The sequence below is a fragment of the Aedes albopictus genome, chromosome 1, assembly GCF_035046485.1.
Source record: "Aedes albopictus strain Foshan chromosome 1, AalbF5, whole genome shotgun sequence".
In the NCBI taxonomy this organism is placed as follows: domain Eukaryota; kingdom Metazoa; phylum Arthropoda; class Insecta; order Diptera; family Culicidae; genus Aedes; species Aedes albopictus.
The window spans coordinates 241,522,653-241,763,532 of NC_085136.1; the positions used below are offsets into that span (position 1 = coordinate 241,522,653).

The 240,880-nt window shown below is 40.3% G+C and overlaps 3 protein-coding genes, 1 long non-coding RNA gene, 10 other non-coding genes and 1 pseudogene across 15 annotated transcripts; 6 read left to right on the forward strand and 9 right to left on the reverse strand.

Moving 5' to 3' along the window:
- Nucleotides 1-7,351: 7,351 nt before the first annotated feature.
- On the reverse strand, nt 7,352-18,255 carry LOC109425283 (uncharacterized). Its single transcript, XM_029860663.2, has 2 exons — nt 16,935-18,255; nt 7,352-8,437 (listed from the first exon to the last, which is right to left on the reverse strand). The coding sequence occupies exons 1-2, from the start codon at nt 18,166-18,168 to the stop codon at nt 8,019-8,021; spliced, it is 1,653 nt and encodes a 550-aa protein (XP_029716523.2). The 5' UTR covers nt 18,169-18,255; the 3' UTR covers nt 7,352-8,018.
- A 17,083-nt stretch (nt 18,256-35,338) lies between these two features.
- On the reverse strand, nt 35,339-224,824 carry LOC109425310 (plastin-1). Of its 2 annotated transcripts, none has more exons than XM_029860660.2 (6): nt 223,567-224,824; nt 62,951-63,850; nt 62,670-62,880; nt 56,134-56,412; nt 55,810-56,063; nt 35,339-37,953 (listed from the first exon to the last, which is right to left on the reverse strand). In XM_029860660.2, the coding sequence occupies exons 1-6, from the start codon at nt 223,645-223,647 to the stop codon at nt 37,552-37,554; spliced, it is 2,127 nt and encodes a 708-aa protein (XP_029716520.2). In that variant the 5' UTR covers nt 223,648-224,824; the 3' UTR covers nt 35,339-37,551. The 2 variants fall into 2 exon arrangements, with proteins under 2 accessions (XP_029716520.2, XP_062702495.1); XM_062846511.1 differs by lacking the exon at nt 223,567-224,824 and adding an exon at nt 103,547-104,277.
- Nucleotides 104,943-105,071, forward strand: Trnal-caa (transfer RNA leucine (anticodon CAA)). Its single transcript has 2 exons — nt 104,943-104,980; nt 105,027-105,071. It is a non-coding gene; the product is annotated as a tRNA-Leu (tRNA).
- Nucleotides 114,443-114,515, reverse strand: Trnak-uuu (transfer RNA lysine (anticodon UUU)). The gene has a single exon. It is a non-coding gene; the product is annotated as a tRNA-Lys (tRNA).
- Nucleotides 115,681-115,753, reverse strand: Trnak-uuu (transfer RNA lysine (anticodon UUU)). Its single transcript has one exon. It is a non-coding gene; the product is annotated as a tRNA-Lys (tRNA).
- Nucleotides 121,048-121,120, reverse strand: Trnak-uuu (transfer RNA lysine (anticodon UUU)). The gene has a single exon. It is a non-coding gene; the product is annotated as a tRNA-Lys (tRNA).
- On the forward strand, nt 121,744-121,865 carry Trnal-caa (transfer RNA leucine (anticodon CAA)). Its single transcript has 2 exons — nt 121,744-121,781; nt 121,821-121,865. It is a non-coding gene; the product is annotated as a tRNA-Leu (tRNA).
- Trnak-uuu (transfer RNA lysine (anticodon UUU)) lies at nt 122,008-122,080 on the reverse strand. Its single transcript has one exon. It is a non-coding gene; the product is annotated as a tRNA-Lys (tRNA).
- LOC109411509 (small ribosomal subunit protein uS9-like) lies at nt 129,802-138,075 on the forward strand (annotated as a pseudogene).
- Nucleotides 135,500-135,622, reverse strand: Trnal-caa (transfer RNA leucine (anticodon CAA)). Its single transcript has 2 exons — nt 135,585-135,622; nt 135,500-135,544 (listed from the first exon to the last, which is right to left on the reverse strand). It is a non-coding gene; the product is annotated as a tRNA-Leu (tRNA).
- On the forward strand, nt 164,277-164,397 carry Trnal-caa (transfer RNA leucine (anticodon CAA)). Its single transcript has 2 exons — nt 164,277-164,314; nt 164,353-164,397. It is a non-coding gene; the product is annotated as a tRNA-Leu (tRNA).
- On the forward strand, nt 165,180-165,301 carry Trnal-caa (transfer RNA leucine (anticodon CAA)). Its single transcript has 2 exons — nt 165,180-165,217; nt 165,257-165,301. It is a non-coding gene; the product is annotated as a tRNA-Leu (tRNA).
- Nucleotides 165,435-165,507, reverse strand: Trnak-uuu (transfer RNA lysine (anticodon UUU)). The gene has a single exon. It is a non-coding gene; the product is annotated as a tRNA-Lys (tRNA).
- Nucleotides 224,825-231,030: 6,206 nt separating the features above from the next.
- Nucleotides 231,031-232,187, reverse strand: LOC134287107 (uncharacterized). Its single transcript, XR_009997032.1, has 3 exons — nt 231,962-232,187; nt 231,410-231,859; nt 231,031-231,345 (listed from the first exon to the last, which is right to left on the reverse strand). It is a non-coding gene; the product is annotated as an uncharacterized LOC134287107 (long non-coding RNA).
- Nucleotides 232,188-233,686: 1,499 nt separating this feature from the next.
- On the forward strand, nt 233,687-236,183 carry LOC109425308 (THO complex subunit 1). The gene is made up of 4 exons (XM_019700545.3): nt 233,687-233,854; nt 233,921-234,604; nt 234,704-235,684; nt 235,757-236,183. The coding sequence occupies exons 1-4, from the start codon at nt 233,813-233,815 to the stop codon at nt 236,117-236,119; spliced, it is 2,070 nt and encodes a 689-aa protein (XP_019556090.3). The 5' UTR covers nt 233,687-233,812; the 3' UTR covers nt 236,120-236,183.
- The last annotated feature ends 4,697 nt before the right edge of the window (nt 236,184-240,880 follow it).

Sequence of the window (240,880 nt, forward strand, 5' to 3'; positions counted from 1 at the left end):
AAATCCAAGAGGAAATTCCGAAAAATTCCAACAAAAATACAAGAAAGAATCCTTGCAGGAATCCAAGAAAAGCAGAAAACCCAAAAGATTCCAGGAGGAATCCCCGACGGAATTTTGAAAGGAATCCACGAAGGTATTCCATAAGGAATCTCCGAAGGAATTTCAAGGGGAATCCCAAAATGAAATCCATGAGGAATCTCCGACAGAATTCCAAGAGGAATCCTCGAAAAAATCGCTGGAGGAATCTCCGAAGGGGTTCCAGGAGAAATCCATGAAGGAATTCCTGGAGCAATTTTCGAAGGAATTTAAAGAGAAATTCCCGAAATAGTTTCAGAAAAAAATCCAGAAAGAATCCGAGGAGGAATCCTCGAATAAATTTCACTAGGAATCCCCAAAGGATTTCCAGGAGAAATCCCCGAAGGAATTCCAAGAGGAATCTCCGAAGGAATTCCAGGAGAAATTCCCAAATGAATTCCAGCAAGAATCCCCGAAGAAATTTCAGAAGGAATCCCCGATTAAATTCCAAGAAAAATCCTCGCAGGAATTCCAAAAGGAATCTCCGACGGAATTTCAAGAGAAATCTCCGAAGGCATTCCAGGAAGAATCCCCGAAGGAATTGCAGGAGAAATCCCCGAAGGAATTCCAGAAAGAATTCCAGGAGGAATCCGCGAAGAAATTCCAGGAGGAATCCCCAAATGAATTCCAGGAGGAATCTCCGAAGAAATTCCAGAAGAAATCGCTCAATTGATTCCAAGAGGATTGCGGGAGGAATCACCGAAGAAATTCCAGGAAAAATGCCAAGAAGAATCCACAAAGGAACTCCAGGAGGAATCCCCAAAGCAATTCCAAGAGGAATCCAGAAGAAATCCCCGAATGAATTCCATCAAGAATTCCAGAAGGAATGCCCGAAGGAATTCCAGAGAGTTCCAGGAGGTATCCCCTAAGAAATTCCAGGAAGAATCTGAAGGAATCCCCTAAGAAATTCAAAGAGAATCTCCGAAGAAATTGCAGGAGGAATCCCCAAAGCAATTCCAAAAGGAGTCCCCGAAAGAATTCCAGGAGGAATCCCCGAAGGTATTTCAGGAGAAATCCCTCAATAAATTCTAAGAGGAATTTCGAAAGGAATTCCAGGAGGAATCCCCAAATGAATTCCAAGAGGAATCAAGAAGGAATCTCCGAATGAATTTCAGCAAGAATTCCAGGAGGAATGCCCGAAGGAATTCCAGAAAAATCCCCGAAGGAATTCCAGGAGGAATCCCAAAATGAAATCCATGAGGAATCCCCGACAGAATTCCAAGAGGAATCCTCGAAAAAATTGCAGGAGGAATCTCCGAAGGGGTTCCAGGAGAAATCCATGAAGGAATTCCAGGAGCAATTTTCGAAGGAATTTAAAGAGAAATTCCCGAAGTAGTTCCAGAAGAAAATCCAGAAAGAATCCGAGGAGGAATCCTCGAATAAATTCCACTAGGAATCCCCAAAGGATTTCCAGGAGAAATCCCCGAAAGAATTCCAAGAGGAAACCCCGAAGAATTCAAGGAGAAATTCTTAAAGGAATACCAGGAAGAATCCCTGAAGGAATTTCAGAAGGAATCTCCAAAAGAATTCCAGAAGGAATCCCCGATGAAATTCCAAGAAAAATCCTCGCAGGAATTCCAAGAAGAATCTCCGACGGAATTTCAAGAGGAATCTCCGAAGGCATTCCAGGAAGAATCCCCAAAGGAATTGCAGGAGAAATCCCCGAAGAAATTCCAGAAAGAATTCCAGGAGGAATCCCCGAAGAAATTCCAGGAGGAATCCTCAAATGAATTCCAGGAGGATTCTCCGAAGAAATTCCAGAAGAAATCGCTCAATTGATTCCAAGAGGGTTGCAGGAGGAATCACCGAAGAAATTCCAGGAGAAATGCCAAGAAGAATCCACAAAGGAACTCCAGGAGGAATACCCAAAGCAATTCCAAGAGGAATCCAGAAGAAATCCCCGAATGAATTCCATCAAGAATTCCAGAAGGAATTCCAGGAGGAATGCCCGAAGGAATTCCAGAGAGTTCCAGGAGGAATCCCCTAAGAAATTCAAAGAGAATCTCCGAAGAAATTGCAGGAGGAATCCCCAAAGCAATTCAAAAAGGAGTCCCCGAAAGAATTCCAGGAGGAATCCCCAAAGGTATTCCAGGAGAAATCCCTCAATAAATTCTAAGAGGAATTTCGAAAGGAATTCCAGGAGGAATCCCCAAATGAATTCCAAGAGGAATCCCCGACGGAATTCCAGGAGAAATCCCCGAAGGAATTCCAGGAGGAATCTCCGAAGCAATTCCAAGAGGAATCCAGGAGGAATCTCCGAATGAATTTCAGCAAGAATTCCAGAAGTAATTCCAGGAGGAGTTCCGGAAGGAATTCCAGGAGGAGTCCTCGAAGGTATTCCAAGAAATCCCTCATGGAATTTCGAAAGGAATTCCAGGAGAAATCCCCGAAGGAATTCCATGAGGAATACCCGATGAAATTCCAGGAGGAATCCCCGAAAGAATTCCAGGAGGAGTCCCCGAAGAAATTCCATGAGGAATCCCCGAAGGATTTCCAGAAGGGATCCCAGAATAAATTCGAGATAGAATCACCGAAGGAATTCCAGGAGGAATCCCCGAAGGAAAGCCAGGAGAAATCCACAAAGGAATTACACGAGGAATCGCCAAAGCAATTCCAAGAGGAATCCCCGAATGAATTCCAGCAAGAATTCCAGGAGGAATCACCGACTGAATTTCGAAAGGAATTCAAGGGAGAATTCCGGGAGAAATCCCTGAAGGAACTCCATGAGGAATACTCGAAGAAATACGCGAAGGAATCCCCGAAAGAATTCCAGGAGGAATCCCCGATGGAATTCCAGGAGAAATCCTCGACGGAATTTCAAAAGGTATTCCAGAAAGAATTCCAGGAGAAATCCCTGAAGGAATTTCAGCAGGAATCTCCGAAAAAATACCAGGAGAAATCCCCGAAGGAATACCCAAAGGAATTCCAGGAGGAATTCCAGAAGGAATCCCCGAAGAAATTCCGGAAAGAATTCCATAAGGAATTCCAGGAGAAATCCCCGAAGGAATGCCCATCAGAATTACGAAAGGAATTTCTGAACGAATCCTCGAAGGAATTCCACGGGAAATTTGTCTATGAAGGGGGTAGGATTTCCAGAACAAATCACCTAAGGTTCTTCAGGAGGAATTCCTGGAGAAATTCCAGAAAGAAATCCTAAAGGATTCTCGGAGAGAAACCCTGGAGGAATTCGTGTAAGAATTCCATCAGAGATTACTCCAGGAAGAATCCTTAAAGGACTTATCGAGGAACTTCTGGAGGAATCTTGGACTAATCCCTGAATAAACTTCTGTAGGAATCGCTAAAGAAACTTCAGGGCGGGGTCCCTGTATTCTCCTGGAGGTATACTTAGATCCTCCTGGAAGAATCTCTGAAGAAAATCCTGGAGAGATCCCTGAAAGAAGTCCTGGAACTGGAGGAATTCCTCAAGGAATTCAGCAGGAATATATGGAGAAACATCTACAAAATTCCCTTAAACTTCTGGAGGAACTTGAGAAGGAATCCCTGAAGGAAATCCTGTTTTTTTTGTTTGAAGAAACTTCTGAAATAATTCTGAAAGCAATCCCGAAAGAACTCCTGGATTGATTCCGGGAGGAACTTCTGTACGAATGCATGAAAAAACTCCAGGAGAAATCCCTACAAGAACTCCTGAAAGAAAATCTCCATGAGGCATCCCGAAGGGGCTGTTCATAAACCACGTAGACCAAATTTTGGCTATCTCAGAACCGCCCCCCCCCCTCCCCTTCTTTTGTCCATACAAAAATGTTGAAATTTGTATAGAGCGTAGACTTGCGTTAGACAAACCCCTCCCCCCCAAAAGTCCACGTGGTTTATGAGCGGCCCCGAAGGTATTCTAAGAGGAATCTCCGAAAGAAATTTAAGGAGGGATCCTTGAAGACATTCTAGGACATACCAGAAAGAACTCTAGAAGAAATATCTGAAGAAATTAATTACCAATTTGTTTTGGCAACAAAAATAAAACTGTTTGGAGCAAATCGAACGTCACATTTGAAGCAAATTCAGTCCATTTTAGAAACAAAAATGCATCTTCTGACAGGTTATGTTAGAAACAAATGTAAAATTATTTGTTTTTTTTTGTGGCTGGTCGGCCCTACGGAAATATTTGTTTTCCAATTAAATTTATAAAGTCATTTCCTTCTCTAGGAAAACCCACCAGCCGCGTGGCACTTTCAACATCATGTAGGTAACATACGCTCCCGAAATCAATGGGATTTCGTGGAAACTTTTGGTGAAATTTGACTTTTTTTTTGCAGGAGGAAATCTTGTTTGGCGCTGCAGCGAGAACTTGAGAGTTTTGTTTATGTTCTCGACGGCGGAACGGGGGGCTCTTCAATGGGTATTGCAGAAATCAATAGGTAATTGAGTTAGTTTTAAAAATTAATATTTTAGTTTTTGCAGAACGTGACGACCCATACAAACAATCGTGAGGTCCCATACACAAAGCGTTACATAGAGGAGAGGGGGGTTGAAGAAGGTCGAATTTTGCGTGGCATAATTTGTGTATCACCCCTTAGACTAAATCGATTTCGCTCAAATGCTGAACGAAGCTTCTGGAAATCCAAAACAACTGATGCAGGAGGTAAGGCTTGGCATTTTTTGAATCTTATGTTTTTCATATAAGTGTGGTTCACTCCAGACATGGGCAAAACACCAAACCGTGCCGCACCGGTGGCGTGTTTGCCCGTAAACACACCACCGTGTGTGTTCATATCACCACCTTCGTTCAGCTTCTACTGATGAACACGCAGTGCGACTGGCGAAACACTCGTGTCGGTGTTATAACTCGAGCCTCAGTTTCGGCTCCGTGTTTCAGTTTTGGTTAGGCACGGAGGCCGAGTGTTTCCGATTGTATGAAACACCAAAGCAGTGAGCTCGGCCACAGTGTCTGGTAGCTTGGCTGCATCAGAGCCACTGAGTCAGAAGGGACGAGAAAGACACAAAAGGAGCCGCCAAGTACTTCACTCTCGTCGTCGACCAGCAGCATTTGCAACTGGTGCTGGAGAATGAACGGCACCGAGCGCTTGAACTCGCACGAGTGTTTTGCATAATCGGAAACACTCGGGCTCCGTGTTACCCGAAGCGACAAACACCGTGCCCAGTGCCTGAGCACCGCCACCGACACCGGTGTTGAGCCAGACACGGTGCGTGTTCGTTCTGAAACACGTAGAGCTAGGTGGTGGCTTGGCACCCACGGTGGTGTGTTTGAGCATCGACTCCTCGTGCAGTGCGGTGTTTGGACATGTCTGGTTCACTCCAATACGTCCTTTTCAAATGTTAGTCTAGATAAATATTAGATTATGCAAAGTTGCTTCTTAAACAATTTTTTGAACTTCCATAAAGTTTCATTGGTTGATGAGAGGCTGCTGAACCTATATATGGCCATGTTGGCACGAAACACGATGAAAAGTATTCACTCAATGTAGATATGAAAAAAGTTTTTGTTAGAAAAACTTTTTTCCCTTAAATATGTCACAGCAACATTGTTTGGAGAAAATGTAGGTAATTGAAATACCTTTCTCCAGAAAAAAATCATCGATTTAAAAACATAGGGTTTTTTGTAATATCGATTTCAATTTTTAAAACCTTTTTTTTTTCAGTGTAGGAATTAATTTTGTATTTTTTAGATATTTTTCTAAAAAACTTCATAAAATTTCACGATAGTCCGCCATACAACACTTTTTTGTAGGTCTTGTCATTTTTGAGTTACATCGATTTGAAAAAAATCTATGAAAAAATAGGCCCTTTTCAAATGTTACTCTTGAAAAATTTCGAAAAACAAAAAATGGTTTTTGCCCACAAAGTTTCGTTCGATTCTGAGAGGGTGCTGCCAACCGTTGATCGAGTTGGCGCGAAATTCGCCTATTTTATTGTTATATGGGACAGATTTTTGACCCATATTCTGTTCTATAAGTGTGATACAGATTTTTCAAAAAATCATCTGGCATCCCTGTTCGGAAGCGATCTATGAAAAAAAAAATCGTTAAGAGATCTCTAAAGTAACTCCTGGAGAAATCTCTGAAGGAACTCCTAGACCATGGTTTCCCAAACTGTGGGTCGCAACCCCCCAGGGGGTCGCCAGCCTTCATCCAGGGGGTCGCGAGGGACAGAAATTCTTTTTACTGTAACAGATAAAAATGAGGGAATTTCTATGGGGGGGTCGCAAAAACTACGTCTGCTGGCAAAAAGGGGTCGTGCGACCTGAAAGTTTGGGAACCTATGATCCAGACGATTCTTAAGGGATTCCAATAAGAGGTCCTTCAGAGATGAGTCTAGGAATTAATTCAGGGATTCTTTCTACGGAACTTCCAAAGGATTTTCTTCAGGAATTAGTCTAGGACATAGGTTCCCAAACTTTCAGGTCGCGCGACCCTCTTTTGCCAGCAGACGTAATTTTTGCGACCCCCCATAGAAATTCCCTCATTTTTATCTGTTACAGTAAAAAGAATTTCTGTCCCTCGCGACCCCCTGGATGAAGGCTGGCGACCCCCCTAAGGGGTCGCGACCCGCAGTTTGGGAAACCATGATCTGGATGAATCACTGATAGATTTCGAGGAGGCATCCCTGAATTCTCCTGCAAGAATATTTGATGGAACTCCTGTCTGATTTCCTGGGAGATCTACTGAAAAAAAAACATGATGAAACTCCTAGAGACATCCCTAAATCATACTGGATGAATCTTTAAAGAAGCTTCTGAGGAAATCTCTAAAGGAACTTCTAGACAAATCCTAAGCGGCGTATGGCGCGCCGCTGATACCTTGTTCGGCGTGAGCCAAAAAGTGTCGGCGGCGATGCACAGGTCTACAACAGCCAGCGTCTGTTGCCCATATGAGGGACGGTTGATCAACGTCCGAGGGCCAGATAAGGGCCCTAAGGTCAACTGTGCGCCATCATGGTCCTGCGGAAAGTTAGGTTTTTGGCATGAAAAATACAAACCAGATTCAATTGGCAGCGACTCACACGACTTAGGATTGGAAACTCACTGATCCTACATACATCATTGGGAGCACCCGCATACTCGCCGATGTACTGAAATAACGCAGGGTCGGATCAACGGTGCAAACGTTGAGAGGAAATCATATCATCTATCAGAGCTGTGGCAACACTCGCGACCTGTAATCAGCTTTCATCGTGTTGGGCGATATGCTCCTCATCACGTCTGTTTGGAAAAAGGCAAGACATGTGACAGCGCCAATCCAGGTAAATACCTACCCCTCCAGATCAGATATGTAACAACTTTTTTTTTACATTGCCAGAATAGGGGTTGTGTGCTAGTAGTGGACCCTGCGCCTATAGTGGACCCCCTTCAGAAAAACTCAAATATAAATGCCCAAATCAACTGTTTCCAGGCAACTTCCACCGGAGGAACATCAATTACATTGCAACACAGCAGTTCCTAGCAAACAAATAACCCGGTGGCCGCAAAAATCGGTTATTTTAACTATTTAATGAATGTAAACACTCAAAAGGGTCCACTATACGCACATTCAGGGAGGGTCCACTATAGGCACCGTCGGCGGCATGACAGCTAACATGGAAATCAAATGGGGGGTCCACTATAGGCGCCAAGATATTTGTAAATAATCCTATAATGGACCCCGGTGGTGTCCATTATAGGCAACATCGATGCGTATTTTCAAATGCATATTTCACTGGAATAATTTATTAATGTTATATGTTTGACGCTCTTAACATAAAGAGGGGACGTGAAACTTGTTAAAAAAATTGACTTTGGAACAATCCATTGCCTTAACATAGCTAAAAAGCCGCAGAAGTAAATTTCGATGGCTTAGGGGGTCCACTACTAGTACCCAAACCCTAAGTCAGTAGAAAAATAGGAAAGACGATTTCGTTTATTTTACAATCAGTATAAACAATGTGCTAACAACTACGATAATAACCATACCCGACGACCCAACAACATCCGCTCACAGCCGGTGACTCACGTGATGTTCGTAGCGTACAACACGTTCGCCGTCCATCGGCTCCACCCCGTCACCGTCCACGTGAGCCTTGATCGAAACGGTTCGTTTCACCGTCTGCCGTTCAAGTCCCTTCGAGCTTCCGTCGACGTCTTCTTCGTCCTGCAGCCGCAACTTTGCCGATTTGTCCGACGTCGTTGTTTTCGGTCGTACCTTACGCAACTTGGGCGATATCGGCTTCTTCTCGGGTGTTTCCTTCTGGACCACCTTCTTGCGCCGGGGAGATTTCTTCAGTGGTGGTGCCGTGGTAGTTGGTGGATGAACTTGCGATGAAACTTGGCGGGATTCTGAAAGGTACATGCATTCCTCGTGTTTAACGCCGTCCTTGTCGGTGCACGTGTAGCAGGTTAGTTCGTTTTTGTTGCCTTTGAAAGTGTGGTAGAGGAGAGGAGGTGTTTTATTGTTTGGGAATGTAGGATTTAAATGTGTTGGCGGAGAGTAAAGAATACGTTTTTACATATGAAAATGGATCATTAATTCGCGACGTAATCTGTGGACTTTCGGTGTCGATATGACCCCTATACAGAGCAATTTTAGAGGAGGAGAACGCAGCGAGGGCGGAAACACTGCAGCAAAGAATTCGACAGAGCTTGGAACGTTGCGCCAGGTGTTGCAGAAATGCCGCGAATACAACGTGCCCACACATCACTTGTTCATCGATTCCAAATCGGCGTATGATACAATCGATCGAGAACAGCTATGGCAGATTACGCCCGAATACGGATTCCGGGATAAACTGACACGGTTGATCAAGGCGACGATGGCTCGAGTGATGTGCGTAGTTCGAGTATCAAGGACACTCTCGAGTCCCTTCGGATCTCGCAGAGGATTACGGCAAGGTGATGGTCTTTCGTGCTTGCTGTTCAACATTGCCTTAGGGGGTGTAATTAGGAGAGCGGGGATAAACACGAGTGGGACGAAGTCCGTTCAGCTGCTTGGTTTCGCCGATGATATTGATATTATTGCTCGTAAATTTGAGACGATGGCGGAAACGTACATCCGACTAAACAGTGAAGCCAAGCGAATCGGATTAGTCATTAATGTGTCGAAGACAAAGTACATGATGGCAAAGGGCTCCAGGGAGGAATCACCGCGAATTTCTATCGACGGTGATGGAATCGAGGCGGTTGAAGAATTCGTGGGCTCACTGGTGACCGACGACAGGACCGGACCGATGGCAGGAAATCGAGCATACTTTGGACTCCACAGAACTCTACGATCGAACAAAGTTCGCCGTCACATGAAGTTAACTATATATAAAACACTGCACAATGGTCGGAAAAAGATAAAGTTCGGCCAAAACTCTTTTTATGTGTTTAATCGAAGTTATAGGTTGCCTAGATACGTTATATAGTATTTTTAGTGTTTAAAAAGGGGTATTCAAAAATTACGTAATTTCAATAATTTCAAAAACGGTGAAAATCAGTAAACCCCATATTTTTTGCGTTTTTTGTTAGAAAATCAATTCGTATTTAAATAAATGATCATTTTTTGATCAAACCCAATCAAGTTTGTTCAAAACGTGTGAAAAATGTGGAATGATAAATTTTATATCAGTAAAAAATGGAAAAATAACGTAAAATATATGAAAAAACATGTCTTTTTTAAATAGCTCTAATTTGAAAAACTGCAAATTTCTGCAAAATATTTAAACGTTTTTAGGCAGCTCTAAGCATGATGTTTAAGATGTACTATTCGAAATTGCGGCGACACGTGACGACACGAACCGTTTTTTAACTTAAAAATTACTAAATTTTCTAAGGTACAATATACGAAAATTTGAAAAGTTTTGTGACATATTAATTTTGCACCATACGTACATTCAAACAGTCCAATAACAAGCTTTCATATGCTGGATAACTTAAAACATATATTCAATTCTCAAAATATTATTATTTTACTTTTTTCGAATAATTCATTTTTCAATTTTATGACTTAGGCCACTTTGGCAGTGAAAATGTCATTGAAATACAAAAGCTAGTGTACTTTTAATTAAGAATCATAAAAGTACAAAACATTAACTTTGTTATAAGGTGAAATAAAGTTTAAAAATACAAATTTCGTTTTTTGAGAGTTTTGGCCGCCCCTTTGTATGGAGCCCGACCAATGTGCACTGATTAGACCTCTATGGGCACGAAGCATGGACTCTACGTGCAGAGGACCAACGCGCCCTTGGAGTTTTCGAACGGAAGGTGTAGCGTACCATCTACGGCGGAGTGCAGATGGAAGACGGGTGTTGGAGAAGGCGAATGAACCACGAGCTGCATCAGCTGCTGAGAGAACCAACCAAGGGCGTAGCCAGGGGGCGGAGCAGGGGGAGTCCCCCCCCTGACCGAGCAACTATATTCTACCTTGAGGTTGAAGGATTCGTCATTGATATCACCGTCATCATTGAAATTTCTAAAGCAGTTTTCTCGTTCAAAACACAAATGTTCGTTATGAAAATGTATTCACTGGAATCCAGATGGAGAATGGAATACAGTGAATACATTTTCATTGTAAACATTGATGCCTTGAAAGAGAAAACTGCTTTCCAAATTTCAATGATGACGGTGATATCAATGACGAATCCTTTAACCTTAACCGAAAAACTTAGAAGATCAGAGCTGTTTTTGACTAGTAAAAATAAAATTCTCCTGCATCCTCGTATTTTTTTTATGTATGCAGGAATTCCTTCGGAAATTCCTTGGGCAGTTCTTTGGAAAATCTTGGACGAATATCTTCGGAGATTCCTGGAGGAATTCTTTCAGAAATCCATAGAGAAAATCGTGAGGAAATCCTTAGGTAAATTCCTTACGAAATCCCTGGACAAAATAATTCCAAACTTCCAGCTTTTGGAAATTCCTGGAGGAATTCCTTCGGAAATTGCTGGACGAATGTCATTGAAAATCCCTGGAGGAATTCCTTCGGAAAGTCCTGGAGGAATTCCTTCGGAAAGTGGAGGATTTTTTCGGAAATACTTTTTGGATTTTTTTTTGGGAATTCTTGCAGGAATTCCTTCGGAAATTCCTGGAGGAATTCTTTCAGAAATTTCGGGAGGAATTCCTTCGGAAATTTCTGGACGAATTTCATTGGAAATTCCAGGAGGAATTCCTTCGGAAATTCCTGCAATAATTTCTTCGGCAATTACTGGAGGAATTCCTTCGGAAATCGCTGGATCAATTCTTTTGGAAATTCCTGGAGGAATTCCTTCAGAAATTCTTTTTCGATTTTTTTTTTGAAATTCCTGGAGGAATACCGTCGGAAATTCCTAGCAGAATTCCTTAGGAAAATCCTGAAGGAATTCTTTCGGAAATTCCGGGAGGAATCCCTTCGGAAATTCCGGGGGAAATTCCTTCGGAAATTCCATTAGGGATTCCTTCACAAAAACTCTGGAGGAATTCTTTCAGAACTTTCGGGAGGAATTCCTTCGGAAATTGCTGGACAAATTCCTTTGGAGATTCCCGGAGAAATTCATTCGGAAATTCCAGGAGAAATTCCTTTAGGAATTCCTGGAGGAATTCTGTTCGCTCCCAACGCGAAGTAGCTTTTAGATTTTGACCATATCCCTTTTCCCATACAACTAACCTCGAGTCGCCGCGAGTAATTTACGGCTCCAAACCCACTAACAGTCACCATATCACCCTCACACACACCACGTCGTTTGTTTGCCCATTCCATCGACCGACCGACGACGTGATCAAGCATGTGCGAGGATCGACCGTCACGCCTGAACGACATGTCTTATGTGCCAGCAACTGACGACGCCCGAATCATCGTACATAGCCTATGTACGGAATATTCCACCACCACAGCGCAGCGCATGCAAGGAAATTTCCTTCCCCCATACAGTTTCTACCCATCCTTTGAAGAGTGCGCGCGCAAACAAGAAAAGAGTTTCGATTCAACCACAGACCTGTACACACCGAAGAGAAATATATCTAGTTTTAGTAGTTAAGTGTACAACCGCCTTTTCCTCCCCAGTGGAAGCCACAGCCTTTCGGAAGGCTAGAGTTCCCCTCCTTCCCATCGAGCTACCGGTCCTGTGCTGTTCCTCCGACGGAACAAATTCTTTCGGAAATTCCTAAAGGAATTCCATCGGAAATTGCTGAACAATTTCCATTGGAAATTCCTGGAGGAATTCCTTCCAAAATTCTTGGAGGAATCCCTTTGCAAAATCCTGGAAGAATTCCTTCGGAAATTTCTGGAGAAATTCCATCAGAAATTCCTGAAGGACTTCGTTCGGAAATTACTGGAGGAATTCCATCGAAAATTTCTTGGCGAGGTCCTTCAAATAATCTTGGATGAATACTTTCGGAAATTTCTGGAGGAATTCTTTCAGAAATTCCGGGAGGAATTCCTTCGGAAATTGCTGCACAAATTCCTTTGGAGATTCCTGAAGGAATTCATTCGGAAATTCTAGAAGAAATTTCTTTAGGAATTCTTTCGGAAATTCCGGGAGGAATTGCTTAGGAAATTCCTGAAGCGATTCCTTCAAAAAATCCTGGAGGAATTCCTTAAAAAATTCCAGAAGGAATTCCTTCCAAAATTCCTTCGGAAATTTCTGAAGGAATTCGTTCGGAAATTTCTGGAGGAATTCCTTCGGAAGTTCCTTGGGGAGTTCCCTCGAATAATCTTGGATGGATACCTCCGCAAATTTCTGGAGGAATTCTTTCAGAAATTTATAGAGAAATTCCTGAGAAAATCCTTGGATGAATTCCTTAGGACATTCCTGGAAAAAAAAATCATTCTAAACTTCTTAGAGGACTGCTTTTAATGATTTCTGGAGGAATTCCTTCGGAAATTACTGGACGAATTCCTTTGGAAATTCCAGGAGGAATTCCTTCGGAAATTGCTGGAATAATTTCTTCGGAAATTACTGGGAGAATTCCTTCGAAAATTCCTGGAGGTATTCTTTCGGAAATTCCTGGAGGAATTCCTTCAGAAATTTCTTTCTTTTTGGATTTTATTTTTGGAAATTCCAAGAGGAATTCCCTCGAAAATTCATGGAGGAATTCCTTTACAAATTCCAGGTGAAATCCCTTCAAAAATTCCTGGAGATATTCTTTCGGAAATTCCGGGAGGAATTCCTTCGGAAATTGCTGGACGAATTCGTTTGAAGATTCATGGAGGAATTCTTTTGGAAATTCGTGCAGGAATTCTTTCGGAAATTCTTAGGGGAATTTCTTCGGAAATTCCTGGAGAAATCCCTCCGGAATCTCTTGGATGCATTCCTTCTGAAATTCGTGGAGCAATTATTTCGGGAATTCTTGGAGGAATTCCTTCGGAAATTATTGGAGGAATTTCTTTAAAAATTCCCGGAGGAATTCCATTGGAAATTCCTTCGGAAATTCCTGGAGAAACTCTTTTGGAAATTGCTGAAGGATTTTTTTTTTTTGGAAATTCCAGGAAGAATTCCTTCAGAAATTCCGGGAAAAATTCTGTCGGGAATTCCTGGAGAAATTCCTTTGGAAATTTCCAAAGGAATTTCTCCATGAATTTCCGATGTAATTCCACCAGGAATTTTACGAAGGAATTCTTTCAGGATTTTACGAATGATGTATTTCCGAGAGAATTCCTCCAGGAATTTCCGTGGCAGTTCCTCCAGGAATTTCGGAGGGAAATCCTCCAGGAACTTCCAGAGAAGTTCCTCCAGGAAATTTCGGAAAAATTCCTCCACAAATTTCTGGAGGAATTACTCTAGGAATTTCCGGAGGAATTCCTCCAGGAATTTCCAAAGGAATTCTTCCAGGAATTTACAAGAGAATTCCTCTTGGAATTTTTAAAGGATTTCCTCCTGGAATTTCCGAAGAAATTCCTTCATGAATGTCCGAAGAAATCAATCCATGAACTTTCGAAGGAATTCCTCCATTCCGAACAAATTCCTCCAGGAATTTTGCCAAGGAATTTCTGAAGGATTTTCCGAAGGAATTCCTCCAGAAATTTTCCGACGGAATTCCTCTACGAATTTCCGAAGAAATTCCTGGAGGAATTTCCGGAGGAATTCCTCCAAGAATTTCCGAAGAAATTCTTCTAGGAATTTTCAAAGGAATTCCTCTTGGAATTTTTAAAGGATGTCCTCCTGGAATTTCTGAAGGAATTCCTCCATGAATGTCCGAAGGAATTCCTCCATGAATTTCCGAATGAATTCCTCCAGGAATTTTGCGAAGGAATTTCTAAATAATTTTCCGAAGGAGTTCCTCCATGAATTTCCGAAGGAATTGCTCCAGAAATTTTCCGAAAGAATTCATTCACGAATTTCTGAAGAAATTCCTCCATGAATTTTCAAAGAAACTCCGCCAGGAATTTCCTGAGAAATACCTCCATGAATTTCCGGATGTATTCAGAAATTTCCGGAGGAATTTCCGAAGGAGATCCTCCAGGAATTTTCAAAGAAATTCCTTCTGCAATTTCCGAAAGAATTCCTCCTGGAATTCCTTCACGAATTTCCGAAGGAGTTCCTCTATAAATTTCAGAAGGAATTCCTCCAGGACTTTTGCGAAGGAATTGCTCAAGGATTTTCTGAAGGAATTCCTCCATGAATTTCCGAAGGAATTCCTCCAGAAATTTCAGGAAGGAATTTCTCCAGGTATTTCCGAAGGAATTACTCCAGGAATTTCCGAAAAAAAATCCTCCAGGAATTCCCGAAGGAAATCTTCCACGAATTCTCGAAGGAATTCTTCCAAGAATTTCCGAGGAAATTCCTCCAGGATTTTCCCGAAGAATTCGTCCGTGAGTTTCCGGAGGAGTTTGTCCAGGAATTTCCGTAGGAATTCCTCCAGGAATTTTCAAAGGAATTTCTCCTGGAATTTTCAAAGGATTTTCTCCTGAATTTCCGAAGGAATTCCTCTACAAATTTCCAAAGAAATTTCTTATGGATTTGCCTTGAAATACCTTCAAAAATTTCCGAATGAATTCCTCCAAAAATTTTTGACGGTTGTCCTCAAAAAAATTCCTTAGGATTTTCTCACATAATCCCCAAACGTGTTTCTGAAGGAATGTTTGAAGAAGTTTCTCAAGTTTTCGTAGGAGTTCCGCAATACATTTTTGAAGGGATTTCTTGAGGAATTTCCGAAGAAACTTCTCAAGGATCTTTCGCTGGAATTCCTTGAGGAATTTCGTAAAGATTTATAAAAAAACGAAAAAAATCCTCAACGAACTTATCAAACAATTTCTCACGAAATTTCCGGAAGTATTCCATAAGACATTTCAGACATATGTCAAAAAAATTCCAAACGAACTCCTTTAACAATTTCCGAATTTTCCTTATCAAGGCATTTTTAAAGGAATTCTTCAAAGAATTTCCGAATGAGTTCCTCTAGGAAATAAAAAAAATCACAAAAAGCATTTCTTCAGGAATTTCCGAAATATTTTTTCAAGGAAGTTTTGAAAGATTTTAAAAGAAATTCCTTATGGAATTTCAAAAGGAATATCTCATGAGACTTTTAGTGGAATTTTTTCAATATTTTCAAAAGAATTGCTTCAGGAGATTGGGAAAGAATTCTCACAGAAATTTCCGGATGAATTCCTCCAAGAATTCCTCAAGGAATTTTCGGAAGAATTCTTCACGAAAACTCCGAAGGAGTTCCTCAAGGAATATTCTAAATCTATTTCAAAGAAATTCCTCAAGGAAGAATCTTTTAAAGGAAATCGTAGAAGAACTCTCGAAGGAATATCTTATGGAATTTCTCAAGGAGCTTTAAAAATGAAGGAATTGGTCAAGGACTTTCTGAAGAATTTGTCAAGGAATTTCCGGTGGAATTCCTCAAGGAATTTCGAAATAAATTCCTGAAATTATTTTTAAAATTTATTCCTTTAAAAATTTCCAAATGCATTCCTCTAGCAACTTACAAAGATATTCCTCCAGGAATTTCCAAAGGAATTCCTTTAGAAATTTTCAAAGATTTTTTTCCGGTAATTCCGAAGGAATTCATTAAATGATTTTTCGAAGAAATTTCTCCAAAAATTTCTTAGGATATTCCTCAAGGAAAGGAATCTTAGTTTGATTGGAATTTTTGAAAGAATTCCCGGAGAAATTGTTAAAGTATTTTCTGGAGCTTCTCAAACGGATTTATGGTGGAATTAAGAATGATATTTGTAAAGAATTACTGGGGAAATTCGTAATAAAACTTTTGGAGGAATTATTGAAGAAATTTCTGAAGGTATTCCTGAAGGTATTCCCAACGAAATTAATACTGCAAGTTTTCCGAAGGTAATTTCTGCTGGAATATCTACAATAAAATAACCTGAAAAAATATTAAAGAAATTTCTGGAGAAACTGCTGGATAAATTCAAATTTATGATGGCATTTGTTAAGAAATTCCTGAAGCAATATCTTAAGGAATTCCTCAGGATTATAATCATATATGATTATTCCATTGAACCATTCCTGTTAATCACCCATATTACATACTTCACTTATATATTTTTTTTAATTATGAAGTATTTGAACTCCTTGTTACTGCATAGTGGTTTTCAGTGTAAGGGTGCTCGCATCCCCCCCCCCCTGGCCGAAAAGCTGGCTACGCCCTTGGACCTGACAGTTCGGGGAAATTGGAGGAGCAGCCAAGAACAAAGTTGACGAACCGATTGGTTCAGCGAGAAATGCACAAAGATGTTGACGGAGAAACCGCAAATTAGGCTTCGATGCTGCAGTATGGATCCCGACAGAACATGGAATGGTACAAACAGCAGCAGACTTGCCTCTTTAAAGCTAAATAAGCAGTTAAAGCTTTCCTGGCAACATAAAAGTCTGATACATAATGCAACGATTGACGCTGTAGAAGGCATCGAAGTTCAACTTTTGCGAATTCTGGAAACTTGAGAAACTGCAACTCGTACAACACGTTCAGACGGCAGATAGCCCCATACCACATTTCTTACCTTTCTTGCAGTTGGACCAATCGCGTGACTTGAAATCAGCCAGAACCTTAGCCACTTGATCTTTGTCCTGGTAGCTCAGTACGTACACATCTTCGCTGTCGGCTGGCTCCTGTTGCTGTATCTTCTGGCTCCGCCCGGATGCTCCACCGGAGGTCGACGTTGGGAAGAAATGCGTATAGAAGTCGTAGTACGTGGGATGGACTATTCCTGGAGCAGGTGCGACAGGCTGTGGCTTCTGTTTGTTGGAACGCATGTCCACAGGTTGGTAGCGATACCCTCCCCCATTGTTCGCTCCTTGACCCGGCTTCACGTGCACTACCGACTTCTTCGTCGGTATGACTTTCCGATTTTGAGGCAGATTCGATATGTTCTCCACTCGAGTTCGTTGCTTAACTGGAGCAGCGGGCTTTGTCGTTGTCTCGATTTGATCCTCTTCGTCACCATCTTCAGATTCTTCATCAGCTTCTCGAGCATTGTCGTCATAGTCATCTCCATTGTCCGGTTCCTGGTCATGATCCTTGCTGTTGTAGTTCTTCTGCTTTACGTAGGCAAACTTTTTGTGATGTGGAACCGTGGCGTATGCGCAGGATTCAGAGGTAGTGTCCGTGCCAGGATCCCGACACACGTGACATAACATGCCATCCTGTTCGTAAGCCTTGCAGTTTTTCGGGTCCTTTGCTAACTGACGGCTTTGTGCTTCGGATTCTTGCTTGATCCTTTCGTAGTCATCTGATGGAGAATAATCAAAGCGATAAGAGTAGTTGGCTCCATCTCCTTTCACGTCGTCCTTCTCTCGCTGCTCGTCTCGATCCTTGAAGTGACGAGTAACGAAACGTTCGTAGCGATCGACGTAATCATCAGGTCCTCCGCTTGAGCCACTATCCTTCTCAACTTCGTCATCTTCGCCGGAGTTTTCTTCACTGGATGAAGCTGCCCTCCGCTTACTACGGGCCACTTCCACTTCACTGGGATCAACGTAGGACGGTAGTTTTGCAAAGTGAGGCGTGGCCGCAATCAAATCCAACGCACCGAGATTTAAATCCGTCGGAAAGTACGATTCATGGTCGTTGAATGCTTTTTCGTACGCTGAACTGCTGAAAAACTCCGTATCTTCGTCGCCAAAGTCGAACAACCGAAAGTCTGAGACGTCACTAGCCCGAGTCACTGACACTAACGCCCCCACTACCGCGATCGTCAGCACGTGGACGGCGGAGTTCTGATTCTTGCCTGCCATATCTTCGTGTTCTACGATATGTCCCTACTTGGTTTGTGTTTTCTTGTCGCCGTGAATCACTGATCACTGCTGTACTGCCATGATTGAATTTTTAAACCGAACTAGACCTCCATTGCCCGACAAGAGGTACTTTTATATGAAGGAAATTTGCAAATCAAAGTCCCTCTTCAGCAGCCGTGGCCGTACCAGCGACACCGTGGATGAATTCAAGTATTGAATCATAACAACAATACTCCGCAGATCGGAAGGGTAGGCAGCAACAGTAGGCCGATGGACCCTCTACTCCCAAGTGCCCAATATGCTGCGCATTAGACCGGTTCAAAATCAAAGTATTTGAACAATCCAGCAACAGACGATGATGAATGATCACTGTAGGTATTATGGATGATATCGAGATATAGAGGTAGCATTTTGAAATTGGTGCGATGGAATTAATCATCAATCATAATCGTACTACATATTAGAGTATTTATCGTCAATTCTTGAACATTGAAGTCTGTCGTTTTTGTTTTCGTTTGATTTTTTGTGCGATTATGCTAAACAGATGAAAAAAATCCACTGAACACCTTAAATCAGACATTCCGTTTAGGTTGTTAGGTTATCATTTTATTTATTTTCCTTAAACTGCAGTTTGACGTCTTCTGTTTTCAAAAGAAAATGAAACATTCAGACCGATAGTTTATAGAACCTATGACAAGACCCATGAAGTATATCAAGTGGTTTCAGAGGGGTTCAGGTGGCGTTTCAAGGCGGTTCATGGGTTTTCAGATAATTGTAGTAGGTTTAAACGGGGCACCAACTTGGGGCCCAGAGTGTTTTAGTGGGTTTCAAGGGCGTTCCAGATGGTTTCGCATATGTTTCAGAGGATTCAAGAGAGGTTTCTACACTCAAATTATTTGACTGATAGATTATATGTGCGCTAACCACATAGATTGCCGGCGAGAGAGAGAATCGCCTGTTTATGTGCAAGTAATAAAATCTATAAGTAAGATAAATGATATTTATTATCACTGAAATACATTTCAAGTGTAGCAGCATAAAACACAATCTTGCGCACATAAAATTTAAAAGATAGAATGACCACAAGAAAACACAATGGCGCGTGAATGTTTTGCTCGAAAACGTGTTGTTAATTAAATAATCGGAAAATTGGAAGTTTTCAGAGGTAATTATAACATATTGCGTTCATTAAATTGTTAAGTGATTAAAACAGTGGCTCGAACAGTGGGTAATTTATTTTTCAGATTTGGAATCCATCGCTTCAGAACCACAAGGAAAGAAGAACTGAGGATTCTCGAACATCCATCTGAAGTTGAAACTGGAACGGATTGAATGACCGGATTACAGTCTGTAAGTTCATTCCTGGTGATCACCAACGCAAGTTCCGTCATGCCAACACAACCATCCGGCCACACCGAGACGGCCCCATAGTGGATCACGAGGCGATTATCCCAACCGCTGAAGGAACTGGCGGAGCGCACGACGAGGCACTTTATGCTCTTCCCCAATAATAGCTTTAGCATTGTTTAACAAATAAAACCAGCGCGATCACTGATTATTCAACTTTGGCATTTATTTCTATTTTAAAATCAATCCCACGTGTAAATAGCTGTATTATTCTTTCCAATGTAAACTATGCGGTGAACGATTAAAAACCAAAAGTGACGCACTTAAATTCTATCATGATTGAATCGACAAAAATTTGATAGCGCTGCACACATTTTTCAAGTGCAAAAGCAATTGGTCACAATCTAAGTGCAGAACTTTTAAATTTAATGTGTTATTTATTCTGAGTGTAGGAGTGTCATTGCCGGGCATTTCAGGGGAGTTTAAGGAACGTTACAAGGAGTACCAAGAGTTTTAAGATATTTCAGGAGTACATATTTCGGATGGGTTACGAGGGAGTTGACAGTGTTGCAGGAAAAGGTTTGGTTTTTAGTGGACTTAGAAGGCTATTAAGCCAGAGAGCTTTCACGAGGTCCCGAAAGGGGTTTCAAATGAGATCACTAAGGTAATTTCCAAGGAGTTTCAGGGGGTTTTTAGATAATTTTGCAGGCGTTTCAGGGGCATCCAAGGGAATTTCAGATGTCTTCAGAGTAGGTTTAAGAGGCCATAGGCAATCACAGTAGGCGTGATAATGCTGATTGTGAAAAGAGTTTAGTTGTCAAACGAGTGTCATAGTTTAGTGATTGAAATCAGTAGCCACAGAAGCGGTTCAACAGGTTGTGGGCCCAGTAATATCAACAACTACGAAACTATAAGATTTCTGATGGAAGATGGCCAACTTAGAATCATCATCGATACTGTTACGGCAAAGCAAGCATGGATGCTGCTTAAAGAAGGACTCTGATGAGAAAGTTTCGTTATCTAAACTGGAACTGGTGGCAGGTGGTGATATGCGACAGAATCAGATGAGAGCATGAAGGCGGTATACAGAAATTCATCTTAACAAGCTTACCTAAGTGAAAGTATTGTGCCTTCGATTCAAGGATTGACGTTTTGCCTTTCTCGTACACTAAGTGTACTGGAAAGGCTATATGTTCACTCCAAAAACGACTTATTGATAGAAGGTCCGGAGCTCAACTTAGCTCGACGAATTGCTGTGATGTCTGTTTGTGTGTATGTGTGTATGTGTACAAATAAACTCACATCACTTTTTGGCAGTAAACCTCAACCGATTTTAATGACCGACGGTTCATTCGACGCGGAATCTGGTCCCATTGTTTCCTATTCAAAATGGTTCGGATCGGTCTAGCCGTTCCGGAGTTATGGCCATTTACGTGTTCCGGACCAGTTCTCTTGGAAGGGGCCATACATAAAAATGTAACAAACACATACATGCGACACATCAAACTGCGGCATTTTGGATAACCTGATGGACAGTTAGCAAGAAAACAGTCTCAGACACAGACCATATCTGAACCGGTAGTGTTCCGGGTGTCCCGCCAAAAGTGGCCAAATATAAAAGTGAACCAAACCCATGGCTTTTTTGATAACCTAATAAACTGCTTGCTAAAGTATAATAGGCTCAGTCTATTTAAGGTGAATATATAACGAAGCCACACTTCGAATTTTCAAAAGCACAAATCTGAAGAACCGAGAATTGGTTTGCACTGAAAAGTTGATCGATTGGTCACCATTGGCGGAGCCAGCATTTTCTTTTTTCTTGCTCACTCTCCTAAACATGCACAAGAGGGAGAGCGATGGAAGAGGAGGCAGCGTGCCCCCTCTTTCATCCCGCTCTTTCTCTCGCATGTTTAGGGGAGTGAGTAAGAAAAAAGAAAAAGCTGGCTCCGCGAATGTTGGTCACCGCTAGCGGATCACCAATCGATCAACTTTTCAGCACCTTAAGAGACTATCGGTAGTGTTCCGCAACCGGTTCCGGATCGGAATTGACACCAAACCCATGCATGCGATGTTTCAAATCACGGCTTTTTAGGTAACATGATGAACAGTTGCAAAAAATAGACGAAAGCCATATCAGTGTGTTACGGAACCGATTCCGGGTGTCCCGCTAGAAATGGCCAAATGTAAAAGAAAAGACCATATTTGGGAGAACCGGTAGTGTTAAATAGCCTCAGATCACATTAGTTTTCGGCTTTTCAGGTAACCCGATGAACAGTTGACAAAAACATAGTCTAAGATCATACTTGAGACAACCGGAATCGGTTCCAGGTGTCCCGCTGGAAGTGGTCAAACGTAAAATTTAACAAAACCCATGCAAGCTGCACATCAAATAGCGGAATTATAAAAGTGAACAAAATAAATGTCAAAGCGATAAATCAAATTGTGGCTTTTTTGATAGCATGTAAACGTTGGGTATGATTATAAGTGAATAAATGGTCAAAGTCTTCATATATGCAACAGAACAAAATCGTGACCAAAGCGATCTCTTCAAATCACGCTATTTCAGATTCCTGCGGTGTAAATGTATAGTAGGATGGATCAACGTTTTATGGAAAAAATATGATTTATTCACATTAATACCTTATACAGTTTTTCAATCTTCAATTTCCTTATACTTCTAAAGTTACTACTCACAATTTGGGTACGGCTGGTTGAGCCCTCACTTTTCTCATTGCGATTGAAATTTGAATGGAAAATTTACATTTTCTGCATTTTTCTCGTAGGAAGGTCAAATTTTACATGAATCGTGTTACCAATGATAACAAAATATAGCCAAAAGTGTGCTGAAATAAACATTGGCGAAGATCACAAAGTGATCGGTGATTGTGAATAAAGCTAACCTTTTTCATGCATTAGCTGACGCTCACCCCGCTGTCGTAGTGGATGGAATGGGGTCATAATAATGACCCCAATACATGACTAGGGTTAAGGTGGTCAAGCAATCAACTGAGAGGTCTGATATTTTTCTGCTCTGTTTTCCTGTTGAACATAACATCGAAATATGTATCATCAATAAGTTTCGAAAATCGATGATGGCTTTTTTTTAAATTGTAGCTTTTCTATATAAAGTGTTCTCAGGATTTATTTGGCTAAAGTCGAACATTTTGGCCAACGTTGACGGAAAGATCATGAGTACATATTTGACGACGAGAAAGGCACTATCACCACTAGGTGGATTAATCTGGGTTTTTTCGATGACCTTTGAAAAAAAAACAAAGAATTCGAACGATTACAACAAGGATGAAGTTGTAGATTAGAAATCCTTAGTCACCAATTTAAACCATAGGCTTAAGGCAGTTCCAATTCGGCTGTATGGGCCCTAGAGACGAACCAGCCAAGGGCTGAAAATCTCTATAATAAAGCTAAATCCATCAATCGGCTGTATGGGGTCCGAAAACTTCGAAACCCAACGTCCATGAACCAGTCTAAAAATCATGCTCTCCCAGATGAAATTGAATTTGAGTTTGGGCATTGACACGGCTATGTCTACACACAACCAGTCAGCGTGATCGGTGTGATCTGTTTGGTCAATGATGCGTAAAACAGTGCGAGAATTACTACTGACTGGGCACCAACCAGTTGATAGTCGCGCGACCACGTTGACTAGGCTAGGCTGTATGGTAATATGGAAATCAGTTTTGTTTTCCATATCCATTTCTTCTATTAGATTAGTTACGTTCGAATATAAGTGTCTCGCTTTTTCATTTATTGTTGCAGATCAATTGCATATTGCACTCCAGGGCAGTCAGCGAGATCGATTTGCGTATTATACCTTAGGTGTTACGGTGATGTGTTTTGGTTTTGTTTTCTCGCTTCATTTGAAGCGTTTTAGCGGCTACTGTTGCAGTCAATGACCTCGTGGATCGGGATTAGGTCATAATTGCGAATAGTAGGGTATGTTCTGTTGGAAATAATAGAAATCACTTTCGCTGGGATTATTCTATCAAAACATAACATGGCATATCATATATGTATCAAATGTAAAATAACAGCCTAATTTGATAAGAAGGAAAAATCTCAAACAAAGTAAGGTAGGGGGATTAGGGGCATAATGGGCAATGACTATGTTAGGCCTGTATGACAGACAAAAACTTAACATATTATCAGTTGGCTTACAACTTTAACTTGTTTCCTACGTATTTCAATCATTTACAGCAGGTAGAATGTCTTTGTTGTGAAGAAATAATGAATTGTAATCCGTGTGTTTTTTGGGACTGGCAGGAAAGGTACGGGGCGAAATGGACACCCATCGGGGCATAATGGACACCGCTGCATATTTTATGCTGTATTTTATTATAATATCGACCTGTTAAGTAATTTGCCTACGGAGATCTATACCACAGATATAATACTCCATGTTAGACGAGTTTACATAACATCAAAGTTAATTAAATAAATTTTAGGCTAAAATAATCGGACTGATTTTTTTTCCAAACTCTCTAAAACGCCGGCAACGGCGGCTGGGGGGCGTTTATAGGGACGAGCAAGGGTTGATTGCAGGGGTTTAAAAGAGGTTTTAGCGGGGTACCAGGAGATAGCAGGAGTGTTAAAGGAGGTTTTAGGGTTTAGGGATTTTAGGAGGTCTCAGAAGTGCTTCAGGTGGCCTAGGAGAGTTTTAACGGGTCTCAGGGCCGTTTCTGGGGCATTCCATGGGGAACCAGGGTGCACCAGAAGGTCTTAGGGGCATTTAAAGAGGGACTCAAGGGGTTTGAAGGGGTCTCATGGGGGTTTCGAAGAATCTAGGGGGTTTCTGGGGGTACCTTGAGGTAAAGGTCATTTTAGGAGTTTCTAGTGGCTTTCAAGGGGTCTCAGGGGCGTTTTAGGAGGTCTTAGCGGGTTTTCAGAAGATGCAAAGGGGTTTCAGGGGAGTACCTGGAGGTCGCGCTGAGATTTTTGATATTTGGAGCAGATCTAAGGGGCGTTTCCTAGGTCATTTCAGGAAATATCAGAGAATTTTCGGCGGGGTTCAGAGGATTTCGGAAGCATTTCATGAAGTTTCAGAGGTTTTGCTGTGGGTTTCAAAGGCATTACGCAGGCGCTATCGCGGGATTCGGAGTGTCTCAGGTGCGTTACATGAGACCGACGGGGTTTTCAGGGGATTTCGGATTATTTTTTGCGAGTTTTGGAGGCATTATGGAGGTGTTTTCGATACGGGTCTCAGGTGCGTTACATGGGCCTCATGGGCGTATTAGGTGCTTCTGATAGGTCTCTGATGCGTGGAGTCTGAGGGGATTTTATGAGATTTCTGATTTTTTTTATCTGTATTAACGAGATTTTTAGCCCTAGGCTAGTTCATCTCGGGACCCCCGCTTTACTTCCCTTCCGAATAAAGAACTCACATTTTGCGAGTTTGTCGGGAGTGGGATTCGATCCCAGGTCCTCGGCGTGATAGTCAAGTGTTCTAACCATCACACCAGGTCCGCTCCCGGATTTCTGATTATTTTTGAAGAGTTTTAGAGTCATTACGTAGGCGTTTTCGTTGCTTCCGGACGGTCTCAGGTCCTTGGGGGTTTCTGGCGGATTTGAGAGGCGTTTCATAAAATTTCAGAGGATTTTCAGAGACCTTTTAACGAAAACCCTTAAAACACCCCTTCAACTTACGTAATCTCATTGAAACGCCCTTAAAATTCTCTTAATTCCTTTTCAAATGCCCCTGAAACCCCAAAATGTTCCTGAAACTCCCCTGATATGACCCTATCTGAAATGTTTCGAAACGCCCATGAAACCTCCGTAATCCCATTGAAACACCCTTGAAATCATCATAATCGATTTGAATAAACTCTTAAACCCCTTTGAACGCCTCTGAAACTCTCTGAAATGTTCTTTATACTATTGAAATGCCCATAAACGCCCTTAAAATGCTTCTGAAATCGCCTAAAACAACCCAATGAAACACTCCCGAAAACCCTTTGAACTTCCTGGAAATCCCCTGGGCCCCATCTCAAATTTCCAGGAGCGAGATCTGTTCTGGTGAATTACATTCGCTCATTAAAGTCCTGATTTAAGTTATGCATAAATAACCTCTTTTTTATACCCGATTTAATTTATGCACCCCCAGCCAATACAGAGCACGCTTAAACTGCTTCACTCATCGCATGAGTAACTGTTACTCACTGTGGAGCATCGCTGCAAATCCGGGAGAATGTGTGAAAATTATGTGTACGTCATACTCACGCTGTGAGCTGATGGCCAGTTACACATTTTTGAGCTCCTGGGCTTGTGTTGACAATCGCTCCAAAAAGCGAGCGTTTGTCAATTTTTTCAACAAAAAAATAAAAAAAAGTTGTTTTCTTCGTGATGATTCCAAGGATGATCCCAAAAAGTAAGTAATTAATTAAAAATGAATTGAAATAAGTTGCTAAATTGAGTTTTTATTTGATTTAGGTGGAAAACTGTATCGCTGGAACTCGCATGCAATGGATAATCCGGTTGATATTGCGACAACTGAATTTATATCAAGTATTTAATATATATTTTATTTATAGTATTAAACCTAGTATTAAACTTTTAATTAAATGAAACTACTGTTTTTTATTCAAAAAACTTGAAAAATAATAAATTTCATCAAAATGAGTAACTATCACACATTTTCAGAGCAAGCGAAGCATTCGCATTTATGTGTAACAGTTACTCATTCTTCCGGAATGGTGACGAAACGCTTCAATGTGTGAAGCTTACTCATGCTGCTTTGGCTCTCAAGCACTTGCTCAAAAATGAGTAAGGCCCCCCTTGCTCACTTTAGGAGTGCCATGGGATGAATATAAATTTGAGTAGATCTTGCTCATTATTGAGTGGACCGACTTCTGCGTGAGATACATTTCTAAGGCTAGTTTCCACTTTGTACGTACTGAACAAAAAGATAGAATAAGTAATGGTCAAGTATGTAATGATTCTACTTCAAAATTACTTGAGCAGTTCTCAGGCGGCAAGCAAATGTAAATGTCACTTTTTGCGGAAAATATTCCACTATCCTGTCTATTATTCCGTAAGGAAAAGTAATGCTTCAGTTGTCAAAAATACTTGCGGAAAAAGGAAGAATTCTAATTGAGCGCTATACTTGGGGCCAGGAAACTATACATTTTAAATTTTAAATAACCCAGATTTATTTTTTATTAATCATTTACAGTTTTTTTTTGTGATTGAATAATAATGACTAATCATGATTTTTAATCAATCAGCCATTTTAATCATTAATCATAATCACTAATCACAGATAAAAGCAAATTTAATCATTAATCATAATCATTACACAGTGTAACAAAAATTAACTTTTGGTCTGTCTCAAGAGCAAACTTATATGTCTCTGACAGATTTTGGGCCGCTGAATCCGAATCCGGGCTCAGATTTGCTCCAGCACGTCACAATTTTGAGCTGTACCTCAATTTATAGGGCAAAATATGCGATTTTGGGCTTTTTTTACTGTAAGCTATTAAGCATGGATTTTTTTTTTCAACCAATCAAAGCATAAATTGGTCAATTAACATCTAAATTAACGACTCATGCAAAATATATCGTTTTACCAAATCAAATTTGATAGTTTATTCTACACAGAACCGACTAATTCTACCATTTTTCTTGCAGTACATCAGAAATGCATTACAAGCCTTAAAGCGGCCAGGCCTACTGTGCAGCGTTATTGGTTTTACAAGAAAGCTATAGAGTGGGGACATCTCGTACCAACCGCGCAGCCTTTTAAAAAGGAAAAAAAACTAGAAAATCGGTAGGGATGATGATGCTAAGAAGATTAATATCACCCCGTGGTCCTTAATTTCCTGGGATGGAACACAGATATTTACTCTGTATCCTGGCCCTTATGCCTAGGCTTAAGCGCCATTACTCGCTCTATGAAACGAGAAAAAGTGTAATGATCCCTTCCCAAAACGATAAGAAAATATGATAAATAGTATCGAAAATATCCATATAATTATAACGAGTTGCAAACAACTTCACATCAGAACAAATTCATCAAATTAGTAATTTGTAGAAAATATTGAAGAATACCTATTTTTTTTTTCAACACTGCTAGTCATCATGGTTTCCCATAGCGGAAATCATCATGACTATAGGTCGCAAGCCCTGGTAAAGTGTGGAACGTTTTGATGGCTGTGATCACTGACCATCATGTAATCAAAACCCCAAAGATACTCAAGTGACCATACTGTTGGGTTGTGGGGTGCACATATTGACAAGCATTGCTATGGATCGTTAAGGCTGAGTAGGAGCGGAGAATGTATCTACGATTGTTGAATTACGATTACACCTACTGGTATAGTCGTGGTTCAGCAGTGGTGGTACCGCTTTTCGCTTGTGTTCGGCCTTGGTGGTTTGTTTAGGCGGTGCGGGTAGGTCTGTGTGTACTTCGTACGTGCAGTGCATACGGCGTCAGCATTGCATTGTGGTTACTTGGGTAGTGTAGGATAATTGGATTTGGGACTGAGGGGGTCGTCATTGATTCTGCCGACACCATTCAGTGCTCATTGTTGACGTTTATGTTGATGACGATTTCTTTAGTTTTATAATCTCATTTTTACTACGCACAGACTTTGGGGAGAGGGACTGCTTTGTAATGCAAGAGAGGGATTTAAACTCTGCGTTACAGGTTGGGTGAGATCATGCAGTTAGAAGCAACCCAGGTGACGGTGCGGCTCGGGTCGTGATGGATGCATGAGTGCGGTGTGTGTGGGGTGCGCTGCCCTGTGGGTGCAGTTGAGTCCGGGTCGGAGTGGAAAGAGACCCTTCTCTACCCTAGGTCGGTTTCGGTTGTACGGGCGGGGCAGTGTTTGTCTTATTTGTGACGTGTCGTGCGTGATTTGCGGCCCGAGTTGCATGGTTACTTAACCCTTCAGCGCGCGCGCTGAATTCACTGGTGGTGGCCAGTCGATCGACTTGTCGGCGCTGCCTATCTTTTGATTCTTGGGGTTTGTGCTCTCGAGGTTCGGGACGTTGCTTCGTTGTATCTTCGCTTTAATACTAATATTCCTTGTTTGATTTACCCAAATTTTTTATTTTGATCTGAATATCATTTTTTGATATTCAGTCGAAAAACATGTTTTGGAAAACGATTTTTTAAAACGATTTAAACATGTTTTGGAAGACGATTTTTTAAATTCTCGATTTCGTGAATTTCAGTTTTTGATTTTTCCAATTTTTATTTTTGAACATCCCCACAGTTTTATATTTTTCCTGGAAGCCTATTTGGGGTACGGATTTTTTTAGATGAAAACATACTGAGATTTTATGATTATTGTTGAAATATTTTTATTTTAAATTTTTTTCATAGAAAATTTCATTTTCCGTGTAATTTTAATGAAAATAATTTTAAAGTGTATTCGATTCCCTTAAACTTCAAAACTAGGCTAGAATGATTTGAGAAAAATTTAAAATATTTAAATATTTAAACTTAAATTTAAAATAGCGATTCAATACAAAATAAACAATGACTTCTAGAAGGCGACTGAAACATCAATGTTTCAATAATTTAAAAAAATGTAAATACGCTTTAAAATACACCAAAACCATTTTGGGATAGACAAAACAGTCCTAAATATAAAATTTTAATTTTCCACGAAACAAAAATTACAAAAATGCTCAAATTATACCCCGTCTGAAGGCGGGGTTGGGTATTAGGACCGATTTCTTCACCTCGGCTTAACTGGTAAGCCAGGCTTACCCATATAGTTAAACCTGGTTTAACGCTTAAGCCAGGGTGAAGAAATCGTCCCTTAGAGGGTTAACTGACTGTTATGCACAGGCGCTTCACTCATTCTATTTCATAGATTGCCAGAATTAAAGGTAAGGTACACCGGGGCAAGTTGAAACAGGTGGGGCAAGATGAAACAGCGGGTTAACATGATGTTTTCTAATGATGATAAACAGTTTGATCGTCATAACACAATGTTTTTTATTCAAACAATATTTTAGCGAAGGAAAAATGTTCAAATTGTATTGAAATCTATTTCACAACTTCGTGTTTCATCTTGCCCCACCCGTTTCAACTTGCCCCGGTGTACCTTAATGGTTCAATAGGGTGTTAGCAAGCAGAGTAGATTAGAACGAGTTGGCGCCTACAATACACCAACACTAACGCACACACTCCAATACTTCGCTGGCTCCCGGCGACATAGTGGCCACACAATTGGATCTCCAACGCGGACCCCCATCGTAATCCGATAGTGACATAAACTCGGGAGCGAAAGTGGTGGTGGGTCAGCCACATTCTACACAGGGGCGGAAGTTAAGCCTGTAGGCAGGCATAGGACTGGAGCCCAGCTAAGTATCGCAGAAAGAGGCAAGTCCAGAGGCTCATGGCGGCGCAACCTCAACACGGAAAGAGAGAAAATCGACAGAATCCGACATGGCCACGGGTCAATGCGATGGCAAACAACCGGCCAGTATAGAGACTACCAATTCGGCGATTGCACCACCACGAGTGCACAAAAGGCAGAGAAAATAGAGGAGCCCATCCAAACAGCGCTTAACGCCATTTTTCTGAGTCACCAAGCTAAGTATAACATATAATGACATTTTAATGACATTTAAGGGAGCCTCTCATTCTCACGGTAGCTCCGGAGCTACATTGGCTTAGTAATGACAAGACAGTTTAATAGTATAACATGAAAACATAAATAAATGAAACGAATAATTAGTAATACTCATATTCAACAGTAAACAGTAAAGATAAAACTATTGATGAGCAATTAAACTAATTTAGCTGTAAATTAACCCGCTTAAAATAAATAATCTAATCTGACCTAGAGCGTAACGTTAGTGCACACTATCAGTAATCATACTAGCCGCGGGAACAAGAGGGTCAAACCAACTAGGGGGTTGTGGGACAAGATGGCCAACTTGTCGTTTAAGCATTAATTCGCAACACAAAAATATTTTCTGCATGGGTTGTGATTATAAACATTGCTTTATGTTTATAATGTGCGAAAAATCTGCTAAAAAAAGTGTGTTTGAGTGTTCAAAAACAGTGTTTTCTTATCAGGTCATCTGATTTTAACCTTTCGTAACTCGCGCGGTTGGCCACCACCGCCAGCACCACGCTAATGCTGAGTACAAAAAGCGAGATTTTTTCAACGTGTTGTACAAAATACAACAGCGCGATCGCTGGAGGGTTAAGGATTAGTAATGAAATAACATCGCTTAAAAAATATTTTTTTTTTTTAATTTTTAATGGTGTCTATATGTGACTGTTGTTGAGCCTCGACAATAAAATTTCAATATTTTAAATTAATTATGTCATATAAAAAATGATAAACATATCGTAATCATTCGGGCCAAGATGGCCACCTGTGGTAAGGCCTATGTCGCCATCCAAAAATCAATCTAAAGCAGCCTTAAAACTGTTATTGATGTTTAGAGATACCGCAAAACCACAGAAAATTGCGTTTCATATTAGTTGAAGCTGTTAAAATTAACTACGATGGAGATGATACCTCAGAAAAACTTTGAAGTTATTTGCTGTTGAACGGTGATTGGTTTCATTGAATATTTTGGCACAGGGATGGAAAATCGTAGCTAAAACCGCTATAACAGGGCTGGTAGCAGGAACTGAGGGTCAAAATAGTTATTTTAGTGACCATAATCTCTGAAATAGTGACCAAATAGTGACTTTCAGATAGCAAAAAAGTGGCTAAATAGTGACTTTTGGCACAAAAATATGCTTAGTGAGGAAACATTGTAGAACGAATTTGATTCAGAATCTTTCAATGTCTCCCATGGATCCTAAAGAAAGACATAAAAGTTGTTGCGAAGCGATTTTCTTTTGTGTGGAACGGTTTGTATAGGGAAAATTTGACTTTTTTAATATGGCATCATTTAATGGTTTAACATTTTTGAATATTTTTAAATCCGTATTTTATCAATTTTCCAAAAAAGTTGAAAAAAGTGACTTTTTAGGTGAAAATAGTGACTTTAGTGACCTGACCTTGAAAAAAGAGACTTTTTAGTGACCAATCCAAAAAAAGTGACTAAGTCACTAAAAAGTGACTTGCTACCAGCCCTGCTATAAGGATTCGTTACAAGACGTTAAATTACAGTATAATGCATGAAAAAAGTAGTAATGTATCTAAATCGTTTCGAGAGGAACAAGTTTGCTGAAAAAATAGACCAAATCATAGAACATTTCCAAATAAAGTTCTATCAATTTTATTTCAAACATTATCATAAAGAAAATGTTGGCAAATACCACACCATCTGTAGGCAAAGCGTTGCTGATGATTCGACCTTGGTTTTTTGAACGTTACTTAGGGATTGAAGCATACTAATTGTAAAAATTTAGCTCTGTGGCCGTCTTGCCCCGATGGGGTGGCCATCTTGCCCCATATGGCAAAAATTCTATGTCGAAAGTAGCATTTTTCAAATGAATTTATTTTGCATTCGTAGTGCAAAATAAAATGCATTTTTGTGTTAATAAGATAGAAAAGACATGAAACAAAGGGGATGAGTGTTACATAGCCATATGCTAATGAAAGTATATGCTCCCAAGGCGCCTAAGCTTAGGGTGGCCATCTTGCCCCACAACCCCCTAATATTAATCAGCCTTCTTTTACAGTCGCAAGAGATCATCCACAATCAAATTAACCCTATTTGTTCCTATTGTTGCGGTATCTCATTGAAATCATATGGGATCGCAACATTAGGAACACTACCGCAACAATAGGAACACAGCAGCACACATATTAGGGAAAATATTTTTTTTAATACGTTTTTGGGCAAATCTTGTGCAAACAAATTGTGCAATCTCATTATTTAGGCACAATACATCTATTAAAAATACCTTTTGGTAACATTTCAGTCGAAAAAGTGCTCAATTGCCATTACCGCAACATTAGGTACTACCACAGAGAACAGACATCCAGGCTAGAACAAATTTCATTCGGAAAGTTGTGTAAGGATTTGAATCTTCACTTGAGTAAGGTTGCAAACCAATACAAGATGACAACACGGACGTCACCAAACACCAAATTGCCACAGTCAGTGGTGAATTGAAACATTTCAAGTGGTGAATTAAATTAGTATGGGAAATTAACCGATTGCAGCGCCACGCTATTGCCACTTGTGTTGCCGATTTCAAATGGCCGTTAAATTTCTTACACAGTTTCGGAACTGGACTTGGATGTCTGTTCTCTGTGGTACTACCACAACGATGTGAACAATTACCCTACACACTCAGATTCAATCTCGTTGTTCGGTAATTATTTTGCTGGAAAAATTCGGTAATGCGATAAAACAACCGTAGTTCGGTAATTATGAATCATTTTACAGGAGTTCGGTGATATTATTACCGATTAGTTTGTAATTTGATACATTGACAGCATTATATGTCAAATAATTTACAGTACGTACAGTAAAATCGAACAATTACCGTTTACTGTAAGAAACACTACCGAAATGCTTGTAAATCTCATCTTACTTTACCGAAGCTCCGTAAAACTCCCAGCAGCATTTCGAAATGTCAAACTGGTGGAAGTTAAAATTTTCATTTCAGTTTCAGCATTAGTGTTATCTGAAAAAGTCTAAGTAAAAAGATCTCGTCAGTGCAATTTGCCATTATTCTAAGCGGAGCATTGGATTTGCTGACATCTGAGTGAGTGTTATCATTTATGCATCTCATGTGCCTTCTTTCAATTAAATTATCAACATTTCATTGCAGCTGCTCCATAGGTGTTTGTGTGGCAAAGCGGGGTAAAAATGTTCCTGTTTCAAATCAAATCCGGCACATAATAAGTAAAAGCAAACGAAATTTGTTCATAAATGTATCAGAAATTTGGTGAATAAAAACATTTAAATCCTCTAGCCTGCATCTTTTATTCTTGCAAGTACCGAAAAACTGTAAAATATTCAAAAGAAAACATTGAATTACCGAAATCCTACGGTAATTCTGAAATGAACATTACCGGAGAAATTCGGTAGTTTTTGACAGCATTAAAAAATTTCATTTACCGTATGTTCGGTACCCGTTTTGATTACCGAACGGATTACCGAACGTTCAGCTGTTGAGAATTCGAAAAAAAATTACCGAATACTGTAAAAAAATCTAAGTGTGTATATTACAATTTTTTGGGTGGCCATCGGCCAAATTGATTCAAAAAAGGTGCCAGCAGCCAGGGTTGGTCATCACTGAGGAGAACCGAAAGATAAGTGCATTTTTCTCACCTACCATACTTGATCAGGATTTCTCTTCTGATTTTCACTCTTCTCATGCCACGCACTTTTGTGCAATCTCGCCGGAGTGAAAGAGAATTGTTTTCTCGTACACCCGGCAGGCAAAGAGCGATTTCAAGACATCGAAATATGATCGAAAATACAGTAAGATTACGGTCGAAAATCGATTTTATCTATGTGTATGTGAATGTATTAACTGTTTAAACATTCCAGGTGATATGCGAAAGTTAACGAGAGATGGTCCAGGAGTGATACCCTAGAACTGATCTACGGGTTTACCCAGGTTTACCCGATTCATCAATCGGCTAACTAACACCGATGGGAACATTTGTCGTCCGCGGGTAGTAAAGGGAAATTTATGAGTGGTAGCTTTTGCAGTAATGGCCGTGCCGTACTCCGTGCTAGGAGCAGCAAATTATGGTCCCCTTTCTAACGAAGTGCATCATGCGGTACTGTGCTCTGCGGTCTCATGTATATCTGGTCAATAAATTGATGCAAACAACGAAAAAAAATACACACACAAAGCGAAGAAATTGCCGTCGAATGCATGCTAGCTACAAACGTCAATATTTTTTCGGTGCTCCGTTTGTAGTTGAGTTTCTGCTACCTTGATGCCATGACAACCTACAGTTTTTCCAGCGCGACACTCTGAAGATAAAGCGAGGTACTGTGTGTGAACGGTAACTACTTCAATGAAAAGAAAAATCATGGTGCACTACGCACATTCTCAATATTCCGCTTTGAGATCGTGTGATTTTTTCTCTTTACACAAAAGAGCGGCAAGGCACACTTCTCTGGACTGCACCAAAATCTGCACTTTTTAAGCCAAAGTGTGAGAAAAGACCAACTCTGCCAGCAGCACGACCTAAACACAGCACGCAAATTTTTTGGAGATTTTTAGATTCACCCATTTGAAACAAAAGTTTGCCATACTGGGCTTGGAAAGATTTTAACTTCAGGCAACGATTTCCCTCCACATTTTTGATCTGGCTGTACTCACTCAGGAATAAAGGAAGTTTTCTAACCTTTCCTGAATTTTGTACTTGAGACAGTTTCGTTTATTACTTTTGTAATATGCTGCCCAACTGTGCTTAAAAATCAACCACATTTTCGAATTTTCTTCCTTAAAAATTAAAAAAAAAATGCTGGGACTGGTATCGATTCATAAGAAAAGCTTTTAACAGTTCAAACATTTCGTTCTATAGCAGGCATCGAGGCTAGCCACTCACTGTAACCCAGAATCTTCCTGTACTTTTTAGCAAAAATCTTTTAGGATTTGAACACTGACGTTGAAAGTATGAAAATATCCGTTAATATGTTCGAAACTGCTTTGTACAAAACCGGTTTGACTATTTTAGCACTGAAGTGATATTTTGTATGCCCGTTGAGATTCTTTCGAACGCGGGACATTTTTACGATTTCAGACGAACGTGGGACATTTCACAGGACATAAATTGTCGCGGGACATTTGGTCAAAATGCGGGACTGTCTGGTCACTTTAAGTAAAAATCATCGGTGACCACCTGGAAAGCGTGAGATTGCTCTAAAGCAACGGAAGGAATAGTTCGGATCAAGTAACACCTATCCATCGTATTTTTCATGATATTTATTCACTTTTTAGCCGGTTGCGGTAGATTATTTACCTACTTCATAGAGTTATGTGTACGTTACGATACGTTACGGGTTTTAGCCAATAAACTAGCTGGTATATATAATAGTTATATCTGTACCTACTGCCACCGACGAATGTCGCTTCGATTCCGCCTCGTGGGTTCGGATCCCGAAAACGACACGTTCCGTCGGCCGCTTGACCACCGCCCGCCTTAAAAATGCAATAAAACTTCAATTCCAAAATGCTCGTTACCGTTACAATTGTTAATGGTTTTTATAATTGCTGCAGCAGTGTTGGTTCAATTCACGTAACGTTTGTTTTTTATTTGTATGGTTGTGTGTATATCTAACTGCTATTATTTTGTCTTGTTAAGGTGGTGTTTTAAAATGTTGTCTTTCTGTTCGCTTGTCCCTATGCTAATCTTACTTCGAAGGTATTCTCTACGTGCTAATAGGTTACACCTATATAGATAAATTTGATTTACAAAACAGAATAGAGCAGAAAGCGATAGAGAAAACAATCATCGCAACAAATGGGAACGGCAATACGATGTATGCTATTTAGTAAAAATTTAGAGGCATTGTGACAATTTCACAGGAAAAAATCATAGCAAATCCGGTAACTTGATCAAAGAGATAGTTTTGCTTTTGACAAACGTAGTAAAGTGTTGATATAAGACGCAGAAGGATATTAGAATTCCATACTACGACCACAATATGGCGACCGTGAAATACGAAATGGCGACCGTGAAATAACTTTGATCGTTCGACGACTTCAAGTTCATAATATTGGTCTTGAAATATTACTCATCTTTGCCAAATAGTTTATTGTGAATGTTTGGAACCAAAACCAGGATACAACCGGGAATCTAAATCAGAAGTAAATGCAGCCATTATTGCAAAATCTTGAGGCCTCTTATGTTATTTTCCTATGAAATTGTCAATGATGAATGTTCTATAATCGGAAAAAGCATAACTTAAATTTGTTTTGATAAAACAATCTTTTAGTGTTTAGTACGATGTTATTGCTGGGATGGAAGCATGCGAATTCCGAACTTCTTTTAGCTGAGATATATGTAATAAATTGGATTTCTCACAATGTTCAGTGTTGTTTCAGTATATTTTGATGATATTCATAACAAGTGACGAAAATACGAGTGGACGATGCAAGGGGAGGAATCACAACACTCTCACACACGAATCCAACGAACGAGGATTGATAACACAAACGAACAAGACCACACTACTGCCACACATGCATTAGCTTTTGATTTCCGATATACCCCACGCTTCGATTCCTGCTATAGAGAACAAATTTAGCTTAATTTTGGCACGCTGTTTGCCTAATAATTTATATACGTACGTACGCGAAAAACAAAAATCAATAGGTTACGAAGCGCAAACGACAAAACTTAAATAGTACTTCTATATAGAATAATTTTGTTTGTTTAGTACACTGCGAAAAATAAATCAACAAATATTTGCTCCACAGCAAAAAGCGACAGGAATTTATGTTAATGTTTAGTAGAATTTTGTTGAATATTGTTAAAAGTATAATACATGTGATTTGTAAGAGTAGCGTAAGATAATGCTTTATATATAAATACACAATAGTTAGCAAAATAAACTTCCGTAAAGGGGATTACAGATGGTGAAGAGGTCAAATATTTATATGACAATGTTTCCTTCTCAAGAAAACGTATTTATAACAAACAGAATTCATTGGCGATTTTTGATCAGTGCACCCGTTACACTTGTCAGAACCTTCAAGGGTAGAGACTGATATTGGCACCGTCAACCTTCGATACACATTCAGTTTATATGTGACAATAATGGCCACCATTTTGCAAAGTGCCATTTGGCAAAGTGAGAGCTTTCTATGCTATGGCAAACAGCATACTGCCAAATGGCACTTATGACAAATAATTTTACCCAATTTTACGGTGTACTCTCTGTATACATATGGGTTGACGTAGACAACGATGAGCCCCTTCAAAATGAACAAAAAATTTGCTGTAGAAAATAAATCCCATCTAAAAACTAAAACAACATAGCTTATGGTCCTAACTACAACCCTGCCCCCTTGTCGGTATGAATCCCCATCCGCCCCGTCATCCTCTACACATGTATTGTGACTAATATTGCGAAATTCGCAAAAACCTACTTAACTCCACTCGCCGCCGATCAATCCGCTCAATCGGCAAACTCGTCCACTTCAACCACCGTCGTCGTCGTTGTCGCCGGAACCGCTTCCGTTTCGTCCTCGATTGCACCGTTTCCGTTCGTGGTCACCACTACTCCATTACTGTCCCCGCCACCGTTGGTAACGACCGGCGCCGTCGCTACCGGTTCCACCACTTCCACCTTGATGACCGGTTCCGGTGCCGTAACAGCAGCCGCTACCACCACCGGAGTGACCGTGGTTCCATTCTTGGCACTGTCCATGTTCGGCACGTAGTCCATGGCCATCAGGCACGCGAACACGGTCATGATCATCTTCGGTTTCACCTCGGCAATGTCCTCCGGTAGGGCGTACACTCGGGCGCCAATCTTGCGGGCCATCGAGACGGCGTACTTGGCGTTCTCGAGGTTTTCCTGGAACGACAATAATGATAAAGAGGAAATGTTAATGATTGCGGATTTTAACGCAATAGATCGCATTGTTTCTATCTAGCGTCTGAATAATATATGCTCCTCTACCGGAAGCTGTACCTAAGGTGGCAGCCCTATCACGACAGGGGACCTTAGGTCGACAACCTTGTTCCCGAAATCTAATATAACTGTTCGAGAAACCCAGAGAGATAGAAAGAGATCTTGGAAGTGATTCAACAGAAACAGCTTTTAACATGAAACAACGGACATGAATTGGGACATGGCATGTTTTAACGCTAGCTTAGCCAGGCAAGTTGACACAATTTGCCAACGAGGCAAGGTGCATGAAGCTTGAATTCTTAGGACTAGGCCGTTGGCCCAGGTTTGGAGACCACAAGCTACCGACGGGACAGCTATTCAGGCTTATTCTTCTCGGCGTGTGAGGTGAGAAGCGTCAAATCAGGTGACAAAAGTCGACTCGATCCCATTTGATTTGCATTAGTAGTGAGACGAAACCGAGCATCTCACCTCACACGCCGCGCAGAATAAGCCTGGTTGTTATATTCCAGAAACATATATGTTTTCAATTTCATAATTTAAAAGTGACGCGTAGACTAATGCTGCTGAGCTGTAGCAGGGCAAAGAGTACTTCCACAGTCAACGGAATACCGTTGTGGATACATTTCCAAAGTGATATTAGGATAGGATATGCATAAGCAAGCATAGACAAAGGCGATAAACGCGAAGATAGGCTCCGACTGATCATCACTTTCTAATCGACGAGACCCAGCTACGTATTGTTAGGATCCAGCGGCGGGATGAAGGAAAGACTCGAAAGAGGCCACATTAAACTCACGCCGACTACACACTCAGTTTCTATTTCGCTGTTCGGTAATTTTTCACCGGAAAAATTTGGTAGAGCGAAAAAAATACCGTTGTTCGGTAAAAATCAACTATTTTACAAAAGTTCGGTGATTTGATTACCGAACAGTTTGTAATTTGATACCTACCTGTCAAATAAATTACCGTACGTACTGCAGAAACTAAAAAATGCAGTATACTGTACGAAAAATTACCGAACAGTTCGTACATCGCACCCTACATTACCGAACAATCAGTAAAGTGGTAAGAAACGTTTACGAAACGTCAAGTTGTGGCAAATGGAATTTGTAATTCCATATTTCAAAGCTCAAGTATTGTTTTATAAAGTTCCAGTTCCTTGAGGATGGTGTTACCATCGGGCAAAGCATCATATTTCTCGGATACTTTTTCAAAACGACGTATCAACATAGGATTTGCGTATATTATACGTCGTTTTGAAAAAGTATCCGAGATTTGCTGAATCGCTGGTAGTATGCATCCAAATACTGAATCTGGCCATCCTCTATTAAAATTATCAACACAATATTCCAGCGGCTAGCAGCTTCTCCAACTCCAAAACGATGAAAATTCACTTCGCATTCATACTATGTACCAGATCGAGCGGAAATTGGAGCAAAAAATGGTGAAGCTTGTTTATGCCGACATCTAGGCCGACATATACAACTTTTTCTTCAATTACCGTAAATAAAAACAAAGAAATCCTGCCCAGCATCTGTCATATTCATGGATACCGAAAAACTGTAAAAAAAATCCAATAGGAATTGAAAAACTACCGAACTCTACGGCAATTCAGGAATAAGCACTACCGGAGAAATTCGGTAATTTTTGACAGCTTTTCGAAAGCTCTATTTACCGGACGTTCGGTACCGGTTTGGATTACCGAACTGATTACCGAACGTTCAGCTGTTGAGAATTCGGAAAAAAATTACCGGATACTGTAAAACAATCTAAGTGTGTATGTCAGGTAAAAACCACTGCAAAATACAAGTTCCGTCAATGGTATTTGGCTCTTGAAAAGAAAATCAAACGCTGGTGCAGGCGAAGGATCAGAAAGCCGTTTTACAATCGCCTGAGATATGCACCTTCTCTACGATATCTCTTAGCGCCTAGAGTGAAGCAAGTATAAATCCAAGAATATCAGTGAAAAATTAAGCTGGAAAGTTTCTCAACAACTGACAAGCTGGAACGTTCGTTTGAGCATTTCGAACAACTACTCCAAGTTTAGACATCCGACCAACCATTAGCATTGAGGCATCATAATTCGCCAAGGGTGCGACGCATTACCCACGTTTACTTGGAGGCCTCATTCGTATTCCCTATTGAGTATATAATATGTCACTGCGACCAATTTTTAGATCCAAACAACGTTCCGGTTTTTATGACGCATTTTTATGCAAAATTGATAGCGTCATAAAATTCTATGTGCCATTATCTTTCTTCAGACTTTGTTACGCACCTGCATGTTAGGACGTTATGTCATGGAAAAATGCATCATCATGAACTGATACTGTATTGCCTCGGACGTTGTGATACTGCGGTGTCCAACTAGGCTCTCAGCGTTGATTGTATAGTGACCCACCTTAATTTTGATGAATCACCTTAATTTTGTGCACTATTTATGAATCACCATGTTGATCAAATGAGTGATCCATAAACTGTGGTCATTAGTATGGGACAAATATCAAATCCTCGCTCCAGTCGACTTTTTAGATACCATTTAGGTCCCATATGAACTGTGCAAAATTTCAGCGCAATCGGTGAAACTATAATTTAGCGCAAGCGGTTCAAAGTTTTCATAGGATTTACTATGGGAAAAGTTACACTTTCAGATAAAAAATCCCAGAGGTCGTCCCTTGTCTCCTTAATTCAAATCGATCAATGTTTCTTGTAGAAAAATCAATTATTAAACTTTCATTCGAAGACCGCAAAACAATTGGATGCTTGTGGAAAAAGTTATTGATTTATTACCGATTAATGATCTAATGAACGGCTTTTTGTTTTGTTTTATTAGCAGCACTGTAGCTGCTGCCTTGGTAGCTGCTGTTTCTGGGGGTGGTGATGCCTCCCGCCACCCCATGCAACAACGGCAGCAGCAGTGCTGCTGATAAAACAAAACAAAAAGCCGTTCGTTGGATCACTAATCGGTAATAAATCAATAACTTTTTCCACAAGCATCCAAATGTTTTGCGGTCTTCGTAGGAAAGTTTCATAATTGATTTTTCTACAAGAAACATTGATCGATTTGAATTAAGGAGACAAGGGACGACCTCTGGGATTTTTTATCTAAAAGTGTAACTTTTCCCATAGTAAATCCTATGAAAACTTTGAACCACTTGCGCTAAATTATAGTTTCACCGATTGCGCTGAAATTTTGTACAGTTCATATGGGACCTAAATGGGATCTAAAAAGTCGACTGGAGCGAGGATTTATTTTTTCCATATAAGCGTGTGCCATACTAGTGGTCATTTTTGCCGATTCACTGTATATCAGCAGAGATACTCAAAGCTGAACCCATGTTATCAGCAAAAATTCTGCATAACTGGGCACCGCGACCTTTGCTATACAGACTGGATGCAGCATACATGGCGTCTTAGAGAAGGTTCCCAAGTAGGAAGATCTAACTGTGAGCGACAACTGACAGTGGCATGGCATTATGTTACTCTACGTTGTTCTCAAAACTATGTGTAAAAGTATTCTTAATCAGATACAGGAGAGAAGACAGACGCGATTTTCCAGCGGCAGCCGCAATGCCAAGGTGATCCCTAACCAGAAATGGACGCAAACCGGTATACTGGCGGTGTCCACAAATCGCAGAACTCCACGTGTCCTGCCTAAGAGCTAGAAGGAGGATACGAATGGTCAAACCGGCTATAGCAAACCGGTGACGAACAACGAACTCATTGCAATAGTGAAGTCGTTTCAGTTGAACAAGGCCCCGGGTTCAAACGCTCCAACAGTAGCCATTGAGGCTAGACCTGACATGTTCAGAATGGCTATGCAGATGTGCCTAGACAGAGGTTAAGACAGAGGCGAATTTCCAGAGAGATGGAAAAGGCAAAGATTGGTTGTACTGCCCAAACCCGGGAAGCCACCTGGGACCCGTCGGAATACAAGCCTATCTGGACACTGCTGGAAAACTGTAGGAACAGATCATTCTGTCGAGACTGATGACCAGACAAGGACTGGAGAGCTATTTTCAGAATAGGGTGCTAATCTATGACACCAAGGAAGGCGAGGGGAGCTACAACATCACCGCGGGAATATCTTAGGGGTCCATCCTGGGCCCGTACTATGGAACGCGGCGTATTGGGGCTCAAACTTTCACCCGGCGGTAAATCTGGCGACTTTGCTGATGATATTACCCTCGTAGACGGCGAGTCGATAGACGAAGTGGAAATGACAGCAACGCACACGATGCCAATCCAGTGGAGAACTGGATTAATTCGAGACAGTTGGCACTCGCGCACCACAAAACTGAGGTGGTGGTGGTAAACAACCGCAAATCTGAACAACATGCAGTGGTATCAACAGGCGGGTACACGATCAACTCGAAGCGCTCACTGAAGCAATTGGGGGTCATGGATCGACGATAGGCTGAAATTCGGAAGCCACATAGAATATGCCTGCAAAAGCACAAGCATAGTGATAATGGTATCAGGTATCAGAAGGCCGGCTCCAGAGGCACGTTATCCTCCTTTCGGGACATTTGTGCCATCGCCATACATACTAACCTAATCCATCATTAACCTGAGGGAGAATGGGACAAGGCACAAGGGAAAGGAATGGGAAAGGTGATGAAATAGGAAGGGGTGCCCTAGAGGAGGGAATGAACGCATAAGTGCAACGAGAGCTCAAAGCCAATACCACAACGGGGTTAATCAGTGCCCTGAAAAGGACACTGTAAAACGCATAAGCGTAAAGAGAGCCTATAGCTCATTGGAGGTAGCTTGTGACGTCATGCGACTTTCAATATAACATTGAAAGGCACATCATCGAAAGCATCCTCAATATTCAAGAAATCATCCAAGCAAAAACTACGTTTGAGCGAGCGCTTTCTTGAAAACGTATACAACTTTGTGTAAAAGAGTCACTGTGGACATCCCAAATTTGGAGGCATGTGAGTTCACATGAACAGGCTGTTAGTCAGACGAACATCACATATGTGATGATCGACAATGCGTTTCAAGCATTTCAGAAAGAACGAGGTAATCAGATAAATCTGGAACTCATGCTGGTCGCGGTAGTAGCGGTCTCCATATGGTATGGCGCCGCTGCATGATCGAATGCGCTAGTAGTGAAATGAAACGTGAAGCGACTCGAGAGTACCCACAGGCTAATATGCCTTAGGGTTGTACCACGCGCATACCGCACGGTCTCAATGGACGCGGTATGCGTGCTAGCGGGCATGATGCCCATAACACTAGTGGAGGCAGAGGATGAAGTGTGTTGAAAGGTGATGGCCAAGAATGAGAGGTGTAATGGCTCCTACAGAGCAATCTCCAGAGATGTTGGAGGGGATCATCGAGGGGCTTTTTCCGCGCCACGATCCTAATCCTTGGCCTCCTTTCATATTACAGCCAGGGACTGGGGATGGCGATGAGGAAAGGGTCACCGATATGGATCTTGCGGAGATAGAAAAGTCCCTTAGCGCAGGTAAGACCCCAGGTTCGAACGGAGTTCCAAACCTGGCCTTAAAACTAGCTATTGCAGAGGTTCCCGGGATGTTTAGGTCTGCTATGCCGAAATGTCTGGGCGAGGGAGTTTTCCCAAAGGTTTGGAAGCGGCAGATCCTGGTTCTATTGCCAAAGGCGGGGAAACCATCCGGAAACCCGTCGGCGTATAATAGAATACACATGTGGACAGAATAGATATCATGTTACTAGCGGATCCGTACCGAATCCTCCCGACAACGGGAACTGGGTGGCGTCATAGTTGATTTTCACCCTTTAACGATGTAAATAAACAAGAAAAATTTTGTAAACAATAGATCACGTTTACAAAAGATAGTCGCACTCGTTTAAACTCCACATTTTGCTCAAATCATGGTAGAAATAAATCATTTTCCTTAAAATTTCGGCTTCCTTGCACCCTTTTTCGCCATAGTGCACCAGTTATGGCTAACCCCATAAGGAATGCATGCAAATAGTGCGAAAAGGAACCCAAGTTAACAAATGTAGCCATAACTGGTACAGGGTTCCTATCATTGGCACACGCTTTAATAAATACTAAAAGTAGTTTTGGCTCCGTTTCCATATGTTTGCTGTAAAGTATGTAAACTAAGCTGTCTTTTAACTTATTGATGACATTCGTTGGTCTTCTCGTTATTTTTGTATAAATAGCTTTCCTTAGGTAGTGCCATAATTGGTACACGCACCCTATATCGTTTTTCACTACTAATACACACTTTTTCCGTGTTATTTGCTTGATTTTAACTTCAACTTTAATAAAATAACGATTTGTTTCAGCGCTGTTCAGGTAAATAAAGTTGAAATTGTAATGTAAGTCAATTAACATTCTATGTATGATAATCATAATATTTATTGTTTCAGGTAAAATCAGGTAATTGGTCAATTATATAATTAAATATATTCAAATTATATGATACTTGGGATATTGGGAGGGGTAGCCTAAGGAAGCTAAATGAACTGGTTTCTGGACAAATGTTCGTGGAGTGACCAGACTTTGTCACGAGATAACAACCATCGTGTTGTCTTCCGAAGGTCTCCAGTAAATTTAGCTTACCCTGCTACAACAAACCATCAGGTAGATCATTCTCTTCCGGTATGACTCTGCAGCCATAGGTAATCCTTGCGCTGATGGTGGGTACACAATCATCATCATCATCATCATCATCATCATCAACTCTTAAACATTTCAACCAAACGAATTTCCATTTTTTGAGAGAAGAAAGCTAGTTTCGTGCGAATTGGTCGTGTGATACCAGCAGCGGATGAGATTTCAGTCCGTCTTGGTTCGTCGCTGCTTCGCGTCGTTGTTTGTCGTTCTGTGTGTTGCAGTCGTGTGAAAGCCAAAGATCGGAGTTGTGCGGTAGCTTTGCAGCTAACGATCCAAATTAGCACTTGCTTGCCCTTGTGCTTTGTTCGACGTTGGAGACACAGACAACCAGCGATGGAGACACAAATGGGTGAGCTCGTTTCATGGTATTTTTTATTGTGAACATTCGTTGCAAAATAACATTACTTAGATAGTCGTAGACGTTTTTTTGTATTCTCTAAAACACATTTTGTATAGTCCATCACTTCAAGTAACGGCGTTGTTTTTTTTTTTTTGGCAGACTAGCTTACGTTTTGAGAAGAAACATTGACCGATCATCTGACGTGGAACAAACAAACAAAAGCGCTAAAGTGTCCATGACATGATTCAAAATTTAAAAAAATCTATTACAAAAGTCTGTCATGATTCTACGATTCTTAGGACGTGGCCGGCGTTGTTATTGAACTAACTATATGTGTAGGCCTGTCCACTTTTTCAAAAATGTTCTCTGATTCTGAAGTCCACCCTTATATTTTGATTGGCATCCAAAAAGAAGTAACTGGTCAAAATTTCAGCCAAATCCATTGAAATTAAGAGGTGCATCCAATCAATTTTGTGTTTGTCGACTATTTTCGAACTTCAAAAAATCCTAACTACAGTAAAGAGTAACTACAGTAACTACAGTAAAAAGTTAAAGGAATCGGATTCAGGAACATAGATTAATTAAGGCATAGATTGTCATAAAATGAATTCCATCACTTCGTAACATTTTAAAAAGGGTTAACCTTACGTTACATGAATATGAATAAAGAAATAAATAAAACTTGTGGAAAATAATTCTTTCGTCAGAAATAGGAAGATCAGGGTGTCGACTCAATTTTGAAAATCAAATTCCCTGACTTTCCAGTCACTTTCACTGAAAATTCCAGGTTATGTAAATCAAAGCTTAAGGCTGTCTGCTCATGAGATTAAATAAAATTTTATGAATTTTTCTGGTTTTTCTGGGAGTGCAAAAATAGAAAGAAAAAAAACACTAAACTGAACCAGATTTTTTCCCAATAGATTTAAGGGAATTGGCAGTATTTCTTCAGAATTCTTCTATTTGATACGCTGTTTTGTAAATACCGTTTAACACGTCCACCAAAAACTCCCTTATTTAGATGAAAACCCTTTCCAACACACAATTCTTTTAAAAATGCCAAAATTACAACTAGGATATTCGAAAGACATACTCCCAGAACATCATTAGGATGACATCTTGATTTAGTTTTATTAGTTAGAACTACTCTATGAGCTACTGCAGATGGCTGCAATTTTGTTGCAAATTTTGCATGTGTGTATATTTAAAGAACTCTACAATAATCCTTCAGAAAGAGATTCATCGAAAAGTTCTGCAATACTATTTCTGATACTGATGTATCAGAAATGTACTGGAAATATCTAAACGCAGTTTATAAACTTTCCTAATTTGTCAAAAAGACCTTCATGAATGTTGTAACTTTTCATGGAAATTCTCTAAGAAGTCTGCTACAATGCTGACAAACTCATTTAGATTTTTTTTTCTCGAAAATTCACCACACTTATTTTGTAGAGAGGAATTCTATCGACTGAAGGAATCTGGCAGTAATATTTTATCGGCGTAGCAGTCTCTTTAGGAAATCAAAAGCTAATTTGTTTCAATGTCCGACGATTCGATGTATTTAACACCTTTTTCAAGGATTCTAAAAGTGATTACAAGGATTACATTAACACTTATGTGGCCGGCAGGGTACCCGGGTACCTTTTTCAATTTCAAATCTCGATATTTTTATGGTTATTGAGACTAGGATGTTGGAACTCTGTTAGATCTTAGAACTCGTGAATATACATCTATTAATGGGGTTGACCGAATTTTAAAGTGAGGAGGGGCAGGGGGAGGGGCTCCTGCATTTTTTTATTACGTGGAAGGCCGACAGGGTACCCGGGTACCCACGAAATTGAAATGATCATGTTTCCGTCAATTTTTCATCGATTTTGGAAATTTTTTAGCTCATTCAACTCAGAAACTCATCATCTATCGGAAAAATATTTGGTTGGACCGATCTAATCACCGTGGTTTTCAGAAAACCCATATTTTTGGGAGCATGTCCTTATACCATATTGAAACCCACATTGTTGAGGCTAGGATATCTTAAAGTGTTTATGGTCAACCATGGCCCCACGGAAAGCGTGTTCCGAAAACACAGTTTCAAAGTCAACACGTTTTATGATTCCAGGCCGGTCAGATACAATATGCCAAAGCAATTATACGATGCTTGGTACCGAAATTGCTACTAACCTACCGAAAATCCCGTATATTGTATTGTATAAAAACATGGATCCGGAAATCCGGATTTTTCGGTACCTATGGTGATTGGACCGGTCCAACCAAATACGATCTCGATAGATAATGAGTTTCTGAGTTGAATGAGGCAAAAACTTTTAAAATCGGTGGAAAAATCCCTGAGATATGATTATTTTCATTTCGTGGGTACCCGGGTACCCTGCCGGCCTTCTACGGGTGTTTTTTTGCTGGCCACAATACGGTTAATATCGCATAGTCAAGGAAACTTACACAAATCTTACAGAAACAGTAGCAATTTTGTCAGGAGGCTCTTGTTGAGCAGTGGTCATTGAATATTTAAACATTCGAACAAATACTTCCTATAAACATTATCAAAAACATAAATCATCTATACAAGGTCACAATCTTCTAAATTATAATACCCAAGTAACCACAAGCATTATATCATAACATTAATTCAATCGTATTATAGTTTAGCTAATGCGAGATAACTTTTATTCTACACCTGTCAAGTAATAAAGCGTTTACTCTACATTATGAAAGCATTGAAGCATTAAAGGATTTTGACAGTTCGGTATAGTTCTATAGCGACGTTGTTTAATGCTTCATTGCATTACCATGTTAAAAGCTTTATGGCAATCAATAATGCAAGGATTTATTACTTTATATATGCCTTTACAAATGCTATCATCGTTGTAAACAGAAAAAAAAACTCTCAGTTGAAAAAAATCTGTAAAACATTTTTAGAAACACAACTATTCAAAAGAAAAGAAAAACAAACCCAAATTTTCATGGATTGCTGCGTAGAACTTGGATTATTATGCTCAGAAGTTGCTGTTTGAAAATTTATATTGCTTATGTTTTTTTTTTTGGTTTCTGCTTGGGGATGGTAGACAAGCTGAGGGAACAAAAATTATGTGGGGTTGAGATATTGGTTTCCTTATTTAACATAGTGCCCCGATTTCATAAAAGAAATGATAGAAGTGAGCACGTATGAAAACAATAAGAACAGAATCAACACAGACTAATTTATATCTTTATATTATCTTCGTTTGTGGAATCAATCGGTTCTGTAATCGCTTGTTTTTGAATGGATTTGGGAGAGTAAGATAACTGATGGCATTCAGACCCTAGCACAACTTTTTAGAGCTGCTGAAAACACAACTCAATAAACCACGAGCTGAGTATACTTTCCTTTATGTTGCACATTTTTCCAGGTGCAAAATACATGGTAGTCGTAGCACACCGTTAGCGCATCCGAGTTTCATCGCAGTTCAGTTCCAGCAGTCTAGGTTCAATTCCCGAAGTAGAATAAAAAACATCAGTGTGAGAGTATCGGAACAGGTATGAGAAGATAAAAATAGACAGAAAAATAAAAAAAATCCTTTTTTTCTTTTGTTGACATGATGCCTTAAGTATGCATTCCATACTATTTCATTGCATTAGCTATATGGTACAAGCATTTTATATGCTTTAGCAATCGCCACAGTAAAGCTTGCTTTAAATCAACAATAGTAGCGCCACTTTCGACTTTAAACCTACTTTAATGGTACCTATATGACAAAACAACTTTATATCGCATGTCATATAATATACTATAAAGCGAAATTAATGCTCTATATCCAGCGTCATGGTTACTTGGGTAGTTACCGGCACAAAACACTTAATTTAAACACTTATTACAATATTATCGTTTCTTCGTCGCAAAAATTGTTTATCCAACTGTCGTTTCGGTCCTATTTTTACTAACTAATGTTGCATGCAAGTACGTTCTCAAGTTTGGGTATTGATTGTCGGGTCACGATCTTCTTCTGGTGGGTCATGTTGTATTTTGTATTCTGTCTGTGTTGTTGTGTTCTCTTCTTTGTTGTAGCACACCAGCATATTGTGAAGATAGATAGTCAACATCTGATCGTTTGTTTACCGTATGATCAGTGTTGACTATGTGACATACTTCTAAAATAGGAAGCGCAGAGGATCGTCGATGTTGATCAACAATTTTTGTCCGGTCGAATGCAAACTGATGCTCTTCCTCCAGGCAGTGTTGAAGTAGAGCAATTTTCTCTTTCAAACGAAGGAGCTCATATGTTGTGGTTGGGCTCTCGGGATCGCGCTCTAACATTTTGTTCATTTTGTTTACATCAGATTGATGGTTGGAAAGACGCTTTTTTAAAGTGGTTGTAGTGAGCCCAACGTAGCTTGCATCACAGCTGTTACATGGAATCCTGTAGATGATGTTAGTTTTCAGGGAAGGTGGGATGACGTCTTTGGTGTTGGTGAAGAATGATCCGACTGTTCGTTCATTCCGGGTTGCCAGAACGACATCCGGATAATCCTTTTTGAACATTTTCTTCAAACGATTTGTCAAATGTTCAACGTGTACCATTGGTTTATATGATACATCGGCTGTGGGTACTTCTGACACTTCACGATGTCGGTTCCTGCGGTTGATCAACCTTTGGCGAAGGGATCTTGGGTAGTGAATGATCCCTAATTGCTTGTCGATGATATTATCTACTGCTTGATCGGTCAGGTTAGTGCTCAACTTCCGTACTCGCTTTATGAAATTGTTGGCCATATTCATTTTCATGTGTAGAGGATGGTTTGATAGGAAGTCCAGGAACCGCCCGGATGCCATTGGTTTAGCATACCATTCGGTTGCCACAGTTTGGTTCTCATGACGCTCTAATACCATATCCAAAAACGGAAGGCGTCCATTCTGTTCAATCTCGCAAGTGAACTGAATGTGTGGATCGAACTGGTTGAAAATTTCAAGAAGCTCGCCTATTTTGTCCGCTGGTATTGCAAGAAAAAGGTCATGCATTATGTCCCATACTTTTAAAAGCTCCATCAAGCGCTTTCGAAAAGTCTTACGGATTTTCTTGCTAAACATTCTGATGTCTCTAAATATTGATGGAAAATCTGTTGAATCCTAATATAAGATTACAGGATGTCAAGCAGGTTATGTTTCGAAATTCTTCCACTAGGAATTGCAAAATGAATTCCCCTTGAAGGACTTTTAGAAGATTTATATTCCTGTCTTCGTTACATAGTTATCATTTTGAAATAACTTACGAAACATACGAGTAATCTGCGGAAACATGTCATTTGAATCCTGTAAGAAAAATTCATCAAAAATCCCGCCAAGAATCTTGCAGATAAAATATTCCTTATAGACTTCCTATAAAACCATCAAGAAACTGAATCATAGTTTTCCACAAGGCCATTGATATACCAATAGATCAAGGGTCGAGGAAATTGCATTTTTTTTTTTTGCAAGAGAAGACTATTCCAAGGATCTGGGTAAAATATTTTAGATTTTTTTCAGGGTTTAGATATCAGCATGAGTTAAAAATGCATTAAAAAGCTGTGAAGTAACTTCAGTATCCAGTTCTCTAGTGTATAAGGCTTTGATTGCCTCCAGTTGTGCTTAAAGAACACTAAGTTGAAGAGGCAGCCAAGTCCTTCTGAAAGCGTAGATCTAGAATGAATCAGATAAAGTACTGCACAAACATAATATTCCCGAGATTATTACTAAAGGATAATAAAAATCATCATTGGGCATCTGGGCATCTCAAAACTGAACTCGCCAATAAATTTATTAGAAACCCATCAAAATGCAAGTATGAGGCATTTCAGAACGATATCACCAAAGAATCGGTCGAAAATTCACCAAACATTACATTTAGTACAGTGTGATGTACTTTTAATTTCTAGCTTTTTTGCTAGTTTTAAACCGGACTTGTAATGTTTACATGAAATAAGTCTTCATGATAAAATTCAGAACAGCATTGTGTTAACTGAATACTACACAACTTAGGATGAAGTTCATATATTGATGTTATCGTAAATCAGAATCATGGATGTAACAGTTTAAAGAAACAATTTAGCCAGTTTTTCAAATTCCATAACTGTAGGAATATGTATGACTAAGATACATCGCGTTTTATGATTATCGTGAAAAAAATTCCCTGACCATCAACAAAATTCCCTGACTTTCCCTGATTTTCCAGGTCCAAAAATAAATTCCCTGACTTTCCCTGACTTTCCAGGTTTTTCCAGGTAGTCGACACCCTGAAGATATACTTGGTTGCTACAAGTTCTCCGAACAACGTTTGCCAATAAAATTAAAGGAAACATATACCATCAGGGTACCAGAATCCGCTCATCTAAGGCCAGTTTTGCAGAAAAACATCATCTGTTAAATGACTGGTAAGCCAATTTGTAATGTTTTTGCATTTTAAGTTAGTTTAATCTAAGTACAATCAGATACAAAACAAGACTTATGTAGAACTTTTCATAAAAGTATGATTTTATTACAATTTGTGGTCCTAATTCCGCTCACGGACAAAAGTATGCCATCTTTTAAATAGACTTTTGCGGAAAAGTGAATTATTTTTGCAACTCTATGTTTATACAATTATTATTTCCTGTTCAACGGGAGTGTATAATAGTGATTGAATACACTGTGTACTAAAATCGACAGTTTTTACAATTTTCACTTTTTTTTTTGCGTGAGCGGCTATTGGAACACATAAAATTTCCTACAGCTTTTTTGGGTCTAATAGCCGCTCAAACAATTCTACTGTTTTGTTTTTAAAATTTATGTTATTTGGTAAATATTGCTTAAAATGGCTTTGCTCTCATTTAATTTATATTGTCCAAGAATATCAGCGACGAAAAGGGGGTATTTATGCGTGGAAACTTGATTTTTGCAACAGTGAGCGGCTATTGGGTCATGAGCGGCTACTGGTACACTGACGGTATGTAATTATCACATTTGTAATAAAAAAAACCCTTATAAAGTTGATTTTTTGATAGATTTTGTTCTGAGACACCCTAATATACGTATTAAGTTGAATATTTTAAAACGGCATCATATTCTCCAACGTTTTGTGATTATTTGCTTGTTTGACATCAATGCTGTAGGAATTAAGCAAACATTATTAAAATTCGGAAAAACCGAAGACGTCCCAAAAACTAGCTTTTCGGGGGCAAATCACAAACCAACCACATTCATCGATTTCAGTATATTTTTTTTTGAAGTTCACTATAGTAGACATAGGCCGAAACAAATTGGTCAAAAAAGACAACAGTGAAAAATAGTAGTTCTAGGCACAGCTGTACATGCCGACAAAAACAAAGCTTTATCCAAAACAGCCTGAATTTAAATTAACTGAACAAAAATGAACTACTTCGGCGTATTATTCATTCATAGTAGTTGTTTTGTAATGAAATAACTTTATAGGTGTAAATAATGTATGAAATTCGTAAAAGTCTCATGGTGTCCATATTGCCCCGTATGCTTGGAGACGGTCATGAAAAACTAACTTTTTTCGAAACATTTTTTGAAGTGGATAAATCTTTTTTTTTTTCTTTTACACTCGTATGCAAAAGCTGCTGAATAGACTTTAAAAGAATACATGTATCAAAAAACTAAACTTTTTTGTCATCTTACCAGGTAAAATTGAAAAAAAAAACCTTAGGGTGTCCATACTGCCCCGCCTCCCCCTACCACCTTATCGTTGGCAAGAATATTTAGTCAATTAGGATGATTATGTACAAAACATGAATTTATCGGTCTGATCCAGCAGTTCAAATATTTCTTGCTAAAAAGCAAATAATGAAGCTTTCCAAAAGCTAACAACCTACTACAAATCAATACAGGTGAATGACTACACCTTTATTGATGAACTATGTATTGTGTATTTGGTTCTCAAATAACCATGATTTTTAATGTCTAGTGGATTTCACTAAGAATTTCTTAAAAGGTTTTAAGAATAAACAATAAAAAAATTATAGTATCAACCACAATTCCGCATGGGGTTAACAAACGAATTTCAAAAATATAAACCAAATATTTTCCAAAGAATTTAAAATCATCATATATTCATGCAAGGATTTCATCAGGACACTTAGAATGTTCAGTACAACTCCTACAACATGCACCAAGGAAATAAAATCTATTATCTTATTAGAATCTAAAATTATTCAGACAGCATTTAAAAAAAATATGAACCATTTCAGATTAAGTGCTTCAAATAATGTTGGTGTTGGTTGGGATAAAAAATTGCAATAATGTCTGTAGACCCACGTTCATTATAAAATTCGATGTTTTGAAAGTTATCACTGTAATTTTTTAGCTGAAAACTGTAAAACGAGTATGAGTGTTAAGGAATTTGTGACATTCGCATTTTAATTCAGCCAAATTCGCGAAAATTGCGACAATTTTTTTAGTTGCCAAATCCGCAACATTCTACAGAAGATATAAATATGACCAGTGCTGGGAATGGTAACAGTAGTTTGCTTGAATTTGATGATTGAATCGGTGCCTCTTCATATACGGGAGAATTTTTTTTGAATCAATATAGTAGGCGATCCAATAAGTTGCTACAGTAGCAGCAGCAACGCGGGAGCTCCGAATGAATTTCATTGAAACTCATGTGTCGTACTGGTGCACATTATTAATATCTTCTTCCATCATACCCGAAGCACAGCATTCCCCGTGGACACGATCCCTAAATCCCGTCCATGCCTTTCTGTAGAAATCCTCCCGTTACACCTTAAAACTATTTGAATCAAGCCCTTGGTCCTCGTAGGCCACATCCTTGATTCAGCAGGAGCAGACTATCTGGATCCACTTCTCAAGTGGACGTATGACACCGCCGCTCCACAGAACGCCGGAGTAATAGTGTGGAATCAAAGCAAATCGGCTTACGGCTCCCCCAGTTCTAAAGAATAAAGTATATTCTATGCAGTGCATATGCACGATAGATCACTGATAGAGTCAGTTGTTTTGGATTCTGATGTAAAACGCCATTCCAGAAAGCATCAGCGTGTCGACAGAGTGAAAACCCCACACCGATCGGCGTACCGCTCCCCAGAAATGTTTTCATTGGGTTACCAGCATCAACATAAAAAATCTGAAACTTGTAAATGTCATACTGTTCTGATTCCATCATTGGAAAATAATTAGCTTTGTAATTGCTTGAGAAGCCACAAGCCCATACACGCTGGTTTTAATCTGCAAGTTAGACACTTCTGTCGTGTCCAAAACGAGGAGGATTCATTTAGTGTCGTTTCTCAAGAGGTCCGCCCCGATTGCCCGTCCGATTTTGACAGTAAAAAATCTTACCATCAATCCGTCAAGGCAACGTTCCTCCAATCGTCTCGCCCCAGGAACCCGGCTGATTGATCCAGCGACGCCCAACCAGAAACCTAATCATTCCAAAGCCTTGTTCCCAAGATTGTCCTTGAATACCCCAATCCGATTAGAAAAACCCGTTAGTGACATAGCGATCTACTGTAGCGAACTACCGTAGCAACATAGGGTTTCTAATGAAATTCAACAAACTAGACTACGGTAGCGAACGGTTTTGCATTCGCAACCATGGGTAGCTGTGATTAGAATAGTTTTGACTCCGTCGAATGAACTTCGTGATTTTTCCCAGCACTGAATATGACAATAAATCTGTGAAAATTAGTATTTTCACGAAAATCGCTACAGCAACAGTGTAACAGCATCTATACCTATATATAAAAATGAGTTAGAAGTCCCTTTGAGGCAACAAAACTCAAAAACGGATGATCCGGTCAGCATGACTCTTGCACGGTTCGGTTCGTATTCGTGGTGGCTGTATTTGTGCAACTTCCGCCGGTAACCGGGAAATCACCCATTACGCCTGCTACTGGGAACACACGTCTTACCTTGTACACTGTTGCACTCACACTGCCGATGTGCACTGCTCAGGGTCAAGAAGGTAGAGTGGCGTACCCTATCACTATGTCGCCCCACACAGTATTTATATGTATAAAAAGTTACGAATATCAACTAGAAAAGTAAGAAAATTTATCAAGTACTAATTTTTCATGAGCTGGAAGGAAATCAACACGATCGAATATGAAACCAATCTAGAGTGCGGTGACATTATGAGCTCAACAGATGTCAAACCACCACAGCTTAGCAAGACAACGTTTGCCGGGACAGCTTGTTTTAAATAATTTATTAAATTGAATTAATTAAATTTAATTAAATTAATTATTAATTACAATTATTCAACAATTATTATTGATTATAGCTCGCCTATTATGTCGTGAACACCCCACCCCGAACGCTGTTTACGCTAATGCGAAATTATTTTCCAACTAGAATGAACAGAAATAGAACGGGCAGCTGTTGTCGCCTACCTCGAAGCAAGAAAATAAAAATAGCCTCTAGCCGTCTAGCCAGCATCGTCTTCACCCAGCAGCAAAGCAGCGTTCTCTTCTTTATCGACGACAGGGCAAAAGCAGCCATAAATAGCCGGCTCGCAAAAACAACAACGCGAGAGTGAGTTACCTCTCCCCGCGTGTCGTTTTGTGAGTTCGCTCTTCTCACGCTGGTGAGAGGCACGCTTAAACATTTTCACTCGTCTGTAAACAAGCGCGCATTCGTGGGCTTTCTACAGTGGGTGAATTATGCAGCGTGTTACCGCGGGAATGATTCACGTGCCAACGACGACGTTGCCCCAGGGCTTTCGCATACAACTCGCAACCAATAAAATATTTACTCTTTCATTTCGCAGAGAGGGTCGATTAATTAGGGCACAGCATGACGCGGCACACCGCGCCGGTCGGTGTGCGGTGCGGAATACGGCAAAAAATAAAATCGCCAACTCACCTCGGCATTTCCGCCCTCCTTTACGTTGTCGTAGTTGATACTGCCCGGTTTGATGGAATCGATCAAATCGATGACGACCTTTCCGTCGGAAATGGACGAGTCCTGGAAGCTTCGCAGGCTGGTGCTCTTGCCGGCCGATTTCAGCTTGCTGTTCACCCACTGGACGATTTCCTTTTCGATGATCGGATTGCCGGTGTTGGCCAGCCGCGACAAGATGGACAGGGTGTAGGCTCGCATCAGCTGCCAGATGAGGGCTAAAAGCGAAGGATAGGAAATCAGTTAAATTTGTTGCTTATTTCTGGTACTCGAATATTGTTGACTTACCAAGTGTCAGGGTAGCGTTGCCGTCGCTCAGATCCTGTCCGGCGATACCGACCAGCGAGAACTTGAGCTGTTTGCCCAGCTCCACCGCGTAGTTACAGTTCTCCAGCTTCTCCATGAACTTGCGCAGCGGCGTAAACTTCTGGTGGACCTTTTTCCAGTTGACGATGCCCGGCTGGATGATGTCGAACAGCTGGAAGATGATGAGCCCGTCGGCCAGGTCCGAGTAGAGCCAGTTGACGTGCGGTTTGACGCCCATCGAGTTCATCCAGTTGCGGTAGGCTGGAGGTGATGAGAGGATTATTGTAGAATTGAATATGTTCATTTTATGATCACATCCTTTAACAACGGAATCTTATGCGCCATAAAGAAATATTTGTTTTTTTTTACATTCTGGGACATGTATGTTGTTGCTATGCATAAAGTTTCACGACCTTGTTGTTTACGATTCGGACTTTGAAAAATTTCGTCAGCTTTCGGACTTGTGGAAAATATACTGATTTATAACTTAATGACGGCACGGTGACACCCCTCCAGGGTTCCGAGGGAGTTCTTGAAATGATTCTTCCAGTGGTTCATTAAGGATTTCTTCTCAAGTTGCCTCTGGAGTTCTTCCTGGAGTTTCTTCTGAAATTATTAAAGAGGTTCTGTCTGGGATTCCTTCAAGAGCTCTGGCCAGGATTCCTCCAGGAATTTCTTAAGGTATACCTTCTAAGATTAGTTTAGATAACTCTTAGATTTCTTTAAAGTTCCTACCGAAATTTCTCTAAAAAATAATTCCGAGATTCTTCCCGGAACTCCTTCAAGGATTACTCCCGTAATTTTTCCTGAGATTCCTCTAGGAATTTCTTCTGTGGTATCTCCATTCTAACATCCCTCTGGGATTTCCTTTTGTGATTTTCCAGGAAAGTTCCCTCTGAGATCCTCTCTAAGATCCTCAAATATACAACCTGAAGTTCCTATAGGAACTTTTTCAGAGATTCCTTCTGGAAATTCGAGGATTTCTAAAAAAAACGGAAATCCTCCAGGAATTCCATTTGAGATTCTCCTAATAATTTCTTTTGGAATATCTTCAGAAGTTTTTTTTTTACTTCTAGAAGGTATTCCTGTATATTGCAGCAATTTGCCCCGGTATATCTTTCGGGATTCCTCCAGGAGTTCTTTCGGGAATTGCTTCAAAAATTCCATTCGAGATTCCTTCAGAAACTCCTTCGAAAACTCCGCCAGGGATTCCTTCCAATAATTCCATGCGAGATTCCTCCTAGAGTTCCTTCTGAATTTTTATCAGAAATTCATCCTGATATCCTTCCAGGAATCCTACAAAAACTTCTTTCATTATTCCTCTCAATACTTCTCTGGGATTCCTCCAGGAACTCCTTCCGAGATTTTTTCTGGAATTGCTACATGAATTCTCTCCAGGAATCTCACGGTTATTCCACCGGGAACTCTTTCAGGGATTCCTTCAAGAACCTCTTCGGAAATTCTTTCAAAAATAATCCTGGAATCTTTCGGGAATTCCTTCCAGGATTTCCTGATTCCTTCCGGGATTCCGCCGGAAACTTATTCTGGGCTTCTGTCAGGAACTACTTCTGAAATTTCTTTAGGCACTCCTTTGTGGATCCCTTCGGGGAATTCCGCGATTCCATATGAAACTCTTTCCGGGATTCCTGTTGGAGCTTCTTCCGGGAACTTCTTGCAGATCCTTCCGTTAGAAATTCCTGCAGACCCTTCGGAAGTTCATTCTTGATTTTTTTTTTTTCAGATGTTTTCAATGGAAATATTCCAGTAATTTGTTCGAGAATTCCTCCAGGAGTATTTTGAGGAATTGCTCCAGTAGTTTTTGTTTATGTAATCCCTCATGAAGTTCTTGAGGATTTTCCTGAGGAAATACTCCAACAAGTTCCTTCTCGTTTTCTTGCAACAGTTCATTCCAGGATTCCATCCCATCCCAGGTATACCTTCTGAAAGTCGAAAAGAACTTCTGAAAAAAATCCAAATGAAGCAATTTGGAGAATTTCGGATGAAGAATGAGAATTCCCGGAACTCTTTGAAAAATTTCGGAAAATCCCTTGAAGTTTCTGAAGGAATCTCAGCATCCTTGAAGGAGTTCCTGGAAGAATCTTAAATGGAACGTTTGAGGAATCTCAGAAGAAATTTATTGAAGAATCTCAGAGGGAACATCTATAGGAAACCCAAAAAGAATCTCAGGAGCTCCCTGATGAATCACAGAAGGAAATCCTAGTGGAATTCTAAAATAAATTAGTTAATTAATCACAGAAGGAATTCCTGGAAGAAAGAAACTCAGGAAAAAGGGCTAATTGGTAATTCTAGAAGAAGTAATCCTTGAGGAATCTCGTAATTAATATCCAGAACAATTTCGGAATTTAAGAAATTCAGGAAAGAATCTCTGGAGGAATCCTTGCAAGAGCTCTTCATGGGTAGTGTGATCGAATTTGAAAGGTAGGTTCACGCGTGTTGAAAAGTTTGATAATTAATGACTTTATGGTGGAATTCCTCCAGGAGTTTCTTTTTGGAAAGCCTCCGGGAATCCCTTCAGAGATTTCCCAGTAATTCTTCGTGGGATGTCATCCAGGGTTTCTCAAGATGTTTCTTCTGGGATTCCTCTCTTAATGGTATTTATTCTTCGATGGGTTTATTTAGGTTTCCTTCAGAAGTTCCCTTCAGCATTCAGCCAGCAGATTCCTAAACAAGTTTTATCTAGAATTCCCCAAAGGGTTTTTTTTTCTCTGTATTATTTCAGGAGTTCTTTCCGGGATTCCTCCAGAAACTCTTCTCCGGTATTGCTGCGGAAAATTCTTCCAGGATTTCAACAGAGATTCTTACAGGAATAACTTCCGTATTTTCTCCAGGAATTCGTGCCGTGATTCCCGTGGGTATTTCTCCTAGGATTCCTTTAGGTATTACGTTCTTGTTTGTCATCATGATCTCAAATATTTTGTTTTCTCTGGGATTCAAAGAAGGAATTCCAGTACCAGTAGAAAGAACTAATGGCGAAACCTCAGATGGTAACTGTTAGAGGAAATACAAAACAAAATTTATGGAGAAATTCCTTGAGTAATTATTGGAGAATTTCCTCATAAGAAGTTCAAAAAAAAAACAGAAGAATTCCGTGGTAAACTCCGGGAGGTTTTCCATTTGGAGCACCTGAGGGAATTCCAGAATATTTACTTCCGGAGGAATTTTTAATTTGGATCTTTAGAAATTCCAGAAAGAACTCCTGGAGGAGTCCCGGTAGGATTTCCAGCAGGATACTTCCGCTCCAGGAATGTCTTCCCGTGAGGAAACTCTTGGATGAGCCCTAGAAGGGACTTCGGGAGAAATCCTAGAAACAACTCCTCAAGAAATCTCAGAAGAAGAAAAGAAACTTCTTGTGGAGTACCAGAAGGAACCTCTAGAAGAACTTATCATATCCTAGATAAAACTCCTGCTCAATCTCAGAAGTCGTGCAGAAATCACAGAAGGAACTCGTGAAGAAATCGCAGAAAGAGTTCTTGTGGTAATCTCAGAAGGAATTCTCAAATATTAGATTTCTAAAAGAGACTTCCTGAGAAAGCTCACGAGGATTTTTGCAGTGGCGATTCCCTAACCTCAACTCTACCTGTTCAACGAATGCAAATTCTTGATTTTTCGCAATAAATTGGCGTGTAATTTGTAGAAAATGACGAGAATAGTCGTTTCCTCCCATTTTCAATTTGATTTGGATCCTGAATTCTCCGCAAATGCAACTTTTAGGGTCGTTGAACAGGTGAAAAGTGAGGTTACGAGACGCCACTGGATTTTTGTCTGGTTTCCAGAATTTTATTCAGGAGTTTCTTCTGGGATTTCTCACGGAATTCTTTATACGAATTATCCAGGACATCACTTTTGGGATTCCTCAAAGAATTTCTTCTGGTAGTCCTTATTTTCCATAAACAAGTTTCATCTGGGATTCTTCTAGTTTTTTTTTCGGGATTCAAGATTTTTTTTCCGACATTTCTCCTAAGATTCCGCAAGGAATTTCTGGTGAAATTTTTCCAGGAATTTGTTCCTGCGGGAATTTCTTCTAGAATTCCTTCAGGAATTACTTCCGTGTCTACAGCAAGTTATTCTAGAGTTACCCAGGAGTTCCTCCTAGGATTCTTCAGGAAGCTCTTTCTGAGATTTTTCTAGGGGTTATTCAGTATTTTTTGCAGAAGTTCCCCTTGAGGTTCCTTCAGGAGTATCTTCTGAGATTCCTAAAGAGGTTTTCCTCTAGGAGGAGTTCTTTTCTTCCGGGATTTTCCTGAGATTCCTTATTTTTATTTGCATGTCCTCAAAAGTTTATTTTAAGAAATAATTCCAGTAACAATGTAATCTTAGAAGGACATATTGGAAGAGCCCTAGATGGAACTCTTAGAAGAATTTTTCACAAAATTGCTGGAGAAATTTCTTAAGAAATTGTTGAAGAATTTCCTTAAAGAAGTCCGGTAGAAATATCATAAGGAACTCATGAAAGAATTCCACACAAAAATCCTGCAATAATTCCAGTATAAAATTCCATATTGTTTAAGAATTCCGCAGTAAACTCCTGGTGGATTACCATTTGGGGCACCTGAGAGAATTCCAGAATGCACTTTCGGAGAAATTTGTAACTTGGATCTTCAGGAATTCCAGAAGAAACTCCTGAAGGAATTTAGAAAGGATTTTTAGGAGGACTCATGGAAGTCGTTAAGGGAGGAATCCCAGGTAGATCTTCTGGATGAATCTCAGTCCGTAAGCAATTCCTGGAAGAATCCCGGATGGAATTCTCGGAGGAATTCCAGGATGAAAACTTTATTGAATCTCAGAAGTAAATCCTAAAAATGTTTCCTGGATGAATCGCGGAAGAAATCCCGGTTGAAATTCCTGGGAGGATGTCAGAATAAACTCTTTGTGGAAACTTAGATGAAAACACTGGAGGAAACTCCTACAAGAATTCCAGAACCACCGAAGGAACACTAAGAGAATTCCTGAGGGAATCTCGGAAGGATTCCTGAGGGAATCTCGGAAGGAATCCAACAAGGGATCCCAGAAGCAACTTCTGGTGGAAGCACAGAAGAAAACCCTGGAGGAGCCCGTGAAGGAACACCATGAAGAACCTGTAATAGAACTTCTGGAGGGATCCTGGAATAAATTTCTGTATGAAACACGGAAGAAATGTCTATATAAATACAAAGAAGTATTCCTAAGGGACTTTAAGAAGGAATTCTAGAACAAATTCCTGCAGTAATCTTGGATTGAATTCCTGGCGAAATTTCGGAAATAATAACTGGAGTAATCTCACAGCTGTCAGCTCCTAGAAAAATTCCGGAAGAAACTCCTTAAGTAGTCCTAAATTACTCTCCTAGAAAATTTTATAAGGAGCTTCCTGAGGAATCAGGAAACTCCTGAAGTGGAAACCTCTTTTAAACGCATTCCGCAATGGCTTCGTGCCGCGGGCTGAAATCTGCAGGGATAAAGATGGGAGAGTTCTGATGGACAGGCGTGATGCGAATGAAAGGTGGAAACAGCTCTTCGATGAGCACCTGAGTGACGTGGAGAATGTGGATGACGAGATTTGTGCTTTTGGAAATGCGCACATGACCGCATTCTTATATCACCTTAACTACTAGCTAGGCGAAATAAATGCAATTTTATAAGCTGTCATCATTGACAAAAATACTATGAATCCTTGTTTCCAAAACACATAACCCTAGCTTAGTGAACTGGAACCGTGGGGAGTGACGGATTCCATTGACGATCGAGCATTTTTTAAACGCCACCAACCCCATCATAATTCCTTAGCACGGATTTACACCTTGAATTGGGATTCCCTAGTAATCCTACATTATAGAGATCTGCGGAGGCGGCCATTGTGAGCCAATCGTGCAGAGAGAACTGTCAAAGTGTGAGCCAAATGAACATGCTTATAGTTCGTAGGAAGGCGTCGTTTGAGCGGTATTGCAATCGGAACTAAATAAATTAAAATTATTTATTTTTAATATCGAGATATTGGCAGCATATGCATATTTAGTAAAAAGATAAAAAATATTAATTCTGCTTTCAAAAGCTCATGCTTATGACGACACTCTTGTTGCTGCACTTGTCGAACAAACTTCCATTGCTGCTTCTTGCTTCACTTCTGCCGATATGATTAGCGAAACACTTCTGCGATGAATTTCAGATTTCTTCACCGCTATTTCAACAAAATTTTGAAAAACAAAATTCTACCATAATTAGAAAATGTAAACAAAACAACTTGAACCACAACGAAGTCATACACAAAGTTTGAACATCTAGCTTTGTAGCAAGTGTTGGCAACTGTTGTAAACAAAACAAACAGCGTTGCCGAATCGACGTATGTAACTTCCGCTCATCTCTATGTAGGTAGAGGATTTCTAGAATTCCCTGTTTGATGGCGTTTTTCCTCCGGAACAGGTTTTCCATACTGCTACTTTAAACCGGCACTTGGCTTAACTTTAAGAATAAAGACTAGAGAGGTATTGTTCCTGCTACCGTGTTAGTATTTGAAAATTACTTACTTTTCTCTTCGCGGGTTTCCTCGATGGACTCCAGACCTTCAATCTCGTCCGGTTGATCCAGCCCCGGATGGTTGTTGAACAGATTGGCCACGAAGGCCAAATTCAGCTTGTAGACACCATTGACGACGTCTTGCGGTGTGACGAATGAGCGGCAGTTCAGCTTGGCCGCCTGCTGCAGCATTACTTCGGCACGGTTTAAGGCGTTTGGTTCCTGAGGATGAAATGAGTTTTAGACTATGGATTGTGACGTGAAAGACCGCACCTGTCGGTTTAAAACCTACCCTGAGTGCTTCCAGTGTGACGGCGGCATCTTTCGGGGCGATCTGATTCAGCAGATAGCTGTAAACTTCCGAGTCGGAGATGTCACTCTGGAAGTTGGTGCACCGGCGAGCGATACCGGCTCGTTCCAGATGGTGGTTCACCCACCGTAGCAAAATAGCTTCCGGCGATAGCTTCATGAGATCTTCCAAGCGTTCTCCATCGGCAAGCAGCGTGGCCAGTCCTGGACAGCTGTCCAGGGTAATGTGGCTGAACAGACCGATACGGATGATTTGCCAGAGCAGGCCCAGCACCAGATGTGGTTTGCCCTTGGCCAGATCGTGTGCGTCGATGTTGACGATATTGCATCCGATGGCCTGCGATGACACTAGCGCCAAGGTAAGATTCTCGAATTTTGTGTAAACGGTGAGGTTCTTCTTGTTGATGGCTCGTTCGTCGATCGTGTCCGGACACGAGTGGTTGATGATCTTGCACAGCATGATACCGTCTTTGATCTTGTCGTACAGCTGCTTGCCCTCCGGATCCAGCGGGAGCAAGTGCTTCAGGTCCTGATCGTAGCCCAGGTTGGAGTTGATCCAATCGCTGAAGGCCAACTGTTCTTCGATGCGCACCGAATGTGTTGTTCCGGCGGCCGATGAGTCCGACATGCCACCGAGGGTTTCCAGGTTTTCTTTCTTTGATACGGCCGTCTTGAATGTGCTGGCCACATCTTTGGCTTTGAGGTCCATGCAGAGGACTTCGAACTCCTCGTAGGACAGTTTGCCGACATGTTGGGAGCGCTGTTTGTTGCTGTACTCGTCGATCATCAGCCGAACCTGGTAGCCGGGAAGTTTGAACCCGACCTGGTCGAGGGCATCCTTCAGTTCCTTCAGCTCGATGAAGCCGTCTTTGTTTGTGTCGATCTGAATGGAGGAGAAGACAAGAAAAACCATGTTAGTATTTAAAACACATATGTTTTGCATAAATAGTAAATGATTTCCGGTTGGAATGTTTTTGTAACTGTTTTATTTGATAAGGGGTGATATAAATATAGTATTGTTCTTATGTCGCCTTGTGTGTGCATCGTTTCATCAAGTCCTATCATTAGCTACGAAAATTCTAATAAGTGTTGCTCAATAACTTTTCCAATTAGTGTTTTTTTAACGATTTTTTTAAAGAAGTAATAACATTTATGGAAATTCAATTTTTTTATCGAGAAACCGAACCGCGACCCACATCTCGAATTCATTACGTTAACATTTACGACCTCAAACATCTGCTCCTATCAAGCTGTGTTGCAAAGCTCTAAATAGGTAATCTTACCTTTCTTTCACATAGTTTGGCTATTCGGGTACTAAAGCCGGCTCGCATCTTCAAACAACTAGATACATGAGCACAGTAAACACTTTCACTTGTGAACCACGTTGCTTGTTCATATCACGCTTTTGCATTGAATTCGATTCGCTTCATCTAACCCCCAGCTAGGTAGCTAATCAATAAGGAGGGACGGACGGTCTTCCGTAATGATCGCTAACAAAGTAGCTACATCTTCTCAAACGGATAAAATCAGCCGTAAAACACTTGCGATTTCGGCACGCTGTTTCTGACTGATTCGACTTTCATCTTCCGTTCCGCCAATAGGGCACACTAGTTGAAACGAGGCCGATTCCGGTGATATACAATCTGATCTCTATCACTATCTTACTTACGTTCAATGTTGTCCATATTTCGACTGGGGTTTTAAACTCGTTCGGTACACACTCGTGTTTTGAAAAACATTAGTGTGAGCCGTTTATGTAAATATGCATTTCAAAGTTATTATTTTGAAACTTTCGGGTTCAACAAATCATTGAACTCTTTTGTATTCAAAAAATAGGGCTTGGCATTCAATGTTGTCGACTGTTTGAGTTCGTTTAGACATCAATATTGATCTTTCCTCCCTATCAGCAGCCTAGACAGCTGGGTAGTGTCAGCAGCTACTGTTTCAACTGACATGACCAAAAAACCATAAAATCATAACCCTTAGCACATCATGTCATGTCATGGTTATCATGCATAATTAGCTCATGAACAACCTTTTCCATGATCAGAACTCACATTTGCGGAAAGCGTTATACGAAGCTATTCTCGTTTTCGGAAATAAAATATCATGACGCTCAGTCATAAACCTAAAGCTCTGAGTAATGAAATCATGACTCTGAATCCCGTAAACATGTCACCGAATTACGCAATGCAAGTATGTCAGTCATTTTTACATTTCAATCAAGGCTGAACTGACACTGAGGAAGATTACAAGTGGTAGTCGAAATACGTGTATCTGTCAAAGGATAAGCAACATAGGGCGGAATTAAAAGGTACGAAACTGATTACACTCATTCGAAGTTATTTTTTTGTTACGCTGTGTAATTGATTCTTGTCTAGAAAATGTTAACACTGAAACTTCAACGGTAATACTAGTGACAATCGATTGTTTAGTAACAACGAGTTCATCTAACTAATACACACATTGTAAAACCTTAAAAAAGTAATATGAGACTAACTTTTTTTAACTGAAAAGTCCCCACTCATCTCTAGGTATCTATGAACTAAATGAGGTAAGAATTTCATGAACCTAACGACGTATATAAGTTGCTAGAATGGAATTATAATCTTTTCTAGTCTCCGATTGATCAATTTCACCCCGCTGATCAATTTGACCGCGGTTTACGGTACCTATGTATGATGTACATCTTTCAACCAAAAATTTTTACTACACGTGTGTAGTGCAGAACTGTCGAAACAAACATTTTCCGGGTAATGCTAAAGATTTATTCTGAAAGCTTGTCGTACCACGAAGAAGTTGAATATTTCTCTGGACGAATATTATGAAGACACTCTCTTAGAGACACTTCGTGAATGTCCTGCTTGTCTCACAAGGTTCTATCCACAGTTCTCCATGGCATTGTCTTAGTATACCTCCTTAAGGAGAAACTTTAGAGAATACAAATATGGCTGCCACAATGGCCGACTTGGTCCCCTACTCACGTTATCAAGAGCATTGTAGATGCTAATAGATTAAGATTATCATACGAGCATTTGAAAGATGTAGGATTTTTAAACTATGTTGAAGTCAAACAAACAATTTTCATTGTATTAGATAATTCCTACTTAACGACTCCGAAGAGAATATGTACTGGGGAACATAGGGGAACCATTAGCTTCACAGTGTAAGTTGGGCTGGAGTATCTATGGATAGAAATGCGTACAATTTTTGTACTTTTTATAATGAATTGATACAATATTTAACCCGGGAGCGGTCGCGTCCTGTACTGAGTACACGCACCATGAAAAATGCACGCTTGTGGTACACAGCGTGAGCGTGGCGTCGCTGCAGGTAGTCAAAGACGCGACTACTCGAGGGTTAACCCAATAAACTTCATATTTAAGCTTTAGCTGATTAACACAACAAAGTCTTTTTGGAAGTGAGCAAAGCCGGGATGAACAAGTGCGGCTTGGCTCGATGCTTCGTTCGTCAGATGTGTGCCTCTAAAGTTTGTATGCAAAATTGCTTGTTGTTTCATATTAAATTCTTATCGGCATTTTTTCAAAATTTTACAAATTTATTCCAGGATTCCTCCTTGAGAGTTGTCCAGGACTTCTTAATTCCAACCGCCTAGGTTTTTTACAAGCATCATGCTAGATTTTGTTATAATATTTCTTCCAGATTGCTCTCAGAGTGCCCCGCGAGATTTCTTCCAGAGTTCCTATCGCGTTTTCTTCAAGAAATGTTTGTGGAGTTTATTTGAGGGTTTATCCCGAGATTTCTACAGGACATTCCATGGGTTTTCTGCAAGATTTCCTCCAGGAATTTCTGAGAACAAAACACCGACATCAGTAATACTAAAATCTAAACATAAATATTTTTACCGAAAAAAAATGATTAAGTTAGTAATTTTTACCGAAATTTGTTAGAGATAAACAACAACATTTTACCGAAATTCGGTTATTTTGTACGGAATTTCACTCGAAACGCTCAGCAGTAGATGCATGTAAAAATTACCGAAAGCAGCTAACTATGTTCCAGAAGGTTCCCTGGGTATTGCTCCCAGAGTCCCTCGTGGAACATCTTCCAGAGCTCCTCCTCTTAAAGGTTCTCGCGGGATTCCTCTCGAATTATGACACACGCAAAACTCGATGAACACAGCGCAACGAGTGACTTTCACGCAGCGACCAAAAAGACAAAAGAATTTTCATGCAGATTTGTGTAACACAGGATCAACACAATTTTCGTGTTGATCCAGTCGTACACAAATATGAGTGAAAATTCCTTTGTCTTTTTGCTCGCTGCGTAAAAGTTACTCGTGCGCTGTGTTGTTCCATTTACGGGCGCACCTGAGGGTTCTTGCAAGTTCTCTCCAATCTTTTCTCTCCTACATATACAACTCATGTATATTCATTGTTCGTAGCGATCATTAGAACCAGAAACGGATTAAAAAAAAACCCTTTCTCTTTCTTCCAACTTGTGATGAAAGTGTCAATCTATTATATAATGCCTACAAGTTATGCAACTGTGCCGCTTCACAATAATCTACACACAATCTATCACTTTATGTCTGGCATCCATGCACCAATGAATGAACCCTGTGCCAAAAATAAACATTTCCCACGCAATTGTAATCATCATTTCCTTCCTCTTTCCCACATTGACCGTACAGGATTTTTAGATAACATTTTTCATTTAGTTCTTGGATTTCTTTTAGATTTTTCCAGGATGTTAAACTATCATAATTCTTTCTTATCCTTCTCTATCTTTTTTTTTGCTTAGGAGCAGTATGAAAAAGATAAAGCTGACTACACCAATGATAACTACCCAGGTTTGTAGTAGTTTCAATTAATGCAGTGAAACTGGCAACACTGAACAAAGAAATAGGAAAGGAGGATTTGCATTAACATCAATTAGTTGATAATTGGAACCTTTGCGGACGCACGGGTTAGTCCACTATTAGGTTGGTGATAATATTGATATTGAATTGATCGTAAAATAATAATAAATAAGTTTAACATAATTGAAGCTGCTCTCAACAGGTGTTCGTTCGTGGCAAAGAGATGTCCACAACTCAACACCCGGTGTTCCACTTAGAATCCCTATTGAAGAAAATTATCCCGGGATTCCTTTGGGAATGGGAACACATTAGAATTTCTCTAATAGTTACGCCTGGATTTCTTGCAGAAACTTCAAGGAGTTTTCCTCAGAATACTTCCTGGGATAGCCTAAACAAATCTTGTAAGGAATTCCCGAAGAAATATCATAAGAAGTTCTAGTGAAATCTTGCGAACTCCGAGAATACCTATAAAAGAAATAACAAGATTTACTTCGCAAGTAATCTTGAACTGGGATATTTCAGAAAAAAAAATATGGGAGTAATCCAGTGTGAACATATTGGGAAAATATCGAGACAAATTCTTAAAACCTTTAAGAGAAATTTCCAGAGGAGCTACGGGAGAAATCTCACGAGGAACTCCAAGATAAATTCCGAAAAATTCTTTGATAAAAATCCCTGTAAGAATTTCTGCATAAGTCTCGCAAAACTCCCAGTAGAAACTGTTGGAAATCTCGGGAGAAATACCGGAAATTCCCGGAAGAAACTCTGAAAGCTAGTCTGGGGAAACCCCTGGATGGAATCTTGGGAGTAACTTTTGGAGAAATCCAGAAATAAACTCCCGGAAAACGTCCAGGAAACTTCTCTACATAAATTCAAGGAGTAACGCTAGAATACATCGTGCGAAGGATTCTGTAAGTAACTGCACCAGAATTTGAAGAAAGAATTACGGTTGAAATAAAAAAAGGATTTCGGAACGATTTCTGGATACATTTCCAAGAAAAATTCAAACAAATTTTTGAAGGAAATCTTTGAAAAAGTTCTTGAGATTACATGTTTACTTCTGAGTCTATTAGTATCTAGTTTTAGTTTAAATGTATCACTATTACCTGAAAAACGAAAGGAATGCAAATAGTAGGTAATTATTTGGGATAATGTTTGGAGCGTGCAATATTGGATCTTCTCATTTTGCCCAACGAGAATTATAAGATCGGACTGGTTATTTTTAATTTAAGGTATACAATAATTCAGCCAACCTCAGTTTTTCGAGAAAGTTAAAAAGATGTCCGCGTCCACAGGCAGGGTGTTTTCACTTCACCATCGTAAATCTGTTTTGTCGGCAATGAAAACAACATACGATGAGTTTGATTATGACCCTTACAAAAAGTCGCCGAACCGTGTAGGAAATTATATATCACCTCCACAAGACCCAATCCACCACTTCGATCGTATGCGACGCCGCCTCACGATCATCGAATGTGATCGGAAGTGTTATGGAGGACCCCACCGCACCGGTTAGGTTGAAGGTGTCAACCACCAGGCAGCTCAAACTCAACCGATCCGATCCGAAACCGGCCGGTTGTGGAATTATAAATAATTCATGGATGCGTATGGCGTTTTCCTCTCAATATAAATACCTATAAGAGTTGAGACAGCTCTGTGGATTGGGGAAATTTCAACTGTGGTGGAAGTTGAGTTGTTTGGTTCGTTGCCTCTAAACTTTCATCTTTATCTCGGAATCGAACCGCAGAGATTATGTCACGGAACGAACAAAGGAATGTGCTGAATTCGTGTGACATAATGTTTATCTCTATGCACTGAATTGTAGTTGTTTTTTTTTTGTTTTCTAAATCTTTCTTGTTTCTCCCATTTGGAAGAGAAAGAAAACTAAAGATTTTTTTGATGAATAAATTTTAGCAACAGAAACTCTCAAGCTGACATACATTAACTAAAGAAATTATCACACTACCTTAAAATCAAGAGATAAAAGTTTGCATCTTTAGGAAAGTATATATTTTGATATATTCTTCAATTTGAACAAAACTTTTCTTTATTAGTATATTATATGTTAACATTTGAAAATAACGAACTGTTCATAATGATTCTAGGTATCGTGAAGATTTTAACCAAACAAATGGAAAAAAGTGACGAAGTCTAACTAATTCTAAAATCTAAACGGCTGCCTCCAAACTCAATTGCCAACATCCGCTTCGTGATTCTACGCCAATCATAGTGATGAGGATAACGACCGCGGGCAAACTGCCAATAAAACGTCGACTTAACCGCATTCTCTCTTTACAACTGCGTTTCTTCTCCCATGGCATCTCATCTCATATGACCTCCAGGTGTATCTAGCAGCTAGGCTCCAGATTCGTCTACTCCAACCAGCTGCAATTGAGTTGCTCCGACAAGCTCACGCAAAGCTCGCTCTCCTCCCCTCGCCACCCCGTTCAGAAAGATGACTTTAATTGATTCTTAATCTAATTATGCGTTTAGCTACTATAATTTCAATTCTTTTCATTGTTTCTATTTTTCCTCTAGCTGGTGCCGGTCGTGCTCTCCGCTGCAATATTTACGTTTGTTTGTTTGTTTTTGTCTATTTTTCTTCGAATTTAATTCTAATTAGGTGGTACGTGCGAGCGACTACCACCATCGACGGAGGTAAGCGCAGTAGTCAGCTCTCTCAGACTTGGAGAACGTGGACGTCGTGTACGGTGGCGACGCACATTGGGAAATTTTGAATAATATACATATGATGTGGTCAAAATCTTACACAATAGTAATTCAAATTCGAAAAAAATTCATGAGGTTTATCCCAGGACTTCTGTAACAAGTTACCCCGGATTTCCGAATTTCTTCAGAAGCTCTTCCAGGGATTTTTCCTTTAAGTTTTCCCAGGAGTTCCTCACAGGATTTCTTCCAGTTTCTTTTTGGGACTTCTCTCATAGGTTTCCCGGGATTTTACCAAAAGTTTCTCCCAGTAGGATCTTTTTCTCAAGTTTTCCTCCTAGAAGTTTTCCGGGATTTTTTTTATGAGATCCTCCTAGTATTTCTCTTCTCATATAGTGTCTCATCTTTTTTGAGAAGTTTATTCCAGTTTTTGTTCTGTTTTAAGTTTCTGCAGGAGTTCTTCGCGGGATATTTCTGTGAATGCTTTGATGTTTTTTCCAGACCCTCTCCCGAAGTTTTTCCATGCAATTGGATATGAAATGAAACGGCAATAATTTCATTTTCATTTTGAGTGTAGGGTGCGTAAGGGGCTGATTTAGAAAAGCGCCATCTGCGCGATGTAGCTTTGTGTTAGATCGCCAATAAGTCAGAGATTTTTTCCAGGGAAGAAATATTTTTTCCAGAGTTTTCACGCGGAATTTTCTTGCAATCCCGGGTTTATTTGCAGAAGTTTACCCAGTTTTAATTCAGACGTTTTTTGCAGACTAGAATTTCTCTTGGTGTTTCTTTCGGGTTTTACTTCCGGAAATCTTTTGATTAAAATTAGTTGATTCATTCAGTGTTTTCTACTGGAATTCTTGTAGGATACCAGAGAAAATCTGAGAAATATTATGATAAGAAACCTGAAGGAAATTCTAAGAGAGTTTTCAAATGAGACCAAGAGGAGTCCCGGTAGAAAGTCCAAAAAAAAACCGGAAAATATTCCAGGGGAAATTTGAAGAAAATAATCATAAGAAATACTTGGGCCTTATTTTGTCAAAGTTTTCGGAGGAATGCTGTAAGAAATCAGTGGTATTATAATGCAGTATTTTGAGAGTCTTTGGATGAATTCCTGGAGAAAATCAAGAAAAAATCTCAGGAGGAAATCCTCCGGGAGAAATTCTGAGAGGAATTACAGAATGCCCGAAGGAATCCGGGAGGAATTTTGGATGGAATCAAGCTAGAATACCCCCGGAAGGTATTCATGAATTTAGGAAGAAGTTCAAGTAAAAAATTCGAGAGCAAATCAAGGAGGAATTGTCTGAGAGAAACAAGTAAAGCCTTGAACGAATCTCTGAAGGAAATTATGAGCATGAGATGACCGTACAATTCGTAGTTGCTACTCGTTACTACGTTACTGACCAGAACAGTCAACATTGCACAGGGAACCAAATGGATGGGGCCTGGGTGTAGCTTTCCATCCTCAATGTGCAATTTTGAAGGTTCAAAACTTTATATTGTCAGTACCGGCGCCGGCCGAATCTCTGAAGGAAATTATTATTACCTAAACAAATTAATAAGTTAAATAATTTAAAAGCATATTCGTAAATTCACACTATTTATTAGTAAAAACGCGCGAAATCAGCTGTAACAGCCCTGCGATTCTGTAAATAGCATTTTTCCTTTCAAATTATCAGAATTAGATGGGAGTATTGAAAGTTAAAAAAAAACTTGGCAATTTTGCTAATAAGTACAAGCCCAAATCTTGGTGGAATATTTCTGCGTAGTTTATCCCAAAGGTTGATCGTGCGCCGTATGAAAAGGCAAAAAGTTCCAGACCCATCAGTTTGAACTCTTTTCTTCTGTAATGCTTAGAACGCATTGTCCATCATCACATCCGTGATGTTCAACTGGCTTCCCTAGTAGCACATATGTTTTAGGAAAGTCAATATAACTCGTATATGACCAAATTTGGTCATATTAGAGTCACAAAAACTGATGTACAACAAGTGTGCTACTGGGGTTGCATGCCACTTCATGTGACCCAGGATGCCCTGCAGACCAATGTGGTAATTACACTGTGACTCTTATACACACAGTTGCTTACGAGAAAACATTGACCGATATGAGGAAATGCATGCCCTCAAGGGGAGCCATGTTACCACTGTAGTGGACACTGAACAGCCGTCAAAGCACCTTGTCTAACACTGGGTTGGGTCTCTGGTCATCCAATTGAATTAGAGGCCAGTCAATTAGTATCCTACAACAGTTAAGCAGATTATATGCACTTATATTCATTACGTCTGCGCAATAGAATTGAGTTATAAATTTTGCCCAGTAATTTCGCTAATTTACTCAATGTGCAACGACAACGCACGATGAGAATCGTAAATTCCCACGTCTCTGGTCAGTTCTCCGGGTTTGGCCTTCCACCGTAGCAGACCCACCGGCCTGCGCCTGACGCGCATCTCCAACCCATATCTGACCGTCGGATTTACGTAACCTCTGCCATAGACAGTGTGCCAGGTAAAGTCCATAAAACTTGATCGATTGAGTAAGTTACACAGTGCAGTGGGCAGGCGAGCTCAACGTGTGCCTTTTAAATTCGAGGTGGTTCCGTTATCCACATCTAGCCGCAGGTCCAAAAGGGGTCAAGCCGGAGGAAGTCATAAACTACTAGCTAGCTAGGCATAGGCATTCCACGCACGCGCGTACGCCACGAAGGCCAAGGCAGAAATGAGGTAAAGGGCAGTAGGTACAGTATGACCCATAAAAAAATGCGACATTCCATTTTTTTGCAGTATTTGATGATTTTTAATGAAATAATCCCAATGAATTAAACTTTTTTGGATTAGGATACAATAAGGAGGTCATTGTCATACAGGATCTCTAAAATTTTTGTCAAAATATTCATTGGTTACGTATATGGGATACCTTATAATTGTTAACAATTTCTAAATAAAATCAAGTTTTCCTATAATTTTCATAGCAAAATGAACTAAGATAAAAACTTTTAAACACATGGAAACCATGAAGAAATATGTACTCTTTAATACGCCCATGTTTGAAAAATATTTTAAAAATAATTTCAAATGTTTAGGAAACAAAAACTAAAAAAGGTGCTACATATTAAAAACCGTATTTAAGAAAAATTAATAAAAAACTTAACACTGTTAGAACATTTTTCAAAACATTTTTTTGTCGATGAAGGCATATATACCTACCTTTATGATAGGTACAAATACTATGTACTTAATAACAATTTCATGCTTAAAACATAATATTTTCTAAAAATTATCATTTGTCAAATAATTCAATTTTCACAAAATGTCTCTTAATTTATAAGTTAATATTTTTTTCGTGCTTGTCCGACGAACCAACCAACTCCTGAAGACCTTATCCAGCCATAAAAGTACTATTTTGAAAATAAAATTTGATTGAATGTGATTGAAAGCAATTGAAAGAAAATTATATCCTTAAAAAACGGCTTCTGGCGCGTGGACGATTTCGACATCCATATGTTCAACGTTATATTTTCGAAGGTATTTGCATGGAATCAGTCTATGTTCCTTTGCCATTATAAGATTAGTGGCTCTACTATACTATCCAATAGATACATGCGAGGTTAATCAGTTCGAAGTAGGGGAACGATGACTTTGAAAACTGTCGCATTTTTTTATGGGTCATACTGTACATCCATCGTGGGGCCTAGGCAAGCAAATGCGAGTAATAAACGTCAAGTTGAATGTTGCTTGTGGCAGCCGTTGATGATTGTAAACTATGCGAAAATGAGGAATGTGTGTTTTAGTTCTTTGAACTTTTACACTTTTACATTGCATTTGGAACATGTTAGGGAATCGCGCCACTTGGGCGGTGGCTTCTATATTCGTCTGTTTTCCACTATAACTCAGTCAAATTTGAACCTATTGGCATAACTTTTGGAATGTGGTGAGATAGGTATAGTATCTACCCGTGTACAACATTTCAAGTCAAGTGGTTCAAAATTGACTGAGTTATAGTGGAAAACAGACGAATATAGAAGCCACCGCCCAAGTGGCGCGATACCCTACTTATTAATTCCCAATTTAGGTTCAACAGAGTATAACCGATTTTTTTAATAAAAGACATATTCTAAATGTCCATTAGTTTTCAAATTATCTTAAGGACAGACTTGTTAGAATCCCAAAATGGCCGCCACAATGGCCGACTTTGGCACCTACTCACGATTTTGAAAGCACAAATCTCTTCGTAAACGAAACCAGCGCACCTGAGCTTCTTATTTTAAGCTTATTACAAGTGAGCAAGAACAGAATAATAAAATGCTCTGTTGTTTGAAGCTTGCTTCTTGAGATTTGTGCGTCTGAAGTTCTGATGCACTGTTGAAGCGGGACTTCAAGACGTTTGTCCTTAAAAAAAAAACAAATTCTAATTCTTATGCGTTCTTCAAACTTTCAAACATCATTTTCATTAGAAGTGTTATCAAATTCGATGGGGACTTCCAAAGGCCTTGCACTTTCATAGGTTAGACAATTTTGCTGCCGTTCATTATCGCATTTTGTGTTAAATGGCATATCGCGTAGATACTTACATCGTACCTAATCATCACCAATACAACTTCCACTTTAATGGCTCAGAAAAAAGGTAAGTGTGTTTATCTACAAAATCGAATAGTTGCTATAACAAAAAGGCAATAATGTGGTTCGGCCGGTCGTGACGAAGCTCATCGTTTTGTGTTTTTTTTTTTCTGTCTACAAATTATGAATACATTCCACGTTTAGCTTTGAACGAGAACAGTCGTGTTAGCAAAACAGTGCTCGAATATCATATCGAAGTGAAGACTATTGTTTAACCCGGTGGACCTTTTGTAAAGATAAGTACCTTTGTTCTTTCCCTATTGAAAGTTGGTGGTGAGTGCAAACGCCTGGCCGCACACACATTGCGGCCATGGAAGCGGACATAAAAGACCCTCCTGACGTTACACATCCAGAATATTCAGCGAGAGCTAGAGCTTATCCCGCAACGGCCAAACCTCCGTACGCTGTATTTTTCCGTCAAATCGAAAAACCGCTCGATACTACGACCATCTCTAACGACTTACACAAACAGTACCGCTCCATCCAACAAATCCGGAAAATCACTTTAAAGAAAATTCGTGTAGTTGTTACAGATAGGAACGATGCTAATGCGATTGTTAAGAACAAGCTCTTCCAGCAGTACCGCGTCTACATTCCAAGTGAGGAGGTAGAGATAGACGGCGTCATTGAGGATTCCTCACTGATCGTTCAAGATATCCTAGAAAATGGCGTCGGTAAATTCAGAAACCCTAATGCTCCCTCGGTGAATATTCTGGATGTTGTACAATTAGTCTCCTCTCGCAGAGATGGGGAAAATATCGTTTACGACCCAAGTCATTCATACCGCATAACATTTGAGGGAACCGCCCTTCCCGATTATCTTGAAATTAATCGAGCGTTGATCCCGGTACGTTTGTACATTCCAAAAGTTCTGATGTGCACAAATTGTAAACGATATGGTCACTCAGCCAAAATGTGTGATAACAAAGCACGATGTGGCAAGTGCGCTGAGCTTCATGATGAATCAGCATGTACATTTGTTTCCCCTTTGTGTATCCGATGCAATGCGGAGCACGACCCCGATCCTAAAAGCTGTCCTACATATGCAGATCACATGAGCATAACTCGACGTAAATTGCTCGAAAAATCAAGACTCTCTTTCGCTGAGTTACTCTCTAGTGCCGACGAAGAAGCAGTGGCTCTCGAGAATGCCTTTTCACCACTCGCAGATCTCCCAGATGACGATCCCGAAGAGAATGGGAACTGCAGCTACACCTATGTTTTCCCAAAACGGAAGAAAAGAATTGCTACCGCAAAGAGAGCACCCGAAAAACAGCCCCCGCAAATTCAATCTCCTCGTAACATTTCCACAACCGATCGGTTAACCTTCAATAAGGCCTTCTCGAGCAAGTCCAACCAGAACACTCTCCCACAATTTCACAGACTCTCACAAAAAGAACCCTCACAAAACCATAGCTCTAGCTTCAACATCAATGACAACAAACAGTTCCCTTCTCTCCCAGAGTTTCATCAAAAGCAGAACCACACTCGCTCTGAACAGTCCATTTTCTCGATACCACAGTTGATTCGAATGATATGCTCTACTTTTCGTGTCTCTAACACTTGGATGTCTGTTGTCGAAAGTATGATGCCCCTGTTCAGCCTTATCTGGGAAAAGTTGATAGTTCATGTGCCCCTCCTTGCTTTTATTGCTGCTTATGATGCCTAATGACACACCTCATCAAACATGCTTGCTTCAATGGAATGCGCGTAGTATACTCCCTAGAATAACAAATTTTAGATCCTTAATCAATTTAAACCACGTGCAGGTGTTTGCGTTATCGGAAACGTGGTTGACAGAAGACAAAGACTTCTATGTACCCCATTTTAATATTATCAGAAGCGATAGGGACCGGCCCTATGGAGGAGTTTTATTAGGGTTTAAGCACGGGATTGAATTCAACCGAATTCAGATAGATCAATCTTCTCCTATTGAGATAGTAGCAGCTACGGCCAACCTGAAACCTCATAAAGTAACTATTGCTTCAATCTATATTCCTCCCAATGTTAACCTTCGATATGACGATCTACAAAATATTGTTAATCTACTTCCTCCTCCTTTAATGCTCTTAGGGGATTTTAACTCGAAAGGATGTGCTTGGGGAGAACCTACAGACGACAGTAGAGCAAAAACTCTGTACGAAATAACTGATGAATTTGATCTTGTGTTTTTGAATACTGGTGAGATCACTCGAATAGCTTGTTCTGAACAACAATGCAGTAGATTAGACTTGTCACTTTGTTCGTCGAGATTAGGTTTAGACTGCTCATGGAAAGTAATCGATGATCCATCCGGAAGCGATCATCTTCCAATAGTAATTTCTCTCCAAGCTTGTGGAACAGCATCAGGCTCCATGACAAACTACGATTTAACAAAACACATCGACTGGGATAGATATAAGCGGGAGATGAGTGCGATAGTTAGCGGTTTAGATCCCTCTGAAGATCCTCTCAAGACTCACAAAGTTCTGATTCAATCTATTAAACAAACTGCGCACGAAAGCCAAACAAAGCCCATCCCCACTAACTGTCGCACTCGGAATAACCCCACAGTGTGGTGGGATTGGGAATGTTCCAAAATGCTTATCAAACGCTCAAATGCATTCAAAAAATTTAGATCATCTGGGAGTACTGAAGACTTTCTAAACTACAAAAAAGTGGAGGCCGAGTCTAAAAGACTATTTAAGATTAAAAAACGTGGGTATTGGAGACAATTGATTGAAACATTTGACAAGGACACTGCTCTTAGATCTCTTTGGTCCATTGCTAAGAAAATGCGTAATTCTTATACTCCCAGGGAAAATGTAAATAGTTATTCGGAAGAATGGATTGAACGGTTCGGAAATAAAATTTGCCCCGCTTTCGTTCCAAATGAGAAACCCGAAATAGCACCGGTTAGCGAAACAGAAGACTGCCATGACTTGACAAAAGATTTTAGCATTGAAGAATTAGAATCTGCTTTACGTTTAGCGGAAAACAATGCTCCCGGAATCGATGGAGTTAAGTTTGCCTTACTGAAAAACTTACCGTTAAACGCCAAACATCTTTTACTAAAGTTGTATAATGACTTTTATAAGTTGAATATCTGTCCTGAAACATGGTATGAAGTTAAAGTGTTGCCAATCTTGAAACCGGGGAAAAACGCTTCCGATCATAATTCTTATAGGCCAATTTCACTCCTAGTATGCGACAGAAAAGCCTTCGAAAAAATGATGTTAGCAAGAATAGAGCACTGGTCCGAAAGGGAAAACGTCATTTCACCCTCACAGTACGGTTTTAGACGCACACGGGGAACACGCGATTGTTTAGCAAAGTTTTCAACAGCTATTCAAGTAGCATTCGCAAAAAAAGAAAACTTGACGGCCGTGTTTCTAGATATTTCAGGAGCGTTTGATTCCATCCGTATAGATATTTTGTACCGCAAATTAATTTCAGCAGGTCTTCCACGCCAAATTAGCGACTTCCTATTCACTTTGTTCAAGATGAAAAACATGCACTTCACTTTTAACGGACATATCAAGGAATCCCGCGTTGGATATCTAGGAGTTCCTCAGGGATCATGTTTGTCTCCACTCCTTTACAATATATATGTAAACGATATTGATGCTTGTATTGCGGATGACTGTGAACTCATACAGTTTGCTGATGATGCGGTGTTATGGATCTCCGAAAAGGACGATAAAATAGCGAAATGTCATATTCAAAGTTCAATTCAGAATCTTGAATTATGGTCAAACTGTAATGGCTTAACCTTTTCTAGCAACAAAACTGAAGTAATGGTATTCTCCAGAAAACATAAATTACCAGAAATTAAAATTTCAATGGACAAGCGGGAGTTAAAATCAGTAGAATCACACAAGTATTTGGGAATTTATTTCGATCGAAAGTGTCTATGGGGCGGCCAGATAAGGGAAATTGCGAGGAAGTGTCAAAAAAGAATAAACTTTTTGAAAGCGATCTGTGGTACTTGGTGGGGCGCCCATCCATCTGACATGATCACATTGTACAAAACAACCGTACTTTCCGTAATAGAATATGGAAGCATAACATTTTGCAACGCTGCAAAAACGCATCTCCTCAAATTGGAACGCATTCAATATAGAGCAATCAGGATCTGTCTAGGGAGTATGATGTCCACCCACACTTCTTCGCTGGAAGTAATGGCTGGCATCAAACCTTTGAAATTGAGATTTGAAGAGCTGAACCTAAGGTATATGGCAAAAAGTATCACTGTAGACCGTCAACTTATCAGCGACCTTAACGTTTTGAAAAACCTAAAACCTGAGCATCACCTTGTTTCATACTATAACACTCTCACTGAAATGAACGTTCATTCTTCCATTTTTGCAAGCCCCACGAATTTTGAAATTGATGACTATATATTTGTACCTCAAATCGACCTATCTTTGCACACAGAGCTTGGTAATGTTCCCGATGATTTTCGCGGACAGATGGCAAACCAATTATTCCGGATTAAAACTGAAGACGTCTCACTCGATAACTTGTTCTTCACAGATGGATCGAAATCTCATGATACTGTAGGTTTTGGATTGTACCACAAAACCATCAGGCTCAGCTACAAGCTACAACCCCCAGCATCTATATTTTGCGCCGAAGCATTGGCCATTCATGAAGCTTGCAAAATAATTAACAATCTTCCTTTTGGACTTTACATGATCTGCTCCGATAGTATGAGTTCGCTTAAAGCACTTTCCTCAGGTGTTGTAGATAAACATGCAAGCAGTTTTATCTTACAGATCAAACAAACTCTTAGAATGCAATACTCCAGGGGATACGTAATTAAGTTTTTGTGGGTCCCGGCTCATTGCGGTATACATGGCAATGAGTCTGCAGATGATCTTGCGAAAACTGGAGCTTTAACAGGGGATTTTTTCGAGCGCAGCATCCTAAATGAGGAATATTTACCAATAATTAAAAGCTATGTACAGGATAAATGGCAACAGAAATGGACTGATGATAATCTGGGTAGATTTTGTCATTCAATCTTACCAAAAACTAATGCCAAACCTTGGTTCAGTCAATATGACTTTAACCGTAACTTGATCAAAAATATGAGCAGATTAATGGCCAATCATTTTTGTCTCTCCTCTCATCTTTTTCGTATAGGCATCAAACAGACAAACGTTTGTGAGTGTGGAAACGGGTACGAGGACTTCGATCATGTTTTATGGTACTGCCAGAAGTATGACGACCACCGTAGGGCTATGACGGACGAACTTCATAAACAGGGACTGACTACCCTAAGCAGTATTCGAGATATCCTAAGCATTCCAAACAAGAAAATATTGGTTGTTATCAACGATTTCATTAACAAAGCTAAAATTATTTTATAGAAAAAATATGTTAATTGTGAATACTAACACAGACTTTAGATAGTGAAAGTCTTTAAAAAATAATTCCCTAACTATAATTTATTTCCAATTATGTAAATTGCTACTCGGCACCGTTTTGCTGTAATTTGCTATTGTGCCTAATAAATCAATAAAAAATGGGGCTCGCCCCGAAAAAAAAAAAAAAAAAAAAATTATGAATTCTTTGAAGCAAACAATCACATCAAAGATATGTCAATGCCGCATCGATGCGATGAGTGAATTGATAAGATTTAACGTTAGTCATTCCGTTCGATTGCATTTTTTCGTCTGACGTGTGATGACCTGTGATGGCGTGAGCTTAAAATGTTGAAAGTATTCGCAAATGTCTTTTTTTAGTTGACATCCATTTTGTTGGATTTTGGGTTTCGATTTTGCCATCTTAAGATGTTATGGTTTCTTAATCTTCTTAAGTGGATACGACAGGTGTGCAATCTCAACCTAAACCTAACAAGCCAGAACTGTAGTAATACCAACATAAAAAAAAAAGTAGTACACTCGAACAATGTAAGTCATACCCCTTGAATCTGCTGTATTGCACTCCCAGTAGGTATGATCAAAATTAGAACACAATCGGTTAAGTTAAAAAGTGGCATGGTAAAAGCTAGATAACGCGTAATGCAGACCCCATTGAGGTCATTAGACTTTTCCCTGAAACTACTATCATTATGTCCCCGTGGTACTGACCGAACTGCGGGCAAGCTCAAGGAAGACCAGGTAATCAACCCGGTGGGTACTTTGGTCTTAGGCTGACAGGGAAGGGAGGAGTTGTCTCCGCAAGATTCAGTATCTGCTCTCCATGATGAGCGGCTCACAACAACGTATGTTCCCCTTGTTAGGGGCGGTTGATCAACGTCCGAGTGCCAATTCTGAGCTCAACTGTGCACCATGGTTCTCCTGAAAGTTAGGGGGTTGATTTCCGGCCCTGTGAGCAAGCTGTAAAAAAGAATTGCAACGGAAAGTCACCAACAGAATAACGACCACCAACTAATGGCAACGACCTCTACGAACAAAAGGGACTTGCGATTGGAAATTCGATTCGTGGAACTGTCAACTTCTTCGGGAGCATTTGCATACTCGCCGATTTATTGAAAGACCGCCCAAGTAACCACAAGCATTATATCATTACATTAATTCAACCGTATTTTAGTATAGCTAATGCAAGATAACTTTAATTCAACATCTTCCAAGTAATGGAGCGTTTAACCTACATTAGGAATGCATTGAAGCATTAAGGGGTTTTGACAGTTCAATATAGTTGTATAGGGCCGTTGTTTAGTGCTTGATTGCATTATCATGTTTACAGCTTCGTAGCAAACAATAATGCAAGCACTTATTACTCTATATATACCATGACTAAAGTTTGCATCGTTAATTGTAAACAAAATAAAGGCAAATATTTGTGCTGGATCGCTTTGAAGAGAAAAACCATTCAAAAGAGGATAAAACATGAACCTAGATTTTCAGGAGTTGCGTCCAGCTTAGATGTTACGTTACCAACCTTTGTCCCGGTCAAGCCCCGGTATATGGTTTTCGTGTTAAAACTAGGGAATAATAACTATGGGCATTGCTGATTCAACGAATAAATATTCAATAATAAATCGGTTGTCTAATCCACCACCGCACCGGTTTCATTCATTCAATTACATAAATAATGAATTTCCATCAAATACCAGAGTATAAACCAGGCTTCAAACAAGGCAGAACATACCATATACCACAGAATTGAACATGTTGCTTTAACAAATATGATTCTATAGAAGTATATATACTTAAAAGTGTTGCTTAGAAATTGTGGGGTTCAATGTGGTTTTACATTTTCTGTTTGAGCATGCAAAAAACAAAAAAATGAGTCAGCTAAACTTTATGGAGCTGTTGATAACACAGCTCCGTAAGGTATAAGCTGAGTATACATTGCTTTATATTGCGCATTTTTCCGATGGATATACAAGGCGAACACAGCACACAGCGTTAGAACGTCGGAATTCCATCGCAGTCCAACACCAGCATCCTAGGTTCGATTCCCGATACAGAAATAAAACTCATCAGAGCAAGAAAGTTGGAACAAAAAGGAAACGAGGAGGAATAAAAAAAAAACTTTTTGTTGTTGTTCTAATGATGCCTTAAATATACATTCCTTACGATTTCGTTGCATTAGCTATATCAGAATAACAGCTTCTATAAGGTACATGCATTTTATATACTTTAGCAATGACTACAGTAAAGCATGTTGGCGAAGCATTATATCCACAATAGTAGCGCCACTTTCGACTTTAAACCTACTTTAATGGTACCTATATGATTAAACAACTTTATATCGCATGCCATATAATACATTATGAAGTGAAATTAATGCTCTATATACAGCTTCATGGTTACTTGGGCGCAGGTTCGGTGTCGTAGCGCTGCAGGAGGTGTGTTGGACATGATCCATGGTGCAAACGTTTAGAAATAATAATAGCATCTACCACAGTTGAAAGAACGATTATTTAGTTCGGTGAGGAATTTAGAGAGATATTGAAGGAGAAGAACGCAGCGCCGGTGGCTGCAGCTTGGAATGTAAAACGTTACAAGCAGAAACGGAAACAACAGACACGCCTCTTTCGAGAAAAAGGCATGGTACACAAATTACGTAACGCTATATGTAGGGCGAGGGGGGGGGGGGGGGGGAGTCCAGCGTAGCGTTACGACCCATACAAAAATTTTCGGGCTTCCATACAAAAAGCATTACGAAGGGGGGGGGGGGGGGGGGGGTCAGCGTTACGTAATTTGTGTACCATGCCAAAGAGCGCCGCTTGGAAGAAAATAATGGTAGGAAAAAGAACTGCTGTGCCGTTCCAAAGAAGAAAGCACGTCGATGAGCACCTGAAGGGCGTGGAGAATGTTGGCACGGGAAACCAAGGCAATGTAGGAAACGCCTACGCCAGTGCAATTGAGGACGAGAATGATCCAACTCCCAAGCTGAGGGAAGTTAAGAAGGATGCCATTCATCAAATCAAAACCAACAAAGCAGCTTGTAAGGATGGTATGTATCATAAAGTATCGCAGCTGAACTCATCAAGATGGGCCCGGAAAAGTTGATCATCTGCTTGCACCGGATGATAGGCGGGATCTAGGAAACCGAACAGCTACCGAACAGCTTGAACGAAAGAATAATCTGCCCCATCCACAAGAAAGGCGGCGACCATTCGGAATGTGAGAACTTCAGAGCGATGATCATTTCGAATGCCGGCTACAAAGTGCTATCACAGATCATCTTCCGACACCTGTCACTTTAAAGTTTAAACGAATGAGTTCGTTGGAAGTTATCAGTCCGGCTTCATCGGCGGCCGGTCGACATTGGACCAGATCTTTAACGTACGGAAAATCCTCCAGAGATTGTATGTCATTCTACAGAAACCCATTCCCCAGAACAACATTCACCAGAATAGGACATTTCCCAGAAAAATATATAAATCATTAGTTCTATGGAAATCAAGGTGAATTGTTGGTATTAGAGAGTTCACCGTTCTAGAGATGTTGACCGATGCTGAGTCATTTGGCCGGTGTACGTTAGGCCGAACGTGTTTTTAAGCCGAATAAGTTCAAAGCTAAAGATAGGCTACCTAGTTAAATTATTTGATTGTGAACGAACTCGAACGAACAGCCGATTTTTAAAAGAAGGAAAAATCTCTGGTAGGAGAGCTAGTAGTGTTACTGCCTAAAATAATGGTACAAGAAACATTAGTATGCTCTAGGTACATATGTCACAGGTCGTCAAAAAATCTTCTGAGTGAAAACCATGTATGTCGCAGTCTACGTCTGTCTAGGGATCAAGACGGTACATCTCGACTTAGACCAAGCCCACCCGTGGGCTTAATACTACACACGCAACAGCACGTCGTTAACGATTTTCAATTTCGTTATCAACCTATTTTCGCACCGGTCGTTCGTTTCCATGTGAGTAAAATAATGATCGGTCGCCTTTGCGCACCGGTGGTCTCTATTCCGTACCATCGGTTTTTTGCACTTCTGTAAATCATCGCAATATTTTGTGTATTTCTATGGGGTTATTGCAAATCTTATTCAGTATAATAATTTGTGCTCATCTTATGAAAGATGGGGTTTTGGATAAGACTGAAAACTGTTAGTAAAAATAGGACGCAATCAGTGAAGTACTAGATTGAAAGTAGTGAGCTGGATTTTTGTATGGTGAGATGATCAGATCTGCATTTCTGCAAAGAAATGGTGCGAACAGCGTGGGCTATATGTTTTCTTGCCTAATTTGATGCTGTTTGAGCAAAAGTTTGGGTGACTGTGTTATTGTATTAATTATTTCTTGCAACTTCAACAACACAGTTATCCAAACTTTTGCTCAAACAGCATCAAATTAGCCAATAAATCATATAACCCACACTGTTTGCACCATTTCTTTGCAGAAATGCAGATCTGATCATCTCACCATACAAAAATCCAGCTCACTACTTTCAATCTAGTACTTCACTGATTGCTTCCTATAGGACAGATCGGTGAAGTACTAGATTTGTAGTAATGAGCTGGATTTTAGTATGGTGAGAAAGCCAATTCTCCGTTTCTGCAATGAAATGGTGCAAAAAGCGAGGGTATTATGATTCCTTGCCTAATTTGATGCTGTTTGAGCAAAACTTTGGGTAACTGTGTTGTTGTTTTCTCCATTTCTTGCAACATAAACAACATAGTTATCCAAAATTTTGCTCAAACAGCATCAATTTAGGCAAGGAATCATAATACCCACACTTTTTCCACCATTTCATTGCAGAAACGGAGAATTGACCTTCTCACCATACAAAAATTCAGCTCATTACTACAAATCTAGTACTACACCGAACGTGCCCCATTGAATTCAAATAAATAATTCCCTTGGAGATTTGTACCAGTTTTGGTGCGTTTAAAGATATCATTTTCTCAATAATTTATGATTGTATTTAATCCCGGAATTCAAGCAATCTTTTTTTAAATTATATGTTTGTTGCTTACTATATGACTTGTAGGTTGAATTTTTATCTAAAATAATATCCATCTCTTCAATATTCATGTTGCCTTTCTCGCAAGAAATTTATCGGAATTTGAGATTATGAGTATCTTTTTTAATAATTAGGTTTATTGAATAATTACATCCCTTGCATTTCCAACACATTTATAACCCTCGAGCAGTCGCGTCTTTGACTACCTGCAGCGACGTCGCGCTCACGCTGTGTACCACAAGCGTGCATTTTTCATGGTGCGTGTACTCAGTACACGACGCGACCGCTCCCGGGATAATGTAGTTGTCTCCTTTACAACTTCGCGTAGGTCAAGATTCTTGAATCCTGGTCATAGTAGAAGCTGTCTTCTAACAGTCTGCGATAAGTTTGCGCAACCTTTTTTCATTAACGTGTATTTTAACATCAGCTAATTCTATACTCAGTCACAACCTTTTAGTTACAGAGCATCACTCGCAAATCTTAATATATATTGCGATCTTTTGGATGCTGGTATATGAATAAGCAGATTCTATGCGCTTGAAGTAGACTGCGTATTTGTCAAAGTACATAATGAGCCCACTCTCCTTTTTGGCACTTCATACAACAATTGTTGTATTTTAACATCCAACGCCTTGCTTTTTCTATAACGAGGAACCTACAATATGGCAGTCCTGCACACCGCCTATTTTAGTTGGTGAAACTTGGCAGCTCGACTACATTTTTTTAAGATTTTAGTTTTTACAAGAAGAAATAACTGTAGTGTTTCTATGATATCTGAGTTGAGTTAGGTACAGTCAATGCATCTTTGAAAAATCGTAACTACTCTTATCTAATCTCATACATACGCGGAATCACCCTGGAAAGCAATCGTGTTACTTTTCTTGTCAATACTGATGCTTGCAGCATATCAGAGATATGACACATGCATCAAAGCGGCCTGGTCTACTGCGTTGTATTTACGCGCAAAGATGATTCTTCGAAATACTTGGAGTACAGAATATTTTATTTCGGCAAGGTACTTCTCGAATTTACAGGGGAGGAAGGATGCGTGGACGGTGAAGTTACCCATTTCGCACACTTTCTTCCTAATGTCTCGTTTATTTAATTTACATTTTTAAATTTATATTTAATAAACCACCCACTGACGACCACCATTTTCAAAAACAGCAATCACACCAAAACTCTTTTGCCTTTTTGAAATATACACGACAAAACGAAATGCGAGGCACAGCTCTTTCAAAGCGAAGGATCTCAGCCCAGAAAGTGAAGAAAGAAAACCTTGTGGTCACTTATTACCGTCAAATAGTTTCTTTTCGGGTTAGAAAATACGCACATCTTCTCACCGGAATCTGCGTCGGATGACGATAATTTTGAAACTTGTCGGAACGAACTTCGCGAGTTATTTATCTGGACATTTTTCTAAATGTGCGAAACTAAGCTTTACTTGCTGCGTAGAAAACCCGGCTCGAACATGTACGTGTTAAAACAGCAAAACTCACTGAATCACTATACATTTCTTCAAATATTAGTTTCGAAACGATCGGCCGAATCAAAAATAAAGGTGCGATTATGAGCAATCGTAACTATTTTTAAGAGAAAATCAATACATTTTCGATATGCATGATCCTAAAATTGGCGAAGAAGCGAAAACTTTATTCATAACATACTTAAGCAAAGCTTGTCAATTTAAACCTATTATTTTTCTGCGTTTGTATTGTCACTCTATCACAATTCTATGTCAGACAATTTGTTGCGTTATTCGTGTAACGATCTATGATATTGATTGGTTGAAAATTTCGAATATTTGATGCAAACTAAAATAAATTCCTACCTATACAAAACAAGAAAATCATTCTCTAGAAACTATATACCTGGCAACAAATCCATACTCATGTTCTTTCGTCTCCTCTTTACGCTACCCAGAGAGTTAAACGCGAGAGAGCGCACGAGCCTACGGATAGAGACCGTACTTTGCGTGTCTCTATATTCTAAGCCCTGCTACGAACCGTACGTAAACTTTTCGCTTTCGAGCCCTACTTAGCAGCGACCGGTGCGGTTCGCTTCTTTGTTCGGGGCTCTACTTAACGTTAAAACGCTTGATTGAGCCCATGAGTGGGCTTGGTCTTAGTACCTGATCTTACTACCGAAGGGTTCGTCGCCAGTCTTCGTCGCTTTGTCGGCAGGCGAGGAAAACCGCATCACATCTACTGCGACAACGGTCGTAACTTCGTTGGTGCGCAGCGAGGGCTGGGAGAACTACGTCGACTGTTTCTGTCCCAAGCGCACAAGGACGCCGTGACAAAGGAGTGCACCGACGAAGGAATAGAATTCCACTTCATACCGCCCAGATCACCGTCAATGGGTGGCATTTGGGAAGCTGCGGTGAAGTCAATGAAGTTTCACCTTCGTCGTGTAGTGGGGAACGCGTTGCTCACTGAAACAGAACTCCGCACTGTACTGATTCAGATAGAAGCGACGTTGAATTCCCGCCCCATATCACCGATGTCAGAGGATCCGCAAGACCTGGAACCACTGACTCCAGGACACTTTCTGGTTGGCAGACCACTCAATGCCATACCGGAGCCAGACCTTGGAAACGTATCGGAGAAACGGCTGTCGCGCTGGCAGCGAGTTCAGAACCTGTCGCAGCACTTCTGGAGACGATGGAGCAGAGAGTACCTCAGCAACCTACCAAATCGATACCGTTGGACGGAGATTTCAGCGAACTTGGTCAAGAACACGATCGTCCTGTTGCAGGACGAGAACTTGCCTCCGCAGAAGTGGGCCATCGGGAGGATCGTCGAAGTTCATCCGGGCAAGGATGGGCTCGTAAGAGTTGTCTCGGTAAGGACAGCCGCTGGAGTGACACAGAGGGCAGTTAGTAAGCTGTGTCTGCTACCTGTGGAAATAGACGCAGAGCTTGCAACCGCTCCGTTGAGCGTAGTGAGCCGTCCGGCGCCAGACGAGGAGGAATAAATTCATTTTGAAGGCCGGGATGTTGAATAGCAAATTAAGTAAAATGAATTTGTATCGTTGTACCCTAAATGATTTCAAACCAAAGATTGACCTAACGGTAAAATGATTCAGCTTCCAAAAGAGAAAGCTTCTTTGGCCTTGAAAAACCAAATCTTCATTGTAAAATTATTATATACTATTCTATGTACTAGCCTAACACTAATTTAAGCCTATGCACTAATACTTGAAACCTGTACCCTATAAAACCAAACCCCCATCCCTGAATACATGTCCATCCACTCTGAAATCGAAGGTCGGTCCGCGAGTCTCCAGAGTCCAGGTAGTGAGTTCGGGATCGAAAAAAATACTGTGCCAGTGAACAAAGTGATCCTCCCGTCTGCTGCTGTCGCTCGTTCTACTGCTGCCGCTCGATCTGCTGCTGTTGCAGGAGCTAGTGCGTCGCCTTTGAAATCCGGTTCGCAGGCGAAGCAGCAAAAGTCGAACTGGTGGTACATGTGCAAAACGTAGTACATGCTTGTAAGCAAGGAGGCGAAACCAAACACATTCGGGGTGTTCGGCCATTTGACCGAATGTCGTTTGACCGAATGTCATTTTGCCGAAAGCCATCTGGCCGAAAGGGACGCTTGGCCGATTGTCGTTCGGACGAATTATGATCAAAATCAGAGGCGCGGTCAATCTCTGGATAACATTCTAGCTGCCAAGATGAACATCAGACATATTTCCTTCTTTTGATCATAGGCCATTCTTTCTAGTTTTACCGTAAAGGGATTGGTTGGCTTTAAAAGTTTTTATCAGAGATTATCCATTCTTTGAATTATAGGCTGTTCTTTTGAGTCATACTGACATAGAAAGCAATAAAAAGGCTTTCGGCCAAATGACCCGGAACCCACGACCGGATTATTCTAAGTAGTAATATCGCGATAGGCGGGGATACCTTTGCGGTGGTGGAAGAATTCGTCTACCTAGGAAAATATTAGCGAAACACCTCCGAAACTTACTGTAGACTTTTTTCTTGTGATGAATTCAACAACTAGTGGAATGAGTTCGGCTTCTGGAGCTCTGGAGAAATGTTGTAGAGCAAATACAGAAAAAAAATTTGCGCTGTTCCTTGTTGGAAATGATTGCACAGTTGTTAGTAGAGTACTTGAAGAACTGTGAAGAAATTCTGGAAGGCATTATATCAGACATTCCTTAAGGTGAAACGGGACGCCGTGTTATTTTTCCTATCTTGCCTCTCTTTCTAACAATTTGCCTCGCGATTTTGAAGATGGTAATCTCGAGTTCTATTGCACTGAAGATGATGAAAAACAATCAGCATGTGCAGTGCAAGTGAGCATACACAATGATAGGTTTTTGTTGCAAAATATGAAGTAGAATCTGAGATTACCATCTTAGTAGCAACAGAGCAATGGCGGATATTTACTCGACCGTCCCGTCCGCCCTTAAGGAGTTTCGTTATAAATCATTCAGTAATTCCACTAAAGCATGCTGAAGGACTTTTACCAACAAATATTTTCAGAAGGGCTGTTCCACAAAATATGTTGGGAGTGCTTTTAGAATTCATCCCAAATGTTAAAAGAGAACTAAACCACATTTTCCAGACTTTTTAGGTTTGCTAGACATTCCTGAAATAATTTTATCAGGAAATGGTTCACAAACTCTGCTGGAATTTATTACAAGAATAGGTTACGATCGGAGGACTACTAGATTTGTAGTAATGAACTGAATTTTTGTATGGCGACGGCAAAGTAATAAATAATTTGATAGGGGTAGGCGGGGCATTATGGACACCCGGGGCAGAATGGACACCCTCAATATTTTGAAATATGCGAACTTTTTTGAACTTTTAATGAATGGAGAATATAGTCCATTTGTCTAAAACGTAGTTTCAGGAAATAAACATTCAAAATTAAAATTATACTTGATTTTACACGAAAAAGTTGCGTCCTCCGTTTTTTGTGCATGGAAATTATAATTTTCACACCATCTAAAATAAGATTTAGTGATTAATTTATTGCAGGTTGATTAAAACCTGATATTTCTAGAACACATGCAAGTAGTTTTGCTGTATCTACATGCTTAACATGTTTATATTTTCTTCTTTATTATATCAAAAATCATGTTTGGAAATATCTTCTGCTGCCGGGGCAAAATGGACACTCACCTTTTTGAAAGAAGCGGCAAGGGAAAAATATAACCTAAATCACAAACCAACCAAATTATTCGATTTCAGTATATTTTCGGTTAAATGTTCACTATAGTAGACATAGGGTGAAACAAATTGGGTCAAAAAACGACAGAAGTGGAAAATAGTTGTTCTAGGCACAGCTGTACATGCCGACAAAAACGAAGCTTTATCCAAAACAGCCTGAATTTAAATTAACTGAACAAAAATGAACTTCTTCGGCGTATTATTCATCCATAATAGTTGTTTTGTAATGAAATGACTTTATAGGTGTAAATAATGTACGAAATTCGTAAAAGTCTCATGGTGTCCATATTGCCCCATGGGGGTGTCCATTCTGCCCCGTATGCTTGAAGACGGTCATGAAAAACTAACATTTTTCAAAACATTTTTTGAAGTGGATAAATCATTTTTTTTCGCGAGCATTCTTATGCAATGGATGCTAAATAGACTTTAAAAGGATACATGTGTCAAAAAACTAAACTTTTTTGACATCTTGCCAGGTAAAGTTGGCAAAAACCTTAGGGTGTCCATATTGCCCCGCCTACCCCTACTGTTTGAACAAAATATAACAATTCTCGAGGTCCCATACATTATTCTTATTTTTTTTCAAATTCGCTGTAACTTGTGTTTGGTTGGATGTAGGAAAAAATATGCATAGTTTTTTTTTTTCATTGGGATGTACAAGTCTATTTTTGATATTGAAAATCTCAAACATTGTACTTTTTGGCTTGCTTGTAAAATCTATGAAAAAAAAAAAACAAAAAAAAAATAGAAGCATCTGACCATCCTGGGCTACTGGGTGTGTTTTGCGGCTGGAAGTCAACTTTCTACAGTTAAATAATAAAATAAATTGAAGGGTAAGTTAAGGTGAGTAAAAATGGTTATGTGTTGATGCAAAAGTAAACGATTCATAAAATCCAGTTCTTAAGCAAAAACTCATTCAAACTGATTCAAATCAAGTCAAAAATTAAATATTTTTTCGTGTTTTGGACTGGGAAATCTCTATAATCAGATGGTATTTAATCGAAACTTGTCATAAATCCACCACGTCGACCTCCACCAAACGCGGTATCACATTCGCAGAAGATGTGCTTGAAGTAGCTCTAGTAAATCCATAGCTGTTTAGTTTTCAGCCTTGCATACTTCGAGTCGTTCGGTTTATCTGTTATAGTAGGTATGCGGTGACAGTGTTGTTTACAAGTAGATTAGATCCAGATAACGGACGGTTTCGAACGTTTGCTATACTCTAGGATAGGTATATCACGACGCGTTATAGACATCAAATCCAATGTAGCTCGTGCAATAATAGCAAATCAATCCAGTACCATTGACAGCGCGTATCACCCGGAATCGAACCATGAATAGCCCCGGGCGATTGCATAATTCAGCACAGGTAATTTGGGCAAATAAATTCTACGACCGGCACGATTCCAGCCGAAGGGAAATACACCATCGCAGTCTGGTGATCTATGATGATGACGGCATTCGCGTGAGCCCACTATCCGGCTATCCGAATCACGACTTGGTGGTGATTACAATTGACATCGGATAAATATTCAAATTTATGAGGAAGCTTGACACGTTCCGGCAATACTTGACGCGACGGCTCCAGTCAAGTACCTAATGACGGTTGATTCCACTACTGACCGCCAAGGCAGGTGATGTGACAGAAAGGTCAACTGACCTTAGCTCACCGAAGGTGGAAGGTTGTCGTAAATGTCGTCACGTACCAGACTGAAATGAGCACGATCGGTAATATGTACATGTACTTGAGTTCGCTTTTTAATAGTAATCGAAAACGCCAGTGGGGTCTCCCATTTTCGTACGAGTATTCGTCAAAGAAAACTTACAGTCCAGAAAGAATCTGCAATGTACTGGGACTGCAATTTTGAACCAAAATTTGCCAAATTTTCAACGTGTCCTTATCGGGAATTGTAATTACAAATATTATGACTGGCTCAAATAGTTTTAGTAAGCAACAATTATCGGTTCCAAGATTGCAGACAAACATATCAGACGATAAACGCCAATTTCAAGAAAAGCTAAACATACTCGAACAAAGTGTCACAGCTGGCATAGGTGGAGGGGGCTTCGATTTTTGCTCGCATTATCACAGAATTCAAGCGCCTCTCTGCATGCATTCACGACAGAAAAAAAATATAATGATAACACACACGCTATCTCAAATCGGCAAATATTGCCAAACTCTTGCTTGCATTTATGCCTTCGAAGCTCAATCAATTATTGCCGTCAATAAACTTTTCGCCATTGGGTATACTTAATGCCTCTAAATATACATGGCTGATTGTATGGACTGTAGCGAAAAATATGATATGAACATTCAAGATGCTTCATTACCCGTAACGTGGGAAGATCACCTTAGAATGGTGCGTTGCGGTGTAAGATCTACCAAATCAAATTTTGATCTTGATATTTACCGCATTTATAAATATTCCAAGATCAAAGTTTGATGTTTTTTTTTTGTGTTTTGTAGTTAATTTTGTTTCAATGTACTGCTAATCAACATTTTATTTCAGCAGGTTTGAGGTAAATTTATCGTATGATATAAATAATATTGCAAAAATATGCAACTGTGGCGAGTGTATCACTAATATGTAGCTTATTTGACGTACGATGTTAATATTATTTTATATTTCAGATTATCAACCGAAGAATCTAGTAATTCAACCAAATGCCATCAAGACGACGAGGAAACCAGGATGAATCGGGCAGACAACTGATTCGAAGAAGACTAACAATGGTGTGCCTGAACGTTGATCAAGCGTATCCTTTGGAGTTTACCCTTCCACTACGGAGGCGCATCATCAGCGGAAGTCGGGCCTACTACGGGCTCCAGAAGAAACTGCGGTCGAAAAAGATTCACCCATGCACCAAATGCACCATGTACAAAACGTTAATAAGACCGGTAATCCTCTACGGGCACGAGACATGGACCATGCTCGAGGAGGACCTTCGGAGTTTTCGAGCGACGCGTGCTAAGGACGATCTTCGGCGGTGTGCAGGAGAACGGTGTGTGGCGGAGAAGGATGAACCACGAGCTCGCTGCACTTTACGGCGAACCCAGCATCCAGAAGGTGGCCAAAGCCGGAAGGATACGGTGGGCAGGGCATGTTGCAAGAATGCCGGACAACAACCCTGCAAAGCTGGTGTTTGCAACGGATCCGGTTGGCACAAGAAGGCGAGGAGCGCAGAGAGCACGATGGGCGGACCAGGTGGAGCGTGACTTGGCGAGCATTGGGCGTGACCGAGGATGGAGAGCGGCAGCCACAAACCGAGTATTGTGGCGTACTATTGTTGATTATGTCTTGTCTTAATGATGTGGAACAAATAAATGTACAGGGGATGGCCAAAATGTTTGGGATAGGCAACTTTTTTTCTCCCACAAAAAAATCAACATGCTGTAACTTTTCATAGAGTGCATCAAAAAATCACAAATTTTGACTGTTTGTCAATCTATTATGTGTGCATCTTTGATACAAATTTGGGCTCGATTGATTAATTTTTCGCGAAGTTAGAACCGTTCGCGTAAAACACTATTTTTTAGACAACTCATTTTTGAGCTGTCATAACTCGGAAACTAGTGAACCAAATTGAATGAATTTTTTAACGTTTATCAACAATATATTGATACTCAATACGACGTTATAAAATGTAATATTTTCTCACGGCGAAATAAGTTATATCGGGTTGAAATTTTTACCCATATAGAGGAAAATAAGTCAAATTTACAATACCACACAAAAATTATTAAATGTGTTCTTCCTTCAATCTAAATAGGCTCTAATATATCTGATTAGAGATAATTTGAGAACAGAAGTGGAAAATCTTTGGATATCAACACTAAAATATATTCACATTAATGTAAAAAAATTACATTTTTTCGAGAAAAGTCCAAAAAGTGTCAATCCATGATAACTTTTTTCAACGTTTAAAAAGTATTTATGTTTTAATAGTTTGTGAAGCATTTACATATTGTTAGTGTACGGTCAAAATTTCATTCAATTCGGTTTACTGGTTTCCGAGATATGACAGCTCAAAAATGCGTTGTCTAAAAAAAGGTGTTTTTCCCGAACGGTTCTAACTTTGCGAAATATTAATCAATCAAGCCCAAATTTGTACCAATGATGCACATATAATAGGTTGACAAACAGTCAAAATTTGAGATTTTTTTATGCGCTCTATGAAAAGTTATAGCATATTGAACTTTTTTGTGAGAGAAAAAAAAGTTGCCTATCCCAAACATTTTGGCCATCCCCTGTATGTATATGTAATTTATGGACGTTCCCCTACGAATTTGTGCGACTCGCTTAAATGCTAATGCTAATTGTAATGCTAATGAACATTCAAGATGCTTCATCGCCAACAAGGTGACCACACAATACACTGGGTCCAATTTTTATTGTAGGAAAAATGACAATGGTTATGCTCTTTGTGTAGGCACTCCCTACACTAATATCTACTAGTTACTACTACTTTCAGTCCTGAGCACCCACGATGGTGCAGAGGGCCAATTTGAAAGATCTCCATCTTGGGCGATTGCCCGCCATCGCCTTGGCCTGTGGCCAGGTTAAATTTCTGTCGACTTTCTTTATTTCCTTATTGAGGCTGCGCCGCCATGAGCCTCTGGGTCTGCCTCTGGTGGAATGTCCTGATGGGTTTTAATCTAACGCTTGCTTGCAGATTTCGTTCCCGCCCTTGCGTAGAGTGTGGCCGGCCCACCTTCACTTTCGTTCCCGAATTTCTGTCGCTATCGGCTTTTGATGACGCCTACGATGGAGCTCCACGTTGGAGATCCAATTATGAGGCCACCATGCACGAATTGTATACCGCAGGCATCTATTGATGAAGAACTGCAGCCGTTCTGTGTTCTCCACTGATACACACCAGGTTTCACTGGCGTATAGCGTTCGAGTTAAAAATTCGGATTTTGGTGCGTCGACTGATCTGATTGTTTTCCATACATTTCTTAAACTCGCAAAGGCAGCCCTCGCCTTCTTGATCCGTGCACCTATGTCGATCTTGGTGCCGCCATTTCCAAGATATTGGAAGCATTCAACATTCTTCCCTGATTGCCCAGGTACCGTAAAGCTGGAAGGGTTGACCGTGTGTATATCTAACGATTTGGTCTTGTTGACGTTGATGGTAAGACCTCCCGCTGAGGAGCGATTGGCAAGATCATCGAGCTTGCTCTGCATATTAGAGCGCCGTTGAGCTAGGAGAGCAACGCCATCAGCCAGTTCGAAGTCATTTAAGTGCTCCATGGTAATGGGCTGCCAAAGCAATCCACGATTTGGTTCCACGGTCAATCGCACCTACCAGGATCTCGTCGATTACGATGAGGAACAGTAGCGGTGATAGTACATCGGCTTTCCACATGTTTCCGTGATTGAGACGGTTGACAGCTTTTTCGTAATCAATGAACACCAGGTAGAGAGACCCTTGAAATTCATTAATTTGCTCCAGGATGACACGGAGCGTGACAGTAGCGTCCACACGGGATCGTCTGGCATGGAATCCTACTTGCTGCCGTCGGAGAGTTGCGTCGATCTTCTCTTGTATCCGGTTAAGGATCACTTTGCAGAGGACTTTGAGAACAATACACAGTAACATGATGCCCCGCCAATTATCGCATACAGTCAGGTCAACCTTTTTGGGTACCTTTACTAAGACACCTTGCATCCAGTCGGCCGGAAATGTCGCGGTTTCCTACACGCAAAAAAATCTGTTCCGATATACGTGCACTCCCAGTCACGGCAACGAGAACAAACGGGAACTATACATAGCAACGATAACAACAATAAGAAATGTACACCGTGAACTAGATGTCACGGTTTCTAGAACGCTCATATTGACAGCTGGAACTAGTTCCAGTTCACGGTGTATATTTGCTTGTTCTCATATATGCGTTTGTTTGTTCACGTTTATCAGAACGGTTTTCTGAGCGTGTATATGTTGCAGAATAATTGATCCAGTAGTTGTGCGGATACTATGGAGTCAGCTTTGAGCATCTCAGCTGATATGCGATCGTCCCCCGGGGCCCTGGTTCAATTTCATGCTACGGATGGGTTTCTATCTCCTGCACTGATGGAGCTGCGTCGAACCCTTGGCGGATCATGCTGTGGTGTTGATGGCGTGGCCGACACTTGGAAAAGGTTTCCAAAGTGCTCATACCAGCGTTTCAACTGGTCAGCCGGGTCGGTAAGTAACTGTCCAGACGTGTCTTTAACGGCCATTGTAGCATTCATCTTGGTCCCACTAATGCGACGTGAGACATCGTAGAGGAGACGGATGTCGCCTGTGTTTGCGGCTTTCTCGCCTTCGTCGGCTAGGGAGTCCGCCCATGCTCTTTTGCCCCGTCTACATGAGCGTTTCACTTCCTTCTCGAGAGCCGAATAGCGCTGGCGGTCTACAGCTTTGGCTCCTCGTGTTTTTGTTCGCTCTATCGTGGCTTTGACGTTCCTTCGCTCCTCTATCTTCCTCCAAGTATCATCTGTGATCCACTGCTTTCTTCGGGTGCGTAGCTCACCCAAATTATTCTCGCCGGTGGCGATGAAGACGTTCTTGATGGCGCTTCATTGATCTTCTACGCTTCCATCTGCTGGAATATCCGCAACACGGTTCTCTAGCTCCTCTACGAAGGACCTTTTCACCGCAGCGTCTTCCAGTCGGCGTGTGTTGAACCGGCGCCCGATTTTCTTCTCCTGTCGATGGATCCTAGCAATACGCAGTCGGATCTCGCCAATCAGGAGATGATAGCCGGACGCAATGGCGGCGCTACGTTTGTTCCGCACATCAAGATAGCTCCGTCTCCATTTTCGGCTGATGCAGATGTGGTCGATTTGATTTTCCGTGACGCCATCACGGGAAACCCATGTCACTTTGTGCACTGGTCGATGTGGAAAGTGCGATCCCCCGATCATCATATCATTGTTGTCACGAAACTCTCCGTTCTCGCCCATTTCTCCGAGACCATGACGTGCTCATACTCCGAGTTATCGGAACCAACCTTCGCGTTGAATTTCCGCTTCATGAGCGCAGCGTGGGCGTGAGCGCTGAGCAGGAAACTAACTCCACGCTGGCGAGGAGCGTGTTCACCTCATAGGCCAGAATATAGCAGACTTTGATCCGACGCCAATCTGTGTTCTCCAAAGTTCGGCCAACGGACTTCGCTCAGCCCTAGGATCTAAAGCTTTATACGGCATGTCTCATTGGCTAGGTTTGTCAGTTAACCTTGCTGGGCTAGGGTTAATACATTCCAAGTTCCAATTCTTGTCCGTTGTTTTGCGCCAAAAGTCGTTGCCGTTGAATCAGTTCGTAATCTTTCATTTTCGGTTTCTGTAACGGTTTTCTGGTTTCTGAAACAGTAGTTTGTTGGCCTAAGGTTCCCTTTCCACCGTGGTAAAATTATGTGAAATCCCTGGGGAAATGTCTGATGAAAATGTTGGAGTATTGTATTAGAAGTATGTATTAGAAATTAGAAATTGTATTAGAAATACTAGCAATTTTATGAAATACAACAGAGGCAATCATGAAATAATTATATCGATAGAGCAAAGAGAAACAATTAGTAGAGCTTGTAGATATCGAAGTTCTCAACTCCAAAATACTTTGGATGACCTCTAGAATACAAAGTGAGTGTTTCAAAGTTATCATACATTCTACGGTTCTAAGAGTATTTAGTGTAAATCATGTTTCGCGAGCATTCGCTACAGTTAAAATAAGATATAAAGATATTGCAACCTATAATTCAAAATACATTGGAGTCCATTTGAATGCCACAGAACACCCAAGTAGCTACGCATAAAGATACTCGTATTATTATGAGGTACAATAGAGACAATTGTGAAAGAATTACACCTAAAGAGTGAAGAATAACAAGAGTAGAACCCGTACACCTTGAAAGTTCTAATTCCAGAATAGTTTGGCTAGCCTAAAATATCCCATAATTGTACCAAAAGCATTTAAGTTGTGCTGAGAGGATCCATCAGCACCATAGACTACATTCCACAAACATTCGTTACAATTAATGTATAATACAATGTGGAGAGTGTGTTGGATTCCATCTGTATTTTAAGGACTGTCTAACTAGCACAGTCTCGAGTTGCTCGTCATATTGTGACGTCTAACGGACATCAACGTGAGTGAATTTCTTGGATAGAGTGAACAGAAATGATGGTAGACATTGTAGACCTTAAAACCAATCAATTTCAGAATACTCTGACTAGTCACCCTTTCAAATACTAAGAAATTTCTATCGGTGCTTTGTGTTTTTGGGTACCATAGATTATGTTCCGCGACCATTCATCGTGTAAATATAAAATTTGGTTTTGCATGTTTACTACGTGTTAAAAAAACATGCTTGTGGAAGATTATATTCAGCGGTTAACCCTCTAATACACAATCCCGCTTTACTGCCGTGAATCGCATATTTGTCCCATTTGCATAGGAAATCCAGCAAACATGGGACTGATATGCGATTCGCGGCAGTTTAGGCGGGTATAGTTTGAGCATTTTTGTATTTTTTTCTTTCCTGAGCAATCAAAACTTTTGTATTTGTGGTTGAAATTCAGGACTTTTCTGCATATTTCAGAATGATTGTTGGTGTCTTTCAAAGCATATTTACATGTTTGAAAAACTGATATTTTGGTCACTTTTGATATGTTATTGTTTCGCAACAATTAACTTATTTTAAATTTGTGTCCTATCATTCATATAATCATATAATCATAGTAAAAGAATTTAGTAGAATTGAATGCACTCTAAAAATTACACAAAAAATATTTTCCATCATTTTTTTTTAATAAAATTAACAAAAATTTGAAAAATCAAAAGTAAAAATTTACAAAATTGCGAATATTTTAATCGATTTCATATGACGAAAAATTATATATGGATCAAAATAAAATAATGGGTATTAAAGGGTAAATCTTGAGTGGTAAATATATGCAATATTGTCAGTTTTTTTTTATTCCTGTTCGGGTTTGTCACTGCGACCAGTTATTAGATCTATTGTGACATTACCCGTATCCTTAGTGTAGTGCATGTCGCATTACTCATTTGCCATTGAGGGGCAATAAAGTATCGATTTTGATACAGTTTTTGTTTTGTTTTGTTAGAAAACAAAAAAGAGTACTGATATTGGCCATGCATCGGAAACCTAGCATCACCCTTGTTTTACTTTTAAATTCTCCCCAGGTTTAGGACCCGGGTTTTAACATTAGCAGCAATATCATTCCAATAATGGGACATGTGTTCAGTAATAAGGATTCTAGTATGTTCCTTGCGTACTAGCACTTCCCAGTCTTCGAAGAGTTAGTACATGCATGGATCCCTAACCCAATTTGATTTCCTTCGCATTGAGTTTAGCCTCAGATGGTGAGGTTTTTAACTATATGCAAAGTAAAGTTGGTAAACTTAGTTTTATTCAAAGACTGGAAGTCATCACAACACCAGTAGCAAGGACTAAATACTATAATGCCTATAATTATCAGAACACATATTCCAAAATTGAAAAATAGGACGACACTAGATTTCGGTTTGGTTAACACCGCAACGCAACCCAAAAAGGCGATCTACCCACGCTACGGGCTCCGTTAAAGATCGAGCATCTTTTAAACCCCCTCAACCATTCATCCCTCAGCACGGGTCGCCTGACACCTTGGATTGGGGTTACCTGTTTGTAGGACTTTCACCCCCGGAGCAGGTGGTCCGTAGTGCTATTCTAAGCCGGCAGCTACACGGACAATTCGGCACCAACATTTCAAAAGGGCGTAACTGCTTTTGCAACCAATGCCTTCTCACAAAGCTGTGGGTCGTATTTCATTCATCTCACGCAATTCACATCCATTAATCGAAAGAGGAGGATTTTATCTTTCTATTTGTGCTAGTGGATTGCTCGAGAGGGATGGGATACGCTCCACAGCTTTGTGAGAAGGCATTGGTTGTAAATGCAGTTACGCCCTTTTGAAATGTTGGTGTCGAATTGTCAGTTAGTAAAGGAATAATTATCCATCATAAACAGCAACAATTTCTGAAAATTACACCCGACGTAAACAAATTTGACATATAAGTTTCTAGTCCATCTCACTGAGTATTACATTAAACAATTTCTTGTATGGAAAGTTGAATACAAGCTTCATATTGAGAGCAACCTGTAAATTTGATATGATGGGGTCCTTGTGTTATAGGAGCCCTGTGTATGTATATAAAATCACAGAGTTGTCTGTCTGTGCTTCCATCACGCTTTGCAATGTTTCATTAAAATGTTGCACCCATTACGACAGCTGTACAATTTATTGCATTGTTTCATCGTTGCATTGAAGGATCCCAGCAAGCAAGCAGCTAGCAAGCTGAAAAATCATAATTAATGGAAAATCTGCGGAAACCTAGAACCTGTCTTCTTGTTTCCGGACTTTCCACAATTGTTAACTGATTATAAACACCAATTTTAAATTTAGTTTATTTTCTGATCAAGTAATACACTACACTGCCCATGGCACCCACTGCAACTGTGTTTCACCTACATCAGCAGAGTATGTAGATTAAAGTGAAGGTTCCTTACGTCCACAATAGAATACAAGGCAGCCAATATGGCGGCCATATTTGGTTTTAAACGGCCGTGTTCTTAAAACCATGTGGTTTTATTCAATAATGCCGTGATGGGGATAACATTTGCCAATGTGATATGCTAGCCCATTTGATTAACAACTAATATTTCCGACATATTTAGATTGTTTTGGATCTACTTGAACAGTGTTGCCAGTTATCAAATCAATGTTGTCAACAACCATTGGAAACAACTGATGACTTCTTTGTGCATTTCAATGTTCCAATATCTATCAATGTCTCAAAGCAACACCCCTGTTAAATGGGCTGTTTTATGTAGATCGATCAGTGTTGCCACCTATAAAGTCACATTTCCAAACAGTGAATGCGGCCATATGTGAGAACCTTTGGTCAATACTCAAACTTTGTGGAACACATGAAGAAGATCAACTTGCATGTAAGTACTTGTATTTTCACGGAAGTAAATACACTGTGGTGCCTAATTGGTCGGACAAACACCAATTTTCATACAAAATGGCCAAGTTTGAGATGCTATAACCTGTGCTATAACTATGGTTTGCCGTGATGGATGTTTTCATATTTTAAACGTCTTATCACGCTCAGGCCCGTGAACGAAAAAAATCTGTATTTCGCATACGTAAAATTCAGCATATGTGTGGTTCCGTGTCAAAAATTGAGCTCAATCCATCACGGCAAACCATAGCTATAACCAGAATTTAAAATGTTCATTTTCAATGAGTGAAATTCAACGTAAGTTTTGAAGATTCTCAACTGAGGGATCAAAATAAAATTCATTTTGGAGAATGAATTTTCTCATCCATGTTTCTGTCACTGACAATTTTTACTGAGAAATATAAGTGGACCGTAACTCCTGATTATACTTCCAATCACCTCAAAACTTGTGTATAGTAGTTAGTTCATTAAGTCGGATTGTGCGTCCTTTAACAAAAATTTGACATTTTACGACGTGCGAAAAAATATTCGTGACAGAGAATTAAATGAAAAAAGAGAGGCATTTAGCTGACAATGAATGTGGCCAAACACGAATGAAAAAATGAGAATGTCAATCTTCACTTTCAATCTTCGATTTTTTTACACTCTGGCTATAACATTTCAAACCTGGCCATTTTGTATGAAAATCGGCGTTTGTCCGATCAATTATGCACCATAGTGTACAAAGAAAAAATATGTAATTAAAATTCAGCGAGATATCATGCACATAAAGGGAATGTTAGAGTTAGTGCATTTTTACATGAGATATAATGTAAAATTACAATACCATCGTGTAAATTTCCGCCAATCATCGCGTAAACCATCATGGACTCCAACCGGTTACGTGACTATTAGTGGAAATTTACACGATAGTAAAGTAATATTACATGATATCTCATGTAAATATGCACTAATTCCCTTTATGTGCATGATTTCTCACTGAATTTTACATGATTTTTTTTCTGTGTACAGGTAAATGTTGGAGTTTAAATGAACAATTCTAATGCGGTCTACACAGATCGAATAAAGAGTGTAAAATTCTGTGACGTATGATGCACATGATTGGGGCGTGGTATATCACAGAAGCTTACATGACATATCATGTAAAAGTCATAACATAACATGTAAACTTCCATTATATGTCATGTAATTCAGCATGACTCTTTGTGTTTACATGACATATATCACAAATTTACATGATATATCACGTTAACCATCATAACACCAAATTTACATGACTAAACTGAAGTTTACATGGCGTGTAATTATCATTATTTTTATCTGTGTAGATAGCAGTGTATACAAAATATAGGCTTGATGTATGGAAACACCGACTCTCATTCTATCCGGACCTAAAATTCCCATTTTATTGGCAAACATATTATTTTAATGGCTCTGAATATCTGTTCAGATTATTTTCGAAACAGTTCAGGACAGCCTGTCGCGCAAAGATTCCCCTACCGCACACGTACTCAACCTACTACGGAGAACACTGTAGATAGGTAGGTATCGATATGAAACGTTCGTACGTGTCAAATTTGATTCAGATCGATCGAATGAACGAACGGCCCAGGCCTGGCGGAATACCAACGCCGGAAGTGAGAGGCGTGTCACGATGGTCATAGATTCCTTGGTAAAAATATTAGCACACCGGCCGCGTTCGATGATGATTCAACTTGTTTTCACACTGTTTCGGGGCAGGAGACCTGCAACCGAATGATTCAAACCTTACGTAACACAATAATTGGTAAGCTTTGGCTACCCCCGTTTCAATGATGACTCATGCGGGAAGCCACGGCTAATGATGATTTCCGGATGCGAATCCTTATGACTAAAACCCATGACCTGGGGTTGTTTCTTACTTGCTCGAAAAACTCCGGTGTGAACTGCCGTCGAAATTCCTCGACGTGGTCATGCTTCTCAACGTCCAAGATATCCATGGTCCGGAAAGGATTATTTGTATTTCCTGGATATCACTTCGAATCACTTAAATTCTTCTTGAACTTAAACTCGCGAAAATTTGGACGAACTAATTCGCGGTCAACACACTCCTGTCAGCACAACAAATTGGGCCAATTTTCACTCGCAACTCTGTTTGCCTTCGTCGTTCGTTCGATCCAATAAAGCTCTGCGATGTTACTGCCAGCGGGCAGTCAGTCCACAGCCCCGGGCACTAATCGGTTCCCGTTATCACACAACACTACATACCACGAAACGACAGCATTTTCGCGCATTTGGTCTCCGTTTTGTGGAGCTGGTTATTATCACCATGCTCTTGAATTGATAGCGTCGTCGGCGTTGTCGTGACTTTGGGTTGACGCAGTGACCGTCGATATCTAGCACTGGCTAGGTGGATTCTTCAGGTTTCCCCCAAACACACACACTCCCACCTCAATACCCTCTCGATGGGGTTCCCGACGTAGGGTACTGATAACGACAAGTGCCCAACTGTTCCGAGCAAATTCGGTCTCACACGGTTTGGGCGCCCAACGGAAGCACACACAGAATGCAGTTTGACCAGTTCGAAGGTCGATTGCCAACTGAAAATTTTGTGCAGACCAACCGGCGCACCCCTTCGGCGTGGGGCTTTCGGTTGTTAACACTATCCACTTTCGATTCGGCTGCTATAGTCCGGTTTCACTGCAAACGTCCATGTCTAAGTACTAACCTACCCATCCATATAGCGCACCGAAGAAAAGTGCCAAAAAATAAAAGCAAATAAAAAGGAAAATTATAATCGAAATCAGCAGCTAATTATCCGCGCGCACGTTTGTTGCAGCCAAACGGCTGCGGCCCCTCAGGCCGAACATCTATAATTCATTAATCCTTCACCACCAAGTCGCGCTTTACGCGTTGAACACCTCCGAGTTCAGCGCGGTGAAGGTTGATGATGGGTGGCTTGGCTACATCATCGAAGCGAAATCGTTAAAACTGCTGCAACCCCAATAATACAGACTCAAAGCTACATCACCTAATCTGATTTATAATCTGTACCATCAACAGGAGGAGGACCGACACCACGCGGTCCAACGGAAAATCGATAATGTTCACCCCACCAACCAAGCATTCAAACATCTGATGCGCTTTCATTGCCACCAACTAGCGCTCACTCTCGCAACCCCTCAATCAGAACCACGTGCTTCCGCGGCGTGAGTGCCTCATATCGTGCGTGTGGTGCACTCAATTTCGGCTTCATTTTCCTCTCCTGGTTAGGTCGAGCAAAACCGGTAGTGCTTTGAGCACCTCCCCTTGCAACATGTCAGGATGGCCGAGCGGTCTAAGGCGCCAGACTCAAGAGCAATCTTACCCCTCTCTCTCGCAGCAAAGGGGTGTCCCCGAGCGTTCTGGTCCTCTCTGAGGGCGTGGGTTCGAATCCCACTTCTGACAAGAAATTTTTTGATCGACTACATTAGAAAAGAAATTTGATCGGAGAATGGGGGAATGGGGGAAATGCGCATAAAACGAACTTAATTAATAAATTGCCTATAGGAGGATTAGGGACGACATAACGGCAAATGAGTGCGTTAGGCCTGTATAACAGAGAAAAACTTGACATATTATTAGTTGGCTTACAACTTTAGCTTGTGTCCTACGTATTTCAATAATTTACAACAGGTATTTATTGTGAAAAAATAATGAATTGTAAACCGTGTGTTTTTTTAGGGCTGGCAGGAAAGGTACGGGGCGAAATGGACACCCCTGCATAATTTGTGCTATTTCTTTGATTACATCGACCAGTTCAGCAGTTTGGCTACGGAGATCAATATCACAGATATAATACTCCATTTTAGACATCAAAGTTGATTATATAAATTTATGCTAAAATAATCGGATTGATCTTTCCGAAACTCACTGAAACGTCTAACAGTATGCAGTGCGCATACACCCATTTGTAATTACCAGTGTTCATTTCACCCAGAATCGATTAGAACATTAACATTGCTATTCCGGGTAAATTCTAAAAAATAAAATACTTCATCCATTGCAAAATCTGCGAATACATGTATAGGGGGTGGCCAAAATGTTTTGGATAGGCACTTTTTTTCTATCACAAAAAAGTTCAACATGCAATAACTTTTCATAGAGTGCATAAAAAAATCTCAAATTTTGACTGTTCATCATCCTATTATATGTGCATCATTGGTACAAATTTGGGCTCGAATGATTAATCTTTCGCAAATTTAGAACCGTTCGGGTAAAACACTATTTTTAGACAACTAATTTTTGAGCTGTCATATCTCGGAAACTAGTTAACCGAGTTGAATGAAATGTTGAACGTACTTTAAGGACAAACGTCTTGAAATCCCGCGTCAACAGTGCATCAGAACTTCAGACGCACAAATCTCAAGAAGCAAGCTTCAAAGCATAGTGCATTTTATTATTCTGTTCTTGCTCATTTGTAATAAGCTTAAAATAAAAAGCTCAGGTGCGTTGGTTTTGTTTACGAAGAGATTTGTGCTTTCAAAATCGTGAGTAGCTGCCAAAGTCGGCCATTGCGGCAGCCATTTTGGGATTCTAACAATTGTGACTTAAGTCTGTCCTTAACGATATATTAGTGCTTCGCAAATTTTTTGAACGCTTAAAAAAGTTATCATGAATTGACACTTTTTGAACATTTCTCGAAAAATGTATTTTTTTACATCAATATCAATAAATTTTCGTGTTGATATCCAAAGATTTTTCACTTCTGTTCTCAAGATATCTCTGATCAGATATATTTGAGCCTATTTACATTAAAGAAATAACACATTTAGTAATGTTTGTGTCGTATTGTAAATTTGACTCATTTTCCTCTATATGGGTAAACATTTCAACCCGGTATAACTTAACTCGTCGTGAGAAAACGATACTTTTCGAAAAATTAACCAATCGAGCCCAAATTTTTACCAATGATGCACATATAACGGGTTGACAAACAGACAAAATTTGAGATTTTTTGATGCACTCTATGAAAAGTTACAGCATGTTGATTTTTTTGTGGGAGAAAAAAAGTTGCCTATCCTAAACATTTTGGCCACCCCCTGTAGATAAGGTAACACTTTACTTGTTTTTATGGTGGACACATCAGTAGGTCGGCTCTAGAGGCACGGTGGACACTAGAGTGGGTCATCGTTTATATGGAAAATTGAAAAATTCAATGGTATCCCATCAGATCAAAGCTTTTTGATCCCATTTCAGGACCCAAATAAGTGTGCAAAATTTGAGCACGATCGGTTATGTCTACGATCAGGTTAGAAGTTTGTATGAGGTTTTACATGGGAAAACACACTTTTTTGCATTTCTCTCATAACAAGCTCGAATTTTTCTAAAACCATGTAATCGATAAAGTGAAAACATAGCCTAGGGTGTCCTGAAAAACTTTGTCGAAGACCGCAAAGTGATCTGATGCTTATGAAAAAAGTTATAGCGTTGACATTGCTTGCCGAAACAGTATGATTTTGTTGCTATTGTTATTCCTTTACATGTTAAAACATAAACACATGCATGCGGTTCGTTGGTAATAACTATTTTCACAAGCATCGGATCGCTTTGCGATCTTCAACAAAGTTTTTCAGAACATCCTAGCCTATCATTTTATAGTATCGGTTAAAAAGTTTCAGACAAACTTTTTCAACTTATGACAAAAATGCAAAAAAGTATGTTTTCCCATACAAAATCCCATACAAATTTCAATTGCAATGCGCAAAGTGTAGACGCAACCGATCGTTCTCAAATTTTGCACAGATACTCAGGACCCGAAACGGAACCAAAAAAGCTTTGATCTGAGAAAACGGTTCCGATGACCCACACTAGTGGACACATGCAAACACTCGTAATGCCTTATTTGCTGCTGCTTCGAAATTATAAGAGTTCACCATATGAACAGATTTAAATTTTAATAATATGTTGTTTGAAGAAATACAAATGGTACTTTTGGAAAATAGAACAACGACTTGTTCCTTTACACTTACTCATTAAAAGTTTAACATAAAAGTCAACGGTTTCACACAATACACAACCATTCACATATCACAATTTCCTCTCATCCAATAGTTCGTTGGTTTTTTCAGCACAGTAGTATTAAACATCATACTTTTACGTTACTTCACATCAAGTCCGGTTTCAAGCTTCATCCTAACGTAATAGATATTCAATGTTGGTAATATTTTATTTATTATTTTAATACATGTTATAAATGTGCCTTATGATGAAATTCAAAAAGATTTAAGTATAACATACTCATATTTGACTCTCGAGTAATCGCGCTGTTGTATTGTGTACAACACGTTGAAAAAATCTCGCTTTTTCTACTCAGCGTTAGCATGGTGCTTCGTTTTTTGTATGTTTTGCTCACCACAGAAAGAGGAATTCTTTTCGGTTTTTTTATTAGATGCTAAAACAGTTTAGATAGACTGAAGTTGTACTTCTTACATCTATTCAGGGCAGTCTGAACTGCCAAATGGACTGTGACGAATTTCAGACATTAGGCCTTTCTTGCAGCGTTCCTTTGCATGCCCCTCTACTTTCCAATAGACTAGGATAGATGCATGCCCTATACTTGGAGAAAGAAACATACTAGATATCTGCGATAAGTTTCCTACGTTTCTAGCCAAAAGGACTGAAATCTTTCTCCTTCATTATAGTCTTTTCCGGGTAAAGTTGTTAAAAACATCTGGATTCGTAATCCCCAATATTTTATTTCATAATTTCCAAATGATCCTATTTCGACTTGGCCATTGGACTGAGTCGAATAAGTTGCTTTACGCAATTTGGATTTCACAAGGGTAATGCAAAAAAAAACAACGATTGCTTAGCGCTGCTTTCATCACATATTCAACCAGCCTTTGAGGAAAAAGAACAAATGGTTTCAGTTTAATTTGCTATTAAGGGCACTTTTGATTCTCCTCTGGTATATTGTTGGAAATCGTAACACAATAGTGGGCTACTGGCAATTTTAAATATTTTTTTTTTGGATAATATGTCAACTCGAATAAGTCTGCATTTCCGCGACTATTCAGGGCTGTAGACTCTTCCTGGCGTATGTATATATCTCGCCTGACCACAGTCGGGATAGTAGAACCATGGAACTATATATCGCATCCGTTAGATAATTGTGTGAAAAATCCGAAAGAGTTTTGGTATGTGGTCGGATTGGTTGGTCGCTGATTGTTTGTTGAGCGTAGCCTCAATGCTATTAGTACGGTTCTTCTGGATGGATTGGATTTCCTTAATCTCTCTCAACGTAATACGGTTTGGAACGAGCTTGGCCGCACGCTGTATTTAGTGTTCTACAGCGTGCAAAACGATATGGAAGTCGACGAGTCTGCGGTTTCACTTTTGCCTATCGACAGTCGCCATCCTCTTTTGGTTTTGTCACTGTCGTCGACTATCGCACACCCCGTTCCCCTGGAAACACTAGTTTACAGCATTTTTGAACTCGGTAAGCTGGTGATCATTTTTGGTGTAGAATCATGCCCTGAGTTCGAAAACACGAAAGAAAAAAATTACAGTAGAGCGGAAATTTTTTCGACTTTCCATACAAGGTTGATGATTTGAAATCGATTTTTGTTCTATTTTTAAGCAAAGTCGCTCACTTCAAACATCTCATTCTCCGTAATCAATGCTCCGATTGAGCTGAATTTTTTACTATAACTTGCCTACATATGATATGTCAAATAAACGTCGAGAAAGAATTTTTAAGTTGGTTTTTTCTTATTGAAAAAAATACATTTCTACAAAAAAATTTGGGAATTTTGCTAAAATTTAAGAAGATCGTCCCTAAAACTCGCCAAAATCTTGAACTTCATCAATCTGACGCAAAACCTGTATTCAGATGATCGAATGGTATTGTATTCAGCTTTTAATTTATGGAAAAAGATTTAAAATTGGTTGAACAATACGCAATATATTTGAATTTTAGTAAATTACATATTTTGAAAAGTTGCAAAACTCGATATTAAGCTTAAACTCAAAAACTGTTCTACTTAAAATTTTTTGAAGGTCGGTTTCGAAATCAGTACTAAATTGTGCTTCAAAAATTTTGGTCGTTGACAGAAGTTCACGACTTTCGTTTTATTTTGTAAACTTGTGAAATTGAACGAAACATCGAAGTCACATACTTAATTTGGAATACCGTGTTCGGTAATTTTTTGACGAAAATAGAACAGCTGAATACAGCTATACTAAATTGTTTACCTTTTGCACCCGGTTTTGACAGTTGGTGTACTGAGCCTCAGCAAAAGCGATTACCGAAGCTACCGTAATAGTTCTGCTGTTCTATTTTCGTCAAAAAAGTGCTGAACAGGCAATTCAGGATTGAGATTGATTGAATTCCGTAAGATTAACTTCGCGATTTTCTCGTAATGCCTCTCTAACTGAGACTAGGACGATGTTCTTCAAGGCACTGAAGTAGACAACATGACCTCGCGGTTTTGTGGGATTATAAAGGATTTTGTGGAATCGAATGTTCCACGTAAAAACGCCGTTTTTTTCCGGCGTGGAGTACTCCGTTGATTTGTAGACTGAAACAGGATAGAAATTCGTCTTAGAGAAAACTAAGAAACAACAAAACAGCCGGCATTAAGCAGAACTTTAAACATACGAGCACAGTCTATTGTGGACTCAACATTTAATTGTATAAATCGCATGTGCTCAGAGTGCAGTCGAACTTGCGGAACAACTCAAGCAACTTCTGGAGTTTCGCCAATGGCGTCGTATAACCTGTGCACCGACCCTAAAACTTGCTATTGCAGGGAAATTTATTATCAAAACCGAAATAGAAATGAGTGAAAGCAGCTATTCTCGTCATTTTCTAATTATTACAAGCAAATTTGTTAAAAAAAATCAAGAATTTATACTTGGTGCCAAGCTTGCTATTTGATGAAAACATTCGCGAAATGATGCGATTTGCTTTCGACAACGAATACGTTTTCACCCATCCTCGCTTTATTCAATCAACCTCCCATACGAGTAGCACACGAACGGACTCAACACTGATCAGCATAGTTGACTCTTCCTTTTCACCTATGAGCCGTTGCGTTCTAGCCAAGCATCTCTTTTCATCGCTTTCGATGCTTTTCGACAGCTTATCGCGAGGCATCGTTGGCTGGAAGCTTTATTAGTATGGTATCGGTACATGCGAATGTTGCTTCTGTGTGCGTGTCGAGCGTTCGTGCCGTAGCTTCGCAAACCAACCTATTCGGTATGGTTCGGCTGTTCGGTCGAGCGTGTGGCGGCACAGTCAGATGTGTGCAAAATCGTTTGTGATTTACATCATGTTCGTTTTGCCAACTCTTTGTTGCTGGTCATCGCTGATCAGTGCACAGTTCAATCGCACGCGATAAATATACAGTTGATGAGTTGTGATGAGCACTAGTGAGGTGATAATTTGCATCATTGCTTGGTGCACAGATTTGAGATTTGAGATTATAGTGGAGATAGTCGAGGTGTTCTCAACTATCGAGGAATAACAAGTCTTTCTGCAGCTTCCAACCTTCTTGAGATAAACATTAGTTAATCATTAGCTGTGTATAAGCCTGCTCTAGAGGCTACATCCCCTCAGATCAACGCGGTCTTATGCCTGGTGTCTAATTTGTTGGACTCTACACAAGCTTTCATCACTGCAATGGAACAAAACGCACAGGTTGATGTCATATATACTGACCTCATAGCAGATTTTGACAAAATTTATCATAACATTCTCTTGTGTAAGCTCTCTTGTCTAGGGGCATCGTCGACAGTTAAAGCCTGGTTGCAGTTATACTGTCTGATAGAACTCTACGTGTTCAACTAGATTCATGTATTTCGGAGCCGTTTTCCAACACGTCACGTGTGCCTCAGGGAAGAAATTTGAGTCTCTTGTTCTTTATTCGGTGTTCAATGATGCTGCTGCTTTATTCGGAGCAAGATGTAAAGTTGTATATGTAGATGACCTGAAGCTTTATATTATAGTACAACTCTGGAGGATGGTTATCATTTGCAACATTTATTGAACCTGTGCGTCGAGTGGTGTACCCGAAACAAGCTAACCATCGGTATTTCAAAATGTGTGATAATGACGTTTCATCGCATCGAGAACCCAATCGTAATTGACTACATTATTGATGGCGTTTCGTTGCAGAGAATTGACAGGGTCAAAGATCTGAGCGTCCTTCTTGATCCAAAAAAGCTGGACTTCCGTCTACACTATTAAGAGGTAGTCTCTATTCTAAAGCAAATCGACAACTTGGATTTATTTCAAAAATTGCCAAGGATTTTACTGACCCTCATTGTCCAAAGTCACTTTACTGATCGCTTGTACGACCAATACTTGAGAATGCGTCTGTTGTCTGGTACCCGTATGAAGCCATGTGGATTCTTCGACTTGAGCGGGTACTAAAACGATTTTTGAGAATGGCTTCGCGAAATCTTCCCTGACGTGATCCAATTTGTCACTATACTTGAACAGATACCTACTAATAGGGTATGTGTACCATTCCTTGGCCTAATATGCCAGCCGCCTTGACAATTTTGACCATAACTCCTGAATTAATAGCACTAGACATGATGTGTTGACCCTATCTCGCACTCTAGGCAGTGAATGTTTCTCCAATTGGAAGTAAACTAACGTAAATATTCAAGAATTTACTAAATTACGTTGAAAAGATTTGATGCGATGGTATGCAACGTTGGTCTACGGTACAAAAATTGGCCTATTAGTGGATACAACGTTGGCCTATTGCTTTCCAAGCGCTAGAACCACTTATTCTCTTATTTTTTAATATTTCTGCTGAAGTATTATTACTGTTTGTTCACCAATCTCGCTTTCTCATTACTTTTTCGGAGTCAAATTTTCACATAACTTCAAATAAACCACTTGAATTAAAGTTATATCTTAATTTAGTAACGAATACAACGCAACCCTATTATTGTGTATATTTTTACAATCACCGCACATAAAATCTTTCTTCCTGTTCCCTTTTTTCTGGATCATTCGCAAGCAATGTTGTTGGCGTCACTTTTTCGATGTTGTTGACGTCACTTTACTGATAGGCCAAGATTTGGGTACATAGTGAAAAAAAATGTCCTCAATATTCGGCCCACATTTAAGGACAAACGTCTTGAAATCCTGCTTCATCAAAAGTGCATCAGAACTTCAAACACACAAATCTCAAAAAGCACGCTTCACACAACAATGCATTTAATTATTCTGTTCTTGCTCACTCGTAATAAACTTAAAATAAGAAGATCAGGTGCGCTGATTTTGTTTACGAAGAGATTTGTGCCCTCGAAATCGTGAGTAGGTACTGAAGTCGGCCATAGTGGCGGCCATTTTGGGATTCTAACAAGTCTGTCCTTAATTTGTAAAATAGTTATTTTTCGTTGAAAACAAATATACAAGTTCAAAATAGCGCCTTTGACCGTCACATAAAATGTTCAGTTATCGAAAAGTCAATTCGAAATATTCCAGAATCATGACATTTATAATCATACACATGACTACCCACTAAGCCGAAGAATCATGGCGTCTACAAAAGCTAAGCAAAGTGACATTTTCATTCAATTTTAATGCTCCAAAGTGCTAACATTGAAACGAAATGTTACAGTTGTTTGGCGCATAACTTTTCCGATCTCCAGTTATGCGTGATTGTTCGAGTTTTTGGTTAACGTTAAGATAGGCCGAACGAGGGGAATATGCCAACGAAGCATCCCGATACCCTATATTTAGATTTTTTGGAGCGTAGGAAATATGATACCACAGGCAACATTTGTAGCAAAACTTCAGAATGGTGAAGTAGATTGTCCGGATATATTTTCGTAATGGGGCACGTTCGGTGTGGTACTAGATTTGTAGTAATGAGCTTAATTTTAGTATGGTGAGAAGGTTAATTCTCCGTTTCTGCAATTAAATGGTGCAAAAAGCGTGGGTATTATGATTCCTTGCCTAATTTGATGCTGTTTGAGCAAAAGCTACATTGAAATGCTACAAAAAGCGTTGGTATTATGATTCCTTGCCTAATTTGATGCTTTTCGAGCAAAATTTTGGGTAAACTTGTTGTTGTTTTCTCCATTTCTTGCATCTTAAACAACACAATTACCCAAAGTTTTACTCAAGCAGCATCCAATAGGACAGATCGGTGAAGTACTAGATTTGTAGTAATGAGCTGAATTTTTGTATGGTGAGAAGGTCAATTCTCCGTTTCTGCAATGAAATGGTGCAAAAAGCGTGGGTATTATGATTCCTTGCCTAATTTGATGCTATTTGAGCAAAACTTTAGGGCAACAGTGTTGTTGTTTTCTCCTGTTCTTGCAACATAAACAACATAGTTATCCAAAGTTTTGCTCAAACAGCATCAAATTAGGCAAGGAATCATAATACCCACGCTTTTTACACCATTTCATTGCAGAAACGGAGAATTGACCTTCTCACCATACAAAAATTCAGTTCATTACTACAAATCTAGTACTGCACCGAACGTACCCCATTAGGCAATGCATCATAAAACTCACGGGTTTTCCACAATTGCATTGCTGAAACGGAGAATTGACCATCTCATCATACAAAAATTTAGCTCATTACTTCAATTCTTGTATTTCACCGATAGCTTTCTAAACTGCCAAAAATACCCAATTTCTCATATAATCGACTGTCTATTTCAACTTTTTTGAACAATTTTATAAAAATGAACATATCTAACTATGCGGAACTGGAGAAGGTCCGTCGTACCCCGTCTTCCCCAATCGAAAACCGGTATCATAAACTAGTTCAATTTGTATCATGAATAAACAAAAAAGATCACCGCCCGAATAGGGACTTGAACCCTAGACCGTTGGATTAAAAGTCCAACGCTCTACCGACTGAGCTACCCGGGCTTGAGAAATAAGTGGATAAGAGACATACAACCAAAATAGCTTTCAATTTCTAGTGCTCGCAAAGCCAAGAGCGACATCGAAACAGGATCCTTCTTTCCAAATCATACATGTTTGTATTGCATTGTAAAACATCAGTGACCGAACGTAGTTATATGAATGCACTGAATGCACATGTAGCTGTTTTTTTATTGATTGGATTTGCTTTTCAATAAACAAGCAAAACCTCACAATTTGTTGAAATCTCAGGAATTCTGAAACATTTATTTGGCAGTAGTCACGTTCGTTCCTAACGTTTACTGGACATGCGCAGAAAAGTTCTATTTCGGAGCGCAAGTTTACGAAGCACTCACGCTCACCACCACCAACCGCGAGGGATCTCCCATTTCCTCTCTGTTTTCAATCCACGAAGAGCAAGATGATTCAGCGAACACACGCTAAAATATTACCGCATATGAACCAAAAATGGCAGCTTTATGAGTCGTTTTTTGTGGTGCCGTGATATCGAGGTGGTCATGGGAATTGGTTCAATTGCCGGAAATATAACCCCAATCGAATATCACATTAGGTGACCTAGTGCAGTATTTCTATTCCTAGTGTAAAGTTCCATTCTATTTGATCCCGATTTGATGCGATAATGTGCACACCGCACTGTGGGGAACTATTTCAGCGTGTCGTGTGAGATCCCGATTGTAAACGCCTTCTCAGTGCTCACGCGTGTGGGGGCCAAACTCTTTCTCAGATGCAGTGAGATAAGCGCGCCGCCGGTTAGTGAGAAGGTGAGTAGAGTAGATTCATCAGTCGAAGACGACGACGACGACGCTGCATGCACCCTTTAATAATCATGCTGACTGGCATGCATGCATTGCATATACGGAGGAGGTATGCTGCTTATGATGCGAGCCTGTTAATGAATAGTGCGAGCAAGGCAATGCAGTATGCGATGCGATTCGAATCGGTTGCAGTTGAAATTTGCAAATCATGACACGTCCTTTCTTTTATTCTGCTCTATAAATACCTAATCTTTTTCTTGATTTTATTCCGCAAAACGATAACGGTATCGATTGATTCTATTCTGTTAGTTATTATTCTTCTAACAAAAATTCAAAATGTATTTAATATTAATAATAAAATATTCACATCCAAAACAAAATAAAAAAAAATCCACCGCCCGAATAGGGACTTGAACCCTAGACCGTTGGATTAAAAGTCCAACGCTCTACCGACTGAGCTATCCGGGCATGAAACTCAAGGTTGCTTACAGCAGTACTGGCTTTCTGAAGGTCATCATCGATCGGATTGATAAGAACGCAACAGGTGTTTCATGGCACAGACAAGGGAACAGATGAAATTCTTCATTACACCAACGAACCTAACCTTAAAATGACTGACAAATCTCAGGTCATTTTGACAAATGTAACATGAGCATGAAAAGGACGGCAATAAGATCGATAAAGTAGAATATATGATCCGTCTTTTTCGTGCATGTGTGTGGTCTGTCAAAATGACCTGAGAATTGTCAAACCTTTTCATGGCTAGCTTTGTTGGTGTAATGAAGAATTTTGAAAATATATTTTGGGAATTAACTAAACAAAATAAATAGCTGCGTAAGCAATGATTATCTGATTATTGAAATGTTTCATGAAAATGCGTATGAAATAATCCAAGATTGTCTTGGTGATCGCGATCAGAATAATATGTTTTTTTTGCGGTTTACGCTGCCAATTGTTATTGTTATTTATTTTCAACTAGCTGTCCCAACAAACGTCGTACCATAGACCTAAACTGTCATACTGCCTGCCAACTATGTTTTTTGGCTTCGGTGGAAAAATGCCCCGCAAAAACAAATTCTAAAATTTATTAATTTTACTGCTTTCCCTGTCGATTTTAAGCCAAATCTTTGTACTTTGGTAACGGACAAGAAAGATGCAAACCTCATAACAGCGATCCAGTGCTGTACCACCTACGAATATGTGCGACTTGCAATGCTAATGCTAATACTAATGCTTTCCCTGTCGATTTTAACCCTCTACTTCCCATGGTTGCTCTAGAGCACCAATGATTTTCGACAAACTCGGGACAAACGGAATTAGATAATTATGATGCAATATTTTTAGAACATGGTTTTAACCTCATAAGTTTAACCCAACTACAAACGACTTGTTTCAATAGTAGAAATATTAACAAATAATCAAAAACCTATTGATTTATAACAAAAAAGTTGTTTATTGACTTTGAAAAATTGAGCCAATTTGCAATAACTTTTGTTCAAGCACTTGCAGCGCAGGACCACGTTGGATCATGTTGAGGTCTTCGGTACACTTATTCCTTGTAAATCAAGAAATAAGTGTACCGAAGACGTCCACACGATCTGAGGTAAATGTGCACTTTTATCAGACTTTTTTGGCGTACCAAAAATAGTGTGATAGTCCAATTTGGGGTGAAACCTGCAATACATATGTATATAGATTACACATTTTGAAAGAGGGAAAAGAACGCTGTCAAGTGAACCCCCCTATTATGTTATAAGAGCCTGGGTCCAGTCATCTAGAAAACCCACGAAGATATAAGTGCTGCTTGCGTTGTTTGCTCACATTTTACGAAATGACAACAGTTTATTAAATTTTATTTATTTTCAATTAAAAAAAACTTTGAAATGTGGAAAATCCCCTATGAGTGATTTTTTCAACTTCAAAATCTTCCTCAAAAAGGCACAAAACTAAAATCTAATGGCTCCTCCGGAAAAATATCCTTAATCGAGCCGGGATCTTGATGGGGACTCACTAGAACCAAGGTAATCTGTCTGCAAGGGGATTACAATCATCAATGACAGAAATTAACTTGTCTAAAGGAAACAGGTTGAGAAAATAATTTTAAAACAAGGGGACATCCATTTAGTAAGGGTTTTTCCTATACTCAATACATTGCTTAATACATACACTTTTCAGAACACTTCTCCTCTCTCCCCCCTCTCCGCGTGGCGTACTTTATGGATGCCCCCGATGTCCAAAAGCATAACAAATTTCAATAAAAAATTACAACCTAGAATAACTCGAACAATCAAAAAAGCCTAAATTTAAAACAATACAAGCAAAAAAGCCTGAATTTGGAAATTTATCAATTATAGGTATTTTGTTTTAACTCATGCTGGAAACTTCGTGCGATTTTCGTAGTAACGTGATAATACGAAACGATCGGTAATGTCAACAATCAGCAAGCTTTTAAACTCACTAACGATTCGTATCGTCAGTTGAATGTAGTCCTGTACAAGTCACATGTAGAGTTCAGTTTGGTATTCGCAGAGATCCCAAAAGGGGGTTTTTCTTCTTCAAAATTCAAAATTCTTCAATCCCGCAAAATGTATCCCTTAATGATGCCGAGTCATCTTCATTGAAAGCTTCCTGCGAATTATTTTCATGCTACTTTGCGTCAGTTTTCTCACGATGTGATACCTCTCAACAAAAAGCGGAAGCTGCTGGCTCAAATCTACCAAGAGACGTTGCTGAACTGGCCATCTTCAATATTACATCGGACATGATCATCGTTGCTTCCGCTGTTTCGAAATCATCGTCAGCAATGTTATACTTAACTGTAGCAAGAACTATGTCTCAACCAACCAGCACGGATTCATGCCTGGTCGCTCTATTGCAAATTACAACGAACCTGGTGGATTTCATCAACACCTGTGTTTGTCATATGGAAGCCAAGACTCATGTTGATGCGGTTTACACGGACCTGAAGACCGCCTTCGACGTTATTGATCATCGCATCCTTCTTTGCAAACTTTCTCGTATCGGTGCTTCGGAGCGATTTCTGCGGTGGTTGGAAAGTTATCTAACTAATCGTGGTCTGCGTGTCCAGCTGGATTCTGCCGATTCTTGTGCATTCAGCAATAAATCAGGCGTTTCGCAAGGCAGTAATCTTGGACCTCTACTTTTTGCGCTGTTCTTCAACGATGTCGTATTATTGTTAGGATCGGAATACGTGCTCGTATATGCGGATGACCTCAACATATGTCTGGCCATAAAATCTGGTGAAGACTGCCTGCGACTAGAAGAACTTATAAATATCTTTGTAGAGTAGTGCAAGCTGAACAAGCTCATAATTAGCGTTGAAAAATGCACGGTAATCACCTTTCCCAATCTAAGCACCCCATCATCTTTGACTACAATATTGATGGGAATGCTCTCGAGCGTATAAACCGAGTCAACGTTTTGGGTGTTATTCTGGACAATCAACTAACATTCAACCAACATATAATCAGCAGATTTTGATAGCAACCTGTCAACTGGGATTCATCACGAAATTTTCCCGCGATTTTATGGATCTCCACTGCCTTAACGCTCTCTACTCCAGTACATCCCATACCTGAAAATGCTTCTATTATATGGACAGCTTATCAGCAACCGTGAAACAATAGAATAGAACGTATCCAGCGCAGATTCATAAGGGTAGCACTGCGGAATTTGCCTTGGCGTGATCCACAAAATCTCCTGCCATGTATTGAGAGATGTCGACTTCTTGGATCGATTCGTTGCAGCGACGGCGAAACATCCAGCAATCTACGTTCGTTGTGAAGTAGCTTAATTTCAAAATTGATGCACCCTCTCTTCTGTCACGCATCAACCTCCGAGCAATGGAGAGGTAACTAAGGTCTTCGGCTTTGCTGTTAACAGAATTTCACAGACATATGGCTTCTACTAACCACTATTGACTGCGTGCGTTCGAACCTTTTCGTTACTCGATGAAATATTTGTTTCTGGTGAAAAATCCAGAAGTTTTAAGAGAAAAGTGTCGAACTCCGGATCAGATTGCTCTAGTGATATGCTTCCAGTTCAAAACCGAACAAGTGGGGCGCTGTATAGAGGTTTCTGATGATTGAAATTTATCTCTCTCTAGCTCACATATGTTTTCATCAGGAAACTGTTTCCTGTGTGAGCCAAAAAGAGACAAATTTCAATCATCAGCAACCTCTATAGAGTACCATAGCGCCCAACTTCCGACATTGTCTTTACGCAAGGCAAAAGCAGCGGAAGTAAAAGAAAAAAAATGTTACTAATTCGGTTTTAAACTGGAAGCATAACATGACATATTTAGATTTAATATTCATGTAGACTTAAGTCTGATAAATTAACAATATAAATAAATAAAGAAATAAAGAAATTTGCCAACTTGACTATATGTTGCCTTCCTAAAAAATACGCAAAACGTGAAAAATTGTGAAGTCGTTAGTGAAATTGAAATGTAAAATTTTGCCTAATTATGTCAAGCCAAACATTTCAATAGGTCCTATCTGCATTTGAGAGGCTCTCTTGGTTCACTTTCTCTTTCAATTATTACAATGTTATGGTACACTTTTCAACTATTTTTGCACTACAAATCAAAAGACAATTGTTTTGACCGTCGTTCAATGCAAGGAGACAATCATAATACAAATAAACAGCTGAGATATCAACGAAAGAGAGGGAAACCAAAGAGAGCCTCTCTTCTGCAGATAGGACCTTTAGACATGTTTGGCCTGATGTATTCGGTTTCCAGTGCATTTTAACAATTCTTTATTACATGACCAAACCTAACCTCAAAATGCTGGACAATGGTCCACTGCACGAATTTATGCTGGCCTGCTTACTCTCACAGAAAATTTGACGTTTGAGCGGGGCCGACACCTCTCAAATGTCAAATTTCGTGTGAGAGTAAGCAGGCCAGCATAAATTCGTGCAGTGGTCCATTCTCATGTCATTTTGACAGATTATACACATGCACGAAAAAGACAACAAACGTCTTCTATTTCACCGACCTCGTTGCCGTCCTTTTCTTGTTCATGTTACGTCTGTAAAAAAGGCCTGAGAATTGTCAAGCATTTTCAACACTAAGTTAATGAAGAATTCTTCATTACACCAACGAACCTAACCTCAAAATGACAAATGACAATTCTCAGGTCATTTTGACAGATGTAATATGAGCATGAATAGGACGGCAACAAGATCGATAAAGTAGAATATATGATCCGCCGTTTTCGTACATGTGTGTGGTCTGTCAAAATGACCTGAGAAGTGAACAGTTTCATGGCTAGCTTTGTTGGTGTAATGAAGAATGTTAAGGTGAAACATCAGGAAATCCCAATGCAATTTTGCATACAAACTTTAAAGGCACAAATCTGACGAACGAAGCATCGAACCAAACCTTATCCTGTTTATCCTGGGTTTGCTCACTTGCAAAAAGAGGCAGCTTTTCCAAATCGAGTGCATTTGTTTGCGATTTTTTAAGATTGGTGCTCTTAAAATCGTGAGTAGGGGTTCAAGTCGGCCATTGTGGCAGCCATATTTGTGTCCTCTGAAGTTTCTCCTTAAACATGGGAACAACAGCGGTCAAATTTCTGTTCCAAACGAGCTCCCAGTCACTCTACAATACGAGCAAAAACTGTCACCTGTTACATTTTCACAGCTCGAGCTCTGACTTTTTAAAGTTACCAGCAACCACACACCCTTGACACAACAACAAGGGTCATCTATCCTTCTGTTAAAAAGATTCTTCCCGCCCGATAAGGGACTTGAACCCTTGACCGTTGGATTAAAAGTCCAACGCTCTACCGACTGAGCTAACCGGGCTACATGTCCCGTGAACTTCTGGTACAAATGACATCACCTGATTAATCATTGAAGATCGAATGCGTAAACGAATTTAATATGGAAATGTTTAGTCACCCATGATTGATCTAAAAGTCATGTTGTTTAACTTGTGTAGATTAATCGCTTAATCATTTTATTGCTACTTCAGTATTGATTTCCAAGCAAAGCAATAAAGTTGATTCATTGTGCATGAGTCACCATGTCATCGTTTCTAATTTCGACAACTATCTGCAAGGAAGTACAGTCAGGTTTTTTTTACGCGGTTTTGATTTACGCGGCCGCGTAAATGAAAACTCCATACAAAAAAAATTTCATCGTCTTATTTTTGCATGATTCGTCGAGAAATGGTGAGATTTTTTTTACGCGGTTTTTTGGATTTTGAACTGAGTTTTTTTTATGCGGTACGTATCCCCCGCGTAAAAAAAAACCTGACTGTATTTCTGAATAATTAAACTTCTTATTGATGATGATGCCCAAGTTCAAAGAAGTCAAGCGCCTTATCTTGCTCGCAGTTGTCTGTGCCACGTGGTTTAACAACAGACAACCGTTTGTGTCACCCTCAATCGATTGCGATAGGACTTTGGCACGCCCCGCACCAACATGTCAGGATGGCCGAGCGGTCTAAGGCGCCAGACTCAAGAGCAATCTTGCCTCTCCCCCAAAGAGGTACTTCCGAGCGTTCTGGTCCTCTCTGAGGGCGTGGGTTCGAATCCCACTTCTGACAGAAATCTTTTTGCCGCCAACTCCAGGGTCAGTAGCTACCAGGCGCTCATGACGCATTGGAGGTTTGTGCATGGAAAATGCAACCAACCACCATACAAGGGGAGAAGTTAAATCGAAGGCCACGGCTAGTAAAAAATAGTCTCCGCCCGAATAGGGACTTGAACCCTAGACCGTTGGATTAAAAGTCCAACGCTCTACCGACTGAGCTACCCGGGCTACGGTGCCACGGAATGTGATCGATGTTGTACTGCTTCTACAGGTAACTCACACACCATGTGAATGAGCAGACGTAGACGAAATTTTCAAATGGACGTTACTCTCATGTACAAGAAATAACAATAATTATTTTATTGCAAGGCGAAATCAAGCTCTCCATCAACTGAAACTGCTAGACTTCAAATTTCAATTGGTGTCACAGTATTGGAGATAATTACGATACTTACAATGATGTCTCGTCAATAAATACCCAATCTTTATAGGATGCCGGTTGGACACTTACCTGCAAAGAAAAAAAGAAAAGAAAGCGATTAATCAGTGTGCACGTCGAACGTGGAACAGGGAAATTGTTGCTTGTGGTTTGCTTTTGCTTCACTGTCAAGTTCAACAACGAGTGATAGGCTAACCTCACATTATTGTCATTCTGGACGAACATTTGAAAAGGGCCTATCTGCTTTTTGTAAACAAACATGTTTCTGTCTCTGCAGGGCCCATCTGCATCCACCCACGCACATCAACACCCTTAACAGATAGCTTGAAGAACACTCTTTCTGATAAGGGTGTTGATGTGCGTGGGTGGATGCAGATGGGCCCTACAGAGACAAAAACATGTTTGTTTACGCAAAGCAGATAGGCCCTTTTCAAATGTTCGTCCAGATATGTATACATCAAACGTGGTGTGATTCTCCGTCATTGATTTTATCATTTCCTATTTATTCTCCTTCCTTCCTTTTTCCCTACTTCATATTGTCTTCCTTTCAGAAGCTTTTGTTTTGGTTTTCGATGCTCGTTGCGCGGTCAAACAAATTCACTTTCCAATGTGTTCTCACAAACACTACATCATGTACAAAATTTCGATCCATTATTTACGCTTTTCTTATTGATTGCTACGCTTCCCCGACCGAGCGTTGGATTGAAAACAAAACATATCTACCTCTGAACTTTTCGTCTTTCTCCCTCATTTTGCAATGGAACATTCGGAAAGCGTTCAAGAGGGGGGGCGGTCCTCGGAGTCAAAAACTGGATTTTTGAACCCTCAAGTACCTCAGCAGATTTTTCCCCGAGATGAGCAATAGAGGGTGTGTCAGAAAGTAGTTAAACAATATTCAGAAGCTATTCAAAGCTGAGTTAGTAATCTCGTTTCGGTTATTCTGGTCATTGTATTATATTTATTAGATTTAACGTAAGCCTGGCCTATTATATCATATAATCAAGTTAAGTTTGCAGCAAGCTTGAAGATATTTGGATATAATTGAGTATTATTGAGGATATGGTTTTATGTATACACTAGGGTGGGTCAACGTTGTATGGGAAAATTTAAAATTGATGAGATTCAATCAGATCAAAGTTTTTTAGATGCATTTTGAGGTCCCAAACAACTGCGCAAAATTTGGGCATGATTGTTTTAGCCTACATTTTGCGCATCGTGGTTGTATGTAATTTTACATGAGGAAACATACTTTTTCGTTTTTTTTTTCTTGAAAGTTTCTCGAATTGAGTTTTTAAAAGAAAAATGTATTGATTTTTTGGTTTCAATGTTTCATACGAAAGAGCACATTTTTCTGAACCACTATGATTTTTTTTTTCAGATTTTTAGAACTTTATTTTGGTACCTAAAATTAATATCAGAGATTTTTTGAAATCACATTTTGACAGCTGGGCAACTGCTTGACAGCTCCGCCCAGTACAAAATGCGATGAGGAGTGATTCGACAAATCGCTTCCACACAAACTTCAAACTGATTTTTAAATAGGTTCCCGGGCACCAAAATTCATGAAAATTTAGATTTAGGCTCAGTTTGGTATGCAGATCCAGAATATGAAATTATCGCAACACCGCTAAAGAAGCCAATTGTTATATACCATATAACCGCTGATGTAAAAGTATATTTCAGGATGTGTCGAAAAACTTTGTCGAAGACCGCACAGCGATCCGATGCATGAGGGAAAAGATATACTCTTGGCATTCGGGCCAAAAATTCAGATTTTTTCTACATGTTAAGGACAAACGTCTTGAAATTCCGCTTCAATAGTGCATCAGAACTTCATACGCACAAATCTCAAGAAGCAAGCTTCAAACAATGCATTTCATTATTCTGTTCTTGCTCACTTGTAATATACTTTCAATAATAAGATCAGGTGCGCTGGTTTTCTTTACGAAGAGATTTGTGCGCTCCTAATTGCGAGTAGGTGCCAAAGTTGGCCATTGTGAGGGCCTATTCCGTCAAAAATACCCACAAGGTTATTTCTGGCTGAAAATTTGATAAAAATAACTGATTTTTGAAGCATCAGTTTTCACTGTTACGGTTCCAACAACGCGGGGTATGATCATCTCATGGGACGTCATGGTCTCGGAGGATTGAGCGAAAACGGAGAGCTGTGTGCAAAGTTTTGTGGTAGCAAACCATATGGTGATTCGGAGATCGCTTTTTCTCCCTCGACAAGGGTTGACGTCACGGAACCATGCTGCGGATATTCAGGAAAGTATTAGGGTAACTCTCGCTGAGACCGTCCCACTATTTACACCATGTCTTAAAAAATGTTTAAGGTGGCGATTTTCTGAAAGTCCTCCCCAAAAAAGTAAGGAAAATGCATTTGGTTAATCAAATTGGTGGACCCCCCCGTTAGTTAGAGCCACAAGCATTTTGGTGAACCCCTCGATTTTGGTCAATTGTTGGCTCATTTAAACCGTTATAACTCGAAAGTTTCGCCAGAAACCACTTAAAAACTATAGGTTGATGGAAAGAGAAAAGATAGAGGTACTCTTTGCAGTTATAAAAAGTTTGGTCGGCCATATTGATTTCGGCCGCCATCTTGAATTTATCTACCAAAACATTTTTTTCACCATGTTTGCAACCACCGATTTTCAATTTGTTTGCGTCAATTGAAAGCTGGGACATTTTTACACAACATATCCAAAATTTAGAGATGTATCTTTTTCCTATCAAAAGTTATCTGCACTTTTGTAAATCATGACACGATTTCTCCATACATTTCCATGCGCACCGGCAATGACACGCAACAGCATCAAAGTTGGCGCCTGCTTGTATACACAAACACACCTGCAGCAAAATTAGGGCAAATCGGAGGTTCGTTCTCATTTTTAACTGTTTCTCAACGATGCGGGCATTGATTTTTAAACTTTTTTGGTGTTTTGAAAAGCTGAAACTTTCAACTTTTCATTAGTGGATTCAGATTTAGAATAAATGTTCGTAAACACTGTGAAATAACGCTGCATTTATGTAAACAATCGGCACCTGGCCCAGTGCGCAAAAGTGGCATGATTCACAAAAGTGCAGATAAGTTTTGATAGGAAAAAGATACATCTCTAAATTTTGGATATGTTGTGTAAAAATGTCCCAGCTTTCGATTGAAAATTTGAAAATCGGTGGTTGCCAACATGGTGAAAAAACAGTTTTGGTATAAAAATCAAAGATGGCGGCCAAAATCAATATGGCCGACCTAACTTTTTATAACTGTAAATAGTAGCCCTATCTTCTCTCTTTTCAACAGCCTATAGTTTTTAGGTGGTTTCTGGCGAAACTTTCGAGTTATAACGGTTTAAATGAGCCAACAATTGACAAAAATCGAGGGGTCCGCCAAAATGCTTGTGGCTCTAACTAACGGGGGGGGTCCACCAATTTGATTAACCAAATGCGTTTTCCTTACTTTTTTGGGAAGGACTTTCAGAAAATCGCCACCTTAAACATTTTTTAAGACATGGTGTAAATAGTGGGACGGTCTCAGCGAGAGTTACCCATTAGCGTAAATGTTCAAGAACGCTTTCATTGTCACTGTCGAGAAGAAGGAGAGGCAAGAGGAGCGAAGGATAGAAACGCGATAGAGTGAGCAAAAACACGAGGAGCCAAAACCGTCACCCATCAGCGTTATTCGGATCTCAAAAGAAAGTAAAACGCTCATAGGCTGGATAAAAGAGCGTGGGCCGACGAATGCGAGAAAGCCACAAATACCGGCGATATTCGTCTTCTCTACGATATCAAACGTCGCCTTATTTAGACTAAAATAAATATTACGATATAAGCGACTCGACTGGCCAGTTGAAATGCTGGTTCGAGCACTTTAGACACCTTCTGTGTCGGTCTCGTTACCAACATCTCAGCATGATGCGCAAAGGGTTCGACGCATTACCCGTGCCGTGTTGACACCGAAGTTCCATCATTGCCTGAGAAAGCAACAGCCACCTGTAGCATGAAATCAAGCCCCGAGGGAGCTTTCTTGTGAAGATCACCAGACTGATAAGAGCAACGATGAACGGTGTGCAGAACAGCGTATGGATTTTGCGTGAACTACACTAGTTTACAAAATAAAACGAAAGTCGTGAACTTCTGTCAACGACCAAAATTTTTGAAGCACAATTTAGCGCTGATTTCGAAACAGTGCTTCAAAAAATTTTAAGTAGAACAGTTTTTGAGTTTTAGCTCAATATCGAGTTTTACAACTTTTAAAAAAAGGAAATTTACTAAAATTCAAATATCTTGCGTTTTGTTCAACCAATTCTAAATCTTTTTCCATAAATTAAAAGCTGAACATAATACCATTCGATTATCTGAAAGCAGGTTTTGTGTCAGATTGATGAATTTCAAGATATTGGCAAGTTTTAGGGACAATCTCCTTAAGGTTTGGCACAATTTCCAAAAATATGTGAAGAAATGTATTTTTTCAATGAGAAAAAAACAATAATTATTATTATTATTAAATTATTTAATAATTCTTTCTCGACGTTTATTTGATATATTTGATATATTATATGTAGAGTTAAGTACCTATTAGACTGTTTGTCAATTGAGCAAATATTTGTCATTTTTTAACAAATATATTTGACAAATAATGTAATGGCCAAATATGTTTGACCAAATAAGTAAGGGGAAATATTTGGTTGTTATATGCTATGCATTGACAAATAATCGCCTACTTGTCGATAGTCAAATATTTTACCCATGACAGTTGAATTCCATTTCTGTTTTCGGTTCCATTTTCATGTCGGTTTTTGTGACCGGGATTGAGATTGTATGGCAAAACCCAAGACAGAGGATTTGCTTTGCCACCCCGAAAGTATACCAGAAGAACAATTCCATCACCGGCTGGGGGCCGCGTTTATCAGAAGCCCCAATCGTCATCGGAAGACCCTCTTCGCCGCTGAAAGACTCGTCGTAACAGCTATTACGCCTCCAGGAGGGCCAACCCGCCGCCCGCCGGAAGGACTGCTTGGCCACTCCGAAGCCCATCTTGTCACCAGAAGGTCCACTGAGTCGGCCTACTTTATCGCTGGAAGGTTTGTTTTATTGCCAGACGACCCAGACAACCAGAACTCGCATAAAAATGCACAGATTTCATCATATTAATACTAATATACCTCACAATCGCATAACTGTCAACCCTATGTGCAACCAAAGTGCGAAATTCACCGCAATACACGGTATTTTGATGTTTTCAAGCGATGAACGAAACATTATCGCATAATTACACCAGCAAACTCGCAAAATAACATTCGAAATCTCATTTTGCGATTTCATCTTATTATGACATCTCTACTTGCATTAGTATGTCTATTAACTCGTACAAATGCATTAGCGAATTTGTTTACGTATACATTCAAACTCATATTAGAAAGAACCTGTTATGCGTACATGATGCGATGTGAAATGTGATAACAAAGAAAAATTTGCTCTCTGCTTGTGATTGTCGTGTGAATTCGTTGCAGAAGGGAAAAATCATTCGGCAGTGAACTATTTTTCAACATAAAATAAATCAGTGGTCTTAGTGATTCAATTTTTGACTCGGTCCTGGTAGAAAAAAATACCGAACTTTACGTTTAGCTTCGAGTTGCTTGCCGAACAGAACCATATTCGAACAACACAGGTAAGTTAGTTTGGTATGGGAAAACATTGAGATGAGTTAGAGTATCATCACAATTTATCAGCTTATTTCTTAAGAAAAATTAAGAAAGTGTAAGGTATCAGTTGTTAATCCAAAAGTGATAGGTTTGACACTGGGAGCGGCATGAGTTGCCCTTTTTTGTTTTAATAAAAACAAGTCGCATAATACGATTCATAACATCGCAATATAGTACACGTCGTTAATCGCAGATGATATCGCTTCAACTCATACAGCGCTATTCTTGTTCCGTCAATGCACGCATATCGCCTCCACTTTTGCACGCATAGAACATATTCGCCGCATTTTATGCGATGAAACTTTTACGGTTAGTTGCACGCCCAACACGGTCGTAAACTTCATTAAACGTGTAAATTGGTTGTCTGGGGAACCACTCCGACGCAAGACAGTCCCGTTTTGCCACCGACATTTGCTTTGCTACGGGGTGCTCCGCTCCTGGAAGAGCCGCCACAAGTTTCGCTTCGTCACCCCAAGGAACGCTGTCCCGCCTTTGTACTCGTGTCACTGCCGTGAGGTCCAACGTCTCTGAGAGCCCGTCTCGTTGCCACCCGCTTTGTAGAACAGTGAGCACCTACGCTGTCCCGCCACGTGGTAACTAACTTACGGTCTACGAATGATTGACGTCAAATAAAATAAATTTCAGGGTCAAGCACCATGCCCGCCGTTTACCAAATCCTGTAATAACTAAAGTCCATCCTGTTACCGCCGTTTTTAGCATCAACACTGTCTGCCATCGCTTCAGTGGAACCCTAATACCTCAGCCGGTGAGCCGAAGAAACCAACCAGTTGTATACCGTTTCATTCAAGACGTCCAATAAACTTGTTCAGTTGCATGAATGTCAAAGCATTTAAACGAAGTATCTACCATATTTGGAGGTAGCTATCGACTGAGGGATCTGGAAACCTGGGACGATTTTCGGTTGTGTATTGTGTGTCTGTATGTTAAATAAATAGAAATGTGAACCGAATTCTGCGAATATTATTAGTATTCTAGAAGTGGATCCCAACGTTTTTAGAACGAAAGCGATTAACACTTCTAATTTCCTGAAAGTTATGTCCAATAATCCATAAGGATGAACTACTGAAAGAATATAAGAACTATCATAGAAGGATCTTTTTGAATGATTCCAGAAGAATTTCCGAGAGGAGAAATCTCAGAAGAAATTTAGGAAGAATTTCCAGAATGGTTCCTGAAAATAACCAGTATGAAACTTCAGAAGGAATACCGAGAGAAAGTCTTAAAGAAATCTAACATTTTTGAGGAGTGTCAGAATGAACTTTTAAAGGAATCCCAGTAGAAATATTCGGTATGATCCCAAAAGGAATTTTTAAAAACTCAGAAAGAACTAGGTACTGGATAAATTTTAAAAGCGTCTCAAGGTGATTTTTTTTGCAAAAATCCCTGAAAAAACATCTGAATGAATTTTAAGACCAAATTCCAAAAACAAAACAAAAAGGAACTGCAAGTAAAATACCAGAATAAAATCCAAGGGAAATCCTCGTAAGTATTCTTTGGAGACATTCAGATGGACCTCCATGAGGTATCCCAGAAAAAAATAACTCCTGATAAATAATCCAGGAAGGAAATTCAGAGAGAATAATGGAACGAACTACTGGAGGAATATCAGAAGGATCCTCACTACCGTGTGCAGCATACTTAATCATTTATTTTAGGCTCATGCGCCACAGGCATAACGGAGCCGGTGTGCAGCATAATTGTCCAATGTTATATGGGAATCCCTATTAACATGGGACAACTATGCTGCACTCGGCTGCCCAGAAGAAATGAAAAATATGATATTGAAAATGTCGCACATCAGGTTTTAACACTGATCAAAAGCTAGTCAAATTTCGGGGGTATCAGGCATCAAAAAATGGCAAATGTAATACTGTTCCAAACATCATTCAATGGGTTTGTTTCGTAAATTCATCACTTTTAATGAGTCGTAAGCCACGTTCGAAAACTGATTAAAAACTGTCAACTTGGCAATGGTGTCCGAAAGAAGATTTTGTGTACATATACGGATATCGTAAAGGCACACAAGGAACCTGTCAAGGCTGTCCAGGTTTTCGGACGCAAAAAAAAAACAACCACCATCCCAAGCGTTGCAAGTGTTTGCTACGCGTGAATGGCTGCCCGCTGGACCAGATCAAACCCAAGATTCTGCAGTATATGCTCCAGAAGCTGCTGCTGTTGTTCGGCAAGGAAATGTTTGTCAGTGTCGACATCCTGATCCGCGTTTCCGGTGGTGGTCATGTCACCCAAGTCTACGCCATCCGCCAATCCATTCCCTAGGAGCTGGTTTCTTTCTACCAGAAGTATGTGTATGAAGCCTCTCGCAAGGAACTGAAGGATATCCTGATTCCTGGCCGTATCTTGGCCGTACCCTGCTGGTTGCCGATCCCCGCCTTTGCAAACCGAAGTAGTTTGGAAGTCCAGGTGCCCACACTCGTTACCAGGGATCGTTTAGTTAAACTCTTGCATTCGGTTACAATTTTTGTTTTGCTCTGCTGGTCGTAGTTATTTTGTATTTCTCAGTTCAATAAGTGTTCCATTTTCTGGCGCAATTTGAAATTAAAGAAAGAACCAGTAATATCACCCGTAAATGAATGAAGTTTGATATTTATGTCGAAGGGCATGTTTAAGCTCACTTTCACCGAACACAGCACTTGTCAAAGCTTTTGATCAAATATGTTTGTGTCAAATATTTGATCACCAATTACTGTGACAAATATATTTGATCCGATTTGATCAAATATTTGTCAAAACTTAAAGCGCAGTTTCGAGTTCGAAAGGAATCGCTCAAGAAACTTCTTGAGTGATTCCTGGCAGAAACTTTCTTCGGTGACTGCCATTTGAACTGTCATTTCTTCGCTACTGCGTACTGCGATCGAAGAAAAACCGGTTTCTTGAGCGATTCAGGCAAGGAATATCCCATGCATCAAGATAGGCTGAGAAATTCCTTCTGATCTGCAAACAGTGCTTAACGAAGCAAATATTTGGCATCATAGCAAACAGTCTAATGGCACCTTTACAGTAAAAAAACAGCTTAATCGGAGCATTGATTACGGAGAATGAGATGTGTGAAGTGAACGACTTTGCTTAAAAATAGAACAAAAATCGATTTCAAATCATCAGCCTTGTATGGAAAGTCGTAAAAAATTTCCGCTCTACTGTATTTTTTTTCCTTCCCGTTTTCGAATTCAGGGCATGATTCTACACCAAAAACGATCATTAGCTTACCAAGTTCAAAAATGCTGTAAACTAGTGCTATCCAGTTCATTTGAATCTCGATGGGGACTACGACAAGGTGATGGACTTTCCTGCCTACTATTCAACATCGCCCTGGATGGTGTTGTGCAACGAGCCGGGCTCAACATCCGGGGTACGATCTTCTCAAAATCCAAAATCAAAATCCGGCCAATTTGTCTGTTTTGCGGACGACATGGGTATTATTGCTAGAGCATTTGGAACGGTGGCAGAACTGTACACCCGCCTAAAACATGAAGCAGCAAAGGTCGAACTGGTGGTGAATGCGGCTAAACAACATGCTGATAGGTGGGACCGAGCGAGACAGGACAAGCTTTGGCAGCAATGTTACGATAGACGGAGATACTTTAGAAGAATTCGTCTACCTCGGCTCCTTGCCAATGATGCAAAATATCACCTAACGAATGCTCAATCAACTTATCAATTGTATTTTTAACGCTTGCGATTGAAATATGCATTGCTCAACGATGACCAGAGACAAAGAGGAGGCAAAACGAACATGATGTAACTCACCAGCGATTTTGCACACATCTGTCAGTGCCGCCACATGCTCACCCGAACAGCCGAACAACACCGATTGGGATGGTTTTAGAAGCTACGGCACGAACGCTCGACACGCATACAGAAGCAACATTCGCATGTACCGACACCACACCAATAACGCTCCCAGCCTACGATGCTTCGCGATAAGTTGATCGAAAAGCATCGAAAGCGATGAAAAGACAGGCTTGGCGCAACAGCTCAACGACGAAAAGGAGCAGCCAAGAATACTGATCAACGTCGAGTCTGTTCGTGTGCTATTCGTACGGGTGGTTGGTTTTATAAAGCGAGGTAAGGTGATAACATATTCGTTGTCGAAAGCGAATCGCATCATTTCGCGAATGTTTTCACAAAATAGCAAGCTTGCTCCTTGCTAACGGCTGACAATAACGTGAGCCGTGAAATACGAAGATACATCATCAGTGAAAATCGTGCCTATTACGGGAGGAATAGCGGTCAAAAAGGTTCACCCTCGCACCAAATGTACCAGTACAAGACGCTAATAAGAGCGGTGGTCCTGTACGGACACGAGACATGGACGATGCTCGAGGAGGACCTGCAAGCACTTGTAGTTTTTGAGCGACGCGTGCTAAGGGCGATCTTTGGCGGCGTGCAGGGGAACGGTGTGTGGCGGCGAAGGATGAACCACGAGCTCGCTGCATTCTATGGTGAACTCAACATCCTGAAAGTGAATAACGCTGGACGGATACGGCGGGCAGGGCATGTTGCAATAATGCCGGACAGCAACTCAGCAAACTTGGTATTCGCGAGTGATTCGGTTGGTACAAGAAGGCGTTGGAGTGCAAAGAGCACAATGGGCCGACCAGGTGGAGCGCGACTTGGAGAGAATTGGGCGTGACCGAGAATGGAGAACGGCAGCCACGAACCGTGTATTATGGGGGATACATATTGTTGATTCAGTTTTATCTTGAATTTGATGTAACACTAAATAAATGATTGAATGTATGGCCACGACATCGATGAGTTAATACTTCCTCGATGTGTTTCTTCGGAGATTGTAGTTCTTCTTTTTCTCTGCCTGATTCTGCTGAATACTCTGATGAGCGGTTTCTCGTAGTTCGCTGCGTGCTTGTACGAAGTCTTCCTGAAGTTCGTGCTGTATTACCTCATGCAGAAGTTCATCCTCCTTGTTCCTCATCTTCACACCGGTCAGCAGTTCGAACAACGTAGCCGGGATCGCACGCTACCAGCTGTTGTTCAAGCACTTCTGGACACTGGCAACATGACTGAACCATGCTTCGGGCCTTTCGATTGGCAACTTCGTCAACATTGGGATAATGATTACGGTGGACGCGTTCCACCTGACCATTACCACGGAGAACTCCTGTGACAATTGCGTGTAGCATAATACCTTCGTCGGAACAGAACTTGGTGAAGACCTTCGGCGTAAAGACTGCCTCTCGATCGCTGATAATCCTGCGGTGATTCCCGAAAATGTTGAAGATCATCCGAAGCTTCTTCAACGTTTCCTCGACTTCTGTAGATTTCATCGAGAATAGCCAGACAAACTTCGTGAATCCGTCGATCACTGTCAAGTTGTAAATGTACGCCTTCCGTGTCGATGGCATCGGTCCGATGTGGTCAACATGCAGTGTGTCAAACGGTACATCTACCTTCGGAATTGGCTTCAGCTCTTCTTCTAGTTTTGCGCGCTTCTTTTCGCTAAAGATGCAAGGAACAAACGTGGCGATATAGTTCTTGATCTTGCCCTTGCAGCCCTGGGATATAGTAGGTCACCGTTGATTCATTCCTTCGTTTTCTTCACACCGAAATGGCCTTTTTTCCGAATGTATTGCGATTTTCGAGCGGTAACTTCGAGTCGGTAAACATTGCAACGCTTTTGAACGTCCACCTTCAAAAAGTTTCGATTTTGGATTGATAATAATTATTTTAATTATAACCGATTATTAACGAGTTGAAAAGTACGCAACAAATTCAGCTTCCTTTTGCCTCCAACAAACATTTTCGAGATCATGTCATTAGGCCATATGAATAAAGCCGAGTAAGTATTCTTTACTCAGATCTCTGTGAGGATTCACAGAAATTTATTCTACGGCTTCACACAGATTAAGTGTTACCAGTTGGGATAAAGGGTAAACGCTGCGCCTTTTTTGTTGCTTGTTTTGTGCCTCTTTTGTCTGACAATAGGAGGCAATCAGTGAAGTACTAGATTGAAAGTAGTGAGCTGGATTTTAGTATGGTGAGATAATCAAATCTCCATTTCTGCAATGAAATGGAGCAAACAGCGTGGGTTATATGATTTATTGACTAATTTGATGCTATTTGAGCAAAAGTTTGTGTAACTGTGATGTTGTATTATTTATTTCTTGCAACTTCAACAACACAGTTACCTAAACTTTTGCTCAAACAGCATTAAATTGGACATGCAATCATATAACCCACACTGTTTGCACCATTTTATTGCAGAAATGGAGAATTGATCATCTCACCATACTAAAATCCAGCTCACTACTTTCAATCTAGTACTTCACTGATTGCCTCCTATTCTCTTCTCTGGTAGCATCCTATTTTATGAGTATCTTAAAACAAGCGTGTGGAGCATGTTGTAGACATATTTTCCTCTCTCCGAGAAGGTATCCAATATGTTGCATTCTTTATTACACCAACAAACCGAACCCCAAAATGACTGACAACTCTCAGGTCATTTTGACAGATGTAACGAGCATGAAAATAACGAAAACAAGATCGATATATAGTTCGACTTTTTCGTGCATTCTTTATTACACCAACGAACCAAACCTCAAAATGACTGACAAATCTCAGGTCATTTTGACAGATTCAACATGAGCATGAAAAGGACGGCAAAAAGATCGATAAATTAGAATATATGATCTGTCTTTTCGTGCATGTGTGTCGTTTGTCAGAATGACCTCAGAAATGTCAAACATTTTCATGGCTAGCTTTGTTGGTGTAATGAAGAATTTTGATAGATGTAATACGAGCATGAAAAGGACGGCAACAAGATCGATAATGTAGAATATATGATCTGTCTTTTTTGTGCATCTATAGCAACATGTAGTCGTCTTCTTCGCATGTCAATCAAAAAATCTTTGGAAAACTCAATACACATTCTGTGATTCAGTGTTGAAAAATTCATTTCGTCATATCTAAATTCAATCACCTACAGCTCATTTTAGAAGCTGAACCTGAGAATATGGTATATGAAAAACTTGTGCAGCTAGACCAGTTCTGCAAGAAAGTCACGGAAAAACTGCTATTTTTCGAATATTTAAGGTAAATGTCACGGACTACCTTCGAAAAATCCCAATGATATTCACGGTGAATATCATTTGGCATTTTTCGAAGGTAGTCCGTGACATTTACCCTAAATATTCGAAAAATATCAGTTTTTCCGTGACTTTCTTGCAGAATTGGTCTAGCCGCACAAGTTTTTCATATACCATATTCTCAGGTTCAGCTACTAAAATGAGCTGTTGGTGGTTGAATTTTGATATGACGAAATGAATTTTTCAGCACTGGTGATAATACAAAGAGAGGATCGATGAAGAGAACTCGAAAATGCCAGTTAGGCCCAAATGAAAAATCAGTGTCGATATCTTTTGTGCAATGGTACTGACTTGATGACGAGGGACAACGTCACCCAAGTCCCCATTTCAATCAGCAAATCCATCTGCATCACAAAAAGCTTCTTGTCAGAAGTGGGATTCGAACCCACGCCCTCAGAGAGGACCAGAACGCTCGGGGTGCACCTCTTGTTGGAAGAGGCAAGATTGCTCTTGAGTCTGGCGCCTTAGACCGCTCGGCCATCCTGACATGTTGAAGCTATTTATATTAACATAGCTCATTGAACACCACCGGGCACTATGTCGCTTTGTTTCGAACGCCTTTATCGCCAGTTTGTTCAAACGATGACTACTAGTACTGAGCAGAGCGGTGTAACACAATACCACATGCTTGTCAGTCACAGACGTCGCGCCATGTGACGAACGTTGTTGGTGGCAAGCGGTCGTCAGAGCTAGAGAAGTTCCGATTAATTAGTCACATTAACGACGGCACCGGTTGGAATATAAACATTTGAAGCGCAGTAGCTACGTCGCTCCCTAAAAGGTGCGCGCGGTCAGCTCTTTGCAGCACGAATGCAAAACCAGTTGTACCTACCTAAGTATGTACCTCTCTCTAAACACATCACAAATTCCATCACGAACCTGTCTGTTCCCTGGATTATTCCCTCCCGCGCGCCTTACCAGGCTTTCTTATCCAGTGTTTCTCAGATGAACCGACATATGCAGATTACTTCCGCGTTTTTAAACAGTGATACAGTACGAACAGACTGAAAAAAAAAATATATGATGTAGAGAAAATCCTTTTAGAATAAAACTTTGGAGTGATAACTCGGGTAATTTTGATTCAGAACATTGGATTAAAAAGGTAGTTAGCTAACAATAAAAACATGATACCATCCTTTGTGTATTTTTCCACTTGAATAGAATAATGAAATTAAGTTTTGGTCTTGGCAGAGTACAGATATGTTAAATCCGGTCTCTTAGATCACCCTCTCATGGGTCGTAGTTTGACGACCACTGACTGTGCTTAGCGCCAATGAAGTCTTCGTTGTTCAGGGTCCATACATGTTGAATCCCGAAAAACTACCCCGCAAGGCGATCGTGCGAGCAAGAAAATCCTTGTCTCTTCTCTCTAATGGTACTTGTTTATCGTTCAAGGTCGTTAGATTGGAATTTATGTTCGTCGTTTTAAATGAGCCGCTCCAGCCCGCAACGCAACCACTAAGCTAAGCTGGAACAAGTTTTCTACATATGACCTCAATCGGTATTTGACTGGTTTACACACGGGTCTACTTCTTCCAGCTAATGTCAAACTCAATCCATTTCAGTTGACATCTTTAATCCGATCATCTGCGAGAGAGAAATTTACGGATATTTTATTTGTTGGACAAACTATTTTGTAAAAAAGAAATATTTGTTGTCTGGACTTTTCTAATAATTTCTTTTCAAATGGAAGATTGAGTCTTTAGCGTTCCTTGTTTTCTGCTCGGACTACACACTTTGTAATATGTTCAGATGGAAGAAGATATGGTGCAACCTGATTGCGCTGTGCAGTGTCCACTTTGTCCACAATCCTTGATAAGGACCCCCGATGCGATCGATCGTGCCCATGTTATCTTTCGCAATATGTCACACAATGTGTGCCACCACAAGTACAAGTTCTTTGGAATTCGCGCGTTCGAACCGGCAACGCAACGACGACCAACCACCCCACGTACGTCAATCACCAATTGAGATGTGTCGTTCCTGTTGGTCTCGCTGGCTCAACTCGTCTCGTTCGTTGGCTGTGGTCTAATAAAACAAATCTTTATGTTATGGTTGTCACATACAGTCCCACCAGAACATCAACTGGAAGGTAGTTGAACGGCAACGACGTGATGATGACAAATTGATTCCACAGAAGGACATCATCGTTGTTGGAAGCGACACAAAGGGAGATAAATGATCATCTGATATGCAACGAACCGGTTGCAGTTGCAACGAATTGCAATTTTGTTGCTAGTTTATGATTTAAAAAGCATTGGTAATTCATTTATCTATTGTACCTATATGTTAAATAATGGGGCACGTTTGGCGTAGTACTAGATTTGTAGTAATGAGCTGAATTTTAGTATGGTGAGAAGGTCAATTCTCCGTTTTTGCAATGAAATAGTGCAAAAAACGTGGGTATTATGATTACTTGCCTAATTTGATGCTGTTTGAGCAAAACTTTGGATAAGTATGTTGTTTATGTTGCAAGAAATAGAGAAAACAACAACACTGTTGCCCAAAATTTTGCTCAAACAGCATCAAATTAGGCAAGGAACCATAACACCCACGCTTTTTCCACCATTTCATTGCAGAAACGGATAATGGGGCACGTTCGGTGTAGTACTAGATTTGTAGTAATGAGCTGAATTTTAGTATGGTGAGAAGATCAGTTCTCTGTTTCTGCAATGAAATGGTACAAAAAGCGTGGGTATTATGATTCCTTGCCTAATTTGATGCTGTTTGAGCAAAACTTTGGATAACTATGTTGTTCATGTTGCAAGAAATGAAGAAAACAACAACACTGTTGCCCAAAGTTTTGCTCAAACAGCATCAAATTAGGCAAGGAATCATAATACCCACGCTTTTTGCACCATTACACTGCATAAACGGAGAATTAACCTTCTCACCATACTAAAATTCAGCTCATTACTACAAATCTAGTACTTCACCGATCTGTTCTATTGACCTTCCCACCATACTAAAATTCAGCTCATAACTACAAATCTAGTACTTCGCCGATCTGTCCTATTCTAAATTCTACACTATAGGACAGATCGATGAAGTACTAGATTTGTAGTAATGAGCTGAATTTTAGTATGGTGAGAAGGTCAATTCTCCATTTCTGCAATAAAATAGTGCAAAAAGTGTGGGTATTATGATTCCTGGCCTAATTTAATGCTGTTTGAGCAAAACTTTGGGCAACAGTGTTGTTATTTTCTCCATTTCTTGAAACATAAACAACATAGTTATCCAAAGTTTTGCTCAAACAGCATCAAATTAGGTAAGGAATCTTAATACCCACGCTTTTTGCACCATTTCATTGCAGAAACGGAGAATTGACCTTCTCACCATACTAAAATTCAGCTCATTACTACAAATCTAGTACTACACCGAACGTGCCCCATTAGGACGCAATCAGTGAAGTATTAGATTGAAAGTAGTGAGCTGGATTTTTGTATGGTGAGAAGATCAATTCTCCATATCTGCAATGAAATGGCGCAAACAGCGTGGGTTATATGATTTCTTGCTTATTTTGATGCTGTTTGAGCAAACGTTTGGGTAACTGTGTTATTGAAGCTGCAAGATATAAATGATACAACAACAAAGTTATCCAAACTTTTGCTCCAACAGCATCAAATTGGGTTTTTAAATTAAGAAAAATGTATTAATTTTATGATTTTATACGAAAGAGCACCTTTTTCTGAGTCACTATGATTTTTTTCAGATTTTTAGAACTTTTTTTGGTACCTAAAATCAATTTCAAAGACATTTTTTGAAATCACCTTTTGACAGCTGGGCAACTGTTTGACAGCTCCGCCCAGTACAAAGTGCGACGAGGGGTGATTCGACAAATCGCTCCCATACAAACTTCAAATTGATTTTTAAATATGTTCCCGGACTCCAAAATTCATGAAAATTTGGATTTCAGCTCAGTTTGACATGCAGATTCAGAATATCGAACAATCTCAACACCGTTAAAGAAGCCAATTAGTCAAGAAATCATATACCCCACATTGTTTGCGCCATTTCATTGCAGAAATGGAGAATAGGACAGATCGATGAAGTACTAGATTTGTAGTAATGAGCTGAATTTTAGTATAGTGAGAAGGTCAATTCTCCGTTTCTGCAATGAAATGGCGCAAAAAGCGTGGGTATTATGATTCCTTGACTAATTTGATGCTGTTTGAGTAAAACTTTGGATAACTATGTTGTTTATGTAGCAAGAAATGGAGAAAACAACAACACTGTTGCCCAAAGTTTTGCTCAAACAGCATCAAATTAGGCAGGGAAACATAATACCCACGTTTTTTGAGCAATTTCATTGCAGAAACGGAGAATTGACCTTCTCACCATACTAAAATTCAGCTCATTACTACAAATCCAGTACTTCACCGATCTGTCCTATTGACCTTCTCACCATAATAAAATTCAGCTCATTAATACAAATCTAGTACTACACCGAACGTGCCCCATTGATCATCTCACCATACAAAAATCCAGCTCACTACTTTCAATCTAGTACTTCACTGATTGCGTCCTAGAGGACATGTTCGGTGTAGTACTAGAATTATAGTATAGAGCTAAAATTGTGTATGGTGAGAAGGTGAATTCTTCGTTTCTGCAATGAAATGGTGCAAAAAAGCGTATTATGATTCCTTGTTTAATTTGATGCTGTTTGAGCAAAACTTTGGGTAACTGTATTGCTTATGTTGCAAGACATTGAGAAAACAACAACCAAAGTTTTGCTCCAAAAGCATCAAATTAGGTAAGGAATCATAATGCCTACGCTTTTTGCACCATTTCGTTGCAGAAAAGAAGAATTAATTTTTTCACCATACAGTTCTAGTAATCTAGAACTACACCGAACGTGTCCTCTAGGACGCAATCAGTGAAGTACTAGAATGGAAGTAGTGAGCTGGATTTCTTGCCTAATTTGATGTTGTTTGAGAAAAAGGTTGGGTAACTGTGTTGTTGAAGTTGCAAGAAACAAACAATACAACAATACCGTTACCCCAACTTTTGCTCAAACAGTATCAAATTAAGCAAGAAATCATAATACCCACTCTGTTTGCACCATTTCATTGCAAAAATGTAGAATTGAGCATCTCACCATACAAAAGTTCAGCTCACTACTTTCAATCTAGTACTTTACTGATAGCGTCCTATTGCTAATACCAGGCTTGACAGAAACTCCCTCGCGAGAAAATGAGTAAGCGATTTCGGCGATTTTCTGAGGAGTGAAAATAAAACTCAGAAATCACAACGCAAATCCTCAACAGCACCGAGCGCGAGCTTGCCACGCAGCGAGGAGTTCGTCCAACACTCATAATTGCTTGTTGTGTTTCTCACGTCCACTCACACTCAAAAAGCTCTCGCGAGTTCCACTCCCATACAAAGGAAGACTCTCGAGGCGAAAATCGCACTCAAAAACCCAAAATAATCATCGGCTCTTTTTTCGTTCCCCTCTTCCTCGCTCAGTTTTTATTGCCTCTTTGTTTGGAGATCGTTCGCTCCCTCGCGACGAGGCAAAAGCAAAACACCGCTCTAGAGCATTTTGCAAAACTCTTTTGATTTCGAGGAGGATTATCAAGCCTGGCTAATACAAACTAAGTATGTTGGAAAAGGGAAAACGTGTTGTATCACTCAAAAAGCAACTTAGGACATCCCATAATGTGTGTCCATGACACATACGTGATATAAGGAGTAGTAAAGCCATATTACAATCCTTAGAAAAATCACTAAAGTAAAATCTAGGCCCTAAGGGAACATCAAGTAAAATCATTAGATGATTGCCTAGACGAAATCCTGCAAAACTCCCTTGACGAATTACTGGGAAATTTTCTCGGGAAATTAAGTCTAGATAAATCCCTGCTAGGTTTTTTCAGGAATCTTTGGGGGAATGCCCGGATAACCCCCAAAGGATTTCTTGAAAATTTTCAGGAGGAATTCTTTAATGAATTACTGGAGAAGTCGCTATAGAAATCCCTTAAGAAATCGCTAGAGTAATCCCTGAAGCGTTAAAGGAACTCTCGGATAAGCATGTGAGGGAATTTATTTATTTATTTATAATTCAATTCATGTAACTTAAGGATAATCCTTCTTTTAATGTGTCACTGCGGATTCCACTAACTTTCTACTACCTTTCTTATATCTAGTTAAAGTTCCTGAATATAACTATGTTTGACCTTTTTACTGCATGCGTTCAATTTCATTGAGTAGACCCTTTCTGAAGACTGAGATAAAAGTAGATGACTTAAGGAGAGGAGACAGAAAAATCCAATTAAAAACGCCTCTCACAAACAGAGACTGACCGTAGTCCGACGACGAGGTATTGAGGTATTGAGAGATTCAACGCTCTTGTGTTCCTCAAGTGTTCCTCAACTGATGTTTACTGTAGAAATATAAAATTTCCCCAGTAGAGTCCCCGAATGAATCCGCGGAGGTATTTCTGAAGGAATCGCCTGAGGTTCTGCTGATGGAATGCTCGAAAAAAAATCTAGAGGTACCATCGGGGGCATTACGAGGGAAATCACAGTTCCAGGATTAGTCCCAGGAAGAATTCCTAGAGAGTCGGCGGAGGAATTACTGGAAAAGTTCTGGTGGAATATCTGGAGAGATTCCTGGAGGAGTCATTCTCCATAGCTTCAGAACTCCCAGGAGAAATTCCTGAAGGAATCTTAACAGGAATCGAAGAAGGAATTGCTTGACCAGGAAAACACATCAGGAGATAATCATGGAGGAACCCTTGGAGAACACTTTGTAGAAATCACAGGATGGATCTCTGGAACTCTAGCTGAATTTCTGGTGAAATCTCAGAAGAAGTTCCAGGAGTAATCCTAGTAGAATTTAAACAAATATACACAGACACCGTTTCAGTCAAAGGCTGTACATACTGAACGAAACTTAACACTTAACACAACGGACATGACACAAATTACAAGCATCAATGCAGTGGACACGAAGAAGAATCATTTATTGCGAAAAGTTTCAACACTTAGAGCAAGAATCCAATCCTTACACCTTGACATGGTACGATTATACGTTAACTTCCTTGAGAAATCTCAGTGGGAATTTCTGGAAGCATCCCAGCAGAAATTCACGAAGAAATCCTTGCAGGAACTTTTGGAAAATCTGGAGAAATTCTTGGAGGAATCATCCTTCTAGAGGAAGCCTAGAATATCAGCAGGAATTGCTGGAGGAACCCGATGAGGAATTTTTCGAAGTCTTTCTCTGTAGTTGTGAAATACTATAGACGATGAAAAAATGTTTCGTAAGCAGAAAGTCCACGCACACATTTGCTTGCATCCTGCCTAGGACGAATAAACCCTGTTTGGTTACATTTTCCGACGGGAAAAATCTTTTGCTGCATTCTGCAGCAGTGAAATCCAACTTTGAAGTGCCACAGAGCTTTTGTGGGGGTAAATTGAAGGACCATTTAACCTTTATGTACCCGACCCCCGACAACTCATTTTCAAAATGCTGGCATTTCGTCAATTTTCATCTGATTTTTTTAAGTCGCCCTCAAACGATCATAAATTGGTGCTGATTTATTATACTCAAGTTGCTATGCAGTATTCGGAACCATCCCGGGGATATTCCGGATTGTGCTGGGGTCAGGGGGTTGCCAAAATGGATAAAAGTGATTTTCAGCGAAATTTTTGTTGTGAACAGTGAAATACAATTGCGATAACCATATTTGAAAAAGTTGACTCATCCAGATCCCTGTGACAGGTTCTGCGGGGCCTCATTGGGGACGACTGGCGCAGCCACGGAGGGGGGGGGGAGGTTGTTTAGGGTTAGAAAGAATGGGGCAGAAAAACTTGACTTAAGTATGTATCAACTCATATGGTCGCTCCGGAACACCTGGAACAGGTCCCGTGGGGGTCTCTCAAACACAATAATACACGAAATAATCACATTTGGAAAAACAGACAACTACCCCACCCCTTGACCCCAGCACTACCCGGAATATCTCTGGAATAATTCCGGATACAACATGGCCACTTGAGTGTAATAAACCAGCACCAATTTATAATCGATTGAGGGCGACTTAATAAAAATCGGATGAAAATTGACGAAATGCCAGCATTTTGAAAATGAGTTGTCGGGGGTCGGGTACGTAAAGAAGTGAATCTGACGCAGTGAAAATGGAACGGTGATGGATAACAATTTGGCTTTTGATGCGGTTTCCTTCGCCATACACAAAACGAGAATTGTCAACTCGTAAATGGAATGAAATTCAGACATGTAATTTAGCGTAATTATTTGTTTTCTGGTGCTATTGGGGCTAGTTATTGTAAGTATACATCTGTTTGGTTCTAACTAATCAGGCATTGGCAAAGGTAAGTTGGAATATTTGTAATAAGTGGATATTTTCCGTTTTGATATGATGGAAATTAGCGCATGTGACGAAGAAGTAAACTTTAAGGCGAAAAAAAGGTGAATATAGAAAGTTGCAATTACACAACCATTTGCCATTTAATATAAAGGTTTCAGAATAAAATCGAATTAGTGATTTTTTTTCTTTTACTTTCGCGCCTTTTTTACACGAATGTCGGAAGTGGAGCGAAAGTATTTTTTTGTAAATTAATCAATCAAGCAATGTATCGACGAATTCTTCTTGGGATTTTCTCTTGGTATAACTACTAGAAAATCTCTGGTATTGCATCAGGAATGTCTCCTGTGATTTCTTCCAGAATCCCTACAAAGGCTCTTCTACAAGTTCTTGCTAAGAATTCCCCTGAAATTCTTATTTGAATTTCATAAGCCCTTTTCTGCTGGGTTTCATCCGGGAATTGCTCAAGATATCTCCCAAGAAATTTTTTTCAGGAATTTCTCCTGATTTTTTTTTTTGCAGGATGATTTTTTCCAGGAACTTTATCTAGAATCCGAACAGTGATTTCTTCAATGATTCTTCTAGGAATTACTCCAGGGGTTTATCCAGGAATCTAGGGGTTTCTAGGGATGCGTATTGGTATTCCTTTGGGTAGGGTTTCGTTCTGCAAATTCTCAGGTTATTTCTCCGGGAATGCTTCCAGAGATTCCTCCATAAATTTCATCACCAATATTTTTTTAGTGATTCCTCTTGGGATTTTTTAGAGATTTCTCTAGGGATTCTTCTATAGAATCTCAGGGATCTTTTAAGGGATACCTCTATGCTTTTTTCAGATTTCTTTATGAATAATGATTGCTTTTCTGATAAGCGTAATTTTCCGTTACTCAACTAGTTTTTAGAACTTTTTAAAAACACAATTTATAGATAATCGCGCTTTACTTAGTACCTATGAATAGTCCGCGCTACAATGGGCTGTAACTTTCGTCCTAGTGATACGATCTTTATAACATTTGGAATGTGTGTCGTGTATTGTCTAGCAATTTAGTACACTTTCTGATTATGCAATAAACAAGTTTGATTTTTTGATCAGACAGGGATTGGTATTTGAAATAAACAATTATAAACTGAATATGATAATCAGCGTTTTTTTGCAATTTACATGAAATTAAAAACCAAATGGAATTTAAAACTTACACACTAGTTGCACTTGTTGTGTAACAAACCGCTACTAAACTAGACATAATGGTTGGAGCCGATCGTGTGTCGTAATCAGTAGTTAGCGCAGTGCCTGGTAGTGCTATCGCAACCGCAGTTCAAGCTCATTTCGAAATATGAGAATCCTGATTGGGCTTTTGACGTTGATCGAATTCATCGTTCGTCGTTGTCGTGGAGGAGGTTTCCATCACAGAACCAGTTACCGACATTTGTTGGCATTCATTCGCTGAATTAGACCAGTGCCCCTATAATGGGATTATTATGTCTCTCTGTCTTTAATCAGATCCGAGGACGAATGATTCGCTTTCAAGAGCAGCACGACGGAACGTGAGTTTTGTTTTTCCTAAATAAATTACAATCAAAAGTCGTCTTGCGACTTGCGACGACGAATTGAAAGAGCGAATCAACGAATGTTACTCTATTTCAATTGTGATTTGAGGCTAAAGGCACACGCGGGTAATGGGACTCGATGAATTATTTATGACAATCGATTCTCGAGTCGGTTGATGAGCTCCAGCCAGCAGCTCGAGTTGTTGTGCTCGTGCCCGTTTAGAAGCCTCCGTTTTGATTTGGGGAAGTCAAGGGAAGCTGGTGCAAAACGCGTCGTTCGAAGTAGACGATCTTCCACGGACCAATGGTAAATAATTTTCTAACTTCAATATAAATCTGTTCACTATAGTGATCTTTTTACTTGTACGAAGAATGTTTGGATTTTAAGAAGAAATAACGCATCATTAGAGAACATGTGAGCTGGGCGGTACATTTCACCCCAATCTTCCTTATTCAACGGTTTACAGTACTACAAACTCGGACTGAACAGTAGATACGCAGTTCATTACGAAGCGTAACAAACTGTTATGATTGTGGTCTTCAAAAAGTGTGAAGCTTCGATTGATTGAAGCTGCCTGATGCCGCCGCCACCACCAATCAATGATGGAAGATTGGAATTCTGTTACGCTCTCTATATAGGTACGCCAGTCAAGAGCTAAGAGAAGCACTGACCTTGGCTATGGTTGAAAAAGGTTTTTGTTCTGTTTGTTTACATCGCTTACATTGCAGCAGCAGCAGCAACAACAACAAACAGGTTCGCTTGGAAAAGTCTTTGTTGACGACGTTGAAGATCTTTCAAACCAGAATCAATGATGTGTGACACACATCCAAACGAGTTGATGGTGATGGTCCTGCAGTTGGATAACAGGTTCTTATGCGTTGTTTATTTCACTAGAGCTGCGTTGATGTGTCTACATGCGTTTTAGGACTACGGAAGGCTTATTTAAATGTGATATGGGACTAATTCAGGTTATCATAATAACGTTTGCCAGTGTTATTTGAGTTTCCCGAAGTGGAGCTCCTCTAGAAATTCCTGAAGAACTCCCAGCAGAAAACGCAACAAGAAATTCTGGAGAAATACCAGCAGGTACCCTAAGAGGAATTCCAGATTTTTTAAAATAATTTTAGGAGATATTCATACTATTATTTCTGCATACATCCCTAGTTTCCTTCCGGAGACGGCGGATTTGATTCCCGTTCTTGTTGGGAACTTTACTCGACTTCCCTGGGCATAGTGTCTTTGCTTCACAATATACATGTTATGGCAACACTGGCGAATGATGGACCTGCAATTGTCACTTCTCGGCATGACAACGAAACGTCACTCAGAAAGTAAATAGTGATTTACAAGCTCGTGATTCAGCAAAATTATTTTCTATACGGTGATTATATTACTTGAAAAAATAGTTTAATTATTACTAAATCGTTAACATTTACAGCCTTAAGTCTATATTCCAAACCAGTGTGAATTTATCATATTTCTATATAGTGTTGAAATTCTAAAATTGTAAGCGCCAAACTGAATTATGCTGATGCGAAATACTAATGAATTGTAAACGTTTTAGAACCTATAAAACTCAAATATTCTAGTGGGAATACGATCACTCTCCACTTCTACGATAAGTACACCAAATTTGTATGTTTAGTAAGTACAATTTGTTAAACACTATCTAAAATAAATTCATTATTCCAGCTAAAAGCACACACACGAAAAACACAGTGTTGCTATTTGGAGTTGGTGACATAACCCAACAATACAAATTCATGCAAAGGCAGACAATGAAAGTCCATTAGTTAGTAACTGTGGAAGTACGCAAAGAACACTAAGTTGAAGATAAGGCAGGTTAAGTTCCAGTGGAAACGTAGAGCCACAAAGAAATAGATTTCTAGTTCCTGTAGAAATTAATTTAAAAATTTCCTGCAGGAATACCAGCAATAATTTCTAGAAGAATACCAGCAGGAGTTCCTGGAGGGATTGTAGAATTAGTTTAAGTTAGCATACACATCATAAATAAAAATTAAGAAAAAAAGTCCCTGAAGATATCCCAAGAAAAACTTGTGGATATATCACAGAAGGAATGCCTGGAAAAATTCTTATGGAAATCGGAAGTAAATGAAGAAGTTTATGTAGAAATCCCCAGAACAGTTCCTTGAAAAAGTCCTGGAGGAACAGCAGAAATTCCTGTAAGAATCTCAGCAGGAATTCATGGAGGAATCCCATCACAAATTTCTGAAGGGTTTGCAATTTTTGGAGGAATACAAGGAGAAATATCTTGGAGGAATACAAGGTGCAATATCTAAGAACGACTCGTGTTGAAAAAAACAACTTTTTGCAGCTCGTTTAATTAATTACTAATTGACCAACATTTGAAAAGGGCGGAACAACCATTGTAAACGTCAACTTCTTTCGTCTCTCCTAGGCGTATTTCAATACTTAACTTTTTATGAAATTTTATCCCGTTAACAAATGGAGCCTACCTATTACTAGTAAAAGATTTCATTATTAATACAACATACACTCAGGAGAGACAGGAGGAGCAGAAATTCGCAATGGTTGTTTCGCCTTTTTCAAATGTTGGCCAGAAGTTCCAGCATCGGAAAAGCAAGAGGAGCTGTCAGAAGTTAGGTAAACATCTTTCAAGATTTCTGAGTTGTTTCTGGGATTTCTAACAGGGTTCCTTCCTGGATTTCCACAGAACTTTTCCACGAGATATCTGTTTTTTCCAGGGGTTTTCCGATATGACAATCACGAAACGCGACGCGAGATAAGACACGACACTTATGGTTCTTACAATCGTCAAAATAATTAAAAAATTACCTTAATGCCGACCGGTTTCGGGCTCGATGGAGCCCATCTACGGGACAATTTCCGATATGCTTGTAGAGTTTCTCGCTGGAATCCTCCTGAAGATCCATCCAAAATTAATTAAATGTCTAGAGACGAATGCCCCCTCTGGGTAAAGTCTCTCAAAACAAAAAAAAATTAAATGTCATTTAGTGGTTTCCCAGGATTGCTTTTCAACAGTTTATCTCGGGATTTTTACCGATATTTCTCTTAGATTTCTTCACGGAATTTCACCCGTTGCTGCTCCCAGGATTCCATGAGTTCCTCCTTGGATTCCTTAATATATCCTCTCGGGTTTACTTTTAAAACTTTTCACGAAATGTCTCATTTTTTCTCAGTTTTTTTTATTTTTATTTTTTTTTTTGAAGTTTAATAAGACTGCGAAAAACCTCGCAAGAGTTCATGTGAATTCCTTGGAATATTTCTCCGGGAATTTCTTATTGGGAATTTCGTAGTTATGTCAGGAAACATTCTGAGGAAAACTCCTTGGAAAAATCCCTGCAAGAGCTCTGGGAGTACTTATGAAAGATATCCCGTAATGAGTATCAAGAATCTCGGGAAAATTTTCGGTTCAGATTCCGAGATGAGTTCTGGAAATAATGCAGAAAAAAAAAACTGTACAAAAATAATGTCTAGTGAATCACTGCAAGAAATCCGGTACAACTATGAGCTCTGAAAAAATCACGGGAATAAGTCAATGAGAAATATCTAAATAAACCTTGGTGTTAGTGAATTCGAATATTGAACTATTAAACTGACTTAATTTAATTCCTAATCTAATTACTAGAACAAAATTTGTTAAACCTACTTAAAATTAAATGACCACTTTTTACTGTATACCACAGATCGAATGCAATCTAATGCCGAACATCGGCGATCGTAAAATGTACCCACATACATACACATATTGTACAACACAGCTAGGTTAAGAGATGTTAATTATATATCAGTTGAAGACACTCTGCCGATGTGATCGGACGAATTATTGCAAACGTGCTCCGAAACTCCGTTTTATGCTACTCCAGTCGGTATGTGCAAGTTAGCGTAGTAAAAGTCCAATATCTCCAGTGAAATCTTCTAAGTGCCAAATTAGAAGTACACTTAGCGCGATCGTACGTCGCCGGTTCGTAGTGGAGAATTAGCTCAGCACTTTTCGACAAAGTGGAGCAATTCAGGTGATTGGTTTGGGGCTAGTGAAATCTCCCTAGCAGATGCAATATCTGTTAGCCCTCCCGTTGTGCAGTGTGGGTAGCTTGGAGCTTGGTTCCGCGAGGCTAGTAAGCAGTTTAGAAAGCCTGTGCATGACCGGCAAAAGTGCATAGAACGAACACTTGGGAAAGAGTCCAGGGTAAATTCAGAACAAAAAACTTTAAGACACATTCCAGAACCAACACCAGAAGGAATCTTCTGAGAGAAGTTCCAGGAGAGATCTCAGGTAAAACATCAAAACGAACCTCACAAGAACCATTAAGAAATATCCCAGCTGATACTTCTGTAGAAAATCAAAACGGAACTTTAAAAGAAAGCTCATTGATTTTTTTTGTAGATATAGGGTATGTGTGCCATCAGTAATCTTACGCTCCCATATTCATCCTATTCGAGAACAAGCGATTACGGCACCGATTGATCCGTTCTTTTTGTTTTCATGGGTGCTCACTTCTAACAAAAAATACGAAAATAAGAAACAAAACAAACAGCGCTTCAATCCTTTGTTTTTCGTAGGATGAAAATGGGAGCCACATGCTTAATAAGGGAACCAATACCCTAACAGGAAAAAGTTTGGACGAAATTTTGGGAGGAACTCCTGCAGAAAACTCGTGAACAACTCCTTAAAAAATCCTTGAAGGTACTCTAGTAGAAATGCCAATACTATTTAACTCCTGTAGCAACTCTGAGAGATATTCTGGGAAGACCTCCTGGGGACTTCCCAAGAGGAACACCGGAAGGTATCACGTAAAATCTCCATGATGAATTCCAGAAAATCCTTAGGAGCAAGGATCGGTATATTCGCCTCATTCCGTTCTTCATATTAATTCCTCTTTGCTGGGGCGAATCGAGCAAAAATACAGCAAACGGATTATCGTGATCAAACACGCAACCCCATCACCAGTGGGAAGCGAAGCACAAGTTGCTTGACATGGATATTCGTTGTCGTTCGTCGTAGTTTGGATCGCAAGCGAATGAATGAATGGCGAATGGTGAAGAATGCTGGTGAGCGGTCGAAGTGGCTATTATCATAACTAGAAGAGAATTTCTGCATGTAATGCATACATTTTTGGTATAATGTTGTTGAAATGCTATATTAGCAAAGAAAATAATAAACATTTTTTGAAAACACCAAAAAATCGTATGCACAATATCACTCGTATCACTCACAAGTCGCATCACCGCTCGATCGCTTGCGATGCGAATGTGAACGAATGAGTAATTTCCAAGTGTGGCTTTCCACCGTTCGCCGGAGTTTGCTGTCGTCGCTGACAAGCAAACACACAAACTAAAGCGACAACCGTTCGCTGTTGACTGGCTTCCAATGTGGAAAAAGATAAAAAATGGAAATCAGGAACCCTGCTTAGGAGAAATTCTTTTAAAACACCTGCGATACATCTTGAACAGTGCTTGAAAAATGAAGCGTTTTTTCTCGAATGAATCAAAATTTGCCCTCCCTTGACTGACCGGTGTTTTCTAACCCGAAGCTGTAGTTAGGTAGTTGTAGTTATACTTCCATTGGCAGCCCACACACGCACTTCCTAACAAAATAACCGCAGAACCTGTGCTTTGCAGTTATGGTACTTTATACACGCGCTGACAAAGATTTCTAAATAGTGGTTGCTCGTAACCCAATGAAATCTGGTCTGCAGATCCTGGAAAGGTTTTTGCGGTTTATCAATTCCATTGTATCTGACTGGGAGAAGACGCGTCATGGCAGTAGCTGATCACTTGATAAATGGTGATTAGCTTGCAAGATGCGAATAACAAAAAGGGAGTTGCCACAAAGGTTCAATTAATTTGGTATAAAGTCCTTTCAGGATCTTCCAGGTAGGGTTCCTGATTTCCACTTTAGTCACATTTGAAGCCACACAGCAGCGAATGGTTGTCCCTTTTGGTTGTGTACCTGTTTGTCAGCGACGAAAGCAAACTCCGGCGAATAGTTGGATTCCATATTCGGAACATAATCATTTATCCTCATTAGCATCGCAAGTGATAAATACGATACGATTCGTTAGTGACGGTACATACGATATAAGCCGCTGTTTTCGGGTTGACAGGATGCTTTCAAGGAAGTTCATAAGGGGTTTTTGAAGTTTTAAGTGAGCATTTGAGGGGTTTACGGGGGTTTTATGCGGAGTTCCAAGAAGTTTAAAGAAAATATCAAGACGTTTCAGAGTGTTTAAGGCTCAAATGAGAATCGCATATTATCCAAAACTGATAAAGCACTTTTATCCAGAATGACGAAAAAGTGAACAAAACCAGCGTGTCCGATTGTCATAATTGACAAAATGAACAATCGGACATTCTCATTTTTGGATCATTTTGGGAAAAAAGTGCTTTTTTTAATTCTGGAGCATTTGTCATTCTCATTTGAGCCTTAAAAGGTTGTTTAAGAGGTTCCATGAGGGTTTCAAAACGTTTATTAGGGTTTATGATGGGTTTTCGGGATTTTTCAAGAGCAGTGAAGAGAATTGTCAGACAAAAGAAGCACAAAACAAGCAACAAAGAAGGCGCAGCGATTACTCTTTATCCCAACCGGTAACAGATAATGACATGATCTCGAAAATTTTTGTTGCAGACAAAACGGAAGCTGAATTTGTTGCGTACTTTTACCAACCCAACTTATTACCAACCCAAAATCAAAACTTTTTGATGATACGTCTTCAGCAGCGTTGCAGTGTTTACCGACTCGGAATTACCGCTCGAAAATCACAATGCAAGGCTCAAAATATCTAAACTCGTGCTGCATGTTCTTTATCCCATTCTTTTAAAGTTGGGACAAACCTATGTCGCATTGGGTAGAATATCGCAACCAATTCAGGTTGTGACATTGTCGTTATTGTTGCGCGATGGTTAAATTTTGATACACTGTTCAAGAGAGTTTAAGGGGTTTATAGGTATGAAGGCATTTCGGGTGATTTCAAATGGTTTCAGGGAGTTCAGAAGTGGTTTCCGGATGATTCAGGAAGCTTTCAATGACGTTTTAGAGATGCTTCAGCGGGGATTTCAGAGTTGGAGTGATGATGCCTTAAATTCATTGGGGACTGAATTTAAGGAGAAACTTCAGAGAATACAAATATGGCTGCCACAATGGCCGGCTTGGACCCCTACTCACGTTTTTAAGAGCACCAATCTTTAAAAATCGTAAACAAATGCGCTCGATTTGGAAAAGCTGCTTCTTTTTGCAAGTGAGCAAAGCCAGGATAAACAAGTGCGGCTTAGTTCGATGCTTCGTTCGTCAGTGTCGTGACCGCTGCGGCTATTCTTACAGCCACAACACCGACCGCAGAGAGGAAACTCTTTAAAACCTCTCTGTGGTGGACTTCTGTGTACTGCAAATGCCATTGCTGCTGCCTTTTTGGTGCGTCCGTTTGTATCCACTATCGTCTATCAACTGAATTGAATCCACGATGCGCAGCTCTTTTTGTATGTTCGCTTTTGTTGTTCATTCTAGCTTTCCACTGAGTCGGCCAATCAGAAGGCGCATGTTTTTCGCTTCAATCATTCTCTTCTCTGTCTCTATTACTACATTCCCTCTCACCCCTACTCTCTAGTTTTCAATTTCGCATGTTTTTACGAGCATAACAACTCGCCAGTTTGCTTCAAGTTCCAGCAAGTCTGTCCTTCCGCCAGATTGCTTCTTTTCAACAGAAGCAAAACTGTCCTTTCTCTCACCAGTTTGCTTTAATTTCCAGTAAGTCTGTCCTTCCGCCAGACTGCTATTTTTCTACTAGCGCAAAACTGTCCTTTTACTCGCCAGTTTGCATTAACTTCCAGCAAGTCTGTCCTTCCGCCAGACTGCTTCTTTTCAACAGAAGCAAAACTGTCCTTTCTCTCGCCAGTTTGCTTTAACTTCCAGCAAGTCTGTCCTTCCGCCAGACTGCTTGTTTTCAACAGAAGCAAAACTGTCCTTTCTCTCGCCAGTTTGCTTTAATTTCCAGTAAGTCTGTCCTTCCGCCAGACTGCTATTTTTCTACTAGCGCAAAACTGTCCTTTCTCTCGCCAGTTTGCTTTAATTTCCAGCAAGTCTGTCCTTCCGCCAGACTGCTATTTTTCTACTGCGCAAAACTGTCCTTTTACTCGCCAGTTTGCTTTAACTTCCAGCAAGTCTGTCCTTTCGCCAGACTGCTTCTTTTCAACAGAAGCAAAACTGTCCTTTCACTCGCCAGTTTGCTTTAATTTTCAGCAAGTCTGTCCTTTCGCCAGACTGCTTCTTTTCAACAGAAGCAAAACTGTCCTTTCTCTCACCAGTTTGCTTTAACTTCCAGCAAGTCTGTCCTTCCGCCAGACTGCTTCTTTTCAACAGAAGCAAAACTGTCCTTTCACTCGCCAGTTTGCTTTAATTTTCAGCAAGTCTGTCCTTCCGCCAGACTGCTTCTTTTCAACAGAAGCAAAACTGTCCTTTCTCTCGCCAGTTTGCTTTAACTTCCAGCAAGTCTGTCCTTCCGCCAGACTGCTTCTTTTCAACAGAAGCAAAACTGTCCTTTCACTCGCCAGTTTGCTTTAATTTCCAGCAAGTCTGTCCTTTCGCCAGACTGCTTCTTTTCAACAGAAGCAAAACTGTCCTTTCACTCGCCAGTTTGCTTTAATTTCCAGCAAGTCTGTCCTTTCGCCAGACTGCTATTTTTCTGCTAGTCTAGTCTAGTCTAGTCTACACATACACAGCCATTCATTGAAAGAATCCTGGAAAATAATAGAACCGACTAATTCTACCATTTTTCTTGTCATTATTAATGCTTGTAGTGCATCGGAAATGCATTACAAGCATTAAAGTGGCCAGGCCTACTGTGCAGCGTTATTTTACAGGAAAGCTATAGAGCGGGGACATCTCGTACCAACCGTTCAGCTTTTAAGAAAGCAAGAAAAAAACTTGAAAATCGGTGGGGGTGACGATGCTAAGAAGGTTAATGTCACCCCTTGGTCCTTGTTTTCCAGGGATGGAACACAGGTATTTACTCTGTATCCTGGCCCTTATGCCTAGGCTTAAGCGCCATTACTCGCTCTCTGAAACGAGAAAAAAGTATAATGATCCCTTCCCAAAATACAAAAAAAATATGCTATATTGTATAAAAAAAATATGCTAATAATTATTACGAGTTGCAGGCAACTTCGCAGTTTACATCAGAACGAACTCACCAAATTCATCATCTTGTATTCGCAAATCGCCAATTACGAAAATGTGTTACATGCTCCACTGGTGATCCAAATTGCCCTTCTCCGAATTAAGCTGAGAAGTATTGCAGCCAGAATACTTGCACAATATAGATTCTTCTTAAAACTGCCCACCGCCAACCACACTATCTTCAGCACTTATGTCAGGTTCTAAATCGTTTCTGTCCCTTTTTCTTCCACACAAATCTTATTACAAGTTTTCCTTAACTCACGCTCTCCATAAGAAGGAACGACCAATTTTTCTGATTTTACGACGCTTTTTCTCACCGTCTTAACCGGCTAAGATTTAGATGAAAACTCTGAACCACGTTACATCCTTTTTCACAAATCAATATGCACTACCGAACTTGCATTTTCATCCATTTGCAGATACGATGCATTGTTTAATGCATTTTTCGACAATCTCCCCAAACGTAATTCTCTCGGGACCGAATCCGCCAAGCGACACTCACGACTTTGAGAAAGGAACAGCGCACGTTTTGAACACGGAAATCACATTTTTCGATAACCGAGATTCAATTTCGTTCACAATTCTTCGACCATTTCCTTCACAGCTTTAAGTATCACACCAATTTCAATTGCTTCCCGAGCATTTTCAACTAGACTCACACTTTCTTCATTTTTCTTTTCTTCGGCGACATGCGCTTGTTAACGACAAAATTTGATGCATCGAAATACATATTCACTCGCAAAAACAATCCGGGTGGCAAAGCCTCAGCCAAACAGACAGCCCGTAATATTCACTTCTATTTATATGTAAAATTTCTTCAATTCAATATTGTACAGTTGCTGCACTAAAACGAGGTCATCCGACACACCAAATTTACAAAAAAAACTCCTTCCACGGAAGGCGTAGCACCACCAGCGGAATCAAATTTTCTTCAGCCGAAATAAGAAAAAAAAAAAAAAACACGCGATGCACTCTTGTCAAACGCGACCATTCGCAGCCACAGCTTGCTGCGATCTCTTAAAGCAGCACGGATTTCACGTTCGAGTTAAAAATTCGGATTTTGGTGCGATCAATCGGGTTGTTTTTCCATACATTTCCAGACTGCTATTTTTCTGCTATCGCAAAACTGTCCTTTTACTCGCCAGTTTGCTTTTTTATGCATTTATACTTACAAATATTAGGGAGACTCTACTGTGCCAATTGTCGTGACCGCTGCGGCTATTCTTACAGCCACAACACCGACCGCAGAGAGGAAACTCTTTAAAACCTCTCTGTGGTGGACTTCTGTGTACTGCAAATGCCATTGCTGCTGCCTTTTTGGTGCGTCCGTTTGTATCCACTATCGTCTATCAACTGAATTGAATCCACGATGCGCAGCTCTTTTTGTATGTTCGCTTTTGTTGTTCATTCTAGCTTTCCACTGAGTCGGCCAATCAGAAGGCGCATGTTTTTCGCTTCAATCATTCTCTTCTCTGTCTCTATTACTACAGTCAGATTTGTACCTCTAAAGTTTGTACGCAAAATTTCAATGGGATTTGTTGATGTTTCACCTTAAACTTTGATTTTCTCATCGATTCTCATTCTGTTTCATATATGGAGAACTTTACGGCTTGTGTGTGAAACGTAAAAGGTTATTACGTAAAGTCTATACAAACACGATTTCTGAATAAAGGTGTGTAAAAATTTCCAATGACTCTCTAGGTGTCATATGTTCTAGTATGATGTCACCCAAACATCTCCTCGCTACTTCTACTCCCAAAGCGCCCCGAGCCGGTTGATGACTGATAAGGCGAATGTACGCCATGCCAGCTATGCACGCGGTGGCGGTGAATTCCTTTTGAATTTTAATTGGAAACCTTACTCAACATTGCCACTCGTTGGCACCTATCGATCACCACCGCCGCCGCCCCAAACGAACAACTCAACAGGTGACATTGAACGCATTTACTGCTTATTGACTCACGCCAAGTTCGTGTCCGTTCGTCGGTCCGTATGTGTGCAAGAGGTACCTGTGCGACTATTTGACTCAGTTTAGGCAAATTGAATAATAAGTTTACCGCCTGGGTAGTGTAGACATAATGACGGGGGGCTTTTCTAAGTTTATGAATCAACACCTTTAAAGTTTTTGCTTCGCAGTTTAGGAATTGTAGTGTCTGCTATGCATACTTGTCCAATATTAAAAAAAAAACGATCCTCTTCCATCCGGCTCAAGGGGATGACGTAGTCGGCATATCGATCCCACGTTCCGCGTCAAATCGTGACTCATAAATTTAGCCTTCCCTCCTGGCTTGGCGCTGGCAGTACAGCGCAGCACTTTGTGTATGTGCGTTGTCGTTGAGGGAGTCGTGATTTCGCTCCGGCTTCAAGTTGCAATCAATCATCATTTTCAGTTCCAGCTACTTGTAAAACTAACACTTGAAAGAACATATCTCTAAACTACTGAAATAGCATCTGGGGAGTATCGACATCGACTCGAGACAAAGAACGGCACTTTAGTAGACGGGGTACAAAGAACAAGCATAAATGAGGAATGCAGATGGCCAGTGTTGTCGATTTGTAGCATTCTAGACGAGAGAAGTATGCATTTTCACTATGCAGGAACAGAAATCGTGGAAACCATTTGCCTATATGTCTCTTATGCACTCTAGATTTTATGTACTGTTATTCTTTCATTATTTCAAACTGAGTAGCTCTAACCAATGTCTGCTATTCAAGGCCCTAAGGTGATTTGATTCTTTCAAATCGAATGATCTCTTGTTCACAAAATTTCGTGTTTTTTGTTGTCATACAATTTAGAAAACTGTTAACCTTCGCAATTGTGTACACATTCCAATCCCTAGAAACAATTCAATCAGGTCCAATCACTGTGCAACGACTGCAACCTTAATATGACTATTGAATACGAGTTTCATAACCAACATGTCTGTTACTCAGAAAAAAATATATCGATTTGAAGACGAAAATGACCTAAAGATAAACAGTATTTTATATTATGTACTTCACGATTACTGATTCCGCTCGGGTCCGTATCTCAAACTAATTGGAACAATGTTGTTGGAACAGTGATAATATCGTTGCTGGTTGCCGCCGGAACAAACTTTTGCGAATCACGACTCCGATGCGTGCTTGTTTCTGCAATCGTGCGATTTATCACTACGCGCGTCGAACAAATTGGGCGGAACAAAGTGGGACATTTTTTTCAGAATGTCTTTGCAGAATGACGAGTACCTACCACTGCGTTAACTTTGCTGAGACGGGTGGGGCAAGGTATCAGGGTATGGGGAAGTTCTGCAATTGATACTGTTTGTTTCTTTTTAAGTTGACACAAACCTGACTCGTTGACAGTCGAGCTTGGTTATGTAATTTTCGAGGTTTGCCTGGAAATCGATTCCTTTGTTGATGTTACGAAATAAGATATGCATCGATGTAACCACAGAGTGATTCTTTATCATAAGGTTTATCTCATACAAATGATATTGTTGCTAAGCCACCTTTAAGGTGATTTGTTCTATTGCATTTATATATTTCTTGTTATACAGTCGACTCTCCAAGTCTCGATGTTCTACATCTCGATATCTCTCTCTATCTTGATGGTTTGATCGGTCCCTTCAATCTGCATACAATTTTCCTCCCTACATGTCGATATATCCTTATCTTGATATATCGATGCGATCCCATATGTCGATTTACCCATTTTCAAAAGCTCCTACACCTCGCTACCAAGGTGCAAACCATTCTGGGCAGGCAAAGTGACATGAATATTAATTGGTTAGCTTTTTTATATTGTTAATAAAAAACGAATGAATCTACAGATGCTGAACAGTACCCTTATTACACTTATAAAAAAAAGTTGTATTTCTCTAATATATCATAATCGTTTTGAGTGGTCATGGTCATGCATTTTGGTCACACTTAAAAATATATTCGAAATATAGTGATTTTTTTTATAAATTATGATGCCATAAAGTTTAATCAAGCTAAAGTTTGCAGCTATTGTATACATAGATTGTTACTTTCATTTGCTGCGAAGAGGTCTGGAATCTGGCTTCACTGCCGTGTATAGCATAGCTGTCCCATGTTAATAGGGATACCTATTACCCATAGAACATGGGACAACTATGCTGCACACGGCAGTACAGACGCTTGACAAACCCATCGGAGTGAAAATTCTGATGTGGTGTAGGTTTATCACTCGCGAGCAGTGCAGTAAGATATCAATCACAGTTGCAGTTTTGCAACCGTAAATGAATGACGGCGGCGGTCGTTTTCAGTTCCACATTGTAAGTATGTGCTCACAAATGTGTCACGATGCTGCAAAGATTGCATGTTGCCACTATCGATGAGCTTCATTCCCAATGCGCAATATATGTAATTCCCTGAAATGCCTCTGGAATGCCTCAACTAATATCAGCCAAATTTGGCATACACATTCTTTAGGTTGTGGAGGTGGTTATATGAGTATTGGATTTCAAGAAGGTGGGTTCTAAAATGGCGGCCAAAAATTTCAGAATGTATGCTATTTAACGGCCATTCTGCTTTGGATACTCTGCAATATGGGTATTTAATATTTATCGATCGGTCTTGATGAGTAGAAGGGTAGATGGTAGGGTAGACAGTCGGGTAGATGGTTTGGGTGAAGGATAGAGGAGATATTAGGGTAGAGGGTAAGAAAGAGAGTAGGGTATAGGCTTAGGGTAGAGGGTAAACGATAAGGTTTAAGGTAGAGTAGACGGTAGGGTAGAGGGTTAGGATAGACGGTAAGGCAATGAGTAGGGTTAAAATACAGGGTTGAGATAGGGAGGGAAGATGGTAAGGTAGAGAGTAGAGGGTTAGGGCAGAGAGTAGGGTAAAGAAATGAGATAAAATTACATTCCCGGGACTCCTTCAGATTCATTCCGGCATTTCTGTAGGGATTGCATCTGAGATCTCTTCTCTTTTCAGGGATTACTTTAGAAAATCCTAAAAGGATTATTATAGGTATTCTCTTCGGCATTCTCGTTGTGATTCCTTAAAGCATAGGTTCTCAAACTTTCAGATGAGCGACCCCCTTTGGCCAGCAGATGTACTTTTCGCGACCCACCATAGAGATTCTTTCATTTGTTGTATGTTACAGTAAAATATTCGACTGTCTCTCGCGACCCCTTGGATGAAGGCCTAAAAGAATTCCATCATTCCTGAAGGTTTCCTACAAGGAACTTCTGAAGGTCCCATCAAGGAACTCCTGGAGTATTTTCAGAAGGAACTTCTGGAGGATTCCCAAAAAATAACTCGTGGAAGATTTCTATAAGGAACACTAGTAGGGCTTTCAGAATAAACTTCTGAAGGATTCCCACAAGTAACTTCTAAAGGATTCAACAAGGATAGAGAATTCCAAAAGGGACATAGTAAGAAATCCTTGGAAAAATTTCATATCCATATAGAATCCAACAAAATTTTATGGAATTATTCAAAATCAAAGTTACAGAAGAAACTCTTGCTGCACAATTACTAGAAAGAACTCCTACGTGAATCTAACAAAAAACTCGTAGAGAAATTATTGGAAAAGTTTTTCCAGAAAAAAAAAACAGAAGTAACTCTTTGAAATCCAGAAGCAATTTCTAATGAAATCATAGAAAAAATTTTAAGGAATCCAAAAATTAAATTCAAAGGGAACGCCGGAAGGAATCTTGGAGATCCATTTGAATGAATTTCTGTTGGAATATCTGAAGATAAAAGAGTTTCTGTAGGAAATTCTGAAGAATATGTGGAAATCCTGCAGGATTTTTTAAAGAAAAATATTGATCAATCTCAACAGCAGTGCTGGGGTGAATTTCAAGAGGATAGCTTTATTAAAACAAAGAATGATTTTCATAATGCATTCTTATTCCTGGTAAAATTCCTGCACGAATCGCCAAAGGAACTCCAAAAGGGATTTGAAAATCCCTTCTGGATTAACCCGAGTAGGAACTTCTGAAGAAGTTCCGGGAGTCAGGAACATTTTCTTCGAAAAATTCTTATCGAGTTCCAATAGATAACCAAGCGGAATAAAACGAGATAATCTTGAGGAATTCTTTTTGACACTAACGAACCTAACCTCAAAATGATCGACAATTCTTAGGTCATTTTGACAGATTTAACATGAGCATGAAAAGGACGGCAACAATGTCGGTAAAGTAGAAGTTATTTATTGTAATTTTCGTATGTGTGTGTAATCCTTCAAAATTACCTGAGAAGTGTCAATCATTTTCAGGTTAGGTTCGTTGGTGTAATTCTTTATGACACCAACGAACCTAACCTCAAAATGACTGACAACTCTCAGGTCATTTTGATAGATGTAACAAAAATAATATCAGAAAGATCTTCTTGGGGAAATCTTAAAGAAGTTCTAATTCTGCATTACACCAACAAAACTAGTCATGGAAATGTTTGACACTTCGCAAATAATTTTGACAGAGCACACACGTATACGAAAAAGACGGATCATATATTCTACTTTAGAGGAATTCCACGGAGTCATGTCAGTCGATCCTGAGCGACCATTTCAAAAATATCTGAAACTTTGCACAGTTTTTCAATTTCATATAAATCGCCATTTTTTGATATTAAACCTTCATATCCACTCACGACTAACTTTTCAAAAGGGTGTATGCGAAAATAGTTCTAAAATATTCTAAAAGCTGTACAGCAAAAACGGATTGTTCGATTGTTATAAATTTTTCAGCAAAGTTAGATAACTAAATGATGATTCCTTAGAAAATATACACTGTAAAAAATTTCTTTTTCTACTTTGAAAAAATATGATATTTGTCACAAAAACTCAAATATCTCAAAACCCTATCTTTTTACCAACTTCAATTTTTTAGGGGAAATGGCCCATTATATCAGCTATCTACCATAAAATTTTGGTGATGGTAAACTGATAAACAAAAAAGTTATGACATTTCAAACATTTCACAATTTTTACATTTAGTAACAAAAAAAAATTTTTTCTGTGTAAATTATTTCGAGAATTATATTTTGATGCTGATTTTATTGTAAAGGCTACCGCCTGAATTAAACAAGTTGTTTTCATGATACTTTAGTTTGATTATTCGTAATTACTATAGTATCTATTTGAAACTTAGACGCGATCCAGTGTTGTGATCAAAAATATTGAGATTGTCATACTTTTTATTGTACGTGACTGGTGAAAAAATCCCTTGATAGTGTTGAAAAGCTGTTGATTATAAGAAAAATGGAATTGAATTTATTTTTAAGACAAAAGCTGTATAATAAAAGTTTTTTTATACGCGTATACGTCTAGTTTATCCGCAAAAAAAATCCCTCTTACACACTTATTTCTGAATTGCCTGTTCGGTACTTTTTTGACGAGATTATAACAGCAGTACGATCTCGGTAGTTTCGGTAATCGATTTTACTGAGGCTCAGTAAAACAACTGTCAAAATCGTATGGAAAAGGTAAACAATGCATTTTTGCTGAACGAGTTCGGTGCTCAGCAGTTTTAATCTCGTCAAAAAATTACCGAACTCGGTAATCAAAATTAAGTGTGTAGAGAACAGACTTTATGATCGGAAGAATGCGAGTAACTTCAACAACAACAAATGCATAAGAGGTACATACCACAGACAAACAGACGAAACGCCTAGAACAATTTTAGTGAAAATTCATCGCCCAGTTCACACTATCACCACCTGGTGGAAATGTTTCACGAAACACTGCGTTGTGCAATATCGTCATCAGAAGGCGCTAGTGTGAAACGTCAAACGCAAAGAAAAACGATGGGCGCTCTTCTTGTTATGAAAGCCACAACCAAGATTCAAAATGATCGTTGAAGGCGTGGTCAATGAAAATTTCGCCAGTGTTACGTTTGTTTGTCTGTATACATACCTGACAATGCTCACGAAAAAAACAAAAAAATACTACCGCTATGAATATTAAAAATTGTATAGTATTTTTTTTCTTCAGCCACCAACACCAAACAAGTAAGTTAAAATTAATAAGTGATTTTGTTTATTATAATCTAACGAACAAGATGAACAGTCGCTTTCTCAAAGGTCTTCAACTCAACGCTCTCTTGTAGACCGTTTGATGAAAAAAAATGTTCAAAAGAGTTACGAAATCTCACCGAAAGCACCATAGATAAACTGAAAGAGACTGGTTATGCCCAAATGTCCACATTGTGTACAAAATTACGCATTTGCACGTCCTGCCGTCTAGAATTTGACAAACGAGCCATCTGTATATCATCGGTAAAGCAGGGCGCAGGAAGTTCGAAAACGACAACAACTGAGAAATTGCCATCAGCGACATCTGTTTAAACAATTTAATTACGCCCCTTTTCAAAAATGCCCTGTAATATTCTTCAACATCTATACCCATTTCAATATTTTTAACGTTGCAAAACACGCTTTCAACATTCATCTTGAAGAAGAGGGAAAACACTTGTCCTCAAATGTAACAGCAAATTAATGAATAAACGACTAATGCGCGGAGGGCGTGATAAAATCGGAACATTACGGTACATAGTATATTATATTATATGTATATATAATATATAATAAAAACAACTTGTTTTACTCACGCAAGGCCATTAACAATAAAATCAGCATCAAACTTCAATTTCCGGCCGAAATAATTTACACTAAAAAAAATTATTACTAAATGTGAAAATTGTGAAATGTTTGAATTGTCATAACTTTTTTGTTTATTTTCATGGTAGATTGCTAATACAATGGACCGTTTTCTCTAAAAAAATACGTTGGTAAAAAGATAGGGTTTTGAGATATTTGAGTTTTTGTGACAAAAATGATATTTTTTAATGTTAAAAAAGATTTTTTTCACAGTGTATATTTTCTTAGGAATCGCCATTTAGTTATCTAACTTTGCTGAACAATAAAATCAGCATCAAATCGCGATTCCCGGCCGAAATAATTTACACAGAAAAATTTTTTTTACTAAATGTAAAAATTGTGAAATTTTTGAAATGTTATAACTTTTTTGTTTATTAGTTTACCATCACCAAATTTTTATGGTAGATTGCTAATACAATGGACCGTTTTCCCTAAAAAATTGAAGTTGGTAAAAAGATAGGGTTTTGAGATATTTGAGTTTTTGTGACAAAAATGATGTTTTTCAATGATAAAATAGATTTTTTTTCACAGTGTATATTTTCTTAGAAATCACCATTTAGCTATCTAACTTTGCTGAAAAATTCATAACAATCGAACAATCCGTTTTTGCTGTGCATATTTTTGAATATTTTTGAACCATTTTCACATACACCCTTTTGAAAAGTTAGTCGTGGCTCTAAATAAAAATTTGACATCGAAAAATGGCGATTTAGATGGAACTGAAAAACTGTGCAAAGTTTCAGTTCAATAGAAAATCATGAATTAAAAATTTTCCTTAATTTTGATGCTGTTGCTTGGAATCGCTCTTTATCGATCTTGTTCTCGTCCTTTCATGTTCATGTTACATCTGTCAAAATGACCTGAGAGTTGTCAGTCATTTTGAAGTTAGGTTCGTTGGTGTAATAAAGAATTGGACAGAAACAATCAGGAATCTCAAAAGATACTCGTGGAGGAATCCCTTCCGGAGAGAATGTAATATATCCTTTTTTGTTAGGATATCAAAATTTCCTTCAGGAAGAGTGATCATTCCGGGAAATGTGTCATTCATGAAAACGTCGACCAGGGAACTGGAACTGTGATATGCGTCACTTTTGAGTTCATTTTCATTGCTGATACGATATATGAATTTAAGTTACTTAAATTCCTAGATTTACTCCGGAGTCACAAAATAATTATAGTAAATTATACCGATCTTTTCTTACTCATGTTGGATCTGTCACAATGACCAAAATTATCAAATATTTTGAGATTGGGTATCGTGTTGTAATGAGAAACAATAAAATTTGATACAGAACGAAAGCAGAATAAATTTCAATGTTAGATGTCATTTTGAAAAGTCAAGCGAGGATTTTTTCAGTAATTTTGTTTGTAAATCTTTGATCCATTCTTCTAGAATTCTTTAAAAAAATCTTCCGCAAGTGAATCATACGTAGTGTCAGCAAAAAATCCACAAGAGTCAGATTATTTTTGCAGCCTAGCTTCAACATGTCAGGATGGCCGAGCGGTCTAAGGCGCCAGACTCAAGAGTAATCTTGCCTCTTCCACAAGAGGTGCATCCGAGCGTTCTGGTCCTCTTTGAGGGCGTGGGTTCGAATCCCACTTCTGACAGGAGTCTTTTTGTGGTGATAGTTGACGGGTGTTTGGATTTGTTTCCCGATAAGATCACTTGTAATTAACGTCACGTTAAACTTGTAATTAACATCACGTTAAACTAAGAAGTTCGGTACGGGTACACAGCGATTCATAAATGGAAACTTCTTTGACTTTCATGTCCTTCCCATGAATGCGAAAATGATGAAGTAGTAAAACTCTTAGCTTTAATAACTGTGAAAGTGTTTAAGAGCTACACTATGGCGAAGAACTGTTGCGACGTGACTCCAAAAAAGAGGAAAAGTTAACGCTAAGAAAAACATTGATACAATTGCAAACAAGCACACTATTGTAATAAATATTGATTTGATTTTTAATTACAAGTATTGTAGTTCTTATGAAAAATGAATAATAATAGGTTCGTGGAGACATTAGTAATTAAGTATGTATGATTAGTATGACCCTATCAAATGCATCATGTTCGAGAACAACGCGACAACGACACCAACAGTAGTACAATAAAATTAGGAGCACGCTGGCTTGCACTTTGCTGAACAGATGAAACGGTTTCCTTGTAACATATTCAATGTTGTCTAAAATTGTTCTCATTTCTCGGAATTTCTTGGAAATAATCATCGCGAACAGCCCCGTAATAAATAAATTCACCACCGCCACTTATCTGCAGTGAAGTGATTAATCATCATCGTTATCACCTCCAATTAGCGTTACATGAAACGCTCGCTGCCTGAATGTCACTGAACTGAATCTGGGTCAAAATTGGGCACGCCCCGCTTCAACGTGTCAGGATGGCCGAGCGGTCTAAGGCGCCAGACTCAAGAGCAATCTTGCCTCTTCCAACAAGGGGTGCACCCGAGCGTTCTGGTCCTCTCTGAGGGCGTGGGTTCGAATCCCACTTCTGACAGAAATATTTTTACGTTTGGATCCGCACCGCAGCAGATACCAGGCTGGCATGACTGGTCGAGAGAGAATGATGCGTTCGAGTGTTGGTTTTTATTCGTTGCGCTCCACGGATTTAGAGCAACAAAAAGTTCCTGCGCCCGAATAGGGACTTGAACCCTAGACCGTTGGATTAAAAGTCCAACGCTCTACCGACTGAGCTATCCGGGCAGCGAGGGCAATGCTTTGGGTGAAAGTGCAACACAAGATACGGATCACTCGACGTTTTTTTTTTTTGATACCGTAATCTGGAGGAAAGTTGATCACTTTTCCTTTATTCTTTTCAATAAAATGATGTACGATGCATATGATTCCAAACAAATATTTATAAAACATGTACTAAGTGGACCTGTTGCGTAAACAATAGATTGATTGATTTGTCTTTATTTCAGAGACTTTCACACGTAAACAAAAATCTTACAAGAACCTGCTATATTTTGTAAAAATGTTTTAATGACCAACTTTGAAAACTTTCAATTCGGAGTGAAATTGATCAACCAATGACATTATAGCATTCTAAGATTGGAAAATTATTGAACAAGGGAGGGAGGCGAGTTCTTTGAAAGACAGTCGTTTTACCGAGTTCTTATACGCATCCAAAAAAAGTCGATATTTTTATGTAATATCTGACACAATTAGTATAAAAACCTTCAAAAATTCTTGAAATATTGATTTAAGTCAAAAGTTCTTCCATTGCAACATAATTGTAGCGTCCTCAGCGGTTGAAGAACGTGGATCCAGTGGCTGATCAACTACCGCTCAGATTACGGTGCACCTGTTTATCTTTTTACACGGAAGATGCGTACCATGGAAAACAGTTTTTGGTTCAACAGTTGGAAACGGTACAAAAAAGTAATATGATTTTTCGATAAATCATGCAAAAAAAAGTTTGTCAATAAACATGTTTTCTTTTCACAAGGTCGTGCAAAACGGGAATCGGGTGTATTTTGGTAAGTTATGGCATTTCCGTGTGTCATTACAAAATAGTTTCTTTAAAATCATTAACCAGATGCAGCTACCTATACCTTTCCAAAATAGACATCCTAACTAGGGGAAATAATGTATTTTCGGCAGTTTTGTTCTCTTTGTCATGGGGGATTTTTTGAATGCTGTTAAACTCAGAGTTGACCTCAAATCTTTCCCAACACCAAACCCCTCATGACGAAGAGAACAAACCTACCGATAATAACCATCGTCACCTTATATACGATTCTGAAGGAAAGTTTCCATTAATACTGAAAATTTTTATCATCTATTATTGAACGTAGGAGTAATACTGAGCTTCGCCTATACCCTGATACATTAAACCAAGAGATCATTTGATGTTTCATTGATACAGTTTGACAGTTCTAGAAAGCAGCAACCAAAGTAACATTATACATTGCGTTGTCGTCTATTGCTTACCTGAAAGAGAACAGAAAAGAAAAAAAAGATGATTCGTTAGTTGTGAAGAATTGACATGAGCTCAAATTCAAATAATAAACATTATTAATACTATAGACAAATATATTGATTTAAGCAAGCTGATACTATATAGATAGATATAGACTTGCAGCTACAATAAAATAGTTGTAAAAACGGATATAACATTTTCAATGTTTCATACTGGGGTAGAAATCGTCATATCAGACGAAAAAGCCAATAATTACAGATATTCCAACTTTTGCCAATTGCCAGCTTCTATAGCACTGGAAATCAAATAATCACGTAAAATTCCAAGTATCAATTTTACTCCACTTACGAGTGGACATTTTTTTTCGTTTTTCGTATGACGAAGGCAACCGCGCCCAAGTAACAGCTAGCTGAATCGTTCTTCACTACCGTTCAATTTTCACTTTGCCGTATGTATTTGTTGAATCAACCTTCAATTCACACTCCACAAAATCTCTGTGGCGCTCCAAAGTTGGATTTCACTGCTTCAGAATGCAGCAAAAGCTGTTCAATTAATCAAATCAATCGCCTTTTGCCGTCAGTAAAATGTTTGTTTACAGTTATTTTCGCCTAAGGAGGATGCAAACAAATGTGTGCGTGGATTTTCTGCATACGTAACATCATATTTCACAACCACAGAGAAAGACTTCGCACTACTGTGATAGCGTATTATGATCTTGGACAAAAATAATAATCCATCTCAATTTGAGAGTGTTTGTACTCAATCGTACTTTGAACAAATGATTTGATTTGGATTGCGAAGAATTTGACCGACTTTTCGAATAAACACCTACGGTCAAATAATATTTTTTAGCCATTTATTTATTTATAAGTTCTCATCAACCGACAAGTATTGTCCCAATGATGGTATTAAAAAAAAACAAAACATACAAAAAAGTAAAACTATGCACTAATGTAGAAATACACAAACAAACATTAATTAAAATTAGGTTCTACGTATCTAAGAAGAAACTTGAGAAGCGTCGGCGTAAAGTCTGTCGGTTAATGTGGTAGTCGAACAGAGAGGATACTTGGTTGAATAACCTATGCATACTAGTGTGGGTCATCGGAACAGTTTTCTCAGATCAAAGCTTTTTTGGTTCCGTTTCGGGTCCTGAGTATCTGTGCAAAATTTGAGCACGATCGGTTGCGCCTACACTTTGCGCATTGCAATTGAAATTTGTATGGGAAAACATACTTTTTTGCATTTTTGTCATAAGTTAAAAAAGATTGTCTGAAACTTTTTTACCGATAATGTAAAATGTTAGAATAGGATGTTCTGAAAAACTTTGTCAAAGACCGCACAGCGATCCGATGCTTGTAAAAAGAGATATATTCATCAAACCGCATGCATCTGCTTAAGTTTTAACATGTAAAGGAATAACAATACCAACAAAATCATGCTGTTTCGGTAAGCAATGTCAACGCTATAACTTTTTTCATAAGCATCAGATCACTTCGTGGTCTTCGACAAAGTTTTTCAGGATACCCTAGGCTATGTTTTCACTTTATCGGTTACATGATTTTGGAAAAATTCGAGCTTGTTATGAGAGAAATGCAAAAAAGTGTGTTTTCCCATGTAAACCCCCATACAAACTTCAAACGCGATGCGCAAAATGTAGACATAACCAATCGTGCCCAAATTTTGCACACTTATTTGGGTCCTGAAAAGGGATCAAAAAAGCTTTGATCTGATGGGATACCATTGAATTTTGCATTTTTCCAGATAAACGATGACCCACCCTAATGCATACCCACAATCCCGTCGTTCGAGCTGTAGTCCGATCGACGGAATGGTATTCTGAGCGTACTGTTGTTCCGTAGCGCCCGAGGTTGAACGTGAAGATCGATCTGCTCGATCTGCGAATTCGAAGCGGTTCCAGATTAATCAGTCGGCAGCGGCTTTCGTAGCTTGGCAGACGCAAAGGGTTTAGCCAAGGTAACCTGCGCAACGCACATCGTAGGAAGCGTCATTGGATGGATTCGATTCTTTCATCTGAATTGATGTAATATAAATTCCAGACAACTGAACAGTAATCCAGAATCAGACGAACCAGAGAGCAGTACAAATACTTAAGGCAGTAAATGTCTGTAAAGTCTTTCGTTATTCGAAAAATGAAACCTAATACGCTAGATGCCTTGTTCACAACATAGGAGATGTGTAGTTTGTACGCCAGCTGGGAATCCAGAACAACTCCCAAATTCTTCACCTGAGTAGCGCGTTCGATAGTTGTGCCTGCAAGTTTGTAGTCAAAGCGGATTGGTTTCTTCCTCCGGGAAAACGTGATCGTTTAGCCGGATTAACTACCACACGATTCGTGCTGCACCAGTTTGCAAAGGTGTGCAGTTGTTCTTGAAAAAAGCGGCAGTCATGGATCGAGCGGATTCGCAGGAAAATTTTGAGATCGTCAGCATATGACAAGCGAGGTCTTTCGAGCACTGAGTTCACGTCGTTGAAGTATAGCAGAAATATGAGAGGTCCTAGGTGGCTTCACTGAGGGATGCCCGATGTCGCAGGAAATTTCGTGGAGTGCACGTCGCCGAGGGTGACTATTAATTGGCGATCAGAAAGGTAGGATCGAAACCAATCTAGGAGACATCCTCCCACCCCAAGTCTTTGAAGTTTTGCAATAGCGATAGCATGGTTCAATGTGTCGAAGGCTGCGGATAGATCTGTGTAGATGACGTCGGTTTGTAACCCCTCTCTCATGGTTTGCATGACGTAAGAAGTGAGACACAGAAGGTTGGTAATGATTGAACCCCCGGTCATGAAACTGTGTTGGTCATCACTCAAGTAGTGTTTGCAGTGGGAAAGCAGCGGTTTCATTATAATCAGTTCAAATAGTTTAGAAACAGCACTCAAATTTGTGATCCCTCGGTAGTTATCAATGTCTCGCTTACTCCCGGTTTTATGAACGGAGAACATGAGAGCTATTTTCCAGCAGGACGGAAAAGTGCCGCGGGAGATAGATGTTTGGAACAGGAAAAGCAACGGTGTTAGCAGGCTAGAAAAGTGCCTCTTTAGTAGAGCTGACGGGACGCCATCCGGCCCAGGACTAAAGGATTGTTTCAACTGCGAAGCGGCAGTAGAAATCATCTCAGCACAGATATCAAAAGCGCCCAATGTTCCACCGTAAACAGGGACGTTGTTAGCAGCAAGAGAAGTTTTCATTTGAGAAAATGCCAGCGAACTTGTTCGAGAACATGCGACAAATATCCTGGGTAGTAGAAACAACTTCATAGAAGAAGGGAGACCGCCATCCATGCGTTGTTGATTTACATGCCGCCAAAACAATTTAGGATTGAGTTTCAGTTTCCTCTGGATTGCATGATGATATCGGGAAAAGCATTGTCGACTCGCTCGCTTATACTCGTGGTTAAGCCTTTGGTAGTGATACTTCAGGGAAAACGTACGATGTTTAGTGAATTGTCGCAAGGCAGCTCTCTTGATGGTCTTCAACTTTTTCAGTTCCCTGGAGCACCACGGAGGGCCCGAGCATTGTTGATGCATTCGTTTGGGGACGTGTCTGTCAATAGAATATAACAGTACGTGCGAGAAGGTTAGAGCGGCCGTCTCAAGGTCGGTAGCATCGAGTATCGTAGCCCAGTCGATGCTGTTCAGCACTTCCGTTATACTATTATGGTCAGCTTTACCGAAATCATATGATACTGATTCAGGCAGATCAATGAAATAATTATCCAAACTATCCGGAATGGAAACGAGTAACAGAGGATGAAGAGGAACAAGCTTTACCAAGGGCGCAGGAGCCACAGAGATATACGGAGCGATGTCTTGGGCGCTAACGAAACCAAGATCCAGGCTGTGGAGATTCTCATTCAAGATGTGGTTGATCTGGGATAGTGTTGCGGCACTGTAACTATCAAGGAGATTGAGAGCCGCCGGGTGGAAGACGGATCGCTCTGCATCAGGATAAAGAAAACCGCTGTGAGAGGGCTTCCAGGAAACACTAGCTAAATTGAAATCACCAAGAACGGCGATCTCATCTAACGGGGCTGCGTTTTCTAAAACAGTTGACACGGAGCGACAATGGGCTTCGACGAGTTCGATATCTTGGGTTCGGTCGGGAGGGAAATACACGGCGCATAGAAATAATGTGCGATCGATTAATTCCACGGCGACCCACACTTGTTCCAAACAGTCCCACGAAGCATTTTCAATAATCCTCGCTTTTAGTCCATGACGAACTGCCATCAATACACCACCCCCAGAAGATTTCCTACTGTTGCGCGAATTTCGATCGCATCTAAATACTTCGTAGTCAGATCCAAATACTTTACTAGAAAGAGTGTGGTCCTTAAGCCAAGTTTCTGTCAGAATTATCACGTCGTAGCTCTGAGCGGAAGTTGCCTGACGGGAAGCGTTCTCGTGACTGCAGGGTTGTCGTTGGAAGCTGGGCCTACCGGAGCTATGCGGGTTGTCCGGGCTGGGTAGATTGGGATAGCTGGGTGACAAGGATCCAAAAAGACGTGGGATCTCAGCAACGACACACAAACTTCAGCACGTATGGAGGTCACACAAGTAGAACAAAACACCATATCACTAATTAGTAGAAAGACACCTTTTGGTGGCGAGATTTTTGGGAAAGGTTTCGCGGTAGAGACACCAATTAGCCAGAATTCTTCACGAGTTCGAATACACTTTTAACTGTAGTTCGTTCAAAAACACGAATTGCGACTCGAATAACTTAATGAAACATGAATAAAATCACGAATTATTGTCGATCCGAAATGTAAACAAGCCGAAATGTACACACTTTACGGTGTACCATCGTGTCATGTAGAAGATGTGCCGGATATTAAATTCAGGTTGTGCACAAAAAAGAAGTGGACTAGACGGAAACAGATTACAATGGGCAATTATTTATACCTTATTATTTTAAATAAAATGTAGTTTATTTTACAATATTGTCTACATGATATGGAAGCTAATTTATAAATAAATAATTGGTCATGAGGCTGTAGTATATAGAACCTAAGTGTAGAGTAATTATAAAAATATACGTAAAAAAAACAAATGCAAAATAAAATGGTTTGGAATTGCAGTTTTATTTCAGTGCATTTACTAGCACTGACAGCCGATATAACACTTTCACTGGATTGACAGATGGGACAGATGTGTTGAATAATAAATCGACAAAGCATGCGAAGCTTCAAACTTGCTCGGTTTTGGCTTGGTCGGTCTTCTTTTGGCGGATTTGGAGACGAACGGACGTGTCCGTGTCGCGCTCTTTGCTGGTAGAGGTGATTCGAAAATAAAATTCTGACCGAAGAAAAGATTGCCTTCATTTGCGGACATTTGGCTTCCGGGCGGAACGAATATTCACGACAGAGGCGTTAGGCGAGGTGCAAGAATAAATTCAATTAGTATTGGTCGGTGCTTAGATAGACGGGAAATAGATAAAAAATCATATATTAGCGATCAATTTCACAAATTAGAAAAATTACTACTGAATGCATTTCTATTGTCTCCATTGAATCATCAACAATCATCAAACAGAAAAACGGATCCACTTTCCTCGTAAAGAAAACACCAACTGTCTGCACCTACGAGAATCAAAACAATGATAAGCAGCAATCTTATACGGGATCTGTCGGCTGGTCGGCTGGCTGACTGGCTGGGGACACTCGTCAATCGTCATTGTTTCCAAACATTTTCCAGACAATGCAATGGCATGGCGCCTCCTGGGTGCATACTTTTCCCCTGAATGGGCGACAATGGCGTTCGTTGAATAGTGTTTCTGTTTTGATTAGAAAAGCAAATGGTCTGGCCACATTCCTGTGTCGCAGCATTGCCTCACCTCCACACAGTAGTTATCATCATATTTTCTCAAATAGGTCTGCGTAAACACACGGTGAAGATGCAAACGGCCGGAAGACACATTCTTCGGAATGTGCACATTCCTACATATTTACATACACTGCACAGTGCATTGCTGCTGCTGCTCAACTGAACCTTCTGTGTTATTATCGCCATTCATCGCTACCATTACTGCCCGTCATCGGAGTGTGCGCGGCTTTGTGGGACTTAATTAAGACTTTGCTGCGCTTTTGCCGTTTCGCGCGTCGTTCGCCCTGCTGCCCGTGAGATTCCGTTGTTGATTCAAGAAAAGTTAAACAAACGAACACGTGACCTTGCTGTGATTGAACGATGATGCTGTGGAGAGGAATTGTGACGGTTACATTTGGAGTAGCTACCTGCGGTCGATGGTAGTTTGAACAATAGATTGGCGGATGAAGAATTATTAAGCAGAACTTACCGTTCAGAAGAATAATTGATTACAAAACCAACTGAAAACAAGTTTTGAACTGTCTGATGAGACAAAAACTTCAGTTTAACCTTCTGGGATCAACGCGGTCGAAGAGCATCCTGAACTCCAATAATTTTGAATATGGCCTAAAATACATTCATACGATTTTTATGAAAGTGGAACAGTTTTCCATATTAGATTAAGGTATCCCAAACTGTCTTGAAATTAAGCTTCCTAAATCTAGGAACACGAATTTCATATATACGTACACTGTGGTGCATAATTGATCGGACAAATGCCGATTTTCATACAAAATGGCCAAATTTGAGATGCTGTAACTATGGTTTGCTTTGATGAATTGAGCTCAATTTTTGACACGGAACTACAAATATGCAGAATTTTGTGTATACAAAGTATAAAATGTTTTCGTTCACAGGTCTGGGCGTGGCAAGGCGTTGAAAAAATTGCAAAAGTGATCGGACAGCGGCACGCGTGTAAATCAAAGGGGTACCGCTGTCCGATCACTTTTGCAATATTTTCAACGCCTTGCCACGCCCAGAACTGTGAACGAAAACATTTTATACTTTGTATACACAAAGTTCAGCATATTTGTAGTTCCGTGTCAAAAATTGAGCTCAATCCAACAAAGCAAACCATAGTTACAGCATCTTAAACTTGGCCATTTTGTATGAAAATCGGCGTTTGTCCGATCAATTATGCACCACAGTGTATATACATTAGGATATTCCGGTCAGGGTTCCTGATTTCCACTTTTCATCTTCTTCCACACTCGAATACAGTCAGCAGCAATAGACATGGGCAACTCACTCGCGAATCGACTTGCGAAACCGAGTGAGTGAATCATGATTCTTTTTAAAAGAGTTACGATTCAGTGAAGGTTATAACGAGTCCAACAATCTACTGAAAAGAGTGGGCTGATTACGCACTTTCATAATAATTAGAAGCAGAATACCGCAATCTTTGCCATTAGATAATTGTTTTGTTAATTGATTGTGTGGCTGACTCGCACCAGTGATTCGATTCTTTAGTGGCAGGAGCGAAAATCTGTGTTATCTTGCATTTTATCACGTCACGCTAAGATTGTTAATTCGACGTCGACGTCCATAGCAAGAGAGCAGATTTTCTCAAAAACAGGACATATAAGAAAGGACCTAACTCGAAAACCGAAATTTTTCATCAAATTCCGGAAGTTAGTTATTGAATCGATCAAAAGAGTCGACTCTTTTTTGAGAGTGAATCGGGAGCGATTCGCTCTCAAAATTGAATGAGTTTTCCCATCTTCTCTACAGCGAACGGTTGTCGCTTTAGTTTGTGTGTTTGCTTGTCAGCGACGACAACAAACACCGGCGAACGGTGGGAAGCCATACATGGAATTTAAACATTCGTCCACATTCGCATCGCAAGCGATGGAGAGGTGATGCGATTCATGAGTGATATTGCGCGTACGAATATTTGAAGTTTTCAAAAATTGTTTATTATTTCCTTTGCTAATCTAGCATTTCAACAATAATACACTGATGATGATTAACCTGGGCTTGTTAGGGGAATATCTGTAAATAAAAAGAAAATCGGGTTAAGTACGGTTCCTTTGAATTCCACTAAGAATTTGCATCCTTTGACAGATACGTATTTCGACCTCAACTGTAAGGTCGTCTTCAGTGTCTTGTAGTCGAGTCAAGTACAAGACACTGAAGACGACCTTACAGTTGAGGTCGAAATACGTATCTGTCAAAGGATGCAAATTCTTAGTGGAATTCAAAGAAACCGTACTTAACCCGATTTTCTTTTTATTTAACAATACACTAAAAACGTATGCATTACATGCACAAATTCTCTTCTAGTTATGATAATATGTAGCCGCTTCGATCGCTCATCAGCATTCGTCACCATTCGCCATTCACTCATTCGCTTGCGATCCAAACTGCGACGATCGGCCACAAATCAAGACCAACAATTGAAAAGGCCCTTCTGGGATCTACCCACGCATCTCACCACCATTAACAGAAAGCTTGATGTTTGCGCTTTCTGTTAGTATTGGTGAGGTGAGTGGGTGGAGTTCAAAAGGCCTCAAGTCGACAGAAACATGTTTGTTTACAAAATGTTGATGCGGCCTTTTCAATTGTTGGTCTTGAAATATCCATGTCAACCAGCTTGCGCATCGCTTCCCACTGGTGATGGGGTTGCGTGTTTGATCACGACTATCCGTTTGCTGCATCTTTCTCGTTTCGCTTCAGCAAAGAGGAGTGAATATGAATGGAGTGAGGCGAATTTACCGATCCTTGATTCCGGTCATCCAAATTACCTTGGAATTTAAAACTCTAGGTCTACATTCGTAACAAGGCTCAAATCCGCTCTACAGAGCAACGTTGCATACTAAACTATTGTTAACTGAATTTACTTGAAGGTTGCTAGATATGATTGTATACTTTTGGGATACTCATGGTCGTCCAAACTGTCCTGGAGTTCAGTCCTTGTTATCTACAACCGTTACATAAGACATTTTCGCTGTGAACTGCAACATCATATATCCAACTATAATCTATGACACCCTTGGAATTGTTCGACCTATTCCAACATTATTTTGCGGTAGTTCAGACCAACTCGAATGCCCAGAAGAGCCGACCTACCTTGCGAAAGTATCTTTTTCCACTAATATTAATTATACATAATCAAATACCCATATTGACTTAATTACCATAACGCACCATTGCATGGTGATCTACCCGGAAATCTGCGCCGAAATAGAATTTATTAGTAAAAGTAAAATTATAACACTTTGTGGGAATGCAAAAACAAAGAGAAGTTACTCTCAAAGTGCTAGATTGAATATTTTATTTGCATAGTTGAGCAAAAGTATACCTTCAATATTTCTCTGCCGGACGAATCCACCAGTCTTCAAAGTCCGAATGTCTTTACGCACGCCAGCTTATCATTTCAGATCCACACAAAAAGAAGAGCAAACCGCAATCGTGGGACGCAACTACACTGTGCACGTTGGCCATTTGTTTACCAACAATAGCGTGACAAGACGTCACCCACTTGGCTATCTTGGGTAAATTATTCCCATTTGGTGGAGAGCCGCACTGCCTTCTCTAGGTTGTGCAGGGCCAGGGGGTTTGTTGTTGTTTTAGTTCGCTGCGCTCGATTAGGTGCTTGCTCACGCTCTGGATGTAAGCAGTTTTTCATCTCGCATCACTACTTGTAAATAGCAAGCGGCCGAGACGACGGCGATGATTTAAATTCCTTATACTTTTTCTAACCTAACGTGTGAAAAGAGCGTAAGTAAAATGTGTGAATGTGCAATATTTTCAAAATTTGTTCTAAAATCTAATATTTCGAATTAAGTTTTGAAATATGTATTGCACATACTCGTAGGACTCTGGCCTAAAATGTGTATTTATTTGTTTTACTTTCAAATATAACGTAAAGAGAATCCTAGATTTATTGTATATTTACATCACAAGTCATGTTGAATTACATTCCTAGACAACCAATTTGGGTTGGGAACAAAACGTCGAAAGACAAAACATCGAATGCCAAAACGTCGAAAACGAGTAAAGCAAATAGTCAAGTTTATCTGCGCTGTGCGAGTTTCATAGTCTTTCTGGAGCAAAAAAAACTATGGGGTGTGATTTCCATCACAGTTTCAACTACCATTGTTTGTTATCAGGGCCTTAAAAAAACAAAAATGAAATCTTTGTAGCCATTATGATGACTTTATTCTAGTTCGGTTAAAAAGCAGCTCTTCGATTGTTATCACCTAATAAATCGCACTATGTCAATATGAAACATTCTCGCTTATGTGAATTTGCATGTGTACTTGAACGAGTTTATATTTACATTTATGCGACTTTATTCATGTATATATGCGAGTTAAACGGCATAATAAACAAGTGAAGTCGAATAACCATCGCAGTATTCAAATAGGCGAATTTAATGGACACTTTGTAAGTTTTTTTCCTCATCTGTAGAGCCTTAAAAGTTTTAACCACTGCGTCCATTATTTAGGAATATTGTAGTATGACCCATATTTAATTTGGTGCTAGTCAAATATGCTGTCACAATTGAGCTGTGATGGAGAATAATTGATGTAACACCTGATCCCAACTAGGCACAACTCGTTTTATAAAGTTTATTACCCTGTTGGGATTACTTCTCCAAATTTATAAGGGAACCCTTTACCAAGTAAAGCCAATCTGTGATGGGCAGGGATGGCAAAAATACTTTTTTCTCTTTTCCGTTCATCGATACCGATATTAAAATAAAAACAGAACAACGGCAGCACCAATACCATCAGCAGCCACGCCGTCGGCGGTCAAGCTGGCGCTTGATAGTTTTCGCTTCCCCACAAAACTATTTATGAGCAGTCATGCCGAGACGGGTGATTACAAAAAATGTCAAAGACGTTCAACTACTAATATCTCACTTGTTTCAGTGGATAATTTGAATCTGTTTGCACAAATAGCTAGAGCACACTCCTAGCTTTGTAATGCATATAAAGAAATTTGTCTAGAAGCGGTTTGAAATGCAAAAAAATGGGAAAATGGGAGCGACTGACATTTTTGTCGTCTTTGTGCTTGAGTACCGGCGCTCTCGCGCTTGGAAACCGTTTCGAGGAAGAAGGCTGCTGGAAAAAAATGTTATGACATTTATTTTTCGAACAGTTTGAGTTTGGCTGGGCCTGTGATGTTCGTGTGGAAAAATGTCAAATGTACAGCCGGTAACCGTTTTTTCCAGTACATTTCTCAACCCTGGTGATGGGTCAGCACTCCGCAGTTGCAGAGTAAATGCTCGGCAGTTTCGTTTTCCGTTTGGCAGAAACGACACTCGGAGAACAATCTTACTTAGATGGTATTTACTCAAGCAGTGGCCTTCCCAGTCAACCAGTAATCGTATAAGATGTTGCATAATATGATAAAGTGGAGGCTATATGCGTGCATGCCTCCATTTAGGCGCATGTAAAATATACGCATATCGCCTCCACTAACATCTTATTCAACATCTCGTACGATCACTGGTTGACTGGGTATCATCATACGAGTAATCACCCTGAGATCTCTTTTGTTTAGATTCAATATGGTCCTGGCTTTTTCTGCACTGGGTTTTATAAACCTTTTCGCTTGCTTAGATGTGTCCGTGGCATTCCAATTAGATTTTACCGTGGACATTTCCCAAGTTTTTAGTTTCATCAGAAGAGCACACCCAGGAACTCCACAGAAAGGTTCAGGGCCTACAAAGCATGATGCCGCATCTAGTCAGGCTAAATTGTCGGCGTTTGCATTTCCCAGAACTCTACAATGACTGGGCACCCAGTATAAAGTTACCTCGTTCCTACTGGTCAATTGCTTCAGAGAAATAATGCAAATAATGCACACTAGCTTTGATTGACAAGTGAAAGCTTTTAGCGCATTTAGAGCCGCCTGACTGTCCGAAAAAAAAAAAAATACAGATCTTGGCAAACCTATAATTTCTTTTCAGACAAATGTTGGCACACTCTAGAATGAAATACAGTGAGACTGCATCCTTTTGGTATAGCCTTACTGATACCAGGGCCAAAAACACCAGTTCCAGTATTTTCTCCCATCTTGGACCCATCAGTATAAAATACAATAGAACCTGGACGTCAACTTGGCCCACCAGCATTCCAAACATAGCGACATGGTTACAGCACTTTGAAGGGAACATCATAGTTGGTCTTCGTTATCATCCAATCTTCTACTGTTTTTATGTCCATGCTCAATGATGACCAACAATATCTCCGTCTAGGACTTTATTGTAACGTATAAACTGCAGGGCACTTTTTGCCGCTTGTAGTTTCACAAATTGATGCAATGGCAGTATATTGAGAAGGGCATCCAAAGCAACTGATGGAGTGCATTTCATTGCTCCTGTAATAGATATACAAGCAAGTCTTTGTAGCTTACTTAGCTTCTTTTGAGAGGTTACTTCATTTGTTTTGGGCCACCAAACAAGTGAAGCATAAGTAATCTTTGGCCGGACTATTGCGGCATAGATCCAGTGGATCATTTTAGGTCTAAGACCCCAGGTTTTTCCTAAGGCTATGCTGCAGACCCAAAGGGCATTGATACCCTTGGTTAAAACATTGTTTAAATGAGAATTTCAATTCAGTCTTTTGTCCAAAGTTACCCCAAGACCAAGATGTTTAACTTCTTCTGAGAACTGAATTACAAATCCATCTAAAGAAGGTTCAGTAAGGTTTATTTTTAATTTTCTAGTAAAAGGTACAATTACAGTTTTTGAAGGGTTTACGTTTAGTCGCTCCTCTCGGCACCATTTGATGGTAACATTCAACGCAGATTGTAGCCGGTTGGATATCGTGTCGTCATATTTTCCACTTATCAGAATAGCTACATCATCTGCGTATCCAATAACCTCAAAGCTTTGATTGATGAGCTGTTTAAGGAGTTCGTCCACTACCAAAGACCACAATAAGGGCGATAGTACTCCTCCTTGAGGACAGCCCTTCACAGATCTTACTGATAGTTGCGTACCTCCAAGAACGGAAGAAATCTTCCGATATTTAAGCATCGATATTATCCATTCAATAATGCATTTATCCAAGCCCCTTACTTCCATTGCTGAACGCATTGAGCTGTAGGATGCGTTATCGAATACTCCTTTAACGTTGAGAAAAGCATCCACGGCTATTTCCTTGGTTTGAAACTTTTTTTAAATTTTGCTGACTAGCGACTGTAGCGCTGTTATCGTAGATTTGCCTGTTTGATAAGTAAATTGAACTTTACTTACAGGCATTTCTACTAAGATGGTAGACTTGACAAAGTCATCCAATATTTTCTCCATGGTCTTTTACAGAACACAAAAAAAGCTTATGGGTCAGAAGGCTTTTGGAGTTGTTTTGTCCCGTTTACCAGCTTTTGGGATAAAAACAACACGAACCTTACGCCACCCACGTCTTAGGTATGTAAGCTAAAGTAATACTGGCTCTCAATATTTCGGTTAAAGGCGGACAAATCGCCTTTTTTTTATGCTGAAGTAAAGCTGGGAAAATTATATCTTTCCCGGCAGATTTGAAAGGTTGAAAAGAACTCACTACCTATTCGGCCCTCGACGGTGTGAAGAGCTTGTGTTTGATAGGCATTGGTCGACCATGCATGTCTTGCCTTATCTGAGTCCTGTTCTTCATCCGAATAAGGAATCGACCCTGGGAAGTGAGTTCTCATCATTACTTCCAATGTTTCAGAAGAATCAACAGTAAAACTGCCATCCTTTTTAAGACTTCCAAGACCATTTGAATGGACTTTTTGAAGCCTTGCAGCCATAGGAGCGTTTATAATGTCTTCACATACCCGTCTCCAGTCCTTCCGTTTGACTAGCCTCAATTCTCTGTTGTATTCTGTAACTGCTTGTTTATACTGAACCCAATCAGATGTAACTTTTGCTATATTGAACAACCCTCTAGATTTCTTTCTCAGATCTGCCAGCTTATCATTCCACCAAGGGACATTGCTGTTGGATGACCTCTGTCGGATTGGGCAGCTAGCATGATATGATGAAATCATTTTATCAATAATCTTATCAGGGGCATTTTCGAAATTGTGAAGCAGACAAGATCTTCTCACCCTTATATGAATTTCCATTAATTAAATAAAAGCTGTAGAGGTCCCAGTTAGTTTTCTTTGGGTTTCTATAGCTTTCAATTAAATTTGATCCGGCTTTAGAATCGAACCTGATATGTTTGTGATCTGACAATGATTCCTCATCAGAAACATGCCAGTTCGCGATCTTATCTGATAGCAGATAGCTACAAAGCGTAAGATCTAACACTTCCTGTCGAATAGCATTAACAAGAGTTGGAGAATCCCCTTTATTGTTTATGTCTATGTTGTTAGACGAAATGTAAATCAAAAGATCCTCACCTCTTTTATTAATATCTGTACTGCTCCATATGGTATGATGGGCATTTGCATCGCACCCTATTACAAATTTGGCGTTTATTTTTTTATAATAATTAACAAAACTTACAACCAAAGATGGGGGCACATCATCAACGTCTCCCAAAAAATATACAGAAGCAATGCATACCTCAGTTTTTCACTGGATTGTTAGGACCTCCATTTTAATCGCAACAGTGCCTCTTGTAATTGGGACCAATTTTGTTCTCCTACTTACTAAAATGGCTGTTCTTGGATTAGAGTGACTTTCGTCGTTCAAGATTCTACAATTCTGTGAAAAGCAACCCATTACCCATCCGCTATTTACCCAGGGCTCTTGAAATTATCCCTCGTCTAACTGTTCTCTAATAAATCTTCTGCTGAGCACAGCTGAAGCACCCTTCGCGTGGTGAAGATTTGTTTGGATAATTTTCATGATATTTTTTTTTATTATTATTATTTACAGGAGAAAAATAAGGTCCACTGTGTTATTGCTCCGTTTAACACAGTAAGTGCAAAATACTGTGGAGGGTGCCCTGGTACTCCACAGGCACCGTTAGCGGTTGGGTTTTTATTAGATCCCCCAAATCATCCATTCTTAGGCACGGTACGCATAACACCATGAATTGGGGGTCGCCTGTTCGATGGACTTTTACCACCGGATCAGACAATCCGTAGTAATATTCATAGCCAATTGAAGGAACTGCTTCTGCTACTACACGGCTATCTAGGCTGATCGGGAATAGAAATTATTAGTGATGATCAACTTCTTCCGAGCCCGAACAGCCCGTACTCTGTAAGTTTACTCGCACGTTTATGAGTTTAAGTAATGGCCAACGCAATAAAACATTATTATGTTATGTATTGTAGTATAAATAAAAATATAGTCATGCATTTTATGAGTTGATTCGTTTACTTACACGAGTTTACTAGATACGTCACAATAAGTTCAAAAAATAACATTATATGCGATGAAAATTATCTATCCGCCGTGCATATATGCGATAGGGATTGAAAATAGTACTTCAACAAGGTATTGCGTGCAGTCTTATGCGACTCTGGGTCGAGAATTTCCGCTAACAGTCGTGTATTTCCGCCAATAATCATGAACTCCAACAAGTTAAGCGACTGTTCGCGAAAATTTAAAAGATGATTATTGTAAATACACTCTAAACAGAGAATTCTCTTTATGTACATGGTTTCAGAAAAAAAAATTATGGTGTTTTTATGAGGTGTGCAACAATTAGCGAGTTTTAAAGCCATGCAACTTTCAGCGATTTGCCCTACTCGTTTTTGTACTACATCCACAAATTGTACAAGTGTTCGTACTATGCTTTGCAATATTTCATTACATGTACATATATTTGATGCATTTTTTGAAACATTTATTTATACACTAGTCTATTACTCGACTGGTTCCATATCGAACAAATTGTATTTATAAAGTTTTACTACAAGAGACAGATTACCAGTATGTGAAAGGCTCCATTTAGTTAAGGTCCAATGAAACAGCAAAAAAAAAGGATACTGTAGGGTCCTCGTCATGGGTGATACCCGCAGCGGTTAAATCCGAAGGCAAAAGATCCGGTCCACACCAAACTCCTGCAATCATAGTTCTCTGCTTTCGTTCCTCCTCCTGTCAGCCTACACGCTCCATCCCAATGTTTACTTCAGATAACACACTAAATTTATACCCAGTAAGATGACACATCCATGCTTTTTCAAAAGAAACCAGTAACTCAATAAACAACGTTAGAGGAAATCAAACAAAGATAAATTCTTATGATTGGTAAGATTATTTTGAAAAATTAAGTGAGATTTAAAAAAAGAGTTTCTGTCAGTCGGGAACTTTCGAAATGTTACACTACATTAGCAGCTAGATGAATTTCGCGCACGGTATCCAGCAGTCCCCGAGGGGCTTTTACATGGATAGTTGATTTCAAGTGCACATTTCGGTCGGAACGATACCGCCGCCTGGGACTTGAAAGAAAACGAACCCCCGATGAAGAGGGTACATACCTAGCTTCTTGAGTTTCGGGTTGAGCCAAACGCGCCATTTAAGACGCCTCAATTACGCGGAGGCTTCAGTCAGATGTTGGCACCCAAGCGGCAAGAGGAGGCGAAACAGTTGAATTGTTCTAATGACAAATGACCTTTCAAGTGTCACTTTTGGTGCTACATGGACGACGGACAACGACGGTGCCGAATTTTGAGTGCTGCTCAAGTGGTAAGGCTGTTGGCTTGTGTTTTTTCCTAGCGTGGGAGTTGCTGGGATTTAAGTGAACCACACCGCGTAATACATTCTGCCGTCAGTCGGTAAGGGGTTGACTGGATTGATGACCTTCAAGTGCCGAAAAGCGCCAATTTAGGAAGACAAAATAATTGCGTAAAGCGATTTGTAGGTGATATTTTAGATTTGGTTCGCCCAGGTCTGGTTTTGTTTGATGTCCAATATTGTTTTCGCTCTTTTTCAAAACTAAAGGTCAATCAATTTATAACATTCAAGCTATTGCAAACGATTGCAAAGGAAAATTTGAAATATTAAATGACATCAAAGGTTTAAACATTCAGGCGTTTTCAAATTATTAGATAAACTTACAAACCTAATGGAGGAAGTGTTTAATCATATTTTTGACTTTTACAGTCCGCCCTTTCGTAGTGTTTGGTCGACCTACCTCCATTTACGTTCTTGAGTTTCTGTAGATATTGGTTTCTGATCGTCTACGAAGCTCAGTATTCAGAATCCAGATGTAAGGCTACCAGTTCCGAATTATTACCCGCAGAAATTCATCGGTTAATGATTCGATCTCCATCAAAGGTATATTTCGATATCTGGCAAGAGCTGCCCTAGACTTGTTGATTTGTGCTCGCTTGTCAATCTTGGTTCCGTCGTCTGACGATTTTTGGTTACCAGATATTGATGGTATTTGACTTTTTTCATTGCTTGCACGGCTACTGTAAAGTTAGAGGGGCTGCCCGTGTGATCATCAAACGATTTGGTCTCGCTGACTTGTACGTTTAGACCCACCGTAGAGATGCATTTGGTCAGGTCTTTGAGCTTACTCACTTTACTTACCATACCCACATTTGGGTTGGGCAAAGGTTTGTCATGCAGGTCTCTGCATATGAAAGCCTCGTACTGCGCTCCGATGAGATTGACAATTTTATCAAGAACTCCCTTGCGTCTCAGGGTGCCGCACAGATTTGCGTGGTTCAGACGTCAAAAGTTTTTACTTAGCGAATAAATGTCAAATAGAGGGATTCTTGGAATCCGTTGACCTGTTTCAGGATGATACGGAGCGGTACCTTCACTAAGATACCGTGCATCCAGTCGTCCGAAAAAAATCGCGGTATACCAGATACTACAGAATAATTTATGCAACATTTCCGTGAACATCTCTGCAGATATGCCAACTCTTGGGAGCCTTGTTAAATTTCATGTTTCGGGATCGCTGCTTCAATCTCTTGCAGTAATGGGACCTCAGAGTTGACGCGGGTTAATTATGCGGATCGTGCAAAGATGTGGTGGTTTGGTCGGACGTCGGAACTTCAAGCTGGTTAGTTGGTTCGGCGAGTAACTGCCCAGTGGCGTATTTCACTCGTATTTATCCTTGCCCCACTCAGCCGTCGTAAGGTATCGTAAAGGAGGCCGTATTTGCAGCTTTCTCTACTTCGTCAGCCAGTGGCTGCGCTCACGCTTGCTTGTCCCATCTGCACCAGCATTTGACTTCGTTTTTTAGTTACTAATGTTTTGTGGCTTCTCAGTCTTGACAAAATCAAAACGCTGTTATGTTATTTTGTCCGACGTTTCGGTCCGTTTGGGACCTTCTTCAGGGACTCAATAGTTACAGTGTTCTCGTCCTTGAAGAAGGTCCCAAACGGACCGAAACGTCGGACAAAATAACATAACAGCGTTTTGATTTTGTCAAGACTGAGAAGCCACAGAACATTAGTTTCCAACTACAGCCGAACACACCAACGATTCGTTTTTTAGAGCCGAATAAGGTTGACGGGACAGATTGAGTAGTAGTCCAAGCAATGCGTAGCCGGATCTCGTCGATTAGATGATAGTCAGGTTAAGCTAGGTGATAGACATACCATATGTGAGCGCTATTTCAAAGTATCGCGAGAAAAACCTACAAAGAATCAATTGATTTGGAATGGAATATTCCAAGACTCAAATCTCACTAATTCATTCGTTACTATCTCAGAATCATCCTATTTTTCTGAAACATTCCTGACTGTGTGATATAATATGTATCCTATAGAATGAAAGTTATCTGAACGTTCCTCAAAGCAAAAGTATCACAGCGATACCCATTCATTTGCGCTTTGCTAAAGACCGTCCTACGAGTACTATCGCTAATTTTTTATTGACCTAGCGAACGGATAAAACAGTTATTTACATGCAGCAATTCCTACAAGTAATCGGTTTACTGTATAAGCGATTAAACCATTCAAGGGAGAGTGAGAAACTAAGAAAAAGAAAGATCGCTAAACGGTTTCCGATCAAAAGCAAATAAAACCGTCGTCGAGCGCAAAAAGTTCACTCAAATTTTACGGCCATGCAAACATTTGAAGTGCGCGCTCGGCTCGCCAGTGTTGTTGTTTGCGCGGTTTCATATTGCCAAACCAAACACGGCTGGAAGTTGGTAAACACGGACCAATACGTGACTCGATTAGACAGATTCGGTGCGCTCGCTATCCATTCTAGGAGTTGAGTGGAAGCTTTGGTATGTAGGGGCAAGAATGATCTCAACTCAACTCGGTATCTTTGGAACTTGTAAGTAGAGTCACTCGCCACGGCGCCGATAGTGCGCCCATATAATGGTAATTAAAGTCCATAATTTGTGTAATTATGCAACCTACATTTCGAATTCACTTCTCTCCGTGCAGTGCAATAACTATAGTGTTGTGTTACGACGACCCTTAAGGGGGTTTGCAATATGAACTTACAAATATATTCCAACAGCTATTATCATCAATCGTGTGTCAGCTGCAATTCTATAGGGTCAAGTGGGGTAAAATGCCATTTTTCAAACTTTCATCGTTGTCAATGATAATTAGCCTCATTTGTTAGGCTTTCAAAGTGGTAACAGCAACTAGACAATATTTGCTCGATACTTCAGCAAAACTTTTCACTAAACTATTGCATTTTCAACGATTTTCAGTGATTTTAAAAACTGATTCGTAAAACGGAAGTGGTGCAAAACGACCATCTGCCATGGGGTAAGATGCCACTTCATGAAAACATTCAAAAATTACTTCCATCAGTTTTCGGACATTTCCGATTCCTTTTCCCCCCTCTGTCCCGCTTTTTTCGTATACTCAATAAATGGAGTGTTACCCCCCTCCTCGCAAAACGATGATCGTAATATTTGAAAGACCCCTAACATGGAAAGCTTAGACATTAACAACCATGCGTCTCCATATGTACCTCAATCTCGTTGGAAACACTTGGCTGGTAATAAAATCACCAAAAAACCTTAATTGCAAGCACGAAAAATCGGAAGTTGCCAATTTTTATTGGGAAACCAAAAGATTTTTCGTGGGTTTGGTGGCCTAGCTTCTAGAAGAATGTTCGATGCAAACAATCTTGACACCATTCACCTATAGTAATGATCAAGTTCCATTCAGGAATGATTTTATGAGTTGGGCCATTTTACCCCATCTTGGCATTTTGGGCTTTGTTCCCCTATGTACCTACGATACGTACTGGGGCTCGTGCTGAAGCTATGGTTCTCTCCGATGATAATTTCTTGCTGCCGCAAACTGCCTGCCTACAATTGGAACTAGTGGGTGACTGTCGGCTGAGGCACTATCAAGGTACGTGTTTCCCAATATTTGGGTCGCGCACGTTTAATTGCCGCACCGCAGCAGTAGAAGAAAACCCGCAGAAGGGTTTTGCCACTTTACTTTTGCACTATTGCCCTAATGCATACTGTAAGCATGTGTTCGGAAAAGCACAAAGCTAACCAGTAATCATATTAAGTAAGTCCCCTCATTTTTTTCCAAAAATGTTGATTTTAGCGTTACGTAATAAATGGATGCTGCCTAAGGACAAGGCAAAATTCAAAACAGTTTTACAGTTACTTTTAACGTGATTATTTCGAAATTGTGTTTTTCAAAAACACCGTTACGGTGATCATGATTAGCATTAGGATTAAGCGAGTCGCACAAATTCGTAGGTGGTACAGTTCTAAGCCGCTGTTATGAGGGTTGCCTCCTTCCCGTCCGAACCAAAGCACAAAGATTTGGGACTAATCTCTGACTCATAGACAAGATTGACGCAATCCTCCAATGGTCGATAATTGTCCTGGCCACGTCCTTGCGACTGCTGAGGAATGGGAAAGGATGGTTAGTTTTGGACACCTGTGAAAGATGTAGACAACTCTACGATTTCTCAGGCCTAGTTGTCACAGGAATTTGGGTGTTGTTAGTGGAAGGGTAATCTCCGAAGGATATGTTTGGTAAACGTTTTGATGCACAAAATATTATTTGGCTGTGTTGAAACAGCTGCCTGCATTATTCTTCTGATCCGTTACAGTGATTACGATATCTCAAAAACTAATTGACCGATTTACAAACTTTTTTTTTTTAATTGTTCGTAGGGTCTTGTGCCATTTGGGCAGGTGTACCTATTTTGGGCACTTGCCTTTATAACTAAGTTAATTTCAAACCGATTGATTTGAAATTTTGTCGAGTTAGGCACGGACAGTATCTAACTCTGTACAAAAATTCAAATCAATCGGTTTGAAATTGACTTAGTTATAGCGGCAAGTGCCCAAAATAGGTACACCTGCCCAAATGGTACAATACCCTTTTTCAAATCTCGAGGTACTGAACGGTTCACTTTTCATATGTAAATAAATGCATAGTTGACCTAAAAAATAATTCACAAATACCGATTCAAATCGGTCAACTACTTTTTGAGATACCGTGATCACTGCAACGGCACCGACCACACCCGAGACACTATGGAGATCCGTTATTATATGAACTACACGTTGTATGGTTTGCACTTCGGGAGCAAAGATCAACTGAGATATGTGTACCTCCAGAAGTACCTATGGATGGATGGATGGATGTTTTGACGGAATTGCCACGGTAGCTAAACGGATATGTTAAATTTGAATTTCAACACATGCATCCATTAGCCCTAACACCAGGCTTCCATTTTATGCTAAAAGATCTAACATCAGACCTGACCATTTTTACGATCGTACGGTCCAAAAATATATGAAACAAGCATAAACGGTTGAGCAGCCCTGTCCTAGTGGATCCTAGTTTGTTGCTACCGAACTCCTCTTTGTACCCTGTTCATCGTCTCTTGAAAATACACCGCATCTCGGTCTCCTCGCTTCCCGAACTCTACTTCCTGGGAAATCACGAAACAATAAAGCTTTTGTCCACTCCTTCTGCCATCCAGCTTCCAGCTTGCACCGGACCTCCTCGATCACTTCTGTTCTCAGCGTAGTTCCCTAACGATGTTGACCCTCTTACCGCTTGTCGATACCTCAACGACTATTCACTCAGTCACATCGTCTGTTGTATTTCATCGTCTTTTGGATTACACCGTATCTTGATCTACTCCATCAAAGCGTCCCTGGCCCTACAACCTGTTGAAACGACAAATAATACATGGAGGATTGTTTTTCACTTCGCATGCACTGACTGATATCGTTACCAGCTTTGTGCCTCTCATTCATTCAATCTAAATACAAACATATTTACAATTCATTCTCACTTTAATTTGTCTACCCTACCAGTTTAATACTTAGCTCTACTGAGCTGTGTGATGTACCTTGCGGAAGTAGCTACTCCCACAGATTCTATTCATCATTCTGGAATAAAAATTCGGATATGATGCTGTATTCGATACTTGGCTTATAACCCGAGTAGGAGGAAAAATCTGATGAATAGCATATTCAGCTATGATTGATTGAATTACTGAAGAGCAAAAACTGATATTGGTTTGATTGATATAAGAGGTAAAAGAACAGAAATAATAGCAAAATCTAATATGGTGAACTACTCAATAATAGCTCGTTAAGATATTACAAGATCAAAACAATAGCACACAAGATATGTCACTTTTTTCTAGAAAAAAAAAAAAATAAAAATATGGCAGCATCCAGCATCGAACCTACGACCTTAAGATTCACAGGCGGCGATGCTTACCACTCAACTGTGGCTCGCTGTTGTAAATGACATGGGAATAAGAGCGTGCGGTTCTTCGTATCCACAGCTCAGAAAGGGGCACATGGCATTTCACTAACATTGAGCCATCTCTATGGGTGTATGTGTTCCATTTCGTGCAGAAGAGCTAAACTTGTTCTTATGGTCAATGTTAAACTCTGTAAAATAATCGTCCAAAGTGAGCTCTTGCCTGCGTTCTCAAACTCTGACATTAGTCAACGAGAACATCTGACGTGTGCACTACAGTGACACTGACAAAACTATTCATTGAAGTTTACGGGTTTGTACGTGTACGTGGGTGTTTTGTATCCTACCGTAAATTCACAACAAGGATTCTGATATTGTTGTCGAATGAGCAGGATTGATTTTTTTCTCAGTTGTTTTGCCTCTAGTGTGACATTCTACTACAGTCGACGTTTCAGATCGCCGACTTGAGTCGGCTCAAGGGAATTCATTGATTCACCGAAGGAGTCACCTACTGTGGGTTATCAGATCAATTATAGATTTACTTACTATGTTCGTCTGGGTGTAACTGACAATCGCAGTCATTGTTGAATTCTCTCCAACATGTTCGAGATGGAACCTTCTGCGTGCAGTGTTCACATGCCATTATCTGATTACTATTTAGTGACGGGAGAATTGGAATGCCGTATGATGTCCAGATAAAGAAGCGCCAGCAGGAAGAACGAGATCGCGAAGCGATGGAAGAGCTGTACCGCGCTAAGGACAAATGAAAGTTCTACGAGAAGCTGAACCGCTCGCGCAGAGGCTTTGTGCCACAAGCCGACATGTGCCGAGATAATCACGAAAATATTCTCACGAGCGAGCGTGGGGTGGTCGAGAGGTGGCGGCAGCATTACGATGAACTGAACACCTCAATGGCGACGTTGCAAGTACCGAAGGTGGCGTGGTAACAGATCTAGGAGTATATGCACAGAACGAAAGACTTCCGGCCCCTAACCTTCAAGAGATTAAGGAAGAGGTTGACCGGTTGAAAAACAACAAAGCCGCTGGAGCAGATCAACTACCAAGCGAGCTTCTAAAATACGGTGGAGAAACACTGGTGAGAGCACTACACTGGGTCATTACCAAGATTTGGGAGGAGGAAGTATTACCGGAGGATTGGATGGAAGGTAGGTATCGTGTGTCCCATCTACAAAAAAAGGGCGACAAGTTGGATTGCGGAAACTACCGCGCGATCACACTACTGAGCGCTGCCTACAAGATACTCTCTCAAATTTTATGCCACCATCTATTACCGATTGCAAGAGAGTTCGTGGGGCAATATCAGACTGGATTTATGGGTGAATGCGCTACAACAGACCAGATGTTCGCCATCCGCCAGGTGTTGCAGAAATGCCGCGAATACAACGTGCCCACACACCACTTGTTCATCGATTTCAAATCGGCGTATGAAACAATCGATCAAGAACAGCTATGGCAGATTATGCACGTATACGGATTCCCGGATAAACTGATTCGGTTGATCAAGGCGACGATGGATCGAGTGATGTGCGTAGTTCGAGTATCAGGGACACTCTCGAGTCCTTTCGAATCTCGCAGAGGGTTACGATAAGGTGATGGTCTTTCGTGCTTGCTGTTCTACATTGCGTTAGAAGGTGTAATAAGGAGATCGGGGATAAACACGAGTGGAACGATTTTCACGAAGTCCGTTCAGCCGCTTGGTTTCGCTGATGATATTGAATTATAGCTCGCAAATTTGAGACGATGGCGGAAACGTACATCCGACTAAAGAGTGAAGCCAGGCGAATCGCATTAGTCATTAATGTGTCGAAGACAAAGTACATGATGGCAAAGGGCTCCAGGGAGGAATCTCCGCGCCCGCCACCCCGAATTTATATCGACGGTGATGAAATTGGGGCGGTTGAAGAATTCGTGTACTTGGGCTCACTGGTGAGTGGTGACCGCCGACAACGACACCAGCAGAGAGATTCAGAGGCGCATTGTGGCAGGAAATCGTGCTTACTTTGGCCTCCACAGCACTCTACGATCGAATAAAGTTCACCGTAACACAAAGTTAACCATCTACAAAACGCTGATTAGACCGGTCGTCCTCTATGGGCACGAATAATGGACCCTACGTGCAGAGGACCAACGCACCCTTGGAGTTTTCGAACGGAAGGTGTTGCGTACCACCTACGGCGGAGTGCAGATGGAAGACGGGACTTGGAGAAGGCGAATCAACCACGAGCTGCATCAGCTGCTGAGAGAACTAACCATCGTCCATACCGCAAAAATCGGTAGGCTACGGTGGGCGGGTCACGTCATCAGGATGTCGGATAGCAACCCGACTAAAATGGTTCTCGAAAGTCATCCGACCGGTACAAGAAGACGTGGAGCGCAGCGAGCTAGGTGGGTCGACCAAGTGGAGGACGATCTACGGACCCTACGCAGAGTGCGGAACAAACAGACAAACAGTCATGGACTTGGTGCTGGAATGGAGACGACTACTATGTACAGCAGAGGCCACCCCGGCCTTAGCCTGATCGGTAAGGTAAGTATGCTGATTCTCCCGCCCGCCCCTGGGCCACTGGTTTCTGGATATCCATATGAATTATTCATACGCCATTTGGAAAGTACGAAAATAGTATTTTTAGACATCATTCTACACGGCGAGAGCTATCCCGTATGCTAAGAACTGCGCTGTGATTAGATTGCTCGGCATATGCGGAGGCAAGTCATACACGCTAACCTCAATAGTGTTATCGGTTGGCTGTACTGGGATAAGGAGTGTATCGTAAAGTAGTTGAAAATGTTTACAATAGCCTCAAAAATAGTTTAATACAACTTTAAAGTAATTTTATTTTTGGAGGTACTGTATAAATCCTTGAAAAAAGAAATGACTTTTATGATTTTCTTAAAATGTTCTTTTAACTCCTAAACTACCAAGGGTCCAAAAAAAGTCGGAAGTCCAACTTTGACAAGGCATTTCTCGGCCGTTTTTCAACCGATTTCAAAACTTTTTTTTGCGATGGAACCGGACAGGTTTCAAGATCATCGTCCATTTGAAAAAATATGAAATAGGTGCGTCTACCCAAAGTTATTAAGCAAAAGGCACTTCCTAGTTTTTTTGAGAGCGCATTTTTTTCGCACATTGATCAATAAAACAAAATTTAAAGCGATGACATATGGTTTTTTCGACTCTAAATCTTGCGTACAGCTGGAGTGAACATGTTTATGCAAAATTAGTGATTTTTCAGTACACTGATATTCTACCTTACTCAAAAAACTGCTAAAATACCCTATTTTTCACATAAAATAAGCAATAAATAAAAATTCAAAGCGATGACATATAGTTTTTTTGGTCTTAAATTGTTCGTAGGATTGTACTTGACATTTTTGATGAACAATGAAAATGTTCTAATTACACTCTTACTTTGTTTTACCCGGAAAACTACGAAAATTCCATACTTTTTACACAAAGCAGTCAACAAAACTAAATTTAAAACGATAACATGTAGTTTTTTAGCTTTAAAATGTTCGCAGCAGTTTGGGAGACATACTTGAAGAATTAAAGTGATGGTTTCATTACACTAACATTTTGATTTACTCAAAAATCAACGAAAGTACCACATTTTTCACGCAAAGTGGTTAACAAAAATAATGGCTGACAATGCAAAATAGTGTTTTGCCTTTAAATTATTCGTGAAAGCGTACTGGACGTTCTTGATGAGTTATAGTGACGTTTTCACGACACACTTAATTTATTTTACTCGAAAAGCTACAAAAATACCATAATTTTTATACAAAACAGTCAATAACACAAAATTAAAAGCCATAACATGTAGTTGTATGGCCTGAAATTTTCCGTTGCAATGTACTGGACCTGTTTTTAATAAAATGTTGATGTTTACAATACACTAAGAAAGTCGAGACTATGTCTACTACGAAAAGGTCTTGGATAGCCCGACAACAGAATATCGGTTGTCCGCTTCGACTATATGGGTCAAGCGTCAACATACTTTTGCTACTATTGTTTTACGAAAAGATCCTGAATCGTACCAAGAATTAAATCGAAACAGCTTTATAATTGCACATTATTCAAGTGAGCTAAAAGGGATCCTTCGTTATCTTATCAATTTTCTTCGACACAGTCGAACAATGAATTTCGCAGTTTAAAGAGTTTAGTTTATTTTTATGCATCAAACAGCCAACGAAGGCAACACGGCCATACCCTAGTGTATGAACCAGTTTCTTTGTTATGTTATATCGGTACCGTCCAGCAATTCGACTCGCTGGATTACCAAAGGTTTATGGCACGATGTGTCACTCTCAGTGACGACATCATCCGAACTCCGTTGCCGGGTCACGATTGCAATTCCAACAACGGTTATAGTAGTAACCCACGCAACACCTTTTGATCATTACGCTACGTGGTGTCGGCTAGTGGAAGATTTGGATGAACATATAGCGGTGAGTCTACTTTATTTGTATTCAATCGTCCGAGCAGTATTGCGTCCACCTACTCTCGGTTGTCCAGATTGGATACCCGAGAAAAATATAGATGCGATCGCAAAGAAACACTAATATGATGGTGCATTTCAACATGTTAAGTTTGAGCTATAGAATCCTCCAGGTCATTATAAAGAGTTCCATAAATTCTTCTTCGAAATTAAAGAATTAATTCAAAGTTAACAAGTACTCTGAACAATATAAAAGCAATTCAACCAGGTTGAAACTGCTTACATCTCACTGTATCGCCATTCGAGCCTCCGAGTTTACTCGGGACCATAGCTTAAACGTTTGAGCAACCGCTAGCTTCCCGACTCCGCGATCGTATATTGCTGACTTATGACTAATCTTTGCTGCAGTAACCTTGAGGCGTAGAAAAACAAACTGATGACGGCGCGGCACCCACATGTATCTGACCGACGACCACAAAGCGAGTGACTGGAGACACTCGTTGTTTACTGTTTTGATAATGTGCTTTTGTTTGACTTCCTCTCGTCGCCGTTGGTTTCAAGTGCCTAGACCCAGACAATTGCATTTGACGTGTACGGAAGCTTCGTAGAGATAAACAGACTGCCTCTGCTCATGGCCAACACTCTCTCCACAATCACTCTCGCTTCGTTCCACGGTGGCGTGATGTGTTGTGATAAAACGCGATCCCCCATAAATGCAGGAAGCGTCGAGAAATGTAAACCATTATAGATTGGAGGTTGTAACGACGACACGGCTGTTACGACTTCGCTCCAGTACAACGACATAGCATGAAGGCAGCGGCAGCTGCTATACAGCGAGAAATGATGTCAGACATAAACTATTCGCACGATTTGCGATCCATATTGGGTCTAGCCTAGCAGCCAGCGGTCTCTGTCTTTCTGCCGGCATCCCCGCTAGACTAGACGAGACCTATTGGATTTGCATCACCGAGAAGTGATTTGCTTCCTTAGGTATGCGCCAAGTTAGCTGCTCTGACAGACGTTGAGTGAATCACGATCGAATGAAAGCAATCTATTGTTCGATGAAGCCTACTAAGCTCGTTAGCGAACGAGAGAAACATCTGTTAATCGATTGGGATCGAGACCGAGCTCTCGGCGATGTTAGGAGGTTTGTTGAAGAGAGTGGCTCAACTGTCGCTAATTACCACTAATCGAATAAGTGCTAAATGTTGTTGAACGTTAAGTGTGAATTGTGATGGTCACAGTTGTTGTACAGTTGTTTTGCTTTTCTTGTGAGCCATTCAATTATTCGAGTTCCAAGAGTTATATTGGGCGACCCTTTGCCGCGCAAGATAGGGAGATGATAATTTAATACCAGAGAAGAGTTAGAATCATTATAACACTCGTCAACAGTGTGTGAAATATAAAAAAAAACAGAGATAGTGCACAGTGGAAATGAATATGCATTTCATACGCTTCGAATAATTTCCTATCATGTTATTTATCTATCATAAACATTGTTTTATATTCTTGCTCCTCCAGATTCAAAAGAATCACTGAATGGACAGTAACCCACGTTAGGAGAATATCAATTAAAGTAGCAAAAAACTTGTAAACCCGGTTGTGTTACTTTCTGAAAAATGTTGTCAAACTTGCGTGTCATGCCTCGAACATGTGTGCTTGCCAAAGACGCAATCATTACAATAATTGCCATACAAGTCAGCCTTCAAAAGTAGCATGTAAGTTGACGTACATTACATAAAATACTTAGAACTGTCATATTTTATTCGATAGAACGAAATGTTGTTGTTGTTAGTTGTTACTTTCAATGTTAAATGTTATCCATTGATTGCTTGAAAAAATAATTTCCATGCTTAATGGCTAGCAGTCATCTGTCACAGACACATAAGTTGGCATAAAAATAATCTTGCGCTGTGTAATTGTACAGTTTTGTTCCTTGAACTTATCCAAATATGTAGATCGAATTGAATAGCGCAAAGGAAAGCAATTGTTATGCCAATTTCAATTAGTATTAGTGTAGAGAGCTATCATGAGCTTCTGATAGCTCGTGACCCTATGACTAGCGTCATCTACACCGCTCAGGCACTTCAGTACCGCTACCACATACTAACACAAACCCAACAGCAGCTATCTTTAGGCATTCGCCGCCGCGCCGTACGGATGGACCCCCGCACTTAAAAAAATGAGACCGAAGAAGATTACTTTCTTCCCACAGAGTTTTTATTTTCTCTTTCTCTTTCTCTTGTGTTGTGTACGCCAGCTAGCTCAGACTCCACAACTTCAATCTCAATTCCACATGTTGTTCGTTCGAAGTTGTTTTTTATCGCCCCCTGCAAGTTTGTATTTTTTTTTTATTTCATCCAATGCGTGGTGTACACACATTCCTCATTCGAGATTGTGACCCTTGTGGCGCGCGCGACTAATGGTCCCGTTGTTTACAGATTCAAGCAGAGACGACGGCCTTCCTTCCACGACACAAGAAGATCAAGACCGCCATCCTCAATTGATTGTGACGACGACGACACCGTTATATCGATTGACTGTGCTGCCATTGTTGAGCAATCCGGACAGTATGGCTGCGACGACTGTTCCAGCTCCCCGGTCGGTGGACGACCGGACGACGGGCAAACAACGGACGCACTATGGGCCAGAAATAAAATGTTTGTGGTGATTTTTTTTAAGCTAAATAATGTTTGTTTCTTCTGGAGCGGAGCTAAATAATGGGTAGTGTAATCATGGAGTTTCAGTCGAGAGCTAGATACTTTGAAGGTAAATCTGGGAAACAGTGGCAACAACAGCGCAAGAGGTGATAGATGCCGCTCAATGACGAAATAGTAGGTTTGACGAGATGTGCCAACGAATGACGAACGGTAAGAATGCCCTACACAGAGAAACGAATCCACCGCCGCAACAAACGGATGCACGAAGAGAGTGTGATTGTTGTGGCACAGCAAAACATGGATTGAAATGGTATGCAGTGATTTCATACAACGGTTAATGGTGTACGGCACAAGACTGCGCCAGTATCCGCCATGTACAATAAATGGATAGGACATATTCTGATAGACAAAACAATGGTGACAGCGAGATGGAAGTGATACTTTGAAGATTTGTTGAATGATACTTACAAACAGTCTTTTTCGATATTGCTGAATTTGTTGATGGAACTGAGGGCTCGATCGTAATCGTCATTTTGTCCATGGGAACTTGATTTAAATAACTAGATTCCTTGCGAAGCTAGCTTGAAATCAAGAATACCGTTAACTTACCACCTTCCCGGTCTGGCTGATCATCCAGCAACGCATCAAAAAACGAGAATTCAAATCACGATACTGAGATGACGTAAAATCATATTCGTGATTTCGTTTCACATAACGGGAATTATGTTCACGCATGCCGTCATTATTCCGCTACCACGATATATCAGTGTGCAGCAATGAAGCAGTTGATGAGGTTAAGAAGGTCCCCAAGGAACTGAAAAGCAATAAGATTGCTGGGAAGAGCAAAATCATCAAATTGAGTGAAAAAATGCAAAAAAAAAAACACTTAGTTCTGATGGGGTTTGAACCCACATCTCCCTAAGTTCGCTAGACAGGGCGCGTTCACCAACTCCGCCACAGAACGGGTAACGATTCGGTGAAATAGAAAGCCAACCTGAGGTGGGCGTTGGATTCAGGTTGCCTGGAAGGAGAAGTTTGGCAGCTGGATGTACTCGTTTGCAGATGCCGCGAGTACCGTAACTATATCCCAGCTGTACACGACGAGAAAAGATCTACTGAGCACGTTCGAGCTGAAAGTAAAATGGGGAGGAAAGGAAATGCCTTCCTGAATTCTCACTTGGCGATTAGTTCTCTCGAGTCAGTTAAATTTTCAGCGAAACCAATGCATCCATCTGCGGAAGGCTGTCCGATTTGCAAAGGAACTTACAGGACCGCAGAAACATGTAAGAGCTGAAGAGTTACGTTGGGCAGCAGTTCGGGAATTCGGCGAAAGTGTCTCCGACGTCACCATGGTATCTGCTAGGCTAAAGCGTGTGGGAAGAATGGTTGGGCATTCAAGCATTATGAGTTGCTGTACAAAGATCCGGTCGCCCAATCGATAAATGCCCCGGGCTTTCAGGAAACTGTTCAACAACGAAGCATCAACCAAGCACACAATTGTAACGTTCACGGCGCCAACACAAGAACTAGGTTCTTTCGAAACCTACAAGTAATCATCTTTAACAACAGTAAGGTCATTTCCACGTATGCGTTCCTCGACGTAGAATCCGAACTGACTTTAGTAGACCAGAAGCTAGCCGACAAACTAAATCAGGACGGAGATGCTAGGCCATTGTGTCTATGATGGACTGGAAGAGATCTTCGATTCGAGAAGAATTCTATAATGGTCGATCTCAGTACCGCTGGAATACGAGATGACGCGAAAACGTACCGGCTAGGCGAAGCTCGAATAGTTAGTGAACTTCTGCTGCCTTATCAAACATTGGATATGGCGGTCATGACTCAAAAGTACGGTCTGTCTATAGACTTCTACTTTGATGCTCGAACGCGCATTTCAATAGTACTGAAACATGCTTGAATCGGTCTGGTGCAACAGAGCAGCGAAGGAAATCCCGAGGACCCCATAGCGACCAAGACAAGGTTAGGATGAACTGTATATGGTGGCTGCAGTAACCCAGTTATTCTCAATATAGTTCATTACAGCTTCCATATATGCGAAGCGAGGAGGGTCCTCGATCGGATGAAAGCTTGCACAACGCTGTAAAAGAATATTTTGATCTCAAAAGTATTGGCATTTCTAAAAGAAACAGCCTTCTCTCAAAGGAGGATAACCGCGCCCGCGTCTCGGATCAAATTTTAGAACAGAAGATACGAGATGGGCCTTTTGTGAAAATTCAACGATGTCCATTTGCCGAACACTCGCGAAATGGCTTTGCGTCGGTATTATTGTCTTCAGAAGCGTCTGCAGCATAATCAACAGCTGTCTGAAGTCCTATAAACAAACAAAATGTAAGTTATTTGGAAAAGGGTTATCTGCGCAAGCTTTTTCCAGAATAACTTGGAATGTCTTTCCATAGGGTGTGGTATTCACCTATGGTTCCGGTAACAAACCCCAATAAACCCGGGAAAACAAGGTTTTCGGAGCGGCGAAGGCGTTCAACAAAATTCTTTGTTCATCATATCCACTATCCAGTTTCGGCAGTTTCGAGTGGGACTAGCCAGTGATATAAAGTAGAGCGTGTCAGCGAATATTTTGGCCAGATGAGAATGGAGAACAGTTCATCTACGTTCTTTGCGTGATGAGATTTGACCTCGTCACGAGCCGCGGTAAACGTTGAACGTTTTTCTCCCTGATAACGACTGCATCGTGTAGTAGTGTATCTTCGTTTATCGATTTTTCAAGAACTGTCAGCTGTGTCAACAATCCAAAATCCAAAACGGCTGCACCGCTGAAAATGGACGAGCTCTGGACAGCAGAACAATATCTAATACGTCAAGTCAGGCAAAATGCCTCGGCGGATAAAATTGCAATTCTACGCAAGCTCGACCGCCAGGCTTGCGAGTATACCAAAAACCAGTGAACACACAAGCTTACGCCATGGCTGGACGCTAAAGGATTGCTGAGAATGCGTAGACGGATATCTTCATGTGAATAAACCAAGATGACGCCAAGAATACCATTATTATGCCTCGCCATCACCATATCACACGCCTGATTATCACCGACTATCACCTCAAATTCCACCACAAAAATCACGAAACGGTGGTTAATGAGTTGAGACAGAAATACTGGATCCCGCGATTTCGATCCGTCTATCTAGTTATTCGGAAATTTTGCCAAAAATGCGAAAACGACAGTTAGACTCCACGATCATCGATCATGGCTGACTTGCCGATAGCCTGACTAGCCGCGTTTTCGACACCGTTTACCTGTACCGGCATAGACTATTTCGGCCGTCACGATAGGAAGAAGGCGAGAGAAGATATGGGGCATGCTCTCAACGTGTTTAACAATATGTGTCATACACATCGAAAGGCACGGTAAAGGCTGGGTATGCTGCGCAATGGGGCACGTTCGGTGTAGTATTAGATTTGTAGTACTGAGCTGAATTTTAGTATGGTGAGAAGGTCAGTTCTCTGTTTCTGCAATGAAATGGTACAAAAAGCGTGGGTATTATGATTCCTTACCTAATTTGATGCTGTTTGAGCAAAACTTTGGATAACTGTGATGTTTATGTTGCAAGAAATGGAGAAAACAACAACATTGTTGCCCAAACTTTTGCTCAAACAGCATCAAATTAGGCAAGGAATCATAATACCCACGCTTTTTGCACAATTTAATTGCAGAAACGGAGAATTGAGCATCTCACCATACTAAAATTCAGATCATTACTACAAATCTAGTACTTCACCGACCTGTCCTATAGGAGGCAATCAGTGAAGTACTAGATTGAAAGTAGTGAGCTGGATTTTTGTATGGTGAGATGTTCAATTCTCCATTTTTGCAATGAATTGGTGCAAACAGCGTGGGTTATATGTTTTCTTGGCTAATTTGATGCTGTTTGAGCAAAAGTTTGGGTAACTTTGTTGTTGTATTATTTATTTAATACAACATCAACAACACAGTTACCCAAACTTTTGCTCAAACAGCATCAAATTAGTCAAGAAATCATAATACCCACGCTGTTTGCATCATTTCATTGCAGAAATTGAGAATTGATCATCTCACCATACAAAAATCCAGCTCACTACTTTCAATCTAGTACTTCACTGATTGCCTCCTATTCAGATACCATTGTGATCCACTAGCTTCTGCCCAGCAACTCCTATCCCTAACTCCTTGTGGTACCGGCCGGAAACTATGAGCAACCTTAGGGAAGATCGGGTAACCAACCCCGGTGGGAACTTTGGTCATAGGCTGACAGGGAAGGAAGGGTTTGCTTCGGCAAACCTGAGCGTCTGTTCTCCAGGAGGAGCGGCTCACAACAGCGTCTAATAGTACAGATCGGTGAAGTACTAGATTTGTAGTAATGAGCTGAATTTTAGTATGGTGAGAAGGTCAATTCTCCGTTTCTGCAGTGAAATGGATCCAAAAGCGTGGGTATTATGATTCCTTGCCTTATTTGATGCTGTTTGAGCAAAACTTTGGGCAACAGTGTTGTTGTTTTCTCAATTTCTTGCAACATAAACAATATAGTTATCCAAAGTTTTGCTCAAACAGCATCAAATTAGGCAAGGAATCATAATACCCACGCTTTTTGTACCATTTCATTGTAGAAACAGAGAACTGACCTTCTCACCATACAAAAATTCAGCTCATTACTACAAATCTAGTACTACATCGAACGTGCCCCATTCCCATGTTAGGGGCGGCTGATCCACATCCGAGTGCCAGGGAAGGACTCTAAGCTCAACTGTGCACTATGGTCTTCCGGGGGTTGGTGTCAGGCCCTACAAGCCAGCCGTAAAAAACCATTGTAATGGAAAATCAGCAACAGAATAATACGAACCGAGACCAACGGCAACGACCCCAGCAAACAAAAAGGACTTGCGATTGGAAATTCGGTACGTGGAACTGCCGATCTCTCAAGTTCATTGAGAGCACCCGCATACTCGCCGATCTACTGAAAGGCCGCGGGTTCGGCATCGTAGCGCTGCAAGAGGTGTGTTGGACAGGATCCACGGTGCGAACGTTTAGAGGTAATCATACCATCTACCAGAGTTGCGGCAACACACGCGAGCTGGGAACAGCTTTCATCGTGATGGGTGATATGCAGAGGCGCGTGATCGGTTGGTTTGGTGGCCGATCGACGAAAGAATGTGTAGGTTGAGGATCAAGGGCCGATTCTTCAACTTCAGCATAATAAACGTGCACAGCCCACACTCCGGAAGTACTGATGATGACAAGGACGCATTTTACGCGCAGCTCGAACGCGAGCACGATCGCTGCCCAAGCCACGACGTCAAGATCATCATAGGAGATTTGAACGCTCAGGTAGGCCAGGAGGAGGAATTCAGACCGACGATTGGTAAGTTCAGCGCCCACCAGCAGACGAACGAAAACGGCCTACGACTCATTGATTTCGCCGCCTCCAAAAATATGGCCATACGCAGCACTTTTTTCCAACACAACCTCCCTTATCGTTACACCTGGAGATCACCACAGCAGACGGAATCTCAAATCGACCACGTTCTGATTGACGGGCGGCACTTCTCCGACATTATCGACGTCAGGACCTATCGTGGCGCCAATATCGACTCCGACCACTATCTGGTGATGGTCAAACTGCGCCCAAAACTCTCCGTCATCAACAATATACGGTACCAGCGACCGCCACGGTACAACCTAGAGCGACTGAAGCAACCGGATGTCGCCTCAGCATCAGTTAAGAGAATTGTCAGACAAAAGATGCACAAAACAAGCAACAAAGAAGGCGCAGCGATTACTCTTTATCCCAACTGGTAACAGATAATGACATGATCTCGAAAATTTTTGTTGCAGACAAAACAGAAGCTGAATTTGTTACGTACTTTTCACCTCGTGAATAAACAATTATTACCAACCCAAAATCGAAACTTTTTAATGACACATCTTCAGCAGCGTTGCAGTGTTTACCGACTCGAAGTTACCGCTCAAAAATCACAATTCAAAGCTTAAAAATCTCTAAACTCGTGCTGCATGATTTTTGTCCTATTCTGTTCAAGTTGGGACAAACCTATGTCGCATTGGGTAGAATGTCGCAACAAATTCAGGTTGCGACATTGTCGTTATTGTTGCGCGATGGCTGAATTTTGATTCACTGCTCAGCATACGTGAGGGCGAGCTCGATGCGGCCCCTCTAGAGGACTGCTGGAGTACAGTGAAAGCAGCCATCAACGACGCAGCCGAGAGCACCATCGGGTACGTGGAACGAAATCGACGGAACGAATGATTCGACGAAGAGTGCAGAACGTTTTTGGAGGAGAAGAACGCAGCGAGGGCGGTAATGCTGCAGCAAGGGACTCGACAGAACGTGGAACGTTACAAACAGAAGCGGAAACAGCAGACCCGCCTCTTTCGGGAGAAAAAGCGCCACCTGGAAGAAGCGGAGTGTGAAGAAATGGAACTGCTGTGCCGTTCCCAAGAAACACGCAAGTTCTACCAGAAGCTCAACGCATCCCGCAACGGCTTCGTGCCGCGAGCCGAAATATACAGGGATAAAGACGGAGGCCTCTTGACGGACGGACGTAAGGTGATCGAAAGGTGGAAGCAGCATTTCGAGTGCAGCGGAGGACGAAAATGAACCAACTCCCACGCTGAGGGAAGTTAAGGATGCCATTCACCAGCTCAAAACCAACAAAGCAGCTGGTAAGGATGGTATCGCAGCTGAACTCATCAAGATGGGCCCAGAAAAGTTGGCCACCTGTCTGCATCGGCTGATAGTCAGGATCTGGGAAACCGAACAGCTACCGGAGGAGTGGAAGGAAGGGATGATCTGCCCCATTCACAAGAAAGGCGACCGTTTGGAATGTGAGAACTTCAGGGCGATCACTATTTTGAATGCCGCCTACAAAGTGCTATCTCAGATCATCTTCCGTCGTCTGTAACCGAATGACGAATGAGTTCGTGGGAAGTTATCATCCGGCTTCATCGACGGCCGGTCGACAACGGACCAGATCTTTACCGTACGGCAAATTCTCCAGAAATGTCGTGAATACCAGGCCCCAACGCATCACCTGTTCATCGACTTCAAAGCGGCATACGACAGTATCGACCGCACAGAGCTATGGTGAATCATGGACGAAAACGGCTTTCCTGGGAAGCTGACTAGACTGATTAAAGCAACGATGGACGGTGTGCAAAACTGCGTAAGGGTTTCGGGTGCACTATCCAGCTCAGTCGAATCTCGCCGGGGACTGCGACAAGGTGATGGACTCTCATACCTACTCTTCAACATCGCTCTGGAAGGTGTGATGCGATAAGCCGGGCTCAACAGCCGGGGAACGATTTTCAAAAAATCCGGTCAATTTGTGTGCTTTGCGGATGACATGGACATTATTGCAAGAACATTTGGAACGGTGTGGTAGAGCTGTACACCCGCCTGAAATGCAAAGCAGCAATGGTCGGACTGGTGGTGAATGCCTCAAAAACAAAGTACATGCTGGTAGGCGCGGAACCGAACACGATCGGATCCGTCTGGATAGTAAAGTCACGATAGACGGCGATACCCTCGAGGTGGTGGAGAAATTTGTCTACCTCGGATTCTTACTGACGGCTGACAACAATCGATGTGAGTCTTGAAAGCCGAAGGCGCATCATCAGCGGAAGTCGGGACTACTACGGGCTCCAGAAGAAGCTGCGGTCTAAAAAGATTCACCCCGCACCAAATGTGTACATGATGCCTACGCTCATAAGACCGGTGGTCCTCTACGGACACGAGACACGGACCATGCTCGAAGAGGACCTGCAGTTTTCGGAGCAGCCCGTGCTAAGCATGATCTTTAGCGGTATGCTGGAGAACGCTGTGTGGCGGAGAAGGATGAACCACAAGCACGCTGCACTTTATGGCTAACCCAGCATCCTGAAAGTGGTCAAAGCCGGAAGGATACGATGTGCAGGACATGTTGCAAGAATGCCGGATAACAACCCTGCAAAGTTGGTGTTCGCGACTGATCCGGTTGGCACAAGCAGGCGTGGAGCGCAGAGGGCACGATGGGCGGACCAGGTGTAGCGTTAGTGAGTATGGAGAGCGGTAGCCACGTACCGAGTATTGTGGCGTCTTATTGTTGATAATGTATTCTCCAGCAAATAAATGTATGTATGTAAATATGACAAAAAAAAAAAAAACGTTGCTTGCAAGCAGTGAAGCATGTAAAAACTCTGAACGCTGCATAGAATGTTCAAAACCGCCGAAGAGGATTCTGTGTGACATGCATACTTTCGTCGCAAAACCGTAGCTTTTGACCCACAGTGCAAAGGCGAACCACGGCAAACGTAGAATCAAATCAATGCAGTTGACCTCATTTCGTCACGTTTTGCTACCGCACCGTCGTCGCCATCGCATCGCATCGGTAATCATCCATCATTGACGGCGGCCACGACGCGGCGGCGGCAACAGCGCAGCGTTGACAATGATGATACCGTACCGGACGACGACGGAACGAGAACCGGCTTTTGCAACACACCAATACAACAACGAACGACATCGTCTGGAATCCGTTTGAAGCACAAACGGACGGATACCTACTTGAACTGATGGAACCGAAAACGGATGCCTCGTAGTACGCATGCCGTACTTGCGGGTTGTTTACATCGTTTGCCGACGACCGACCGGTACACGCCCTGTCCTGCCCGGGGCACCCATCCCAAGCCCAGCTCAAATATTCCTACTTCTTCTCGGAAGGATCGTACATGGAACCGGCTTTGCGCCGGATGGAGACGCAGAGGCAGAGAGGTTGAAACGAGGGGTGGTGATGCATTCACATCCTGTCGGGCGCCGCATACCACATCACACATTCAAAGAAGGAGTGATAAAAACATGAGAGTTACTCAGCAAGCTCTACGCCTTCTTACTACGACGACAAACTTGATTATTTTCAATCATTTCCTTCGAAATCGCTATAGCCTGTATGACTCATATGGACGGGTCCCGTGTGAAGGGCGAAAAGGAGAACAGGAAAATGGAAATGGAACAATAATGCAATTTGAAAAGTGGATTATTTCCGCTAAGCGAAGGAATGCGGGCTGCTGCCTGTTGGTATTGGCAGGATAGAGATTTATTCGATAAGCTGGATTTGCCAACAGATCATTGAACTGGGTTTGGGAATGTGTGTTTTGATTTTTGGAAGATCACGGACTTCAAAATAGTACATGAGACTATGTGGTTTACACGAATAGATGAAGCATAGGTACGTATATTGGTAAACATTAAGATTTAGTTCTCCGGTTTGCGTATTTTCCCGGGTATGATAAACGCATACACATTTTGAGGCTCTTACATTTTTTGAGTACCTATTCAAAATACTGAAGACCAATTCGGACAAGATTCCAAGATGAACTAAACAATATCATTCGCTCTGGGTCATTTTCAAAACTTTTAGAGGAAATGCCCAGATTCTAAAAGTCACCTTGACGATTCCCGGGTCTTTGCATTACATAGCAAATAAAAACTGTTTAGATATAGCAGATATAGCTGTGGGTGCATAGCTGGCCAATAACCAGTGGTCATGTTCATCAATCAATCGTCATACTCATATTGATTGAACAATGACATGCCACTACTGTTCAATCCCCACCAAGACAATTTGGCAGTCGTTTTGGACAGAACTCCACGCACACAATCTTACTAATCGCAACGAGACATGATGTTTCGCTTAGTTTACATCCGAACCCAATCAAGAACCTTATTTGCTTAAGCATTAACACACCACAAGGAACCAGCACCAGTCGACATCGACATCAGCCTCATCATCCATACCCTAAACCCCCTTCATACATGTTAGAACCCCTTCCGCTAAACCACCATAGTCCGGTTTTGTTTATCATCGCGGCACGCCTATAGCTAACTTGTTAGCTTACACGATATTGGGCACTTGTGTATGTGAGTCGACGATAAAGAACAACCATATTCAAATCAATTTGCAAGAGTTGATGAGATCAGCTCCTCCACACCACCGGCGACGACCGTTTCAATGTTATTTCATTTTATGCTCTGAACTCCGTGTCGCTAGCTGAAGGAGGATAATCCCGTGGTCACATTTACCAATACTAGGAAGAATTTTCGGGACAGGGCTGGTAGCCTCGTGGTTTTATGGCTGACATGTATAGATAGACATGGAGATACTCGGTAAGTAGGCCTTGACCAGGTTAAACGGTTTTTTTTGCGCTTGTCAATTTTTTTCTCTGTTTTCAGAAACAAATTTTTCCGAGGCTTTCGATTTGGCGGATTTTGGTGGACGATTGGATTCAGTACTGGTTTCGTTTGGCGGACGTTACATTGTTGGATTTCAGTTGTGGATTTTACGTTACTTTGGTTGATTTTTGCGGCTGAACTTCTCGACTCCTCCAATCAAAAAATACGAAACTTTGTGGATTCGAGTGGTGGATTTCTTTTGTGGTACGAATCATTTCAAGAGTTGCAGTTTCGTTGACGTTTGCAGTTTTCGTTCTAAGGATTCAAGTTTGTGATTTTTGTTCGTCGTTCTTCCTGAAATTTTGTTCGTTTGGATTGAAGTTAAGTATTATTTATTTCATTTATTTCTTTTTCTGTTGTCCGTTCCTTCAATAATTTGAAATAATATCCATTGTAAGACTTTCACAATGGACACTGATGAGGGCGAGGGGGGATCGAAAGAGGATGTTCATTGTGTTGATACCTCTTCATTGACCAAACCATTTCGTGTCAAAATTTACCCATCCAGTTTTACTGATCCTTTTGTGGTTTATTTTCGAAAAAAGAAAAACCCGTTCATGTTTTGCTAATTTCCTCAGAAGTTTATAAAAGGTACAAAACTGTGAAGGAAATTAAGAAAATTTCGATTGACAAATTGCGTGTTGTTTTTGGTTCTCGTGAAGAAGCTAATGCTCTTCTGGAATCCAAATTGTTCTTTAATTCCTATCGTGTGTACGCTCCTTCTGAGTCATGCGAAATTAATGGAATTATCTATGATGAATTTTTGGATTGTGATGATATCATAAATCATGGTTCTGGGCTTTTCAAGAACAAATCCATTTCTCCTGTTAAGGTGTTAGATTGTGTTTGTTTATCGAAATTATTTTTTGATGGAAATAGTTCCAAGTATGTTCATTCTGATTGTTTGAAAATTACATTTTCTGGTTCTGTACTACCAAATTATGTGATGATCGATCAAGTAATTTTTAGCGTGAGACTTTATTACCCGAAGCTCATGCATTGTGATCGATGTCTTCTTTTTGGGTACACTTCTAGTTTTTGCTCAAATAAACAAAAAATGTTCGAATGAAAAACGATTCGATGTCGATAAATTCAAGCGATAAGAAGAGGATCCCACCGGTAGACCAGTTGCATATGAAGAAGATGGACTTCCTTCTACCCGGTCTGCTGCGAATTGGCGTCAACGTCAAGCTGCAAGATTTCCAACGCTGAAGTTCAAAAATCTCGATTCCTGGGAGGACATTTTCTGATTGAGACCGGCACTTCCCCCTGCTGAGACGACATGGCCTGTTGAGGAAGATCTCTCCAATTTATTAGAAAAGGGAATTTTCGGAAGCAATCAGCAGAAAAAAATTTTCCAATTTGGTGAGATCTATCCATTATTTATGTATAACTGAATTATTGTTGCTTTCAGATCAATTCAGGTAAATGAAAATTTCAATATCCTACTATATTTGTAAATATGCCAAAATTCTGCTTTTTCGTCAAGGAAAGCGTCCCATTAATACCTATCCAAAATCCAACTCCAGATATCTATGAAGTGGGCCAAGTTCTTGGACATATTCTGAGTAGATATCTAATCAACATTTCCTCCCCATCCCCGCTGATCGTAAGGACCTGGCCAGGTGTCGATCGTTCAATGAAAGGTTTGTCAAGTCCCAGGCAACTTTTCTGGCGCATTGAACGTCTCTATCGACAGCCACCCCAGGATGTGTACGGTCGGCTATGCTATGCTATGCTATGCTATGCTATGTATAGATAGACATGGATTATTTTCCATGCTAGGGCTGAAAATCTCTATAATTAAGTAATAATAATAACAATTTTCTATACGTTATAGTATATGGTTGATGGCCAATTGTTCTTCTTCTTCTTCTTCTTCTTTATGGCTCTACGTCCCCACTGGGACTTGGCCTGCCTCGCTTCAACTTAGTGTTCTTTAAGCATTTCCACAGTTATTAATTGAAGGGCTTCCTTTGCCTGCCATTGCATGAATTTGTATATTGTGAGGCAAGTACAATGATACACTATGCCCAGGGAGTCGAGAAAATTTTCCCGACCGGAACGGGAATCGAACCCGCCGTCTCCGGATTGGCGATCCATAGCCTTAACCACTAGGCAAACTGGAGACCCCCAATTGGTCAATTGTTGCACGGTTCAAAAAGCAACGCTGTAGTTTGGCCATAAAAAGAACAGCAATTCACATATTTGAAAACTTTTTCCCACTAAAGATTTCTTTAGGAAATTCCCACAGATTGTTAACGAAGTTCCCCCAGGGATCAATCAACAAAACCCTGGATTTTTCTGAGGATTCCTTTCTATTTATTTTCAGGATTTTTAATGGAATTTTTAATGAAATTCCTCGAAGACAGCTTTTCAGGCAGTCGTCCATGTATAATTCTAGGGATTCTTACATTGAGCCAGAGGTTGCAGCAGGAATTTCCAAAAATGCCTCCAGGAATTCTTGTGAGAATATCTGAAAAATGTAAAAATGTCTCTATGGATTTTTCAAGAATTCGAGTAGTTTCTGTAGAAATTTCCTCATGATCTTTTTCCAGAAATCACTTCGGGAAAATCTACTAGAATGTCTCCGTTCATTCATCGCTTCGTTCAAAAGCTCTAGAAAAAAACAACAACAGAGATTTAAATTTTGATAGTAATTTGAAAAAAAAAAATCTGTGCAGTGTGGCACAAGACACCGATTGGAAGCGGAACCTTAACGAATATTTATTGTTTCACCATTTGACCTGAGGGGTCAAATGTCACCGGCCAGTCACCAGGTGGGGTATGTTTAACAGAGAGATGATTTGCTATTTGCCGACGATTCAGAAGTCGAAGACAGTATTTATTTTTTGAAGAAGCATGAGAACGAGATGCGTTGGCCAAGAAACATGAGAGGCAAATGTCAATTAAAGCAGGCATGCAAAAGAAAGTAGGATCTGACAGAGTTGTGCAGAAACACGTATTATCTCGAAGGATTAACAACTGGGAATGAAAATATTATTGATTCTCAACATAATAAGGTTGCTATGTACACCTCGCTACGCCTATGTTGCAATGATGGCACGTTATTGACCATGTTGCTTCTCACACTCCTCCTCAACATTGGCCAATCGTATCCCAATTGCTTCTCCAAGTTGCTTTAGTTTGACTGCTCCCAAAGGCTTGGTCAATAGATCTGCTTCCATCTTGTTCGTCGGGCAATATTGGATGGTAACAACTCCATTCTTCACAAGGTCCTTCACATAGCAGTACTTCGTGTCTATATGTTTGGATTTACGTGTAGTTCTATCTGCAACAGTGACGCTCGTCCACCCAGATACAAACAGTGGTTCACTGTGCCTTTGAGATACCGCAGAATTCTTTTGGCTTCGTTCCAATCAGCAGACGTAGGATTTGATACTCGCCTTCCAAAAATCGAAGCTGCCATCGCCATATACGGACTAGTGTTGACGGCGATATACAGCAAACACCCAATCAAATTCTGGAACTGCTCTGGATTCTGCAGTGCTTCCTCCTCATTTTGTTGTAGAAAGCCGGTCATCATCGGAATTTTTGATGTCTTGGAATTCGTCATCCGAAAGCTTGAGAGAATTTTTTTCAATGTAGGTTGATTGATTCAGTGCATACCTTCCAGCTTCCATCCAGATCTGTATTCCAAGGAAAAAATGAAGATATCCTAACTTCCTCTTTCAGTGGCGCCAGCCATGCACGGTACTCGGACTCCGTTTGGACAACCATAACAATATCATCGACGAAGATCAGGAGATACATTTTGGACTTCCTTGTTTTCTTGACGTATAGGCAAGGATCAGCTGTTGAGCTTCAAAATCCCATCTTCCTGAAAATGCTATCAATCTTGTAATTCCAAACTCTCGCTGCTTATGTCAGTCCATAGAGGCTTTTTCGTAGTCTGCACACGTCATTGTTATTTTTGAAAGCTGGAGGTTGCTTCATGCAGATCTCCTCCTGTAGCTCTCCGTATAGGTACTAGCGTGGGACACAAAAGGACATTTTACTCCTGTACACTTTTTGAGATCCGTTTTGGCCCCATATCAACTGTGCAAAATTTCAGCTCGATCGGAGAAACTATATTTTAGCGCCAGCTGTTTTAAGTTTTCATACGATTTACTATGGGGAAAATCACTTTTTCAAAGAAAAATCGCCACAGGTTGCCCCTTAACCCCTAAAAATATATCGATGAATGATTTCTGTTGGAAATTTTACGAGGAACAAACCCTCTGAAGACCGCAAAGCGATCTAAGGCATGTGGAAAAAGTTATTGACTGAAAACCGAATGGCATGCAAACGCTGTTTAACATGTAAGGAATAACAATAAATAATAAAATCTCGTCATTTTATCGATCGGGTAAGGCTTAATAACTTTTTCCACGAGTGTCGCATCGCTTTGCGATCTTCGGAGGTTTAATTCCTCGTGAAGTTATCTACAGAAATCATCCATCGAATTATTTTTAGGGATCAATGTGTGACCTCAAGCGATTTTTCTTTGAAGAAGTAAATTTTCCCCATAGTAAATCGTATGAAAAACTAAGAATGGCGGGCGCTAAAATATAGTTTCTTCGATCGATCTGAAATTTAGCACAGTTGATATGGGACCAAAATGGAACTCAAAAAGTATACAGGAGTTTGAGTTTTTTCTTTTTTTATATTTTCCCATATAAACCGTGTACCAGGCTAATAGGTACGCTGTTTTGATGTCCACATGACGCACCAGCATCCGGTCCCTGCTTGCGAGTGTTAAAACAGTTCGAAAAGTTGCTTGCTTCACGACCGGAGCAAATACTAGGTCCCGAAATCCGTCCCGAAAATCCTTGGGCCACTAGTGTGGCTTTGCATCTTGCCACTTGAACGGTCTCATCCTGCTTCCGCTTGTAGACCCATTTGCATCCTATTGCCTTACGACCTGGAGGTAGTTCACTGATCTCCCAGGTCCCGTTTTCACGGTGAGACGCCATCTCTTCTCCATTTTGCGCTTTCTGTGCCGGAAACAGCTTCTTCGAATATTTTCGGCTCTGCTTGATGAACGGCTAGTCTGATGGTTTCCGCGAACCTCTCCGAGCTGATCGACGGACTGTCGCAATTTCGTTAGTTTCATCACTTACTTGATGCTCATCCTCTGGCACATCTTGATGCACAGCCTCTCCAGTTTCACCGTCATCTTCGGCCTCGCAAAACTGCAAGAAATCATCAAGTTCCACACGATGAACAACGTCCTCCTCTTCAGCAGCAATCTCACCCGTCAATTGTACAGGAACTTCGTTAACGTTTTCATCCATCAAAGGCCCTTCCGCGGATCCATCCGGAATCTTCTTAACTTGGTCATCAATGTCCACAAATCTGACATCTAGGCTAATGTTAAATTCCCCGGTCTTGATGTTCAAAAATCTGTATGCCTTGCTTTCCGTCGCGTATCCAACGAATGTAAGCCTGATCGCCTTCGATTCAAACTTTTTCCGCTTCTGTTGGGGCTTCCAAACATACGCACCACATCCGAACACTTTCAAATGGCATAAATCCGGTCCCAATAGCGATTTTAGAAGGAATCCACCTCTTTTTGCCTTTCTCGTACACCAAGGTGTACCGAAAGGCTATATGTTCACTCCAAAAATGAAATTTCGATAGAGCCCCCAGAGGGGAAAGTTTCATATACCAATCGACTCAGCTCGACGAGTTGAGATGATGTATGTGTGTGTGTATGTGTGTGTGTGTGTGTGTGTATGTATGTGTGTGTGTATGTGTACAAAAAAAGGTCACCTCACTTTTAGATAGTAAATATCAACCGATTTTAACGATCGACGGCTCATTCGACGCGGAATCTGGTCCCATTGTTTCTTATTGAAAAAGGTTCGGATCGGTCCTGCCGTTCCGGAGTTATGGCCATTTAGGTGTTCCGGAACCGGTACCCTGGAAGGGGCCACACATGAAAATGCACCAAACCCATGCATGCATCAAACAGAGGCTTTTTCGATAATCCGATGAACGGTTAGCAGGAAAACAGTATCTGACCACATCTGAACCGGCAGTGTTCCGGAACCGGTTCCGGATGTCCCACCGGAAGTGGCCAAATATAAAAGAGTACCAAACCCATGCATGCGACACATCAAACAGCGGCATTTTCGATAACCTGATGAACGGTTAGCAGGAAAACAATATCAGACCATATCTGAACCAGTAGTGTTCCGGAACCGGTTCCGGGGGTCCCGACGGATGTGGCCAAATACAAAGAAGTACCAAACCCATGCATGCGATACAACAAATAACGGCTTTTCTGACAACCTGATGACTGATTATCAAATAAATAGGTTAGTACCACATTAGAGACAGCCGGTTGTATTCCGGAACCAGTTCCGGGTGTCTCGCCGGAAATGGCCAAATATAAAAGTGAACCAAACCCATGCATGCGACACATCAAACAGCGGTATTTCCGATAACCTGATGAAAAGTAAGCAGGAAAACAGTATCAGACCATATCTGAATCGGTAGTGTTCCAGAACCGGTTCCGGATGTTCCACCGGATGTAGCCAAATAAAAACGAGTACCAAACCCATGCATGCGACACATCAAACAGCGGCATTTTCGATAACCTGATGAACGGTTAGCAGGAAAACAGTATCAGACCATATCTGAACCGGTAGTTGTCCGGAACCGGTTCCAAGGGTTTCGACGGATGTGGCCAAATATAAAAAAGTACCAAACCCATGCATGCGATACAACAAATAACGGCTTTTCTGATAACCTGATGAATGGTTATAAAAGAAATAGGTTAGGACCACATTAGAGACAGCCGGTAGTGTCGTACCCAGGGTGTCCCTCCGAAAGCGGCTAAATATAAAATTTAACTGAACCTATGTATTAGTATGGGACACGCTTGTATGGAAAAAATAATTCCTCGCTCCAGTCGACTTTAGATCCCATTTAGGTCCCATATGATCTGTACAAAATTTCAGCGCAATCGGTGAAACTATAATTTAGCGCAAGCGGCTCAAACTTTTCATAGGATTTACTATGGGAAAAGTTACACTTTCAATCAAAAAATCCCAGAGGTCGCCCTTTGTCTCCTTAATTCAAATCGATCAACGTTTCTTGTAGAAAAATCGTTTGTGAAACTTTCCTTCGAAGACCGCAAAACGATAGGATGCTTGTGGAAAAAGTTATTGATTTATTACCGATTAGTGATCCAACGAACGGCTTTTTGTTTTGTTTTATCAGCAGCACTGCTACTGCCGTTGTTGCATGGGGTGGCGGGAGGCATCACCACCCCCAGAAACAGCAGCAGCCAAGGCAGCAGCTACAGTGCTGCTAATAAAACAAAACAAAAAGCCGTTCGTTGGATCACTAATCGGTAATAAATCATTAACTTTTTCCACAAGCATCCTATCGTTTTGCGGTCTTCGAAGGAAAGTTTCACAAATGATTTTTCTACAAGAAACGTTGATCGATTTGAATTAAGGAGACAAAGGGCGACCTCTGGAATTTTTTGATTGAAAGCGTAACTTTTCCCATAGTAAATCCTATGAAAACTTTGAACCGCTTGCGCTAAATTATAGTTTCACCGATTGCGCTGAAATTTTGCACAGTTCATATGGGACCTAAATGGAATCAAAAAAGTTGACTGGAGCGAGAATTTGATGTTTGTCCCATACAAGGGATGCCATATGTTGTGGTGATATTGCAATGTTTGTGAAACTGGCAACACTGGTGTCTCAATCCTGAAACTGTAGTAATAAGTTTAGTGTTGGTTGAGGAGGTAGACAGTTCACAGTGCAATTAGTGAGATACCAAACTGTATGTTAATTAATTATAGATGTAAGCAAGAATGAATTTAAATAAAATAAACTATATTTCAGCATTGAAGCTGCTATAACGGAAGCTGCTCTCGATGGTTGGTTTATCATGCCGAAAGTGAATGTCCTCCCCAACAAACTTCAATGAGTTTGACGCTTAACAATCTATTGCAAAGGCGCCATGGAGAAAACAATGGAAAGCCTCCAACAACTGGAGGAACAGAGCAAAACGTGGCGGCAATATTACGACGAAGAAGAGCGCCGTATAGAAGCGGAATATGATCGTGAGTTGGCTGAAATTGAGCGGACATATGAAGAAGCTGTTCAAAAAATTCGGTTGGACTTCTATGCTAGAAGGGAAGCGGTAAAAAGGCAACATTATGGTGAAGATGTTCATGCAAAAAAGTCAGTAAATTCATCACCAAAGATCGCCTGCAATACTGCCCAACACTGCAGAATAGCTCCGTATCACCGACAGTCATCAGCACCTCGAACGGATTCAATCTATATTTCTGTTCAACAAAGAGGCTCCCAAACAATACCATCGAAAGCGGCACGACTTACCGCATCATTATATACACCGCCAGTTTCCAGTGTTTTAATTCTATTCACTAGAAATGGCAATAACAGAAGCAGCGATAATCTAAATCTACAATTTAGCAAGGATGCCTCTTTGGAAACCGAACCAAATCATGGTCAATTCGAGATAAGTAGCACAAATAAAATTCCGGATACAAAAACCTTAACAACGACAAAGGTGATTGTAATCTTCGATCCCGGCGGTGGCATCTGTTTGAATGGATCACACATCGCAACAATGTACAATGGTTAGCCGTGGTTTTTGGCGATGCAGGTCATTCCATGGGAATGGGGCAAACAAAATTATTCGACCTCGTTACCAGTTTCACGGGCGGGGGTATGTTGTGGTGATATTGCAATGTTTGTGAAACTGGCAACACTGGTGTCTCAATCCTGAAACTGTAGTAATAAGTTTAGTGTTGGTTGAGGAGGTAGACAGTTCACAGTGCAATTAGTGAGATACCAAACTGTATGTTAATTAATTATAGATGTAAGCAAGAATGAATTTAAATAAAATAAACTATATTTCAGCATTGAAGCTGCTATAACGGAAGCTGCTCTCGATGGTTGGTTTATCATGCCGAAAGTGAATGTCCTCCCCAACAACTATGTATGCGACACAGCAAGGCTTGGATTTTTTGATAACCTTATGAACGTTAGCAAGCAAACAGGTTCCGACCGGTGAAAAAAATGTTTTACGCATATGGTCAAATCTCAACCGTTACGTAGTAATTGAACATTACATGTTTTTGACTTTGCATGTCTCAAGCTGGCTATAACTTGAAAATGGTCAAACTTATCGCATTTGAAAGATTATCAAATTTGCTACCAAAAAGATCTTGGAATCTATTGGTTTAGTTGGATAACTAAAGCAAAAAAAAAACTCGAAAGTAGTATTTTACCTTTCTCGCACACTTAGTGTACTAAAAAACTATATGTTCAGTCTAAAAACGATTTTTCTAAAAAAGGCTCGGTGGATCAAGTCGCATATACCAATCAACTCAGTTCAACGAATTGAGATTATGTCTGTATGTGTGTATGTATATATGTATGTATGTATGTATGTGTGTGTGCAAAATAAGTTTACTCACTTTTAAGGCACTTCCCATTGGCCGATTTTTCGGATTATAGCTTCAATCGAACCGGAATTGTTTGCTATCCAAAATGGTCCAGATCGGCCAAGGCGTTCCGGAGTTATGGCCATTTCAGTGATCCGGACCAGCACCGCTAGAACTGGCCGTATATAAAACTGAACTAGCCCATCATGCGATAAATCAAATATTTTTTGTAACCCTTACCATGGTTGACGAGTTTTGTGCGGAAATCAACACTGGAGACCAGAAGCTCCACGATGTCGGCCCAAAATTCAAGATGGCATCCAAATATTCAAGGTGGCGGCTCAAAATTCAAAATGGCGGCTGTTTACTAGCGATTTAGGCTCTTAAAGCATGCTATATGGGAATATTTAATATGGGGAAGATGTCTGGCCTCCTAAAATGACGACTAGAATATCCAAGATGGCAGTCTGAAATCCAAGATGGTGGCTTCAAATTAAAGAAGTTCAAGGCTCTAAACCATGGAAGATGTCCGGAGTAAAAAAATGTCGATCAGAATGTACAAGATGGCGATCTAAAATCCGAGCTTGCGGCTTCAGTTTCAAGATTGCGGCTGTTTGATGGAGATTTAGGCTCTAACGGCTGTTTAATGAAGTTTTCGGCTCTAAAACCATGCAATACCCTACTAACATTTATTGTGAATGTAAACGTCAACAAAGCGTCCTCAATACGGCTTGATGCTGAGTTACTGTGTTGTACATATAGATAGAAGCTTCTATGCAAGCCCTATACCAATGAATCTGGCGAACTTAATCAGCATGTACATGCTGTGCGAGAAGCTTCTATGCCACCAAGTCATAGCTCTTTTCTCGGCTCCTATGTAACCACTAACTGAATAACATCTTGAGAAGGCGCTTTTTCAGCCTTTTCACAGTTGTTAAATAATAGTTATACGGCATCCCCAAATTAAACGATTAAATATAATTATGTTATGGATACCGTGACGCAGTACATGTGGAACTGGAATTATCACTTTTAAAATTGAATAATTCAAGTACTTGCCGCTATTTGGAATCGAACTCCCGATCTCCGTATCCACTGGTCCCGATGATGTCCTCGCTGCCACACTGCTATATATAAATAACATAGAAAATAGCCCGTTTTGTTTTACTCCAGACAAGGCTTCATAATTGTGCCACAAGAAACCTTACCCAACTTCATCTTGCTGCAAAAGCTTGTGAAACGTCAAACGCAATAATGTTTACATTGAACAAGCTGTGTGATTGCGCCAACAGATTCTTCTTCACAGCTTCTAGCTGAAAGAGTGTTCTTTAAACGGCTACGAAGCGCTGCTGTTTTGTGTTTTGGCAACATTACAAAACGTACTGTATAAAAGCAGCTGTTGTAGTGGCTGGGACTCTTACGTTGAGCACATAGTGGGTAAGGTGCGATGCAAAGAGATAAGAGATCGGATAAGCGTCGAAGCACACTCTGTGGAAACTATATGCAGAACGCATGAACCGTACATAGTAGATGAGTTGCGATGAGTGCGGAGATGCGATGGAGCTGCTTCGACGCATGTGATCGCAAGAGAACGCAAGAGAATGCTTGTCGGGTATGGATTTTATGATTGCGCTCGTTGTGTATGTAAAGCAACGCAGATTTAATGTGTTGGGAATGCTAGTAGGTAATATAAAATGCGTTAATATGTTGTTGTTTTTCAATATAACCAAATGCTTTTTCACATGACTTGTATTTTGATGAACCAGACGTAATAAAAATTTATCATACTGTCTATCGATCGCCATGTAAAATAACATATTTCATTGCATATAAAATAGTATTCCATCAAATCGTTTAAGTTTTTTACAGCATATTTTTGTTATTATATGTGTATAAAAAACCATTTTATTTTCTATGTTCGGGATTTAAATGAAGTGATCAATGTTTGATATGGTTGTTTGTTCAGTGCATGCTATTCATGTGCAAGTTAGAAAGTTTAAGGGTTTTATGGTATTCAACTCAATTGCTAAAAGGATTCTGATTGAAAGGTTCTGCTTTTTTCTTTGTCAGGCAAAACTAGAAAAGAGTGTGACATCGATTTCGATTGATACTCTTTTACCTAATATATGATGAATATTGTGTACTTGGGTGTCTACTCATAACTCAAAATAAAATTCCCTGAGTTTTCCAGGTTTTTCCAGATGAAATTTTGAAAGTTTATAATTAAAAAAATAACCCAAATTTCCTAAAAATTATAAAGGGTGACTTAGGGTATCATCACCAGGTTTGTTCTCTTCGTCATGAGGGATTTATGCCGGTCAAATTGCCTGAAACTTGATCATATTCAATTTGGTTGGGAAGGATTTGATGCCAACTCTGAGTTCAACAGGTTTCAAAAAAACCCCCATGACGAAGAGAACAAAACTGCCAAAAATACGTAAGTTCCCCTACTCTTCAAAAATTCTTTCAATATTTCTGAGCATTATTCCTGGAATTTCTTCCAAAGTATCTTCCTGGCTTTCCGCAAGATTCTTTCACACGAGATATCTGTTTGAGCACGTCCCGATATTTCTTGCAAAGGTTTTCCGATATACTAGAGATTCTCGCTGGATTCTTCCTGTAGATCCATCCAAAACTATTCAAAATTTCTTCAAGAATGTCGTAGCCATGCGGTTAGAGTTCGGGTAGATGAGGGTTCGATTCCCGCTCCGACCGACGAAAATTTTCACGAGAATAGCTTCTAATCCGTAGCCACTCCGTGTTAAGTTTCGTTCAATCGGTACAGCCGCCGGCTGAAGCCAGTGTCCATGCCTTTTTTAACGGTTTTCCGGGACAGTTATCCATAAACTATTGGATTTTTACCGATAGTTTTCCGATATTCCTCTTGTTTTCTTCGCGGAACTTCGTCCGCAGCTGCTTTCAAGATTCCATATGGTTTTCAGAATTCCTCCTTGGATGTCAATAACACTTTGCGGAGTTTCTCGCAAGATTTTATTTGAATTCCCTCGAATATTTCTCCATGAATTTCCTATAAGGTATTTCGTAAGTTATCTCAGGAGACATTCTGAGAACAACCCGTACAAGAATCCCTGCAATCACTTTGGTAGAAATTCCTGATGGAATATCCAGAATCTCGGGACAATTTCTGGTAAAGATTCCGGGAAGAATTTTGGGAATAATGCACAGAATATCTGTAAAACTCTCAGGTGGATCACTATAAGAAATCCGGTACAACTACAAGAAACAGCCTGGCTCCGAAAATATGCAAGAGAAGAATTCAATGAGAAATATCAGCAATAACTCCTGTAGAAATCCCAGAAGGAACTCTGGAAAAAAAAAATCTTAGGGGAAAATCCAGGGTATTTTAATTAAGAAAAGCTCTGAGAGACATCTCATGACCAACGTCGGAAGGAATCTTCTGAGAGAAGTTCCAGGAGATACTCCGAGAAAAATCTCAGGTAAAACTTCAAAATAAACATCACAAAAACTTGTAACAAATTCCTGTAGGAGACCAGGAAAAACATCTCGAAGAAAGTCCAAAGCAATGGTTTGAAGATATCACAGGAAAAAATAAAAGAAATCTCTTGAGGAACTCTTGCAGTAAATTCGTGAAAACTCCTTCAGAAAACCTTGGAGAAACTTTAGTAGGAACCCCAGGAATAACTTCTTTAGCAACTCTGAAAAACGTTCTGTGAAGATCTTCTGGGGAAGTCCCAAGAGGAACACCGGAAGGAATCGGGTATCGTGAGGAGTGCCGAAAGAAATTCCACGATTTATCCCGACAGACATTCTTATAGAGTATTCGGAATAAATTCTGGTAGAAATCCTACGAAGATTTCTTTGAGTAAAACACTGGAGGAACTCTGAGAAGAAATAGCATCCCCGTGAAAAACTCCAGGAGAAATCGGTTGGAATTCAGGAATCCTGGAAGGAATCCGGAAGTATACCTTTCCGGAAAAAAATCAAAAAGGAATACCAAGAAAAATAGCGTCAAAAATGCGGAATGGAATTTTATAAGAAATCCTGGGAGACATTCCAGGAGATATTGTTAAAGAAGTTCCAGAAAGAAATTCTGACGGAATTTCTGGAAAAAAATCCTTGTAGCGAAATTTCTATATGGATTTTTACTACCAGGTTCATACGACCCAATGTTTTTTTTTCGGAGTAAAATTTCCCTGAGTACTCAAGAAATTCCCTGAGTATTCCAGGTTTTTCCCTGTTAAACAAAATTCCTTGAGGATTTCCGGTTTTCCAGGTTTTTCCAGGTAGTAGACACCCTGATTAGAGACATCTTTTCTCGTAGATGTCGCCGAAAATTTTGTAATAAAAAAATCTATACCCTTCAATAATACATACTTGCCGAATTTTTGTTTCTTTTTGCCGAGATCAGCACAATAAAGTAATGTTTTAATGCCGAAAATCAGTATAACAGTCCCATATTGAATTAAATTGAAATCAACACTCAGATAGCTCAGTCCGGAAAGTAATAATATGTGTATACCTAAAGACATCCCTCATGCGGATATAATTACATTTCATAATTCTTTTATCAAATAATTAATTCAATAAGGGGCTGTCCATTAATTACGTAAGGGTTTATGGGGGAAGGGGGGGTTAGAGAAATCTTACGCGCCATACAAAAATATTTTGGTTCTCATACAAAAAATCTTACAAGGGGGGGTGGGGGTGTCGAAAAATCGTGAAAATTCCCTTACGTAATAAATGGACAGCCCCTAATCTCAATCTTGTACAGTTACACCAAATTTGTTTTTTGAACTGGTCGGTTTTTGCTATTGCAACAGGATCAAAACTGATCAAGTTATAGCAAAAAAACGGCCCGCGCAAAACAAAAAGCAGGTGCATTTTATCTTTCCGCTCTTACAGATGAAACGATTATTTCACTACCCACATCCAAAGAAGCGCTTCAACATACAAGCGATTTCATCGATCAAATCACGCGAGTCGTTGATGCGCACGAAATAGACGAAAAAGGATGTGAAAACAACATGCGCACCCTCATTGAAAACCTCATGCACTATGGCCTATCAAACTTCCCTCTTCTCATCTCATAACTTATCGCATCCGATCGCATCTCACCTTACCCACTATGGTCACAGCCTTACTCGATTTGCACATCTTCCGGAAAATCTTCCGGCATTGAATTAAAGTGCAATAAAAGCAACCCAAATAATTTCACAGCACAGAGATGGATAGCTGTAAAGAATTTGTGTAGTAGCTATATATTCCGCTTAAAGTTTGTTTTGACAATAATGTTTACATCCGACAAGCCGTGTTGGTAAACCAACAGTTTCTTTATTACAGCTTCTAGCCGTAATGAAATCGCATAACGGCCTTTGAAGCGCTGCTGGTTTTGGTCGGTATAACGAATTGTACTGTATAGTAGCAGCTGTTTTGTAAGTGGGGACTGCTATTCGATGTGTTCAAGTTTTCACATCTTCCGGGAAATCTCCCGGATTTGGAATAGAGTGGAGTAAAGGCAGCCCCAGTGACAAGCAATGGATTTCTGAAAACCGAGTTTGGTAGCTGGATAGTGCTTGTTTTGCAGTCGTGTATTAGTTTATGTTTTATATTTGACTAGCTTTCCTTTTATTCAGCGTTGACTGCTTTTACTCGATGGTTACACAACAGAAAGCAAATGACTGAAGCTTATAGCGCTGAAAATGTTAGTTGGGTATTGGCATATTTGGTATGAGGAAGACTTCCAGAGTCCAAAATGGCGATCAGGATATCTAAAATGGCGATCTAAAATTTAAGATGGCGGATCCGAATTCAATAACGCGGCTGTTTAATGGAGTTTTAGGGCCTGAAACAATGCATTATTAGTATATTTGGTATGGGGATGATGTCTGGATTCCAAAAATGGCGACCACAACATCCAAGATTTTCTTTTTCTTTTTCTTAAGAGTTTGAGGCTCAAACATTTAAAGCCAGATAAACGATATGATTTCTGGTATCATGAAATGGATTTCTGTTAATTTTATGAAAGTGCGATATACATAAACATTTCGCTTGAGTTTTATTGAAATGGGGTTTCGAAGGCACGAGAAAGGCGCCATCACCGCTAGGTGGATTAATTAGGGTTTTTTTTCTCTCTTCTTGGTGTAACGTTCCCACTAAGACAAAGCATGCTTCTCGGCTGTTCTCAGTGTTCTATGAGCACTTCTACAGTTGTTAAGGTTGAAGGATTCGTCATTGATATAATCGTCATCATTGATATTTTGAAAGCAGTTTTCTCGTTCAAAACACAAATATGAAATATGAAAATGTATTCACTGTATTTCAGATGTGGAGTGGAATGCAGTGAATACATTTTCATAACGAATATTTGTGTTTTGAACGAGAAAACTGCTTTCGAAATTTCAATGATGACGATGTACCAATGACGAATCCTTCAACCTTAATTTAGAGTTTTCTCTGCCAATGACCATTTTGCAACGTGTATATCGAGTGGCAGGCACAAAGATGTTCCATCACCAAGGAAGTCAAGCGAGAAGCACCTGGGGCTCTCCTTGTCAAAATTTCTGAAGGAATGCCGGAATAAAATATCGGAATACCGAGCAAGAATCTCTGGATGAATTCCGGAAAAACTTCAGAATCAATCTTAGAAGAAATTCAAGAAAAAAAGACGAATCACCGAAGAAATTTCAGGTAGGATTCCTCCTGGAGAAATTCCAGAAGGAACGCCATAAAAAATCTGGGAGGAATTCCGCGAGGAGTTTTTGATGGAACCTTATAAGAAATTTCCAGAACAAAACCCAGGGAAATTTCTGTAAGAAACCTCCAAAGAATTGTAAGAAAAGACCGCGGAAGGTATTCATGATATATATTGAGGATTCTTGGAATAAGTTTAAGAAAGAGTTCCAAAAGCAATATAGGGAGAAATTCTAGATCAAATTTCTGTAGAAATTCAAGTAAGGCTTTGAACAAATCTCTGAAGCAAACCCTAATCACTCAAAGAGTTCTTAAGATCATAAACATTCTTCAAGATTCATCAGTATCTATCTCAATATCTACCTGTATTTATATCGCCAAATTTCCCAACTCGCCTGATTTCATACGAACATGCTTTAGAAGTAGTATTTACAGCCAAGAATGTAGTCAACACAAGTATACTAATTTTTAAAACAAACCCCAATGAAGTGTGATTCTACCAGCCCTGGTTACTTGATAGTCGTCTCCGCGAAGAAGTTTGGTTGATCGCATCGAACTGCGGACCGGCACACGAAGAAGGAATGGTGGACGTTCATCCGTCAGTCCACCAACCGGGCAAAGTAACTGAACTGAATGGAATTTAAGAAGAGGAGCGTTCGTCTCTTTAACGGCGGTTCAAATTCTCCTCTTTCCAACAAAAACAAAAGATAAACAAAACCACACACAGCAAGCCGAGAAAACGGGATTCACTCACGGTAAGCCGCCGAAATCGATTTTCCCTATGCTTGCTTGGGTTTGTTTGTACGTCCCTCCCCTCACACACCCAACTCGACCGATTACGCCCATACATTGTCCGCAAGTAAGCGCTGGCTGCAGTTGATCTTGTCAGCGAGTACAGAGAATGGGAGCATCGACTCTAAAGATGTTTAATGATTTTATATAGAAAGCATATAACTTGGGTACTTACTTCTTCAAATTTTTCCCTCATTTCGGCTCGTTCCTCGGTCGACAGTTGCTTCACGCCGCCACCGCCTCGCATGGAAGCCATTTTCGTTATCTTTTTCGCTTGCTTTTCCCCCTGTCGATACGCGACGACTACGACGACGACGACGTCTGCTGCCTCGTCTGCCTACTTCGATGCTGGAGGAGCTGCTGGTTTGTTGTGATGACGGCGATGGCACAGCCCCCCGCGATCTACCAAGCACTCTTGATTTCTATTCCGGCACCGATTCACCGATGAACCCACCAGAAACAACACTCTTCTTCGCTTGGTGGCTTAATTTGCAACAAATTATCAATTTCCCTGAATCACTCGGATCATCCCTCGCGCGCTTGGAAGTTTTTCTCTCAGCCTTTCCTTGGCACACACTTTTTCCCCGTAATTTCAGCCGCTTAATTGCCCCTCCTCGCACTGCTTACTTCTACCGCAGATCCGCGGAATTTGTGTCACACTCACACAAAACACGTTTGGCTGGCTGACGAAGCAAGCCAAGCAATCGCAATCGTCGTCGTCGTCGTCGTCTTGTGGGATGGAAATTTCTCACCAAAAACTCCCCCGGACGGCTTGGATGATGATGATGTCGGTCGGGCTTTCTTTCCTAGCTGGGAGTCTTGTACCGAGACCAACTCTTAGCAGGGGAGCCTCGCGCAGCAAATTCCTCGCACTTCGCTCAAAAGCTCACTCGAAAAACTCGCGATTTTCGCCGATTTAGCACCAAACAAAGCACTACGAAAAAACTCGAGCGACGTTTCAAGTGGCTAAAACGTATAAGCAAATTGCTTGAACTTCTTCTTTCCGCAACACTAACCGAAAGGAACACACCACGCCTTCTCTCGCAATGGGGGCTTGGGGTTGGGGACCTGCTTATAAGTCGCGGCGACCAAAGTAGTCGGGGGAATTTTGTGCTGATGATGCGGGATAAACACGAACGATGATTTCGGATCAAAGCAACACACTTCAACACCAAACGCGCGGAAATTTACTCGCGGATTTATCACCAAGGAATTTGAAATCGCAGCCACCGGCAGTAGCGATATCGATGCCACTTTTCGGAAGAAAAATAAACCCGGATCGGACAAAGGCTTTAGAGCAAAACAGACTCTTTTCTTGAACGATTTGGGGATTGAAAAACAGAATAATTTTACAAGGCAGAACAATGTACGAACGGCGCTACGAAGTTCGAAATGCAAGAACTAGACTCGGCCACGGTTGAACATAAACTGAACGCGGATCCGTTTGCGAAACGACAACGACTCGAAACGATCGCGCGAGAGCCCAACACCAACACAAACGAGCAAGGCGCTTTGACACGCGGGGTTGCTGATTTTGTTCGCGGTTTTCCGTGAGACAGTGAAGGAGAGAAGATTTCTTGCTTGTTTTTCTGCACACGTCCGCAAGGAATTCCGTGTTGGAAGAAAGAGTGTGACCCATCCGGCTATCGACCTACTCGATGAAGTCCGTCAAGGCGAGTAAACGGATTTAACTACTGTCAAAATAACGGTACGCCCCCGCTAACGGCCGTTGCATCATGACAGTGTGCAATGCGGGGTTGCCAGTTGAGCTGATTAGAAATTAGTCGCATTTTTTTTTATTCGTGCAGTTCAAACCCGGAATTGGGTTCTTTAGGCAAATATACTATATTAATAATATAACTCACTTCCAGCTATTTCTGGCGACCCTTTATCCTGTGCTTGTGGCGCCGCTTGTGACGAACGTGGCAACTATTACACTCTAAAAACGTATGCCCTTCAGAAATACACACGCTGTCAACATTAATGAACTAGGGATGTCAATAATCTCTTCAGTTATCTATAAATAATATCAAAATGTTTAGGACTTAAATAAACAAATCATATTCTTTGCGTAATAGTTTTTGCACACAATATACATTAAGTCAAAATGAATCAACAAGTATCCACATTAGCCATAGCAATTTGATCAAAATATTTCACTTATCGGTACTTCCAAAACAAATATGTTCCTGGAAAAAAATGATAATTGCGAAACGTCAAATTGCGTATGTTCCATCCCTGAAATACGACAGTTACAAAATATAAACTTAATATTTGCTTTGTCCAATATCATAATTTTGTTTGTGCAAATTGAATCTTGTACATCCCTAAATATGATTGACGAGCATAACAAAAGGAAATATGTCATGGAGACACGGTTAAACATATTTAGTAAATATGTGGTTTAATTTAAGGTTGATTGCCACGTTTGACGCTAGATGGTGCTGTAAGCTGTTCGCCAATTCAATGTATGGGGAACGCGGAAGTGAATCATATTGTTTATATAATATATTTGCTTTAGGGGTATCAGGATTGTTTCATAATCGGATTCTCCCAGGGGGTGAGAAACTCGGCACACTTCATTTTGTGCCAATGTGCCGGCGATGTGCCGAAGTGTGCCGCCGTACTGGCAGTCATGCTGTCAGTTGACTTGTGACTTTTTTATATATCTGGCAACTACGCGTTTGTTTTGGTTTTCGTTTTGTGTTCAGTCATAACCAAAAAATATTTTGCTGCCTCTATCCATTTTGTGGCTGAGAAGGTTGTTTTCTGCTGTTTTCTGCCAAAATATTCCACCACAAACTGGAAAATTTGTGATCGCCATCTCAAGTGCAGAATTCTAGAAAAGTAGCATTTTAGTTACCTCTGGGACATTCGTAATCGCTGGCACGATGGACATCTCAATTCAATCCAAAATGTTATAGCGATTGTTCTCTTAACAACCTGTATTAAAATTTCAAGCTTCACAGAGTTTTATTGCTACGTGAAACCTCGTTCCAGGTGAAAAACATTAACATATTCATTTAAGAAATAAACTAGAATCTTGACTAGAATATTTCGCCAAAACTATTGGCTGGAAAACTCATATTTTGTTAGCTATTAAGAGCCCCATCCCATATACTAATCCTCGCCGTATCGCTCATCCGAAATGTTATATTTCACAAGATAATTTAAAAGACTTGTAAGCGCCTGAGACTTGCGGCGAATAATTATTTATTAAAAATACATTCGATGGCATCTTTCAGGCGCTTCTAAATCTGCTTCGAAACCTCTCTGAAAGCCCTAGAAAACCTGTCTTGCGTTTAATTCAACATTACACGAAAATACAAGGGCAACTTCCTTCAAAGTCAGGGGGTGAGAAACTCGGCACAATGTCACCGACGAACCGACGTGACAGCTAGAACAAACAAATTCAAATTTGTTGTCCGCGACGCCATGATGAAAAACAGCCGAACACTATCGCCACCTCTATAACGGTTCGCGTTGATTTGCTAGCTTGACCCCAAACCCCCGTGTGTTCATATAGGAAGAGGATAGCGTCTGCGCTGATTTGACAGAAGAGTTTGCTCGCTTTGCTGGTCGACCGTTAAATTGAGGGGGGACAGTTTTGAAACACCATGAAACACCACGTCGGTTCGTCGGTGACAATGTGCCGGGCACACTTTCGGCACACTTGCTGGCACAAGCTGGCACTTTTTTAGATTGGCTGTCATAAAACTGGCATCACTTCTCCATGTTTTCCTTTTCAACAAAAACAAAAAAAAACCGACAAAACAACACTTTGATCACAAAACACGACTTTGAAGGAAGTTGCCCTTGTATTTTCGTGTAATGTTGAATTAAACGCAAGACGGGTTTTCTAGGGCTTTCAGAGAGGTTTCGAAGCAGATTTAGAAGCGCCTGAAAGATGCCATCGAATGTATTTTTAATAAATAATTATTCGCCGCAAGTCTCAGGCGCTTACAAGTCTTTTAAATTATCTTGTGAAATATAACATTTCGGATGAGCGATACGGCGAGGATTAGTATATGGGATGGGGCTCTTAATAGCTAACAAAATATGAGTTTTCCAGCCAATAGTTTTGGCGAAATATTCTAGTCAAGATTCTAGTTTATTTCTTAAATGAATATGTGAATGTTTTTCACCTGGAACGAGGTTTCACGGAGCAATAAAACTCTGTGAAGCTTGAAATTTTAATACAGGTTGTTAAGAGCACCTTTAACGGTGCGCTTCTATACCCTGTTTGGCAGCCTTCCATCATTGCAGCAAACTTTACCGGTCGCTGCTGGATGCGCTCGCAAAATAGTAGCGCTATGGGTGGGTGACCAAATATAGTAGCGGGACAGTTGCGCTGCTAAAAATGCTATGGAAATATGACAGCCCTCCCGATACGAATCAGGGTGACTAATTTGATTGCTACCGGTGTGGAAAAGGGTGGTTAAGTCAAAATGGTAGCGCTGCGCGGGTTGCTCGAATAGTAGCCGCCGTTAATGTTGCTCTAGAGAACAATCGCTATAACATTTTGGATTGAATTGAGATGTCCATCGTGCCAGCGATTACGAATGTCCCAGAGGTAACTATCCAGGTAACCACTAAGCACTGTTGGAAGCGTAATAAAAGCCAAGCAATGGCATTTCAGTGCCACCAAGCTCTATACTAAATTTTCAAATGTGTATAGGCACTAAGTATTGTAAGCACTAGACTAGGCCGTATATTGTTATATAATGTTATCTTGTAGTGTTTTTTAGCCTTGTGCTCTTGAGCCGAATATAGTACCTGTCAGTGCTGTTAAACGGCCTAGTACTCATGACATTTATGTCAATCAAAATAGATTTCCATCGGACACTGATAACAACAACAGAAAAGCTGATAGATGATAAAGAAGTTTTGGATGAAATTGAGCAGTAATTTATGCTTAGTATAATGTTACTGGCAAACAGAAGCATTACATTTACCATTCAGAATGAGATACGGAGTTCTGTTTCCCCGAAGATTGTGACTATATCTGGACTCTCGATAATACCTCTTCAAGTAACCGTTGCAATAAAAACAAACCCTAGCTCGAATCCCAAGTAGAATCCCTCTTCTTCTTCAACGCCGCCGATTGGCTATTCCTCAAATTTAAACTCCGCTTCAACAATATCATCAATTTATCAAGTTTTCTTCAGAAATGATTCAGCCAAGAAATGTGCTGCAAATCTCTTTCAATAAAGATAAATATATTTATCATTCGTCCTTTACATCGGTCAGCTCCTTAGTCTATTTCGAATTGTATCATGTCTGATGGGCCACATCATTAATGCAAATTTCAAATTTTGGATTGGTTCAAATACTGTACTATGCAGAGCCAAATCCATGTTGCGCTGATAGAGCAGACGGCAAAAGCGACGACAATAGACGAAGAGAAACCTCGAGGACATCACCCGGAATCTGGATCCAGCAGCAAAAAAAATATCAGTTAAGAGCGCATGCGAGAACAGAACAGCAGATAAGCAAATCTTTTTTTCATTTTTTTCTTTGCCCCATTTTGACAGCTTTCAACTCCAGAGACTCGGTACGGAAGGTTGAAGTTGGCCGTATATTAGCCGAATATTTCGCCAACAGCGGCTCTTGAGCAGTTCTATTACAGCGTATAGTTCTAATCAGCTCTGTTAATCATGTTTTTTATTCGACTATAGAACCTACTTAATGCCATTTTTTACGGCTTAGGGGTTACTTGGGTAAAATGCTACTTTTCTAGAATTCTGCACTTGAGATGGCGATCACAATTTTCCAGTTTGTGGTGGAATATTTTGGCAGAAAACAGCAGAAAACAAACTTCTCAGCCACAAAATGGATAGAGGCAGCAACATATTTTTTGGTTATGACTGAACACAAAACGAAAACCAAAACAAACGCGTAGTTGCCAGATATATAAAAAAGTCACAAGTCAACTGACAGCATGACTGCCAGTACGGCGGCACACTTCGGCACATCGCCGGCACATTGGCACAAAATGAAGTGTGCCGAGTTTCTCACCCCCTGATTGACTATCAGTGTTCAAAACAACAAAAATCATTGGAAAAACTCACCAGTAAGTAAGAAAGAAAGCTGTGTCTCCATCACAAATTATTTTTTTTTATGAAACCGGTTACGTGGCAAACCATTTATTTTGTGGAAATGGGCGATAACGAGAAAAACTACGGAAAAAGTCAGGGGGTGAGAAACTCGGCACAATGTGCCGGGCACACTTTCGGCACACTTGCTGGCACAAGCTGGCACTTTTTTAGATTGGCTTTCATAAAACTGGCATCACTTCTCCATGTTTTCCTTTTCAACAAAAACAAAAAAAAACGACAAAACAACACTTTGATCACAAAACACGACTTTGAAGGAAGTTGCCCTTGTATTTTCATGTAATGTTGAATAGGCTCCTAAAGGCAAGGGGTTGGAAACTCTGACACCTTGAATTGTGTCGAACGGTGTTCCTCGGGTGTTTTTGGGTGTTTTTGGGTGTTTCTGTGTGTTTGACAGCGTCTTTGACATATCTACGCAAGACGTCAAATTTGTTCATTTTTTCCAATATTTCTGGCAACACCGCATGATTGTTTTGTTTATCCTTGCGAAAAATAAGAATCCATCAGTGAAATTACCACAAAAATATATTTTCAGAGCTACTGAAAATGAAAATTATCGCGGGTTATAAACAAGTGGCGAGACGAAGAGCCATTTCTTCTCCTCCGAGTTCTCCTCTTTCCAAGCGAATTGCTCCGCCGTCTATTTCCGGGTCTATTTCATTAGACACAGTTGACTTGGAAGTGGGCTTTTCAAGGCTTATGAGTGAAAATTCTGGGCCAAGGATCGCACGGTGGAATAACGATTACAAAATGTAAAAATCCAGTTGAAATAATTCGATGCATATATTCTAATTTTTCTTATATCCGTATTCAGCTCTACCAGATTCGGAAGGAGATTCAAAGTCATTTGGCGCGAAACATGGTGAAGGCGACAGTAATGGAAGACTGAAGACCATCCACCAAATATCCATCCACTTTCCACGTCCGCAGCAAAATACTCGTAGAAGCCGAGGAATTTGAACCGCCTGAACACAATACCCCGATAATCAAGCCAGAGGAGGAGGAGGAAGAGGAGACAACATAAAGGATTGCAAAGACTTCATTTCAAACAACCGTGATTTTTACCGGAAGATGCAGGCCAATCTGTGCAACACGCCGCCAAGTAGAGAAGAGGCGAGGAGAGCTGCTTAACTATAGTTGCCGCTGCTGATGCGCACTGCTTAGCCCACTGTTTATGAGAGGAAGAAGAGAAGTTTTTGTTTAAACGCTTAGGAACTTGTTGTTTTAAATTTATTTTTTGTCCGAGATAAAATAGCGACATGTCTTAGCTGTTCTAAAAAAAATAAAACTTTTGATCAGTTTATTTCTTGAACACTTTTAATTCTTATTTTCATGATGTGGTGTTCTTTCCGGTGAAGGATTCAGTAACAAATTTTGAAAACGACGTATAATCAATGCTACACCATTGATTATACGTCGTTTTCAAAATTTGTTACTGGATTGTTGTTTTTTTCCTGGTTCTCTTCGGAGGTGTTCGAGATTTCGATCGATTCTCGAACGAATAAGCATTGGCTGGAGGCAGACGAGCTTGGTCCAGAGATGACTGATAGTGACGAATACCTTCAGAAGTGATTCGGACGATTCAGGACGAGGAAGTGTTGTACGTTGAATAATATGACGGTGGGATGACATCAGCGAGATGGTCGATTGTTCCAAAGGTTTTTTTTTTTACCATGGCCAATGGAAAAAAAAATCCATGAACACTGGGGTTGTTGGTGGAGTTGTTCCTTGTGCTTAAGAGATTTTTTGGCGATGGCCTGGGCAACAATTGTCGAATCCGATTTGAACCAGTTTAAGTGTCGTTTAGATTACCACTGGGCAACTGAAGCAATCCGCTTCTAAAAATATAAATAACTACGTTTTTTTAACTTTCCCTTTCTTAATCAAAATCCCGAAACTTACCCGACTTTCACGCCCAGTTTGACATCGTTCACTTCGCTGTTGCTTCCGGTAGTCCTTCGTTTAAGCACCCCTAGCTTCTATGTACCAAAAATTCCATACCGGTTCCACATGGTTGCCCCTTTCAGGATTTCACTCGATCCCTTTTTTTCGGAATCTCCGTTCCGCGCTGGTCGTCGCGACTGGTCAGGGTGTTTTTGTTTCCATATGCTGCTCTTCATTAAAGATGATCTTTCTGAAAACTATGTTGCCGGAGCTGAGGATCTGGCAATCGACCTCCCTCATTCCGGCTTTGGGTTGCAATGGTAGCGATAGAGCAGCACCGTGCTGTGAATGATAATGACGGTTTGTAGGAACCGGAGTCGCCCAATGAGGGTTTCAATGCGGAGGATTTCAGCGTTCGCTCCTTCTGCAGTCTTGTTTGCCGCCTGGTCGTTGTATCCGCTTATTCACCTACAACTTTTCCTTTTTAGCTATCTGGTCGATGGTAATGTTGGGCCAGGTGTTGGACAGGATTTCGTCCATCAAGCTCTGGTCCGGAGAAAATGTACATACTTGATTCTGCGCTGTTGCTCGTATCCGGTATTTACTTGCTGCCTGTTTCGTTCCGCACAGCGACCATAAAAACTGAAAGTGTAAACATAAACATCGGCAGACCAGTGACGCCAGTAAAATAAAAAATCATCATGGTGTTACAATTGGAAGGTGTCGAAAAGGTGTCAAAAGGTGTTTTAGGTGTGTGAAATGGGTGTTTCACACAAGGTGTCAGAGTTTCCAACCCCTTGGCGTTATGATATTTGTGAATGAGCCCTTATTGTCAAAAGTGAGCCAATGTGGTGTCTTTTGCAACCCGCCGTTTCACTTTCGTTACGTCAAGTTTGACCTCGAATGTCAAACAAGACCTGCTCATCATTATTTTATTTTCAAGTTTATTAACTATTCTGTTATTGTTTAAGTTCGGAAAAATTACCATTGAGATCAGAAAAGCATGCTCTTTCGTGTTATGCAGCAAAACCGGGGAAATATTTTTCATTTTAGGACCCTATTAAACGCAAGACAGGTTTTCTAGGGCTTTCAGAGAGGTTTCGAAGCAGATTTAGAAGCGCCTGAAAGATGCCATCGAATGTATTTTTAATAAATAATTATTCGCCGCAAGTCTCAGGCGCTTACAAGTCTTTTAAATTATCTTGTGAAATATAACATTTCGGATGAGCGATACGGCGAGGATTAGTATATGGGATGGGGCTCTTAATAGCTAACAAAATATGAGTTTTCCAGCCAATAGTTTTGGCGAAATATTCTAGTCAAGATTCTAGTTTATTTCTTAAATGAATATGTTAATGTTTTTCACCTGGAACGAGGTTTCACGTAGCAATAAAACTCTGTGAAGCTTGAAATTTTAATACAGGTTGTTAAGAGAACAATCGCTATAACATTTTGGATTGAATTGAGATGTCCATCGTGCCAGCGATTACGAATGTCCCAGAGGTAACTAAAATGCTACTTTTCTAGAATTCTGCACTTGAGATGGCGATCACAAATTTTCCAGTTTGTGGTGGAATATTTTGGCAGAAAACAGCAGAAAACAACCTTCTCAGCCACAAAATGGATAGAGGCAGCAAAATATTTTTTGGTTATGACTGAACACAAAACGAAAACCAAAACAAACGCGTAGTTGCCAGATATATAAAAAAGTCACAAGTCAACTGACAGCATGACTGCCAGTACGGCGGCACACTTCGGCACATCGCCAGCACATTGGCACAAAATGAAGTGTGCCGAGTTTCTCACCCCCTGCATCTTGTCACTTTAATTTGATGAAGAGAGAGTCGATGAAGAGAACTCGCTCATGTTACTTTCGCCCTTATTTAAACTCAATCTAGATATGTAACTTCCGCTCATCTCTATGTAGAGGATTTCTAGTTCAACCTAGGTCGTTGAACAGGACTAAAGTTTTGTTGTTGAATCAACAAATTTAATACTGCAATGCATTGTAACTTCAATCATATGCCAGTGAACTTAACAGTTTTTGTTGTCGGTTGAGAATCATAGGTACGGTTAGTTATTTTACTATGGAATCGATAGTTTCTACAACAAAATTTATTTCAGTGTGCAAAAAGATTCGTGAGATAAAATTTGGAGAACTCAATGTGTTTTTCGGGGAAATGGTTTTCGGGATAATGGCATTCAGAAAATCGAAAGGAGTAGAAGGGGATGACGTCAACCACATAACTGCACGAATCCATCATGCTTCACTTCCTGCCCCGGTTGACAGCGATTTGTTATTGTTTGCCCGCAGTCAGAGACAGCGAGCGGCGTCAGTCGCATTTTTCTTTGCATTTTCTTAAAATTTAATTGTTAAATTCTCTGATTTCCCTGCGATATTCGGTGTTAAACAATAAAACCATGTCGACACCCAATTTCGAGTCCTTGCTGAAGCTGTTCACGGTAAGATTTACAGTTTATGCGGTGTATTACGGTGTAAATTATCGGGTGAAATTTGTTTCCCTCCAGGACACCCTCAACAAGGCGTACAAAGTGAACGACATCGATCAGCTGAAGGCAGAGTACGACGGTCAGAAGGCCCCCGTCTCGGACAACGATAAGAAGGCCGCCCTGCATCAGGCGTTCCGCAATCTGCTGCTCACGAAAACCGATGACATTCCGGCGATCGAAGGTTTTATCAACTTTGCGGTGGGAGCTTGCCGGCTGGAGATGACCTCGGCGACCATTCCGGTGGTGCTGCTGGGGGACATCTTCGATGCGGTGACGCTGGACAAGTGCGAGCAGATCTTCACCTACGTGGAGAACAATGTGGCGATCTGGAAGGAAGAGTTGTTCTTTACGGCTTGCAAGCACAACCTGCTGCGGATGTGCAACGATTTGCTGAGGCGGCTGTCGCGGTCGCAGAATACGGTTTTCTGCGGTAGGATTTTGCTGTTTCTGGCGAAGTTCTTCCCGTTTAGCGAGCGATCCGGACTGAACATCATTTCGGAGTTCAATTTGGAGAACGTGACCGAGTACGGTGTGGAGGGAAGCGAGATGGGCGATCAGCTGGATGGATTCGAGGAAAACGGAGGAGCGGCGAATCAGCTGAAGATTGACTATAACTTGTACTGCAAGTTTTGGGCCCTGCAGGACTTTTTCCGGAATCCGAACCAGTGCTACAACAAGGTGCAGTGGAAAATGTTTGCGGCGGTGAGTAGATTATGCTCATTAAATGTTATTTTAATAATGTAACAATCAATTGCCTTTCTTCAATATTTTCTAAAACTTAATTATAATTTTAATTTTTAGCACGCTGGAAGTGTCCTCTCGGCGTTCAGCAGCTTCAAGTTGGAGGAACCTCGGTCAGCTTCCAGCAGTACCAGCATAAGCGGTAGCAAATCTGGAACCACATCGATGGACATCCCCCCGGAGGAGCAAATCCGTGACTCGGGACACTTCTTCGCCAAATTCCTGACCAATCCGAAGTTACTTTCGCTTCAGCTGTCCGATTCGAACTTCCGGAGGTCGGTTCTAGTGCAGCTGTTGATTCTATTTCAGTATTTGAACTCAACGGTCAAGTTCAAAGCCGATAATCACCTGCTGACCCAGGTGCAGATCGATTGGCTACGGGAAACCGAGACTACGGTTTATAAGCTGATCGAGGAATCTCCCCCAAATGGGAAGAAGTTCTCGGATTCCGTTCGGCACATGTTAGCCCGAGAAGAGCTGTGGAACAGCTGGAAGAACGAAGGATGCAAGGAATTCAAACGTCCGGATGCAGCTGCCTCAGCGGGAGCAACCACAGGAACCAATGCTACCGGCGAAGACCTGTCGCCACCGGTTCGTCTACCTCAGAAGCGTCCTCGAAAGCCACTCGGTGATCTGATTCGGGATTCTACCAAACAGGGGAAGTTCTTCATGGGCAATCCGGAACTGACTCGGCTGTGGAATACTTGTCCGGATAATCTACAGGCTTGTAAGGGCGACGATCGTAACTTCTTACCCTCGCTGGAAGCCTATCTGGATGGATCCAAAGAAAAACAGGATCCATCGTTCGAGTGGAGGGCGCTGCGCCTGTTAGCTCGCCAATCTCCGCACTTCTTCACGCTTTTCAACAGCCCATCGTACAAAGTGGCCGACTATCTGGAGAGCGTGCGGAAGAAGATTCAAAAGGACAAGGTGGACATCAAGCAGGAAGTGGTGATGCAAGAGGACGTCCCGTCGCAGAACGAGAATGAACAAAACGAAGCGGAAGGCGAGGGATTCGTCGGGGAAGAGGAAACCGATCAGGTGAGTGACGGGATGCGGAATACGCTTCCAAAGTTTCGACTATTTTCTGATTTTTCTCGTGGTTTTCCCCAGATGGATTCGGAACTGCTGAAAACGGAACAGCTCACACCGGAGGACAAAAATACCCACAAAACCATTACCGTGACGAAGGCGCAGATGGCCGAGCTGGCACCCAGCATCGGGAAGGACTGGAAGAAGCTCGCGACCAAGCTGGGTTACAACGGGGACGAGATTCAGTACTTCGAGTCGGAGAACCCAACCGTGGCGGATCAGTGTCGGCACCTGTTGCAGGTGTGGTTCGAAGACGACATGGATGCCAGCCTGGATCAGCTGGCGTACATCCTGGAGGGGTTGGAGATGCTAACGGCGGCCGAAGCGGTCAAGCAGATGATTGCCTCGCTGAGCGATGACAAAGTAGAGGAAGTTTCCGATTAGCGTGAGTATAAAACATTAGGGTTAACATAGAAATAGAAATCGAAGTTCTTTTTCGTGAAACTGATTATGGAACTGCTACTGTAACAATGGTGTGGTGATATATCACGTCCAAATGAGGTTGCAATTCAGGGCAACTGTTGGCAACTCCCGGATGCATTTTAGTTTGAGTGCACCCTGAAATATATCTACTTACCTAGTCTCTGAGCTGGACTCGCTCAGAAATCGATAAGCAATATGAGCACAAGCCAGCAATTTGACTATACAAGAAAAAAAAAAGATTTTACTTCAAATTTGGAGCTGTTATTTCTTATACCTACAGTGTCGGACAGAACAATAAGACCACTAGCTATTTTTCATACAAAATGGCCAAGTTTGATGATGTGATGCTCGGTTTCTAGTGAACCAATGTGGCTGAAATTTTGACAGTCGCCATGGATTTACATGAATTTTAATTTGTAGCTTAGCTTAGCTTAGCTTAGACTGGCTGCACATATCTATGGTTGCTACTCCGTGATTGACCCGAACCAATGACAGTTGCACAATGAATGAGTCAACTGAATAATTGACTGGGAGTGGTCAACATTCTCACTGTGCACGCTTCAGAGGCTCTCTTTAACGGTACAATAACGGCGCCGGCCACGTCCTTGCAGTCAGGTTGGAAGAGGGAAGGAATGTTAATAGCAACCTTTGTTATGTGAAAGTTGGCGTTTACCGCACGTCTCCACCAAAGGCTGCAGGAAGGAGTGATTGTTAGTAGGAAAGGTATCGTTGGGTCAGGATTCACTTTGATAAGTAATATGACCTTTTGAAGTTGAAGCATGCCGTGCAGACTGCAGTGATGTTGTTCGCTTTACGCGGAAAGCAAACAATCGACCACCCATGTCAGGTGATCGTATAATATTTTCGGGTTACGTACAAAAGGCTGAATTACAAAAAGCTGAAATAACAAAAGGCTGAAACACGAAAGGCTGAAATTACAAAAGGCTGAATGCATTAAAAGGCTGAAATAACATAAGGCTGAAATAGTTGTTACAGGGGCGTCTCGTGACCCGTAAAGCTGACTGTGCACTTGAAAAGTTTTCACATGGGACTGTAGTATGAATGGAAAACAGCAGGAACCTGAACTCCGCTAGACACTCCGCTAGACAAGCGAATCTATCGACGATTTCGTCGAGAAAACTGCCTTGTTGTTTCAATTGATGAAACAGAGGGTTTTCTACCGCCATCAGTTGAGGCCTCTTTAGTCTTTGCTCGCTCATTGTAGCTGAAGATAGGTTCTTATTCTTTTGAGGTGGAAAAACTCCTTCCAACGGCATCAGTTGTAGACGTAAGTGTTATTATCAGAGGAATAAGCAGATACGTTTCTGAGAAGACGTCTTCCAAATTGTTCTTAGTAAGCACCTTAGCTATCTCTGCGACTTTTTTCGTGTAAAACATTCTCAGCTCATTGGTCAGCTGGACTTAATCGAAATTTCGGAAGCGAGAGTAGACATTGCCTACCGATTGTTAAGGGATTTTTTCGGAATAACTTTTGAACTTCGAAGAATCCATTCAGAAGTGGATAACTGACACTGAAGAAGTGAAACACCCATTGCACAATTATGGGTCACTCTGTAACTTAGACGATTCGAGATGTGGTACAAGCTTTTCCTCAATCGACCGCCTGGCAAACGAATTGCTGGAGTAGATTGTCTACGATATCGCGCTCCATTTTCCTTTGAATGTTGCTAGAAAATGAAACCGTACGCGACGTGCAACTAGTAGTGAATGAAAATGCCACCCATTCAGGTCCACCCAAAGGCATGCACGCATGCCGAAAGAGTGGATGGGCGGCCTCCGTTGAATGGTACAAGTTCTCTCGCTTTGCTCTTTCGCCTCGCTCTCTTGCTGAAGCAAAACTCAAATGCGACGTTGCCAAGCTTAACAGCTTCCCCGCGAGCGCAAGCTTGGGGTAAGCAAACAATCTTTCCTTTCCTCCGCCACCGATGAGGCCCACGTCCATTGGAAGAAGTGCACAAAAATTTTATTAATACATTGCCAAAGCAGCACAGAACAGTCGAACACAAGTAAACACAGTTCTTGCATGCATATACAGCGTTCCCGTGTACTTCTGGAAGTGAACTGAGGCGAGAGATTTTTGGCGATGCTGTCACATGGATGTTACGCATGCTTCGGCGTGGAGAACTCTGGCAGCGGCAGGGTGGTGGCATAGTGATATTAAGTTGGAAAATTTACTTGATTCCCATTGGATACGCACTAGTATTTCATAGTGGTTTGTTCACTTGAAGTTGTGAACATCAAAAGGATCGAATGAGTAGTTTATATCGTTTGTAGCAAAATGTTGACACTATAGTGATTTATTTTAGTTTTTTATCAACTGTGTAGTGAACGCAGTGGACCTATGGACGAGACGCCACTGAGTTGTTATCAATAGTGGGAAGGAGATTTGCAGCACTTAATTGTGCTGATAGATTCAACGCTAACGTGCGAACACTTAAACGCATTGTTGACGTCAATGCGTTCGACGTGACATTTTGGACAAAAACTGACTGCTTTATATTAACTGAACAACGTTACTTGTGTATGACTTGGTTGACATTTCTAGGCAACGCTTGAGAAAATGACATGGTTCATCTAGGAAGGACCGATAGGACAATTGAAGGAATTTGAATATTTTTAATGGTATTTGTAGTGAAAGTTGACATGAAAACTTTATTATTTTAAAATTTTATTTCAATCAACTGACCAACTTGGCGTATTTTTGATTATCTCTTATATGTTCAGAAGTTACTTGTTTCTGTGGATTTTGGACCGATGACAATCTAAGGACACAAGAGATGAACACAAGTAGAAAACGATTAGCGAAATCAAGAAAATAGTATGACACAGGATCGACTATATTTTAACATACAGGGTTCGACTTATTCGATGGCAAAAAAAATAACATACAACAATTGATTTAACGAAGAGAAAAACATATTTAACCATACCACAAAATCAAACAAGGAGACAAACACAAACCGTGTGACCATAACACTACATAGGCAAATCCTGACTGACTGACTAATTGAAAACTTTCCAATCTTCTACCGTAACTTTCTGAGTCAGTTGCAACAGTGTCTTAATGGATATCATTTTCCGCGTACGGCTGGCAAACTGCTTCTGAAAGATTACGTATTCTTTTCTATCTTCGGGTCTAGTGTAGAGGTTTCAACTCTATTCAGAGTACAGCTACAAACCTAGCAAAAAAAAAAATAAAATAAATAACAACAATCTCCAAAACAACATGACTCGAAAGAATACTTCAGGCTTAAAGAAGGGAAAAATAACGATATAAATATTTTCAGTTCCTTTTTGTGTTCGTTAGTTTGCATCATTAGCATCTTCACTATGCATAGTTTCAAAACAAAAGACCATGCTGAGGGATACCCGTTTTATTCACGTTCGGGCCAAGAACTTTTCATTATGAAAATTTGCTTGACTGCCTTTGGTATTGAGCTGAGAAGCAGGCTTTGTCTCAGTTGGGGCGTAACTCCAAGAAATGGAAGAAGTGCTTTACTTATGCATTTTCGCATTTTTAGCCTTTTCAATTTTCAGCCTTTTGTTGTTTCAGCCTTATGTTACAGTTTCTTATTTTCAGCCTTTCGTATTCAGTCTTTTGTGCATTCAGCCTTTTGAAATTTAGCCTTATGTAACCATCCCTATTTTCAATTAAAGACGCGACAACATATACAAACTTAAGCGCTATTGCTCACTCCGCGCGGAAAGCAAACAATCAACCACCCGCTTCAGGTGGACTTTCAAGATTTACAACAAAGGACGTGACAAAACATGCAATCTGATGCGCTATTGCTCGCTTCACGCGGAAAGCAAACAATCGACCACCCACGTAAGGTGATCGCTCAATATTTATTCATAAAAATACATACAACAGAAGATTGCACAAAAAATATGAAATTCAAGAAAAAGAAGAAATAATTTGTAAGATGCCATCCTGAACAGTGACAAAACGGAACAAGTCGACACTCATGGCGACGAACTATATAAAGTCAATGAAAAATGTTTGAAAAGAGAACATTATAAACATATGAATACAAACTATCACCTATGGTATCAAATTCTGTTCTGTTATTCTGTTATAATCAACGCACCCCTGGGCCATGGCCAATCTGCGTTGGATCGCTGGGCGATACGTCTACCAGTAGACTTGTATCTGCGCTATGCTAAACCGATTAGCATAGCAAGTCCTTTCCATTGATGAGTAGGCTCGAATGTCCCGTCCCTCCCTATAGCCCATAGGGGGAAATAAGGAGTTTTCAGTTTCAAGTTTTGCATGGATCATGACACCAGCTCTTTCTACCATAATGCTTTAAAAATTCTGAAATAAAAGAAAACTAGGGGTAGGCGGGGCAATATGGACACCCGGGGCAGAATGGACACCCTCAATATTTTGAAATATGCGAACTTTTTTCAACTTTTAATGAGTGCAGAATATAGTCCATTTGTCTAAAACGTAGTTTCAGGAAAGAAACATTCAAAATTAAAATTATACTTGATTTTACACGAAAAAGTTGCGTCCTCCGTTTTTTGTGCATGGAAATTATAATTTTCACACAATCTAAAATAAGATTTTGTGAGTAATTTATTGCAGGTCGATTAAAACCTGATATTTCTAGAACACATGCAAGTAGTTTTGCTGTATCTGCATGCTTAACATGTTTATATTTTCTTTTTTATTATATCAAAAATCAAGTTTGGAAA

Bases quoted from the DNA above. Each gene is read 5' to 3' on its own strand.
- LOC109425283 (XM_029860663.2), bottom strand. From the start codon at position 18,168: ATGGCAGGCAAGAATCAGAACTCCGCCGTCCACGTGCTGACGATCGCG. The intron at 8,438-16,934 runs GTAAGAAATGTG...ACACTTTCAAAG, and splicing joins TTGGTCCAACTGCAAGAAAG to GCAACAAAAACGAACTAACC.
- LOC109425310 (XM_029860660.2), bottom strand. From the start codon at position 223,647: ATGGCTTCCATGCGAGGCGGTGGCGGCGTGAAGCAACTGTCGACCGAG. The intron at 63,851-223,566 runs GTAAGTACCCAA...TCCTCCATTCAG, and splicing joins TGAGGGAAAAATTTGAAGAA to ATCGACACAAACAAAGACGG. The intron at 37,954-55,809 runs GTGAGTTGGCGA...TTGTCGTTCCAG, and splicing joins AGGAGGGCGGAAATGCCGAG to GAAAACCTCGAGAACGCCAA.
- LOC109425308 (XM_019700545.3), top strand. From the start codon at position 233,813: ATGTCGACACCCAATTTCGAGTCCTTGCTGAAGCTGTTCACG. The intron at 233,855-233,920 runs GTAAGATTTACA...GTTTCCCTCCAG, and splicing joins CCTTGCTGAAGCTGTTCACG to GACACCCTCAACAAGGCGTA. The intron at 235,685-235,756 runs GTGAGTGACGGG...GGTTTTCCCCAG, and splicing joins GGGAAGAGGAAACCGATCAG to ATGGATTCGGAACTGCTGAA.